At 42.4% G+C, this 283,857-nt stretch overlaps 19 protein-coding genes and 1 pseudogene across 39 annotated transcripts in view; 12 read left to right on the top strand and 8 right to left on the bottom strand.

The window, feature by feature from the left end:
- Positions 1 to 459: 459 nt before the first annotated feature.
- Positions 460 to 7,850, bottom strand: LOC110980343 (uncharacterized). Of its 2 annotated transcripts, XM_087139536.1 has the most exons (5): positions 7,209 to 7,850; positions 5,771 to 5,833; positions 5,375 to 5,462; positions 4,153 to 4,221; positions 460 to 977 (listed from the first exon to the last, which is right to left on the bottom strand). In XM_087139536.1, exons 1-5 carry the CDS (start codon positions 7,215 to 7,217, stop codon positions 964 to 966), a joined length of 243 nt encoding a protein of 80 aa, XP_086995662.1. In that variant the 5' UTR covers positions 7,218 to 7,850; the 3' UTR covers positions 460 to 963. The 2 variants fall into 2 exon arrangements, with proteins under 2 accessions (XP_086995662.1, XP_086995661.1); XM_087139535.1 differs by lacking the exons at positions 460 to 977; positions 4,153 to 4,221 and having other exon boundaries at positions 5,076 to 5,462; positions 5,771 to 5,830; positions 7,209 to 7,841.
- Positions 7,851 to 9,859: 2,009 nt separating this feature from the next.
- Positions 9,860 to 29,403, bottom strand: LOC110980384 (centrosomal protein of 95 kDa-like). Of its 3 annotated transcripts, none has more exons than XM_022237009.2 (21): positions 29,195 to 29,403; positions 28,450 to 28,537; positions 28,223 to 28,348; positions 27,238 to 27,465; positions 24,431 to 24,578; positions 23,763 to 23,926; positions 23,383 to 23,579; positions 22,112 to 22,346; positions 21,115 to 21,252; positions 20,467 to 20,738; positions 19,807 to 19,925; positions 19,218 to 19,569; positions 18,112 to 18,204; positions 17,118 to 17,187; positions 15,962 to 16,060; positions 15,432 to 15,601; positions 14,844 to 14,918; positions 14,476 to 14,628; positions 13,552 to 13,685; positions 12,812 to 12,896; positions 9,860 to 12,338 (listed from the first exon to the last, which is right to left on the bottom strand). In XM_022237009.2, the coding sequence occupies exons 2-21, from the start codon at positions 28,499 to 28,501 to the stop codon at positions 12,174 to 12,176; spliced, it is 3,075 nt and encodes a 1,024-aa protein (XP_022092701.2). In that variant the 5' UTR covers positions 28,502 to 28,537; positions 29,195 to 29,403; the 3' UTR covers positions 9,860 to 12,173. The 3 variants fall into 3 exon arrangements, with proteins under 3 accessions (XP_022092701.2, XP_022092702.2, XP_022092700.2); XM_022237010.2 differs by having other exon boundaries at positions 24,431 to 24,575; positions 28,955 to 29,403; XM_022237008.2 differs by having other exon boundaries at positions 28,955 to 29,403.
- An 86-nt stretch (positions 29,404 to 29,489) lies between these two features.
- Positions 29,490 to 34,073, top strand: LOC110980331 (uncharacterized). Of its 2 annotated transcripts, none has more exons than XM_022236919.2 (6): positions 29,490 to 29,646; positions 30,358 to 30,508; positions 30,786 to 30,879; positions 31,755 to 31,914; positions 32,283 to 32,438; positions 33,145 to 34,073. In XM_022236919.2, the coding sequence occupies exons 2-6, from the start codon at positions 30,366 to 30,368 to the stop codon at positions 33,315 to 33,317; spliced, it is 726 nt and encodes a 241-aa protein (XP_022092611.2). In that variant the 5' UTR covers positions 29,490 to 29,646; positions 30,358 to 30,365; the 3' UTR covers positions 33,318 to 34,073. The 2 variants fall into 2 exon arrangements, with proteins under 2 accessions (XP_022092611.2, XP_022092610.2); XM_022236918.2 differs by lacking the exon at positions 29,490 to 29,646 and adding an exon at positions 29,777 to 29,795.
- Positions 34,074 to 47,833, bottom strand: eif3d (eukaryotic translation initiation factor 3 subunit D). Of its 2 annotated transcripts, XM_022236916.2 has the most exons (15): positions 47,605 to 47,832; positions 46,368 to 46,413; positions 44,882 to 45,018; positions 44,448 to 44,630; positions 43,965 to 44,086; positions 42,185 to 42,317; positions 41,870 to 41,965; positions 40,839 to 40,887; positions 40,505 to 40,635; positions 39,100 to 39,179; positions 38,115 to 38,244; positions 37,457 to 37,599; positions 36,636 to 36,828; positions 35,698 to 35,794; positions 34,074 to 35,308 (listed from the first exon to the last, which is right to left on the bottom strand). In XM_022236916.2, the coding sequence occupies exons 1-15, from the start codon at positions 47,728 to 47,730 to the stop codon at positions 35,295 to 35,297; spliced, it is 1,680 nt and encodes a 559-aa protein (XP_022092608.2). In that variant the 5' UTR covers positions 47,731 to 47,832; the 3' UTR covers positions 34,074 to 35,294. The 2 variants fall into 2 exon arrangements, with proteins under 2 accessions (XP_022092608.2, XP_022092607.2); XM_022236915.2 differs by lacking the exon at positions 34,074 to 35,308 and having other exon boundaries at positions 35,666 to 35,794; positions 47,605 to 47,833.
- Positions 47,834 to 50,629: 2,796 nt separating this feature from the next.
- LOC110980364 (acyl carrier protein, mitochondrial-like) lies at positions 50,630 to 58,214 on the top strand. Its single transcript, XM_022236976.2, has 5 exons — positions 50,630 to 50,832; positions 54,420 to 54,551; positions 54,943 to 55,030; positions 56,028 to 56,128; positions 56,690 to 58,214. Exons 1-4 carry the CDS (start codon positions 50,659 to 50,661, stop codon positions 56,117 to 56,119), a joined length of 486 nt encoding a protein of 161 aa, XP_022092668.2. The 5' UTR covers positions 50,630 to 50,658; the 3' UTR covers positions 56,120 to 56,128; positions 56,690 to 58,214.
- A 2,301-nt stretch (positions 58,215 to 60,515) lies between these two features.
- On the top strand, positions 60,516 to 66,493 carry LOC110980400 (uncharacterized). The gene is made up of 2 exons (XM_022237037.2): positions 60,516 to 61,578; positions 63,924 to 66,493. The coding sequence occupies exons 1-2, from the start codon at positions 61,065 to 61,067 to the stop codon at positions 64,961 to 64,963; spliced, it is 1,554 nt and encodes a 517-aa protein (XP_022092729.2). The 5' UTR covers positions 60,516 to 61,064; the 3' UTR covers positions 64,964 to 66,493.
- A 1,975-nt stretch (positions 66,494 to 68,468) lies between these two features.
- LOC110980344 (tetranectin-like) lies at positions 68,469 to 71,850 on the top strand (annotated as a pseudogene).
- A 3,831-nt stretch (positions 71,851 to 75,681) lies between these two features.
- Positions 75,682 to 76,218, top strand: LOC110980345 (snaclec coagulation factor IX-binding protein subunit A-like). The gene has a single exon (XM_022236946.2). It carries the CDS (start codon positions 75,682 to 75,684, stop codon positions 76,216 to 76,218), a length of 537 nt encoding a protein of 178 aa, XP_022092638.2.
- Positions 76,219 to 86,132: 9,914 nt separating this feature from the next.
- On the top strand, positions 86,133 to 102,117 carry LOC110980272 (uncharacterized). The gene is made up of 4 exons (XM_087139273.1): positions 86,133 to 87,340; positions 88,663 to 89,752; positions 97,514 to 97,977; positions 99,318 to 102,117. The coding sequence occupies exons 1-4, from the start codon at positions 86,827 to 86,829 to the stop codon at positions 100,397 to 100,399; spliced, it is 3,150 nt and encodes a 1,049-aa protein (XP_086995399.1). The 5' UTR covers positions 86,133 to 86,826; the 3' UTR covers positions 100,400 to 102,117.
- Positions 102,118 to 102,712: 595 nt separating this feature from the next.
- On the bottom strand, positions 102,713 to 123,170 carry LOC110980346 (palmitoyltransferase ZDHHC4-like). Of its 2 annotated transcripts, none has more exons than XM_087138632.1 (6): positions 123,001 to 123,170; positions 121,245 to 121,423; positions 121,034 to 121,119; positions 110,384 to 110,688; positions 109,372 to 109,616; positions 102,713 to 106,349 (listed from the first exon to the last, which is right to left on the bottom strand). In XM_087138632.1, exons 2-6 carry the CDS (start codon positions 121,374 to 121,376, stop codon positions 106,029 to 106,031), a joined length of 1,089 nt encoding a protein of 362 aa, XP_086994758.1. In that variant the 5' UTR covers positions 121,377 to 121,423; positions 123,001 to 123,170; the 3' UTR covers positions 102,713 to 106,028. The 2 variants fall into 2 exon arrangements, with proteins under 2 accessions (XP_086994758.1, XP_086994759.1); XM_087138633.1 differs by having other exon boundaries at positions 122,923 to 123,007.
- A 160-nt stretch (positions 123,171 to 123,330) lies between these two features.
- On the top strand, positions 123,331 to 132,522 carry adprh (ADP-ribosylarginine hydrolase). Its single transcript, XM_087138634.1, has 10 exons — positions 123,331 to 123,486; positions 125,199 to 125,423; positions 125,803 to 125,856; positions 126,495 to 126,590; positions 126,850 to 126,925; positions 127,012 to 127,199; positions 128,144 to 128,240; positions 128,987 to 129,160; positions 130,064 to 130,217; positions 131,348 to 132,522. Exons 2-10 carry the CDS (start codon positions 125,270 to 125,272, stop codon positions 131,414 to 131,416), a joined length of 1,062 nt encoding a protein of 353 aa, XP_086994760.1. The 5' UTR covers positions 123,331 to 123,486; positions 125,199 to 125,269; the 3' UTR covers positions 131,417 to 132,522.
- Positions 132,523 to 132,797: 275 nt separating this feature from the next.
- LOC110980271 (uncharacterized) lies at positions 132,798 to 136,583 on the bottom strand. 3 transcript variants are annotated; one of them, XM_022236810.2, is made up of 3 exons: positions 136,459 to 136,583; positions 134,688 to 135,681; positions 132,798 to 133,616 (listed from the first exon to the last, which is right to left on the bottom strand). In XM_022236810.2, exons 1-3 carry the CDS (start codon positions 136,462 to 136,464, stop codon positions 133,537 to 133,539), a joined length of 1,080 nt encoding a protein of 359 aa, XP_022092502.2. In that variant the 5' UTR covers positions 136,465 to 136,583; the 3' UTR covers positions 132,798 to 133,536. The 3 variants fall into 3 exon arrangements, with proteins under 3 accessions (XP_022092502.2, XP_022092504.2, XP_022092503.2); XM_022236812.2 differs by having other exon boundaries at positions 136,443 to 136,583; XM_022236811.2 differs by having other exon boundaries at positions 136,393 to 136,550.
- Positions 136,584 to 136,758: 175 nt separating this feature from the next.
- On the top strand, positions 136,759 to 141,885 carry LOC110980381 (uncharacterized). Of its 3 annotated transcripts, none has more exons than XM_022237003.2 (4): positions 136,759 to 136,903; positions 138,366 to 138,525; positions 139,265 to 139,381; positions 139,825 to 141,885. In XM_022237003.2, exons 2-4 carry the CDS (start codon positions 138,404 to 138,406, stop codon positions 140,060 to 140,062), a joined length of 477 nt encoding a protein of 158 aa, XP_022092695.2. In that variant the 5' UTR covers positions 136,759 to 136,903; positions 138,366 to 138,403; the 3' UTR covers positions 140,063 to 141,885. The 3 variants fall into 3 exon arrangements, with proteins under 3 accessions (XP_022092695.2, XP_022092696.2, XP_086994761.1); XM_022237004.2 differs by having other exon boundaries at positions 136,800 to 136,903; positions 138,373 to 138,525; XM_087138635.1 differs by lacking the exon at positions 136,759 to 136,903 and adding an exon at positions 137,114 to 137,257.
- Positions 141,886 to 144,114: 2,229 nt separating this feature from the next.
- Positions 144,115 to 146,688, top strand: LOC110980319 (small ribosomal subunit protein uS5). The gene is made up of 5 exons (XM_022236901.2): positions 144,115 to 144,365; positions 144,532 to 144,639; positions 144,794 to 144,967; positions 145,143 to 145,302; positions 145,419 to 146,688. The coding sequence occupies exons 1-5, from the start codon at positions 144,141 to 144,143 to the stop codon at positions 145,580 to 145,582; spliced, it is 831 nt and encodes a 276-aa protein (XP_022092593.2). The 5' UTR covers positions 144,115 to 144,140; the 3' UTR covers positions 145,583 to 146,688.
- Positions 146,689 to 147,778: 1,090 nt separating this feature from the next.
- Positions 147,779 to 172,727, top strand: LOC110980323 (protein HID1-like). Of its 3 annotated transcripts, none has more exons than XM_022236905.2 (19): positions 147,779 to 148,068; positions 150,045 to 150,194; positions 150,939 to 151,100; positions 152,086 to 152,112; positions 154,825 to 154,932; positions 155,911 to 156,079; positions 156,562 to 156,619; positions 156,887 to 157,097; positions 157,537 to 157,650; positions 157,963 to 158,137; positions 158,763 to 158,914; positions 159,365 to 159,443; positions 160,797 to 160,961; positions 162,032 to 162,259; positions 163,057 to 163,160; positions 163,681 to 163,923; positions 164,450 to 164,541; positions 164,976 to 165,134; positions 166,007 to 172,727. In XM_022236905.2, the coding sequence occupies exons 1-19, from the start codon at positions 148,003 to 148,005 to the stop codon at positions 166,077 to 166,079; spliced, it is 2,535 nt and encodes an 844-aa protein (XP_022092597.1). In that variant the 5' UTR covers positions 147,779 to 148,002; the 3' UTR covers positions 166,080 to 172,727. The 3 variants fall into 3 exon arrangements, with proteins under 3 accessions (XP_022092597.1, XP_022092598.1, XP_022092599.1); XM_022236906.2 differs by having other exon boundaries at positions 168,716 to 172,727; XM_022236907.2 differs by lacking the exon at positions 152,086 to 152,112.
- A 1,096-nt stretch (positions 172,728 to 173,823) lies between these two features.
- Positions 173,824 to 193,086, bottom strand: cep131 (centrosomal protein 131). The gene is given in 22 exon segments (XM_022236913.2): positions 173,824 to 176,533; positions 176,910 to 177,106; positions 177,445 to 177,616; positions 178,055 to 178,203; positions 178,685 to 178,759; positions 179,265 to 179,490; positions 181,117 to 181,334; positions 181,862 to 181,958; positions 182,212 to 182,318; positions 182,695 to 182,820; positions 183,141 to 183,317; positions 184,161 to 184,230; positions 184,578 to 184,627; positions 184,629 to 184,792; positions 185,159 to 185,327; positions 185,744 to 186,031; positions 187,057 to 187,749; positions 188,188 to 188,296; positions 190,244 to 190,331; positions 190,795 to 190,852; positions 191,686 to 191,946; positions 192,746 to 193,086. Coding segments are annotated over 21 exon segments (3,621 nt in total). The 5' UTR covers positions 191,941 to 191,946; positions 192,746 to 193,086; the 3' UTR covers positions 173,824 to 176,400.
- Positions 193,087 to 193,409: 323 nt separating this feature from the next.
- Positions 193,410 to 221,896, top strand: cnot3 (CCR4-NOT transcription complex subunit 3). Of its 7 annotated transcripts, none has more exons than XM_087139179.1 (18): positions 193,410 to 193,574; positions 199,675 to 199,742; positions 200,536 to 200,610; positions 200,829 to 200,918; positions 201,587 to 201,811; positions 202,581 to 202,694; positions 203,686 to 203,791; positions 204,330 to 204,493; positions 205,359 to 205,540; positions 205,978 to 206,078; positions 206,647 to 206,769; positions 207,228 to 207,703; positions 209,738 to 209,818; positions 210,312 to 210,375; positions 210,983 to 211,169; positions 213,787 to 213,919; positions 214,753 to 214,878; positions 217,284 to 221,896. In XM_087139179.1, the coding sequence occupies exons 1-18, from the start codon at positions 193,550 to 193,552 to the stop codon at positions 217,377 to 217,379; spliced, it is 2,436 nt and encodes an 811-aa protein (XP_086995305.1). In that variant the 5' UTR covers positions 193,410 to 193,549; the 3' UTR covers positions 217,380 to 221,896. The 7 variants fall into 7 exon arrangements, with proteins under 7 accessions (XP_086995305.1, XP_086995306.1, XP_086995307.1 ...); XM_087139180.1 differs by having other exon boundaries at positions 210,315 to 210,375; XM_087139181.1 differs by having other exon boundaries at positions 207,231 to 207,703.
- A 2,235-nt stretch (positions 221,897 to 224,131) lies between these two features.
- On the bottom strand, positions 224,132 to 241,662 carry LOC110980191 (sodium/bile acid cotransporter 5-like). 2 transcript variants are annotated; one of them, XM_022236608.2, is made up of 8 exons: positions 241,573 to 241,662; positions 238,195 to 238,828; positions 233,294 to 233,453; positions 232,099 to 232,270; positions 229,703 to 230,190; positions 228,965 to 229,133; positions 228,167 to 228,459; positions 224,132 to 227,500 (listed from the first exon to the last, which is right to left on the bottom strand). In XM_022236608.2, the coding sequence occupies exons 2-8, from the start codon at positions 238,782 to 238,784 to the stop codon at positions 227,486 to 227,488; spliced, it is 1,887 nt and encodes a 628-aa protein (XP_022092300.2). In that variant the 5' UTR covers positions 238,785 to 238,828; positions 241,573 to 241,662; the 3' UTR covers positions 224,132 to 227,485. The 2 variants fall into 2 exon arrangements, with proteins under 2 accessions (XP_022092300.2, XP_022092299.2); XM_022236607.2 differs by lacking the exon at positions 241,573 to 241,662 and having other exon boundaries at positions 238,195 to 239,264.
- Positions 241,663 to 252,795: 11,133 nt separating this feature from the next.
- LOC110980360 (lysosomal leucine aminopeptidase-like) lies at positions 252,796 to 270,396 on the top strand. 2 transcript variants are annotated; one of them, XM_022236972.2, is made up of 10 exons: positions 252,796 to 252,953; positions 254,982 to 255,216; positions 256,225 to 256,444; positions 256,697 to 256,867; positions 262,966 to 263,110; positions 263,910 to 264,110; positions 265,211 to 265,345; positions 266,064 to 266,249; positions 266,681 to 266,787; positions 268,430 to 270,396. In XM_022236972.2, exons 1-10 carry the CDS (start codon positions 252,890 to 252,892, stop codon positions 268,595 to 268,597), a joined length of 1,632 nt encoding a protein of 543 aa, XP_022092664.2. In that variant the 5' UTR covers positions 252,796 to 252,889; the 3' UTR covers positions 268,598 to 270,396. The 2 variants fall into 2 exon arrangements, with proteins under 2 accessions (XP_022092664.2, XP_086995651.1); XM_087139525.1 differs by lacking the exon at positions 252,796 to 252,953 and adding an exon at positions 253,495 to 254,863.
- The window catches only part of LOC110980358 (uncharacterized), a 37,497-nt gene continuing 22,987 nt past the window's right edge, over positions 269,348 to 283,857 (bottom strand). Inside the window, exons 7-15 of the mRNA XM_022236968.2 lie at positions 282,928 to 283,453; positions 280,637 to 281,142; positions 279,738 to 279,989; positions 278,551 to 278,877; positions 276,579 to 278,294; positions 275,547 to 276,002; positions 272,871 to 272,966; positions 271,566 to 271,682; positions 269,348 to 271,319 (exon numbers count right to left, since the gene is read on the bottom strand). Coding sequence (XP_022092660.2) covers positions 270,819 to 271,319; positions 271,566 to 271,682; positions 272,871 to 272,966; positions 275,547 to 276,002; positions 276,579 to 278,294; positions 278,551 to 278,877; positions 279,738 to 279,989; positions 280,637 to 281,142; positions 282,928 to 283,453 — 4,497 coding nt within the window. The 3' untranslated portion in view covers positions 269,348 to 270,818. The remainder of the gene's footprint in view (positions 271,320 to 271,565; positions 271,683 to 272,870; positions 272,967 to 275,546; positions 276,003 to 276,578; positions 278,295 to 278,550; positions 278,878 to 279,737; positions 279,990 to 280,636; positions 281,143 to 282,927; positions 283,454 to 283,857) is intronic.

The following is a 283,857-nucleotide window of genomic DNA, read 5'->3' on the forward strand; positions in this document are numbered from 1 at the left end:
CACCACCATCGCGCTATTATCGAAGAAATAAGGATCATTTATAAAATGCCGGTGATGCCCGAGTGTGAAAAGAAACTCTCATTTCTAGAATATTGGCAACAAGGAAATACTAGGCCCCGAGCTGGACCAAGAGAGGGCGCAATTTCCTGGAAACGGAGGCTCCTTTAATGAGAACGGGGGGGCGGGTGTTGTGCGACAATTTCCTGGCAATGGAGGATAATTTAGTGGGAACCAGGCTGGGTACTGCACTTCGCTGAGTTAATAGCCGTCTCCTGTTTCAAACTTGGAATAAGTGATACTCCAAACGGTCAGTCCGCATTAACGGCGTTAATTTTCTTAAAGTGATTGTTCCTTCAAATTTCAGGCAGCTGTTTTCAGCAAATGATTCTTTACATCTTTGTATCATGCACAGACGACAATCCGCGTTTGTGATTCTATTCAAAATGACACACACAAGACTTGAAATAAAAATTTCCAGGCTGTTTTAATCAGAACTTGTAAACATTTTGGGAATAATTCAAACATCACACATCGAAAGAGTTTCAGCTTCCCTTAAATTTCACATAAAAAGCGAAAACCAAATCAGACGCAAAGCGAAACGGAACAAGAGGACACAAAAACTGACGTTTAGTTTTACCAGGCCTAGCTACTCCATGCACCTAAAATTCTGTTAGCTCCCATACATGTAACCAGAAGTTTTTCTTGGCTATCAATGTTTATATGTGCATAAGTTGAAAATCAAAATAAAAGACCTCTCACCAGACAATTAGTTAAAATTTTTCTGAAGCATGTTAAAATATTCCTTTACTTTTTCTATCAGTTTCCACAAAATTCCCTTTTAAAAACAAATTTTAGTCTATTTGTTACTTGTACACGAGTTTGCAATCAGTGCCACAGCGTCCAGCAATGCGGTAAACTGTGGGGAAATCCAAGCAGCTATACAAGAACTCAAAACTCCGATGATTACTTCATGTTTTCTGCAAGGATAAAAAACACAGAATCATAATTTAGGAATAAATACATCTCCACTTTCATCAGCCTGAAATGCTTTTGTTGTTTTTATGAGGTGGGTTGCAAAAATCAAATTTGACGACATCGCAAAGTTGAGGTTTTTCCGGCAAATTGCACCATTGTTTGTTCGTATTCCAACGATTGTTTCTCAGCTAGCTGCTCCTACGTTTCTTTTTCATACGGTAGAGTCTGCAAATTCGTTTACAGGCGTCAAATACCGGTAGTGCAAATTTATTTTAGAGTTAATTTCATTCAATTGAGCAGTGCATAACCGTCATTCGATTGAGCGCTGGGTGACTGGAATGAGAAATGCCACCCGAATTCCTCTTTCGTTTTGGTCTATGGGCAACCATGTGCACATTTTGAACCTTCAAATTGGAAAACATCGAGACTATAAGCAAATTAAGATCGTTATAGAACAGAAAAGGAGATTCAAAATAGAAAACAAGCTAAAAACGTGTCCCACGTGTTGACTTGAATGTATATTTTTATATATCTCAAACAAATTGCACTTCAAGAATACAGTGTATTCAATACTGATTGCGCGTTTAATCAAAATGTAGAAAAGAAACTCTCCCTGGGCCTTCATCACGGACGCTGCAAGAAATATCCTTTAGATGCAGTTTACTCATTTGTAAATTACTTATTTTATACACAAAAAACACACTCTGCATATATACTAAGAATTTTAGAATGCTCTTAAGCTTATTTTTTGTTGTCACATTTTTAAAGTAATGTTTTTGTTTTCATGCTTTTTCTATTTTTCCCGTCCTTTTTTAGGCATTTCCCCACTTTGCCATTTGTGTAATGAAGTTACTTCACGTTAATAATTGTTTTACAACTCAAACAGAAACAAATGCAAATTAGCAAAGAAATGTTTCCTTTCATGTTTTGCATAAATTGGTCACAAAGAAAAACAGATTAAAAGATTTAGCGTTTTATGAATTACGTTGCACGAATCTGCTAAAATGCTTGCCGATTCACAAAACTGAACGCCAAAACACATACCGCAGGAGCGTCCGCACGAATTTGAATGCTTTTTGCGTGTTTTTCAAAATAGAATGCCGACCCTTCAAATGCTCATAGAATGAAACTGAATGATCAGTTGTGCTCTTTGAATGGTGATGTAGATCGTCAATCAATTTCGTGCTAATTTGAATGAAATTGTCGCTAATTCGTGTGAGAAAATGTTGAACTCGGCCGGCAAAACCTATATTAGGCCCAGGCCTATGTGGATGCTTGTTCCAGTGTGTGACGTTGTTCCATTACTTTGGGTCAGGGCCCAATTTCATGGCGCTTCTTACCGCAAGCGAAAAATCGGCACTTCCCGTAGCAGAAAATTCTCAGTTTTGGCTTGTGCGCATGCGTACGTCCCGTAACAAAAGATTCTGCGATTAAAGGTTATCCGGTTCTTAAGTGACTTTTAAAGGCCGTGTCCGAAACAGGCTTCCCGAGCTACGGCTAGGTGTATTGTCTGCGTGTCTCCACGCATTTCCAATGGAGCGAAGACGTAGACCTAGCTCTAGACAAGAGATTCGGATACAGCCAAAGTCACAAAGGCGGACGCGCCATAATTTGCAGGCTCCCATTGGACGATCGCTGAAGCTGCGCGTTAACCTCCGGTAACTCTATGTGCAGTGGGCGTGGTTTAAACTGAAGTGACGCCACACTTACGAACCGAGTAGCGCAAAAAATTTTCTGCTTGCGCGGTTAGTGCAGAAAGTAGGTCCACAAGCGCAGAATTCTGCAGTAAGCAGTGCCTTGAAATTGGGCCCAGTCCATCGTGGGTTAAAAATTACAGCATCTTGCAACTTTTTTTTGTGTGTGTAACGCGGCCAATGGGGCTCTGGTAAGACGCAGTGGATCAGTAAATTGAGTAGACACTGCCACGATGTGTGGTCATTATCAGCCGGCTTACGAGGAACTGTCGAGCAACAATAGACTGTGGTCCGATGATCTAACACCACAGATTCTCGACAGTTTGCTCAAACTGCTAAAGAGCTCAGCAAAATTGTTACTGGGTTATCTTAAAAATAATGACGCCATGAACTGGAACAAGAAGTGGGGATTTTGTATATAATGAAAATGTTGTTAAAGGTTAAAACATAGTCGATCTTGTGAACGGCATTTTGAAAAGTAAAACACGGAATCCGGTATTTTACGCGCGGTTTCAGGCGTGGTTTCAGGCGTGGTTTCAGGCGTGGTTTCAGGCGTGGTTTCAGGCGTGGTTCCACGGGTGGAGGAGGGGCCTGATTGTGTCTAGCACCCCTCAAAAACAATGCACTACGAAGCATCGTTAGGAAACAGGAGTAGATTGGTTGGGTTGAAAAACGATTACTCCATGAAATTCCGAACCCCATTTCATCTTTAACAGCTTAATCGACTCGGTAGCGGCCCGGAATTGTATCTAACCTATTACGAACAAAGAAAAGAATTCAATGAGAAAGTCTGTGATACCAAAGATGCCATGGCATATTCCCAATAGAAAAGACTGCTTAATTTCTCGTGAAATAATACGAGTTTTTTTTAGAACAGGGTAACTTGGTTCCGCGAAAGCACGAAGAAGCCGAAAATTTTGAAATAGCCGTCGACTGGGCTGGGCAAGCAATAGATACTGGGAAGAAAAATCCCCGATTTTGTGATCACCCTTCAAGATCTATGTGTTCACGCTGCCATGGGAAGCCGAAGTCAAGAACGAGAACTGGACACCGGCGGAGGGCGCATCACTCGCGAAATTGAGAATCGGATTCCTACACACAGAAAGGCACGCGAGAGGACGGTTTTCTCCAACTTCGATTTTGTGCCCAAATTGGCCATCCCCACCGGGCAGTAAGACATATGGCAGATAGCCAAGGAGAGGGGGCGTGAGTTAACAGCGACCCTTCAGAATTGATCTGTTTGTGGTCGCTGTTCGTCGCTCCATGATCTTGCTGAAGGAAACAAACTTGCCGCCAAAAGCCAACTTTGAAGAGTTTACCTAGAAAGCAAGGCTATCGGAGTGGCTTCTCTTTCGCTCTGCAGAAAAGCCAAAGATTCAGATCCGTCTATCAAAGTCGAAATATCGTCTCTGGTGATCGGGAAGCATACAGTTGGTGTATGGAAGGGGAGTCCCACTCCTAAAATGTGTTTTTAACAGCTCACCTTTCAAGTAGTCCAAGACTTGTCCCACAGTTTTCAGCTCTACGGCTTTTTCGTCTGGGATTTCAACCTCTGCAAACAAGATCACATTAATTTCTGTCAAGACCATCAAACAACCGACGGACTGACCAACAGCCCTCGCGCAAACAGGGACTGAAACAAAAGTAAGATTGGAAATAAGAAAAAGAACAGTATAAGTATAAAGCAATCAAGAAAAGGCAAAATTCTAGGTGAGAGCACAACGATGGGAAGGCACGAAACCCCCTAGAAAAAAACACACACACAAAAGCAACACCAGGAGCGTACCCCGCACCCCGATATTTGCACGCCCTACCGACGTCCGCACGGTTCGATGTTTTAATACGGTCTCCAATGATTGAGACATTCGTCATAACTCTCTCTATAAACTTTGGCTGTGCCTTTCACGGGGTCCGTCCATGATGTACCTGTTGGCACGTACGAGTGGGCGTAGATTGGCGACGAGTACTCACTGCGTATGGGGGAGGGGTTCTGAAGCAACGTGCACGACGCACACAAAATAGTTACGCTCAACAGGGCGATTCCCAATGGTGCGCCTCCAAGAATTTGCAACGCGTTGACCAATCACAAGGCGCGAAATTTGTCGACCCTTTCCAAACACGCATTGGGTCGACAGATTTCGCGCACTGTGATTGGACAACGCGTTGTAGGCTCTTGGAGGCGCAATGTTGTGAAACGCCCGTATTTAGCTTGACAAATTGTACTGAAATCTATGTATGTCATAAAAGTGATACTACTTGGGTAGTAAAAGTATCAGCTTTTATTCACCAAAATCGTCAGCACACACCACTTTATCTTACTAGGGGTCTACGCAGTACCCGTGGAACAAGTCAAAGCGAAAATGTAATGTGCATACGTACAAGAAAATGTAGGCGTCTAAGCCACTGCATGTTTAGTGGGTACAAAACTATTTTTGCGTACGTACTTGCCAGGACGGCTTCATACAAAAAAGTTGAAGCAGAGAAATATGCAGGATGGAAAGGACAATGACAGCACGATGCGACGGGCGACTGCACGACGCGACGAACGACGCAACGAGAATGACAATGTAACGACGCGATGGCATAATCCAAAGGAGCCGTCATGCAATGGTATCGTACGGTTTCGTGGCCTATGGGAGAAACAAGATTGTTATGTCAGATCTTTGCCAACGTTTGTCTTGGGCAGGCGTAGATCTCAGACCTACCGAATTCCTCCTCGAAAGCCATCACGAGTTCCACCGTGTCTAGACTGTCAGCGCCAAGATCTTCCACAAAACCAGCTTCCGCAGTGACCTGGTCAATTAAGGGTTACACACGTTCATTCAGTGATAATTCTTGTGAGGTAAAAAAAATGCAGATCAGTGCTATTAGCTCGTTCATACGCTGATTCATAAACTCTAAGCAAGTTCGAGCTGACGCGGTGTCAGGTTCTTCAAGCCTTTTTTTTTCAAATGCCAAAGTGACCCACTGGCTCTATCCACAGACTCCGTCTGAAAAGGTAAACCCCAAACAAGTTCTTAAAAAATGAGTTCTGAAAAATTGCATTAAAGATCGTGTTTCACTTAAAATAGAAAACGAAAATGGGAATAAAAAGTACTTACTTTCGCCTCATCGACGCCTAGTTGTTCCACAATTATCTTAACAACCCTTTCCTGAATAGTCTGCTGGGTGGATGAAAAAGTGTATTGAATTCCATCGGTGTTTCGTCTTTCTACTGCGCATTTTTAAAGATACAGCTTGAATTCTGTCTCTGAAGAAAAGTTGACTTTCCCCACAACCCTTTTCCAAAACGTGACTCCGGCACGCTACACTAAACGTCCACGTTTGAAGCAACTGGCAGCCCTCCTGATGGCATTATTTTTTAGTCTAAAAGTTTTGGGTTAATAATAAAATCTGCGAAGTCGATTTATGGGATTCGTGATCATCTGTCCACAAAAGAAAACCTTATTTGACCATTATTAAAATGCAGTCTTTGCCATTTATCCGTCCGTGATCCGTGAGCCTTTTATCCGCCCAGCAAGACAAATACGAGCAAAGCATTTACAGATATATTTTGAGAGCGGTTGACCGGATACTGAGGGCTCTGAGAAAGGCTGTGGTTATTTCAGGTTCGAAGTATAATCTTTCAAAATTCAAAACCTGCAATAAATTATCAAGTCAAGAAAGTTAACAAAGACAGTCCTTCAAAGTTTTTATTTTAGGCGCCTCGTAGTAGCTTGACGGAACGACGAAGGGGAAGTGACTTAGAAACACCCATTTTGGCAGATACTTTGGCAATAGAAAACCATCTCTGAACGTTCAATCTGCTCATGTTCTGCAATCTGAGAAGCAGTTGGAACTTTAACCACACGTTGGCAGTATCATGGCAAACAGCTGTTGCCTACTTTTAGAGATCACTGCGACGTGATGTATCTTCTGTCTTCTCTCATAGAGTGCAGAAAAGTAGAAAAAACATGTCCACAATGTTAGCAGTTGGGGGGGAAACTGCTCAGCACACTTTGACCTTTGATCAAAAAGGGAAAAGGTCATAAATATGCATAAGTATAATAATAATATGATATTGATATGAATAGGAATGAGGTGTAAGAAAACCTTTTGTGCATTCACTGAAATCTAATCAAAATAACAAAGAACAGCCTCTATGGCGCAAGCCACGCATAACCTATCTGTAGACGCCCAAGCTAGAGGAAATATGGGTGCGTTCGATTAGCTTACACGTGTAAGTCAAACTTACACGAGAGCGTTCGTTTAGGCATCACGTGATGTTCGTGCCTGCCCGAGTGTAATGACGTCACGGATGGACTGTTCGAGCATGGACGTACATGATGGAATGAGGCGGGGACTTGACCTTTTTCCCAGAATGCCTTGGAAAACACACTGCAGCGTTCGATAAGCCTCATTTGAGGCTTCCCTTGAGTGTAACACTGGTGTGTTTAGGGAAGCTAATCGAACGCACCCATTATAGTACACCCCTTAGAAAAAAATACAGACCTACATTATTCTTTACACACAGGCAGCAAACTTTCGCAGTGGTCTTACCGATGCCATTCTGTGAAGTGCACTTTTCAACAGGTTTTAAAGCAAACACCGCAGATACAGCGAGCTTCAGGGTCAGGAGGTATGTCAGCTGTAGAGCAGCAAAAGAGTGACAGTTTTGGAGAACACTGGAAGCCTGGTACCAGCAGTGTAGCACAATGTATCATTAAGTCTTGAAGGTTTGCATGGTGAAGAGGTATAATAGAAAGTGGGTTTGCGGTAGCACCATGGACGTATTTCTTTTGTGAGTATTTGCGGTTCTGAAAAGAACCTGTGGTACTCGACGTGTCGAGCAGTATGCTCTGCTCGTCATCAGGAGAATGCCGGATACTGACTGGGAGTGGAACTTAAGTAGTCTAGTGGAGGATTCTGGAAACAGGGATTAGTCCGATGATGCGTGAAGGCGGGAACTCTGGAGAAGGGATTAGGCTGGCTCGGTGATGCGTGGCGGTAAACTTACTCAGGTGTGGCAGTACTGATGGGGGTGTGGATGGGTAAACATGGTGCCAAGGGCCCGGTATAGAGGACCTATAGGCAGACAAAAGGAAGAACTGGGGCAGGGTGCCAAGGGTATAGATGACCCATAAGGCGAACTAAGAAGGGTCGAGGATGGGGCGCCAGATGTCACTGATGATGAAGCCTGTGTCTTGCGGAACTGTTCTGTGCTTGTGAATCTCGCTTGCCTCACGAACACGGCGTGGATGCCATTGGTCAGTATGTTGGCAATGAGATGGGCTTGTTGCCAGTGGACTTGGTGGTCTTCAGTGCTGGAGTATTTGATGATGGCAGGTTTCTCGAGATCCCCCCGTCGTCCGTGGGCTCGGTGTTCATTGACAATGTATCATTGTTAAGTCAGAATGCTCTTTTATCGATATATTAATTTGTTGGTTGCCCTGTCAAAAGAGGGCGCTGTTCAGTGGGCACACTATATAGAAATTTCAGCTTACTTCACTGAGTCGCCATGTAATTTGGGTTCAGGACACACGTTATCCCAATGTCGAAAGTGGGATTCATTTAATGCATTATTTAAATTTACTTTATTGGCTCTAATTGTTTTCTATGGGTAATTCGGGATAGGTTTGAGTATTTAATGGGGTCGAAAATACAACAAAAGGAGAGACAATTTACAAAGTTACGACTGTAAGCACATGTCAAGGTAGAGGGTTTATTGCGTATAATCGGGCGTCTTGCACGTGTACACCTATACACAAGGTTATTATCATCCATCCTGTTAATCGTTTGTAGTTCGGTGATTACTTAAATTGCGTTAATTTAATTAGATTAACAAGTTGCCGTTGTTGGTTCATGTTGTTAATTTGTAACTGTGAAAGGCCAAACTCTGCTCATTGGTGTACTTTTTGTGGACAGATTAAATCGTGTTCAGCGTGTTAAGCATATCCGTGATCGCCAGCTCACAATTTAAGTTCATTGTGTGGACATCCGTCATCCGTCACAATCATAGGCATCTGTTACATCGTAATGAAAAATTAATTGTGTAGTTACGTAATTGGACAGAAAAAAATACTCACAGTGCTTACTATATCGGGGGAACTGCTCTCCGGAGAAAAGAGACAGGACAAAAAGTTCTTGTGTAAAAAGACATTAACTAGGAATTCATCAATATGTTTCTAAAACGTGATTTGACAACAGAACTGAACCCAAAATATAAGGACCAAAATCCAATCTACAGTAAACCTAAAAGCCCAAGAAAATAAAAGAAGTATACGAAAACCAACCGCTGAAATTTATCCGGATCAAGGGCAGATCGAGTAACTTTTTTGGGGGGGCGGAATTGTTTTTTTCGAGGGGACAAACAGTTTGGAAATTCTTTAGGAACATTTTAGGGGTTTGTAGTCACTTTTGGGACAAAAGAGGAAACGAAAACCATTTTCTAGACCCGATTTGTCGCCCGAATGCGCGTTTGGAAAGAGTCGACAAATTTCGTGCGTTGTGATTGGCCAACGCGTTGGAAACTCTTGGAGGCGCACTATTGTAAATTGCCCGTCATGTGAAGTTTGAAGTCGGTCAGAGGTATGGTTTTTTATGTTCATTTAAAGTTCGTGGCTAAATATTGCCAGTACGCGTGCGTTGAGCACCACAGTGGACAAAAGTACAATTTTTTTGCTGACGTCTCGGAAAAATGCACGCTGCGCGAGAACAGTATGTTCGATTTTTGCCAAAATGGCGTCAAAATGACAGCAAAGAGCTACTCTAAAAAATCCTAAAGGTTCAACTCCTGAAAAAAATGCACTGCGGCAATTTCGGAAAAATATTGAGGGGCGGATTCCGCCCCAGGCTCTTTTAGAGTTAAATCAATCGGCAGGAAGGAAATGGCTGAAAAAAAATTGATGATAATAATGAACAGACGGAATAAAATATGCATTCATACGCCGACAAGACACTCACTTATGACTCGATCGCAAGAAAAAATGGTTCTGTGCAAGGAGTATCAGAGATCAAAAGTTCACTTTCAACGTCCGATTAAGTCAGATACTACGGCAAAAACGCTGTGGCTCATTAATAAAAAGTCTACCAGAACGTTCCTTTCAAAATGGAAAGACAGAGTCACCGTATAGCTTTCTTTGACGATTCTCGATGTGCACAATCGGAGTACTAATTACACACGTTTGGAGAGAATTTCTGAAAACACCATATTCAAATGATTGCAAAAGAATCACTGTTTATTAATTCATTAATTCTTCCGTGGCTTTAATTTAATGCATCCTACAAATAATTATTCAGACCAGTGCATCAAGACAATAAATAGTGACAGAAGGGGCAAAGTCAGTTACAGCAAGGGCATCTGGCGTGAAATATTCGGAGAATTATGGATATACTTCAGAGATACCGTATTATATTAACTTAAACAGTTTAAACCCTCACATTATCGAGGCGGACAGGGATGAAAGTACAATTTGCGAGTCGAACTGTCAGAGGTATGCATGACCTCGTGAACAATGGACGGTACTTTGGATGGCGGCCGAAACAGCGTGTGCTTTCCAATTTTCACCTCCACTCTGAAAACAAAACAATAATTACAAAATACATCTCTTCTCCAATCAGTGACCCCGCGGGTCTTTAACCGTAATCTTTCCAAACAATTCTTCCGCACTCTGCCTTAACCTGGACCATTCTTGGTCTTCTGGAAATGATCTTATCCAAATAATAGCAGGCAGATAATGCCTCCCCAAAATACAACAGCTTTAAAGAAATATCCTGTCCACAGTAATCTCAGAGAGATTCACCATCAACACTCCTTTCCATCTCCCCCTTTCACTGTCTTGGACAGAGCTATATTTCGTCTTATCCTGAGCTGCTGCTCTACAAGTTACTTCATCAGCTAAGCCAACTTCCAGGTGACTAATATGCTCCTCTACTGCTCCCTGCTTCTCCCTAAGATCTTTCTTTCCTGAAAGACAGTCTTGTGAAGCGTGATGTCTTCCTTATGTCCCTCTAGATCACGGACGTATATAAAAAAAAACCTGGACTTGCAACGCCTTTGTATGAAAAAGAAGCCAACCAGCGGCCATTTTATCGGAGCCGAATACAAATGCGTGGGCTGGCTCCCTTCTATTGACGCCAGGGAGAACAAAGGCGGGCATTGTCGGGCAAGCTTAGTATTCGGCTCGGTAAAAAGGCCGCTAGTGGATTCAATGATCTCTATAAGCTGATTAAGGGCACCGGTAGTGCAGATTTTTTTTATATACGTCTGTGCTCTAGATGGCCCAAAAATTATTCATTATCGTTTTGCTCCTCCTTAAAGGCCTTTTACTTCCACATTCTTTTCTAGCAGATCTAGAATAATCTACTGTGGTTTATCACTGAATTATTGTTCCGAAAGTCACCGCATCTTCCTCCAGCTTTTGCTTGACCTCACCTTCTTGATAACATTCTGGTTTTTTTTTCTATTTCACATCTTCTGAAAGCCTCGAACTTACTCAACAAAACCACCCCTTTTACTTCATGCCACTTTCTCGATGTTCCTCTTAGTCTACTTTGTCTATAGTTGTGTATCCTTTTCTTATCAAGATATCGCTGCATCTGCCATCGCCAGTCTCCTAACGGGCTTCTCCTCGTCTTGTTTAAAACATCTTCTGGAGATCTTTAATTGATAAGTACCTGCCACACAGGAAATAATCTGAGAAATGGGTTTGCGGGTACACCATGGAATCAATCTCTTTGGACGAGGTGTGGTTCTTAAAAGAACCGGTGAGTATAAACTTTTATCACCGGTTCTTTTAAGAACCGCACCTCGTCCAAAGAGATTGATTCCATGGTGTACCCGCAAACCCATTTCTCATGTCTCATCCACCATGCAAAGCTTCAAATCTTACTTAGGAAGTAATCTGTAGCTGCTTTTCTTCCAGTGTCTGCCTACAGCTGCAACTCATCAAAGACCCCTGGCTTCTTGATCCTTTTCTTGAAGGAGCCTCAAACCATCATCGACTAAGATACTATCTGACACTCCTATCTTATTAAGTCTTCAAACAAATGTTTTGAGTAATACAGAGCAAACAACGCAGCAACAAAAGTCACTTTTTATCAACAATTCGGCTATAAAGAGAATACCCCTTGGTTCCTCAAAACTTGTGTACGCAATGGTCGAGCAACTCACTAGGGGTGCAGAACACCTACTTCACTCATATGACGTCGTTTCAAAATTGTCTTATTGCACTGTTCAGTTGGTCCCGTGTTAGCATGGCGGTCAATCCAACGGTAAAGTTTGGATCGTGCTCTCGTTTCTCAGTCCTTTTAATCGCGTACTATTAGCAACTTCCTGGAACAAAAATGAATGCAAATGAGAGCAGTATTGCCTGTGTGGACATCATCTTGGAATCTGAACGTCAGCGCAGCAAGTGAAAACAGCCACCTACTACGGCCAGGAAATCTGGATGGTGGGGAGGTGTTGTAGCGACATTCTATCTACAATACATATGTCTGATTCTCTAGCCTTCTCAAAGTCCACTTTTAAATGACTGTCTTGTACGACGCCATCTGTAGCTCCCGTCTCATTCTGTCCGCCTCCAGCTGTCGGAAGTACTCTGTGTCCTCATCTCGGTACATCTGCTCCTGGAAGACACGCACCTCTTGCTCCATCTTCCGTCTCATGTCTCGCTTCATCCCCTCCATCACCTGCCGGACAAAGACACAGGTGGAAGTAAACTGAAGGAAGTGTTTCAGAACGTTGGCAATTTCTGTTTCACCAACCTATCCCAAACCTAGTCTGCCCAGTCAAACCCAACCCATCCAATCCTATGGTTCCCTAACCCAGCACATCTCACCCCATCCCAACCTATCTCAACCCCACCAAACCTGCCCCAACAACGCAACGCAACGCAATGCAAAGCAACACATCACATCCAACCAAACCAATCCCACCAATCCAACCTATCTAAGCCCAACCAAACACATTTCAACCTAACCAGCAGCCCCCAAAACAACAGGAATGCATTCCACAGCCACGGGTTAAACGGTAACGTATCTAAACAAAGTACTAGAAATTGATGAATCTCAGAGTTGAATTATTCCGTTCCTTCCTCCACCACACACAATACAGCATGTGCAACCTTAGGAAATCTAATCTGACTGACTGATCAACCACTAACCTTTGTCTGAGCTCTGTCCCTGGTCTGCAGGTCATGTCTCTCCTTGGAAATGGCCTCCGCCAGCATGCTGAACTGATTACGATAGCTGGAGGAATAGTTAATGAAATATCCACTACCAAAAACTATTCCTTATAACCAGCAAAATATACAAACTTTGTAGAATATCCGTAACTTTTGACATAAGCTCTCGTCTGCTTTAGTCTATAGAGGATTTTCAGTCGCATGATTTTTGACGGTCAGCGTTCAACTTACACAGATGTGCGTGGAAACACACGCACCTTCAACGTCTCTCAACATTCTGGCGTAAATGAAATTGCCGACTGAAATACACAGATTCAAAAATGCATGTGCCATCGCCTACTTGGAACATTTCCTGAACTGCTTTTGCTCGTCAAGTGAGTTACACATTTTTATATAACTGTTTGATATTACATTTCAAATGTTGACCATATATATATTTACCAATCAGGTAAATAGCAAACTATTGACTACAAAACCATGTGCATTCACTCTGTAAGGCTTCTGATCAGTGGTGATGCAAACAGAATTCTTACAGTGCTGTACAGTATTCTGATAATGCTATTTGCTATCATGCTTATGATACTATTCATTAATATCATAGTGACAGTGTGCTGCATTCTATTGATAGCGTGGTATTCTAATACATGGTATTCTAATGGTAGTTTGTGGTTAGTCTTATGGCAATGTGTGCAATACTGCGAACAGTATTGTAAGGATACTAGTTCTCTAGTGAATCTATCTCATCCTGCTGTCTCTTTGCTGCCTCTTCGCGCTTCTCCCGTGCATACTTTCGCAGGTCACAGATTCTGGCTTTCTGGATATTTAGCCCGTCTTCAAAGAGCTTCTTGAAAATCTGCTCACAAAAAAAAAAAGATGACAAGATCAAAGATGAGCCATCTGCAGAAATGCAGAGAAAATATTTATCCTCCCTAGAATCCCACGGCCCATATGAGACCAGCTGGCAGCACAGGGGCTATGTCTCTATCTAAGTCTCTGCCTCTGACACTGCAACTGCTCAGCCGCTCTGAGTGGGAGCAAGGAGGGCCTGCTTTGACACGGAAACGACGGTCCTTTGGTGGGAACTCACCCGTGAGTGCACGTTTCTGCACATTAGTGTGGAGAGTAAGTGCAACCAATTATGTCGGATTGTATGGTCTGTCCGTGTGCGCCAAGTGCATGCACTAGGCAGTTGAAAAAACTTCCACAAGCCTGTTTCTCCTTTGCCGGTGAGGGTGCACTTCAACTCAGGGTGGATAGGCCTACACATCAACTTGGAGTATGAACTGAATTCAAGTAACTGTCCCTCTTAAAAAGATACAGTTCAGTGCTCCTCTAGCAGAACATGACTTGAGTCAAGGAATTAAAGAGATGTTAAAAATTAAGGGTTTAAAATTATGCCAAGCTGAGGTGAAACCAAGATTTGGAAACCTTCTACAGAACTAAGATGGTCTGTGTCCCTAAGCAAGACATTTTACTGTATGTAATGCTTCTCATCAGTCCAAGAGCAATTGGCATATCTCCCAGGACAGCATGATTTGGCCCACTGTCACCTTACATTACAAGCTGCAAAGACCTTTTGACGAGTGGATGCTTCCAAGGCTCGTTCAGGTCATTTGTTGTGTCATTATCGACTTTGACCTGACCTGCTCCTCCCTGGTCCGTCTCTTCATCAGGCGCGACCTCGCCCGCAGCTGGAACTCATCGTAGTATCTCCTGGCGCGGGCATTCACCTGCCGCTGCTCTTGCATCTGACGTTGCATGGCTCGCTCGTTGGACCTTCGCTCTCTTATCTCTCGCTGAAGAATACGGACAAAAAGTCATAACAAGATTAAACATAAATTACTTCGTTTAGCTTTTGGAGGGGGAGGTGCACCAAAACTTGACGGCAGGTAAGAGATGGGCAAAGCCTGAAAAGCCAATCATTTCAAACATTGTACTTTTTAATCAAGAACATTTTCAATTGTTGTTGCAACTGTCTCGTTGATGGATGGAATGAACAAACCAGACTGACCATCCTCTGGTTGTGTGCCAGCTCTTTCTTCATGATTCTTAGGAGGATCTCCTGCCGTTTTTCTGCTTCTTCCATCTGAACAAACAAAATTAGCATAAAGTGATAAATATAAGCAAATGACATAAAATACGGAAAGTGAATTTCGATCAAATAACTCAGCTGATTATGCAATGGAACACCATTCTGAGGGTGGGGCTTTGGGTTGAGTATCACGCTGCTCATTTCGATTTTGCTTTACGACAGAACTGAAAATCATAACAAGTTAAAAAGGGGCAAAATTATTTTGTGCGTGAAGCTGTGGGGTATATATTTGTTCAGGGAGCTATGGCCGCGTGGAATAATTCTTCATAGAGCCACACCTGAGACAGAATATTTGTTTATGGTGCCACTGCTGACAGGAATATTTCTTATGAAGCCGCAGATGAGGGGGAATATTATGTATGAAACTGTTGCTGAGGGGAATATTTTGTTCATCAGCCACTGTTGAGGATAATATATTCCCTGCTACAGGGGAAACGTTGTTCATTGGCCACTGTCAAGGGTAATATCATTCCTGCTGAGGGAAATATTTTTGCAGGAAGCACTGACCTTCAGCTGTGTCTTTGTCTTCTTGTACTGCTGGTCCACGCCCATCTTGGTCAGCTGCTCCATCTGCCGCATCTGCTTGGCCCACATGTCGTGGGCTGTCTGGGGCGAGACGTGGAGGAAAGGGAACTCCTGCATGACGGTGGGGAGCATCTCATCTTCTCCAATACTCACTGCAGAACAGGACAAGGATTGCTCACTGGGAAACATGAGGCATTACTCACTGATAAAGACGATTACACACCAGTAAAGGCAATGGATTACTCAGCAGGAAAATTAATGGGTTACTCACCGAGAAAAACAATGGATTACTCACTGGGAAAGACAATTGACTCGCTGGTAAAGACAATGGATTACTCACTATTGAAGACAATAGATTACTCACCGGGGATTATTCACTGGGAAGGACATTAAATAATTCACTGGGAAACATGATGAAATACTCACTGGGAAGAACAGTGGATTGTTCATTTGGAAAGAGAATTGAGTATTTATTGGGAAAGACAAGAGAAACAAAGGAGATGTCTACTCACATCTTTTATGTCTGTGCATGGTGGGACTTGCCGAGGCACTCCGTTTGCGCTTGGACCTCAGGCCTCTGGTGGCGGCACGAGAGGGTCTCTCTGTTGTTACTTTGAGATAGAAAGAAACAAGAAATACACCTTGCAATCACGAAAATGCACCCCTGTAAAGACCACTTTGTGCTGGGGTTCCCGGTACAAGAGATCTTAGGTTTATACGCATAGCTGGGGGTACGAAATCAGACAAAGGAGTTGGGCTTCGTAACAAAAGGCTGTACTTGGAACAAAAGACTGAGCTGCTAGGAATTACTAACATTTTTTCAGTTGTCAATAGCGGAGGTAATCCGTCACAGTTTTGAAACAGTATACCACTATTTGTGGCATTCAGGGAAGGTGGTTTATCACCTGGGACAAAAGTGCTCCAGCGGTGAGTGATACAATACCACTGCATGCTAATCTGGCCGCATTTGAAAAGACACCAACAGAGCACTGGGCCAATTTCGGGAACAAAGGAAATTACGCAACACCGCATAATCTGGGCTCTCTTTACAAGGCAGCAGGCCTGGCTGAAATACTCTGGCCTCAATAGCTGTTGCCTGTCAGATTAGAGTAGCCACCAGACAGTCATTCGTGTGGGTGTAAACGTCCAGTAAATGAAGTTATGAATTTTTGAAGAATTTTGAAAACAGAAAATCATGAAAATCCCCCGGGAACTCATCATGCAAATTCTAATTAAACCCGGCAGCATATAGTTATAAAAGTGCCGTACACTGACTTTGAATTATGGTATTTTTTTCCTGGATACTATTTAGGAGTCTGCCTTAGCCATAAGATTTTTGGAGGAAGAGAAATCCATGAGACATCAGAAATAATGTGACTTTTGAAGGGTTTTAATAGCTAGTGAGGCATGACCTAAGTTTAAAATGGTTTACGATCCTGCAAATCTTGCAATTGGGCTGTTATACAAATTTAATAAAACAGCAATATGTGAATGATTAAAACTATAAAATCCAGAATCTTGATGTCCAAATATCGTAACTTTGAAAAATCCTAAAACCTGTGTTACTTAAAAATGTCTTCAGTTTTATTTCCCATTATTTCAAAATTCCAAACGACCTTTCTGAATAATAATACTGATTTACAGAACAAAGAAGATGACAATGCCTACCATTATATTTCTGTGCTGGCTGGTAATTGCTGGTCTTAGGACCACGGAAAACCTTCCTGTATTCTGCATCCTGGAAAAGGGCATCATTGTCCAAAAGAAACTGTCATCAGTGAGCTTTGAAAAGAAACTGAGCCAGGCAGGGTAGTCTGGTTCCCAGACCAAAAGAATCTTTAGATCTGGTTGCAGTTATGGTTGTGTGTCCAACATAGAAGGAAATCCTCCAATTTCTAAAAATATTTGAAACTGTCTGAAATTTTTTTTAACCAATGTTATTGATTTTTGGCCACATGGTCAGAGCCACTTGTACCTAAAAGGGTTATCCGCTCCGAGCGGGAAAAAAAGTAGGGAATACATGAATTTGGCAGTCGTTGGGTACAAACTCAAGCCACTGACGTGGAGCATTTTGAGTAATCACAATAAATTTATTCTGGAATGTGTGGTATTCGTGTGTACACTGAACACGTGCATGCATCCTTACATAACTATACTTGTGGGGTATTTCCTTTGTTCTCGTGTACAAAACTCCAACACAACACAGAAAAAATTTCAAATCACTCCAACTTAAACCAAATTCACTCTCCTGGGTTAAAATTCTTCCGAATGTCCCTTATATAAAACACTTCAATGGCAACGGATTTTTACCCATCAAAAATTTCCCCTTTTTGAGCTTTTTCCAAATATCAGTTTCGTGAAATTCTTGTGGGGTACCAAATTGGTACCCCACAAGGTAAAAACTGGCCTTGTGGGGTACTTCTCATTGTTCCGGTACCCCGCAAAGCCCCATGTATAAGTGCAAGATAACCCGGTTGGACAACTTCATACCATATATGTCTTTCTTTTGCCGGTGAGGGCGCACTTCAACTCAGGACAGATACTGAAATGGATACTCCCCAGGGAGCTGAGATGTTTCAGGAATGTTTCTGGTGCGGACGAGCAAACACAGTCTTCATGATTACTTGTTAACTTTAACTCAGAAATCAAGGCTGCTCTTTACCTGTTTATCTAAGACTTTCTTATTCCGGTCCAGTTGCTTCTTGAGACCGCTCTTGGCTTCTTCAAGATTGCTCTTATAAACATAGCGCAGGACCTATAGCGCAAATATCAAACTTTGTGACAAAGAAAATTTAAACATATACTGCTGAACATTTTCATTTCAATGACTAATGAAAAAAGAGCAATTTTCCTTTCAATTGTCCTCCACACATTTTTATAGGGGTAATTCAAACTGACCATTGTATCATTCCATGCTTGGGGCTTGGAAGACCCCCTGCTTCAAAGAGGAGTGCCTTGTTTTCATGGTTGAGCTTATCAAGATCTGGGTCAACTGACCACTGTCGAAGACACTCCATCACAGCTGTTTTGGCTAGTACGTACGAGAAGAGGCTGCCGGTCATAATTCTATCTCAGAATCTTAGACCAAGTTCCTTCTAAGTTCTATATTTGATGTGGTTGGACAGTTTATCCCTTCAGAGCTCTACCTCTAGGATACTATAAGTCAGTGCCCTGCTGGGGTAGATAGGGAGCATCATTTGACAATCCAGGTAATCAAGTAACGACCTAGACTATAAGAGGAAAGAAAACTGCTGGAGAGAAGTATTCTACAAAGTGGAGCACATTTTAGAAAATTCACTTGGACTACATTTAGAAAATTGGAAATTGCTAACTGTATAGACCTTGATCTTGCGGCAGCCATCTTGCTTTTCTACCATAAAGCAATTCAACCAAACTGAGGCTGAAGGAAAAATAGTCTGTTCCATTTTATCAACATAAAAAGTTGTATTACTATTGCCAATGGATCTACGGGGAACAAGACAAACATGGCAGCATCATGATAAGGTCTATCCGCTCCAAGCGGAACAAAAGAGAGCGTGTTTTTTTGGTGCTCACCACAAATGCGCGCCATGAGTGCGCAAGTATATGCGCGTTTGATGCGGAGCGCGCTGAGTACACGTAACTAATTTATTCCGGCAAGTATGGTCCTTGCATACACGCAGCACGCGTGCAAGAACCCGCTTGTAACCACCTGTCTTTCTTTCGCCGATTGGGGGCGCACATCAGCTCGGGGCGGATTGTCAGGGTGTACAACCAGGAGATACTCACCTCCTTCTGCCTAGAGTGCTTCCGGTTCTCCTTGTTCAGCTTCTTCCTGATCCTGCTCATTGGGCCTGTCGCGTCCGCCTCCAGGGCTTCCTCAAACCGCACTCTGTGACTGCGAGTCCTGGCTACGGGCAGGAGCACGCTCTTTGGCCGGAGCTGAGGGCGCTGTTTCTTGGCTATGGAGGCGGCTGCGGCAGGCTTGCGGCGGGGTCGCAGGTGATAAGGCTGGTCCCGCTGCTCTCCGATGTAGTGCGTCTGCTTGTAGTTGGTACCCTGCTGGTAGTCCACTGCCGTATCGCTGCACTGGGATAAGGCATCTGAGTCTGAATCAGCCTCACTCTCGCTGCTTTCACGCCTAGTAGAAAATAAAGCGACAGAAAATTGTCAAAATCTTATGAAATGGTATCTACAGACACTGATTCAAGAATATGACAAATGAAACTTCAGTGTCATTTTTCAAATCCGTTTTTACAATTACCCTACGATCAGAAAGCCCACTCTCAATTGGTTTTCAAATGCAATGATGAGTTTAGCAGGTTTGCCCAGTTCTCAAGAGGCATTTCAAGAGAAAAGAATAGAGGAAGAGCCTTACATGAACCGGGATGTGACTGGCTCGAGTTTCTCACGAAAGAAGGATCGCTGGGATCTGTCCCTCTCGTCATAATCGTCGACGAAAGCCACTCGTCTCGGCCGTGGAGGCAAATGACCTTCCTGCATTGTCACAGAGAGGTACAAGTCAACTTTTGAAGACTTTCAACACTTATTCAATTCCTAAACAGATTACAGTAAGAAGAGTGAGTCCGGCAAATCACCTCACTTGAGTTTCCCACAAGGACCCTTTAATCCCTTCACGGCAGGATTATTTGGACCGTGACTGCTGGGCTGTGGTATGCCCTGAATGGAGGGCTTTGTCCAGCAGCAGGCCCCATTGAACCAGCAGCTGCATGGTGAATAGACTGTATGTGTGGTGTGCACTAATCCTCACACAACGGTGCGGTGGTAGTAGCAGTCCTCCGTAGCGAAGGGGTTTAACAAATACGTCATTCATTGCTGAACAGCCTAGTATACATTGGAACCCCATTTAAATCCACCGGGCAGCAAGTGGTTAAGGAGGCACGGTTAAGCTAGCTATGTGTTATCACTTACTGCACACATAATGCTGACCAATGCAAGAAATGGAAGTTTGCAAGCCTGGATTTGGCAAACGGAAAATAAATTTTCCAAGTGGAAATCTTCGGCCCCAGATCTATACCTCTCTTCTGTTAAGACGATCGCCTGGCCAATCCTCCGCATCTTTGCTGTAGATGGTCCTCTGTTTTCTTGGTGGCTGGTAACCGTCCTCCGCGGGTGGGACCTCGACGGATGCCACTCTAGTGGGGGGACTGCTTGAGGGTCTGCGCCTGGACAGTGCCGGGTATGTGGACCGCAGCGTGGCCGGGTAAGTATGTCGGGGTCTGGAACCAGTTATATCATCAAAGGTGATGTCATCGTGTCCTGCGAAGCGTTCATGCCATGAGGGTGCAACTGAGGTCAAATGAGTTACCAATGAAAAAGACAGGGAAAAATTACAAACACAAGGTATGTATTAATTTCTTACGAGAATATCATTGAAACAAGGACTGTAGAATATCTTTGCATTTCCATACGTCTTACTAACACTGCATTCTACTGGCCTTCTTGATTACATAACAACTGTTCAATCTACCTCTTCCACTATCCACACTTGAATCGTTAAGGCATTATTTGCAAATCCAAGCTGAAAGTCAGAAACACAATATTCCAAATACTTAAGACTTTTATCTTAAATCTATTCCTTTATGAAATTACCCCAAAGATCTGAAACATTACTTTTGATGACCAAAACATTGAGTGCCTGAAACAAAAAAGCATCGGCTATTACCTCTGGGTTCCTTTCGTTTACCGAGTTCCCTCGGTGGTGACAGCTTGGCGGGGGATGTTCCCTCTAATGCAGGGGGTCTGGAAAGGGTGGCATGCGGGGGTGATTTCGAGCGTGTCGGGCTGCTTGAAGGCTTGCCCACTGCAACAATGGGAAAAAAAGGAAAACAAGTCAGAAATTCTCAAATCTGTAAACGCAAAAAGGAGGGGAAAGAAGGGGCAAATCTTTGCCTCACAGACTTCCATAAATGAACTTAGGAAAAGGACCTCTGTATACCATTAAGGGTCATGGTGGTAATGGAAGCATTTAGCCCTAAATTCTTGGGCCCAAATTCTTTGACGGAAGAAACACAGTTAGAACTCCCTAATTTAAAGAAAAATTATAAAGTCACATATGAACTGCAGTAAAATTTACCAAGTATACACCAGTCCGACCAAACTCAGTTCAGGTAAACTGATTCAATCGATTGATGTAATTAAACAAAACATGGTCCCCAAATTGGGCACTGGAACTCACAGAAAGGATATAACACACAAGGGCAGCTTACCCTAAGCGGGAACAAGAGAGGCTTGGGTCATCTTTGGTGGGAACTTTATATAACATGTATGGTTCTCGTGCACTTGGCTCAAAACAAACTAGGCAATACACGCAAAACCAATTTCGGCTGGTATGTGCAGTCGTTGCTTGTGTGCTGGGCATGTGCTCCAACCTGGTTTCAAATCTTACCACCAGCCGGTCTCTTCTTCACCGGTGAGGGGGCACCTCTAGTCACAGCAGACAAGATGATCATTAACTGGACGGGGATCTAAGTAAGATTTGAAGCTTTGCAAGGTGGGAGTGTTAAACAAAAAAGGTTTGCGGGTACACCATGTAGGAAATATCTCTTTTGTGAAGAGGTGTGGTTCTAAAAAGAACTGGTGAGAGCAGGTCTCGACGTTTCGGCCAGTGTACTCTGGCCTTCCTCAGGAGAGAATCCTGGACGGGGATCTGTTGTACAAACCTGGTTGGTGATAGTGGTGGTGCGTGTGCACGTGATGCTGGGGCAGGCTACCGCTCTCTTTTAGACTCCCCACCAGGCTGTCGCCAAGGCCGTACCCGCCGGCGGCAGCTGGTCTGTCCTTGGTGATAGCAGGCCTGGGTCTCACCCCGAGGGAGTCAAACTCGCTGGGCAGCTGGTGGGTGGAGGCAGGTGGCTTGGGCCAGGAGACAGAGGAGAAGGAACTGCCAGTCAGGTCCTGAAAGGAGAACGTGGTAAAGATGGTTGGCACAATGTTAAAGTCTACCTCTCCAAGATTCTTTAAAATCCATCAAGTGTCCTCCGAGGTATCTTTGCAAGAGTGAGGAAGGCACAGCTAAATCAGTGTTACAATCAGTTAGGCTTCATGCCCATGAGAATTATTAGCTACTTGCTGCCGGGTGGAATTTGAAGTTGCATGACGTAAAACCGGGAGATTGTCAAGATTTCCATTTTCAAAATTCTTCAAAAAATCATTACTTCATTTACTGGACGTTTACACCCACATGAATGACTGCCTGGGGGCTACTCTAATCTAACAGACAACATCTATTGATGCCCCAGTATTTCAGCCAGGCCTGCTGCCTGGTAAAAAGAGCCCAGATTGTGTGGTGTTACACAAGTTTCTTTTGTTCCCGAAACTGGCACAGTGTGCAGCTGGTGTCGTTTCAATAGGGGCCAGATTAGCGTGCAGCGGTATTGTATTGATCAACACTACAGCAATGGTGCTTTTGTCCCCCGTGGTAATCCATTCGTGCTGAATGCCACAAACAGTGGTATAATCTTTCAAAACGATGACGGATTTTGTCCTCTATTGACAACTGAAAAAATGTTAGCAATTCCCAGCAGCTCGGTCTTTTGTTCCGAGTATGGTCTTTTGTTATAAGGCCTAGCTCTTTTGGACGGTTTCGGGCTCCCCGGTTTCATGTATAAAGCCTATGTGCCCGAAACCAGGCTCCCCTGCAGCATATTTTCAAAGAGTACAAGAATGGATCAAATGCATCTACAAAGTGAAGGATTTGGAGGATTCAAAAAAAATAAAATTTTGGTAAACTTTTAACATTTTTCTTCAGCCACATAAATGATGATAAATTAACGCCGCACTGCAAACCCAAACCTAACATTTAAAGTGAGATGAATCTTTCGGTAACTTCTAGTAATACAACAATTCTTGTATAAAAAAGCATTCAACTCAAACTTGCTTCAGTCCTTTTCAGTCTGATTTGTCGTGAGAATTAAATTTTGGTCCCCCCAACCTGTACTGTAAGTTTGTCTCTTTGTCTGCTCGGTGAGTCAGTGGTGGAGTCTACGGTGCCAGCAGGTGGTGGGCTTGATGGGGCGACAGCTGGCATTTCACCCATTGCTGTTGGCAGAAGATTGCTCATCCGTGTTTGGTGATCATCTAAGCTCTGTCCTACTGGCCCGCTGGTTAAGGGTGCATCCTTTGGAGGCTCTGAAGGTATAAATGGGAAGCCCAGATCATTAGTCAGTTCAGTCTTTGTCATTCCAATCTTAATATTTTGAAGGTGTTTTATTGTGCATTAAAAAGCAATTTAGCCTCTGAACCGTGAGAGTGTGATGAAATGAAACACAACTATTAAAAAACCTTGGACCCATTTTTCTCTATTTTTCTTACCTGGAACAGTCTTTGTGTCCCGCTGAAGGGATCTGTGTCTGTCCTGTGAGGGGTCTTCTGTCCCTAGCTTGATCAGTTCGGCCGTGGACTCCCCTTCTGATTGGCTGTTGGGCTGACTCAAATGCTTGGAGATGTCGCTGATTGTGTGGCTGTCATAGGGTGGGCTGTGACACCAAACAAACATTGGTGCTGTGATTATGGCTTTTAGAAAGCTTCTCTAAACTCAAAGCACTAAATTTGGGAACAGGGTGGATTGCGTAAAGGGGTTCTTAATGTGCTCTTAGCCAAAGAAGGATGTTCACCATCCAGCACACACACGTATAATTTTTACAATCCATGAGGTCATGCAAAATTATTCAAATCCTCACATTCTGACTTCTGCAATTCTCCTTTTTCATATACACTTTTGTATGTTGAAAGAATTGGGAAGAAAAACCCACACATTAACTATTAGAAAAGTGAATAAAATTATGTCATTTGTTAGTTCTTAGCAAATTTAAATAAAAAAACTGAACAAATTTTGTGAATTCGGGGAAATTATCAGCTCAAAGTCAGGGCACCTAGGTAAAAGAAAGGTTTTATATACAACACCCACTGAGAAGAAGTAATTTTCTAAAGAATTAGCAGGACAAAGTAGAGTGGGAGGCCTACTGTGTGAGGGTCCCTACCGGTCATACTGAGTGACAGCAGGTCTATCATAATCATCCTTTCCTCTGGGACCAAGCTCCTGTCTCAAGACATCAGTAATGGCAGACACGGTACCCCTGGTCAGTGTGTCGGGATCCATCAAATCATCCTGAAGATCATCAGGATCTGCTTTGTGGACATAAAGCCGGTATTTTTAACACATTGAGCTCACAAACACAAGGACGTTAAAGACGGCATTTTTAACACATTGAGCTCCCAAACACAAGGACGTTAAAGACGGCATTTTTAACACATTGAGCTCCCAAACACAAGGACGTTAAAGACGGCATTTTTAACACATTGAGCTCCCAAACAAAAGGACGTTAAAGACGGCATTTTTAACACATTGAGCTCCCAAACACAAGGACGTTAAAGACGGCATTTTTAACACATTGAGCTCCCAAACACAAGGACGTTAAAGACGGCATTTTTAACACATTGAGCTCCCAAACACAAGGACGTTAAAGACGGCATTTTTAACACATTGAGCTCCCAAACACAAGGACGTTAAAGACGGCATTTTTAACACATTGAGCTCCCAAACACAAGGACGTTAAAGACGGCATTTTTAACACATTGAGCTCCCAAACACAAGGACGTTAAAGACGGCATTTTTAACACATTGAGCTCCCAAACACAAGGACGTTAAAGACGGCATTTTTAACACATTGAGCTCACAAACACAAGGACGTTAAAGACGGCATTTTTAACACATTGAGCTCACAAACACAAGGACGTTAAAGACGGCATTTTTAACACATTGGGCTCCCAAACACAAGGACGTTAAAGACGGCATTTTTAACACATTGAGCTCCCAAACACAAGGACGTTAAAGACGGCATTTTTAACACATTGAGCTCCCAAACACAAGGACGTTAAAGACGGCATTTTTAACACATTGAGCTCCCAAACACAAGGACGTTAAAGACGGCATTTTTAACACATTGAGCTCCCAAACAAAAGGACGTTAAAGACGGCATTTTTAACACATTGAGCTCCCAAACACAAGGACGTTAAAGACGGCATTTTTAACACATTGAGCTCCCAAACACAAGGACGTTAAAGACGGCATTTTTAACACATTGAGCTCCCAAACACAAGGACGTTAAAGACGGCATTTTTAACACATTGAGCTCCCAAACACAAGGACGTTAAAGACGGCATTTTTAACACATTGAGCTCCCAAACACAAGGACGTTAAAGACGGCATTTTTAACACATTGAGCTCACAAACACAAGGACGTTAAAGACGGCATTTTTAACACATTGAGCTCACAAACACAAGGACGTTAAAGACGGCATTTTTAACACATTGGGCTCCCAAACACAAGGACGTTAAAGACGGCATTTTTAACACATTGAGCTCCCAAACACAAGGACGTTAAAGACGGCATTTTTAACACATTGAGCTCCCAAACACAAGGACGTTAAAGACGGCATTTTTAACACATTGAGCTCCCAAACACAAGGACGTTAAAGACGGCATTTTTAACACATTGAGCTCCCAAACACAAGGACGTTAAAGACGGCATTTTTAACACATTGAGCTCCCAAACACAAGGACGTTAAAGACGGCATTTTTAACACATTGAGCTCCCAAACACAAGGACGTTAAAGACGGCATTTTTAACACATTGAGCTCCCAAACACAAGGACGTTAAAGACGGCATTTTTAACACATTGAGCTCACAAACACAAGGACGTTAAAGACGGCATTTTTAACACATTGAGCTCACAAACACAAGGACGTTAAAGACGGCATTTTTAACACATTGAGCTCCCAAACACAAGGACGTTAAAGACGGCATTTTTAACACATTGAGCTCACAAACACAAGGACGTTAAAGACGGCATTTTTAACACATTGAGCTCCCAAACACAAGGACGTTAAAGACGGCATTTTTAACACATTGAGCTCCCAAACACAAGGACGTTAAAGACGGCATTTTTAACACATTGAGCTCACAAACACAAGGACGTTAAAGACGGCATTTTTAACACATTGAGCTCACAAACACAAGGACGTTAATAATTTGTCTGTTTCTTTCCCATCAGCCCTTAAATGAACAATTTTTTTTTTACCTTTTCCAGTGGTGGGGGAGGGGGGAACAATATCAAACATATCCTTTGACCGTTACTTTTGAAACTTGCCATGCATGGACAGACAACCATTATGGGTACAGGTGCATTAATCAAGTTTCAAATCAATCCATCACAGAGTTCAGTTTTTATGGTCAATTATAGCTCGTGCTTTCAAGTGTCGGCCCATGCATTGAGCATGTCCATGGGAAAAGTTCACTTTTTTGGTGATCTGTCGTGGCAAACCGAGGATATTTTAAGAATGGGATTTCCCAGTTACATAAAACTAGTCTTAAAATGACCATAAGACACCTGGAAAAAATGAAGGCTCGGGACGGTTAAAACAATGCCTTGTGGTCAGGAAGAAAATGAACAAGGGAGGTGCCCTGGATATTTTAGGGTTAACCTGGGACTGCAGTGAACCAATGGTGTATTCTTTGTATTTCAGCCCCACACCTCCCAGATCCTGCAAAATGCGCTAAGTTTTCAATACTGTCACAATAACTTCAGTTTACCCTTAAAAGTTAGGGCTTAAGAGAAGGCCCGTTGATTTTTGGGGAGTTGTCAAAGAAGTTCTCGTTAGTAGCAGCTAATTTGTTTTTCCAGCACAGCATGCTACCAAAAGGAAACGCATGTCAAGTGCCCGACGATCCAACTGACCAGGCCGAATCTAATGCTCAGTTGGCTTACACAAACCACTCCTCTGTACCTTCATTGTCGGTGGTGGACCCTTCGCTCTCAATGCCTTCCATGATGTAGTCCATCACCCCCAGCAGGATCTCCAGCAGGTACTGGATGGCCACCCGGTTGCCCTCCACCACTGCCCGGCCGCTGATGTGGGACAGGTCGCAGTGTAGGACCTTGTCGGCCAGGTGGTCCACCACCAGCTGGACGTTGTGGATCTCATCCTCTTTGGTGACCGGGACGTAGGACACACCTGTTTTGGGCAAACCAATGTTGTTTTCGCTGGAGCTGTCACCGAGTTTAATAGTCACAGGTGAAGATACCAGTGCTTAATTACATGTCAGTCATTAATTTGAATGGTCTTATAAGTAGGGTTTATCTCTCAATCATTGGTCTGAGGTTCAAATCCGGCAGGTGATTGCATCTTGTGACCTTGGGCAAGGAGTACATGTGCGCACAGGTACAACTTGATTATCAAGGTTTGCCTAAAATGGCTGCAACAGGCTATACGCTCCCCGGGGAGATGAGATCGTTCTCAACAATATTTATGGTCAGGGATAGTATTGTGCAAAGTGCATTGATCGTCCTTCAGTACTGAAAAGTGCTGTACATGTGTGAAAAAGGCGCATTATTTAATGAAGTCACAAGTTAGGCCTCACTTCATTTTAATCTTCAAAGCTGATTCCAGAAATCCTGGGTTGATTTTCTGAAGTATTTTCTATGCGGTGTTGAGAAAACTTACAAGCTGTAATCTTTACAGATCATTCTTTGCCTCTGATGCCACGACTCAGCCAACCTCTGAGTCAGGAGTGAAAGACGACAGTTTCAAAATTCTATTGATTTCCACCCTAAGATCTCCACACCTCATCTGTACCTAAGTAATACTTGTGGCACCTGTCTTTGACCCAAAGTAGCGCATATGCCCCATCCAAGAAACTTCAAAGAAAAACTCACTCACGTAGACTTGAACCTTTTTGCTCAAATAACATTTTTAGTAAACTAGTTGTTACCTTTCAGTGGATCACCCAGAATGCCTTCACAAAGAGCAACAAAGACAGAGGAGGTGCACTCGGACAAATCTTTCACACTCGGCAAGTTAACCCTCCTTAGTAGCTCATTTGCGATGGCTGTGTCATCTGAAATTATTTCAAAAAATTTACCCCTTCAGTATTTTGGAAAGGAAATGAGACAAAATAAAACAAAAAACATAAAGTCGCAATGTGAAAATAATGCCTACCCTTTGATCTGTTGCTGTCCATTTTGTAACTTGAATAATCCCAGGTTGCCATGAGTGACTGCTTAGTCAAGGTTACATAAAACTCATTCTGTTAAAAAAAAGACAGAAAAAGTTTGCTGATGTACCAAAAAGGAACATAGACATTTGATAAGTACACCACCTTGTTACTGAAATAGTTCTAAAACTGACTTGGCAAAAACAAACATTGACTCTTACAGCATTGTTAATGAAAAATCACATAATGCACTTGGTACCATTAACCCTAACAGTCCTCAGTCCTCCAACAGGTGAAGGATTGAGGAGTGTTAGGGTTAAATCTTCACTTTAACAATAACATGTTTAAGTTTTTAACAACACTTTATTCACAATCAATGTCATTTTTTCCCTATGGTACAAAACGGGCACATCATAACATTAGTTACTTTTTCCAGTGTCTAAAATGCAATTACTTTTGCAATATGAATCTGCTCATCATTCTGTCACTCAAATGAAAAGAAAAACAAACCTCGGTAAGAATTCCATATACGGACAACACTTGATGCACTTGTACACAAACCTATGAGACTTGTCTGAAAACCCTACCGTGTCTTCTAAATAAAGGCTTCAGAATTTTCTCAGCTAAATTTCACTTTTTAGGGCATATTATCACTTTCCGACGACTGTTATAACATTTTAAGCATGTTAAGGGAAACTTGGCGTTGTCCATATCCTTTCCAGCCTAGACCATCGCCTAGGCCTACTCAACTGATAAAGCACAGCGTGATGGAGCAGCGCCAATGCAGGTCAACCTTGTCGCGTGGGTTGGTTAGGCTGAGCGTTACACAAAATGAACTAAACTTGTTTGCAACTGCCGACAAGAAAGGCTGAAAATAATCGTCAAAGGGTATTTTGTTCTCTTAACGCTGCACACAACTTTCAAACAAACCGCGGCCATCTTGATGTATTCAGTTGAGAGACGTTTTTTGATTGGTTATTTTTTTAACCAGGTGATATTCATTAGATACAGCACGCAATTTCTCATTGGAGAACACTGGTCACAGGACCGGAAGTGGGGTTTGCTGAACCCGCGGGAAATGTGAGGCACGATTGTTTACATTCAAAGGATTCAAGTTGTGTTTTCCCCTCCAGGTCTATGGTTAGGCCTATGTCTTGTCTGACATGTGACATTTGATTGATTCAAAGGAAGTACATGTGACTGTAAGCTCTCGTGTCTGTTTGTAAACTCGTAAAATACCGATTTTTCAAACATTAAGAAGGTGGCTTTCGGGCGTAAGAATAGCAGCCATCCACCCACCCGTCAACACGTACCACACCAATGCATACCGTCATAAACTGGTTTAACTTTTGTAAAAACCTCATTTTAATTAAAATAGCATGTGTTGATGGTGTTTTGGAAAATCTTACATGAAAAAGTTAGAAAATGTAGGCCTAGAAGGAAAATATCAGAACCCGTTATAGTTAGAAGTTAGATCATGGTTAGCAGGTTTGGGGTCTAGCCAAACCCAGGTGGACTCCCTGACTACGTTACGGAGGGATGTAATGAAGACTGGCGTCCAACCTACATGTAGATGTTTACTGTGGAATTTGGCGTGTAAAACGAGAATAATTTCTGAAGTTAAATTAGGCCAATGAATTTTACAATGAAATTTTGATATGATTAAAAATATGTTAACAATTCATGTCATGTTTAGAAAGACTGGATGTACTTTCCAGCGAGGGCTTTTTGTTGTTGCTGTGTTGGGGAATTTGATGGGGAAAGTACGGGAACATCAGAAAGTAAAACAAAAAACTTGCAAAATGTATTTTACAAGCAAATTGGATGCTTTTGGATATTGGATAGACATGTGATATTGTAATGAGAAAATTGGACATGTTGGAAGAGTCACTGAAAACAATTTTACTATTCAGTCAGGAGCATGAGCACAACAAAGTTCTTCACCTCTGGCAGTGCTGCTACTTGGGAGAAGACGCTGGGTCTCTATGGCAACGTAATGGAGCTGAAAGCCTCCAGCATCAAGAAGCCGGGAGGCAAGAAAGAGCTCCTGGATCTGGATAAATGGTGGGCAAGGGCCCCTAAACAATCAATCAACTAAACAAAACTAGCAAAGTGAAAACCAAAACTGCTGCCAATCATTAACGACAAAAGATTGGACAAAGTAACAAATACAGGTATTTTGGCAGTTGACAAAGAAAATTATTTCATGCCATCAGTTTGTGTTTATGCCTTCTGCCCACCTAAGATTACAGTTTCATTTGCCTCGTTCACTTTTGTTTAAATTTTTGAAAAAAATTAACATGTTTCAACTATCACTTGTCTTTTTTGTTGTGATTACTAGGTACCAGGAGAAACTACCCAAGCTCATTCAGGAGCGAGACCCCAAGTATATCACTCACGAGGAGATCACCAAACTCATGAAATGGAAACTCACTGTGAGAGAAGCTTTGTTGAAGAATGTTCCTTGCTTAAGTAAGGTGGCTTGCAGAGACATAAAGTCTTTAATAGCCTTTGGTTTGTTACTGTCTTATTGACTCACCCATATCGAATTTTTTCACTCAAGTAGTTTTTGAAATTTATGAGTGTTTAGTGCTATTGGTCAACCTGATCCATCACGTTCCCCTATCGGTTGCTCCTCTAGAAAATCTCAGAACTCACTTCCACTTTTCGTTGAAGTCTTTCACAATTGAGAAAGACAAAAGTAATTGGTTGACAATGGAAGAATGACAGATTGTGCTACAGGATCAACTGAACTGAACAGTCAATCAGTCAATCAATCAATCATGCAGACTGACTGATCGTGTCCGACACTCATAAGTGGAGACTTTCACAAACTATAGCTTGAGGGGAAAATGAGGTAGGGCATGTGTAAAAACTGGCATATTAAACTGCAAAGGAGACCCTTGGGGAGTAAGATTTTCTTCCAAGGGAATTGATGTTGGTTATTGTGGGTGGATGAATTTTGAAACCACATCCATGCATAGTATTCAATAAGTGAGCTATCGCAAGTCCTAGTGAGTCCACCACAGGTTACTCAGTCATGAATCAAGTCACAAGGCTACTCAGATGAATTTTGACAATGGCATGTTCATCCACTGGTGCTTTCAACCATGCTACTAATATGACTTGGCTCGTTTGCAGCGATTAAAAAGCTCAATTACTTTGTCCTCCAGACCTGTGAGAATTCTCATCTTGAGTTGGATGAATCAAATAAGCTTTTTCTCTAACTCATCCTCGCTACTGCTGTGTGCATCTACACGGTCCAATATTAACTCCACTGATGTTTCAACACCTTTTTTTTTCACTCCAGCGGGGCAAGTTCCGCCCCAGACTGTATGACATGGTGCAGAGCAACAAACCCGAGTTGGTAGAATCGGCAAGCAAGGCTGCCTTTAAGAGCCTACCCAACTTGACCAAAGCCCTCAAGGAGTTGACCGTCCTGAGTGCAGTGGGACCAGCAACAGCTTCCGGTGAGTCAAGATACTGGCACCTGACTTTAGCCTGCATGAGGTATGGTGGACCCAATAGGAGGAGTTTATTGTCTGCTTGAAGTACTCTTGAAAAGGAAAATAAACATGTACTAAGATTTGCATGACGGGTGTAATGAGTTGAAGGGTTGAGGTAACATCATGTGAATTTCTTGCCTGAGGTTGTGAAAAGAACCGGTGAACTCAATGTTTCAGGCAGGATGCTCTGTCTTGGCCCAGGTGGATTCCCTGACAATACTATGTTACTCATAACAAAATGAAGACTGCCGTCCAACCTGGGCTAGCTCTGTCAGTTGTCTGGAGACTGATTCACCAACATATTAGACTGATGTTGCCTTTTACTTTTGCAGCCATTTTGGCAGCCGGAGCTCCGCAGCATGCTGCCTTCATGGCCGATGAGAGCATGTTACCCATACCAGGCTTAGCCCCACTGAAGTATACCGCAGCACAGTACGAGCAGTACACGGCCGAGGTCACTGCATGCGTCAAGAGGCTCAACAAGGAAGGTGAGGGATTGCTTAGCAAACTTCGGTGCTGAGCGAAGATCGGCATGGAGTCAGTCCCAAGTTGTGTGCAGTGCATGCCATTGTGTTTGCTAACTGCTTTTGCTCAGCAGGTATTTCCTTTGTATAGAAAATTTGTGTGCTTTGCACAAATGAAAAGTGGCCTTACAGTCTGGGATCTAGCATCTTCATGTAAGGACTGCTGGAGGAAATGTGAGGCCTACCCATGGGAACCGATTGAGTGCACTAACTTTGTGCTAGTATTGTGTGGGACCACTTCACATGTCAGATTTCATTAGTATTATGCACAGGACATGTGACCAATTTTCTGTTGAATGGGCACAAAAATGAGTCATTAGGCTCATTTGGGGATTTAATTTCTCACTACGGTTCAGTATACATGTACAGAGGACAAAACATTATTTGGAGGTGGCGGTGAGAAATGCCAGCATTTTGTCCACAGGTAATACACTGTATGATTTTGCCCACAGTATGCCATGGTGTTACGCCATTCTTGTGAAGATCACCATCACTTGAACTCAACACACAATACTAAAAACCTGGTGTCAAACAAAGCTACAAAACAAATTGCCCTGAATATAATTGCATTCTTAGCTTTTACCTTTATGTACTTTTGGAAAAAATTCAATATTTATTCATTGCCCGAGTCTGTTGAGCATATTATTCCTGTTGCCTTTTCTCTTGTCAGATCCATCCAGGCAGTGGACACCCCACAGAGTAGAGCTGGCACTTTGGACCCACTGCATGGCCAGCAAACTACAGCCCAGCCTCCTTGACCAGCTGAATGCAGGCGAGAAACGAAAGGCCGCTGACAGTAGTAGCAGCGACAGCACAAAGCGGGGCAAAAGAGGTGACAAGTAACAGAGTTTAGCACTTACGTTCACGTTTCTTTCATTGTGATGTTTCACCGACTTGTTTGAAACATACTGGTGGTTGGGTTGCTTTTGAAAAAGTTGGTCTTTCTTAAGAGCCAAATAATTTTTAGATCTAAAGCTTCATGAAAAAGAACCATTTTTGTATTGAGGACGTGAAAATTTAATCGTTTATCGTATTTGTTTAACATTGGAACAAGTTCAGGGCTACTAATAATGAACATTCAGTTGTTTTAGTTGTTCAAATTTGGCAATGGACACAAAAGGATACAGTCTGCTTCTTTGGTGGAAAAGATGTCACCAGAAAACTGTTGAGTACTATAAAGTTCTTGGTGATTGTGTTACACTTGCAAATTACAAAGTCACAGAGATTATGACTGTGTGTAAAAGTGATTTAGTTTTGTATTTTTGATAGAGTCAATCATTGTGAAAATCATTCACTTCATTTACAAGATGTCCAAGTATTTCAAGTTTTTCCATTTTTCTAACAATCATGTTTAATATTTTTCAGATATACAGGAACAGTTTTAAGTAAAGGTCAGTTACTTTTTAGGAGAAAAAGTATCGAGTTGAACAGATCATGTAAAGATATGAAAGATCCTATACAAGTTTTATATTTAAGTTGATTTGTATAAAGCACAAAAGAGTTTATGTAAAACAGATTTTACTGACGTATTCAAATATGTCAAGTATCCTGCTGTTGGAAGTTTCTTGTGGACAGAAAAAAACTGAGACAAAAGAAGAATTTGATATGTAAGTGGCATTTATTGAACTCGGTCCTTCCAATAAGCCTTTTGCGAGTGACCTTTGAATAAAATCTGGTACACTGAATTCTTTAAATTCACGTAAACATAACAATTCTCCTTATTAAAAACACTTCCTATACCTCGTGATTCGGCCCAAGCTTTTACTTAGTTACATAAGAGATGCCTTGCAACAATACACTATTCCCAATGGATAAGAAGGGCACAAAGGAACCAGTCCATTCCAGAGATGCCCCAAATCACGAGGTATAGCAACAGCGTCTTTAGTCTGGGGAATTAAAGTTTTTACGTTTGTGTGAAATCAAATAACTCGGTGTACCAGATTTTATTCAAATTTAACTCGCACATGGCTTATTACAAGACAGGTTATGACCTCTGCTTCCACTGTCACAGAGCGTTTTTTGAATGAATGGATTCCACTTAGACTTTGGTTTCGCTGGTTCCAGCCATTTTGAAGCAGTGTTCGAAACCATATGTTCAAACTCTGACTGGAACCAGCATAACCAAAGTTGAAGCCGAATCCACTCGTTTAAAACAATTCTCTTAGACTTTGCTTTTTCCTTGGAAATGTCTAGCCCTTTTCAATAACAATACATGACTCCTGATGGTTTTAAGGGACTGGAACAAAATTACAACTTCGCAAAGTGGAGTTTAAAAGGGAAAGTAAGGGACAGGCTGACTGAACTGAACTGCTGGACTGCAACCTTCCTAATCTGAACAATCTAATAGCAGTCTCATACATCATTGACGAAAGTGATAAAAACTGAAACAGCTTCGTATCTCGATGAAATAAATATTAAACTGGGCCACAGATGTCATACAAAACACTGCTGTCTACCTGTGACGGTCTCTTAAAGGAAAATCTTGATTCAGGATGCCTCTGTATGCTCTGATGAAGAAACGTTTATCGTACCACTGTTTAGTTGTTAGAGAATATTGACCTGCTCTACAGAAATACAATTTGCTTTCTACTTGATTACAATAAAAGCTTGCCGGACTGCCCTGACACACATTTAACAATTTCAAAATTCATTTTGAGGCTTGCATGGAACGGTAACTAGAGTTACCGGAGCAAAGGCAAAATGAGACTCGGGAACTCAATACGAGAGGATAAAGTTTGTGTTGTGCAGAGATTTGATTTGCAAGACCTGGTGACGACTTGAAGATCCCCGACGAGTATCTCCATGGAATTTCTTTAGACTTTATGCCTCTTCATCTACAGATGAAAATAAATGGGAAAGCATTGTGATTGAGATTGTCAAAAGTGAATGTTTTAATGCTGTACAATTTCACCAGAGGGAAGTATACATCTGTGCCCATCTCAGGAGTTCCAATGTCCTCAGATACACATAGGACAGGGATAACTTTTAATCATCAGTGATAGGCACCCAAGCAGGCAAGCAAGAGACTTTCTTATACCAATTCCTCAAGAACAGGGCATTGCTGAGTCCGGCGCTGAATTGTCCACCCATAACTTGTTTCAAATGCAGTTTCTGTCCACACTTCAAATGTTTCAAATCCCAAATATCGCAGACTGTGTGAACTCAAAATTGTTTGTGTGCGTGCATGACGAGGGCTGCGGTGCAATTTAATTGTGGTCCTCACCATTATCATCATCTTCATCCTCTTCCGAGGACGTCTCTTCAGCTTCCTCATCGGAGCTGAAGGTGTTGTCCGGGATGTCGTAGATGCGAACCACCGGCTGGGACAAAGGTTGAAAATAAACGTGTTTATTAGTGCAACTCATAGTTGATAACTGACTGCTGTGATGTGGGACACTAGGTATTTTGTTATATCTCCGTCTTGATGTTTTTCACTTCTTTTTCTGAGGGAAATGAAGGGTGCCTAAGAATCTTTGACCAGTAGAAGTTAACGGTCCCTGCAATATCCTGTGCAATGCAGGGGTGCGTGTGTGCATGCGCAGTGATATCATACAACCCTGGCTGCTGTCTAATGATGTGTGTGACATGCGGTTATGTTGCCCTGTCACGTGATCGCTCTGTGCCCGAGAAAAACAGCATTCAAGACAGAGGCACTGACTTGTTTATTTATTTAAATCTGGTCATCCAACAGTGCATTTAGCGCCACCTACACGGTTAAGTGACAGATAAGAAGACAATGAAGAAATGTTCACTTTTAGAGGTGGAAGGAAAACCGAGGATGAATATTCCGGGGAAAACCCATGGAGTCAGGCAGGAACTGAAAAATCAATCCACATGCTGATCTAGGTGGGATTCGAATCAGGGTCGCAGAGGTGGAAGGTGAACCACTACACCAACCTGATTCCCCTGAGCTGTTCCTTGCTAGTTTCCTTCTTAAAAGGGCTATTTACAACACTAGCATGAGATCGAGACACCCCAAATACTATTTACAGCTGATGATGACCAGTGTTGGCAGAACTAACTGTTCTGTTTAACTATTTAAAAATATGGAAACACTTCCATAGATCTTAGCACTAACGCAACAATTTAAAACGAGGAAAATAACCCAAATCCACACTGTTGGACGGGAAAAAAAGAGTCAAGGAGGAGAGGTTGGTCTACCTTCATGGGGTCCTTCAGGATGAGGTACTTGCCCTCCTTGAGCTTGAAGCACTTGTCCACTATGCAGCGTAGGATGCCCCAGCAGTTCTCCATGTTCAGCGTGATCTGAGAGGCCAACTCCACCGGCTTGAACTGCTGCGAGCCCAGGATGACGTGCTTGGAGGAGTCTCGCGGGTTCAGCCGGGAAACGTAGCTGAGAAATGAACACAGGAGAGTTGACTGTCATCTTAGTCACCCAGAGATACAAATGCTGAAACTCATAAGTTTGAAATTTAAAGGCAATCATTCAGGTCAAATTAAGAACTTAACAACTGAAAAAGCAGCTCTAGTGGGAAGATCTTGTTCATGTGCGGTTGATTTTCTCTTTTGTAATGATATAAAGTGGAAAAATTACAAGGGAATCAGCTGGACCAACGTCCACTGTTGTGAAGGAAAATATTGAAAACCAATTTGTTCTGGTTTTCCCTTAACCCTAATCTTCCCCAACCACACAGAATTAAACAGTAGTAAAGTGTTTAATTCTGTGGGGATAGGTCTGGTAGGCCCATAACAGCTGGCTTTTGCATTGGGTTTGGCATACCTCAGAAAAACAAAATCCAAGAGCCTCTGTGCACAAAGTCCCATATAGGTGTTTAACTTTGTGTGAAAGGGGAAGGTTAGGGCCAGCAACCCTTGGGGGGTTAGGGTTAAGAAAATTCTGTGTTGAAGCCGAGTACAAGTACTACGGCCATAGGATACGGTTGGCAGTTCCAAACACACTGAAGTAGGCATAGTATAAACTTGCTGAAGCCAAAGGGGGAAGTTGCTTTATTGGAACTCACCCGAATTTGATCTGGTCTGAGCCACTGAGGAGAGCGCACACCGTCCACTTGGACAGTTTGAAGCTGTTGTTCTTCAGCTCTGTGGCCAGCACGGCTCCACGCTGGGAGTCTAGCTTCTGACGCCACTCTGCGATGCCAAGTTGCTGAAACAAAGAATGACAAATTTACAGTCAAGTCCACCATGTAGTAAAATGACCTAAAGCACGGCAACGGTGTCAGGTAAATGGAAGAATGCCACATAAATACATCTGCACATCATGAGTCGTTCTATTATTTTATAAATGAAAAGAAATTGAATTTACGGGTGTGAAAGAGACACTAGTCTTCTGAATGAAAATAATTAAAACTGAAAAGAGGGAGGTCAGTCCACTGCAACCTCACTCACAGATATTCTTCACAACACAACACTCTCCGTTTGAAAAAATAACAGCCATTATTTATGAAATTTAAAAGCCAATTTTTAGACAACTTTTACCTTAAATGATTTGAACTTGCCACCACATTTTAAAGGCAGTTTCCTGGAAATCCAAATTTTTGTCTCGACAGAATGTGAACATTGTCAGTTTCTCTACAGATTCCAAGCCAATATTGACAATGCACATTTTCCACCAAGTTCTAGTCTTAATTTTCGACACAAAGCCATTCTGTTTGCTCATACCTTTGAGTCCCACTCGTTGAGCGTCTTGATGCTGATGAATTGTGTCTCCCCACCAGAACCCATCATGACAGCGTCGTGCTCGCACCGTACAATGAGGTCAAGGTCGTCCCCGATGTTGAACTTTCGGTACCTTAATGTCAACAGCAGAAAAATAATTGCAAGAAGTAAACAAAATATCATCCATTGTCCCTACAGACACTGTGTGAGTATTGGGTCCAATCTCCTTAAACTTCTAAGCAGAAGATATTTCTAAGCGAGTTGATGTCTGGAGCCAAAATGTGACGTGAACAAGTCAAAAGGCTTACACAATGCACGATATTTTAGTAGTCCTTTTGGCATATATCGGCCTTGATGATGCACTGTTTCAGAACATAGATACACATTATACAAATATTGACTCCTTCGAGTGGTATAGTTTGCCTCAGGAAACTAGAATGTTTCATGGATCACCTCGGGAGGCTAGTTTTACTGTACCGCGAGATAAAGCAGTCAATGTTTGTTTTATAACACCTCCCCACAGATTCTGCAAAATTTAAGCTAAAAATCAATAATGAAACACCAAACTGGAATTTACAGTCATCAAATTTAATTCAAGAATTCCAAACGGAACAGCAACGTTTGAATACATTCATTAACCAATGTTGTTCGCTATGAGCCGAAATACACGCCTATGCTTTCGTTGCTACGGATATAGTTCTTTGGTTTCTACTGGTATAGTTCTCTTTCAGAATGAGGCTGCATGGTATAGTCTTTTTGAAGCAGTGGTATAAAATAGTAAAACTAGCAAGCGTCACATGACACGCTTTCGGCCAATCAAGATACAGAATCTGTGGGTGAGGTGTTATAAATGCAAATTGCTGTACAAATGCCTTACAAAAATTTGCAAAAGGTTTGTGCACAAACATGAATGTGCACATCTGGATTCCTATCGCACGGCGAGTTAGCGCTGCAGTAATGGAGCTCTATGGCATGACGTAGATCTTACCTATATCCAACAGAGGCCACCTCTGAGTCATCGTCTTCTTGGAATGGGTTGGGTTTGTCAAATTTATACTTTTCGCCATTCTGTTTGAAACAACAAACATTAATTCGCATGAAATAACACATTCCAAACCCTTAATTCATTTTGTAACATCCTTTTTTAACATGTTGACCTCCATACTGACAACCAGAATGTCTGACAAACTGACCAACCAACAAACTGCCAAACAACACTACATTTTTTCCACAGCTTTCATCTAACCTACAAGGTATGGATTCTTTCCCAAATGGCAATGGATTCTTTCCCAAATGGCAATGATAAAGTGAATCTTGCAATCCGTTTTTTGCAAAATATGTAAAAAAGCACCGAAACCTGAATGACTCTATTCTCTGAAAATTCCGAATTTGTGAGTCAAAAATCCTAAAATCTGGAGAAATGCACAGCTAGGTGTTTTTTGAGGTAATGACATCATTTGTTGGCTGTGAGAGAACCTTGATAGTTGCTACAGGGCTCCCACAAAGAAGACAAAAACATTGTCAAAATGCATTTGTAAAGGATTTTCCAATAGGGGGCCTACTGTCCTTTAACTGGTCACTGTCCATGACTGGTTGTAGAAACATACATACTGAAGTTTACAATCGCATGCCATGAATGGTCAAAGTTAGCATCAGGCGTACTAAGCTAATGAGCCCCATGGAAATCGGCACATGTTGTGAAAGCACAATATGGGCTTACTTGTCATTCGGAGCTGAAACCATACCAACCTCAGAACAATACTGTTATCCACACATTCTTTGGAATGATCAGCCAGGGATAACTTTGGTTCATCATCAGCAGGTGCAAACAGATTAAATTAATTACTGTAAGATCTGAATTAAAACTAAAGCAGAGCTGACAATACTACTCAGTATTTCCTTGCAAAGCATAAATCTCTCTTAATTCAACAACTTGATTCGACCATTATCGACTGCAGTAATACCGTAAATGAACAGAAAAGCTGCCAATGTCCTCATCCAAGATGTGAAAATCTATGGTTAAGTACACTGCACAGCTACGTTGTGGCGTAGGGCTTAAAGAGTGGTGAAAATGTTACGCTGAGACTAGTGACATCAGCTGCAGGACCTGGGCCCAATTTCATGTGCTTACCGCAAGCAAAAATCGGTGCTTACTGTAGCAGAAAATTCTGTGCTTATGGTGAACGTATTTCAAGGGTTAGCAAGGAATTTTGGCCTGTGCGCATGCATACATCCCGTAACTAAGGATTCTGCGCTTAAAAGGTTAGCGCAGAATTTTTCTGCTGGTGTGGTTAGCACAGAATGGAAATTGTAAGCGCGGAATCCTGCGGTAAGCAGCGCCATGAAATTGGGCCCTCTTCAGACTGTGAAGGGCTTCAGGACGCAGCACCGACCTTTTTCAGACACTGCTGGGAGAAGTTGTGGTTGATGAAGGTAGCTTCTAGGGCCAGGTTGCGGGGAGAGTTCATGTGGTTACCCTCATCCTGAGGGGTCTCGATGGCCGTCTCGTTCACCGTCAGCAAATCTGGAGGTAAACCAACCCACTACAATGTCACTTTGTAGCTGTTATGCTCAGAAAGACATCAAAGTCGAAAGTAGACTCTGCAATGACACTGTCCCAAGGCTACTTTACTGCAAACGTCACAGCCGCAAATGAGACATGTCATTAAGGTTATCTTCAAGCAGATGAGTTTTGTTTCATTAGGTCTAATACAGTGGCATACTCACCAAATTCCGGATCGTCTCTTTTATCAAAGAAGAGCTTGCCTCCGACATGCTGTAGATAAATACAGACGTCTAGGCTGTGAGTGTATGTCAATGCGTTCAATGATTTCACACATGCTATTCACACAGTCGGTGTACAATAACACGTTATATCATTGAGTTTTCAACCCAGAAGTCCCCAAATCAAAGTTATTTAGACTACAGAATCACCTGATACTGGTTTTGTGATAAACTGCATTTAGTTACAAAATCTACTTTGGAAGGTTTTTAGTCTTGCAGTCAAGACCCCTTCAGAACTAGTACACAAACTCGCAAGACAATCATAAGACCTCCTGTCTGAATTAATGTCACAAGCCATTCAAATGAACTGCAATAAGAGCTTTCCTTGTCACTGTTCATCCTGCTACTGGTGACTGGTCTTGTGACTGGTCTTGTGACTGGTCTTGTGACTGGTCTTGTGACTGGTCTTGTGACTGGTCTTGTGTCTGGTCTTGTGACTGGTCTTGTGTCTGGTCTTGTGACTGGTCTTGAGTCTGGTCTTGTGACTGGTCTTGTGACTGGTCTTGTGACTGGTCTTGTGACTGGTCTTGTGACTGATCTTGAGTCTGGTCTTGTATCTTGTCTTGTGATGATTTTAAATACGATACTGGAATGTTTATTTCAATTTGATACCTTTCTCAGACAGATGCTATCCTCATGCTCACATCAGACAGGGATAACTTTGCTCATCACAGGAAGGTAACATTTAAAATTCAGAACCCTCATCAAGACATCAAAGTCCCCCCAAGGTACCAACGACCAGGCTTCTAAATGTTGCAACCCAAAAAACTGTTAAAGCTATTAAGCTAAGCTATATCCATGTTTGAACTGTATGTGCTGCATAATTTGATGTCATGAGCATACACGAGATAAAAATCTAACGTGGGACACATAATTCTAGCATCAGAATACATGACTCAATTCAAAATTTCAGACGGGCAACCGGATAGGCACTGAACTGAGGACTTCCTTGAAGTCACTGCAACAATTCTTACCTGTACGATTATATCCCAGGAGTACACTGAACGGGTGCAACACATCAGAGTGGCCAAGATGATATCGGTAGCGAACACCTTGCCTTTGCCTGCCAACTACATCATTGGATGCAACAGTAAAGAGAGAAATTACACCATGACCAATTAAGGTGGCAACCCAATTCAGAATTACATTGAGCTAAGAACAGAAAAATAAATGTTTTTCGGTGAAAGTATAAAGCAAACAGTTGTTAAGTATAAACAAGATTGTTTTCAGACTAAACTCTGAAATGTATTAGACAAGTGTTTTGAAGATTTCAAACTCGACCTGCGTACCTTTCTGATAATGGGGTCATCGGTGGTGGTGACCTTGTGGAAGATGCGATTGACCCTTGCCAGTCTCCGCTGGGACTTGGTGGTGATGCGGTCAAAGGTCTTGTCGTAGTACTCCATCTCTCCACAAGTAACCCTGACAACAAGAAAACATAAAATCCAAATGTTCAGTTTACCTGACTGAATACCTAACAACCTTTTTAACACTGCAAAGTAAACTGACTAAAGCATTGTTTATAAACTGTGGCCTTCCTATGGGCCAACATGAGTACCAGATCGCCACACACTCCTCAGGGACCACAGATTCCACCTCAGAATTGTGCCAAGTGCAGTGCCCTCTCCCTCTGACACACACACACACGCACCCTTACATATTGTGGGGTATTTCCTTTGTTCTCGTGTACAAAACTCCCACACAACACAGAAAAAATTTCAAATCACTGCCATTTCAACCAAATTCAGTTTCCTGGGTTGAAATTTCGACCATATGTCCCTTATATAAAACACTTCAACTTGTGACAGATGAATGACACTTGAAAATTCCTCCTTTTTGAGTAAATTTGAAATATGTATTTCGTGAACTTCTTGTGGGGTACCACTTTAGTCCCCACAAGGATCAAAACTGGCCTTGTGGGGTACCTTCCATTGTTCCGGCACCCCACAAGGCACCATGTACAAGTGCACATGAACACGCTAGCACTGCAGCCTTGGTATGGACATTTCTTTCTATTTTGCAAAGTCAAGGAAACTCAGTGAAAGTATTTAATATTCTTGCACTGCGAACACTATTTTGAGCCCGATTTTTGTTAATGCTTTCCTTAACTGTTTCCCTCCATTTACTAGGAATAACCCAAACCCCAAAATGCTTTTACACTTTTCTTTTTTCCAGTAACCGTATCTACGCAATATCTCCACTTCCACTGTTGTGTGGACATGTTTTGTTCCCGAGTCCACACAAGGAACAGCATGTTTGTACATCTGCAAGAACACCTGCAATCGTACCTTGGATGGCACCGTACCAAGTGGAAACATTTCTTTTGTTAGGAAATTTTGAACTGGATTGTGGGGACTTTTGCCTGTCCCCGTAATGATTTTGACCCTAAATCGACAGGTGTACAGTCCTCACAAATACAGACCAAGTTTTGAAGGGCTCCCATAGGATTTCTATATGATTTCCCCAAGTGGGGGCCTACTGTCCTCTAACTGATCGTGGTTTAAGACTGAATGTAAGAAACGAACTCATATACTGAGGTTTACAATCACACGCAGTGCACATTCAATGCTGGCATTGTCCACTAAGAGACTGATGAGCCCCCGGCTTATGCTGTGGATACTGCTTGGAATTTTTGACGCATCCTTAGGAATTTTCAGCCATGGACAACTTCACTCCATCCTCAGCAGATAAAAACAGAATAAAGTAATTACAAGATCCTGATAAAAAAGGCTGTGCACAGAGCAATAATCAGCAAATTTCCTTGAAAATCTTAAACTTTCTCTATATTCAATAATAAGCAAAACAAATCACAAAACTGAAGACTAGGCTTTCACCAAGAAAAAATTTTTCCTGAGTTTAGGAAACATAAAGCACTCCTGATTTCTTCTTTTCTTTTAAAAGTCTCCTTTCCCAGTGATGCACATCTTCAGAGCAGGATTCAGAGAAAGATTAGATATTTCTTTTTTGGGGGAAATCTTGATACCTGTATAATGCCTACGACCCACAAATACCTGCCCAAAAATGTCGACGTGCCATTGATTGTTACTGTGTAAAAAAAAAACAACTCACAGGTCCTCCGACTCGTTGATGTCTGGGTAGCGGAGCTTGTTGAGCCGAGGGAAGTCTAATTCCTCCAGGACCTCCCACTCACTGCGAACCTGCACTGAGGCATTCCGTGTCTTCACCGGCCCCTGCATGCGGGTCACACAAAACAAATAATATGACTATTTGAGGAATCCTGTGATGCCAACTGCTTAATATCAATCTCACACATCTTCCCCGGGTTCTTTGTAAAATGTAATACAAATCACCATAAAGCTGATGACAGCGCCCTGACAGGTGTTCTGTAGTAGCACTTTCACCAGCATTCAACACTGGAGTCTCCACCTTTGCCTTGCAGAGGAGACAATACAGGTACCCAATTTCAATTAAACCTAGCTTCGGTACAGCAAACCTCTGAGGTTTCGGCTAATTGTAGAAAAAGATGAATCCCCCCCCCCGTGAGAAAAATGTCGTTTGAATTGGAAGACTGAGGACTGGTTTTGTACTCACCGAAGCCTTCCAGAATCGGTTGTTGCCCTTGTCGGTCCACTTCTGCCGGCCCTTGCCGTACTGCTTCTGCAGCCGGCGCACCTGCCGCTGCCGCTCCTTCTGGGCCTTGGTCAGGGTCTGCATGTTGACCTGCTGGCCCCGTTGCTCGCGACGCTCACGATCCCGTCGCGTGGCGGCGCGCGGCTAGAAAGAATTAAGAGAAGATGACTCCCTCAGTTGACAGAGCAAACTGTGGGGGCCCTTTGAAGTGACTGGTTTGCTGATCTTCAGGCAAAAGTTCATTTTACCAAGATCATCAACTCTCACCCACTTGGTAGGTCCAAATCATGTCAAAATAGGACTGAGGACTTTCAGGGTTGAATTATTAACCACAGACCATTTCCCCACCAATAGTTTACGAGACAAAATATCCCAACAGGTTTACTAAACATTACCTGATTAAATCGCATCCGGTTGCGCAAGTAGATGGGTTTCTGGGCCCGTGCAGTATCCACCAGCTGAAACGAGGATTCATCCTGGTCATGGTAGTACGTGTACTGGTTACCTGACCCAAACTGCGAGGAGTATTTCCCTGGGAGTTAAGAACACATCGGACGAAAAGTGTGGTACAGAACAGTCATGACCTGGACATATCCAGCATTAGTTAGGATGTCAGTTGGGGGAGACAGGTTGGTGAAGCGACCGTAGTTCAAATCCCACCATGGCCAATATGTGGACTAGGTTGTTTTAGTCCTTACACAATTCCATGGGATTTCCTTGAAATATTTGTCCAGAGTTTTCCGTCCACCTCTAAAATTGGGTATTTCTTCACCATCTTCTCCCCTAAGTCCCCTAGGGAGAACAGTTGATAACTTACAGGGCTTTATCCCGGGGAAATAAGCAACGACATCCAATTTCTGAGCAAATTGAATTAAATACAGGCATATTTGTACCCATTCATAAAATAAACACCCATCTTTCCTAAAGCCAACTCTGTTTTTTCCCTTAATTTGATGGATCCAGGGTGAAACAGCTCAGCCATTATTAATAAATATGTGGCCAATCCCCGCCATTTTAATTTTTTTATCTCAAGGTGCACTTTGGTGGAGTTTATAATCCGATCTGCACAGAATGTGAAATTCTGGTCAATTACAAATACCCGTTCTCAACTTTAACAGTAAGTGAAAAACGTTTAAAAGGTGCAGCAAAATTTTATTTGGAAGAATTTCTCGATTTTTATAAGCCCCATGTTGAAAACCTCTCTGTTGTGAGTTGATGAGGTTCCGTAAAGAACTCCTTGACTCAGTTTTTTTGTCAGTATCATGTTTTCAGGAGTAAGCAAATTATCTTTTGACTAACGCATACATATAGTTGACGGGTGTAAATGAAAAAACAGTGGCCCATCGTTGTTTCATATTACCTTGAAGATTTACTGATATTTGTTAAAAATCTGGCAACGAGTTCCTTAATAGGGAACTTTTTGCCTCATTCTGTGCCCAATTACCCGCCATCGTTTTTAAAATATAACTTTGGAACTGAGTTTTAAGCAACTTCTTTTTTCAGATTAAATTTACATTTTTCGTGACAGACATTTATTAGTAGTAGTATGAGAGCAAGGATTCCTCAAGAGTGCCCTAGGTACTGTGGCTTGCAAGCCTGAAGACACCTGCAGAGAGGAGACAACGAGGAGCAGATCCAGATTTAGGGATGGGAAGAAAACCCAAGAGGATTATTCTGAGTAAAGCCTGCGGAATCAAGCAGGGACTGAAAACCCAATCTATATTTGGACTGAGCCGGGAATCAAACATGGATCACAGAGGTGGAAGGAAGAAAAGAACAACTATGCCAACCTAAAGGAATGTGTTTGTGTCCTCAATAGCAAGAACAAAACATGGAATGATAAAACAAGGTCACAAAAAGAGCATGGGCTGTGACACCTACCTAAGTATCTTTTGTCTTGGTATGTAGCACCAGTCCAGTCGGATACCTGGAAGAGAGCATAAAAAGACTCGTTATTTTTGTCAACAGTGATATGATGCAGTTTTAAACCCTAAGTACTGGACCCAAAAGTTTTTGATGTCAAAGTAGATATTGAACCAGTCACTAATATAGGGTGGAGTCAATTTGAATAATTCAGCATTCGAATATTCAACCTTCAATTCAATCGAATATCTGAATATTTGGTCGTACTGACTGGCATATTGTTGATGAACAAAACCATGTATATAAAATCAGTTGCTATAACACACACAATTGTACATTATAATCACTATCATAGCTTCTTGCGTCTAGGAGTATCTCCAGCCACGATTGAGCAAGATTTAATGGTTGAACAATACTTCTTGTCCAGTTGAAAATTTCTATTCCTTTTAAATTTTTTAACCCTAACCGCCTAAGCCCTTTTGGCGAGGACACACCCTCAATCCGTATGCATCCTTCACAATCAGTAATGCAATTTTGCCATGCAGCGTCTATCTTCCAAAATCCTCCCAAAACTGCCCGGAAAATTTGGAAGGACTGAGGATGGTTAAAACTTAGGGTTAATTATTAAATGAATAATTTACTTTTTACTGTTGTAAGATTTCTGTCGCTTTTCATATGAATTCGCTTGAAACAAGCCTCCTTAGTGCACTTTTTCTCATTTAAAACAAAAGAAAATTTTCCCTTCCTTTTCATGAATTTTTAATTCAAATATTCAAATTCGGAAAATAATATTTAAATATCTGATAAGTGATCAAGTAATCGGCACAGCACTACATTGATAAATATGCTGTTGTTACTGGCAAGGCAACCTACCATGTGCAGTGGGTTTTTGGGGGATCTTAGTGTGACAGAAATATCATCTGGTTCCATATTTACATTGCCTAACCAATCGCAGACACTCTATATGTACCAAGCAACTTTGACAACATCACTATGCTTACATGGTTCGTTAATTAATATGGTAATATGCATGCGTACATCTGTACATGATCTGTGTCTATGTCCAGGGTGATGTCGTCATTTAATATCAATAATTATTAATTTCCCTCAAAATTGAAAACCCTGAATGTTGATCAAGTCGTCTCTGAGTCATGTTGTCCCCGAGCTGGCGCAAAAACGGCCATGCATGACGGCCAACGAACCAGACGTATTTTTTTTACAGGCAAAATTGATAGGGGCCAAAGCCTGGGCCTACCTTTCCAAGTCGATCTCCTTTGGAAAATGGCTGATACGGAATATCTTTAAACTGCTCCGGTACCGCACACGGCCCCCATCCAGTGGGATTCTCTTGAATAACAGGAGGGACAAAATGTGCCGACATTTTGGGTTGATTTCTTTCGCAAAATACCACAGCTGCTGTAAATTCCTTACACGGCCATGTGAGGAAATCGCACCACTTAGTTCCCGCCGCAACCTAGGCCCAATTTCGCACGCGGAGCACAGTGTGAGAAATTGTAAAAAGATGAACGGAACCAGACTCGGTGCTGTTCATTTATGCAGCGCCCTCTACCATTATTATATGTCCAGGCACGCGGACCTCACTTGTTCGAATAACTTGGCTTTGGCTTGAAATTACGTACGAGTCTATGGTTATGGTAGTCTTGGCCCAAGACGTCAGTGATCGATAGTATTTCTGTTGAGCGCCCTCGCACAACTAGTTTTTACTTAGCTGGCGCACAGTCTAATTATGAGTCGTTAGGGGCGCACGATGCACGGTGTCCGCTATCGAGCTTCAACGTCTTGAAATCAAGACTATGGTTGTGGCTGAAGCCGCGCATGTGATTTCAAGCCACAGTCAAGTACGTAACACCTACATGTACATGTACACACTGTACATGTACATGTGTATTTCCCATAACAGGCAAAACTATTTTTAAGTCGTCTTAATTATCTTACTAATTCTATTTTTAATGTCCTAAATACTGTAAGGCACCATGGAGCATCATGATGAAATTGGTGAAAATGTGTTATTATTCTCGTTATTATTAAGCCGTAGAACTGCGCGGCGCGCAGCTTATTCCACACTCCGCTGTCTCCCGAGGGGCGGAGATCGTGAGATAGGTAACGTCCCTGAAATATTTTTGAGGGAGCACCTATTGCATGCAACGCGCCTTTCGGTATTTCTGTTGTCTTCCAAAGTTCTGATATGACATGTTTCTTTCACCTCGCACCACAATGAATGGGCATTAATTCTCTATGATTTTTAGAAAAAAAATCAGGATTTTATGAATTAGGGATATTGAAGGTTTTAAATCCGTCCCCTACCAAGCACATTTTTGATTTCCTAAAGAACTTGAGTTTGTATATTTGCGGGAAAATGGGCGATTAGTAAAAAAAACACGAAAGAAATGAATAAAAGTTGACAATGAGCAATTTGGATGCAATCGGGTCCGAAAGTGACACTATTTTAGCCATTTTGCAGAGAGATGCATTTTCAAAATGGCTTCTTTTCCGGGCAGTGAAATTTCCTTCATTTTACCTCATAAATTCATTGGTCAACCCCCCGAAAATTGAAAGGAAAATGAAAGGGGACATGTAGAACATCATTTTTCTGTGCAGACTGAACACCTCTGAGAGTTGTGAGTATATTTAAAATATTTGTGAAGTATGGGGATTTATCACTGCTGTCTATGGGAATTTGTTTGCTGCGGTGCACCCCAATGCGGTGATAGCCAAAAAAACACGCCCTCTTTTGTTAAGCTCGGAGCAGATTCAGTCAGTGTTAAGTGATTTGACGGATCTGGAGCGGCGGCTGTCGTGCGCATGGAGTATACCCACAAAAAACGTCGCGGCAAAATGCATGTGTAGCGCATACGTGCACACGCTTTTACGTGTTTTTTTGGCGCAGAGCAAAATGAAACGCCCATCTACTGATTGTTCGTTCAGGTTTTCGAGTTTTCCATAGGTTTGTGCACAAACATGGTTGCGCCCACCCAGCAGGCATTACTTTGTATATGAGTCACAGCTCTAGTTTTATATATAGCTTTATGTCTCAAGTTCATTGCCAATAAAGAAGAATGTCCGGGAAGATTGAAATACGAACCTAACCAAACTACGCACGTGAAGCCACTGGAAAAGTCCAATACACAGCTGGCCTTAGAGCCACAGACCTAAAGGCAGGGAATTCCAATGGGATACCAAGAGGGCCGGGGAGGCAGGAAACAAGAAGCTTGCACGTGACAATGACAACAAGAGTCCATTTCACTGAGGCAAAGGTAGGGAATTCCCCTGCACAAACAACTGTTCCCCCTGCAATCGCTTCAACTGTGAAAGTTTTGAAATTGGAATTTCTTCAGTTTCTTGAACTGAGCTGGCCTCTGAATTAATTTGAATCCAACAAAACTCAAGCAAATCAAATTAATCGAATCAAATTACATTGTTCTAAGGGACGCTTTAACCACACGAGTAACAGAAATCATTTTCTCACTGTAAATTACTCCAAGTCTTGATTAATTAACTGGTGTCTTTCCAGAAGTATAGTAACGAGACATTTGTCTTTCCGTAAGTTGACCTCTTGAAAGATACTTTGTATCACTGTGTGCGTTACTGATGTTTTCCAAATCGGAAACTGTTGCAAGAGAAGGTCTCTGGTGCAGTGACCCAGAAATTTACACTTAAGGATGAGCTCCACGAATCACCGTCCCCGTTTTCATTTTCAACGCCCAGATGGAAAGTTTCACTGTTTCAATGGTGATAATCCGAACTGCAACCCTCTGAAAAAAAAATCCTGTCCTCTGAGGAATGGGATTAAGAGTGGGGACTTATTGTGGCATTCGGCAAAGACGTATACATGTAAATTTCTTGAGATTCTTCGGGAAAAAAAGAAAGAAATTAGCAACTTTAAAGCCTGCTACACTCGATATTTCCAGGCAATCTCTCGTGGTCCAAGTGCTAACGGGGCCCGAAGTTTTTATTGCGGTGATTAGACGAGAACTGGTGCATTTCACGTATGAGAAATATCAGTGGCTTTATATTTTTTTATACTCGCTATTTTTCTTTGGTCTCAAAACTGAACTTCAATAAAATTTGATATTTCATATTTAATAATTAAAAGATTTGGCTGTTTTCCTTTGTATTTTTCCCTAAAGCGATATTAACATTACAAACTGTGTGGTGCCAAAATGGTATCCGACGCAATAATTAAATCTTACTACATGTACAGCACATGTAGGCCTACAGTACATGTATTTGGAAACCGCGCAGCTCCTGGACGCAATGCATGGCGGGAATAATCTCAAGCTCTCCCAAAATGGCTGCCATCGGTCGTGTGTCTGCCTTGGCGAACCTGAAAAATGTTGCTACACTGCATAACTTTAGAGGAACAATTTGCAGAGTAACAGCCTCAGCAGCTGTGAGGAATGGGTGTTGCTCATTGCAACTTACTCGGAGTAGATATTTTACAAGTTTTAAAGGTGTTTCAGAGGTAGGAATTTCAGTGATCAGGTGATAACAAACACGCATAGCGCTTGACCGTGATGACACGAGACGAGAATCGCACTGCGCTAGCGTGGCGAAGCAGAAATCAGTATGTGATGTAACTTCCATTTCCAGTCTTGTGACGAGTCACTAAATTTAGCGACTGGAGTCTAGTCGAGTCATAAAACTGTGACTCGAGTCGAACCATTAGGTTAAGTTGAGTCGGGTCACTTTGATTTGTGGTCACTTGACCGACTGGTAGTGGTAGGCATGGTAGTCCTAACCCCCAGAACTGTGGGGTCCGATGTCCGGTCTGCTTCCACAAGTATAAGGAGCGGATCAGCACAAACGTCGAACTCGAAACCCCATTCTCATGGGACTCACGAACAGTGTTCTTGGGTCGTTGATTACGAATGCAGAAGTGCAAAAGTAGTGCAGCTGCGCTGAAGGTCAAGATAGCAGTCGCCATTTTGACACCAAATGAAAAGATGACATGACATTAACCATCTCACATTAAATAAAACCCCCAAATATCCATATTAAATGGTCAGGGTAAATTCTCTCCGATAGCCATGAGTATTTGCCCTGGGTTTATTTTCCTTATTGTGAGTGTTTTCTATTTTATGTAACAGAACCAACATTAAGTTACGGTATGTGCCTATATCCGCCATCTTTGTTCTTGATGTTCTCCATCCTTTCCCCAGGGTGTGGGGAGTGAGAATCTTGTTCGCAAACAATGTTTGCGTGTTGATTCTTCCCGTTCGAAACCCCGTCCTCGTGTTCGTCTAACACGAGGACAGGGTTTGGAATATGCCTCATAGTTCTGGGGGTGGTCACTGTTGGGAGGGAGGCTAATTCAAAATTGTCAAATATTTTTTTGTCTGGTTTATTTTTGAAGTGATCTTGGAGAGGGTGTGATGAGAAATATTTTGATATATGTTTGGATTCCATCAGACTCTGCAAAGCACAGAAAAATACGCTAGATTTGAAGCAGGAATGTTGCCAGACTTTTTTTAACACATAATGCAGAGCAAACTATTTTGCACACAAAAATATGTGTGAATTTTCACTGAAAAGCTCAAAATTACTGTTTTTGTAAAATCTTTGTTGCCTTATTTCAATGAATTAAATGCTGGCTGCACTTCAAATTTCAAAATTTTCAAAATTCGAAATTAAAAAGAGGAGCTGCAGCGTGCAAAAACAGACAAAGTTTAATCACAATTTCCTATTAAGAAAATGAGTTTCCAAATAAACAGCGCCCTCATTCATGTATACATGCCCCTATTTCTGGTACTGGTAGGCTAGGCCTATTGTTGTACATGTGCATGATAGTATACCAGTACTAGGCCTATATAGTCGCCACCCAAATCTGAATTTTGGCCTTAATCTTAACAATTATGTATTTTTTTTTTTGGTTTCAGGTTAAAGCAAGATACAGTACTTTCATAAGTCTGCTTTCAGTTCGACCTGGTTTAGTCTTTCTTGACAAGAAGATGTCTTTCTGATAATAAATTTGATTCGGCCATGCTTAGGTGGCGACTCCAGGGCTGCATGTGTGTCAGTTCATCATTACAGTAAATGTGCCTGTGTTTCTGGAAAATTAATAGCACAGTTAACCACTGCATACTTTTTAGTATATTGGGTGCAAACATTTCAATACCCCTCCAGAAAAACCGAGGAGGAAATATATTTATTACAAAAGCCAAATGACGACGAGTTACGTGCATTACTATGGGCGGAGCCTCGTTTTCGTTCATAAAATCCTGGGCCAATAAATGCACCCCTTGCCGCAGCGGCGGCACAGTCTCGGCAATGCAGATTGGTTATTTACATTCTGCATGGGACAAAATCATATTTTCACATAGGGAACCACAGTTCTTATGGCAAATATGGTTAGAGAAAAGCGTACTTGCGTACGGCATGGTTTTGGACATGCATGTATAGATACGCTTACACCGCATGGTCTGCATCAATAAAAATAGGCACATTATAATTAATCATTATAATGAGATGCGGTGTACTGCTTCATGCCGTCGCCTGAACGGTCGGAAGAGCTAATTTGCATATGCATGATTGGTTGAGGCAGGAAATGCTAGGCAAAGCGTGAGGTCAGAATAACCTGCGGTACAGTTATTAGTGAATCGGGAGGCAAACTATTTATCATAAAATCTTTGACCCTTAATTAAAGAGCAACTATTTTAGACGTCCAATTGTTCTTTGCTCCGATGGCAACCGCAGGGATGTGGCAACTATACTGTCATGCACGTTAGTTGAGTGGAGTCAGGTACCTAGATCGAGTCAATTTGAGTCACACATTTTTGAACAAAAAATAAAAACAAGTTTTAATATTTAGATTTTGTGCAACCACAGATAGGTCTATTGGTTTATTGCCCCTAAAATTGGGCACAATGATCAAACTTTCTGAACAACATGAATTGCAGGCAACAGTCGTTTGTAAGAGACTTGTGTGAACATGATGGAGTACAAGTTGTGCATGAATTTAAATGTCGGTATTGTTAGGTCCGTTTTCACACACAATTTGTGCTGCATCATGTGTGGCACTTACAGGGCACATGCTGGCAGGTACATGCCAGCAGAGTCATGTTGGACAAAGTTTCACCCGTTAGTTTCAAGCTTTCTGATGAACAGTGCCTTGTGAGAGCTATGAAATTCCCCTGCTGACATCTAATTAAGATTTTATTTCCATTTTAAAAATCTGCAACAAAAGCAGGATCTCAGACAAAACATGTACTGATCAGAAAAAGTTAGGATTTTGAAATGACCCCAAGAACCACTTGTTTGTACTAGAATTGTTTTTGCCAATTTACTCAAGGCAAGAGTTTCATAGCTTGACTGGTGCCGTCCCAAATAAGCTAGAGAGCGACGGTCAAATGCTTACCATCATGACTCCTTTTAAAAATCGCTCAGTTTGAGGCACAATAACTTGGTACATTCAAAGATTGCACTTGACGTTATCTGCGGCGTTCTGCGCAGATTTGAAAAATGTGCAATCTAATCAAAATTACACAAGTAAAATTGCACAAGCTGTGCAAATTTTAAATTTTTGCACTTTCACAAATTTCGCTCAACAGTCTCACGACTGCCCCCCCAAAAGTGGGGACTTTATGAAGAAGCTTCCTGTGAACCCCATTTTTCAGTTCCTAACACTGATTTTTGAATGCTGCCCAGTCAGATCAGATCAGCGATCAGGGTTCTTTACTTCGATCGCAAATTCAACAATTCAATTAAATCTCCCCTGCAAAAAAAAACCTGTCAAACCTGATCCATACTATAACTTAACGCAGCAACAACTAGGCCACACGGATGTGGTTCTCGCTCAGTGCTGACTGTTTGAAACAAGTGCAACGGGTTCACTGCAAAATATGCACTTTATAAAGAAAACAAAGATTGGTGCTTTTTTAGCCGATCAAGGGGATGGAAACAATGTTTTTCTCAACAGTTTAGTCAGGGAAGTTCTTTCACAGGCAGATACTTCCTGAGTGCCTGGTCATTGCTGTTTGTTGTTGATCTTGTCACCTTAAAGATGGTGGAGGAACATGGCTTTTTATCTGACACATTGCCTTCTGTCTGCAGGTTCGAGTCTTTAGGCCGGTGGCAATTCAAGGGGTCCGCCATTATGCGGAGCTACCTGACCTCACATTTGCCCAAATTGAAGAGAGGATCCTAGGAGTGTTGAAGCTCTTTGATAAAGTCAATCCAGACAAGGTATGTAATGCAGAGAATGGGGGAGGAAGTCCGGTTGGCGCAGTGACACTGGGTTCGAATCCCACCTAGGTCCGCATGTGGATTGGGATTTCACTCCCTGGCTGACTCTGTGGGTTTCCTCTGGAACATTCATCTGGGGTTTTTTTCTTACATGTACCTTCAACCCTGAACACTTTCCTAATATTACATGCAAACATAGTTTAAGTAGATGTCCTCCTATCATCCAAGTTGCTAATGATGGCCCATGGAAATTCACTCTAGAATGGACATGGCTACCATCAAACGACAAATTTGTGAATGGGGTTTGTAATTTGTCTTTAAACTCAAGAATATTGGGAAATTTGGTTCTAAATTAATGTGCCTGTATTGCACCTCTTCCCTTTATTGACAGCTAACGTTGGAGAGTCATTTCATCAATGATCTTGGTCTCGACAGCCTTGATGTTGTAGAAATCGTCATGGCTATTGAAGATGAATTTGGTAAGGGCTTCCTGCTTTGGATTGTATTTTAAGAAGTAAACTGTTTTCATTGTTCAGTTTTGATTTTGATAAAAAAATAAATATTATTCAATAGTCACCATCCAAGGTTCGAAAACTTTTTTGCTGATTAAATCTTTGATTACACGTGCCATCAGGTATTTGTTTTAATCTTGATTCAAAAATGGTACCTATTAACAGTTGTAATCAGAAACTAGAAACATAGTTTCCAAGTTAAATTTTAAATCATTCTTTATAATAAACCCAATTATTTATATTATTAAGTATTATTTTCCTGTTTATCCAAGGTTCAAAATACATTTGACTTTGAAACTGTCTAAAAATTCTCATGACCACACTGAAGTGTCCTTTTTCTGTCCTATGGGTAATTCCAGTCATTAGGGGTCCAAAAATGTAACATTTGTTTTGCAGGTCATTTGCATTAATTCATCACACTTGGAATTTAGAAAATGTGTTCTGCACTTACAAAATCATATGTCAGATGTGACAGGTACACGAAAAAACATGGACCCCTTATTTCTGGAATTACCCCTGTATATTGCCAAAAAGCTTCCTCAGCTTGTATGGAATAGAGTATACCACTGGGAAATCCCATAGTGAAACTTCAAAGAAACATGTGGTAGCCGGGTGGACAAATGACTTATTAGGCTAGAAACTCGGATACCTTACCTCTTTGAGTGAGGCTTGGGCAAAGGCCTTCAAACTTGGGCCATTGTCACCAGTTGCCATGCATTGCGTCGATTTCACTCTTACGAGTCTGATTGGCAGAGACCACAAGTCAGTGCATCATTTCAACAACCCTCTAAGTCTCTGACTCCAAATCGCAATGGAGGCAGAGTCCAGATAAGCTTGCCTCACCGGAACCCCCAAAACGACTTCAAAAAGTGCTTGTGCTCGGCGAGATTGTGCGCAACAGGAAACATGGCATTTCGTGAGTTTAAACACACCTTTGCTGGGCATCATGTTTTCACATCAACAGCCCTGGAGATTCCAGACAACCACGCGGAGAAGTTGTTCACACCGAAAGACCTGGTGGAATATATAGCAGACAAAACAGAAACATTTGAATAACCTCTGTAGGTAAGTAGAATAGTATCACAAACCTAGGCTGTGTCTAAAATGGCCTTTTACCGCTGTGGTTGTGGATGTTCTCTGTATACCAAATCATAGTCAAAGCCACATAGCTAATTTGTACAATAGACTGGACCCTTTCACCCCATGGTCCGCTTTCTAATGATTTGGTTGTGCACGTAGTTCAGGGTACTCGACCAAAGTGGCTTTGTCATTGCTGCTGTCCATATTTACATCTGAAGGTATTTCTCATTTGTTCCTCGGAGTACAGACCTATTTGATCTTCATGAATAAGGTCGAAGAGTAGTGAGATTCATTTTAAATGTAAACGGAATGTCTTTTAAGAAATATTTCACGTCACCTTCAGTCTGATGGCACAGCCACAAGTAACCTCATTGTTTACCTGGCAGAAGGGCATTCAGGGCTTCGTTTAAAATGCACCTGACATTGTAATAGCTTGCTTTATACACTCTTCTGTCAGGCAGCAGACAATCTATATTCTGCAGATTTGTGTGGTCAGGTTTTTTTTTCCTTTGTGTCTGATTGATTTTATGTACCGATGAATTTCAGTTTTCCAAGACTTTAAAAGTTGCATTACTGTTGTGTGGGAACACCTTCCTAAAATGGAGAAACTTCGGATGGAGTGACTGGAACAAATGACCACGGCCGCATAGCCACGCCCATCCAAGCAACCTGCCACACCCTCCTGGTCAACATTTACTGCGTGCGGAGTGTGTTCCTTGGAAGTGATGATTTTAAGTTGCGTACTGGGCACAGAGCCAGTTTCACAGAGCTATCCGACAAATTGGTGACACATTCAAATGCCTTGGGTTGGCCTCGTGATTGATGTACTTGGCTGCGGTCGATGCTCAGTCACATGCTACTCGGCAGCAGTGTCACCTGTATGTGTCACAGCTCTTTGGAAATGGCCCTGTATCAGGAAACACCAGTGGAGAAAATGTAGACATTGTTGTAATGGGTTACTCAAATAAGCGTAACCTTAAACTGGTCAGAATTTCGTCATTTCCCCTTCCTGGATTTGTTAAGAGTGCACGTCACTGCTTTATTAAATTACTTTTACAAACTTGATATGTAAACTGTTTTGATTAGACATCTGTTCATCAATTGTCTACGGCTTTAAAATCTGATACCGAAATGGCATCTGTGTGAGGAAACAAGTAACACGTGCCCATTTTGACTTAGGACAACTGAAAAAGAAGTGTTGTCCGGTTTCCTTTTCTCTCTGTAAACTTGTTCTATCTGGTCATAAGGGCTGCTTAGTTTTTGTCTACAGTCGAAAATGCAAGGTTGATAGGATTAATTGACCTCCATTTATTGACGGAAGTCAGAACTTTCTTAAGCTGAGTAGCAACACATTGCAAGCCAAGCATACTCCTGAGTCATTCATGTTTTTAGATGTTCCACTTTCACTCCAAAATCCGAACCCTGTAGAAGAGAAATGTAATTAAGTTGACAGCTACATGTATGTTCGATTGTGATCTCCACACCGTTGACTTAATCTCTTATGTGTTGTGCAGATGAAGATTGCATAAATAAAAATTGGCAGAGAATTTGATTGATGAGAACACGTAGGAGTGCCAGTTGGAGACTGGGTGTTTTTGCCTGAAGTGATCAAGCTTGTTTCAAAATTGGTAGTAGGGTCTAAAAGATGTACAGTTGTTGCTTTGGCGCTTGCATCCAACTTCATGGTGGTGTTAAGCTGAAGTGTATCGCGGTTAGAGCAACAACCTTGCTTGAGCCGGTCATGAGCAACAAACAGTACATGGCATTTTGCTGTTGGTTTGCTCGTGTTAAGCAAAATATTAAATGTGCTTAGCAGATTTCTTTCGGCTTAGCATCTCTTTGAAGCCTTGCTGTGCCGTTGTACAGCCCAAGCAAACCCCAGCAAAAATTGTTTCATTTGAGTGATAAGTTTTCTTCACACGAAGTTGGACCCTCTCATCATCAAAACATTGTAGACTAAAGTATCGTCGTGTTATGGAGTCAACCCTATTAAAATTATTCCCGATTTATGTTACGCTGGACCCGTTTTTCGTTTTTCAATTAAACATGAATACAGAATTGTTAAAAAAAACAGCCTTGCAATCGCAAATTATTTTTTCATTTGTGTCTTGTATATCGTAAATAAACTGAGCTCACGGCGGCCGTTGGCAGCAATACCCTTCGGTAGAATAGGGGAGTAATCACTGACATTTTTGCTTATAAAATCCCGAAGAATTTTCTCCCTGAAAGTTTTCTGTAAAATCGGTCAGTTTATGGTATACAACCGGGAGATGTGTGGGTGATGGGATGGAGACAGGTCACTGCGCCTGTGCACATTCCGCTGTTTTTATCAACAGTCATTTCAACCTACATTCACCACAATGCCACAGCAAGACTGTCTTGCCATACGTTTCAGTGCACGCTTGCTATACATTGTATATGCATGCATGGGCGGAGATTTGTGGGGGATGATTTCTGAAAGGTCATCCCACGCCCAGGTGAGATCGTGACGCCGGTAAGTGCAGAGTCGGTGTTGCTGGCTACGGGTGTGCATTAGGTCAGACATTGAAAGTGGGGAAATGGTTATTGGTAATCCCCCAGGTTAAACCGTGGAGGGATATATCCCCATCAAACAGGTCAAACAGTGGAGGGATATATCACCATCAAACAGGTCAAACAGTGGAGGGATATATCACCATCAAACAGGTCAAACAGTGGAGGGATATATCCCCATCAAACAGGTCAAACAGTGGAGGCATATATCCCCATCAAACAGGTCAAACAGTGGAGGCATATATCCCCATCAAACAGGTCAAACAGTGGAGGGATATATCACCATCAAACAGGTCAAACAGTGGAGGGATATATCACCATCAAACAGGTCAAACAGTGGAGGGATATATCCCCATCAAACAGGTCAAACAGTGGAGGGATATATCACCATCAAACAGGTCAAACAGTGGAGGGATATATCACCATCAAACAGGTCAAACAGTGGAGGGATATATCCCCATCAAACAGGTCAAACAGTGGAGGGATATATCCCCATCAAACAGGTCAAACAGTGGAGGGATATATCCCCATCAAACAGGTCAAACAGTGGAGGGATATATCCCCATCAAACAGGTCAAACAGTGGAGGGATATATCACCATCAAACAGGTCAAACAGTGGAGGGATATATCCCCATCAAACAGGTCAAACAGTGGAGGGATATCCCCCCGGACACGTAAATGTATTGAACCTTTACATGACAATTGTTTGGGAGGTGAGTACTGTTTTCTCTACATGGGACGAGGGTCTCATGTGGTACGAGGCTGTGTTTTACATTACCGACAATGTGAGGAGTGCATCTTAAATGCATATCTTTTTTTCTGGGGGAAAAACAGAGACTGAGAGAAAAGTCACCCAGTCCCATGGGCGTCGATCAGTTTTCAAACGAGGGGAACATCGCCATGATAAGAACTATTGCGATCGTGCAGCTCGAAGCCCTAACAGCGTCCGGGGCTCGCTTAAGGGATCCGGGAAACCTTGGATTCCAGGTGGTTTGCGGTGCAACCTGAGGCAATATCTGACCACATTCATTTTTTTCTAGAATCTGTTTTTGCGAGATTTATTTTTATTTTTCAAATCTGAAATATATGATTCAAATGTAGGCCTATTTCCGTCCAGTTTTGTTTTGTTTAGGGTCCGGGTGAAAAAAATAAAATAGAAAGTGGGGATGGGACATATCCCCCGTCCCCCGCCAATTATTGAAGCCAATGCTCAGTACAGTGCCAGTGAAGATATACGTAGTAAATTTTCCAAGGGTCTGAATAATTATTGTAGATTTCACCAACCATGTTGCATTCACGTTACTACAATTAGGCACATGATTATTGCGTTGGTTACATTTTACTGATCTACTCTCGATGTTGTCCGCCATTGAGTCATTGGTACATTACAGTCATTTGGTTAGCCAGGCCAGAGGGACACTTGGTCTTTTTAGACAAAATGAACCTAAGCCGCTAAAGCCTAACTCACAATCCCGACATCCTTGCTTTGGTTGCATGGTGTTGTTTCTCGGGGTTTTGGTGCTACTATTGGATAAAGAAATAAATAAATGCAAAGCACTCTCTTTCCTACTCACGGTTTCGGTTTTCTTTGTTAAAAAAAAACACCGAAAAAATCCATCCCCTTCCCCCCCGCTGGATACGTCACTGCTTAGTATCGGTACCAAACTCTGTTTTCAAACTGGGAAAGCGGAAGAGATTGTCTTGATGATTTGTGAAGAGAGTAATTCTAAACGCTATTGTGTCGTTTTGATCGAGTATTTATTTTATGTTTCAAGTTCCTCGTCCAACAGGGAACTTCAAACAAAAATGCTATCCTTGTCCTGTTGATAGCATGTGGCTGGTTACCCCGGGGGGTTATGCTGTGGGAATACAAGACGCAGACAGCAGCGAAGAACAAGGAAGAGCAGAAAGTTCAACTCGTTGAGCTGCGTTAACAATAACGGTCTCGTTGTTACTCAATTTCCGCTTAAATTGAGGAACCATCTCCCTAGACTGACACCGTGTCTGCTTTCCCTTCCCCTCTCTTCACACGGGGACGGGTCGGCAGACGTTCTGCATTAGCAATACACGGCCAAGAAAGTTGGGGAGACCGCTGTGAAGTCTACTACAGTCTGAACGAATGTGAGATATAAAAAGAAATTACTGTGAGACTGTGTTTTGTCAGATAAGTGGATAGATTAGGCCAATCAATAAATGCCTGTAGGTCCTAAGTCCACTGGAAAAATTCGTCTGTCTGATTCGACCTTATGACCAACTTGGCACTGACTTCCAACTTTCACCCAGAGACCATATTATTTTTCTTCGTTGGACAACATTCACTTTCATTCCACTCAAGCAGCTCAACAGACATTGCTGGATCGATTCTCTCGGTACATTATCTGCAGCAGCATGTCGAGGATTTCGCGCAATGGCGAGCGCCTCCTGGACTCGGAGTCCTTGTACCCTTGGTACAGCAGGGAGGCCGACCAAGAGCTGCAGGAAGGAGAGGGCTCATCAAGGCCCGTCCAGGCCGAACACAAAGCCGCGGCTAAGCCTCCCCGTTGGCCGTGGTTCATTTGGTTTCTCCTGAAGCTGCTCGGCCTATACAACCGCCGGCCCGCTGTGGCCAGGCGGCGTCGCTGCCTGCAGTGCCGCTTGACCGCAGTCGAGATGCGCTGCGTCATTAGAGGGAAAGGGGTACCGGGGTACCTGTACCCGGGGGCCAGCTCTTGGGAGGATGAGGAGGAGGGACCAGAGGACAGCGGGCCTGGCACCCTGGAAACTCAGTTCACGATCAATGGAGACGGGGGGAGCGAGGACAGTGAGTTGGGGTTCGTGGTGCCTGAAGACCCGTGCTTGGTGTGCCAAAGCGAATGGTGGGACGCCTACGGAAGACACAGACCTTACACAGAAGCTGATATAGGTAGGCAGAGAGATTTTCTTAAATTATGCAGCAAATGTGCGTCTCGAAACCTACTCACCCGAGGCTATTTCATATAGAAGTGGCAGGTTATATAATGAAGAACAACGCTTAAAAAATCAACGACGTCCCAGAAAACATCGGAGCATAAACGCGACGGTTGAACTGCATGAAAAAGAACACGCATTATACATACGGCCAAATTGAAAAATAACATGATTAGCGTCTGGGATTCTGAAAAAAAAGAAGAGCCAGGTTTTGTTTGATATATTTTAAGTTTGTTTGATTTCTAGATGGCAGCCACTGCTCTTAAAATTCCCAACAAAAATAGGTTTTCCAACTTTTTCAAAGCATTATAAAAAAGTTCGACTTGCCGCATTTTCCGATGGATTAAATGACATATTGCTTTTTATCCTGATTTTGACGTTCGTTGTTTAAAAAAAACAAGAAACAAAATAACAAAAACAAATAAAGGGCTTCCAAATGGACAGCTCCAAATCAAATCAACCCATTTCAACCCAAGTAGATCTAAATAGACAAGGAACTGATTGACGTTGCCACAACACAAGACGTTCTCGTTGACTTGTAAAATACAACTTGTCAATTAACACCTCGATGGCAATTTCACGATTGCCCGAGCGTCTTTCATTTAAAGGAACGTATAAATGTACTTAAATCACCGCTGTAACCATTTTCATATCTTTTCAAAGTACAATTTTTTGCACATTTGCGCACGTATTTATCCGTAAATGTTTTACATCTTGATGTCACTTCACAAACATTTTTCCCTCTAAGTTGACTTCATTCGCCTCATTAATATGCAGAAAACAGTTCACCGATAATTTTCAAGTTACTTGGCCGACCAGTTTCTTCCGCATTTTACTGTATTTCGGTTTTCCGAATTCGACTCATTAGTCTGCGCCAACATTGTCATTGATGCTACTTACACATTGCGGTCTCGTTATTAATTAACATAACATAATTATGCACCATGGCAGGTTTCAAACAACTATTTTCATGCATGAAAATTACAAGGAAACACAGCACACTGGTCTTTGTGTTGATGAGTTCGCATTCGATTATAGGAAGTTTTTCCTAGTTCATAACTTAATTTCTAAACCAGGCAGAAACCAAGCAGAACGCTCATTTCCTGGTTGTGGTTGTATTGGTTCATTTCAGTGACTAACTGAAGCCACGGCTTTATCTGGGAATTTCTTCTCACTTGGTAATATGAGTAGGAGAACAGTAACCTTGAGGAACGAAACGAAACCTTGACGCTTAAAAATAATAGAATCTAAGTTTGCGATGTGCAGTTTGTTACTTACATTGCTATCCACAACAAAATTTATCAAATATTGCATAACAATTGAATTAACGGAATATATTCAGGGGTGAGATTTGTCAGGATTTTTCCTGATTTCGAGATTTTTCTTTATAATTTTCCCAGACTTCAGAATTTTCATGTGATCCCTTTTAAAATCTGGAGTACCAATGAGTAGTTTGTTATGTGCAAAAGCTTATAGAGCGAAAATGGGCGATGTCAGAATTTTTTCCCTGGGGGAAAACCATTTTTTGGACTCGCAATGGGAAAAATGAAAACAAACCTGGCGACCGACGAGAATTGATAATTTATGATAAAGTGTGGAAGGGCAATATTCTAAATGCAAACTCGTGACTTTCATCCCATTCCCTCTCTTATTTCTATTTACTTCGTTTTTTCCCAAACTTTTTTAATGTTCTCTCATTTTTTCAAGGGGAGGGGGCAAGTGCCCCCCTTTGCCCACCCCTTGCGATACCTGTGAGAGAGTACATATATTTTATAGGGTGTATTTAGGCAAACACAAGTGTGTAACATACACCCTACGTTGCTATGGGGCCGTCAAAACCTCTGGTGAATATTTTGTGAAAAATTCATATTCTCCAGTCTCAGTGGTGTATATTGTACAAAACATTTTCATATTCATCACTGCTATTTCATTTTCGAAGCCTTATACTATGTTTTACAAATTCATATGCACATTTTCAAAAAACGGTCCGGAAAAACCTATATTTTATTCCACTTCATTAATAAAAACGTACTTCCAGAAGTACAAAAATAATATCAAATAAACTAGTAGAGTGACAAACATTTTCAGTCTGCTGGGACAAGCATGCATAAAATAAAGTAGACAACAGAAAAAAATTATAATAACAAGAAGGTAGTAATAGAGCTGTTTATAGAGAAAGCTGCGACATCAGTGTCTCAATATTTGTTGGAACCTGTAGCGTATGGTAATTTCCGTACATTCTGATGCGTAATCTCGTGAAAATATGTGGGTTTTTCTTTTCCTCTGTTTTGTTTTATGCAGGTGTGTCCAAATGGAACCACTACGGAAGTCCTGCCCTCTCCGTGATTTGGCAAGTCCTTATCCTTGCCATCAACATGGTCCATTACTTCTCCTACTTTGCAAAATATTGGGGTGAAGCTGAAAGGAGATTTGACCTGGTCATCTACTCGGGCTTCGTGCTATTCGTCGTCTCCGTCCCGGCCCTTTGCCTGGTCGCCAATATCATCAACATGCTCCCCAGTTGGCGGAACAAGAGCCGGAGTTACGCCTGGTCCAACGCTCTCAGCATCCGGTACATCGTAAAGCGGTTGCAGCACCTGAAATTGACGGAGCAAGGACTGCCCTATAAGGCTTTCCTGCTGGTGTGCCTCGCCTGGCCGCTCGGTAACAGCATTGGGAGGGTTGCGTTGTTTCGCGACGTATCGCATACGATCGTCCACATCTCTCTTGCGTCCTGCACCGTCACCATGGAGATCTGGGGAGCGTTCTGTTACATCGTTGTGCTGATGCGGCTCTCGTTCCAGAGTCAGTTTGAGGTGGAATTGGCGTTCCTCCGAAAGCACAGCGACGCCATGGACCGATGTCGTCGCCGGCTGACTCTCCTCATGGAGGAGTTCGGCAGCTTGGGCAGCCTCGCGACCTTGTGGGTCATGTTCACTATCGCTGTGGCCACGTGGTCGATCGCCACCCAGGTCTACTTCGATTACGCTGTCAACAGCATGCACAACAAGACGATACCGATGTTCAACACCAGTCGAGACCTCGACCCAGTGATCTGGTCCGAGATCATGATGTTCCTGCTCTTGCCGCTGATGGCGGTGGGCGGGCTGGACTTGAACAGACTGTGGATCAGCTTCAAGCGGCACATCGGCGAGATGCGACTCATTCCGGGACGAAGCTACGACGCCTTCTGCGACAAGATCTTGGCCTACTGCAACGAGCACCCGCCCGTCAGGAGCATCGAGACGGTCACGCTGCTGGTGTCCGCTCTCGGTCTTTGCCTCGCAGTCGAATTCAAAGAGATAGAACAGTTTGAATTCCACCACTCCAATCATCTTTGACATTTTATTACAACAAGATGCATGTACGTCAAAAAGACAGCGTTATTATATGAACCCAATTGTTTACCACGAGTCTCGAGCAAATTACTTCGACAGTGTCTTCCATCATGTTCTGTAGATCTCTAAAGGAATGCTGAATATACATTTTTATTAATTTTGAACATTTTAGCCTTGTAAATATTGCTTTCGTCGAGTATAATTTTGTCGATACATTACACTTCGAATAGTGTGTCCTTTTGTCTGGCACCGCTATAGTTTCGGGACACATCTATTTGGTTACAATCTCAACTGAGCTTATTCTCATCTTCTCAACGTTAATTCTCAAACACAAGAGAAAAATGATACCACCATTATGAAATGTTGCGACGGATAAAACCAATGCACTTTTTCTGTATAAACGGGGAGGGCGTCATTAACTTTCAAGGAGCCGGGTTATTTTGGCCCACCTAACAGGCGGGGGGCGGGGCGGATTCCGCCTTTTTAAAGAACTCGGCTGTGCCACGTTTGATTTTTTTTAATCAGGGCATGCTTGTTAAGACACTTCTTATCATTAAACAAATGTGAAGGTTTTAATCCAATAAGATATATTTTTTTGGTTACAGTCATTTATGTATAGTGGAAAAAATAAACATTGTTGGCTGACCTCTCTCGTAAAAAAAAGCGCTGCCCAACAGCAGTTGGTTCGATTTTCACAAAATTGGAGTCAACTTAAGTGACCCTAAAGAATTACTCTAAAAACTCCCAAAAGACTAAGCTACTGAAGAATAACACTGCGGCATGATTGGAAAAGATTGTGAGGGATGGGGCGGATTCCGCCCCGGCCGCAGTCTTTTAGAGTTAGACATAGAACCAACCGTGAGTTGGAATAGACAGTGTTATAATGTAAACAATAAGTAGTGCAGCTCAGGGCATGCAAAATATTTGTAGATTTATATAAATTATGTGTTTTAATTTTGCACAGAATTATGGCGATATAGGGATGATTTTTAAATCATTTGTACATAAAATGGAAAGTAAATCTCAATTTTTTAAAATTTCATATCAGATGCAGCTTAAGAGATTAATTAAACTAAAAGATCAAAGAGAATAGGCGAATTACAATAGTGTGCTTCCAAGAGTTTGCAACACGTTGGCCAATCACAATGCACGAAATCTGTCGACCCTTTCCGAAAGCGTATTGGGTCGACAGATTTTGCGCCTTGTGATTGGCCAACGCGTTGCGAACTCATTGGAGGCGCACTATTGTGAAAAGCCCGAGTTGGCAGAACGCCGATCGAGCTGCACAGCACCATTTCAACTTCAAAATAAAACCCGATTCATTTCTGTACCTTTGAACATTACACGTAAAATATTGTACCATGCAGTGATAAAATTATGAGCTTAGGAAAGGAAAACGGATCTGCTCGTGTTGCGTAGACAAGAAGTCATTCTTGTAGTTTTGTCATGCAAATACAAGAGCAATAATTTCTACGTTTTTATGTCACCTCGATTTCTTTATATTTTTCCAATAAAATTATCGTACGAACATGTCACCCACTCGCCCATCCATTCAATCTCGCTATGTTCCAGGAATCGTCCGCCGAATACAGCCACCGAATACATAAAATATCCTCATTAATCCACTTAGCCTACAGTCAGTCCATTAGATTGTCTAGTCAACAACCCACTTGCCGAGAACAGTCGCCAAGACGGGGGAGGAATTTTTTTCCAGAATAAAAACCTCCAGGAGCAAACAGTCAAAAACAGTGGAAGGGGGTCAAGTTGAGAGGTTTTTTTTTAAAGCAAATTGGTGATTTTTATCTCCTTGTATCCTTTTTCAAAATGTCTTTCCACCCGTCCCCTTTTTTCTTTTTCATTTTTCACTTTTTCCCCCTGGGGTACGGCAAGCGCCCTCTTGCCAAATCCCTCGCGCGCGACACTGAAGCTAGTGGGGCAGTGGTTATCGCCTGGTGCTGGAGCGCCATCAACCCGAAGAACCGAAGGTCACCTGACCAGACTCAGAACACAAGGCCAGTTGGGGCATTCGTTGGAGCATAGCCTATTCGCGGTCCTGTCAGTACATTATTGATAACAGCGGAACAACACCTGCTTAAAGGGACACACACGGTCGTTTATCAAAAGCGCCATACCAATATGGTTGCTGGTCCTTACTAACTCCTACCCTGAGTACCGTTCGCGTTAAGTGTACCGTTTAAGCACTTGCCTGCACGGCTTTCATCACAGCAGAAGCCAAAGCAAAGTGACTTATCAATATCCAGCTATAGACAATCCCGCATATAGATTGAGAAGTGTTCGGTTTAGTACCATTGACCTGACAACTTAACCGTTACATGCCCAGGGAATTCGGAAGTTTTTTGGACATTCTGGTTGTCCAGGTGTATTAAATGTATTTTTTTGTTTTGGTCTATAATTTAAATACCACGATGTCAAACAAACAGGACAACATTTGTTTGTTTTGATGGTTAACTAAGTAATCAGCATTCGCAGCCGTAAGATATGGCTGAATTATTGCTAATTTACAATAAAGACAAGTTGAAAAGTACAAGTACATCAATATACATGATATACCAAATAAGGTATAAGGTAAAAGATAAAAGACTGCAAGAACACTGCTCGGGAGGTTGATTAAATAGACGAGATTAAATAACAAGTACACCACACTTCACCACAAAATGCGGTGTCAAACTGAACACCCCGGTGCTATCAGAGGACCACACGGACACTTTTCACTGGTGTTGAAAATTTAGGTGCACAGATAACACGCTACAACTCACAACTGCTGGCCCCCACCGCGCACATGACGGACCTCTTTGTGCCGAGAGCAGTCTAGTTTCCCGACGTGTTTTAAACGATCGTTGGTTAAAGTGCACTTACAGCTAAAATAGAATGTGATGCAGAGAGCTACCCCCTCCCCCCACCACAGTGCAACATTACTTAAAACACCGCTCGCCTGAACATTGAATGGAGCACTGTATGGACATTATGTCATGAGCTGAATGAGGTTGGCAACGCAAACTCAGTCATTCAATTCGCTGACTATAGACAGCAATTGTGATATGAATCTGAAGTGCAGGACAGCTAAACCATGACGATGACAAACCCACCCCGTGTGTCAAATGCACTTTTTATGATATGGCATCTCACGACCACGCAGACATAGTGACAGGGGCAAGCAATTTACGTTGGAGCTCATTTCAAAAGTAAAGTGACCTTTCAAGCTCATTACGATGATCAGCATTGCAAAACGACGACGAAAGTCTCATAGTCGATTTTCAGCCACGCGATAGTGTGGCGTTATAACACTATAGTACAGCGTAATGACGCTGGATTATGGCGATCATAAGGTTATAGTACGGCGACATAACGCCGAAAGAAAAAGGGTCCTGCCCAACGAGTTGTCGAATACGAGACACCGTAAATATCAACGTGTGTACTCCTGGCATGTATCACACTGTCTTGGCAGCGAATGCAAACATGGGCACTTTGTCAATAACTTGCCGTAAAGATGGCCAGCCGATCCCGGCAAGCTCGGTGGTCGAGTGGTTAAGACATCTGCACTAGTAAGCAGGAGGTCGTGGGTTCGAGTCCCACCCGAGTAAGCTTGTGAGGTTTTTTTCGCAAGCTCTCGGACAAGCACTGAGCATACAGTGCTAATTAATATACGTTGGGTAAGAGCAAACCTGTTATATATAATTGCCGTAAAGAGCAAAACTGTGATCAGCAGTACCTTAAATTGCCATTAGCTTTGACCGCAACCTATCAGATCTTCGCCAATCATAGGCCTACCCTCCTCCCTTTTCTCCTCAGTGGAACCAGCCACCGTAGCTTATGCGCGCTTTCACTATCCAAGTAAGTAGGACGGATGCCAACATACTTTGCATTTGACGTTTTCATATCCCAATGTGAAAATCTGGTTTGAGTTTTTGAATGTATTTATACTGCTCAGCTTAGGAGCTTTTGGGACTCTTTAGTGGTGGCTGTCTGTTCCCCTCCCCCCCCGTTGAAAAAAACTGGAACCACTCGTGCTATACGCCTTCTACCAGGAGTTCATGGGTTGGTGGGAGGCATCGGAGTTCTGCAATGGACAATGGGCGCAATCTCGTCGTGCTAAACTCGAGCGCGGGGAATGATTTCATCTGGGCGATGATACAGAATGTACTTGCCTCTGGGTTTCAGCTCGACCGTGGGGAATGGATCGGCTGTCAAAATGACAACGTCATCTCCGACTTCTGGTGCTCCGCTGGGTCTCAAAAAATGGACTTTGCACCAACTGGAAGTGATCAGAACATCCAAATAGGAACGGAGAGAAGTAAAGTGCGTTTTCTTTTAGAAGGGAGGCAACAGCAAATGGTTGGCCCAGGCTTGCAGTCCAAAAACCGGCAGATACGTAGCATGCCAGGTGCCCAACACGTCACGCATGCGTTGTTTGACGAGCGACGCAAATGGGCGTTTCGTCAGCAATTCGTCGTGAATGACGATCCCCAACCCCGACCATTCTCAATATAACAGGGCCTAGTGACCTGCAGAGCAAGCTTTTTCTCCTGAAAAACTACATCACTTGATGTGGACATCAAAAACTTAAGTAACAAGAACAGTTTCATATTACTCAGATACCGTGGTCTTTACCTTAGTTTTAAGTGTCAGTGTACTCGTATTTGCTGCAAACAATCAAGAGACTGAGACATATTTCGAATTTTACATACAAATAAAATGTAGAGCTTTCCTCTGCATTTTGGCCTAGTTGAGATACTTCGGATCTCAATTTAGTTCAACCTGAAAAATATACAAATTAGAGAATTCTTCGTTAAATTCCTCGTAATTGTTTTTACTGACACGAGCCTAAGGAGGTAATTCTTGTGTTTGATAATTAATTGCTATCCCCTACTGTTAATTTTCATCCTTTCAGAGAATTTCATGAAGCAAAATAATTGCGGGCACTCGCGGCAGTTGTGGAGTTTGCATTGTTCACTTGTATACTGCATGGTGCCATTTTCCAGGTAATTGTTAAGAAGCCTTCAGTCGGTGGTTTTGAACTTGAGCAAAAACGATCAGTCAGAAGTTTATCTGTGGTGGATGATGCCAAGACAAAGTTTGAAAAATCTGACATTTGCAATACAAAGCCCTTTGATCTTTAGTCTTTGTTGACTCATATGTCAATTTGTTTTGCTATAAATTTATATGTTTCTCGGATTCCTGGTATTATTGACTTTTATAGGCCTATCGGAAATTTACTCCCTCGAATTTAGTCGACTAGCAAAATCTACTGCTTGAAAGCGTTCATTAATATACGAACACAGATAGTGAGGTCTTGGAACCAAGACGACACCAGGGGCTGCATGCGCGTTTCTTCACTAGCTCATGCAAGGCATTGTAGGAACCAACATGGCGTGGCAAGATCGTACCCATCTGAGGTCGCTTCTATTGGGGTAAGCACTGAAGTTGCGCGTTGACTTCTCGTTCCATGGTTCTATGAAGCTGTATGTGCAGTGGGCGTTGTTTAAACTTAAGTGACGTCACACTTAAAAACTGCAGATATCTATTGATATCCCTCGAGTCTCATTAGACCCAGCCCTGCAGAAAAAAGTTGAATTAAACTCACATTGTCGACTAGATTTGCCTAAGGTGCATTCGTTTTGACTTTGGAAACATATATCCTCTTACTCACAGGTGCACTTTTAGTCCCGTTGGTTGTCTTTTTGTAGAATTGGCAGAGGCAAAACACCATAATATAACCTGTTCCCCTCCCCCCACAAAAAACCCAACTTATACATTGCAACAGGGACCTTAAAGCGAAGTGACCATGCGAAATATCAGCACGATAAAGTCTACGCCTCATCTCATGCGTGTGACGATATGACCGGGGATTAAAAACGAGCAATAATAGATGACAAGGTCTTTGCACTAATGCTTGCAAAGTGTTGAGGAATAATTCCTCGTAAAAAAATCAATATACATATAACAAGCAGTTCCATCTGAAAGCAAGATTTTGAAAGAATCGATAACTAAAACCGCACAATCCCATATCTCCTCGATTCCCAGCACGCAGTGCTTCCTCGTAGGAGAAACATTGCCAAGCAACCCCAAGGCTAAAACAGTGCGTGGCAGTGATTACGGTAAGACATCAAGGTTGGGCGAAATCAAATTGATCAGACCATCACTGAGCGAGTGATCATAAGCCTTAATAAGAGCTATCTGGAACATAGCTAGAGCAGTACAAGTTTTTTTGCATAGCTTACGGTACGTTTCGTCTTTGCGGTCTGCTCGTAAGAACAATATCTCAACAAGAACAAACATTGATCCTATGAAATTTTGTTCGTGTTGCGGGAAGAAATAAAACCGTCACTAAAAAAATGTTGTCGCGAAATGCCACTTTGATGGCATGTCTTTTGATTTTGCAGGCTGGATTCTCAACGGCAACTTCTTGCCCTCCCGGCTGGAAGAAATGGAACCGCTCCTGCTTCGCCGTGAACATCGAGCGGATGAGTTGGATGGAGGCTTCGGACTTCTGCGAGAGCAAAGGAAGCCGCCTTGCTGTACCGAATTCACAGGCTGAGAATGACTTCATCTGGCAGACGGCGGTGGAACAGTTTCAGGCCGAGTCTACGCGTCGGAACGGGGTCTGGATCGGATGCAAAAAGGAATCTGCTAATTCAAGCTTCATGTGCTCGGGAGGGAGAGAAAAAATTGGTTTCACCAACTGGGAAGCAGACAGTCCAGGTCACGAGTTCCCTCAGTGCGTCGTGTATTTTAAGCGAGGCAACGGGAAGTGGACATCCAATGACTGTGACCCGAAAGGAGGCAAGTTCGCAGCCTGCGAGATGTCGACTCCTCCTGGCATGCATTGCTTGACAGCCAACGCCAGCGGGCGCTTCGTCAGCGACTTGTAAAAATTAAAGAAAAAAAGAAGAAGAAAAACCGCAGCATCGGAACGGGTGAATTCTGTCACCAGCCCCGAATTCGTTCATTCATTCGGGGGGGGGGAAGCAATGACTGACAAAGGAAAGGTGTCAATTCCGTTTAAGACCCTATCGCGTCTACACCACTCCTTGCACGTATTATTTGGCAGACACACAAGCTGGCTTATTTTCAGCCAGTAGACCTCTATCATGATGGTGCCATGTTTTTCTGGCTCTGTGTAGATCAACTGACAAAAGTTATTGCAACTTCACATATTGATGAAAGGGGACAGACTATTTTTCTAGCCTCAAATAAGGCTGCGGCCGTGTGCGAAACGGGCTTCCACGGGCTACGGCTAGGTCTGTTGTCTGCGCGTCTCCACTTATTTCCAATGGAGTGAAGACCTAGACCTAGACCTTGCTCTAGACAACAGATTCGGATGCAGCCTCATGAGTCATCAGTCTAGTTACAAGAATGGTAAAAAAAACAAGATGGCCACCCCATGATAAACGGGACAGGAGAAATGTGGTTACGCGGTGCGACACAAGCATTGTGTGTAACAAGCAGACTTTACCATTAAAGGTGAACTAGCCGTAGACATGAAAGAGACAATCTTAGTGTTGGCTGCAGTAGAGGACAATAATATATGTTATGCATACGTGAGCGGAGGGGAATATTTTGCAAATGAAGAAACCGTATGATAATGCATCAGTAATTTGGATGACATTTTAAACAACATTTTGTGCTTAGTTCACCAACTATAAAAGGGAAATTTTATCAGGCAACCTTGGACAGCATCATTCTGTAGATTGCCTCATATCTATAAGGCCCCAAATCTTAGTGACTGCTGGAGTTAATGAAAGGCAGCGCATTTCTCCCGACGTGAAGAACAGACGGTGTGTTATTGCAAATAAAATGCAATTCCAATCGCAGGTAAGCGAGAGAGTCGTCGTCTACACAGAAAGCAAATAAATGTGGCAATTTTTTTCTCCAGCGCACCATATCAGAAGCAAAGTTAGAACTACCAAACATAAGTCACAATACACCGCACCAATTTAGATGAGAAGTAGAATAACCAAGGTTTCCCTAGCGGTCCCTAGACCATCATATAGTATCTATATTAAACTTGAATCAGACACTGACAATGGACAAGGACCCGACACATACATTCGTGTCTTTATTATGGTCGCGTTCCCAAAGAACCCCCCTTTCACCAGTCCAAACAGATGGATTTCAAAGTCATCATTCAATAATGTGATATGACCAAGAGAGTTTATCATCAATAATGATACCTTGGAATTTGTAGAGTGAACTCTACTGATGGCAGAAACATTTGTCTTCACAGATTCATGCAGACTTAGGTTGAGAGACCTACTTAGGCCTAGGCCTACTCGTGTTTGAATTTTTTGGGTCATTTTGACACCATTGTTACAACAAGGACGCAATGGCCTCGCGAAGTGCCAAGTCTTCTATCGAGGTATATAATTTTTTTTCATTGACGCTGTGGTTTACAAGACTTCGTTGACCACTGTATCTATTATTCTGAGATAAATGAAATATTGACGAAGATAACAATTTATAAGAACTGATTTGGCTAAACCTTTGCACAAGTTTACCAATGTTCCAGCATTGATGTCAAATTTCAGTAAGGGTACTGGAAAATTTCTGAATCTGCTTTGGGCTGTGAAATTTACAAATGAAGAGAAAAATTGAAAAAGGGATAAAAAAGAAACAATTTTTAAATTGCTATCCCAAGTTATTAGTGAATAAAACAACCATAAGTAGAGGTTACCTGTCTCCTTGTCCAAAACTGCAGTTTAGTAAAGTTTTCCGGTGTTGGACAGCAGTATGATAAAGCTATGAAGTAAACTAGAACCTTTCATTGAACAGTAGTCTTTAAAGCATTTAATAAATTGATTACATTTTAATTGTTAAACGGTTTGCATAAAAATTGCGGTACTTCTGTGGTGTATTTAAAATTGTGCAAATATAAATTTCGGTTAAAGAATTGTGTTCACTCGTTAAATATGTGAAATAGTCAAGTACTGTCACTGTTATAGGTAATTCGTGTACAGTGAAATTGATTAGATTTGAAGCTAAGAAAATGAAATTTTGATCGATTAAGAAGTAATACATAGGTGTTAGCAGTATTAAAGCAACGTATTAGTCGATGTTTGCCGAACTTCAAGCATTATGTAGAGTAGTCTTAATGTAGTTAAATTTTCAGAAGTGAGAGGTCAATTTTGGTAGGATATTTCTCTTTCAGGTTAGGTTTTCATTTTCCTTTCCTGTGATAATTTTTATAGAGGCAAACGAACGAAAAAAATATTGCACATTCTAAAATTTTGGCACTTTAATTTTCCATACAAGCGTTACAGAACATTGTACGTATACATACTTTGGCTGCAAACGACAAGCGGAATCTTATTGTTGTGTCATCGGTCCCTCTACCTGTACAGTCTCAATAGATCCCGAAAGTCAAAGGTCACGCAGCGAGCTTCCGGAACCCTCGCGCAGTCCGCCTTTGGGGATTTTACGTTGGGCCGTCCTATCACGTTCGATAATTGTTGGAAGAATAATTCCTAACTGAAACCACCCCTTGAAACACTCATGTCGGAATTTTACTTTTGTCTTACTCAAGTAATATTTAGGAAAAGTTACCTGGAAACAGGTAAAAAACGAATTTCACTAACGACCTTCACGTCCGGCGATATCGTACCTAGGTCTCCTTGTTCATGCACGTTTGTTTTCACTCCCCGTGCTTTCTTGAAAACGAGATTGTACAACGTTGCAAATATTTGCCTACCTGCAGTCAATGGGTTCCAGATTCCATTTAATTGACACACACAGTTTTGTCAGCAAAGGTTAGAAAAAAAATATTAGAATTTTTTGTAAAAGTAGATTATTGCTTTAACTTTATTACCTTATAAATTAAAAGTCCATGAAATATTTTGATCTGTTTTATTTCGTTTTTTAACTTACAGACTAGCATAAAATTTCAACCGAAAATGTCCATCTGCGTACGAGACCGCCGCATTGGACTGTTCTTCATGTATTTCAGATTTTCAGAAGTGATGGGTTAATATTTGGCAGGATATTTCTCTTTTAGGTCAGATAATTTTTAAGTTCCTTTAAGTTGATATACTAGCAAATATTTTCCAAAGCCCTTTTTCCATGTTGGATTTTTTTAAGAAGTAACTGAACGAAAATTATTACAAATCCTAAAATCTTTGCGCGTTATTTTTCCTATGCAAGCGCGCTGTTAAAGGTCAACTTCAGGCTCTAAAGGTTAGAGTGAAATTTTCTGTCAGTGACATTCATTAAAATGAGTGGGCGTCCCTAACACCGTTGGCTACGGAATAACGAAGCCCAACAATAGCTTAGGGCGGAAGGCAAGCGAAATTAAAGTCTACAGAATCGAAACTGAAATTCATGTATTTTCTGCACGGTTAGGTCCGACTGATACTGCACGGGAAATGTATCAGTTGTACAAAATGCTTTTGTTCACGCCAGGCACTTGGAGGTTTGAGGCCTCTCTGACGGTTGCCATGTTACCACATCAATAAATGTGCACGAGCCGGAAAAAATTATACAAATGGCATTTTGATAAAAAAGGCTGATTTCAACGCCAAACGATTAGGTAGCTTCACAGACTTGAGAATCTTACATCGAGCAGCCGAATACCAATATCTCTGGCCGCGGCTCGAGGAAAGAAAAGCCGATCAATTTGTACAGTCTTAAATTTTGGGGGGCTGATACTTACGATACCTACACCGATATCACAGAAATTCTTAGAAATCAGAAAGGAAACAGGCTTTAAAATGTCTTCTTATCATTTGATGGCATGGCTTTTGATGCTGGTGAGTGTGTTCTCAGCAGTCGCTGTCTGCCCTTCCGGCTGGAAGAGCTGGAACCGCTCCTGTTACGCTCTGTACTTTGAACGGATGAATTGGATAGAGGCTTCGGAGTTCTGTGAGGGCAGGGGAAGCCGGTTGGCAGTGCCGAATTCACAGGGTGAGAATGATTTCATCTGGCAGATGGTGAGCGAGCGAGTTGAGGCCGAGTCTGTGTCTCGAAGTGGGGTCTGGATTGGATGCCGCCGGGAGTCTCATTACTCCAGCTTTGAGTGTTCTGGAGGTCCAAAGGAAATGAGTTTCACCAACTGGTACCCCGGCTTTCCCGATCAAAGCTCCCCTCAGTGCATCTTGTTCTCAAAGGGTGTTGACGGGAAATGGAAAAACAACAAATGTGTCTCCGCAAACGGCAAGCGCTTCGTCTGCAAGATGCCGGATGCTGCTGGTGTGCACTGCTTGACCGCCGACGCTTACGGGCGTTTCGTCAGGGATTTGCCGTATTAAAGGATTGAAATCGTGTAGCAGCTACGGGAATGAGAGGGCCTAGCGTGGCAAAGCCCGAGTACACGAGACGACAATGTGAACGTGATGCCTCCTCTGACACCTGGATGTGTCTTTGTAAAATTTAAGTGAATTTCGGGGATTGGTGGAACTAGCTCAACAAAAGAAGGAACGAAACTGTAAACGTAGACTATAACATTCTTGATATACTCTGATTGCATGAGGAAACTTATTTGACGCATTAAGAGAAGCAATTTTGTGTGTCCACAACAGAATGTCATCCAGTACTGTAACAGTCGACACGCATATTCCTAGATATTTTTCATGCCTCGTGTAAATGAATGTTCATAGTTCAACGCTGCTCTCTTCTGATAAATCGACGAAACGAACAGTTTGACGCTGCATCAAAAAGTTTTGGCCGCGATTTACAATAACACGCGAGCCTACGGTAAAACTAACAAGCGGCTTCGACCACTGTACTTAGCCGCGTGTACAACTCTCCGACCGCTGCTAGACCTTTCGGACTCAGCCTTCTGTTGAGTTTGGATTGCTTTGGTTCGAGTATTTGAGGTCTTTTCATTTTGACACCAATATCATACCACAAATTGCACCGTAAAACAGCTCAGAGTTTCAACACATTTCTAAGCATTTTTGAAGCTATTTTTTTCAAGCACGTTTTCATCCAGGACGTGTTTAGATATTTACACTGATATTTGTTGAAATGCTGTACGCTTCTCCAAGGTAGGCCTACGCTTTTAGCTTTGTGTAATGCGCTTAGCATTAAACACTTTCCTACACGCATTTGAATGTTAACTCTCTGAATATGCCGTAAGGTATTTGTTCAGAAAGTGGTACCGTAAGAATGTTTACAAATCTAAACTCCATTTTAGTGTACTATTAATTTGTGTGAAACTCTTTGGATGAAAATTATCAGTAGTTATCAGTAAGTCGATGATTAGTGATTTCGTTTTGTTCAGTGGTCTGATTTATGAATTGGAGTATTTGATGTGTTTTTTGTAGTTCTGTGTTTGTGTATCGTACAAGGTAGCAATAAAGGAAACCGTCGGTCTTCATTTTAATTAATTAGAATGAACTCTATTCTTTCATTTCATCTGGTATTGGCATGTCTGCTGTTAACATTATTTAAACTCAAGAACGAGGGATGGAAATCGCACAAACTGCCAAATAGCAATTGCTTGCACACAAATTTTGCAAACATAAACTCTCGTCTGGCACTTAATGTACTTAGGTTAAGCACAGCAAGCCGCTCAGGATAAGAATGCTCCTGCCTACGATGATGCAAAATGAGACGAGTGGCATACCTTTGAACTTGTTCAAGTTAATCAACGTGTCCAACTCTATACACAGGCCAAGCAGGAGAACAATAATCAAGAATGGGCATAACAATACAGGCGTTTCACAATAGTGCGCCTCCAAGAGTTTCCAACGCGTTGGCCAATCACAACGCGCGAAATTTGTCGACCCTTTCCGAACGCGCATCGGGGTCGACAAATTTCACGCATTGTGATTGGTCAACGCGTTGCAAACTCTTGGAGGCGCACTATTGTGAAACGCCTGTATTGCTTTGTACACGGCAAGCGAGGTCTAAGTATTGCAATAACCCATAACATGACGCATGAAGCCGAGGGTCTTACAGGCCTTTGTAGTGACATGCTGCACATGCTCATCCCAGCATAATTATGGAAATACGTCTTGTATTTTTGGCTTCAACATTAAATAATTTTGTTGCGCCTAATCGTCTAGATAGACTTGGCCCTCACAAAACTAAGACGCTAAATTTTCCAGTTTCATATGACAGGGAGAATCCAGCTTGTGTCATTTTTGTCATCTTCTGCACAATTTTAATGGTGTCGATGAAATATTCTGTCAGAGCCTTGTAACATGAGCGGGTGTCTTTGACACTGTGGGGCTACGCCGAAAATCGATGCCAAAGACATGGCCACAACTCTAATGCTACTGAATTCTGAAATTCGTATCAACATATGACAGACGCTATGGAGGCACGCAAACTACCAGTCTACACACAGGCATCGCAAGGGGGGGGGGTGTCACACCCCCGCATTGGTTCGTTTTGTGGGTATAATCATAGTGTGACGGAAAGTGTATAGGACTAGAGCTAGTCTAATTTGATTAATGAGTTGCAGTGCACGTACCTGATTGGCTAGTGACTTGGTAACGTGTGCTGGCTAGGCATAGCGTAGCGCGCTGTGTGCACGTGGTCGTGCTACTGCAGTGAGCGCTGCGATCGCATTATAGTTGGTTGCGTGTTGGACTTCGCAGAGTGAAGTTGGTGAGTTGGTACGGTACGGAGCTAAGGCATTGTCAGCGCTGTGCGAAGCGTTGCGTGGTGCTGATGCGTTGCAAGTACGTGATTGTATAGACTGTACGTGGCTGACTAGTGTGTGTAGCTGACGCGTTGCAAGTACAAAGCTGTGAGAGCTGTACATTGCTGACGCTGGCTCGCATACACGTTAGGTGAAGCTCGTACGAAGTTGTACAAGTTGTACGTTGCTGACGCGGTGTGCATTGTTTACACAGAGGTGCGTTGCTTATGCAGTGGTGCATTGCTGACGCAGTGTGACTTTGTAGATGCGCTGTGTGTGGTTGGTGCACAGTGAATGGCTGATGCGCATGGTGCATAGTTGATGCATTGGCGTATTGCTGCTGGGGCCCTACGCTAAATTAGTGCTCAATCCAATTACGAAAATACACAGGCAACCAAACCAATCTCCCAATCACTTCACTGTACATTTCATTGGTTGATTTGTGTTGATTATTGTTGAATAAATTGAACGTCCTGTACCGACAGTTCTCCCGTCAAGGATTACTTTCTTTACAGGTTGATTGTGTAATTCAACAGAGACTAATTAACACTCGGTCACAATCGGCGGTATATTTCCTCCAAAACGGTCCCGCACCCTTTGCCTTGAGGTCACTCTGTGTGGTCTCTCGTCTGGGGAAAAGCCTTAGGTTGGGAAGATCGACTCTGCCACTAATAGTGCTTGGTTTGATCCCATCAACTCAGGGTAGGCCCGGGGATGCCCGCCACAATAGCATGTCGGCAAAATAAAAAGATGAAAGGAAGAGGGATAGAGTACACACATTTTGCGTGACGGTCCGTCGGCAAATGTCATGTGCCACCCCCCATTCAAAACGGTCTAGCCACGCCCGTGAGTCTACATCAGTATCGAACTTGAAACGGGAGTTTCTTCAAACGTATTTTCTCCAACGCCTGGTCCAATGTTAAGGGCCAAAAAAGGGTCGTCACGCACAAGCACAAAACGAACCAATGATAGGCCGTGTCTGAATCACTTGGCTTACGGCTGGAATTTACACACGATTTAATGGGAACTAGCCGCGGCCACGGCCATAAACTCGTAATTCGGACACGGCCATATTTCATCAAAAAAGAGCCCGAATTCAACGCCAAGCATACGGCTCCAAAATCAAGTGGACTTCAGTTCAGTTCTTAGAGGCGAATTACGGAATCAAAAATAGTTTGAAGTAGCCGAGTATCTCTCTCGTTGCGGCCTGAGACAGGGAAAGGCGAACTACCTGATCTGTATGCACTTGTTCTCAATCTTTGTGTGGCAACACACAAGCTGATGATACCCACCAAAGCTTTTGAAAACGAAAGTTTCCGAAGTGTATTCCTCGATTGACAATTTGACAGCTCTTCTTGTGATGTTTGGAAGTGTATTCTCAGCCACTGCCGCATGTCTATATTTCCGGCTGGAAGAAGTGGGACCACTCCTGCTAAGCTCTGTACTTTGCAGCAGATGAGCTGGCTGGAGGCTTCGGGGTTCTGCGAGAGCAGAGGAGGCCGCCTTGCCGTGCCGAATTCACAGGCTGAGAATGATTTTCATTTGGCAGATACTGATGGAACGAGTTGAGGTCGATTCTCATCATATAGTCGGGGTGTGGGTCATGCCGATTGAAAATTCAAATATTCGACTGAGAGATGGAATCACACTGAAATGTACGGTGTGGCTTCATCATTTTGAGGGTTATAATTACTTGACTTGCTTTCTGAATGCCACAGCGCATTCATAAGAAACGAGTGAATTTAAATAGAATCGTCCACCGCCAGCATGTGCAGCCAGTGAAATCGTGTATAGGCTCCACTTCGCTTCGAACCAATCTTCGCGGGTCGGGTTTGAGTGGTTTGTTAACAGCAACTTAATAAAAAAGATCTCATCAATGTCGAAAATACTCTGGTCATGAGTTGAACTGTTAAAATAGGCTATACCTCAGGTTCACGATGACGAACTCGAGCCTATGTTATTCACTGTTAAAAACCCTAACCCCCTAGGGTGTACGTAAAATCATATTGAAATTGGAGGATTTGGGACTGTTCGGGTTGATAGACAGCAGTGCCTTCTATGGCCTTGCTTGTGGTCCTTACTGACATTTGTCTGTTTAAAAAAAAACTCACGAAGAATACTTGAATCACATTGATTTGACGTAAAATGGTTCTCTATTAAAGGAATTGGTCATTGTTACCCATATCATGACTCAATGATGTGGCAGCTTCTCTTGGCATTTATAAAAAAAATCGTCATTTTGGGAGTTCAGTTCTACCGCGAGAATGCTCAGAGTAAAAAAAAAATGCGTCGATGAAGGCGGCAAACAAACTCAGCGAATTGATGTCGTAATACGGCTGTCGTTCCCGCAGAGTTTCTTGACCTTGCGGCCGTAATAGGGATTTTATAGCACGAGGACAGAGAAAAAACGGGTAAAGTAAGTGAGATGTCATTCTCGGGAAATGACCGCGGTCACCTGCCTGAAATTCATCGGGACCTTACTCCAGTTCAAATTGGGACGCAATCTAAGCAATCTCAGTTTATTCAAGACAAATCACAAGTCAAAAGTGACAGGGTTCAATCAGCCACTCACTCTAACCGACAGGGGATTATAAATGGAGTATAACAGTTAATTAAATGTCAGTATCTATCGGCTCCATGGTCTAAACAACGCGCGATCTGAAATCACTCAAACTCCGGAAGTCTGCTGTTCTGCTTTCCAAGGACAGAAAGAGTAATGAAAACGCAGACGCCACCACTCAATATTAACTATGGGGCAGCAGCAACAATTTCTTAAAGATGATATTCGATCCAATATGAAACGTCAAATATGCAGACAGGCTGGGTAGTGCCGGTAGACTGAGGCTCTACAATAAAGAGGATTTCATTTAAGCTGTCCATCTTACTTTGCTCTATCTGTGACGAGTCTTTCAAAACGCACCGGCGATTTTCACTTAAAGTGTCAGTACCGTACTAACCTGTTCTCAACAATCGAATCACTGCCTCGGCGTTCCAGTCAGGCCAACTCATCCTGTACTCGATTATGTCGTGTATGTTTTACAAAATGGCGATTCTGGTCGACTTGGGGGTTCCTCTGTTTGCCTTGGGATTGATTTCAACCTCATCCGCCGTCTGCCCTCCTGGTTGGAAGAGCTGGAATCACTCCTGCTACGCTGTGTACTTTGAGCGGATGAGCTGGCTGGAGGCTTCGAAGTTCTGCGAGAGCAGAGGAAGCCGCCTGGCCGTACCGAATTCACATGCTGAGAATGATTTCATTTGGCAGATGGTGGTGCAACGACATGAGGCTGAGTCTAGGCATCAGGGCGGGGTTTGGATGGGATGCCATCGCGAATCTGCTAATTCAGGCTTGGTATGTTCGGGGGGTACAGAGGAAATAAGCTTCGCCAATTGGTTACCACACTTTCCTTCAGAAATGTATCCCAAATGTGTGGTCATGTCAAACAAAGGCAACGGACGGTGGAGATTGTGGACATGCACGCCAAACAGAGGCAAGTACGTTATCTGCGAAATGCCGACTACTTCTGCCATGCAATGCCTGACAGCTGACGCCAACGGACGCTTCGTCAGCGACTTGCCGTGAAGTTGGAAACTGTTGCAGTGACTGGAGTGAGGTCAGGCCCCGGTTAATTAAAGAGACAGCGATTCGAACATTAAGAACAATACATTTTCTGAGACAGCGATCGTGTGTTTTGTGAGTGGCGTGCCTCAGTTAGGACACTCAAAGAATAAACTCAACAACTGGGCATTTCAACGTAAACAGAACGAAAGGACGGAATTACAGTGTTCGTGGTCTTTTGCAGGCAAAAATGCTAAGGCCCTGGGCAGACACAATACCTTTCCCATGCAGAATTCCGCTTCCTTGTATGTACTCTTGACAAACAATGCTCATTGCGCTTTGTCGAAATGCACTTGCTGCACAAGAGGACTTATTTTCTTCAACACATTCGGAATAATGGGTGAAGCTTGGAAGAGCTTAGAGTAATAACCATACGACACAAGCATGTCTCGTATGACGGAAAGCAGAGGAAGAGAACTTAACTTGACGTTGAGGGAGACTTTGACTGGATGGCGATTCTTATTTAACGTATCAGTGATTTGTATATAACGCATACATCATAAACTAGCAGAAGCCTCAACAACAGCCCCGGCATCCTTGCTTTTATTTCTTAGTGTTGTTTTCTGAGGGTATTGGTGCTAATTATTATTAGTAGTATTTGATGAACTGAAAAAAATTCCTTTCGGGGGGCAACTTGTCCCCCCCCCTCAACCCCGCTGGATACGCCACTGCAAACGGAGAGAAACTGTCGACACACATTCCTCGTTCTTTTCGTCACTGTTATTTAATAACTGATTGTGGTACCGCACGGAATTAAAGATATTAAAACTATACAAGTAGCTTAGTTCACTGGCATCGCGCTTAGACACGAAGTAACAAACTTAAACATACAACTGTTAAGTGTCACATTCAATCATCCTGATAAACGCGGACCTCTAAATCTTCGGTCAAGTTTTCCAGCAGCAAATGACAAGGAGAATCCAGCTTGTCGTCTCACAAATGCCTTTTTCTCTACAATTTCGATGGGCTTCATGTTTTCTGTCAGTGCAATAATATCAGTGGACATCACAGGCACCAGGAGAAGGAGCGGAACCCAATGATTCGCTTCGGTAAATGACAAAGGTTCCAAGCAATTAATGCAACCAGTCTGCACCATTGAACTTGAGAAAAGGAGGTTGACAAAGAACGGCCTATTATATTTTCTCCAGCGTCAATGGGCCTGATGTTTACTGTCTGTGCATTTAATATCAGCGATGTCACTGGCACCAGAAGAAGGAACGAAGCCCAGTTTCTTATTGTACTCTAAAATTCGCATCGGCATATGAAGCTGCACGCAATCGACGTAACCGGACTGCAGTACAGAGCTTTAAACGGAAGTTGAAATATAACCACCTACAGTTTCTGCAAAGGCCTGGTCCACTACTACTACAGGTGTAGGCTTATAATTCCAATCGGTGTGAGTAAAATTTCCATCGTTGACAACGGGAGCTACGGAAGAACGAAGCCACTGCTGTATTGCTAATTGACTTCAGATATTCGCTCCATTATGACAAAGGCTGCATGTAAAGCGAAGTTATCCATTCTGCACTATACCGAACAATACCCCCACAGAAAATGATCTCGCTACGCCCCTGGTTAACAGGTGAATTGCTTGATTCCATCTGTCACCTCGTAACATTATTCTTCTCATTAAATCCCTAACCATTAATTATCTGTATAATATTCCCAAACAGCGTTTCAAATATTTGACACTGACCGATTTACGTATCTTCTGATATGGATACATGTATAATGCTAATTTGTCACATCTTAGCATTGAGGCTGTGGCTTTTAATCGATTATGATTTTCTTGTGAAAATATGACAGTAGAAATGGAATTTCCTTTAATAATCGAGTCGGTTTACTAAAGAATCCCAATATGAATTAACATTCAATTTAAAGACAGTGGTGTCAAAAGTTGGCGTTTCGATTTGTTTGCTTGCTTGAAGGTGTTAAATAAAGTATCGTGTCTTGTTGAAATTTGTATTGCTGAAAAGTGTAATGATGCATATATGAGCAGTCATGGATGCCCCTCCCGATGAATATTTTATTGGAGCAGCGCAATCTCCCATTGTGCGTGCGTAGCGTCTGTACCGTGCAGCAGATTTTTTTGGGCACGACGTGAAGAACACAACGTAGATGGCCCTGTGTCACACCGAATGGCTTCAAGCATGGAGCCATTATAAACGCAAGCTTCAAACAACACCACCCCAGGGCAGACCGTGTCTGAGTAGTTGGTTGCGGCTTGAAATTGGCTGTGGTTGCAGCCACATTGGCGTATCCAGCAGGCGGGGGCGCTTTGCCAGTTTTTGTATTATTCATATTTTTAGGGAGGGGGGGAATTTATTAACGGATGAAAATTTAGACCGTCGTTTTGGATAAAAATCTGCAAGATGCAAACAAGAGGAAATGAATTTTCGGTGAGACATGAGAATCTACAAATATTTATCACAAAAAAACACCCCCAAATAGTCTCAATAGCCAGATCTGCAGAAAGGAGAAAAGGTCGAATAAATCATAACAGACGTCTACAGTGCAGAGAGTACTTATTACAATAGCTTAACAACTTCTGTTGCTTTAGTGATTATTAAAATGAGTCTTTTAAATGGAGAAAATATGTACGAGCGCTACGCCGATTATTGTTGAGTGTGGCGCCCTCAACGTTACTTGTGCGAATTATACGGTCCTTTAAACAGGGGTTGCGACGTGCAATTATTGGGCATCAACCTTGCGTCCGATTGGTGTTCCCGTACTATTGTCAATAGTATTTCTAAATGGTTTTAGGTTACTAAGTAAAGGAAGTTGTCATCTAAATGTAAACAGTCATCAAACCTCCTGGCCTAAAAGCTTGACGTTCCGCCCCTTTTTCACACAGTGCATCATTGCTCATGCATGCCATTTTCAAATGTTCGCGAAGGTCTATGACGCAGTGCACTGGAAGTCGAGTTAACTCTGACATCGTGGACAATCCACCGTGACTGAGTTGCAGTGAAACTCCAAAAGAGTCGGGACAGAGTCCGCTTCCGCCATTATCTCCGATTTTTTTTTCGCAGTGAATTTCCCACGAGCCTCCAAAGAGTTTTACCAGTCATAATCATTTCGACACGAATTTTGTAAAACAATTGGATGACACCCTTTTCGCAAAACGCTCATTTTTCCGAGGCAGGTCAGCCAAAAGTGCCATATGCTTTTCCATTTGACGTACTCTATGCGAGCGGCCGACACACTCAACAACAAAACCATACGTAAGATTGAGTGAAAACTTCAGTGTCTTTACATGCATGCTAAGTTTGTCAGAGATCAGGCTTTGGACAGCTGGGCAAGTTCTTGAGGGAGATAGAATCCATCTCCCTCGACTATGAGATTCTCTAGACTACGCGAATGGGGAATTATATAGATGTTCGTGTTCTATCATTTCAAAGGGAAAATAGCTACAGTATATGGTAGTTACATTTCAGTTCAATGTGTGTTCCTATTTTGTAAACAGAATTTTGGCTGCAGTGTACAAGCATCGCAAGTTGCAGTCAGAGCAGTCCATGTACTATGTTTCAAGTGCAGTATTACATTGCAAGTTGCAGTAAGAGCAGTCCATGTACTATATTTCAAGTGCAGTACTACGTTGCTAGTTGCAGTAAGAGCAGTCCATGTACTACATTTCAAGTGCAGTACTACATTGCAAGTTGCAGTAAGAGCAGTCCATGTACTACATTTCAAGTGCAGTACTACATTGCAAGTTGCAGTAAGAGCAGTCCATGTACTATGTTTCAAGTGCAGTACTACATTGCAATTTGCAGTAAGAGCAGTCCATGTACTATGTTTCAAGTGCAGTACTACATTGCAAGTTGCAGTAACAGCAGTCCATGTACTATGTTTCGATTGAAGTATTACATTGCAAGTAGCAGTAAGAGCAGTCCATGTACTACATTTCAAGTGCAGTACTACGTTGCTAGTTGCAGTAAGAGCAGTCCATGTACTACATTTCAAGTGCAGTACTACATTGCAAGTTGCAGTAAGAGCAGTCCATGTACTATGTTTCAAGTGCAGTACTACATTGCAAGTTGCAGTAAGAGCAGTCCATGTACTATGTTTCAAGTGCAGTACTACATTGCAAGTTGCAGTAAGAGCAGTCCATGTACTATGTTTCAAGTGCAGTTGAGATCTGAGGCACTCTATTCCCACTTTTGTCGCCGGTTAATTCTTATTTCAACGAGATCATTCATTATCTAATGATTGCATCGCCTAGAGAAACTGGGTATTCAGAAGTGATCAAAACCAAAATCAATCCACCCCGACACGGTTGACAGAAGCTATATACCGTGGTCATACACCTATTATTTTTTTCAAATGCCACTTGCCGAAAACTTCCGCATGACGGGATATGGTCTACTGATAAGCAGACTTTTGTTCAAATCAATCCGTGGACCTAGATACACGTGGAGGCTTTTCCCGTCGTCTAAACTAATACAACAGCCGATGTCTTCTTAACAAAATCATCACTCGCTTCATTCTGTGCGCGTGCGCAGCATGAACTTAAGGCACGGCTCCCAAGTCAATACCGTACGTGATTGATTGATATCGTCTGCTGTGAGTGAACAAGAGTGAGACAACGACACGCACATTCTGAGTTCTGTTGTGATCATCGTCTAATTACCGCAAGGGCCTGACCTGATCATGAATTCCTCAAGTGAGTATCGCCCCTTACTCAATCAGGACCCTGATAGGCATATCAACTCTCGGGCTTACACGTCTGACAGTAGCCAAAGCATTATGCTGGAAAATCCTGTCTCTTGCTCTGGAGCGGGCGAATCTGTAACCTCGCCGCTGGGACGCAAGCGCTGGCCGTGGGTCATCTGGTTGTTGTTGAAGATCATTGGGTTGTACAACTACCGGCGGGCCGTGACGCGGCGGCCGTGTTACGATTGCCGCCTGGCCGCGCTGCAGAGCCGGCAGCGGCAGCAGATATCAGGGGAGACGGGCGGGTGCGGTCCGTATCCCGGAGCCGCCGTGAGCCGCGATGAGGACGACGAGAAGGAGCAAGTATTGGTCTGCCTGGTTGACGGCAACATGAACACAGTGGCCGAACAAGACAGCCCGGGAACCCTTGCCGGTGACGCCTGCCAAGTCTGCCGCAGCGAATGGTGGGATGACCGAGGCAGGTATCGTCCGTACACAGAGACTGATATCGGTAAGTCACAAAGTCTGAAGGCCGTTCATTCGCTAAGATGCGTGAAAAATTCCTGTAAATAAAAATGCCAACTTAATCAGTCGGATACCCGCCTCGTTGTGCCAGATTTTGTTGCAGATAACATGTATGATTTTAATTGGTAAGCTCATTTTCCTGCATTCATATCAAAGCCCTAATATCCTTCGTTTTACCGGAAGCATCGGGTCTTATCATATCGCACTTTCATTAGTGCTGAGTGATGAATCGCTAGCAAAAAATGCTTCAGCGATCTGGAGATCAATCGTGTGCCAAGGCAAGAATGGGGAAAAATAATGAAGCCAACGACACTGGAGAGTGTGGACGGAAATAGACCTTCCTCATATTGCCTTCTACTTTCACGGCTGGCCAAAATATTGGCACGATGCCCAACTTTGGCCGTTGCAAGACTTTGCTTCAAACTGCACTATTCCCCAATTAGCGTTACTGGAGGAGGGATGGACCATTTAAGTATACGGTATAGTATTAGTTACTGTTTTGATAGCCGTGTGAGATTGTCCATAAATCCCTTCTTGAGCGATACTTTTGCTTTTGAACCGACGGCTAACCATAGCGTGCCAACCTCCGCTAGGCGAATACTATAACCATGACGTAAATAAGATCGAGGTCCACTTGAACAGCTGTGGCCAAGAATTTTTTAGATAAAATAGAGGTTCCTTTATTTCTGTGGTTGTGGAAAAAGCAAACAAACAAATACCCTAAATAACTTGGTTTGGGGATACATGTCACATTTTGGGAGTGATACAGTGATCAGAAAGATGGATTTTGATTTTGAGGTGCAACATACCGAATGTAATTTTCTGCTCTGGGGATGATTTGTATTTCAGATGCATGCTGCTGTCGGAACTTACCTTTCCAACGAAGTCACTGTTTCGTTCTTGAATCTGTAGTTGGAGTTTGAAAGGGTCTTTATTGTCGTTTTAGAACTTTACTGATGTTAAATACAGTTTTTCTTCGTAAAGTAGCTCGTATTGTGTACTTTCACTCAATGGATTAATGTTGACCAAATTCCTTCGCATGATGTGCTATAGCCGTTTTGGCACAGTAATCTTCATTTGCGACAGTCGCTTCTATGCGATGATTGTGACTGACCGTTGGCTAGCCCTTGGCTGTTTTGCAGACATTTTCTTCTTGAAGCTCATTTAAATCAGCGGACCCCAGATGCAGATCACAAGGTCCCGATTAGTAAAGCTACCTTACAAACCTAAACCGAAAAGATAAAGTAAAACTGCTCAACAAGCGAACTAGTACTTCTTGGTGTCATTTCGCGTATATTCTCTCTGCAGGTGTGCGTAAATGGAACCACCGCGGGAGTGCAGTACTCTCTTTCATCTTTCCCTCCGTCCTGATCTGTCTCATTCTGTACGACTTCTTCTTCTATCTCCGGGACTACTGGGGGCAAAAGCAGCAACTGATCCGCCTCATCAGTTACTCCACCTTCCTGACCTTCAACATGACCAGTCCATTCCTGAGCGTCGTGGCCAACGTCCGTAACGTGATGATGGACCACCGATGGATGACTCGGCGCCGGGGCTTCAGCTGGTACGAGTGTCTCGGCCTGAGGTACATCGTCAAGCGCTTGCAGCACATGGGGCTGGAAGCGGGTATGGCATACAAGCCCTACCTCGCGGTGTGCGTTATCTGGCCTGCCCTTAATGGGGGGTTACGCATCGCCATCTACTACCTTTTCGTCGTGCACAAATCGATGGATGTCCACATACAGATCTCCCTTGCCACTGGATTCGTGTGCATGTTAGTCTGGGGCGGTTTCTGTTATTTGATGCTTCTCATGCGACTGTCGTTTCAGAAGCAGCAGCGCTTGGAGCTGGCCTTTCTCTGGCGGCACAAGGGGCAGGTTGACGTCTGCCGGGGCCGACTGAGGCTGTATGCCGAGGACCTGGGCAGCATGTGCCGTCTGGTGTCCGGCTGGGTCATCGTGGTGGTGGCTGTCTCCACCTGGGCGTTTACCACCCAGATTTGCTGGGACTACCTAGTTATCAGCACCGGCCTCAAGTTCAAAAACGCGGACCTGGAGCTCCAAATCAACCTCCTGATCTGGTCCGAGAACATCATGTTCCTGGTCTTGCCCCTGGTAGCCGTGGGCGGGTTCGACATAAACAAGCTGTGGGTCCAGTTCGTGCGAAGCGTCAGCCAGATGCGTTCGGAGGCGCTGGAGGACTTCTGGGATAGGGTTCTTGTTTTCTGCGAGGAGCAATCCCCCACTTACCGAGTCGAGACCTTGACACTGGTGTTTTCTGCTTTGGGTCTGTTTCTCGGTCTGCATTTCGGAGATCAGAATGTCGACTACTGGATGAGAGGAAAGCACAACAGCACCTTGATCAATCCTGTTACAGGCAATTTAGTACCACCAAAGTGAAAAGCAAAACAGTTTAATCCAAGCAGTCCCCCAGACGAGGGGTAGTGTTCCGTATAAAGCCAAAGGCACCACTGTTTTGTGTAAACCTATTTTGCCCTCTACATGTATGTGGGAGGCAGGACCAGTTTCGAAGCGCTGGAGTCTCGTATTTCATGTTGGTACTGAGATACACTAAGCAATGTGCAGACTAGTTTGTAAATTATCCGAAATCGAAAAGGGGGATCTGTGTTTTTCACGGTACGTTGTAATATTTTTTTGGCCCTCGTGTCGCGTCTGTGCACAGTACCTATGCCGTTTAAATATTTTCATTAATTCGGCTTTTCACAAGACCATACTTCAGTAATATTGAGATGTTATGCATACTCCTCATTCTGAAGGATAGTCTTAAGATTTACACATATGTTTAACCTCAGGTGCGTTTGCTTGTAATAAATAACAGAGCTTCATGAAAGTTGAGACCTCTCTTTATATTTGTAGAAAAGAAAATCGACAGGTGTCAAGACTGATTTAGCTTAGTGTACAGAAAGCGATTTGAGTTCACAGAGCTTGAAATTAGTTCTGGAATAAAGGGCATTCATTCACATGAACATTTTTTCAGCTATCTAAGGTTTTATGGTATCAGCCTATACCGGTATAATGTGTGTTTTTACATACACTTCTTGACTGTGTAGGATAAAAGTTAAAAGGTCGGACTTGGCAACCAAGTTCACATGAAGCTTAAATGCCAAGAGCAAGGTCAAAGAGGAATTTATTCTGCTGCTTGGAAAAAACTATTAAGATCCACAGGTTTGATGGGAAAACACGCACGTTTGGATTTGTTTAACAGTTGAAACTTACAAATTTGCTGTTTAATTTAATTACCCCGTTAAATGTTACAGAAGGAGATCGAGATAGAGTACCACGACGTCACTCTAAATCCCTGCAAATAAATTTACTGGACAACAATGAGGCAAATATTTCAAGAAGAATGAATTGAAAGTGGTACTCCCTGCACGGCTAAGTTGTGCAGTTTTGCTAACCAGGAAACTAAACTGAAATGTGTCCTGTAAGTAAAACACTCAGTTTGTTGATACTTCGAGTTTGAAAGCAAAAGTGACGAAAGCAAGGTGAATAGCACAAACATTTCACTTCTGTTTAGGCAAACACGAAACTATCGACGTAACGAGACTAGCTGATCTTCACAGCGCTTCTCGTAACACCGGTTAACTGTAGCATTTACCGTCGGAAGCCGGGGAGGTCAAAAGTCGCAGGTCAAAAAGAGAATAATCCAGGGTACTATTTCCTGGCCTTGTAAACCATTATTAAGCCACTCGTGGTTTCATAGGGTTTAAATCTAACTAAGTAGGGAGTAGATTCTCTTTTCGTGTGAGATATCGACCCATTTAACCTCCTTAGGCCTATGTCTTGAAGCGAGTTGGTCCAATCCTTTGAATATTTTATTATAAAAATATCACAAGAGGGCTTGGCTTCGAGCACTCACCGTCTGTTTACCTGTACCTTATGGTCGCTCCAGCCACAAGAATCTTCCACAAGTTTATTTAGACAATTGTTTCATAAAATGTTTGCGTTCTTAGAGGTTGTGCTTCATGTTAGTACTTTTCTAGTGTGAATCCCAGGTTTTCACGGTAAATAGTTCATTGTATCGATTGGCCTGATGTATTTAAATGTCAAAAGTATGTTGTTTCAAAGTGTGTAATTTCATTTGAAAATGAAAATTATCATGCAAAATCAAATGATACGGTTGCGTAAATACACGTCAATGTAACACTTGCTTCAAGCGTATTTGCTGAAAGTAACTAATCAGGTTTATTAACTTTTACATAGGTGTTTGTAATATAATTGAAAGCTTAAAAGGTATTATTTTTAAGAAGTATTATTTTAAAATGCAATGCCACTTTTGAATGTGTCATAATGCTGTATATTAATAAAGTATGTTGGGAATCTTAAATTTGGAAGAATGAAGAATAGACGTCGATGGAATTTTTGTTGTGTCAGGAGATGTGTAAATAACGCATGAATTTACTATTCATGAACACTGATGGGGATAACCCATGACTCGAATAAAGACTAAGTTTTGCTAAGTGCACAAAATATAATGATGCGTGCATGACAGTATGGCTTCTCGGTCTTTTTGGCAAAATCTTGCGATTGCATTTGTGGTAAACCGTTTTTGTTTTTGGTGATCCTTGGGGAGCCATTTTGTTCAGTCAACGGGCTGCGGCGTCAAGTTGTCCACTCACGGACGGACGTTCATCGGTATGAGACATGAGCACGTCCTCACTTTTTGAGCGTGGAGTCGACCACAAATGAGACATTATAGAAATATCAACACAAGCTGTTATTTTTGGGGAAAAAAGCGTAGACCTCTGCTCCCCCAAATAATGATGTATAAGGCTGAGCGAATACTTAATTACAGTTGGATGGTGTGAGGAAACGCGATCAACACAATACGCCGACTTCCTGTGCTTGATCTGAATTGCAGATGTTTGTCTGTTGTACAAATAGGAAGTTAACAAAACCTAATAATGATTTGCCGGGGGGAAAATGTTGTAATTATCTAGTGTAGCTGCAATGAGTTTTTATTGTACACAATTATTCTGCATCTTTACTCTTGTTCATTGTAAAAAAGTCTTTTACGCTCCTATTTAGTTAAATGCACTGAAAAGTGCACGTTTTTACACAATTAAAATTATCCATGGAGCTGAGGGCGCTGTTGCTGTGACATCATCTAGGGAAGACATGGCTCAGTGCATAGGTGTTTCTGTTCAGATTGTGAACCCAGCATTTACCTACTGAGAACATTTCTGGGAGACGGATTGACATTTTCTTGTTGCTGTGCACATGGACAGCAATGAGTCAGCAAGGAAAAGAAAACTGAATCCAGGAAAATCTACAAAAGTACTGGACTTTTAACAAACCAATGTAACATTGAGGCTTTTCCTGGGATGACATCACAGTTTTGCTCATGAATATGGAAATACTCATTAGCATAAAAGCGAAAAAGGCGTTAAAATACCCTTTGAAATAGTGAAACAGAAGTTGAAAATAAGGTTAACTGAGGCAGAAAGGTGCATTGTAGAGGTTTGTAATCACAAACACCTATTGCATCAGCCCTTTAACCAAGCATGGAGAGTTCATTGCGGGTTTAACTTCTTCGAGACATCAGCTCAAACAATGGTTTGGGATGGGGCATTGAAAGTGCAACTGGCTTTCAATGATGAGGCTTTAATTAACCCCAAAAAAGAGGCGATGGCGGATTCAAATCAGGGACATGTTATCTCATTTCGCCGCGATGCAAGTTTTGCTCGTACCGAGTTTTCAGATCTCCCCCGGATGTCTTACAGTTGATTCGAGCATACTATTCACGCGGAATGCCCATTTCCCGGTGAAGGGTCTGCCAAAAATGTCAATTTTTCCCATTGGCGAGCTCAATGCACCCAGAGGCCGTGAACTGTGACAACGAAACTCCCACGTTGGATTTCACACCGAATATCTACATAAGCCTACAAGCCTAGATTCAAAACGACCAGCCATGGTACAGGCAAGTTAGAACTTGAGATCCAGAACCAAAGTTTCGGGGGGATAAACTTGCTTTTTCGGGGGGGGGGCAAAAACTTAGGATTTTTTAACTGAGACCTTTACTCGTTTTTCTGATGCATGGGTGAGGCTACATTTCTGTGCGTTTTACATGTTTTTATTATTCTTATTATTATTATTGTGTGGGGAGGACAAGACCCCCGTTGGCAATGGTTTCGAGTCAACTCGGACCCACGCCAACTCGGACCCAGCACCAACTCGGATCCATTATCCATGCAATGTTTGTAATTTTTTTTGTCCCTCCAAAACATCACTTTTCAAAGTCTTTGTACGAATTTGGCTAAGACTGGCCAACAACATGTTGACCACCACTGGACAGTTAAGTTCATAACAAACAAAATGCGCTATTTCATCAAAAGGAATGCTCAAGGGTCTCATGAAATACCTTTTGTATAAATGTCGTAATGAAAATTCCAATAAAACACATTAGCTTATAAAAAAACTTGGCTATTCATTCCTAAACTAACTCCAGAAGAAAGCGTTCGATAAGGGCAATGAAGAATGGGGGACTTCCGTGCCAATAAGCCTAAATAAATACACTCCTGCCAACCACTGACGGGCAACAGAACTATTTCTATATTGACCATGTATGGGGCATTTACATGATATCCATCAAAACGGGAAACTGGAATATGTGTACAATGGTGATTTTCAATGAGAGTTTTTTTTGGTAAAGCACTTCCTCGTTGACTCAATATATTGCGACGTGTACGAAAACAAAGTAAACACTATTAAGGCTTATAAAATATTTCTCTTTGATATCTTTGTGAAATAAAGACATGGGTAACTGGGCATCAACAAACATTTACGGGTGACCATGCTCCAGTGAAAAGCAATGGAAATCGTAATTTTACGTAAAGAACAGCGAATAATGCGATCTCAAAATAGGAAGATGACCTGCTGGCTCTCTTTTTATAATTAACATCTCCCCAACGCAAAAATACATCTTGAAAAGAGTTCACGGTACCCGCTGCTTCATTTGACTCGGACCGGCCAGCCGACCCCGGCAAGCTCGGTGGTCGAGTGGTTAAGACATCTGCACTAGTAAGCAGGAGGTGGTGGGTTCGAGTCCCACCCGAGTGAGCTTGTGAGGTTTTTTTCGCAAGCTCTCGGACAGCACTGAGCATACAGTGCTTATTAACATACGTTGGGTACGGGCAAAACCGTTATATATATAATCTGCTGGCGCGAGTCTTAGTATTCCTTTTGTTATTTCATGGTTGCCGCTACTGCTACATTCTGAGTGAGTTGAGCAGCTTGGCGTAGGTAATTGGACTGAAACAGCTTGCTAAGGATAACTTTATTAATAATGGGACTCCCAAATATGGAAGCAATGCACAAGGAACTGGTGTAACCAAAAACATTTCATAGTAAAAAAAAGAAGAAGGTATTTTTAGACACTGCTGTTTACATTACATAAAGAAAAACGTCCCCGTCAATAATTATCACAACATAATTTTCGACCATTATCTGGAACCTTCACTTCCAGATCCTAAGTCAGCCAGTGATAGACTTTCAGTCTGAAATCTATATAAGAATCCTCTCGATAACTTCGTGCTCAAATTTCCTGCACTTCTTCATGACGATGGAGGTTTCAGAGGCAAACGAGTATCGTTCTCTATTACTTCCCCCCTGCGGTCATGGCTGCTGCCCGAGTTACAACAGCAACTACTCGATCGATTCGGCGCAACACTCTCAGTCACAGAACAGTGAACCTCCTCCAAAGTCTCCCGCTCGCGTAGGGCAAGACGGCGGAAGACGGAGAAGAGGTGCCTTTGATCTTTGTGCTCGATGACGCCCATATCGCCCCAAGTGAAAGGTGGCAGCGTAGGTATGACGACAACTGACAGTTGCATAGTGTGCCGTAACATGTGGTGGGACTCGGAGGGCATCTGTCGACCGTACACAGAGAAAGATATTGGTAAGTACTTGTTAACTGCATTTTCTGTAAGTACCGGTAAATGATGAGAACTGTTTTCTGGAGTGTCTTTCTCAGTTTATGTCACGAATGCAGATCATTGTTCAGGGACAGAAAAACATAAAACTGTTTAAAATCTCCTTGATTGAAGTTCGATTATATAGAATCGGACATGGAAACTTATAGGATCTCATGATTATGCAGGACATCTGATTCCAAGACCATAGATCATACCGAGTGATACCCATCGTGCAAAACAGTAAAGCAGCGGGTTCTGCAAGAAGCAGTCTGTGAAAAGCAGGATGTAATCAAAGGGAAGGGGAAAACGCAAAAAAAATTCTATTTGGAACAGTAGGAAATACCAATAGCACAATTTTTATCGAGCGAACACTAAATTCAGCGGACACGCTTATGCGCGTGTGTGGAGAGAGAGAGGGAGAGAGCTGGGTGTACTGTGAGCCTTCGATTCCCTTGAAGTCCCTGTTCTAGTACATTGTACTGCAGGTTTTCCTGGCCAATTTCAGAAAATGTGTAAATGAATTAGTAACAGCAGCATTCGTTTTCGAGCGAAATAGAACAAACATTGAAATCCCCGTTTCTATTTAACAAATAACAATTCTATTTCAAGGAGGGTGCATTCAGTCGTATAGAGTCAGCGTTCAATGTCCCGATATTGGACTAGTTTAGCATGTTGATATTCATTTATGCGCGAAATCGAATGCACCTCTGCAATGCCGCACTCATCTTAATTTGAACTTAAATGTATTTCCGAAAATGTGCGGACGATTTCGCGCGAAGTGTTATTAACGTATGCCTGGCCAAGAATTAGAATTCGTTTGTGTGCCAACAGAAGTTACATTCTTAGAAGTGTTTAGTTGATTGGTTATATGTTTGAATATTCATGATTGAAACAAACCATTCATGTTGTCATTGGAAACTACTGACTACTGTAGGAAACCTATAAGCACCGGCGCTGAGGGAACCTTCCTTCTTGTGCTGCAGCGTTTCAATCACAGAAACCCTTTTTTTTTAAAGTTTGATAACAAACACACTATAAATGAGTAACATCACATTTATTATCAAAGTGGTGTGATGATTTGTGTAACCTTGTATATTCTAATCAAATTGAACGTATATTTTGCGATTTTAAATTACAGCAAATGAAATGAACACTCACTTCCCCAGGGTTACAGTAACAGACAAATTTTCAGCGAATAAGAATGCACATTTATTGTCATTGGCAAGGAATACGTCAATCCCAAATCCCAGTCACGTATTTGTAACCTGTTTAACGAAGCGTAGGCCTAATGCACGTAATTAATTGCGGTAATATCGTCTACTCATCCACACTTACCTTACATACCAACTGTGAACATTGCTTTCTTTTCGTGCAGTTAAGAAAACTCAGTGAAAATACTCATTTTTCTTGAACTTGGAAGACGATTTTCAGCTGGCTTTTTGTACAAGGTTTCCTTGACTACTCCTCTCCCTTTTACGACGGATGACCCCGACCCCAAAATGCCTTTGAACTTCTTTTTCAGAGGAGGGGAAACGTCCTGCGGACATGTGTAAATCCACAGGATGTCTTGCTGTCCTGCATCATGTGGACATTTTTTGTTCACAAGTCCACACTAGGTATGTAAGGTTAGCGCGTCTTAGGCTACAGCAACAAATGCACTCTAAGAAGACAGAAAGAATCCTCTCGCCCCGTTCACGCTCTTATAATACACCCACATGCACACTTATATCATGACCGTCGCTACAGACCCATCTTGAATAACCTGACTGGCATTGGTAACTCAACTACCTTAGCTTGTTAAGGCTGCCTTTGACACGGAACGAAGAGATGCCCTAATACGGAATTAGCATTACGAAGGAACTTAGAGATGCCCTAATACGGAATTAGCATTACGAAGGAACTTCCAGCAAAGGAGACTCTTGGCCTGATGAATATACATTAGTCTATTTTTAGGTGATTGCATTGCGGCAATAAAAAGAAACTCGTTCCCGATAAGTTACTTTCACTAAATGCTTTTGACCAACCATTGTTAACTGATGTACTGTTAAGTGTGAAAGGCTTTCACTTCCGGATCTCAGTAGGCCTACGTCAGCCAGTGATAGACTTTCAGTCTGAAATCTATATAAGAATCCTCTCGATAACTTCGTGCTCAAATTTCCTGCACTTCTTCATGACGATGGAGGTTTCAGAGGCAAACGAGCATCGCTCTCTATTACTGTCCCCCAGCGGTCATGGCAGCTGCCCGAGTTACAACAGCAACTACTCGATCGATTCGGCGCAACACTCTCAGTCACAGAACAGAGAATCTCCTCCCGAACCCCCCGCTCGCGAGAGTTGGCCCTGGCCCCTGTGGTTGTTGCTGAAGTTGGTCGGGCTGTACAACTACCGGCGGATTGTGACGAGGCGGCGATGCCACCTGTGCCGACTGGCACTGCTCCAGCGTCGACTGCGGGAGAGGAGACAGGAGGGGGGCAGATGGCTCTACCCGGGGGCCGTGGAGGAGCAGACGGAGGACAAGACGGCGGAAGACGGACAAGAGGTGCCTTTGATCTGCGTGCTCGATGACGCCCATATCGCCCAAGTGAAAGGTGGCAGCGTAGGTATGCAGACAACTGACGGTTGCATAGTGTGCTGTAACATGTGGTGGGATTCGGAGGGCATCTGTCGACCGTACACAGAGAAAGATATTGGTAGGTGCATCTGGTTCCTAGTGATATACGTAACGTATTAACTTTTGTTTAAGTGAGCGATGAAAAACCACGTCCACATACACTCTAAAAACGTCCGGGTCAGATTGACCCAGAATTGGGTTCCATTCGGTATAACCCTTTTCTGGGTCAATTATGACCCAGAAAGGGTCAAATATACCGAATGGGACCCAATTCTGGGTCAATCTGATCCGGAAGTTTTTAGAGTGTGTTATGTTTCTTTGAACAGTGTTTCTTTCCTCCGCTCTGTTCTGCACACCAAAGCATCAAATGTCACGGTCATTGTTCAGCAATCGAACAGATAATATCAAGAATCTCTACGATTAAAGTTTGATGAGAATCACGAACGTAAATTTTGGGATTTTGTGATCATAGGCTAATTGATTCTCGTGGATAGACGTATATGTCATTGGTAAACGTATATATGTGTTCACTGAAACACTGTGAGGGGACACAACCGATGTGACTGCCCACCCCATAAACAAGAGTTTTTTGCAAAATGCAAAAATTCATCCAAGATAAAGTAACGATTATCGCATCGTTTGAACTTGTGATAAGTTTGTAAGCGAGGCTCAATGTCGATAACAAGTTAACAGGGGCGTAACCACGGGGGAGAGGGGCCCACGGGGCACGTGCCCCGCGGCGGATGTCCGTGCTCCCTCAGGTGCCTCCTCCATTTGAAATCTGTGAATAATGTCCGATGAGATGAGAAAGCTATGCAGTTGCAGATTATCTTGTTATGGTGTCCCCTTGAAAACCTGTGTGCACCCCCAGGTGCCCACCGGACATGTAGGCCTAGCCCTACAGTTAGGCAACCGCAAATTAAGGTCCTTTAAATAGAACAAACTGTACTTGCTAAACATTTGGGCAGCAAATAAATCAATTTTCAAAACTCATCTTTTCCAACATGAAACAAACCGAGAAAAGGGGGAAGTGGAAAAAAAGGGGTGGGCAGGAGAAAACACGCCCCTTTTCATCCCTTGGAATTCCATGTTCTCGAGTCTCCCATGCAATTCCACATTGCAAAAAAAAAAGGAACCAAAAAAAAAAAAACACAAAAAACAAAACAAAACAGAGCGCTGTCTGTGACCGAAAGACAGTGGCGTATCCACCGGGGACAACTTACCCCCGCGGACACAAGTTGCTTTTCATTTGGAAGGAAAATCGTTATATAAAAAGATACCAATTTAACTTCGCCCTTGAATACGTCACTGCCCAAATAAATTCCAGTCCGTAACTACTTGTGCCTGTTTTTTAATACCAGTGACCTGATGCCTCTTCATGTATGTTCTTCTGAAATCGGAACATGTCATTTTTGCCAGGTGCTCGTGAATGGATCCATCGGGGAAGCACTGTACTATCGATCATCTGGGTCTTGATTCTTTTTGGCTTCACGCTGTACGAGATGACCCTCCGAATCAAGTATTTGGGCGGTCAGAAGAAGGAGCTGGTGCCCTTCATCAACTTTGCAACGCACAATATCTTCAACATGTCCATCCCTGCGTTCGTCCTCCTGGCGAATGTTCGTCACTTGAGAATGGACCGTCGGAGACTGCGAAGGGTTGAAGGTTTCCGGTGGTGGAAGGCGCTGAGTATCCGGTTCATCGTGAGACGTTTGCAGCACCTGGAGATGCGGAACCGCCGAATGCCCCACAAGGCCTTTCTGATCATTTGTCTCGTCTGGCCCCTTTTTAACGGGATGTACAGCCTCATTTTATTCGTCACGCGCCTTAAGTCTTCGGAGGAAACAGTGGTGTCCCTGGTTTTCAGCGTGTTGTGCATGATTGTGTGGGGCGTTTTTTGCTATCTGGTCCTGCTGCTGAGGCTGTCCTTCCTGCAGCAGCAACGCCTAGAGTTGGGGTTCCTCTGGCGGCACGCAGGTGAGCTTGATGTCTGCAGGCGTCAGCTATCGATGTACATGTACGTGGAGGACCTGGGTTGCCTGCGTCAGCTCGTTTCTGGCTGGATCATCGTAGTAGTTGCGGTCTCGTCATGGGCCTTCTCCTCGATGCTGTACTGGGAGTACGTGGTCATCAGCAGCAGGTTGAAGGTTAAACGCGACTACTTCTTCGAGTTTAACTTCAACCTTTGGTCCACCAACATCATGTTCCTGTCTCTGCCTCTGTTGGCGGTCGGTGGGATGGAGCTGAAGGGTATGTGGTCTCGGTTCAAGTACTCTATCAGTCAGATGAGGAGTGAGTCCCATGATGCTTTCTGGGATAAGATTCTGGCTTACTGCGAGGAGCGGTCTCCAACCACCAGGGTGAAAATGCTGGCGCTGATGGTCTCTGCCTTGGGACTGTTTGTGGGTTTGCATCTGTCAGTGGAGGATCAGGATGTGAACATGCCAATTCAGAATGAGTTATTCACGCTTTTTTACCATATTAATTCATCCAGCAGCTAAATACATTGAATAAACATTTCATTTTTTTTCAAATATTGACCGCCATTTTGTATGGGGGGGGCGAAAAGTTTGCATGCAGCTCATCATTGGTCCGTAACAGAAACTTTAAATTGCAAGTTGCTTCGCCACTTTTTAAATCAAAAGCGTTTTTATCTAGCACTCTGTAGAAGTAACAATTACCTGCACTGTTTTGATAGTGCGTGGCATATTTCTGTTTACATTTTGAACATAATTATTTTTTCAGCTCTGTGCCCACGGCCAGCCACAGTTTTGTAAACCACTGGTTGATTGCAAAAACTGCGCTTGTAACATGGCAACAGAAAGGCCACAGATACCGATGCGGAGCATCGAAAACAAAAGTGAAATTCAATTGAAATTATCAGGCCGAGGACATTTTCAGAAGCATAGTATACTGTAAATAATGTACAAGCTGAGTAAATATACTTTTTCGAAGCGTTCCCTTTCTTGTTTACTTTTCTCGGGGTGGGTGGAATGAAGTCGTAGGGGTTTCTATTTGGGCAAGATATTAATCAAAAGTGAAACAATTCTTGTGGCTCGACGCTGTCCACTAGTACAGCTGTGGCTCACTTGTTTAACTGGCATACCTCGACGATAATTGAGTGAGACATTTTTATCAAACTGTACATGAAAAGATGCAGGCATGTTGAGTACACGTTTTCTCAGTGTCATTTTAAACCGTAGTTAACTTTAATTAAGGGAATAAATATGTGCTTGGCCGGTCCTACAGGTGCGTTTAATACCAGCTAAGGAGAGTGGACGTGACTAATGCCCGAGCCACAGGCGAGGTCATCATCAGCGTTCAGTCTCCAGGGCCGGTCTTAAACCACCGGCCAAGCACATGTTTATTCTCATTCATAAATACCCTTTTTTAGTCAGAAATCAAAAGAAGTCAATATATGACGGATTCCAATGATTTTGAAAAGATTTTTTACTCCAGTTCATTTCCCCGAACACCTCCGTCCATTTTATTTTATAGTTGCCCAAAAGAATCTTCTCATAATGGACTTGATCTGTGCATGGCGACACACGTAGATACACTCTTGACCACTCAACATCAATTAAAACCGCGAGTCCCAAATCCTCCAATTTCAATGCGATTTTACATACACCCTGGGGGGGGGGGGGTTCGGGTAAAACTGTCTTGTATACTGGCGCGCGTGATTTATGCAGCGTGCATAATCACTTCTCAGCGGGCATTATTAAATGTTAATACACGGCCAAGTTGAGTAGGGAGACTGTCTGAGGTATTTATGAATTGTGTTTTATGACACAAAGTTAATTTGTATTTCACCTTTATATTCTGCTCCTCCAGTGACGGAATAGAAAGCTGCGTGGAATTAACAGTTGAGTATTTGGAGACTTTACCCTCCACAACCCTTTTTTTGGTTTCTGATTCATCATATTGTCACAGCTTTATTTGGACATTTTGTAAAGCTGTATAAGATATTAAAGCCGGCTAAAGCCATTCTGTAAACATTCGCACAATTTGTACAGGAGAGGAGTATAAAAACCAGACATTCCAACCCAAACTGTGAATCATAATTTTGTCTTTAGAGGAGAAATATGAAACTTAAGCTTCCAAGTGCATGTATAGTTTCAAGCAAAATGCTGTGGAATTGAAAAAAAACCGGACACCGTTGTGGGAAAGCCACGTAACCAGCAAGAAGATTGAGAATAAAATGACCAGTGAAATTCGACGATCTTGATGTTCGTGTGCGTTGATATATGCGATACTCCAACCAAAATGAGATGCATTGACTTTTTTTTTTGTACATACCCGGAAAAATCTCAGCGAGCAAAGGATCATGCCAACATTAATTTGTTGGCATGTGAAACTGTTCACAGGCATTTCGAAATACAATCCTCATTTCGTGATACGTAAACCTTTAGACACCAGAAAAACCGCCCTCTGCTCAATCCCGGCATCCAGAAAAGATGCTTGGGTCCGGACCAACAATTTATTTTTGCATGGTCAGCCCAATCGTTAGTCTGGTGAGGGGACTTGAATAGGGGAGTCTTTTGCTGTCTGGTGGTTCCCCGACGACTGTACATGTACGTTTCATGTGCCTCTGCAGACACGGGGTAGAACCACGTCTGTAACTCACGCAGTTTGAAGATTTCAAGGTGTTCACGCCCAGGCTAGTCCAATTTCCTTACCTCCTGGCCCTTTTGAAGGGGTTCCTAGACTCGGAAGCAAATCAAATTGGTTGTTGGAAAGTAACTCCTACCATTTTCAAAAATACCGGACTTCCATTCTGGCTTTAAAAAGTTGAGGGTAAATCGGACACAAAGTTTAATCTACAATTTTGTTTTATTGACCACACAATGTAGTTCCGGTAATGGATCCAAAACCAAATTAACTTAAAAAAATAAAAATTCAAGAGGTGGAATCCATCATTTTTTGTCAACAATATACTCAACATGTAGTCATTTTCAGACTTGATGAATATTGATTTCTTGACTCCATATTTGTTAAATTTGGACGTTTTCACGCCAAATGCCATATTTTCTGAGGTTGAAATCCAAATTTTTCTACTGCTTAAAAACGCACTCATTTATAACGACAGGTGTAAGATTCCGACGTGATTATAAAATACTTTGTCAAATCAGTCTTTGCAAGCCTATGTCATGTCACTTCAGTTTCCATAAAATCCATCACTGCACAGCCAGGATCTCAAGTGGGTGAAACCCGCTCCCTGGCCGTTCAAAAATACACTTTAAGAAATTACGATGAGGGGCAGGACCGGATTATCCAGGCCAAGAACTACGGAAATACAGGGGCCTACGAAAGACTTCTGAGCCTGTAAGCACGAAAAATACCGCAGTGTATCATAAATGCCTACGGCCTAACAGTCCGGCCTTGAAGAGGGGTTATGTTATGCTTGACAGTGAGAGAAATTATACCCAGGACGACATGTGGCAAAGGGCCTCCCTAATGTGATGGGCAAGCTATATACCCTAAGGCTATTGTGCCTAAACTGCACCCCCCCCCCCGGAAATCGGAAAGGAATTCCAATGATCCCGTCAACACTAAAGAAGACACAGGGGGGGGGGGTTCACCCATATCGTGCATCAAATGTGAGAAATACACCGAAACGCTCACATGAGATTCACAACACGCACATGAACACATCTTTTGTGGATCACTGTTGCGCTTATGTGTTTTTGTTTTACCAAAGTACTTGCTAAACGTAACTTGCACATTTTCTATAGGAAAGCATGCATTCGCACCGTGACCTGAACAACCTTCGTGAAAATCAGGAGAACCCGATTCCTGTAAATTAAAACATTAAGCCTACATATGAATTCAATTCTACAATCAGTACGTTTCCGCGTTGTGAAGCGAGCCCCACAATTATTATTATATTATATTAATACAGCAAACATTTTGTAGTTTAGTTTCGTTCTTCTAAAGTGCATTAACTCAAACCCCCAAGGGTAAGTGTAAAATCATATTGAACTTATCAGAGGAGAGCGAGGACAGTTCCGATAAAGACGAGAACTTCCGCATATAAGGTACAGAGTCCCAGCGCAGTGTTTTGATCGATCACAAAGATCTTGCCGTACTTGTGCATTCGTAAGCTGCGACACGGTTTCGAGGGATTCCCCAGTCATTGTAGGTGGCCTGTCAAGTTTCCCTAGCCCTGGTGTGTTTTGATTCCGAGGAGACAGCTGCTATGCGGTATTTCCACAGCAAGGGCACATACAAGACGAAAAGGGGAAATCGTAGAAACAAAACTATACCGAAACATGAGCGAATACACCGTGTCTGATTTGGAGCAGAGATTGCTGTGGGGATTTCGGTCACGCACTGCACCAAATTTGGAAGAAGCACAAATTACCTTTTCTCATTTGTCATTTTTTTTACAGAGTTCAAGGAACTGGGGAATTACCAAATATCATTTGTCACCTGACATTTAACACTGGCTGAATACACAACGACATAATGCAACAACAGGAGAAAGCACTGCGGACAGATTTATATAAACAATGTAATACTTAAGGGGGCACAACTTCACACTGTTATCCGCTCTGGGCGGGACCAAGAGAGGGAGCATTTTTCCTAGCAAACGGTGGCTCCTTGGTGGAAACTCCATTTCGCTGGTACACGATAGACTATGAAATGCATGTATTGCGATTGAAAAACCGCTACCAACGTGAACACTCCCGACCAACACGGCTCTTTCAAGACGGACAGCGGGAAATAGTTCAGTGTCTTTCCTACTGCCATACATTCAATATGTTTGGACTGAGAGGATTTTTTATAATAAAATCCAGAAGCTTTTCTGTTCTTTGTTTTTTTAATTCATGTGTATAGATGTTGTGAAGTTGATCACAGTGCATTTCAGAAGGGGCTCTCTGGGGTTTCTACTGCCGAGTCATGACTTTCAGTTGAGCTGGAGGGACTTTATGAAAGAAAAACTTTCCTTTGTCAAAGAAGTGAAAGTATATTGCGTGCAGCAGAAGTTAACCGACTTCATTGGTGTGAGCTTGCGAAGCCTCCGATTTTTTTATGCTTTCACTTTACAGTAGTACTCAAAGATAAACTTGACTCTTATCATAAGTACTATCCTGTTGGGAAATACACCAAATATGGCAAGGCATATGCAAACGATGTGTGCTACATTTTATCAATTAATTATCTAGACCCAACGACTTGGAAAGACCTTCATATAAAGTTTGTGCTATCGGTAAGCTTGCAGGAATATGAGAAATATAGTAGAGTGTACGCAATAATTTGCTTTATAACATACAACATTAATTATCAAACTAAACTTTTCAACAAAGATGTGAAATATGAACCCGGTGGCCAATGGAGAAGTCATATGTGACCGGCTCCACCAAAATGGGTTTTATGGGACATTTTTTCAAAGTCAGTTACATACATATTTGAATTGCTTAATTATAAGCTTTAATTTGGTGTAGGTTTGAACCCTGTGGCATTTTGCAATTTGGAGATACATGTATATTGATTTTTGCATAATCATATCATACACATTAACAGAATTGCTTTCAGAGATAAAGCCCTTTAAACACAGGTAGTGGAAAAAGAAATCAGCCAAGAAGAAAGTCTCTTGATACCCATAGCAACAGTTAGGTTTCTTGTATGAATTGTGAAAGTACTGATAAAATAGAAGCCAATAAACCAAGCAGTAAAAAAAATCACCCTGTCCACATTAAGCCCTCAGTGTGAAATTACACTGTGTCCCATAATACCCTTTTAAACAGAGTGGTCACATATTGTAATGAACCAAGCATTACAAAGCATAAAACACCTTGCGTTCTGGTTTAGTAGTACTTCAATGTGGGAAATTCCCTTAAGTTGGGACAAACTTTCCCTGAGCACTCCAGGAAAGGAAACTGTTCCCACCCCCCACCCCAACAAAAGGGGTGGGACGTGCTGGTCATGGCATTTTCACGCATTACTTTGCATCTACTTTCTGTGCTCACATATGTGGGTTATCTGTTGAATGTTATTCAGTCTCTTTGTGCTTGATCAAAGTCTCTGACAGAAACAAACTACTGACAAATCAAACACAAGTGAAACTCTAAACAGATGGCATGAGATATGTGTAACGGCATTACATGTAGCTGAGCTAACATGACATCATAAAGGTGGGAAAATAACCTCTGATATATTTTGCACGAATCCCCTGTCAAAGGCCCTTCCGGGCACGAGACAGTCTCTTTGATGTGATAAGGCCTCTCCCCTGTGACCACATCCCCCTTCGTTTTTCCTCTTCGACGGCCTGAACCCTTTCGATTTGGCGACTCCGACCTCGACCCTGGACCACTTGTACCTCTCGTTGGTGGTCTGGTTGGAGAGGAGGAGGAAGAGATGGTAGGACAGGAAGAGGTAAACGAGGACGCCCAGAAGAAGGAGGGAAGTCAGGAGGAAAACCGGCGCCGGTAATTGCATGAACAGGTGCTGCACATCCATCACATTCAAAAAACAAACAAAAAGGAGTAAAGCAAAAATGTAACTTTCAAAATAAAAGAAAATCACACAATTGTAGAATCTGCAAAATGTTACCATGTCTGAGTTTTTCCTATCATGCATTTCAAGAAACTGCATTTGCTGAGCACTTTCCCAGTTCAGGATTTGAACTGGCACAGACTTGACTGAAGTGAGCTCACAAAGAGCCTCGTGTTATAAACTCGTCTTGACTGGAGACATGGGGCCACAGCTCTTGGGGGGGGGGGCTGGTTGTGGTGATACTCATTACAGACCCTGATCTGTTCTCTTAATCATTACAGAGGTGGGAACTGCGCAGAAGGTCCAGCTTTTGTGTTGTTTAGTGGTGGTGAGGGGGTCCTTGTGGTTGAAGCCAATAGACCTTTATCATGAAGCTGCCACATTTGTCTTGTTCCCCGTAGACTCATTAGAAATAGTAATACAACTTCACAAGTTGATAAAAGGGAACAGGCTATTTTTCGTTCCAGCCTCCATTTGGTTACATTGCTTTGAATGGTATTAAAGCAAGATGGCTGCCCCGAGACAGAGGTCTATACAGGGAAGACTTTGGACAGCAATATTTTTGCACAGGTGTGTCTTCTTATTGTCACCGAGTTTGATGGGTAATTAGCTGGGTGCTCCAAATCTAATTACACTAAGTTACGGCAGTGGCAGTACAATCAACATTCAACAACACTGTTCAAATTTTATTACTCGGGGAAAGTAAAATATTTAATATTCTGCCAGTCAGCAGTGGCATGCCTGATGCACTCTATGCATCGCACTGATGACTTCTCTTGGATGTAGAATTCTGACTGTTGGCTGGGACTCGAATCAGCACAGTAGGGCCCTACTAAAAATGAGCCTTCCAGTGTTAGGAGGCCAATGGATGTACACAATGTACATGCACACAAATGACTACATGCTTAAAGACAAATAGAAAAATGGTTGAATGGGATGCTAGAGGTCACTGTACAAACAACTTTACACCTCCCCCCCCCAAAGCAAACGATGCTCAGTGCAGGAGTAAAGTGCTCCTGATAAAAAGACTACCCTGTAAAACAACACCATCAGGAAGGAAGAGGAATAACAGCTGGGTAAGGCGTGAAGTAAGAAACAATCAAGTGAAGTGGATAATCGGGGCCTGTAAGTTCACAGGGTCAGGAAGGAAGAGAAGACAGAAACTGGGACAGGGTGAGCACGTCAGAAATGATGTTAGAATACAAAGACTTGGTGCAAAGTTAACACTTGCGAAATAGCCAGGGATTGATTACACTTGGTACAGAAATGATATGCTAGAACAGGCCTATAAATTACGTTGAGGTCAAAGTTTCATCTTGTTGCCAAGTAAGTTCACTTTCCACATGGCTTTGTAACACATAACTCTCACCACAGGAGGTAACCGTACAAACACTTCTATCTTTGCACCATCAGATTTTGTTACAAGAAGCCTGGTCGGGCATTGCAAGGAGCCTATGGACACTGCCAGAAGTCACTGCCAGTTGCTGTTTGCAAATTCCATGATGAAAAATTACTAGATACATTTTGAAAACCGTGATAATAACATCATTAGTCTCGACTGCCCACTGACACTATACGCTCTGCCTAGAGCTTTGAACATCACAAGCTAGTCGCTAATATGGTGTGGTGCGCAAATTGCTAACTGATGTATTTATAATATTTTCTGCAAAAAGAAACAAACTTTTTGCAAGCATGTTACCTCTGTGTGCTTACAGTGCATTGTTGCAAAAAGTTTAACGTTTCACCATGTATACTACAAGACCACTTAATGTCAACATTGACACTCATGGAATGGACATATGACGCTACTGAAATGAAATTGAACTGCTGGTGAGATATTGACATTGTGTCCGTATTCAGTAAGAGAAAAACCACTCATACTGATAAGTCAGTTCTGGGGCATTTGGGTGGCATTCCAACAGGAATACAACCCAGACTCACCGGCACTAGTATGACCCATGGGTAAGTGACGGCGTACCCTTGATCAGACTAGGAGTATGCTCTCCTATCATGTGGTTATTTCATCTTGCAGAAAGGTAATTGTTGACTGTCCACGTGATGTGATCCAAGAGTCGGCACATATGCGATATATTTTATTTATTTTTTTATCTAAGTCTTTCTGGTAATGAAACCAAAGATTCCTCAAAAGTGCCCAATATTTTCTTGCATCCATGAGTATCAAAAGCACATGAAGCACAGGCGGGTGCAGCCGTGGTGTCCTCTCACACAAAGATGCCACAGATTTGTGCACATTCAGTTGAAAATAAGCAGTGCACACCACACAACTGCATTTGCTCCCTTGACTCTTCATGTGGGTGGGCATGACACAGCACAATCTACAGCTTTGTGTGACGTCCAGTACATAAATGTGCAGTGAGTTCGATTCCTTCCCTTGTGCTTACCTATGGTGTTGAGGTACGGTTAGACATGTTTGTAACAAGTGGCAATAAAGGAATGATATTGGGTTAACTCGAGGTGCCCAAATTGGGTCAAGAAATCATGCAGAGGTTAAAGTTGCTAAACAAATTTAAACATATCCAAACACATTTCTGGCTTTATTTCACAGAAATTGGTTGACTTGAGCCAATCTGCCTCTGCATGCAGCAATTTCTCTGAACTATTTACAATGATATCAACTTTCCTCTATATTGTTTGACCAAGCCATCATATTTTTAACTTGTATTGTGGGATACATTCCAGAGTAACTGGCTCCCCAGGTTGGTTACTTAGGCAGGCTCGCATAAACACAAGATGTCATGTGAGCGTCTCATCGAACACAATCGTGTGTGCCCAAGTAAGCATGGGGAAGTTATCAAACATGCTGAGTAGTAAAATACTGCATCAAGACTATTTTGAAACAGTGTAAAATTACGTGAGCTCCAGATTCTGCAGGTGCATGTATTATGTCCAGTTCCGGCTAAATTATTACAAATTGGACGCAGCTCACTGTGCAGAACAAACGAATTTGACCCACCTGGAAGACAATGCGTGAGTTGACCTGATGATATTGTCCGTCCTTCCCTATGTAACCTGCCTGCCAAATGCCAGACCTGGCTGCAATTCCCTGCAGGACGCGGCCGATGACGTACGACATGTACATGGTCAGGAGCGTGATGCTAGCAAGCAGGAGGAGGAAATAGCGAGCGTTGCGTCCCCCGATACAGTTGTTGACCCAGGAGCAGTGGTGGTCAAAGCGATAGACGCAGTGGTCGCAGTAAGCTGGTGGGCAAGCCAGACAGATATACACGCGCAGGAGTAAAGATGACATTTGGGAGTCCGGTTGGCATAATGGTTCTGTGCTCACCTTCCACCTCTGTGGTACCGGGTTCGATTCCCGGCCTGGTCTCCAGGTGGATTGGGTTTTAAGTCCCTACCTGATTCCGTGGGTTTTACCCAGAATATTCCTCTGGGGTTTTCCTCCCACTTCTAAAACTGTAACTGCTTCCCATTGTCTCATCTCTACAGGTTTCTTCAAGGCTTTTGAACTTAAAGTGCCTAGAGCGCTCAGTTGAGGAATCCTTGGTGTCATTACCAGAAATTAAAATAACAACAAATTTCTGAGCACAACTTAATAAGCTGTAATACATTTACTGAGGATCTGTTATTTTCATCTTTTGTAAATATTACACTAAGTCAATGACCAATCTGAAATTTGCTGGGGAGATCATTTTGAGTACAAAGCTTGTTGAGCTTGAGTGAGTTACAGACCGACTGAGTGACACTTTTTGCACTCAGGAAATGTACACGTCAAGCAGCTTTTGCAAATGGTTTCTGATGAAGCAAGTGTGTTAAGAAGGATCAAATTTTAAAGTTCTATAGAGACTCAAATTTATTTTTCAACTTCTTAAAAACAAATTCTACCATTCTCTAGTGTAACACAAGTACCTGTTTCGGGTCAACTGGAATAACATATTAATATGACTTGCACTGAAAGTCACAGAACCATTATTTCTTCCTATTGAAATGACACAGCTGATATATCTTACCACAGTGCTTGGAGCGAGCAGGTTTGACAAACTGGCAAGTCCGGCAACGTAGTCCCTCCTTGTAGAGCACGCCATCATATTCAAACAGGGCGGCATATCTGTGGTGGTTTTTCTTGGTAATCACACCGGGGTCACTGCAACAGCAGGTGACAAAGATGGCCAAGTTGACGGCCATGCCGACGTAGGGTGCAACCACGTGGATGGTGGGGAGATCTAGTGCCTGGGCCGAGGGATGGACTTGGGTGGAAAATACCCACAGAACACCCAGGAATATGGCTATGTACAAAGCCTGGATGTAGTGATTTCTGCAAAGGAAGGATACAAAGTTATTTACTTATTTGAAATGTAGAGACCATGGACAGATTAGCTTGAGATGTCCGTTGTGTACCAGAGGCACAGTCTCTCACTGTTTATTGGACCCCCCCCTTTTTTTTTAAGTAAGCCTACTTCTGTTTAGTGTACAGTGAATGCACTGATGTGGGGTGTGACATGGAACAGCAGCTGGGAAACTACCTGTTGCATAATCTTTCCTGGAAGCCACATGGGCCTAGTGCATGAGGAGTTGGAGTCTTTGTCCTCAGCTGAGTCATTCTGACTCTACATTTTGAAGAGTGAACATCGACTGCAACACCTCAACTCACTAGCGTCCATGTGCTGTTCCTTTTCTTACAGGTATGTTGTACTTCTTATTTTTCGGCTATAACTTGTCTGGTTATTTATGCTCCTGTACCTTAATTAGCATTTTATATTGGATGTTGCCTATGATTTGTTCAAACTGTGTTGATAGATTTGTGTCTGGTTGAACAACTCAGACATTTGGACTGAGCACATGGGCAGAATATGCCGGAGAACAAAGGAGTATGGTTCTCTCAATGCAAGGTCCCTTTTCATGTAGATATTTAGAAAAAGTAAGTTTTGCACAGATGTATTGTAATTTCTTCAGTCTCTGTTCTTTCCATTTCTTGTGCTTAGACTCTGTTACTGAACTCTTATCTTTCTTTTTTGTGAACCTTGCTGTTCTTTCCCTTCACTCTCTGACTCCAAGAACTTTCCCTGCTTTTACTCATAGACTGAAGTATGAAATATGGGCAATTATTGTACAGTAGTGATTGTAATTAGGAAAGGCACTGGTTGAGAATTAAGGTTCGGCGTGATAGACTTTTCATGTTTTTCCTTCTTTTGTACCTATATTTTTGTTGACCCTAAAATGCAGTCCTTCCTCAACCTGGTTGCTAGAATTGGATATGATAATAATGTAAAGCATCCGAAGGACAGATTCTTACATCCAGCGTGTGTAATTCTGATAGAGAAGCTGAGATATGTAATTTTAAAGCATGAGAATGTTTGGGAAGTTGGCCTCACCAGTTTGGATTTCTGCCAGTTTCCTTTGTCTGAGGCCATGAGCCAGACTTCTCCATTAGTTCTGTGTGCAGCATGGGGAAAGCCAGCCATGCATAGATAATTAGGGCCCAGGAAGTGCTGAGATAAACAGTCAGTGCTTGGAGCAGGTTCAGTATCGATTTAGGTTGTAGAATCGATTATACTGTGACACTGACCTTCTGCTTGAATCGATATTTTATCGATTCTGGAATCGATTTCTGGATTCAGTTTGTGTTTTGATGATTTCCTGGAGAAATATGTTGTTTTTGTAAACAGAGTTTCTATGTAAACAAGCCTTTGTGACTTTGATTCGATGCTATTTAGGCTGTGTTTTGTTAAATGGTTTTCATGTATGATGTAAAGTTAGCTGAGTCTTTCTGACTCTACATTTTGAAAAGTGAACATCGACTGCAACACCTCAACTCACTAGCGTCCATGTGCTGTTCCTTTTCTTACAGAGTGAAACTCTTTTAATGTACACCTTTGGTGTAACACTTTGTGTTACCCGGGGTGCAACATTTGGCGACCACGAAGGGACAGGTGTGTTCATCCCATCATCATCCATCCAGGGATGAATGACAGCGCCTGTCCAGCGACACCGAGCCCAGAAATGATGTGGTAGCAGTGGGGCGAGGCCTGACATCACGACCTGTTGAGAAAGGAGCTGGTGTTAGCTGAGAGCGTGATACCGGAGCCATAGGAGAAGGGGAACAGGGGAGTCAGCCTGAGGGACCAACGAACCACGATTGGCCCAAGTGCATCCCACCAGCCCGATAGATGGCGACGACACCACAAGAGCTCTGCCAGCGCCTCTTGCAGCAGGTCAGTCAGTTGGGCCAGCTGCCCCTCCTCAAGGTGTGTCAACACCTTGATCTTCCTGGTTATGGCACCATTGAGGGAAAGGAAGACAGCCCGAAAATGCTGGTCAGGAAGATCTCCCGTCATCTGCTGCGAGAGGAACTGGAGGAGCAGGAGGACGAGGGAATGTCGGCTTATCAAGGACTGCAGAACTGGCTCACTGAGTTTACGGCTGGAGATGATCCCTTGTCTTCAGCACCCCAGGTCTCTAGCCCTCCCTCCGACCAAAAGCCTGCTGATGTCACCACTTCCCCATCGCCAAACCACAGCCTACTGCATCTAACGAGGAGGGAGTTCAAGATTTCGGGCCAGATTGGTGAGCCAGGTCAGCGAGATAGGCTCACTTTCTCCAGCTTAGCTCACCAAATCGAGCATGGCCGGCTAAAGGGGCATACCGAGCACGAGATTGTGGAAGGCGTCATCAGGGCCGTGGTACCAGGATCGGCACTTCGGAGCTACCTCGAAGGGCGAGTGGGGCTGACGTTGCCCAAACTGCGTCACATTCTCCGTAGCCACTACCAAGAAAAGGACGCTACCGAGTTATATCATCGGCTATCTCGCCTAGCTCAAGATGGCAAAGAGTCGGCTCAAAATTTTCTGATCCGTGCCCTCGACCTTAAGCAAAAGGTCATCTTTGCATCACAGGAGGCAGATTCCGGGCTGAAGTATGAACCCAGTCTGGTACAGCACATGTTCTTGCACGCACTTCTCACAGGGTTCAGGAGTGAAGCAGTAAGGAATGAACTTCGACCCCTGCTGCTGGACCCCAAGACACCTGACGAGGTTCTTTTTGAGAAGGCCAACATAGCAGCAAGCCATGAGACGGAGCGTCAAGAGAAATTGCACACCAAAGCTATCTCCGTCCACGAAGTCCAAAGCAATGCCCCCACTCAAGAGCAAAAGAAGAAGCCCAAGGAGGGCACTTTGATGACAGACATCGCCGAGCTGAAAGCAGGGATTGCAGAGATTGCTACCCTTAAGCAGCAAATCTCAGGCATTCAGGAGACTCTCACCAAGAAACCACAGGACCAGAGGCAACCCAGGCAAGTTAGCAGACGACAGTACTCCCAGAGGCAAGGCTGCCCTAACTGTGACAGACTGGGCAGGGGTGATCAGTGTGATCACTGCTTCAAGTGCGGGTCCAGCGATCACTTCGCAAGAGGGTGCCGGACAAGGAGACCGAGGTCGGGAAACGATGAGGGGTTACTGCCGAGGGACGGGCAGTAACCAGGGACGTCAAAGCCTCCAAGTCCCCCCATGTGTTCAATGTGTCTTCATCAAAGCAGACAGAAGTAGCCCGGCTCGTTGGTAAGAGGTGCCTAGTGAACTGTACCATACAGGGCGTAAAGACAAGAGCTTTGTGGGACACCGGAGCGCAGGTCTCCATCATACCAGCACAGTGGAGAGCAAACCATCTGCCAGGTTTGAATTTACGGCCCCTATCCGAACTTCTTGGAGGAGAAGAGCTCAGCCTTACAGCAGCAAATGGGTCCCCAATTCCCTATGATGGCTGGCTTGAGGTAACCTTTGGGTTGACAGCAGGGCGGGGACATGTCATCAGCGTTCCGGTTTTGGTGACTCGTTCTACCACAGAAGTTCCCATTATTGGATATAATGTGATTGAGGAGGTGGTAAAAGGTGGGGATGAAAGGGGTCACCCAGTTCGAGCTGTTGAGGCGGCATTTCCCTCCATGGCAAGGCGAGAACTGAAGGCGCTAGTCGACCTCATACAGGAGCCACAGCCCGAGAACTTCGGCAGTGTGCAAGTCAGAAATGTGAATGTGACCATCCCCCAGCGAAGCTCTACTTGGGTAACTTGCCGAACAAGGTTGTGCGTACCAGTTCAGGACACCACAGTTCTCTTTGAACCGGCAGTGGGACCAGCACTCCCGGAAGATCTTCATGTGGACCCTTCGGTAGTAAAGCTGAGAAAAGAGGGAAGGCAAACATGTATCTCCGTCTTTGTGTCCAACCTCTCCAACTGTGACATCGTCCTCAAGAGACGTACAACTATTGGCTCTGTAGAGGGGATAATTTCAATGGAGCGACTACAGAACAGTCAGCCAGAGGAACACCTAACCAAAGCCGTCCACTCCATGACAGTGACACCAGCCACACGACACGATGGCAACTCATGGGTGCCCCCAGTTGATGTAAGCCACCTAGCAGAGCATGAGTGTCAAGCTGCCGTCCAGATGTTGCGAGAAGAGGCAGGAGCATTTGCTCGGGATGACCATGACATGGGCTGCATCACAGACCTAAAGATGCACATCCGTCTTCAAGATGACCGGCCAGTACAGAAAACATACTTGTCAATTCCGCCACCCCTATATGGAGAAGTGAAGTCCTACCTGAGAGACCTGATTGAACGAGGTTGGATTGAGAAATCAGAATCTCCCTACTCATCTCCCGTTGTCTGTGTGAGGAAAAAGGATGGATCTCTAAGGTTGTGTATCGACTATAGAGAGCTGAACCAGAAGACGATTCCAGACAGGCAACCAATTCCACGCATCCAAGACGTACTTGATGGCCTTGGAGGAAACAGGTGGTTTTCGACCCTAGACCAGGGAAAGGCGTATCACCAAGGGTTTGTTGAGGAGGAGAGTCGCCCGAAGACAGCATTCATTACTCCTTGGGGTCTGTACCAATGGAACCGCATCCCGTTTGGCCTGACCAATGCCCCTGCAGTCTTTCAGAGGTGCATGGAGTCCTGTCTGGAGGGGTTGGTCGGAGAAATCGCCGTAGTGTACCTAGATGACATACTGGTGTATGGCACAACATTCGAGAGTCACCTTGAGAATCTTCGTCAAGTCCTGAGGCGTCTCCAAAACCACGGAGTTAAACTGAAGCCAAGTAAGTGCCGTCTTTTCCAGAAAGAGGTACGGTATCTTGGTCGAATCATCTCCAGCGATGGTTACAAAATGGACCCTGCTGACACTGAGGCGGTCGAGGCGCTAAGGACCAAGACACCCGCTACAGTTGGTGAGCTACGTAAGTTCCTTGGCCTACTCGGATATTATCGGCAGTATATACAAGATTTCTCGAGGAAGGCGAAGCCCCTGTACGACCTCCTGAGAAACCCCACTCCTGAGGGTACCACAACGAACAGCGACACTCCGACCCGAGGGAAGTCCAAACACAAAGCGACCTCCAGTAAGAACATTGGACAGTTACCATCTAGACAGAAGATAGAGTGGACAGCGAAGCACCAACAAGCGCTAGAAGGCCTGCTGGATTGCCTCACTCGTCCCCCAGTGATGAGCTTCCCCGATCATGACAAACCGTTTGTCCTGCATACAGATGCCTCCAACGACGGACTGGGCGCAGTTCTTTATCAGGAAAAAAACGGCAAAATGAGAGTGATAGGATATGGATCCCGAACGCTCAGCCCTGCAGAGAAAAACTACTATCTCCACTCTGGGAAGCTGGAATTCCTTGCACTGAAGTGGGCGATAACGGACAAGTTCCGTGATTATTTGTTCTATGCGCCCTCATTCACAGTGTTCACTGACAATAATCCACTCACTTATGTCCTTACATCCGCCAAACTAAATGCGACAGGACACCGGTGGGTAGCCGAACTCGCTGACTTCAACTTCAAGATTAGATATCGCCCAGGACGGAACAATGCCGACGCAGATGTGCTGTCTCGCTTCCCACTGGATGTCAGCGAGTACATGGCTCAGTGTACAGAGGAGGTAACAACGGACCACATCAGTGCAGCAGCCAATGCAGTCATAGCCAGGCAATCAGTCTTTTGCCCATGGATCACAGCGGTTACAGCTGACACGTCCTGCCCTGATGATGAGACAACATCGACCCAACAAATCAGTAAACAAGAGCTGAAGACAGCCCAGCAAGCCGACAATGTCATTGGCCCCGTTCTTCGTCACGTTACCAGTGGACAACGACCAGATAGACAGGATCGGGCAGGTGAACACCCAGACACCACTATTCTTCTCCGTGACTGGTGTAAGCTGAGTGTCGACAAGGATGGGGTGTTACTTCGCAAATCAGGCAAAAGATCCCAACTCATCCTTCCTCGCCAGTACCATTACTTGGTGTACAAGGAGTTGCACGAGGAAATGGGTCATCTTGGTGCAGAGCGAGTCATCCACCTAGCCCGAGAACGCTTCTACTGGCCCCACATGCAGCGAGACATTGAACATCATGTCACGAGGGTCTGCAGATGCCTCAAGCAACGCAAGCCAAACCGCCAGACTCGTGAGCCGCTCCACAGCATAGTGACGACAGCCCCCTTTGAGATGGTGTCCATTGATTTCGTACATCTGGAAAGGAGTGTGGGAGGGTATGAGTATATCCTGGTGGTGATGGACCATTTCACCCGGTTCGCCCAAGCATACCCGACCACCAACAAGTCGGGCAGAACAGCAGCTGACAAAATCTTTAACGATTTTGTCCTACGGTTCGGTTTCCCCCATAAACTCCATCACGACCAGGGGAGGGAGTTTGAAAACCAACTGTTCCAGAGGTTACAGACACTGTGCGGCATTTCACCATCCAGAACGACCCAATACCACCCACAAGGAAACGGTCAGGTTGAGCGATTCAATCGAACCCTTCTGGGGATGTTACGCACCCTACCGGAGAAAGAAAAGTCCCGCTGGAAGGAGTCGGTGAACAAGATGGTGCACGCATATAACTGTACTCGTTCCGATGCCATGGGGTTTTCACCGTTTTTCCTTCTATATGGCCGTCAACCTCGCCTGCCCGTTGACCTGATGTTTGGGTTGGAGCAGAAAACAGAGCCCCTGAAGAACCACCAAGAATTCAGCCAGCGCTGGAGAAGACAAATGGAGGAAGCCTACGAATTGGCCAGGCAAGCAGCAGCGAAGAATTCTGCACGGGGTAAAAGCCACTATGATCGTAGAGAGCACAGTAGCATTCTTCATCCTGGTGATAGAGTACTTGTGCGGAACCTCGGTGAGACGAGTGGCCCAGGCAAGCTGCGAGCCCATTGGGAAAAGGAAGTTCACACTGTGATCAAACGGCTCAGTGATGACTCCCCAGTCTATGAACTTCGCCCTGAGAGCGGGAGAGGAAGAACGAGGACCCTTCATCGAAATTTGCTACTGCCCTGCAATTATTTGATGGCAGAAGAGAAGGATGAACCTCAAACGTTGTCCAGTACTAGGAGCAGACGGGCCCAGAAACCCCTACCCCAACCAGCACCCCGCACCAGAAGACAGCCCCCGAGTACGGCACTGCTGGAGAGTGACTCAGATAGCTCTGATGATGGGTGTCTAATTCAGCTACGACCAGTCCCAGCCCCCCGCAGACGCCAGCAGCCAGGTAGAACCACTAGCAATACTTCTTCCCTGAACCACAACGCAGAGGTCTTCATTCCGGCTGAACATGGGAAGAAAGGGGTAAAACAGGTAGCCCCTGAGCCAATCATCAGCCATGAGCCAGTGGTCCAACCGCGGCCAGTGGTCAGCCCTGAGCCTGCAGTACGCCCTGAACTAGTGACTAGCTCCGAGACAGGGGTCAACCCCGATCCAGTCGCCAGCCTGGGGCCAGCTGCCAACCCTGAGCCAGCGGTTAGGCCGGAGACAGTCACCAGCCCTGAGCCAGACGTAACCCCTGAGTCAGTCGTCAGCTCACAGTCAGACGTAAACTCTCAACCAGTCGTCAGCTCCGAACCAGGCACCAGTCCAGAGCCAGTCATCAGTCCAGAGCCAGTCATCAGTCCAGAGCCAGTCATCAGTCCAGAGGCAGCCTTCCACCCTGAGACAGCCTCTAAGCCTGAGACAGCATTGAGCCCTGAGCCATCTGTCAACCCAGCACCCGCGGCTGCCCCCGTCCCAGTTAGGCCAGCAGCAACTGTCCCGGAACCCCCGGAAGAATGCCCCAGTTACCCAACAAGACAACGGCATCCCCCACAGCGGCTGATGTATGGACAGTTGGGTGAGTCACAATGGGGACAAGGCGTCAACCTGGTCAGCATGGGAAGTTGTAGGCCCTACCCCCAGAATGCACCACTATGGCCCTCTCCAGTGATGACAGCACCAGCCCCTGCTCCGTGGGTGTGGCCCCCACACCTGATGCCAGGAACTCCCCCCATGATGACAAATGGGCCCGCCCATCCATTAGGATTGCAGCTATGGCCACAATGGTGCACAGTTCCAGCAGCCCAGCAAACTGCCAGCTAAGAGCCTTCAGGGACACTCCACTTGAACTGACTACAAGTAGCACTTAACGTGACAAAATGTGCTTTTTTTTGGCTGGATTGAAATCTGTTCCATTTTTTTATTTACAGTACCAGCCTAATGTTGAGGACAACATTAAATTTTTTCAGGGGAGAGTGTAGAGACCATGGACAGATTAGCTTGAGATGTCCGTTGTGTACCAGAGGCACAGTCTCTCACTGTTTATTGGACCCCCCCTTTTTTTTTAAGTAAGCCTACTTCTGTTTAGTGTACAGTGAATGCACTGATGTGGGGTGTGACATGGAACAGCAGCTGGGAAACTACCTGTTGCATAATCTTTCCTGGAAGCCACATGGGCCTAGTGCATGAGGAGTTGGAGTCTTTGTCCTCAGCTGAGTCATTCTGACTCTACATTTTGAAGAGTGAACATCGACTGCAACACCTCAACTCACTAGCGTCCATGTGCTGTTCCTTTTCTTACAGGTATGTTGTACTTCTTATTTTTCGGCTATAACTTGTCTGGTTATTTATGCTCCTGTACCTTAATTAGCATTTTATATTGGATGTTGCCTATGATTTGTTCAAACTGTGTTGATAGATTTGTGTCTGGTTGAACAACTCAGACATTTGGACTGAGCACATGGGCAGAATATGCCGGAGAACAAAGGAGTATGGTTCTCTCAATGCAAGGTCCCTTTTCATGTAGATATTTAGAAAAAGTAAGTTTTGCACAGATGTATTGTAATTTCTTCAGTCTCTGTTCTTTCCATTTCTTGTGCTTAGACTCTGTTACTGAACTCTTATCTTTCTTTTTTGTGAACCTTGCTGTTCTTTCCCTTCACTCTCTGACTCCAAGAACTTTCCCTGCTTTTACTCATAGACTGAAGTATGAAATATGGGCAATTATTGTACAGTAGTGATTGTAATTAGGAAAGGCACTGGTTGAGAATTAAGGTTCGGCGTGATAGACTTTTCATGTTTTTCCTTCTTTTGTACCTATATTTTTGTTGACCCTAAAATGCAGTCCTTCCTCAACCTGGTTGCTAGAATTGGATATGATAATAATGTAAAGCATCCGAAGGACAGATTCTTACATCCAGCGTGTGTAATTCTGATAGAGAAGCTGAGATATGTAATTTTAAAGCATGAGAATGTTTGGGAAGTTGGCCTCACCAGTTTGGATTTCTGCCAGTTTCCTTTGTCTGAGGCCATGAGGCAGACTTCTCCATTAGTTCTGTGTGCAGCATGGGGAAAGCCAGCCATGCATAGATAATTAGGGCCCAGGAAGTGCTGAGATAAACAGTCAGTGCTTGGAGCAGGTTCAGTATCGATTTAGGTTGTAGAATCGATTATACTGTGACACTGACCTTCTGCTTGAATCGATATTTTATCGATTCTGGAATCGATTTCTGGATTCAGTTTGTGTTTTGATGATTTCCTGGAGAAATATGTTGTTTTTGTAAACAGAGTTTCTATGTAAACAAGCCTTTGTGACTTTGATTCGATGCTATTTAGGCTGTGTTTTGTTAAATGGTTTTCATGTATGATGTAAAGTTAGCTGAGTCTTTCTGACTCTACATTTTGAAAAGTGAACATCGACTGCAACACCTCAACTCACTAGCGTCCATGTGCTGTTCCTTTTCTTACAGAGTGAAACTCTTTTAATGTACACCTTTGGTGTAACACTTTGTGTTACCCGGGGTGCAACAGAAATATTCAGCGTAAGACTTAAAAACTAGAGACTACTCAACAGTTTCTACTTTCACTTATAAAAACAGGCAATACTGACACCACCAAAAAGTTGTCATCACTTTGGAAGAAGAGCTTCAAAGTTTTTTGTGGTGAAGGTAGCAGGTTAAGTAAAAGGTTTACATAACATCATATAAAGATACCTCTTTTGTGAGATGTGTGGTTACGGTTCTGAGTAACTGCAGACTAACCAAAAACAAGATATTTTGGCATGGTGCTACCACAAACCTTTATTCATCTCTTTGGAAGTTTAGAGACAAGTATCAAAAAATAGTAATCACCTTGCACTGGGACAGGTTTCAGCCCCTTGTACTTTTCTAAATATTTTGAAGTTGAATCTTGGGACAATTCATGACAACATAACGTACAAGAAGTTACAGAGAAGTTGGAAAGTGGCCTCTTCGAGGAAACACGACCAACATGATGCGTTATGAATCCCTTCTACTAAAAAAGACATTCTGGTGATGACTAATGGCGGTGAACAACTTTTTACCTTTTATAAAAGATGTATGTGATGACGTCACCAATAAGATCCTGCAAACGCCGAGGAAAACAGCGGTAAAATAGGAATGCTATAATCTACAAACAAAGAAATTAAAACAGTAAACTGTTACTCAACATTACACGTATACACTTTTATCACATCTCATTAAGCGTGAAGAGGTTACAAAAATGTAGAAAAAGCACAGCTGCTCTACTGTTACCTGTACAAGTCCCCTTCGTAACTTCCCTACAACGCCATGGCGGTGAAATTCACTATCCCCACACAGAATGATGTAGCTTGCCAACGTGAAGAACACCATGTAAGCAGCAACTAACGTAAGGAAATCTGCCATTGGGTCTAAATGCTTGCCTGTAAAGAGCTATCGAGCCATGCCACATCCTGTGTGAAAGAATTTTGAAAAGAAAAAAGGTTCATGAATAAACCACAAAGAGACACAGACTCTCAGTTTTAAACTAGAGGGTAAATGGGGTGTACACTCTCCAACAGCGGGGCTAGACAACACTTAAAAGCCCTATCAAGCACAGGTAAAGACCATTGAAAAAAAAAGTTATGACCACATTGGTGATATATGTTGATCTCTATCACCGCGCCGCTCACACCAGGGTTTAAAACATTTGGTCATGATCTGCTATCGCAGGATCATGACAAAATGTCAAAAGAGGCAAATTCTTATTTTTTATTTGGACCGTGTAGCCAAGGGAAAGGATGAGGTTTCATGCTCGGATTTTAAATACAGTGGAAAGAGTTTCATACAATGGCATCACTTGACACCCTCTGCACAACCCCAGTATAAGACTGGTCTGGAAAACAAATTTTTAAGTAAAACCTTCCATTCTGTCCCTGTTAAATTTGACCTTTTAGAGCATGTTATTGCTTTCCAATGGCTGATATTTCAGTACAGGCGTAAATCACAACTCAGAGACTGTCCGTGTATTTGGAGAAGTCCCTTTATTTAAGGACAAAATAAGTACAATGTCCCTCTAAATGGCAACAATTTTTTCAAGTGGGCTTGGTGATCCTACCATTGCTCTGGGATCCTTTTAATGCCTTAATTGGATTACAAGCAGAAGTCCCCCCCTAGGAAAGTCAAGCAAGTATGGCCGGCGCAATGTGTAAAAAAAACCTGAATGGTTCTAACCAACGACGCGACAAGAATGACCCAAGGACGGTGATGAATATTTGGACATCCCCACGAATCACTTATTTATTCAAACATCTTAGCGCTTCCCACGTCCACTGTCTGATTAGGTTATTTGTACATCAAACATACCCTCAGGTTCAACAACTTCGAACCCTCCGTCCCATTAATATTTGGGTATGTGACTAAGGTCCGCAGAAGGGATGCAGCTGGGCAGATGGCCCATACACACGATAATACTGAATTAGTTTTACCAATATTCAAAAAAAAAATTTTACCCCAAATTCCACAGAAAATAAACATCCACCAAGCTTTAAAAAGTTTAACTTTCATAATTCTCAACTTTGAGTGCCCGCTACACATCCCAGAACCTATTTTTACGGGCAGCAATCACCGATTCCATCTCCAACTGATCATGTTTTTTTATTAAATGGTGAATGGGCTGGCCATACATGCTTGGCAAACTTAGGGGGGGGGCGAGTTGGCCAGGGGGCAAGTTGGCTAGGGGGCGAGTTGGCAAGGGACGAGTCGGCCAGGGGGCGAGTTGGTAAGGGGTGAGTTGGCCAGGGGGCGAGTTGACCTACAATCATAAAAAATATTAAAGCGGATTGTGAAGAATTGTAGAATTTCCCAACAACTAGGCCTAAAATGTTGCAATATCACTAAAATTAAAAAATTTAAATATAAAAAGCCATAAATTTGCTATTCTGATTAAGATTCTGCATGAATTTGATATTACCATTTTTATCACGAACACTACCCCTATAAATATAATGTACATGGCGTCCCCCCCTTTCAACATCCCTGCATGGCTCACCTTTCCCCCCAATTTCCAACACAGATTGACGCCACTGTAGTCAGGGGTTTCAGCTGGGAGCAAGACTACAGTAGGATTGTGTGCTAGCGAAGTGTGTGACGTGACAACAGATGGAAACGTTTAATGACGGAGTAACACCGCAGACATGTACTGCATGCAGTGTGCATGTGGCCAACGCAACACGTACACGTGCACGTACATGTACGTACACATACATGTGTACGTACACGAACTTTAAAAGTTGCTGAAATTAGTGCGCCCTCCATCGACAGAGATCGGGGAATTCAGGAAATGAGATCCATGCCGCCGCCGCCCAACTTTAAAGTAGCTGTAGGTTTGCACGTCAACGTGCATAAAAACGTGTGCCACATCTTGAATAGTTGCTCGTAGGCCTAGTTATCGTACAGATACACGTACATTCAACATATTACATTCTACAAGCTGTGGAGAAATCGAGTGTGATTGAGACCACATTCAGCGAAAGAGGTAGGCGTAGGCCTAATTCCTAAAAGACTTTTTGCGACGTTCACTTCTGCAGGGAGTTATGGCATGGGTCATGACCTCCCTACTTTACATGGTGTGTGGGTAATTCTGCTATTAAAGTGGGGCGTTAGTATTCCTCTTTTTCGATTGTAGACGGGATCGTCATACCATGGAGGTAGAATTCTACCTCCATGGTCATACTGACCGCCAATCTCGTCCAAAATCGAAAAAGAGCAACACTAACGCTCCACTTAGCAGGTCGGGGACCAAACATACCAAACCACAATCTAGCGACTTCCCTAGTTCCTGCTTATGTCGCCAGTTCAAGTGGCAATGACGTCATTTTCATCAGGTCACGTGATAATGATGTAATTTTCCCCCACGATTTTGAGAAAATAACGAGATTTGAATTGCCGGCAGAAAACATGGCCACCGTTGCCGTGACTGTTGGAGTCTATGTCAAAATTGTTTTCGATCGCTATTTTGGAAAATCGCCATGGTAAACATAAAATCTGCCTCGATGAATCGATGGAGATTTATAATGGCAACATTTTCATGCATAAAGTAAACTCCGGCAAAGCTTCATTTTTTTTGCGTAAATGTTTTCAGTTGGACTCGCCTGCCCACCGAACTCGACACATCCAGTGCAAGATTTGACCAAAAAATCTCCTCGATCCGCTTTTATAGATACCAAATGAAAGGAAAGTTTCATTTAGATCTTGGGTAGAATGCTTCCTGTAAAATTGATCAATCAGAGGAATTTGTTTTGAAGTTTCTGGCCGATAAAGAGATCGATGTTATCTGCGAACTGTGATCTAATAATAGTTTAAAAATTACGTCATCATCACGAGTGGCGCATGCATAGTCTGGCATCATCACTAGTTTGTGGTTTGGTCCCCAACCTGCTTAGTAGAGCTAGTGTGTGCATTGTGTGGGGGTGTATTTGTGGAGGAGGGTATGGCGTACCCCTATCTGTCTCTTATCTGTCGCCACCACAGCCCTACTTCAAGGCATGTCTTAAATGCCTGAAATCCAAACTGCAGGATTGTCACAAACTTTGACTCCTAATATCTTCCGAAATGAGAATGACTCAACAATTTTACTTACACCGGCATATTCCTCAGAGTTTGGACTTTCATATGAGCACCCTAAAGCTTTCCAAAACCGTATATTTTCCAATGGATGGTGCCTTGAAAACGGGGCCTGTGATATTTCTATGCTGACCATGGGTGGCGCCGTTTTAAAAAACAAAAACAGCGCTTCTTGCGTCGGATTTCAAAGCCCCGTCCCCCATTGACCTTTGCCCATATTCTCATTGGTATGATTGGGTTGTTCAGAAAGAATTCCATATACGGACCCCAGTTCCATCAGAAAGCAAAAACATGTTTAGAAAAGTTCAGTTTACATGTAGGACTAAAATACCAATTGCTTAGAAAACGTTTTTCAGACCAGTTTCGAAGGGTTTATGCATGGGGTGTCAAGTGACGTTTGCATATTGACCTCTTTCTGGTTGCTCCTCCATTCCAAAGCCAGTCTTAAGCCTTGAGATGAGCTCATATCACCAATACGTGTTAAATTCTAACCTCTTTTGATTATTTGCATTCTTTCTTTTTTCTCATGCCCAGTCCTGTGAAAGCACGTATTACTGGTCCTGTGATGGACTTGACTGCAACGCTGCAGATTTATGAATTTTTTTGTGCACAATTCTCTCACAGGTTTGAAAGCTAAGAATAACCACACCTGCACATGCAGTCTGACAAACTGTCAGGAGTCAACCCTGCACAAAATGCTTGCATCTCGTTACAAGGCAGCCATGGTGCTCAGTGGAGTGGGTGATGCAATGGGCTACCGCTCCGGCAAGTGGGAATTTTCCTTCGTCGGCGAAGACATCCACAAAGATCTCAAGAAGTTTGGTGGACTCCCACAATTGAAAATTTCTTGTGAGTAATAATAAATCAAAATCTGTCCCTTCTGAATATTCCCTTTTACAAAGAAGATGTGAACATCAATGTTTAGAGAAATTATCACATGTTTGTATTTTATTTCCACAAGGCTCTTAACATTTCCCAAAATGCAGACTAGAGTGACAAAAAGTCATAGTTTGTACCTTTGATGTACTGCTATCTACGTGTATGTTCAGTACATTTTAAGAAAAGCTTCGGAAGTACATTTCAAATCCTTGAGCTCCAGATATTACCTTTGGCTGATGGGTCCAGATAATTGTCTCAGGAGGATGGTGTCCATATGTGGCCAGAAAGCATGAACATCATTAAAAAAGTTTCTCAATCAGAAGCAATCTTTCTCTGTCTTGCTGTGCAGTGCCTGGATGGCCAGTCAGCGATGATACAGTCTTGCACATTGCAACTGCGCAGGGTAAGCACGTTTCATCGTTCCATAAATTCTTTCAAGATGTTCAACTTTTGACTATGTTTATGAATGGAATCACCTGAATCCCACAAAATCCATCACTGTGTGGAAGAAACCATGGAGTCTGTATTTTATCTGAATTGTCTGGAGGTGTACCCAGGCCCGTGAGAAGTAACAGTGATTGGGTACCACCTTCCACCATCCTGCAAAATCCTCCAAAACATCCTTGTGGATTTTGAAGGCTATGGGAGAGCAACAGTGATTACCCTCTACATACTGGTGTTAAGTGGGTCCAGTTTGCAGAGAGACTCTCACTGGTTCTCAGTTTGTGATGTGGGGATCTAAACCCTAACCCCCTAGGGCGTATGTAAAATCGTATTGAAATTGGAGGATTTGGGAGTGTTAGGGTTAAGAATGCTTTATTTTGTCTTGTTCAAATTGGGGAGGCCTGGGGGCAGTCTTGGGATAGATTTGGGAAAAGTTGTTCTTACTCAGTGATTTACCCCTCAGTTTTACTTCAGTGTAGAGGAAGTCGTGTTGATTCGATTAGTCTAAGTTGAAAAATTGCAACAACTTATTTGAATTTTGCATATTGGTCATGAGCTTTGACTCTTTTTTTTACTTCCGTTAACCTGATCTTGTAGCACTTGCTACCAACAAACCTGTGGGAGAGGAGCTATTTTTAGAATTGGCTGCACGCTACATCGAGGGAAGCAAAGACATGAGTGGCCGAGCTCCAGGTAGACGTTCAAATTCTTCAGGCCTCTGCTTAGCGGTTTTCAGTTCAGTGTAAATCAGCCTATGAATCTGCTTTATTCTGACATCCTGGGCCTTAATTTTCTGGCTCCGCCTCTCATGAAGCAGAAATGTGGGCACATAGTCTACGCTCTGTAACTAAGCCTCTGCCGGCAGAAAGGGACAGAAAGTTAAGTGCAAGTACCAGTCAGCTGAAGCTCTTGGAGAATTGTTGATGGTTGACTCGCATGTCTCATTCTTCAGGTGGAACAACATTAAATGCAATTCATCTCTTAAAACCACACCAGGCTGGGGGATACGTGATTCCATTCAACAACAGGTAAGTGTCAAAACTTTTTTTCTGATCTGCTTATTTATTGATATATTCAACTAATATGCATATTAAATTCCTTTATTTATATTCAGGGCAGGGGGTTGTGGGGCTGCCATGCGGTCTATGTGCATCGGCCTGAGGTATCCCCGGCCGGAGCAGCTCTCTGACCTGGTGGCGGTTGCTGTGGAGAGCGGCCGCATGACGCACAACCATCCCACGGGGTACCTGGGAAGTTTGGCCGGTGCACTGTTCACATCCTATGCAGTGCAGGGGAAACTGGGTGAGTTGATTCTACAGTCTTGCATTTGAGTTTTTTTTCTTAAATTGAGCGCTGTGTACTATTAAATGCTTGCATAGGAAGTGTACATCTGTGTACAGCTACACATTGTGCTGCTCAAGCTCTTGAAATATCAAAATCTGAAAAAAAGATCTTGCCTGGGCTAGACTCAACCCACTTTCATGGGTTGTAAAAATTAAACAAAATAAAAGGGTTTGTTGTTTTCACCCAAAGGATGGTCCAACTTTAATACAGGGTGATCGGACAAAAATGTAGAACCCCAAACAAATAAATATGTACAAAATTGTACTGAGTATCGTTGCATCAGGACTCTGAAGTGAGTATTTATTATTATTGTTATTATTAATCATTTCTGGTAATGACGCCAGGGACTCCTCAGAAGTGCCCTAGGCGCTGTATCTTACAAAGCCTGAAGAAACCTGTAGAGAGGAGATGGCGAGAAGCAGTAACAATTCTAGAGGTGGGAGGAAAACCCTAGAGGAATATTCTGGGTGAAATCCACAGAATCAAGTAGGGACTGAAAACCCAGTCCAGATGTGGAATGGGGCTGGGATTCGAACCTGGGCCGCAGAGGCGGAAGGCGAGGACAGAACCACTACACCAACCTGACTCATCTTTAGTGTTTCAATTGTGATTGTGAATTACCTTTGCTTACTCAAGTGTAGTAAACACAAGTTAAGGTTCTGTACGCTTTGTCGTCAGGCTGGCCAAAGTATTTGACATTCGTCAGTTATTGGAAGCATCAATCGTGCGTAGCTTTTCAATGATCTCCAATGCCTCAGTCCCTTCCAGGCTCAACCTGGGATAAAAGTAACCCTCGTCAAATAGCGGCTGTACAGACAGAGTTTCTTGAAACATTTGTAAGATAGAGCCAATTGGATGCTTAACCAATATGTCTGCTAGCCTATTGTTATTTCCTTCAAAAGTGCGGGAGTGGGGAGCAGGCCTGATGGCTACCCTCCCCAAAGCGAGGGAGTACGTCGAGTCAGTGGGCCGGGACGTGCCAGAAAACAAGGAGAAATGGTAAGCAATTTGTCAGTGGCTCTACCTCGTTAGCATGTTGACTTGATTGGATTCTTTACTCGTGAAGTCTAACATAAGTCTCACCCAGTTCTGCACCCTGAGATAAAATAGAAATAGCAGATTTTGAGAGGAACGGTAGGAGTTATTTCTTGAATTGACAGGTTAAGTGTTAATGTTCCGCCTATCTTTGCCTAGTGCAGCGGAGCACTAGCTTCCATCACTGAACAAAATTCTTCCCACTGAAAAATGTTACGTTATTTTGTACAATGCTTGAATGAATCCTTAGAAAATTTCTGCATTGCCTGAATAAATTCTCACCTGAATAAGTCCTCGTGTGGCTTACAAGTTCAGAAATAGAAATATTTGCTATCACAGTGGAGTGGATCTTCTATATACCGCGGAAGAGAACTCCTGTTTTGGCACATGTAATGTATTGTAGGGATGTACAGCTGTTTATAATGATCTAGGTACAACATGAAACCACACTCAAATGTTAGATTTGCATTTGAAGCAAGATATTGGACGGAGAGAACCCCCCCGCCTTTGTGTTGGTCATTGTTTGATCGGAATCTCAGGAATTTTTTATAGACTTCTAGGGGGGACGTGTTAGGTAACCGGGGGACGTGTTAGGTAAAGGATTGGACAGGTAAGGGGGGTTACCCCTCCGTCCCATATCTTGCCTGGTATATAGATTTGTTACTTTGGGGATTTGAATTACTATTTTTTGTTTACTGTGCATATTGCAGGAATTACTTTGAGGCGCAATGGAAGAGCTTCCTGAAGCTGCGTGGTCTAACCGACGGCAACAGCGATCCCAAATTCCCCGAGCAGTATGGCGTCAAAGAGAGAGATGAGTTCTACAAGTCGGTCAGCTATGCCGGTTGGGGAGGAGCTAGCGGCCACGATGCCCCTATGATCGCGTGAGTTGATCGGTAGCATCTCAAATTGCCACAGATTTTGTGGCTGATTCACCTTCTCAGCTAGGGTTCTTGCAGCCAGTGTGACGTTAACTTCTATGCTGAAACTCAAATGTCCGAAGTTAATATTTACCTCTTTAGTTACATTCAACAATAGACAAGTTATGAAAGAATTCTGTCATTTAGTAAACAATAAATTTTCGTGGATTTTTTTCTGCTTTTTTGCATGTGCCATCCTGTTCATTTTCTGCAAAGTTTGAAAACTAATAATCAACGGTAGACCGAAATAAACCCAGGAAAACACCTCCCAAAAAGCAATTAAAGACAGTCCAAATCTATGAATAAGAGCTCTGTTACTGCAACATCCTGCTTCTAATGAGGAAGGTTTTTAGGCCCTAAATCTTTGAATTCTTTGTATTCCAGTACTGATAATACAAAGTCCCTGTTTTGTCTCTCAAGCAGAAGCACCCCCTCATTGGTCGAAAAGAGCTGCTTTGGTCGGGAGTGTTCATTTTGCTGGTAGATGCGCGCATTTCCTAGTCTTTTGTGAACCGGCAAAGTTCAGTTCCGACCAAAGGAGCCTCCGTTGTAAAGGAATAGTTCCCTCTCATGGTTCAACTTGTGGCCCATGACATTGTAAAGACCTTGTCAGCATTAAGGTGTCCAATATGCCACATGGTTCTCCTCTTAAAATTTTTACATTTTTCTTTTTTGTTTTGTTTTTGCACATGTATGTAATATGAAAATAAGGATCTGGAGTTCTACCTGTGTAATTAATGACCTGGGTTTATATAATGTAAATTAAATAATTTGTTTTCTGTTAGTTCACATTTTGAACCAGTGTTTTTGTTTATGTAATAAGTACATGTGTGAATCTTTGAATTCTAATCTCATTCTGTGATTCAGATACGATGCTTTGCTAGGAGCAGGAGATTCCTGGAAGGAGATGTGTCTTCGCGGCGTACTGCACGGAGGTGATAACGACTCCACCGGTGCCATTGCTTGTTGTTGGTGGGGGGTTCTGTATGGTATGGAGGGGGTCCCTGAAAACCACTATAAGGTGAGATTGGATGCCGGTTGGGGGATCCCTACGGTATAGAGGGGTAACTTAAAACCACTATAAGGTGAGATTGGATGCCGGTTGGGGGATCCCTACGGTATAGAGGGGTAACTTAAAACCAGTATAAGGTGAGACTGGATGCCGGTTGGGGGATCCCTACGGTATAGAGGGGTAACTTAAAACCACTATAAGGTGAGATTGGGTGCCGGTTGGGGGATCCCTGCGGTATAGAGGGGTAACTTAAAACCACTATAAGGTGAGATTGGATGCCGGTTGGGGGATCCCTACGGTATAGAGGGGTAACTTAAAACCACTATAAGGTGAGATTGGATGCCGGTTGGGGGATCCCTACGGTATAGAGGGGTAACTTAAAACCACTATAAGGTGAGATTGGATGCCGGTTGGGGGATCCCTACGGTATAGAGGGGTAACTTAAAACCACTATAAGGTGAGATTGGATGCCGGTTGGGGGATCCCTACGGTATAGAGGGGTAACTTAAAACCACTATAAGGTGAGATTTGGTGGTGGTGGTGGTGGGGATCCCTACGGTCTGGAGGGGTAACCGTAAACCAGTACATGTAAAGTGAGAGTGGGTGCTGATGGGGTGATCCCTACAGTCTGGAAGGGCAACCAAACACTAGTATTAGGTAAGAATAGGTTACCCAAACCGCTATAAGGTGAGCCAAGCTGCAGCATTAAAGGTCTTTAAGTCTTTGTCATAGTCTCTCTCTCTTGAGGCTGCAATTTTATGAATTGAATATCCCGAATTTGAACATTCAAGCCCGAGTGCACCATCATTTCTCATATCACAGAAACGGTGGCGCAATTTTCAAAATGCAGACAGCCTCTGTAGAAGCTGCAGTTCATTTGCTTTCAGCACCTCCTTGACAAGGTTTACACCCCCCAGTGCCCCCCCCCCCACAAATCTCACCTTTGTTACTGTGGGGCTCAGAAACATCAAACAATTGATAGTGTCCAACGGCAATGATTTAAACCAGCTGTGGAGCTCATGATGCAGTTGTAGATGAAGTCGAAGCTAAGATTTGAAAAAACGTATCGTTATTCCATAAAGTTCTGTGCCGATTCACCAGTTCATTTTGTCAGAATTCTCATTCCGTTTCCATTTCAGGATTTGGAGTACCGATCTAGATTGGAAGAGCTGGCACAGAAACTCTACGACCTCAGCCATCCACAGTAGTCAAACTAATTCGTTTTCAATATTATTTCTGGCCACAATAATTTTGCCACTTACACATGCGCACAAAATTTCTGGTACACCCTTCAGCTATTACATGTTTATTCCCCCAGGTTTCTTGAGTAGGTGCTCTTGCACTATCGGAAACACTACATGTACATGCAGTTTGTTAAGCTCACAATACAAAAGGCTTTGATGAACCTCGAGTATGTGGCCGTTTTCCAATACTGAACTTCGCCTCCGTCTCAGGCTTCGTTCCCAAAACCAATCCCCAATTGTGGGCCTGAAGCATTTAAATTACATTGGATTACTGTAATTGTTGGCTTTCTAGCATCTTATTTGACATGTTTGACGTTCTGTGGCACTATTAGACTGATTACTGCGCTTACAGCTTCAAAGTCAGCTAGTAAAAAAACAGTTGAAGCCTGAGATGGAGCCGAAGTCGAGTATTGGAAAACGGCCCATGTATAGTATGATCTTGGTGGCAGAATCCATTATGGCACATTGTACAACTGTCAGTATGCATGCATGTATACAGGTACTCATGGTTGGCAGTCACAGATGCGTTGAACATGCATGTATTTTGTTTAAAGTCACACGTTCTTTTAACTCATTTATTTCATTGGAAGTTGAGGATAGAACCGTAGAGTGGGAAGATTTAAGAGTATTTCAAGTGCGGTCATTGGTAGTGACCAGGGAGTGTGGAATGCATTAAATTAATTACTTTAGGTGTTTTTTTTTCAGCATTTCAAGATCAAGACTGAGTTAGATTGAGGATTGTGACCTACTTCGATATTCTCCTGAGGAGTAAAACTTTACATTTGAATTATTTAACCTGAAAGTGATTCCTATGCAAATTTCTTATGGTTCAGTTGTAAACACCTTGTGGCACAACCCAAGTAATTTATACTGAAATGTTTTTTAGTCATTCTTTTGTGTATAAAGCAATGCTGTGAGGACTCATTGACAAACAATCTTGACAGCCACACCATGTTTAAATTTTTCCCAATAAAAATCAGGGTCTATGATTATGTCAACTTTTTCCACTTTTAGGCATAATTGTGTAACGTTTATGTTCAATTTATGAAAATGTTCATTGATTGTTCATCCAGTATAATTTTATTGTATAACCAACGAACCACTTGTCAGGGAATTGTTGGGATGATTTTGTTAGGTTAGCGGAATAGATTTATAAAATTTTAGGGAAGCGGCAGTCTATTTTTTTTCAAAAATGTTTCACCGTTGATGGAAACTTTCATTTGTTAGATGCTGAATATAGCATGCAAACTCTGTAGTGTTTAATCACCTTACAGTAGATTCATTTATGTGCAATTTTTAGTATGGAAACACTTGTACAATAAAGACATCTTTATGTACACAGTAGTTGGAAACATTTGAACATTTATTTTGTACATAGAAAAATAGTGTAATGTTGGAATAAAACAACTGCTTTTTATACAAAGTACAGGTATTGCATAATTATAATGGAATTTACACCATGTAATGAAATATTGTACAGTGTATACATTAGAATGCAATAAATGTAGAATTGAAAATACATCTACGACTTGGAAATCAAACAACTGCATCTGTTCTGTGATGGTGTGTATGTCTTGTACAGTCAACTCTTGTTGCAACAAAATTGCAGGGGCCAGACACATTACTTCGCTATAACCAGGACTTTGTTATAAGAGGAAGGGAACAAGAAACAAAAGAAGAAATCAAGTTGGGATTTGCAAAATTTACTCTGTCCAAAAGTATTGTGTTACAACTGTTCTTTATACTGGGAATCCACTGTATATTTTTGTTCACTTTGTATGCTTTACGTTGTAAATCTACATGTGTATGCCCCACACTCAATGCAATGTTGCTGTAACTTGGAGCAAACTTAAGTTCTGGAACAGTCCAATATGTTTGTACAGTTTTCACCTGCTGTGAACAACGTGTCGTAACTGAACTGTTCTGCCACAGTGCAGCATCTTACCGTAAAGCTTAGGAGTATCTCAACAGTCTGTCTTTAGGGGATTCAGTAAAGAAATGCGTCAGTTTTTGAATAAGGTTATCATAGGTCAACATTTTGGACAAAAGGTGCAGTTGCCTTGCCTTGATCCTTTTTACTTCATCTATTCCTTGTTGCTCTGCATCATGGCATCCCATCGCTTCTTCATCCGTTGCCTGAGCACATTATCTTCATTCCATTTACCTGAATGGACACAAATTGAAAAGGGGAACAAATCAGAAGTTTTGTTTCATATCTCATTTGGTTAGTTTTGAGGAAATGAGTTTTTCTTCGGTGTGATGAGACTGTGGGTGAATTCTATTCCTGGTTTTTTTGGAGGGGAGTTTGGTACACTGGGGTAGCTTCTCCTTGAGAACTAAATCCCTGGTGCAGAGGCATCCCTCTTCACATTTCAAAATGCCTACTGTGTGAATCGGCTCATATGGGGTCTATCCGCCTTGAGCAGAAGTGCTCCCTAATCGGTTGAAAAGAGCCGTGTTGGTCGGGAGTGTTCATTCTGTTGGTAGCGATGCAACCATGACGTGTGCAACCATTTCCTAGTCATTCGTGAACCAGCTAAGTTCAGTTCCGACCAAAGGAGCCTTCTTTGCAAGAAAATAGCGCCCTCTCTTGGTCCAGCTTGCAGCCCATAGAATTGATTTAAGCACAGCAGACCTAGTTGTGTGCATTCTGGTGTACATGTATCAGTCATGTCAGACATGCGTGCATTAAAGTACTATATGAATGCATGCACACATGGGTGCATTCTATTAAATCGGTGCATTTTTGGACGCGAGCTCAATATTGCCGTGGTCCCATACTCTGGACCCACTGCAGAACTTTATATCTCAAACACTTGGGATTTGTGGCTTTCACCCCAAGCTATTTCATTCACAAAAACCTCTGACTTGTGGGCCTATCTTGCATGGGGGCAGGCAGCTACATTTGGACCTGGTCTGTGCCCGGCATTTACTTCTGCTTGGGGAATTTCGGGGAGGGGAGGGTGAAAAAAATTGACATAAAAACGTAGTGATCATAGGGCTATATCTTGAATGTCCAGCAAAACATACACAGCCATTCGCTTCCGGGGCACCACCGGGCAGCGCTATCTCTCTCTAATGTGCACTGCTTTCTATGGGTGCATACTTGAGAAATGCAACCATATGCACCTGCAGCTGGACCATGCAGTGTGGCATTTCAGGAAAGCATGTGTTAAGTGCCCATGGGCGGGGTTAATTGGATCAGTCTTTACAACTGCAAATGGCAATGACTTACTGTCAGCATTTCTTTGCACTCCAAATGTGGGTGGATACGTCTCTGTGGATCTGGCGGGAACATCCTCAGTGTAGGAACTGGTGTTCAAGCTCTTGATATGGCTATGCGACACTCCGTTGAAAATGTCTTGCCTCAGTGCATTGCCCAGCGCGTCGTAGAGAGGCTCTGATTTGATCTCGATATGGACTGGCGATCGCGGAGCAGCAGTGCGGCGTCTCTCTGGCAGCCTTGCCTCTAGGGACTTGCGGAACTCCTCTTTGTTTTCAAGGAGCTGGTCACACAGACTGTCCCCGTAGGTGTGCCTGATGTTGGGGGGTATGTAGAAAATCCCGGACCGCGCCTTATTATTAGGGGATTCCACAGGAGCAAGCCCATCGGTACCAGTCCTGCTTTTGGGCATTCCGCCCACGGTCGCAAAACTCTTTCCTTTGTACGAAAACAAGCCTCCTTTTCCCAACACAGTCCCAGCCTGTTCAAACTTGGAGTTTGTCGCCGGCCGACGAAATCTGTCATAGTTATAATCCATCTTCTGATCCAAGCCCAGTCTGTTGAATTGCTCCCCAAGGGCTATGTCGCGAGGGTTGTGTTTGACATCATTCTGGTACGGGCTGTAATGTCCCTTTGGGGTGAACGTGAGAGCGCCGTCCGGAATTGAGCCTTTGATGGTGTTCTCGTCAGGACTGAAGTGGATGGCATTCAGCTGGGTCTCCTCAAGGTTCCCTTTGGCGTATTTAGCCTTGTGGATCTGCCTGTTTAATTCCTCTGCCTCAGCTCTCATGATGTCCTCCGCCTTGGGGTCTCTGTAAGGGGCCAACCTGTCTGGTTTGATGGGTTTGGGGAGCGGTTGAGCTCTCTCTGTCTCGGCCAAAGCCTTCTTGTCCTTGATCTCCACAACAGTACCAAACAGACTACGTGGGGCAACGGCTTTGGTACGCTTTGCTCTCAGATCCACTGCTGCTGCTGCCATGTTGTTCACACTGTTCTCTCTTTTCACCTAAAGAAGAAGTAATTTAATCTGTCAGGCTGGGTCTATCACTCAAAATTAAATAACTGTGGTCCCTGCCATCCATTTCTTTTCCGAATGCAATGAACACAAGGGGGGAAATTGCTGTCGTAAGACAGGCCTTTTTGTGCTGCATTGGCATTGTAAAATAAATAATATCAATGCTGGCTCAAAAAAGCTTTTAAAATACATGTTCTGGAAAGGTGAGAGTTCCATAGCCCAATCTGTCCATAATTTTCCCTTAGCATGCATAAGTTGTAGGCCAAGTTACTAGGCCTAGGCCTACTTTATAACCGTTAGGTTTAGCCAGTGCATTGGAAAGCCACAACAAATTTTGAAGGAAAATGTTGACGCATTTATGATTTATTAACTTGTTTGAAAACAAACAAGTTAACATTTTTCAGACCAGTCATGCCAGTCTCATAGTGCGTGTGCACAAGCAAGTTGTCGAGTGATGTCCTTGTATGGAACTCCGTCCCGTTTGCTAAAAAGAGTAAGGCCAATGTAGGCCCTGTCAGCATGACAAGTGAGTGTTCCAAAACAAGTGAACCATGTCAACCATGGAGGTAGAATCACCTCCATGATGTGAACTAAAAAAGTAAAAGAATCTTCCAAGTTCTACTTTTCTAGAATTCACACCGCGTTCGTTTCATTTTGTCCATTTAATTATTATCAAAGAGAAGAAAGTTTCTGATAGTTTACCAGTGTAAATATGCTATATTATATTTATAAAACCGCAACATATCTCTCACTCCGCCAAATTCTCACGAGCATTTGGTGTCCCGTCTCCGCCGTGCTCGATCGAAGGAAGCGTGAAATTTAAGCCCGGGATGTAACCGAGTCTGCCGCGCTGTTGCTAGGATGTTGCTAAGGGAATCCCCATCCTCTGTCAACAATTCTTTTCAGTAATTTCTACAATCATGGATTTTCAACACAAAAACAAATTTAATTTGAAAACGGCAGTTTATTCTAAATATTTACATTTTGTTTCTGACAAGGAAAAAATCCATCTAATTTCTCTTTCGGAAATGTAAGGAAAAAGCTAAAGTCTAGTATCCTGTGTCTTGCGGTGCACTGTACCAATACTATGGTTGACCGTGACTAGACTGACAGCGCGCGGTGCGCACGCTATCGCAAGCCCACACAACTCGAAAAGGGCAAGTGGACGTGCACGTCAAGCCTACTGCACTTTTCTGTCTTGGTAATGCTAATGGTAAGTCGGAAATTCTTGCAGAATGTCTTGGTTTGTCGGCAAGGTGTTGATACAGATATTGATAATGGACCCATTGTGATCAATTGAAGTAACCAGAATAGTTTTGAGTGTGGTTACTCAATTTTTTTCCTTTTGACTTGAGCCTTTCAATTTTTATGGGCAATCATTGTAGCGCCCTCTATTGGTGAAATGAAAAATATTTAGATAGTTATCACAAGTTTCCAACTGTCATGACTGCAAATTTTTTCATAGGTTTTCTTGTAATGTTACTATGAAACGTTTCATATGGAAAATAAAGTGAAAGTGAAGTGACATGCTGGAACACGTCTGATATTCCTATGATTGGTTTTCATTGTAAGTTTACCAAAATTGTTGTTTTATCATGGCTCAAAATATCAAATGAATGGGGCAGTGCGGACATCCGGGAGTTTCACAGACTTGCTGATAGCAACCACACTGCGCCTATGAAAACAACCGCAACGAGCGCGCGCATACGTACTGATCAAAGAAAAGATTGTGTAACCCGATCCTCGGACTGGTGGGTGTGTGGGTACGTTGCCATGGTCACTGTTTTCACCAGTGCGGTACCTGCCACTTTGCGAGAATCCTGGATGTCTGCGCTGCCCTGTACTGTAGGCCCGAGACTGACACCGCTTAATATGAACACCTTATATGCAAACCATTACAACTATACGAGATTGGTCTGAAAAAAACCAAACTCAGGTCACATGTCTGCTGGGGAGGACTATTCACCTTATAAGCCCTGTTTCATTAAAATGGTTAAATTTACTAGTATTTCTCCCATCTACTGCTATACTGAGTTGCTTTGACTCTATGAAATGCCTTTTAAAAACATTTAGACGTGGTCAGGTGATAACTTGGACTCTACGAAGCAAGAGTCCAAGTTACTCGATCTGTCATCGATGTCAGCATGACCAATCACAGTGCGGCCCTTGTCTTTTTCTTCTTGTTTTATTGTCACCTACAAATGGAAGCTGAGCTATGATTGCCTAATCACATCTATACTAATGACTAATATGGAACAGGCAACAGGAGATAGGAGCTGCATTGTGATTGGTCAAGCTGTCATACTGCTGACAATGATGAGATGGAACATTGTACATGCTGTCGTGTACATTCCTTTTTTAAGATTGAAAAGTTGTTTTTACCAGCTTAATGTGCTCATGCACTGTGTTATTTTAGATACCAGCTGGCTCATCCAATCTATTACGACTATTGCAGAGTGTGTGGAACATGTTGACGTTGATTCAAGCATTTTTAGAATCCCTAAAGATGAATGCACACGTAGATGCATGCATCCACCCAGAAGTCAGTTGCAGTGGCTTTGGTGTGGGACGTATGTTTACACTTTTCTGACCAGCACTCAACTTTAAATATGCGTATCATTCTGGGATGTACAAGGTTTAAAACCCATGTTTTATTTTATCTATTTTTTGTTCACTTTAAAGCACTCGTGGACTAAAATTGAATTTGAGCAAGATGGCCTTTCGGTTGAGGGTGCTAACAAGTGCCTTGTTGTCTGCAAGGCAATGTCAGCTTAGGTCGGTGACTCCATCAGCCATGACGGGAATCAGGAACAATGCAGTTGCAGGGCAACACAGGTAAGACTTCTTCACTGTCACTGTTCATACGCAATCTGCTACTCTTCAATAGAAAAAAAAATTTATATTGTTCTTATTGGTGTTTTGGGACCTTGAATGGCTTTAGCCTTGTTTGTAGTGGTGAAGTGGCTTTCATGCAGAAGAATGTCAAACTTGAGCGGACCTTGTCTAGTAGTAGTAGAACTTAGTCCATGTGACTTGTCATGCATCATTATTCTTAACCTTTTGCCTCTTCTTCCCTATGTAAATCCACGGACTCTATTACCTCAGCATTGTGGGTAAGGAATCCTGCTTAGTGCCAGAGTGCAATAGCCAGTCAATTAAAGTGAGGGACTTTCTCACACAGTTTATGTCACAATCCAACGCAAGTCATCAACTGTCCCTAGATGAAACAGCCTCACAGGGTCCAAGTCTGGCGGCCACCAGTATCCCGTGGTAAAATGTGACTGTTTGAATTTTGTGCGCGATGTCATCATTCACCAGTACTGGCTCGTTAAGTGTCGGAATCGGCGGTTATACTGTGGCTTATGTCTAGCCAGTACATTCTTGTATGGTTAACCAAAGTGTGACATTAGTTGCCATTGTGTTGGTTCTACAGATTGACAAGTCAACTGAAACATCTCTTGCAAAAGCAGAGGCTCAAAATTAGAATTTTGGGTTTCCAGCTTGTGAGGAATAAGAAGATAAGCAGTAATCTGAGATGTTTAAGCCTTGATGTGTGTTTGATTTTTTTTTTCAGGCACCTTTCATCTGCAGATTCTCCTCCCTATGAAGAGTTCACTGTACAGAGTACCGAGGATTTTAATCAGAAAGTTATTAACAGCAAAATGCCAACAGTAGTCGACTTCTATGCAACGTGAGTGCATTGTGTAATCCCTGTCACAGTAATATTGTCAACAAGCTCTGGAGCTGTAGATTTCTCAAAACTTTTTTTTTGCTTTTTAAAAGATTCTGTGTTTTGGATTTATTGCTCAAATGTGAACCTGTGCCTCCAAATGCAACACCACCAAAGTGAAAGAAAACATTTTCAAATATAAACATGACTGGGTTTATTGTTGGATTAAAGTTCTCTAAAAAGATTTTTTTTTATGAATCCTATCACCCTCGTCTCCCCCAAAACAAAACTGTGGAAGGTAACATGATGTTGGACATAAGATAAGTGCATAAATGTGTTTTCCACCTTGCCAGGACATAAAATAACTTTCAGATTTCTTATGTCATGACAGTACAGAAATAATAGGTGAGACAGATGCACATTGAAACAATTCACCAACTTGGATATTCGTTATTTCTATTTAGATGGTGCAAACCGTGCAAAGCCTTAACCCCGAGACTCCACGAGGTCCTGTCGGAGCGGCCAGGGCGAGTCCAGCTGGCCAAAGTGGACGTTGACCAGCACACGGACCTGGCCATGGACTATGATGTCAGCTCCATCCCCAAGGTGGTGATGTTCAAAGAGGGGAAGGTGGCCGGCGAGTTTGTGGGCCTGATGGAGAAAGACAAGATTGAGAGCTTCATTGATAGGCTCACATTATAGCACTCTTTTTTGGAGGGATGAAAATGGATTCCATTTGGGTACTTGGGTGCATAAAAACTTGAGGGGAGGGCATTTTGCCATGTGCTTTCTGTCTTGGCCAAATTCAGGGGCCAATTTCAAAGAGATAAGGCCGCACTCGAATGTCTAGAGCTAACTCTGGGTTTTCACTCCATTGGAAATGTGCGGAGACGTGCTGACAGACCTAGCTGTATCTATGGAAGCCCATTTGGGACACAGCTAAAGCTCAGATATATATATTTAAAGGAAAGCCATTTTGATCATGTTCCCAGACTCTTATTCATTGTAATCTGGTCAGTGGGGTGATGGCAGACTATTATTAGTTCCATGACTCCCTCTTTTTTTTGTTACTGTTGCTTAAAGCATTTAGACATTATTAATCACAAATTTTAATGTTCATCAGCATAAATAACATTATTCTGTAATGAACTTTTATTTTGTTCCTTTCACTTTTATCCTCTGGTTCTCAAATTAAAAAAAAATTTAACTCACTTTCCATTCAACATGGCCTTCTTATGAAGAAGGCCAATATTTGCATAGCACTACAGATGTTTGCTTAGCAAGAACAGGTCACCAGCCACAGAGTCGTGGCATAAATATCGCTTGTGATTGATACTCTGCCGATTTTTTTTTTGGGCTCAGCGTAAATTGTAAAGCTGCTCTGTGATTGTTTTCAACTGGGTCCTACGCACGGGTTGCACAGTGTACATACGTGTGACTGCCCACCAACAAACTCTGCTCCAAATCTCAGCACTTCTTTCTGCTCCGGTCCAAAGAACGGACAAGCTTGACTAGATCTGCCTGCATGGTTTCATCATATTCCTTCTTCTGCCGCAAGAGGAGAACCACTCTCTGCTTGCAGTCAGTAGTACAATGTAATCTCTCCATCTAAGAGGTTTTCCATCCATGGGTCTATTTAAGAAATAATACAGGTTTCTTAGCCCCTCCCCCAACTGTAATTTGATTCTTAAGTTACTGTGTGTGCATGTCTTAATAAATCAGTAAATTAACTCTTTGCACAAGTTTTCTTTAATATGTTGGTGATCATTTCACTTTTGAGCACCCGTTCTTACGTTTGGCAGACTGGTTTAGTTAAGTAAGTCTTGTAGTGCTGCAGTAGCAAGAACTAGCAAGAACCCTACCGTTTCTGGGAAATTATTATGCAGGTGAAGGTGACTGAGTTTGATGGTAACATTTTTTTTATGACGTTTACCGTGAGATCACATTCTTTCCTTCTTCAGCTCGTTTTCGGCAAAGTATACTCAGCTAATAGTGTGGTAAAATAATCAGAGTTGGCTTCACTTGACAAATATTCACAAGCAAAGTATTAAGTGGGGAATTCATAGAGTGGAATAAAGAGGAATGAAATGCTGAACCTTCTTTTTCCGGTCAGCTACATAATTTGATTGATGCGAAACATAAAAACCTGATGTTTTTCATGCTTTTGTCATGCCAAATTCCATTGAAGAGTTGGAAATTGTCCGAAAAGAAATATTAAAAGGGATGTGGGGAGGGTCTTATTTGAGCATTTCATGAGTTTCAACCTGAATGATACAAAGGAAGGCTGAATTTATACTGACATCAATACATGCAAACAGTTTAAAATGTTTAAGGGTAGTAGCCCCCCAAATCAAGGGTGTTTCAAATGTGTTTCAAGTGAAGTTTCTGGAATCGTGTTACATGAATAATTACGATGACAATAAATGTTTCAACAATAATTGTGAAAGTAGAAACTGTAAATTGCCATTTTAAAATTCTTTGTGTGGCTAGTAAACAGGCGAATAAAGGAATTTTATTGAAAAGTATTGGAGCCGTTGTAGATGTTTTCCTCTTTAGCGGAGTGGATTGCTTTCCAGTGGTATTTTGGCTGATTTTATGTTCTTTTATGCATGTACAGTGCGATTCTATCTTATGGCATACATCCTCGATCAGTAATTCCCATAAATCATTTGCAGAGTAGGCATTGACGCAACGGGGGTGAAATTTGGAACCAGGCAGCCCACATTTTTTGAATGGGACATCGTAAGCAAACGATTTGCAACCTGCATATGGTGTTGTGCGGTAGTTGTGCGCACTTCGATTTACATGTACGATAAGAGCAGGTGGTGCCGCTCGCATCGGCCCCGCCGAGGGCGGCGGGCCCCACTGCCCCGCTATTAAATGAAAGTAATTGGTTTCAAATTACAAGAACTATACAAGTATAATGACGCATATTTTTGAACAATTTACATAACTCACATTTTCAAATCCATTTCAGGAATCGATAAACTAGGCACAAGAAATAGGGCCCTGAGTTCAAGAAATCGAAAATGTTGAATACGTGTACATGTATACGCACACTGCTGCACGCTTCAGTGATGGAAGTGATGGAAAAGTCTGAGTGAGGGAATATCTTTTTTTTTCTTTTTTTTTTTAAATACATGTAGCAGAGTCTTTCTCACAGATAACCCAGAAAGGCTCTGGTTGGATGAAAAATGCCTGAGCCAGAAAACTAGTAACTAGCTCAGGCGTCGAACTGGGTTCTTTGCGCCTATTTAATCTCTCTGAATTTTTTGCTCATTAAAAAGCCAAGTTTTGCGAAAGGAACATGAACTTGTATGCTGTCGATCAAAAAGTATGTTTCTCATTTAAAATTCAATTTCAGACACGAAGTTTAGAGACGCAGGTTAAATTGTGACGAAGCCAAGGGCACGCAAGTGGTGGAAAACCTCTGAAATCTCCAAGCTCCATCATATAGGTGGCGCCGTTCATTTCTTTTCTGGTGACGTGATCTTTTTTACCCAGAGTTCCTTCTCCTTTACACATCACGTAAGTAGAGGGTGTGGGAATGATGGACAAAAAATTATCGCCAGTATTTCTTTGAAATCCTATCTAAATGCACTGTAAATTTTACATGAACAATGTGCTTGGCTTTTTGTGATTTGTTTCGAAATCTTTTTGGTTGTTAATACGGATTAAATTTAGAAGAATTTTAGCAGCAAAATTTGTCTCGAGTGAAGGGCTGGGCCTGGTTATGAACTGTTGCTGGTTCCCGGCGGCTTTATTGTTACCACATCTTTCAACATAACGGGAACAATGAACGTGTGCGTGTCAGGACAAGAATTTCTGGTGACTTTGAGAAACCAAAAACCATTTGCCGCTTGTTAAATGTTTGCAAGTTCTAAAAGCAGATCCTGTGATATTTTTGAATGGGGAGGAATGTCTTGCAGACAAACATGACAAATACTAGGCCTAGGCTACTGTGACAGTGTAATTGTAAACGCCATGCATGACGGCCTGGATTTCTGTCCAGACAATTTTGAAAACCCAGGAGGCTTTTTATTTTTCATTAGTTGGTGTACATAGGCTACCACACACTGATGGTAAGTGTGTGTCCATGCAAAGGGAACCACCATTGAAAGTAGACTAGCTCTCAGTCTGTTCTAATCACGCTGTTTGTATGTGGGTGCACTACAAACTTCTGATTTACTTCGCAGCCATTTTTTAACCATTCCCGATGGGGAAAAAAAACAACAACTTTGCTGAAATAAATAACTTTTTTGGAAAACAGTGAAATATTTTGGCTGCTGTTTGAGTGGTATGTGGGCGGTGGATGGAAAACCGGGATATCCATTCTCATGGCCTAAAAGTGATGTCATGTCTGAATCATTGTTTGGGAAAATTGATCGGGCCGACTTGCTCAAAGTTATTGTCACATTTGTTTTTGTTGCTGCTCTTGAATTGAAGTTGAATTGAACCTTTAAGTTCTTCATTTGCAAATGCTTTGTATTGGGTTTATGTTACTGATCACGCTCAAGTTATTGCCCATTCATTGCACCAAGGTGAAAGTTGGGGGAAAAAGTTCAGTGATTCTGGGGCGGTTGGCACAGCTGGATGGGTACTGTAGGAGCGCTATGGAAACATCCAGTTTTGGCTTTATTTAGTTAGAGTAAAATGAGTCCTCTTTTCTCACAAACGTTCTCTCAAAGCCACTGGTTAAAAAGGGAAGAAAGTGCCGAGTTCTCTAATTTTATTTTAAATGCTTTAACTGGAAATTTGGCCCTTTCTTTTCTCTGCAGCAATGGCGGACGCAGCACCAGCCGGTGATCGCGGTGGCTTTCGTGGCGGTTTCGGGTCAGGAGGGCGTGGCAGGGGCCGCGGCCGTGGGCGCGGTCGCGGGCGTGGAAGGGGCCGTGGGAAGCCCGACGACAAGGAGTGGGTGCCAGTGACGAAACTGGGCCGTCTTGTCAAGGACCTCAAGATCAAGTCACTTGAGGAGATCTACCTGTTTTCCCTGCCGATAAAGGTTGGATTTGGGGGCAGTGATATCTTCCCACCTAACAAAGAAGTCAAAACTAAATGCAGAATAATTCCACCTTCAAATAATGGGTCCTTCTCGTCAATGTTCACTTTACAAAGATGCTCAAGTCGCATGAAATGATCTTAAATTGTCATCTTTGTAATTTTTGCAGGAAGCAGAAATAATTGATTTCTTCCTTGGATCTGCCTTGAAAGATGAGGTACTGAAGATTATGCCCGTGCAAAAACAAACCCGAGCCGGCCAGCGAACCCGATTCAAGGTGAGCAGTGCAGTTGAGTCGCACTTCTAGGGGTTGATGTTGCTACTGATCATTTTTGGTTTTGACTCATTGTGAGAACAAGTTTAGCCATGAGCATATGTTTTTATGTCTGCCAATGTCTTGTTGAAATTATGTCCTTTTTTCCCACCCACAGGCCTTCGTTGCAATCGGAGACCACAATGGACACGTAGGTCTTGGCGTGAAGTGTTCTAAAGAGGTGGCTACGGCCATCCGAGGGGCCATTATCTTGGCCAAGCTGTCGGTCATCCCAGTCAGACGAGGCTACTGGGGGAACAAGATCGGCAAGCCCCACACCGTGCCCTGCAAGGTGAGTGACCATCACTTGTGATGCCCCAGTAATTAAAATTCTTAGTGTACATTTTGTACCAGATTCTGGGTATTTGGAGACGTGTAAATTTGAAGATGTCAGTCAGTGATTCACAGAAACTTTGGGAAGCTGGTAAGGGAATGCTTCAAGATTTCTCTGCGTTTTCCAACATCAGGTGACAGGAAAGTGTGGGAGCGTTCTGGTGCGGCTCATTCCCGCACCACGTGGGACCGGTATCGTCAGTGCACCAGTGCCCAAGAAACTACTGCAGATGGCTGGAATTGAGGATTGCTACACAAGTGCATGTGGCTCAACAAGTACTCTTGGGAACTTCGGTAAGCAAAATTGCCAATGAATTATGGAAGCGAAACAACAGAAAAAAATGGTTAAAAACACAGGGAAGACCATGTCTCTTGCGATAATGATGTTGTCATGCTATCTCCCGCTGCAGCCAAGGCAACTTTCCAGGCAGTGACAAAGACGTACAGCTACCTGACTCCAGACATGTGGAAGGAGACAGTCTTCACCAAGTCGCCGTACCAAGAGTTCACTGACCATCTGGCCAAGACCTACAAGACTGCGCAGCCTGCGGCAGCTCCGCAGCAATCCTACTAAACAAAACCCAGGCGACAGAGTTCCCTGGTCTAGCGCTATGGCCTAGCTGTTCGGGACTCAGAGTGCAGTCCCAGGCCACTATGGGAGTAGTTACACTGACGACGCCCACATGATGTTTTCATTTTACTTAAATTATAACTTGTAGTTCTGACTGTTCTTTCATAATGGACCCTTGAAATCTGTCCCTGAAAACCTCCCAAGTTTTTGATTGAATGTGTCCAACAAGAAGTGATGTGAGCACAGTGCTGCTTCTGTGCGTGGACAGTTCAGGCTGGGGCCTGTCCAACATGTAGGTTGCTGTAAGCCCAAGGGTTGGGGCGCACACAACGGGTTGGGGCACGCTTACCACAGGAGATGGGGCGGCACAACAGCAGGTTGTAGGATGCGCACAACAAAGGTTTGTGGCTTACGCAATGCAGAAGTTGTGGCTAGCACAACAAGGGGGACTGGGGCACATGAGCCAATGACGGGTTGGAGCGCGCTACCACAGGGGATGGGGCGGCACAACGGCCGGTTGGGGAGTGCACAGTTCAGAGGTTGAGGCTAGTGCAACAAGAGGTTGAGGCAGCACAGCAGAGATTGTTACGCGTAGAAGTTGCATTGGACCCTCTCATTTTTTGTTGGCCACATTTAAATTAATACTTTCCCCATTCCATGTACAGGTACTTTAAAAATCAAAAAACTTACATTCAACCAGGAAATGGAAGTACTCATTTTAAGACCCTAGTTCGGTAAAAAAGGTTTTTCAAAAACCAGTAACATCTTCTAAGGAATCGAATGTCTCGAAACACATGTACAATATACATGTACATCTTTACTATCATTGGATTTGCTCAACAGACCCTACATTATATCCATCTAAATCATTTGAAGTTTTCACTCAAAAAGTAACACTCATCTAGAAAACAGATTGTAAAGTGAACTCTACTGGAAATGGAACTCTAGTTGTAATTTGAACTTGCTTGGTTCAGCTTAAAAAAATGTAGTGCAAGTGTAGAGTGGAATCCAAACAACATATGGGTTCTGATGTTTAACTGCTTCCGATGAGATAGTGGTTGCCCCAAGAGGGCGAGCTTCTGAAAAAGTAAATGAAAAAGAAAATCAAATAGTTTGTGTCTCTTTGCTTCTTGTGAAACCTGTCTTTTTGTCTTGTAATAACGGATTTTGGTTAGTGTGTGCAGTTCATGTGCAGTACGTATCAATGGAAGGTGATTAAGCACCGTGTTAAGATGCTGCTATCGGTAATTCTTTCTCTGACTTAAACCCCTCTGCAGACTTTTGGTGTGAAGTGTGTTATGTACACACACAAGTCTTCACACACACTTGCATACCGAGTGTGGACATTCCTTGGACATGTGTAAATCCACAGGATGTCTTGCTGTCCTGCATCATGTGGACATCTTTTGTTCACCAGTCCACACTAGATATGCAAGGTTAGCGCACTTTCCCCTTGGGCTCTAGCTCCAAATGTGTGTCCTTTCCATAGAGTTAGATGTAATATATAACTCTATGGTCCTCTCTCAACTGTCCATTGGATAAAGAATTTGGTTCCATGTAAAAGTAACGTGGTGGTTTACATACTGTACGTCCACCTGTACATCTTTGGAAATTCCTGCAGCACGTAATGTGCATGGGAGACCACATTACGTAAGAATACACCTTTGACAAGACTGATGGACCACGTGTGGAGTACAGTGTACAAGTCTGAAATCCCAATTTGAGAAGGGTGTCTACATAGAACGGTTGCCTGGAAGAATTATATGCAGCAAGGTATGAGACGGAGAGAACCCCCCCTGCTTTGTGTTGGTCATTGTCTCGCAGGATTCTGGGGAATTCCTTTCAGACATCTTGGGGGGGGATGTGTTAAGTAACAATAGTCTGGAATGTGTATAGGGATTGGACATGTTGGGGGGTACCCCTCGGTCTCATTTCTTGCTGGGTATAGAAAGAATTGTAGTGGCAATGATATGCATCAGCGCCGCGCCTTCAAACACAGATTGGAGTCTATGGATTGTTCTGAGTTCTGGCTGAGGTATGTGTACACATAGACCCTCCAGGTCCGGAGAATTATCTCATCTCCAGGTACATGTACACATGGTGGAGAGTGTAAAGCCTGAATGAAACGGAGCATGCCATACTACGGCTGGTGTAGCACGCAGAACGATATTACACAAAACAGTCGTCTATATTTCAACTAGATAGTCGGGTAAATTCACCAGTGACTTGTGTTATGTGCGATGTCAAGTGTTCCCAGACCTGCGACGATTATGTGACGTCATATAAAACAAGCTGCTGTGTGTCAGTATGTAGATTTTGCCAATACTAGTGTGGACGTGTTGATGTGATCGTGGAGAAATTCGTTATTTCACCGTTGAATAATCTGAAATCGCAAAAATTGATGTCGCAGAGAGCATCTCGGAATGGGTGGAACAGACTCAAAGCTGAATTTCAGGAAGGCTGTTGTACAGCTGACCACGAAAACACAGGTAAAAATAGGATACCGACGGAAAATCTGATTCTGAATAACATTTTACTAGGTCCTACTACTACTAGGCCTACACCACAGCCTGAAGTGTGAAGGTCACTTTTTTGTGTCTTGTCTGTCATGTCTGTAGTGTTATGTTACTGTTATTCTACTTGTAACGCATTTCACTTCTAGGCCTATATAAAAACCATCATGACTAACTAGACTTCACTGTACACGTAAACCTGCATAAGCACTACCGTACGTGTATGCTTACTACTAATTTATACTTCATATTATAGTAACTAGGCTAGGCCTTTAATATTCTGTATAGTGACGCCACACCAACGTTCAACCAGTGACCGCGAGAATTCGTAAACCTGATGTGGACTTTTTTTGCCTTCTTCCCGGAGTCACTCCAAACCGACCCAACATTGTAGCCAGTGATTCTAGGGGGTACATGTATATTCGCAAGTGGCCCTGCACTGTTAGGCCTACCCCAAATGGTGCAATGGAAGTTTTTAGACCATGACTGAAACCAAGTATTTCTTAAAAAATTTGACAGTTTACTCAGCAATCTCTTGTTTCCACCCGATGACTATTACACTGTACATGCCATTTGTGTTTATCACATTGCGCATAGGTTAGGCCGGCCAATGGTCAAGCCTGCTCAGCATTTTGGTCCGACCATTTTCAGAGGCGGGGGGAAGGGGGATGGGAGATTTGTAAGATAGATAGCGTCACAGCTACAGCGCGGCGCACATGGCGCGCGCATCTTGTCGGTATCAGCTTAGGCTGCGCAATGAAAACAAGATGCAAATTTCCAGATGTCACGAGCATTCTGATATTGATTTTCTCAAGCTAAGTTGTACCCAATAAAGAACAATGTAAATCTAAACCTGGCCTCACTTGTGAAAATCACAAAATAAACTCATAATTGGGTTTTGAAAATGCACTGTAAAATTGGGTTAACTTTGGGAAGAATGTCCTAATGGCACTTTAACTGCAAGAATGTTTAATGCGCATTTGGAACTGATTCCAAATTATAGGTGTGAGTACTCATAACATTAAAAATTACTGACAAGACAGTGAAGAGAAAGTTTTTATTGAGAAATTTTGAAATTAAACCCAATACGTACATGTACTCACTGCCGTAAAATGGTAAATCACATGCTGTGATTCGACATTGCGGATAGACATAGACAACGGTGATTTACAGACATTTGTGATGTCAGAACGCTAGCATTTTTGGAAAGACAAAAGGGAACACATTTTTCACGTTGCCCCTGTTTCCTGTTTTTTTCTTTCCAATTTTTTTGGTTCTTCAAAATTTGGATTGGATTTCAGTACTTTCAGTTCGGTTAACTGGGGTACTGCGCTTTATTTTATCGGTTAACTGGTTCCAATATTACCCTTAATCAAGCATCCCTATCAGTGTTGCAGTCGAGACCTTGCAGACACCAACACAAGACCTCCAGTCTGAATTTAGACTATTCAAATGAACTGCAAAAATTCCTTTGTCAGTGTTCACCCTGTTACTTGTGACTGGTGTACTGAATAGTCTTGCAAATGATCTTGTGATTGTTTGCAACACTACCCCCTATATCTGTATATGCTGCAGAGATGGATAAAATCTTTAACATTTCTTCTCACCATCCTATTCAAAATGGTTCATGCAAATGAACAGGCTTTAACACGATGACAGAAGTTTTGTACAAGGTTAATACAAAAGCCTGCCTGTGGAATTCAGTGAACAGCGTTAATACCACAGTTACTTTATGACAGACAGTTTTTCATGGCAGTGCAACATTGCACTGGAGACAGGTAGCACAAACAGCTGTGTACACATTCTTATTGACAGGCGATCTGTAAAAAGTTCTGACTGATTTAGAGATTCATTACGAACAGATAACATGATACAAGGACATGGGTGTAACGTGAAAAGATGCGATCGTGGCACTTTTGCAGCTCTGAAGGTTGTGTGTGTGTACACTTTAGCCCGTTGAAGCAGGGGACGATGCATTCTGGGACCAATTCTGGGCCGACACAGTGACTAGTGTGGGAGATGTATTTGCCCTCATCCCAGCCGCTGAGATCCGAGCCCTGAGGGAGGAGTCACCGTCAAATCTGGCCACGTTGTGCTACAAGGTAAAGACCATCATGAAGATGTGCCTTGAAAAACTACCCCAGTGACGGATCTGGACGCTTATTTTTCAGTTACATGTAGAACAACCTGTTCTTGATTCCCGGATCAAACCATCTTCTCCAGACCACTGCTCACTGGTCCGTAGAATTTCACACAAAGAAATGCCAAAAGAAATTGTTTTAATTTTGAACTTTCAGATGTAGTAGTTTGGAGAGAGGGTTTGTGACTGTGAAATATAAAAAAAAACACCCTGAAGTGTTACGAGCAACATACACTGTACTTAGCCCAAATGAGTTGCGATAATTTTCCAAAATGGTTGACAGGAATGTGAACTGTATGTATGTCTGACAATCTGTAGCTTTGCATGAAATCCTGCAGAAACATTCTTTCTGTAGTTTGGGATGTGATGCCTATGAGAGCGTCCAACTGTGACATTCACAGACATTGGCAGGTTTTATTTTTATTTAGTCATGGTTAAACATCACGCGTTACAAACTGTTCTTCCGTGAGGCTTTGGGAGAAACGCTCATTTTCTAGAGATGGGAGGAAAACCACATATAAATAACTTGGGGGAAAACCTGCAGAATGAAGGGACTTGAAACCCAGAGAGGCTTGGGCAGGATTTGAACCCGGCTCGCAGAGATAGAAGGTAAAGAATGTACCAATCGCTATAGCAACCTGACTCCGCTTTATTTGATTAGATGTTGGAGCTTGTATTTACTGAATCATAATGACTTTTTCCTCAGGCGGTTGAGAAGCTGGTGTCGGCCTCTGAGGGCGGCTGCGCTCTTGCTAAGGACCAACAGGTGGTGCTGAACTCTGTCCGTCTGCTGACCCGCATCCTGCCTTACATCTTTGAGGATCCTGACTGGCGTGGCTTCTTCTGGTCCACCCTGCCTGGACAGTCCGTAAGTCAGACCAGTCTGCGCTCAGGAAATATACCCATCCTGGTGTCAGACATCACTAGTTTACATTGTGGTATGTAGTGCAGCCAGATTGGTGTTGACTTAAAACGTTCCTGGTGACAATTGTCAGTGGGACAACTGTGACAATGAGATAGAAGGTTTCCAAGTAATTGACAAAAATTGAAAAGTCACATACTTAAGTATCTCTCTACCCCAAAAGTTGATAGACCTTTTATTTGGTACTGAAAATGACACATTTCAGATGAACATTATATAACCTGATTGCCAACCTGTTCATATTCAGAAATAGCAAACTCAGAAGCTAATATGTGTCATACAAATTGATAATTGGTTACGTACCAAGGCTGTGTTCCAGATAACCCAAAGATCCCTCATTTGATAGTGAAGATGTATCCGTACATCTTGGCTGTGGCTCGTGAGAACATATGTCTCTAGGGAAGTGGCTACATCCTCAATAGAGGCTTTGCGTTGTAGCCATCTTGCAGGGCTGTTCTTTTGTTCCGCAGGGAAACCTCCTTTGTGGATACCCTGTGGAACAAAGAGCACTGGCCTGCAAGATGGCAGCCATGCAAACCCTCTGTAGACACGTACTGCTGTCAGCAACAGCCAAGACTTCTGTGTGCAGCTATAGTTTGACCTACGTACATGTACATACCAAGTACGGTATTAGTTCCCCGTGGTTCACTTTTGTAACGATGCAATAAAATGACAAAAATAACATTCTCTTTCAAACAAGCAGCTTTGCCTGAAAAACGTCTCAGCCTATCCTGCCTGTTCTTGTGGATTTTATGGTCTTTTCCGCATATGGTGGAGGCTTGATAGACATTGCATGATAGCTCAAACTTTGATCAACTATTCATCATCTATACGCTTTTTACCCTTTGTTTCCTGTGCATGCTTCAATTTTGATATTTCTGCAGCTTGTCCTCTTCTTTTCCCATTTTCTGATTTGTTCTCATCTCTGCAGTATGGTATCGAGGGGATGGATGACATTGTGAGTTTCTTCTTTCTGTTTTTTTTCAGATCTACTAAGTTATGTATTGTTTCGTTCGTTAACCATTCGTAAAAGTAAGCTTAAAATTGAAGACAAAGTTAGTCCTTCTTGCACAAAACATTCATGTACTGTGATTAGTGGGTGCTTCGAGTTTTGAAGTTTAAGTTCATCTGCTGTGACCATGCTCATGCATGTGCCTTAGGCAGCACCCATCTCGTTCATTCTGAAATCACTTGGTTGTATTCAACCATGCCAATACTCAGGCATGCAACTTTTCCGTGGATCATCTGATTTCCTTGTTTGTCACTTCACGCTCGTGACATTAAAAATTGAAAAAACACTGTACAAAGTCTTGTGAATATCGTAATTTTTTGTTTTTTGTCCAAGTCCAAGTTGCATGTCTGATTACATGTACATCAGTAGGATGTTTGTTCAGAGAAGCTGAAATAATTACTTTGCAAACCTTATGACTGTGTCAGGACATGTTAAAAGGAACAAGCCAAAAGGAAATTTACCTAAAATTCAGTTTTTTCTCACCTTTGTTTTGGTCATTGAATATTTTGCATTGAGCAAATTCAGGAATACAGTTCATAATGCAATGCAAATGCTTTTTTTTTTGCGCATGTCATTAATAACAAAAATATATTATTTGTAATCGAGCACCACCTACATGCTTAGTCGTTTTGAATCAGGGAAACATAACACCGCACTTACTACTCTGTGTTTATGTACACGTTTCACTCTTGGCCAACGCAACATGCGTCTGTTGCATTTTCTCATTAGCATGTCTGGCTCATTGTTTTTAACCCCAGGCATGCTAGGCATTGCCGGTAGCACGTCCATCTATGTAGAAATAATGCAGTAATTCATTTGAGCTCATGTCAATTATTAGCCAAGGGCATTTGACTTTGTCGGTGACTTGTGTGAATTTGTTTCAAAAAAGACAAAATTGTCTTTTAGCGTCCACATGGCACATTATGGAGCTACATATACATGTACATGCACATGTAAATGCACACTAAAGCAATAGGCACACGTACATGTACAGGATACCAAAGAAAAGAAGTACATTGTACCTTTAAGTTCCAATTTTTGTCTAAACTACCAATCCTTGTGAGCAGTATTTAAATTTTTCTTAAAAAGTTCAGTTTGTACAATACAACAGAAATTATAATTTCAAAGGCAGGTCCACATGTAATTTTGTTGCCTGCACGGTGCAATCTTCAAAGCTAGGCTTAAATACGTAGTGTAACAGGAGTTCACTTTTTCAAATTACTTATACGTCATTTGGTCCAGTGTGACATTAATGTATGGTCCAGTAATTCCATATGCTTATCAGTTCATTTTTACCTGGTGTAGTGCAGTGTTCTGTTTCATTTAATTGTGGACTAGTTCATTGCATTGGTGATGTACAGTAATGTGATCAGGAGCGATTGCGAACATTTAGTCTTTGGATGTACATGTACATGTGAGTGTAAGGAATACCTTGCACTGTGAATATACTGCGGCACCTGAACAAATTCAACCCTGCATGAACTTTCTTGTGTTTCTCACCTGTTTTTTAAATCTTGACGATAGCTTCATATAGAGGATCTGCCCCGTCTCCATGGTTACGAGGTTGAATGCTGGATTTTTGTGATTTTTAAAAAAGTTCAATTACTTAAAAAACCTCAGCTAATATTTGTGTGTGTTTTGAACTAAAACTTCTGTTCCACTTTCCCTATCCGTCGGTCATTTGTTAATTGTGATTGATGTTGGATTAATTTGACAGATTTTCCACGTCTAATTGTAAGTTCAAATCAAGAAGCATGACGTGCACATGTACTTGTTAAGAGCAATATCCTCAGACAGACTCAGAGAAGAGAGAGGCCACCATTAAACACAGTTCAAATAGAATTGTCAATTCTTTAGGAAGCACCTTTACGACCACTAAATGAACCACTTTTTAGAAAGCATCTGCGAGTACTTTTACATGTTCGTGAACTCCACCTACATGATATATGGCTGAATCAATGCCAGCTGTCGGAACGCATTTTTCACTGCCGCAGTGCTCTGCTGATTCTGTTAGGTTGGTTCCAAAGCTGTTCCTGTGTTATATTTGCTTTTGCTGAGCATATTCAATTGTTTGATTTGGCTCACTTTGCCGTGTTGGCCTGCATACAAACATATTCCCATTTTGGACTTTGCTGCTCTTCACGAGTTGACCTATAAAAATAATGGAAAATAAAATAAAAATAAGAAGTGCTAATGGATGTATACATGTAGTTGATTTACTGTTAATATTAGCAGCATAACTACCATAACATCATAAATATCCAATTTTGATTTTCATCTAAGTGTATGATGATTGTTCTACGTGCAGCACTGATGATTGCTAAATTGTACTTGAGAAAATTATTCTGTTTGAAATATGTAGTTCTGTGTTTCAGTGTCAACATGTTATTGTGTACTTTCCTAAGTTAAAATGATGGTATTGTCGTGTCGTCCTGCACATTATGCCCCAAAATCTAAAATTTACTCATCTTGCTTTGCCACGTGATCTCAGTCTGTGCCTCTAATTAACTGCTTTTCCTTTAAGATTTCCTTCCTGATGTAGGTTGAAGAGTTACTAACCATTAACTGATTGTCAGTAGCTTGAGAATACGTAACCCTAACAGTTTCAACATTATCACGAATATCTGATCTTTGTAGACAACGTTTTTCATCTCACAGAGCGATGAGGAATCACTCCCTTTGGCACAGTCTCTCCTCAATGCTATTGCTGATCTTCTCTTCTGTCCGGACTTTACGGTGGCTTCCACCACAAAGAAATCGGGACCGGTAAGAATGTTACGTTGTCCTTTCACCTTTTGGTTTTAGACGCTATATTTAACAACTTTGTTCGGAGGATCAGTTTTGCTCAGAAACATCAGGCTGTGCAAAGAGAAGTTCCCAGTGTCAGTGATTGAAGTGGCCAGGTCATTTCTTGGCTCTGAAGTATGAGTGAAGTGTTATTGTTACCTCAGTTCTGATTTAGGGATTTTTGGTAACATCTTGCCTTTGGTCATTTCAGCAAAATGCAAAACAATGCTACGATGTCCTATTCACTTAACCCAAGCCTTCCTCAATCCTCCAGAATCCCATGAGTGGTTTTGGAGGATTTTGGAGGATTGAGGAAGGATGACAAAACAGTGTGGCTGATTGCGAAGGATGCACTGTGTCAAGGTTGTGGGTTAGGCCTTGTGTTGCATAAATCCTATATACTGCTCCTGGAGAGGGCCTACCATTCACGCTGCCTAAACACAATGACAGGAATTGCCAGGGGATTTTGAAGGATTGAGGCAGTGGGCACTCCTCAATGGACTACATGTATATTAAAAAAATATTGGAGGATTGTGCAGGATTATGGATGAGTGCATTTTTTTTTGCATCATGGATAATCGGAAGATTTTGAAGGATGGAAGGTGCCTCACAAAACGGCCAAGGGGTTTAGGGTTAAATTACCCTTTTGCATGGTTCTTTGATCTGATGAAATATATTGCCATGTGCATTTCACATCAAAGTGTTCATGTATACAGGTGTAGGGTTTTATTTTAAATAACTTCACAAAATATACATGTACCACCACCAAGTTTTTCCAAGGTCCATACATCAGACTTCACCTTTTAGATCTAACGGCCCGTAGTAATCCACAGGTGCCTAATACACATTTACCATCGGTTGATCAACTGGCTTCGATAAAAACAGCTTCTCAGAGTGGACCCTTGCTCACTGAAACAATAACATGTTTTCCTTTTGCATTTCCTCCTACATCCCCAGGACAATCACGAAGATCTTCAGTCCATCGACAGCTGCGAGTACATCTGGGAAGCCGGGGTGGGCTTTGCTAACTCCCCTCCCCAGTCGGCCCTGCTGGACCAGAATCGGACCGAGCTCCTCAAGCTGCTTCTGACCTGCTTCTCAGAGACTATGTACCTGCCCCCTGTCAGTAAGTTCACGTAAAGCTCTTGGGGCTCTGATGATGTTTGTTTCCCGCAAGTTAAAGTAAAGTGACTCTATTTTTGTGGTCGAATTGATAGGGTCTTTTATGTGACTGCCGAGATGTTTTACACCAGGTTTTGCCCTTACACATGTATGCATGTATTCACACTGCATTGTCAGCGTGGTCTGAGAGTTGTAAAGAATCACAAGCTTACTTGCTTGGGTGGGATTCGAACCCATGACTTCCTTCTTACAAGTGCAGACTGAGGGGGCAACACCTGGTATGAAATTAATATCCCTGGCGTAGAGCTTGAATTGATATCATTAACTGGCAGGCTGTGTTCCGGAAATCGGAGGTTGGCTCCAATGCTGAACTTTTATTTCGGTCTTAGACAAAAAAGGAATTCCTGATCAGCCCAGGTGTCATTATTTCCACAAGATGTGTGGTATAATATATCCAAATACCGCCCTCGTTGTTTGTTTTTCTAGGTGATGCTCACTCTCAACCCAATCAATGGATCAGCTACTTTTGCTCATCAGATAACAGGTACAGCTTCTGCTTGATGTAATCAGCGTTAAGATAAACATTCACGCTCAGCTTAACAGACATACATGTATTATTACAGTATTCCTGAAACCCTGATAGCGCACTGTGGTTTTCTGGATTAAATGTTGAATTACTACTGTGGTGCAGGTCCTAACGGGTCAAGTCAAAGGATGGGTCGCTGTGCAGGATGTGAAGGATATTGCTGTCATTTAGAATTGAGGTTCTCCCCCAGAACTGAGGAAGATTTTTCCATTTCTAATTTCCCAGGCACGCTCTGCCTCTCTTTACCTCCCTCCTGAACATCGTCTGTGCCTACGATCCCGTGGGCTACGGCGTGCCCTACAACCACCTCCTCTTTGCTGACAATCGGGAGCCTGTTGTGGAAGTCGCGGCCCAACTCCTGGTGGTGACGCTGGATCACGACAACGTGCACGGTCAGGTGCCACCCACTGTCGACGCAGCAGACGAGGGGAATGAGGTGAGGAAGTAGACTGCAAAAAATTGCCAGAAGCATTGGTTGGAAACTCTAAGAAAGTAGATGATCTGCTGCATTGCCCAAAGAGCATGAATTTCATTTGAAAAAAAGAAGTTACAAGACGCAAAGAAAACTGCAGCAAATTTTAATGAGTTCAAATTTTTACATTCACACTGTGACTCTACTTGGCTTGTAATGTTTCCATAGAGGTTAAGCTTAACCTTCAAGGTGTAGAACAAATTATCTCTGTTTAAAATTCTTCCTCTGAGAAAACATCCAAGGCCTACTTTGAGCAAAAAATCTGGCCCGCCTAGCTCTTGTTGTGTAATACTTGCCTCAAATATTAAGTACCCTATGCATTTCTACATCTTTGGTCAGAAATTGCGACATAGTGTCATTTTAAGTGCAACATACCCCAGAGATATTTTGTCGTTGTCTCTAGGGTGGTGTAGTGGAGAACCTATTTGTGAACTACCTGTCCCGAGTGCATCGTGAGGAGGATTTCCACTTTATCCTGAAGGGACTGACCAGGCTGCTCAACAACCCTCTCATTCAGGTACTGGCCGGAGGGCTCACAGGCTTAGAATTTGGGGTCTAGTTTCTTAATGGCATTATGTCGCCCCAGTTATCAAGATGCACGCTGCTTGACTCAGTCGTACCCTCTAATGATGGCTTTCTAGAGGAGCCAGGTTGGGTGCATGGAAAGTTCGCAAAACAGAAAAAACAAGGCCAAGGGGGGGGGGTTGAGGCTCTAGGAATAAGTGCTTTCCTCAACTATCCCCGGAATCAGAATAGTGTCATGTTGAATGGTTGCTGCGTGTTCAGTGGCAGTTTTTCACTCATGCACTCAACTGTTTGTCCGGTGTAGACATACCTGCCAGGGTCCACCAAGAAGATCGCCTTCCACCAGGAGCTGTTGGTCCTGTTCTGGAAGATGTGCGACCACAACAAGAAGTTTCTGTTCTATGTCCTGAAGAGCAGTGACGTATTGGAGGTGCTGGTCCCAATCCTCTACCACCTGAACGATGCCAGAGCAGACCAGTGTGAGTTTGTGTCTCACAAACAGGTCCAAAACTGCCATTTGTGAATAGATTTAGGGATAGAAATAAGCTTGAAGTATTGCTTTGTGTTGTCATTTTCTTGATGGAGAATGCGCCAAACACAACAAATTGTAAGTTGAAAGTGAAATTTATTGCTGACTTAATTGTTTATTTTAGTAAAGTGATCAAATTACGCGTATAGAAATAAAGGTTGAAATTATTCCCAAATGTTTGCCGTCATTGCATTACCATCTGAGAACTCTGGGGAATGGAAGTGGTCTACCTCTCTCAAACCAGGCTGAAGTTAACAGATATTCTTCAGTTGTGAGCCATTTCTGGTGAAATCGTGGCATACAGTCATTGCAAACTCAAAAGAGGTTTGCTCATTCCTACTTGACCAAATTGTCCATGCACAGAGTTGCATTTTTTGTCAGTTTGAAGTAAAGAAAACGTCCCAGTGACACAGATTTTTCTCGAACCAACAAAATCGTATTTCAGTTCCCACCAGGTTTGAATTTGAGCACAGGTAGACCACATTTTGACTTGAAAGGTGTACATTGTACTTTAAGGTTATCAACTCACATTGCCCTCGTTAATGTTATTTCCCATCTACTCGCATGTTTTCTAGCCCGAGTTGGCTTGATGCACATAGGGGTCTTCATTCTGCTGCTGTTGAGCGGGGAGCGTAACTTTGGCGTCAGGCTCAACAAGCCCTACAGTGTTCGAGTGCCCATGGACATTCCCGTATTCACTGGTACACATGCCGACTTCCTCATCATTGTGAGTCCTTACTTTCTGATCACGTTTTCCCGCATTTTCATTCTTAACTTTTCTTCTGTATCGAACATCCTTGACAGTGTCATTTCAGTGTTTTTCTAATCTGTACAATTTGTTCGCATCCTGTCTTCACTATCTCTGATTTCCTTTTGAAGGTCGTTGGCCGAACAATTCATGAGACTTTTTATCATTTATAGCAAGTTCCCGTCAGTTGCCTTGTGATTACAGGACATGTCCCAAGTGTTCCCATCTCTTAATGCTGCAGCGGGCGCCGAGTTTCACCAATGTATAACTCAGTCATTTTTCTTGCCGCCATCTTTCTCCTCTTCTTGCTTTTTTTGCCTTTTTACTCCTAATTCCTCTCATCTCTGATTTACTGTCTTTTTAAGGTCGTCCTTTTGCCTTTTGTTCACTTTATGAATGCTTCCCTTTTGGCTGTTGATTGGTTTGCAGGTTTTTCACAAGATCATCACCTCTGGCCACCAAAGACTTGCTCCATTGTATGATTGCCTGCTCACCATTATTGTAAATGGTAAGGCATTTCCCCTTGAGGAAACGGACCTTTTGATGTGTAAACGAATGACTCCTCTGTGCAGATGCTATTTGTTGGCCTTGGAAATGTGCTTTGTATAGTCCATTCACGAGTGTGTTAGAACTCGGGTACATGGAAGCTTGGTGGAATCATTCCTTTTTTTCCTTAAACATTGGCCGTTTACTCCGTTTACTTGAGTTTTGTGCATCAGCTAGCAAGCTTCTTAGAAGCCTTTCTACCCGAGATTCCTTTTCATTTAATCTCGTAGTGATTTCTTTACCACAGGGGTACAATATTAGCTCAGATTCCAACTTTCTGTGGAATTAATCATTGATATATTTTTTGCGTTTCATGGGCAAGTCCATGGTTTGGCACCCGCTATGTCCAATATGTAACGAAGTTTCACCTTTATTATTTTTATTTACACTGGGAAACCCGTTCAGTTTATAAAAACTGGTCTCTCGCAGGTCCCAGGTGACAACTTGAAAAGTTACTTTAGAAAGAATGTAAGAAAGTACATCACACATAAATAGTTCAGAGTGCAAGAAACAGTAACGAAACTATAACACACATTAAAGACAATAGTGCAGCTTAAAACATTAAGCTGATATAATAAAGGAATATTTTAAAAAGGACAACTAAACATTAATCGCTGTGTAGAAGTAAATTCTCCCAATTCTGTAATATTTATGTACAGGTATTCAGGAATGCATTATGATAAAAAGTAGACTGACAATACCTAAATCTTGGACGAAAATAAAAAAAACAGTAACTGTAAAATTGTACTCTCATAGATTCTCAAAGACAGTACAAGAGAGTAAAGACATTACTGGATAGCAGCATTTTTCATTCTCCTGTTCGGCATCTGGATGGAGAATACACACCCGAATGTTTGCCTAATTAATCGTTGTGATGATTACGTAATGAAAGAAAATGTGGAGTTATGTTTGGGACAGAGAGGGGCCTTTTTTTTTGGACTTGCCCCTTACACAGTGTAGGATTCATGTGATCCGTATCCCTATTTCAGGTATGACGAACACTAGAGGGTGCTGTTTGGTTTGGGTAAAATCTTTTGTTCACCCCAGATATACCTGCTTCAGATAGCACCCTCCTGTTGTGTTGGCCATGCCTCAAAAAAGGCTAAGGGTCATTTTGGAGAGAATTATTAGGTAATAAAATTATTATCATAATAATTGTTAATTATTTATTATGATTAGGTAATTATTATCGGGTGATCAAAGCCCTGTAAACTCAAAGTCCTTCATCACTGTCAAGTCATACCGCCCTCTGCTGGATGCTGCGTGATTTTTGCTTCATCCATCCATCCCCTCATCTCACCCCTGTTCAATACAGTGTCCCCGTACCTGAAGAGCCTGTCCATGGTCTCAGCCAACAAGCTGCTCCACCTGTTGGAAGCCTTCTCCACCCCATGGTTTCTCTTCTCCAATCCTGCTAACCACCATCTGGTCTTCTTCCTCCTGGAGGTCTTCAACAACATCATACAGTATCAGTTTGACGGTAAGATGGATTGTTTAAAAAACAAAAACAAAGGGAGAATTTGATAAAAGTTTGCATTATATGATTGAGTCATAATATAAAGATGTACCAGGTCTTTTATTAACCACTCGTTGCTGCTTTTTCTTGAGCAAGACAAGATTCCGGGTCTTCTTCAAGATTTTCTGTTTTCAAAATTCTTCAAAAATTCATCATTTCATTTAATGGCCGTTTATACCCAATGAAGGACTCTTTGGGCACTACTCTAAAGCTGATAGGTAAAATTCATTGACTCCTGAATATTTCAGCAAGGCCTGCAACCTTGGAAAAAGAGCCCAGATTTTGCGGTGTTACGTAAGATTCTTTTGTTCCCGAAACCGGCACAGTGCACTGCTGACCTCTTTTCAATAGGGGCCAGATTAGCATGCAGCTGTGCTGTGTGGCTCATCACTTCGGTGGTGGAGAGCTTTTGTCCCTGGTGGTAATCTGCTTGCTCTAAATGCCTCAAACCTAGTATACTGTTTCAAAACAAGGCTGGATTATCTCCACTATTGAGAGCGAAAAAATGTGGGTAATGCCCAGTAGCTCAGTCTTTTGTGCTGAGCATGGTCTTTTGTTATAAGGCCCAACTCTTTTGTCCCAGTTCCGGGCTCCCTGGCTCTGCATATAAAGCCTATGTACCCGAAAACAGGTCGCCCGGCAGGAAGTGGTTAACAGAATGTCAGTGTGTTCCTTTCTCTCATATTTCCCCTGTTTGCTAGAAAATTAAAATCTTTGTAATAGGTTGACCTTGGCATTAGAAGAAGTTGAAGAAACAGTGAGCATGAAGGATTGGAAGTTTGGCACTTTTTGAGATACATATGTTGGTCAGTTTTAATTGTGTATCATTATATTTAGATCTATGTTTTACAGTTTTCTAAGCCACCTCAAATTTTTGAGTTTAACTTCAAAAACTGTCATCTTTGACCCCATTTTATTTTATTAAGAAATGTTCACTTTATATCTCAGTTTATGCTCAGCGACAAACATCTGTCTTATCCAAAATTTTTACGTCAAGATGATATCGTGATTTTTGTCAATCTTCTGACATCCAGGCAACTCCAATCTAGTCTACACCATCATCCGCAAGCGCAACGTGTTCCACCAGCTGGCCAACCTGCCCTGCGACCAAGCCTCCATCTCCAAGGCCCTGGCCAAGCGAGGGCGCAAGACCAATCCCACCCCACCGACAGACGACGTGGTACCCACCACCATGGAGGGGGCCCTGCCGCCCGTCGACGCTGAGCCGGGCACCCTCAAGGCCTCGCTCCTGGCCACCCCAGGTTTGTCAAGAGTCATTGATGGAGCCCGATATAAGGGCCTGGTCCTTGACACGTCAGCCGCACAATGTATTTATTCTTTGATCTTTATACACCTATATGACCTGGGCATTCCAATTTGCCAGACGCTGTTTTACAGAATGCCAAAGACGGTGTAACTTCGCAGGCAAAGTTGATTTTCAGATTTTGATTTGGCAGAGTTTCTTTCAAATTAGACCTTGTAGATGTCGTTCAAGATCTAGATGAGTTGTTCAGTGGCAGTCTTGTCTTCTTTTCCAATATGTTGCTATTCTGTGAAGCTTCTTTTCTTAAAACTTTGGTTCTGATGTCTCGCCAATATCCAAACACTGAACACTAAGCCATTTCGGTATTCTAACTGTACATGCCCAAACTTAAGTGCATCTGAGGTCATTTGGACATGAGAGCCAAGTTTGCCCTATCATTGCGTCCCTACACAGACTTACTCAAGTGCTTTGTCCCCGAACGACCTTGCTTTGCAAATGCAAATTGGCTCATTTTGATGACACATCCCCCCCCTCAATTTCTGTGTAGCACTGGAATGTTCTTATTCGAAGGATGTGAGTATGATATTACATTGTGTTTTATACAATATCTTGAGACGAGGGTACTAGCATGCAAAGCAGATGTACAAAACCCCGGCCATCATCTTGAAGAGAGTCGCCTACCGAAAGCCGAAATAAATTCTACTCTTACGCTGTAGAAAAAATTGTGGATGACATTCACGGCTGTAAGAGTTAGCCTTCATTGGACCCATTTGCTGGGATTTACATTTTTCCTAGGTCTTGGTTCCATGACTGAGACATCCAAAGTCACCCCCTCTGGAGAGGTGCTGAGCACTGGGCCGGGCAACGCGGTCAAAGCTGACGGTACCTCCACCGCTGGGGTAAGTGCGAACAAGCTAGAGCCGCTTTGCTTTTCTGTTGACATCATAGCCCTGGGTCAAACATGAACTGCAGGTTGTAGATTGACAAGGATGGTGCCCGGGGTCAGATATCGATCATGTCTGAAACAGGCTTCCAGACGTGTGGCTACGTCTGTTGTCTGCATGGATTCCCAGGGGGCAAAGATGAAGCCTCTAGCTTTGGATAAAAGATTTGGGTGTGATCAAAGTCATCTTGGTTTATGACCATGCACGTAGCCTATGCAAGGTTAAGCAATACATTTTTGGTAGAAACACTGACAGTCATTGAACAGTTCTTTGAAAGAAAGACAAAACGCAGGTTGTAAATGAAATATTGAGGTTAGATGACTTCATGCATGTTCTCAAAGACTAAAGGATACAACACAAAGCGCTTAGGTTGTGCTACAAAATAGAGAGCCAGGGTTTGCTTGAAGATGATATTTTCACTGTCTCTGGACATAGTCACACACCAACGTCTACGATTTTACAATCTGTCCGTTAGGCGACATCACAGGGAGCCAGCGACACGGAGAGCATCGCAACTGATGACAAGAAGGCAGCAGCAGAAGGCGGAAGCCCCCTGGGGTCGCCCTCGCCCACGGGACCCATCGGCTCCCAGGCTGTCCCCATCGGCTCCCAGCCCGAGGCTGTGGAGCACCGGGCCCTGGCCATGCAGAGGACTTCCTCGGTGTCTAGTACAGCGGCCAGCAGCACTAGTGGGGACTGGAGACCGAGTCCTGATTGGGTACGTCTTCCCGTTTGAAAATTGATACATTCCCTTAGAAAAGCACAACAAAGGCATGCCGTTTTGTTCATTTTGTAGTCATATATGAAAATGTAGCTGAACAGGGTTGAATTTTCTTATTTGATTAAAAATTCTTTCAGATCTTTGGAAGTTATACATTGTAAACACAGTCTATATAAAATTTCAGATTTGCAATTTGTCCATGGATCAGCTGATTTCGTTGTTTATTTACTACTTGTAAATATAGCCAATGAATTTTTTTTTCAATTTGTTAGAAGATGCCGTATAAACTTCATGTGAACTAATGTGCATGTACCGCTGAACAAAGAAAGATTATTCCCTAACCCCCTAGGGTGTATGTTTAATCACTTTGAAATCGGACGATATGGGACTGTTAGGGTTAAACAGACCTTCCAGGCCCATACGTAGTTCTGCGTAGGCGTCTTCGGGCCATTCAAATACCTTACTGGTTTGTGGTATTCCATTTAGCATTGTTAACCAGCTAAAGTCCAAACTCCTCCTGCAGGTTCAATCTTGGAAGCAAAAGCTGCCACTGCAGACCATCATGCGTCTGCTACAGGTCCTGGTACCGCAAGTGGAGAAGATCTGCATTGACAAGTAAGCCCCCTCAGTCATGCTCTGAACCGCTGCCCTCGGGGGGGGGTATGGGGGAAGACAAAAGAGCTTGCTTAATCCAAGCTTTGGGCAAATCCACTTGCCCTTGCAAACCTGTATGTTAACTGCAAGTTTTCAGCTATCGTGAGAAAAGATGCCCCACTTTTGTTTAACTGAACCATAAAGTAGGCCCCACGTTTCTGCTAACAGTTGTACAAATTGCAGAAAATACGGCTCGGCAGTTTTTTGCAGGGAACCAGTCACAAGAGGTATATATTAACATGATGTGGCTGGTAACCTGTTGATGCTGTGGAAACATTTTCTGTGCATACTACTTAACCCATAAGTAGTTGTGGAGTTAATTTGTTTCAGCATTGCGACTGGTGTCCTTGTCTTTTGTTAAGCCATGACAATGTGCATGACTTTATGGTCTACAGGGGCCTCACCGACGAGACTGAGATACTGAAGTTTCTTCAGCACGGTACGCTGGTGGGCCTGCTGCCGGTACCCCACCCCATTTTGATCCGCAAGTATCAGGCCAACAGTGGCACCACTCTGTGGTTCCGCACCTACATGTGGGGAGTCATCTACCTCAGGTATGTCTTGTAACTTGACTCCTCTCTTTCAGTAAAAATCTGGCTGGTCCAGAGATGGCTTATGTGGCATATGTGTCTGGAGATGGTCTGTCTTTCCAGTCTTAGGTGGGCAGCTTGTAGTGGTCGGAATGAAGCGTTACGTGTTTGCTTGCATGTGAGTTTACACAGAGCAGGGTCTGTTACTAAGTCATGATTGGTGGATTGCACATGTATCACGAGTCATTCGGTCTCGGTCAAGTCACTGTCTGTGTTCATGAAATGTGACAACTGCATTCCCTTGAGGAACCATCTCAAAACTTGTCTGGGACATGTCGCGGGCAAGTTGTGGGTAGAATCACTTACTTTGCCTACAAGAAGCTCTGCATTTGTCCTGGATCAGGTCCGCACAAATTTTCATTAGCAACTTATCAGCTTTGAAGAACTGTTTACATTTTGGCCAGAGGGCCCATTATAAGCCAGTTCCTTGGTCTGTGTTTCGCTATGGAGCAATACACCACAATTACTCTACAGTATTATCTATGACCTTGAGTGGCTAGCCTCGCCCAAACCTCAAAACCACAGTTGAGGGGACACACATAAATAAACTTCCTCATTGCTGGAAGACTGACGGAAAGTCATTATAAAAATTCTACACCTTTACACCAGCAACAGTGTCCACAACTCGGCTGCAACTTGTCCCAGACAAATTTGAGATGGCTCCTAAATGCTCTGGCTACCAGTGAATGGATATGTGACCCGAGTTGAGATTTCACATGGACTAACATTCTCTCCTCCATCTTAGATTCTGTGTGGACGGCCGAGATCTTGTGGAAGTTGTCACTTCATAAATTGTATCTTGTACTTGTGACCAATTTGTGGTTTCCTCTTTTTAGGAATGTGGACCCGCCGATTTGGTACGATACAGGCGTCAAGCTGTTTGAGGTCCAACGAATTAAGGACAGCTAGGAGAGACCATTCGTGCATTCCGTTCTTTATGCATTGTAACTCTAAGGTGGATCTTATGTCATTGCCTATTGGTCAATGAAAGGCTGCGCTTACTTGGACAGGAATCCGTTGCTAGCCTGGTGTGCGTTTCATCTTGCTAATGCTAACTTGCGGTCACAATATTTATCATGAAATCTACTTGGGGAGTTAGATTTGTGCTATTCTTAGTGCTTATTTGCTCGTATTCACGGGAAATGAGCACAGATTCTGATTCTAAAGAAACTTATGAGGGCTCGGCAATGCTTTCAAATTTTGCCCTTTGGTGTAAGGGCCAGTTACAGAGCTACGGAGCCCACAAACCTGCTGAGAACAAATACACGCTTTGCAGAAAACCAGTTACCTGTTAAAGCATCATATAATGTCTCATATGTGTAACTGGTGTGCATTTTTATAAAAATATTAAGCAGGATGTGTTACGTAGCAAATTTGTGCATCAAGCAAAAAATAGGCTCATGACCAATCAAACAACATATCTTGCATAGGTAGTAGTCTGGGTGGTAACCTTTTTTGCTAAGCACAAATTTTCAGTGCTTATAGAATTTGTGTGTTTTATTAGCACTGTGTGGCTGCCCCCCAAGGATCCCAGCTAATTTTTGCTTAGTCTGTAAATTCACAGGGTACTACTTCCTGCCTCGGCTCCAGGACATTGTAGCCAGGCCTGGACTGATTTTTTGGAGCTGTCAAAGGCATAAAGTTGCTTAGCGCAGAAAATGCTTGCTTAGCTAAACACTATTTCATTTTTAAAACTCACCAGCTCAGAAAAAAACTGGTTACCACCCAAAATGCCAGGAAATGTACAGTGCTTTGTGGCTGGTTCTCTGCAGAGTTTTTGTTCTGTAGGCTGTATCCGAAATTGCATGGCTGTGGATTGAAATACCACAAGTTTCTGGTTGATTGAGGAATTCACTATCACTAACTTATCTGTAGTCCCAAGCCACAGCCAAGCAGTTTGTGGCACGGCCATACACACTCGGCTCTCCAAAGATGTTCCATTTTTACAGCACCTCTGTTAAATTTGTTCTCCGAGTCACGTTGAAAGCTACTTGAAATTGGTCAAACCTTGTATGATGTTAGGAGCAATTGTAGTTGTTCCAACTGTGTCTGTGCATTGAGGTTTTATGTAAAAAACACCACTACAGTGTCTTCTTTTTGTGCAATTTTCTACTATCTTTCTTGAACACTTACAAGTTTGGTAGTGAACTTGATTCCTCATAGATTGAAAAACTTGTAAACTTGAATAAGTTGGTTCAAAGAGAACAGTAGAATATCTGGACGTGAACATCAAATATTGATGATGTATATGAATTAATTGGATTTATTTTAATTAATATTAATATTTGTACTACTAACAAGTGACTGATAACAGTTTCAGTTGTACATATCTTCGGTCCAAATACTAAAATACTGACCACATTTTCCCTTTGATAGGAGAATCTTTCCTCTGGTGATGGCAGTTTGTAAGATCGTTCAGTATGTTCATTGTAGGGAAGATAACAACACATGGCCTGTCCTTTGGAAGGGCCATGTGAGAAGCAGCCATATTAAAGGACAACAACGGGCATCAGCCTGTCGTGTTTATTCCCTGTGCTGAGCAGGAACTTCACTTAGGCATCGGAGGCAGCTGCGTTGATGCTGCTCGTCTTTGCCTCAATGCCCATTGAAATGTCCCCACAGACAAGTTGATTTGCTAAGTGCAAGCGCCCTTTGCAAATGAGGCTTTGCCTGCTTTCAAGAACGAAGTTCCCGCCCTGCCTGTGATAGCCTGGGCCATGCCGTAATTCAGAAGATGGTCACAGCCGGTCAGGCAAACAGTTGGAGAGATATTTCCTTTCTCTGTTGTGGGGGAGGAGGATGATTTGAGTAAAATGTGCACAAATATGGTGCATCAAGTGACAAATCTGCAGCATTTTAGAAAAGAAATAAGTAAATGTTTAAAAACCACGTAGGGACTTGGGGAATTGTTGAAGAAACTGAGCCATTCTATTAGATGAGATACCGTCCCAGGATATATGCAACTGTCATTCTGATTTCTCAGAATTTCAGTGTATTAATTCTTTAAATTGATTTTGCTCTGATTTTTAAAGTGACTAAGGTGTTTCAATGTGTGCAGAATTTCAAAGTGAACTTTTAAGTTGACACATTGACCACTCTGGTATTCAATTTTAGAATCCATTACTGAAGTTGGAACATTGCTTGTGCATACATCACACGCATTCTCCAATTTGAGGTGCCCTTGCATTCTAGGAAGCCACAACACCCTATAGAGTACCGAAGTGAATACGTCACGTGCACAGTTAGTGCGTAAAAGGCATTAGTGCGAGAACCAGTGCGTGAACCAACACGTGCACGTACTCCATTCGTTTGCACTGCACTTTCTGGTTCACAGTGATGTCACACTTCGGTAGTCTATTACTGGACACGTAGTCACAGGAGTGCATAGGTCATGTGCATAACTTAAATGTTGCCAACTCGTGATGGCTTTTAACAATTGCTTGAGTGGTCTGTGTCAATAACCAAGCTAACTACCACATTACTTCCATGCTGTTTGCTAACGCTTACAACTATTTCTCATCACACGCTGCTGCTCACGCTCAAAGGAATTTGGATCCGCCAATCTGGTACGACACCGACGTCCACCTCTTTGAGATACAGCGCGTCTGAAAAAGCAAACAAACGTACAAACAGGAGTGCTAAGTAAACTATTCTCGCTTATTTGTGCGGTTTTGCTGGCAGTTTTATGTCCAACCTGCATGCCACGATTTCATGACTCAAAGTCGCAGACTTTTTCATGGAATTTATTCCCAGCTGGCTATCCCCCGCTTACATTGCATGTGCAAATATTTTCCCAATCCCCCCCCCCCGAACCACTTCAACCAATCAGAAGATGGGAAGTAAACAGAAAATCACTGGTTCCCATGTCTCATTCAATTCACAGGAGGTCGTCAGATTTTCATATTTGAACATATTTTTTTCCTTTTGGACATGAAATTTCAAAAATTCATGCTGTTTGGCCAGTAATCGAACATCTAGTCACAAATGTTTTGTCCTTCATGGATAAATTTGTCCTTCATCCACATTTTTTTAATGTGATACATGTATTTTTTGTTCCTGATTTCTTTTTTTATTCAGTAGTCATAGAAAATGCAATATCTGTGCTGTAGTTAAATGTTTGTGGCTAACTTACATGTATGTTGACATTTTATCACTGCCCATATGTAGAAACGTCTCAAGCATGACCCTGCATAACCCTGCCATTAACATTGTATACAGAACACTTATCCTGTGTCCAAATTATATACCCAGCAAGAAATGAGACCGAGGGGTACCCCCCAACATGTCCAATCCCTATACACATTCCAGACTATTGTTACTTAACACATCCCCCCAAGATGTTTAAAAGGAATTCCCCAGATTCCTGCGAGACAATGACCAACACAAAGCAGGGGGGGGGGTTCTCTCCGTCTCATACCTTGCTGCATATGCCAAATTAGTTGACAGTGGCTTGACACTACGCAGGTGTCTATACCCGTGGCTGTAGCCAGTCCCCATAGAGCCACATAGAGTTGTGTGTTATTTCAAGCGGTAGCCAAGCTGACCAAATTACATGTAGCTGGTTGCTAGCTGACCTCACCCTGTGGCTCAGCTGACCAACCACACAGCTGGCCAGGCATTGGCCAATCTAGTCTAGAGCACACCATCCCCAGCTGAACTATTCCATTAACACTTAATAAGGTGACCATCCCGCTCAGTGACTCATTTGTGGTAAGTGCCAATTTCAATGGGGTATGTGTTGTTTGAAACACATTCAGAAATGAGAGTTGATGCTTTGTTCAAAAGAGAACCGAGATTCTTATTTTGTTCAAAATTGTCCCATTTAGATGTGGCTTTGCTACTTAGGAAAAAAAATCCCACACACTTTTTCTGTAGGCAGAATCATAGTCTTTACAAACTTTACCAAAATATTATTTGTCAAGTTTGCCACTGGCGAAGGTCCTTGTGTTTGATAGGGAAGTCAAAAATGGACACTTTTCTGATGAAACAAATTGTAGTACTTTTCCCAGTTTCTTGGGGAAAATTTACTCCCTTGTTGCAGAGCATAAAACAAATCATTCCAACAGAATTGGCTTGACATGTCATGGCATGGTTTCACAAGGCGAAAATCGGAATTTATCAAAAATTCATACTTCAATACAAGAAACTATCAAACTGTGCATTCGCTTTTCAGAATTTGCCTGATCCCTGCAATATGGTATATTTTTGTTGACTTTGTGTGTTGTGTGTGTGCAACCACTGGCTGCAGAACAACCCCTTTTGTCTCGGTCTCACTGTGCCAGGCATGTACATTATTATGTAATCAAGCAATTCAACGAAGATGATAGAGTTTGACATGGTAGTTGAGATGTGTGTACATGTACATGTATGTATAAAGCTGGCTGTACATGGTTTGTAGATGTTACCTGAAGATGTAAAGGACCATTCAGATCATATTTTCTGTCATTAGCCGTTGCAAGTAAAGTTCTACATTCGTTAAACAATTTTTACTGCAAATTCTATGTTGGATTCAATGTGGAATAAAACAGCAAATTGAATAGCGTCGTGTCCGTACTGTCCAATCAGCACACTGCTTGCTTCAATATATATCAGTTATGCTACATTATTCCCTCGTAATAAGCACACATTTCCATTTGATGACCTGTGAATTCGGAATGTATTGAATCACCACGTTTGCTATTTTAGTAAGCTGTGGTAGTGGCCGTGTGGAGATTTTTGTAATCGTTCTTTTTCTTGTTCGTATTGATAGTTGAATATTTTTGTAATGCCAGCAATGCAGTGCACATATCTGAGCTTGAACTTTGCTCCACTCAACCTTATTTTGGAGTGGCACATTCCTCTTGAAGTAGAAGCATTTAATTTTGACTGATGCTAGGTGACACCATAAATAACATTTAATTCACGATTTTCTGATATAAAGTCTATTTATGATTTGTAGTAAGTAGCAATGTTATAGTCCTGTTCATCACAAGTGCCTACAAGTCCATCACAAGACCATCACAAGTCATCCGGTCTTAAGCCAAATCAGAAGCCATTCAGCTGAATGGTGACAACAGCATTCCTTCATCATTGTTCACCTTGCCACTTGTGACTTGTTTTGTGAAAGGCTTTGTGATTGCCACTTGAGAATAGACTTGTGAAAAGCCTATGATGAACTCGACAACAGTGATACGAGTAAGCAGTGCACATTTGGAAATGAAAAATGAGGTTCAAACGTGATGTTGAAGTTGGTTCATAGTCCCGAAATTGATTTCTTCCTGTATTCAGTGGAGTTTTTCTCATCCCTTGTAATGTTGGAGTTGGTTTGTGCCCCTGAAATTTCCTCTTCTTGTTCCTGTACTCCATGGAGTTTTCCTCATTCCCTTCCCCTTATCCCCATTTTTTCCTGCTGTCCTAGTATTCACCAGGAAAATGAGAACCAACTTCAACCTCATCAGTCACATGCATAAATATTCTCTTGTGAGATAAAGTTCTGGTTTTTTTTGCCTCTTGAAAAAATGACACTGCTCTGAATGGTATTGACAGTTTTTAGCTTTATACATGTATTTGTAGTTGTGGTATGTCAAAGATTATTTTTTTGTTCTTTTGAGGAGACTGAAGTAAAATAGATTAGTATTGAAAATATCCTTGAAGTTAGATTGGCTGTGCAGAAGCATAACTTGGTTCCTAGTAAACAGTGGTATTTTACACGAACATTTAATGAAGGGGGAATTGAGTATAGAATAGGGATTTATAAAGTTCTTGGAATGTGTATGTAGCATGTATTAAATAGGTTCTGTTTACAGTGTTGTAGTAGGTCTGGGCTGAACAATGGTATTAAAATTCATCAGAAATCTTTGGAAAAGTTGTTTTAAACTGCCACAAGTAATCTGAAAGCTTTATTTAAGCCTAGGGTACGGATTTATCTTTTTGACTTACTGAAGTTTACTTTCATTGTCCTGGCTGTTGTGATTGTACGTGAATATGCAGTCGATTGGCTTTATGTACATGAATGTGCAGTCGATTGGTTTTATGTGCATGCATGTCAGGAAACTTGAAAGGGCTGTACAGTCATAGGCTCAGCTGTTTTCCTATCAGTATAAAACATGATTAACTAAGGTATCTATTGGCAGTCTTTACTTTCAGGACACTCGTACACTTTTGCTTCATTTTTTTAACTTAAAAGGCGGGTATTAGTCCAAAATTTAAAGTCACATGCTTGGGAAGTCATACTTTTACACAGATGAAGGTGTGAGGAGTGATTTTGCTGGAAAATGTGAAATTCTTACCCGATTTGGCAGTTGAAGGCATTCATGTGTAATACAGAAACAGGGTCCTAAAAGTAACTTGTGTGACCATTATTATCTGGTTTGGGTAGAGGAGCTACACGATGTACATAATGCCACAACCAACTTGGCACTGTTGCTTTATCCTGTCACTCTCTTTTATCATATTAAGACTAAGGTATTTTTTTTCAAAGCTGTTAATATTCTTTGTGTCATGGTGATGGAGGGTTTGTCTCAGTGCGGAATATGTATATAATATTGGCCATCAGTAAACATGTACTTCTTCACTCAAGATGACTGGTGTGTTTGCCGACTCGTGATGTTTCTCTGTGCGTGTTCAGATCTGAATCCCAGAACAGCCACATTTATAAATTATTGTTTTCAAGGCGGTGACATGTTCTATCAAACCTAGCATCTTCATTTAGGATTAGAAGGTTTATGACTACTTTAGATCAATTTTCACAGATCTATAAACTGCGTAGAACTAATACTGTTGTTTGCCGTGGCAAAGCCACCAAGATAAAAACCAGAGCGAGCGTGCTTTTGTTAATGAGAAATCGGGCACATGGTAAATGAAAAACTCCTTGACAAACAAAATAGTGATGTAGATGGCAAGTTCCCATTCTCGTGAATTCTTGTTTTTCTAGTCTTCTTTTGACAGTGTTTTGGTTGTAGAACAGTTATTTGGCTCATTGCAGCAACCCTTTTCGGTGAGCCAAATGCAAGCAGGGAGTTACAGCTACAAAAAAAAAAAAAAATATGCATCGCTTCCTTTTTCATTTTGTCGCATTTGATGTCAAAAGATCTCGATGAGCAATTGGAAACAGACATCTAGTTCAAGACTTTAACACACCGAGCTAATTTTTTTCCCATTGTCAGGATATTTCGAAATTTTTTTTTTTAATTTGGGAAACCTTAAACTGCAACTTACGTAAACTGAAATGTGCAAAAATGAAAATCGTCATTGAAAATGGTCCCATTGATATTGAAAAAGTGATTAAAACACTCCAGAAGTGTTGTAGTCATGACTATTCAAGACCAACATCACAGGACCGACGCAAGACATCTAGTCCAAATGCAAGTCACAAGCTATGAAAACAAACTGTATCGAAAGCGTTCCCTTTGTCACTGTGCACCCTGTTTACTTGTGACTGGTCTTCTTGTCTTGCAGTGGTCTCGTCTACGTATAATGTACATGTAAGTGTATTTCAACAAAAAGTTATGCACATACGCTTTGCCAACGGGTGATTGGTGCATACGTCGAGCGGGACGACAGTTTCGCATAAGACAATGCTCTGGATACATGTAATACAAGAGAATAAGTCCTGAGGCCCTCTAATTAACAAGAGTCGAATTTACACTCAAAAAGAAAAACTTAAAGTAGCCACTTTCCCATCAAAAGGGTAACATTGCCCTTGTTGCTTTATTCCTGAACAAGACACAAAGCCTATTAATATTTACAATATAATTTATTTTATGAGCACACTTTCTACAGAACAGAGAAACTTTCATATTTACAGCAGAGGTCTATTAAAAAAAAAAATCAAATCACACCAGGATTCAGAAAGCAATTACTCCATGAAAATACTTAGATGTGATAACATTTACAATTCTAGAAGTTTGAGAAAGTAATGTATCACTTATGCCAGGAACAGATGCCTTATCAACTGCTGAGAGAAAAGATGAGTCTGAGGTGCCAGGGTTCACCAGGTTGGCCATTTATGGCTCCTTTTTGGGGGCATAAATAAAGAACGATTAAATTGGATTTGAGGCTTTGGAAAGATTGAGACTACAAGCCAAGAGAGAGGTAGTTCACTTTAAGGGTAGTTCCAGGAAGAGCCAATGTATTGCTGGAGCTCTTTCAAACCAACTTTCATTGAGAGTCTGATGAACTTTGGCCCGCTTTTTGCATCTCCAAACCTCTGGTGACAAAGTTCAGAGGTCACTACCCGTAACTCCCTAGGTAACGCAAGTAATGTTTTAACACTTAAAGGTGGAGGGAGTTGCATGTAACTCAAGGTCAAATGACTTGCCTAAGAACACACAACAGAGCCTTGCAGCTGGAATCAACATTTTGAACCCCTGTAAAAGAGTCCCACACTGACCAGATGATCAGAACACCCCACACGGGGTGTTACATCACCCCACACGGGGTGCTACAACACACACATTTGTTAGCGCAGGTGTAATGGCAGTCATGATTTGGAGAAAACTCTTGAGTGACAACCCAGTGTTGAGTACCTGTGTACATCGTTCTTATATCTGACTTGGGGAAAGTCATCATGGCAGAAAAGAGCACTACATACTGCATGCTGTGCTGCTGTTCTATTGTAATTGTAACCAGGCGCAAGTATATCTTGACATATTTCATTTTTGGCTCAAATCCTTGCGAAGCAGTTAGAAAATGGTCTCCGGAGGACACAAAAGCCCTCTCTCTGCACAAAGAATCATCCAATCTGACTTGCAACTACAAAACATTTTTGATTGATAATATTCAAATATTACACTTTGAATGCAATAATACTGCCTCAATAACTCATTTCCATGGACGTATCAGAAAACTATCAATTTACATATTGCCCATAGTTTTTTGGCAGTGGCCACTTAAATATGTGAACCAACACGTTTGCAAACATAAACAAAATGCCCAAGTCAACAGAAAATTGACTAATATCACAGACGCGGCTCTCAACAGCACTGTAAGTACATGTATTTCAACTGACAAATTCTTCCAATCAAGTAGTCTGAATGGCCGCCATCACTGCATAATCTAGAGAGTTCCCTTGAAGAATCTGGGAGGGTGTCAAAGGGGAAGAGCAGCATGGCAGTACATGAGGTTCAAGAAATGGTGATTTTTTTATCAGCAACCAATTGTGGACATCAAGTACCTGTGAGGTAATACATCATATTAATTGTAGTCGAGTCCAGCATAAGACCAGTCACAAGTTCTTTTAAGACCAGCCTAAAGGCTGGTTCATACTCCACACAAATGCGAAAGCAAAGCGAATATGACGTCCTGAAAAATTTGCAGCGAAATTTCATCTGAATTGATTTGTGCTCATTTTTTACAAATTTGCAACCCGAATATTTGGTCTGACGTCACAAATACGCATTTGTGTTTTCTCTCTCACCAAGTATGGACTGGCCTTTGAGTAACAGGGTGAACAATGGCCGAGGAATGCTTTTGCTTGCGACTTGCCTTAAGACTGGATGACTTGTGGTGGACTTGTGATGGACTTGACTGCGACGCTGCACTGCATGATACAACTTGTCTGACTGCAATCTGGCCGTTTGGCCGAGATACGACGTTTTTAGGACCGGCATACAAGCCTGGGGTTTTGGCTCAAGAGAAGATTCTGAGAAGCACAGGTCAACCCAGAGTTGTTACCTGACCAATTGTAAGTCGCATCACAAGTCGGGTCTCAAGCGTTGCCGTGACAAGAGATTTTTGAATTGCATGTGACGAGAATTCACACTGGAGGTCTTGTGTCGTCTTGCGATCATTTTAAGGGGGCACTACAACAACGCTGACAGTGACGTTCAAATTCACCTGCTTGCTCACTCCCCCCCCCGCCAACTAACCACAGACACAGTGCAAAATGAAACACTTCATAACCCGTTTACGCATACGACCTTTGACCTTACAAGGTCTTAAAAAAGAGTGAAATGACTGGTGTCTGCTGCAGAAGTGGCAAAAAGGCACTAAAACTGGTCCGACCTCACTGGGACACCTCCCAAAAGAAGTTCTCAAATGGTTTTGTTTTCGATTCAGCAGTGTTTCCAACACACATCTAAATTCAAAGAAGGCACTAAGTACGGGACAGCACAGTAAGACATCCAACATGTTCACACACACTACAAGAGAAGTCTCCGTTTTCCTACACCCTCGCGCAGAACCGTGGCATTTCGCCGGCTGCGGTTGGCAGCAGCGCGGCAGCAGCGACAGATCGGCCGTTGCCACGGATTCACTTCTTGAGCAGCTGTTTCCGCTGCTGTTCCAGCAACGACTCCAGGTGGTCAGCCCGCTTGACGGCTGCCGCGTGCTGCTGCCTGAGCTGGTTGACCGTCTCCTCTTTCTTGACGATGGCCTGCTTCACCCTGGGGAAGCGAAGAGGGGAAAGCGGAGGAAAACAGAACCGCACCTACATTAAACCTTCGAAAATTATTCAGATGAACTCAGTTGACATACACGTATGCCTCATTAAATTTTTTGGAGTGTGATATTTAACCAAAGAAAATCACAATACATTTATCTTTATATTCAGTGACAATGTCTACCAGCAATTCTACCACCATCTCACATCCACCGGTACCACTGCCTCACCCCCATCCACGCACCTCCTGTATACCCTCCATCTCCATTCAACCCAATCCACTGACATCAACTGGAGCCTGGCCCTCGTGTATTTTGCACCACCGGCATCACTCCCTTACCCCCGGCCCCGCACCCCCCCGCCGCTATCGATCCACCTACCTCTTGTGGACTTCCTCCATCTCTTCCTCCTTGCTCTCCTGGATGCGGCTCAGCTCCAGCTTGTGCCTGGCCCGCATCTCCGACATCTCGTTCTTGACCCGCTTGTTCTCCTCCTCGGTGGCCACCAGGCGGTCGGCAAACTCCTGCCGGATCACGTCCTGCACGTTGTTCCGCTCGGTGGTCAGCCTGTCGCATATCTGTCCAATTTAACCACACAGTGGGTTTGAAACTGGAGTAACTGGCATGCTACTACTTCTAGAAGCGACTTCTGTACAGTTACGTGAAAACGACCCAATTATATATAAATACTGCAAAAATCACAACATTACTATAAATTACAGAAAAAAATCCTGTTGAGCTGGAAATTAGCGGCTAAGAACTTCAAGACCGAGTTAAGCAGAAAGTTAAGACAAAGAAACTATTGTGACGAATTTTGGGGCTCTTTATGATAGCATCAATATCCTTTGTGTGTCACCACTTGCTTCTCTATTTCCCCTGCATTCTGTCCTCCAGTCTATCACTATATCTTTCTCACCTTTTTGATATCTTTCACCTCTTGTTCTTTTTGTTTCATCAGTCCACTGATTCTGATATTCTCCCCTTCTACGTCGGCTAGCCTGGCCTTCATCTCGTTATACCTCTCTTGAGTGTTTCGTTCCGACAGCTCGATTTCCCTCAATTCCGCCTCATATTTGTCTCGTATCCTCCTGCAAGTTCATTGTTCATGCTTCAAAAATTCATGTACTGGGGGTCTACAGGTTCTGATCATGTTCAAAATCTTGAACACAGGATATAGAATATACTGAATGTCTGTAAGTGCCCAACACTTTGGTGTAGGCTAGTTTACATATCATGCTGATGTGGAGCCAGTCTCACATCATGAACCATGTATGGCAAAATCTGCAAGAGAGATTAAGTGCATTTGACTTTTGAAAATCTACAGTGTTAATACTGGCTTCGACATCAGAAATTCATCAGATATTCGTGGATTTTGAAGAATTTGGAAGGGTCAAGGGTTAAAGAATCACAAGAAATGACGTCAACGTCTTGATTCATCATCACCATTCAGCGGCATCATGTACACATGGATGGAATGGTAAAAGGCCCAGGATATTCCAAAGAGCCATCAAGCCTGCCGGACTCACTTGACCCTGTTCTCGGCGGCTCTCTCGCACTCTTCCCTGCCGGTGGCCGCATCCTCCTCCAGTCGAGTAATGACCAGTTCAATCTCCTTGTCCCGATCCTTACGCACGTGCTCCTTCAGCTCCCGCTCCTTGGACAGGAGCCAGGTTTCCTAGGCAACCGACAAAAGATGGAAGCATCTTCAGTAAGCGTGGTGGAAATGGCAAAGTACCTTGGTAGAAGTGGTACTCTTGTCTGGTTTTCTCTTGCTGTTTGCGCTACACAAATGCATCTCAAGTAGAATCGCAGAGCACAAGAAAGTTCCCAACGGTACATGAAGCATGAAATAAGGCTGGGAGTCACACAGTGATGTCACAGCGTATACTGCCATATTGCAGTTGAAATTGCCACTTGGAATGTTCCAGAACATACTTGCAATGTTCCCAATGCAGGTGGAAGATCACCCTTGCAAATGCGATTGCTAACACCCACTAATGCACATCCCCTACTGGCAGAAAAACACCCTTCCAGCTTCAAGAACACAATTCCAGACTTGCAAACCTCATCCCAATTCATAAGTAAATCAAAGGGCTGAAGGCAAAGGTCATACTCGCTTCTGTGATCAAATTTTGAAGGCCTCGAAGCTCACGTACCTGTTTCTTCATGTAGTTCTCTTCCCACGCCTCCTTTTCAATCTTCAATCTCTCCTCTAAGTCCTTCACTTCAGCCTACACCAATACAACAAAAAGATTCCTCGATATGATACATCATTATATATAACAGGTTTGCCCTTACCCAACGTATATTAACAGTGTCCTAAAAAAAAAAAAAAAAATACATCTTGAAAATGATACATCATCTGTGAAGCCAGATATCCAAACTTGATTTATTGAAGATTTTCTACAAGTATATTTTGCAAAACGTTGGAAGACTACTTAGTGTACAGCTGTATAGCACTCTCAATAGAAAACTGGTGTAGATTTACATCGAGCTTGCTACATAGCCAATTTTTTTTTTCATTTCCCCTTTGAGTGTGTTGGTAGAACACTGGTGCAGCATTCTGAAGGTCCTAGGTTTGAAGCCCACCTTTGGCAGTGTTGGTAAAAACACTGGTGCAACATTCCTCAAGGTCCTGCGTTCAAATCCCCCTTTGCTGGTGTTGGTAGAACACTGGTGCAGAATTCTAAAGGCCACAGGTTCGAATTCCCCCCTTTGTTATCTGCATCAACCCACCCTATGCCTGCGTTCCTGCTCGTCCCTGGCCTGTTCGTACTCCTCCTTCATGGCAGTCAGGGCCTTCCGGCTGTTCTCCTCCATCTGCAGGGTCAGCCGGTCCACCTCCTGCCGCTGCCGCTTGGCCTGCTCAGCAAGCCGCTCCTTCTCCTCCTGGATGTCGGCGTAGAGGCGTCGTCGTTGCTGCTGGTAGGCTGCCTCCTCCTGCTCCAACTGCTTCTCGTACCTTGGAGGAGGTCAAATGGTCCATAAATTAACCTCAGCTGCCCTCCCAGATCCTTCAGAATCTACCACCAGGTTTCGGGAGGATTTTGAAGGATTGAGGAAGGCAGAGCCCAGCCAGTTACTTGAAATGCAGCTTGATGCTCCATGAATAACTTGTTACAAAGAATGTGTTAAACATCAAAATGGAAAATTCTGAAATATCCAGGACAGTTTCTAAATAAGTGTCTGAGCTAATATCAGTTCATGAAATAATGGCTGAATGAAGTGATTAACGTTTTCCAATTACAACTCTCCTACTTTTGGAGTTGGTTTTGCCCAAGCTCTAAGGCAATGGAATAGATACAGATGTTGAGCAGGGCAACATTCACAAGGGCGAAGTGATAACCTTATTACCACTTACGACGATGATCTATGGATGGAACATCTAAGCAGTCACAAATTGATTTATATTAACTTGACATTCTGATTTGATGTGCTCATATAGTGGATTCATGTATTTGACTTCACGAAGCATTACTTGTGTCTGCCTTTGATCAAATGCATCAGGAGAATGTAGGGTGTTGGTTGGTATGCGAACAAAAGACAAACCCCAAGTCTAATCCCAAGCAACAGGGGATGAACAAGGTCAAAGTAAGGCAGACCTCCCAACACTGGCTATCTAGAATTTGGAATCCTTCTCCCCCAAATTTACAATTTTTCATGAAAAATCAGAATTTTTGCGTATTACCATGAACAAGTAAAAATCAGTCAGTGCTGCATAATTTGTATATTTGTATGACACGTACTCACCGATTCCATAAATTTTGATTTCCACAAGACTTTACCTCATCTGAAATGGTCAGCAATAATTTTTCATCTGAATGTGTTGATTCGCTGCGAAATTCAGTGAAAAATTCACTGCATAGTGCTTGCACACTTGGCATGATCGTACTTGATTTCACAGCAGTGCTTAATTTTGGATTCAAATGTTCTTAGCTGTGGTTCCAAGGAAAACCAGGCACCACACGACGCATGCAGTGTTAGTTACAATGTAGCTTGTCGATAGAGGGCGTTTTGTCCATGAACGATTTCGGTATCACGTCCATCTCGCGGCTGGTACGGGTCAAAAGAGGGCACTGCCACAGACGTGGCTCATGCAACGTGCACTGCACTGATTGTTCAGGTAGGTCAGATAAGTTGTATTACAGTACATGCACGAGATTACATGGTCAGTTTCCGGTAGTACATAAGCGTGTCAAAATTGCGATTTGGCAGTAAGTTTAGGGGCGAATTGGATTGGTGAAATCTATGTAAAAAAGCGGAAATTTTTCCTCCAAAATTAGGAGGGTTGGGAGGTCTGGTAAGGCATCTATAATGGCTCATTTTAATATCCCGTCACTCCACTGGAGGATTATTGGACGACTTCTACTCGACATGGGATGATTTGTGATGGCATGCTATGTTTTGTGACAGAACTGTAATGATTTGGGGTCACTGACTTGTGATTACTTGTGACTAACTTGCAGGCTTGCTGTTCAATTGTAAGAACTTATGACATATGCATATGGCTGTTGTGCAGTGGACTGGGCGATGACTTGCCACTGAGTTACCATTTGATTTGGTTACAACTCTTGTGCCTTCCCTGTACCTGGTTTTGGCTAGTTCCCGCTCTCTCGCACAGGCTGCCTCCTTCTCCTCGGCCAGCTGGTCTCTCAGCTCCTCCGTGTGTCGGACGTACTTCCCTCCCGCCCTCTCCTCTGCTTGCAGTAGCTCCGCCTCATGAATGGCTTTCAGCTTCTTGATCTCAGCCTTGTGGCTGGCTATGAGCCGCTGGATCTCAGGCTCCAAGCCTTTAACTGTGATTTCCTAAACAAGAGGAAATAATAGCACAAGCTTTGTATTAAAAGAGGCAACTCTTCGATTCACTTAAGCAAGTCTGGTCCAAGCCAATTTGGCTCATCAGGCCGGTGTTTATCTCCGGTTTCCATTCAAACTTAATCTTTTGTAAATCTTGCTTTTTTCATTATTTGTTTACTACATGTATTATTTCATCACTGGCATATCCACCTGATTGATTACTGATTGATATTCTTTAATGATTACACGTATCTTCCAAGTTCCAAATGTTACTGACTACATGTGTAGCCACCTTCTTAAGAGTAAAAAAAGGGAGAGATATCCTGGAAGCCATTTCTGATGCGCACAAGATGCCCATGCAAAGGCGATGATGTTTTGTGCACATTCTGATGAAAACTGGCAGAGTGTAGTCTTTTCCACAGGTGCATGAACCCACTCACAAAAGCACCTTGTCCAACAGTGTTGATCCTACTGAGTAGACTGCTCAAGCCAAGTACTGTTTCCCAGACCACAGTCCATGCGGACTGTCCCCTTACCTTGATCTTCTTGGTTTTCTCGTCGATCCACTTCTCACGTCGGATCTTCTCAGCCGCTGCCTGGACGTCCTTCACTTTTTGCAGCTCAGCATTGTGCCTTTGGGATTAAACCCCAAAACAGCCAACTTACATTCTGGTACTGCCTTCATCACACTTAAAATGGCCAGCACACAGCAATAATTCACAACTTCAACTTGCTCAGTGTGGCATAATTAGCAAAACAACCGCCCCCATTTCCAGTGGTTAGAAAGCAGTTTTTTTTTCCACAGAGTTATCAAAACGTTGTGTCTTTCATTCGTTAGATGAAAGTGAGGGGTCGGATTTTTGCTGACTCAAAGAACAACACTTACGTGTCCTCCATGGCTTTCATCTTAGTCTGATATTTCTTATCCACCGCCTTCAAGTCTTTGACCACTGTGTCGTACTTCTCGCTGAGAGTTTTCTTGTCATCAATCAACTGACAGGCAAAGGATTTTAAAAAAAATTAACAACAAAATAAAAAAAAAGGATCTTTGAAAATGATCAGAAGAGAACTCATGTCTGAAAAAGCTGTTGAATTCTTTAATTTAAATCATGCACGCCCATTTCCTTAATAATGGTCCATTGATACAAAGAAAACAACTTATATCAGATGCCTGACATGGTTCTACTTTCACTTTGTTGCATTTACAACCAGATAACATGATCTGTGTAGAGATACCACACCACAGTATTCTTGTATTTTGACAATCAAGGCATCAGTGAATCCCAAGGTCCCTAGACACTCGACAGTGAGGCATGTGTACTAGATCCAACGAGAAGGGTAACTGCTAGGGTGGGACTGATCATCTCACCTGATCGATGAATGACAGGTGTCTCTTGACAGTGGCCTCATATTCCTCCTTTTGTACACTCAATCTCTTCTTCATCTCCTTCTCCTGCTCCTTGGCGTGGCGGACTGTCAGCTCTCGCTGCTGGTTCTATAAGAAAGATCAAACGCAAACCCCTAACAATTCAAAACGGAATGCCAGGAAGGTCCTTTCGGTGCGTGACGATGGGTTGCAGACGCTGACGTTTCAGAGTACAGAAGTGTGACGTCATTTTGGACCAGAAAGTGTAGTGTAAACAAATGGTGTTGGTATTGCACTGGTTCTTGTTCTAATGCCTTTTACACACCCAACTGTGTGTGTGTGAGGCATTCATTTCGGTACTCTAAAGTACTTGCACTGTCACAGCTATGAACCTCTGAAATTTAGCACCCCTAAGGATTCTTCAGTATCAAGTCTGAGCGCCAACTCACCAGGGCCTTCTGCAGCATCTTGACGGACCGCTCCTTCTCCTCCAGTTGCAGCCGCTGAGACAGGACCGTGTTGGTCACCTCCGAGGCAGCCGCCGACGCCTGCTCCAGCTTGTGGAGCTCGGCTGCCGAGGGGACCAGGAGGGCAGACTGGCCGGCCACTGAGGCCATGTCATGAGACTGCAAGGGTTGAGATGGGGGGGAGGGGGTCAGAGACAAGAGCCACACCCTTAAAGCAATTACAACAGTGTGGCACTCAACTCCATTAAAAGTCCCACACCAGAATTTCCTTCAAGTCCGTTACAAGTCAAGTCTCAAGCCAAGCCATGAGAGGTCCACGATGAACTGTGACAAAGTGCTTCTTTGTCATTGTTTATCTCTGTTTATCTGGGTCTTGACTCCTAAGAGGACATTTGACTACACTCAAGAGAGGACTTTTGAAAGACTCAACCTCAACGTTCATTAGTTAGGGCTAATTTTTAGTCCTGTGGAATTTTTGAAAAAGAACCTTCCCGAATCCTCCCAAATCTTCTACTGTGTAGGAACTAAAAGGCACTGCTTGTGCATGAATCTCCAAAAAGCATTAAGCCCCATGGAAAGCTACAAAGGTGGAGCTGTGCCTTCCTCACAAATCCTCGAAAGTCCTCCTGATGGATTTTGAAGGATCTGGGACAGTAATTGAGGCAATGCTGTCAGATTTCATACCAAAAAGGCGTTGGGTAAGTGAGCTTTGAAGAATGGGGATGGTTGAGGGATTGTGTGCTTGGGATGATGTGCCACTGAGTCTTGACATAGCGAGGCTGCCGGAATTGGCCAAATCACGGTATTGTATAAGAAATTAAAAAGAAACGGAAAAGCAAATGAAAACCCACAGGAACTTGTGACCTCAACATTTTTTCTGTCACAGAATTTTTCAAAACTAAGATATAAGAGTAGTGTCCGTTTCAACAATAGATTGATCCAGTCTGCAGAATTCTGTTCCTTGACCTTCCCAGGGAAACACTGTTGTTGAAATTTACTCACCAGGATGACTTGACTGACTACTTCCTCTCTGTCTGCTTGGTCGACCTCGTCCAGGAAAGACATGATACTCCTGAAACCAAAAAGTATTTTGAAGGTAAGTCTTCGCCGACATCTTTCAATGCTGCAGAAGTAGGAGAAAACAAAACTTCTGTAAACTACTTGCTGACTACAGTGATGTGAAATGTACGAATCTAAAACTCTGAGGCCCTGATGTTTCCGTCTTGAAAGAATCTAAGGCCATCTAAATTGGCTAGACTTTCATGAGATCCGTCATTAGGTGTATTTCATGAAGGCAAACAGCTTGTGTTCATTACAGAACAGTACCACGACACTTATGATTCGCCATTCCGGCGCATCACTAGAATTTTTGTGAAATCCCCCATTCTGCTCTCCGATCTCGCTTTGGTTGTCACTCACTTGAGTTTGTCCTCGGTGAGCAGGGCGTGGGGCGACCCCATCTTGGGCCCCCGCGTCCGAGGGCTTGGGCCCCAAGACCTTGGGCTTGGTGCTCTCGGCCACCTGCTGGAGGTTCTCCGCTGAGAGGTAGACCTCCCGCCTCTGGGATGCCTGCTCTCTTGACAGTCCGGGAAGCTCCTCAACCTCGTCTTCTTCTTTGTCGTCTAGGATGTCCACTGACAGATTGAAAATCAAAGGGTTTACGAGACCTTTTCTCAAAATGAGTCACAAGTCGCCATGAAAGGGTTTCAAGAGAATCTTGCACTGTCTAAATCAAGAGGAAACCCTCAACATTTTTCACCCATGTAATGTCCACTTTCATCAGGATGCCAAAATGGGTGATATACAAAACTGAGAGCACAATTTGCTCTTTCTTGCTAACTAAAACAGAAGTACTAAAAATATGGTTTTCAGACTCATTTTGTGGCATCTGGTCACATTTTTTGTACCACTGGGGAAAGTTAACCAGTTTATATGGAACAAGACTCCTCATCACGGTGAAAATTAAGAAACTTCCCTCAGAACAAGTACATATTCCTTACACCAAGCAGGTCCTTTCTTCTTATTTTCTGTGGGGCTAGGCACCCTGACTGGTTCCTCCAACAGCTTCAGGGTGTCTAGGAGGTCAGTTAGGGTCGTCTTGGTGCCTGCTATGCTTGGTGTTTCTGCCGGCTCTTCTCCTGTTGCTTGTGTTCTGTGCGTCGATGGCTCCTATCAAAACAAATAAGTAAATCCAAACAAGTGATTTGCAAATTTCTACAATCCTATCGACTTCCCCTCTGTCCTCTTGTTAATATTAAAATCACTCCAGTAAGTGCCAAATTTAAATGAATTTATACAGTCAGTCCTGAAATGCAAGAAATATTCAAAAGGCCAAATCACTTTAACAATATTTCTGACTCCTGAATACAGCAAAATGGTTTCAAAGGATCAAAGAACATAAACAAAACAAAGACATAATAATACTAATAATTCAGATACTGAAAGCTACACTTTAACTTCTTATTTTGCAAATTACAGATTCCAGTAATTTGACATTAAAAAGGCGACGACAGTCTACGTTTTCATAAAAGTCAATGAAATTGAAAATTCAGTTTTACTCTCAGAAATCTTTCGTAGCTACTCACATCAAATATTTCATCCACCTTCCGACCCACACTGCTTGCTGTTCCCGGCCGCGGACCAACTGTTCCTCCCACTGCTCCCACTGGCTCGTTGGGGGTTGAGCCGGTGTTCCCCACTCCAGGAGAAGGGGGCTTGTCGCTCTGCTTCTTGCTGGCATTGCTGGAGCTGCGCTGCCGGGGCTTGGCGGTGGGCTTCTTGGAGACCTTACCGCTGGTCTGTAAGAAGCGTAGCTCCTCCTCGGCTTTCTCCCGGATGTCTCGGGCTCTCACCTCTCGTTTCTTCTGGAGTTCCTGTCATCCCCCAAATTTATAAAGATGCCATCTTATGAGTCTCAGTCACTGATCTCTATGCATTGACTGGATGGCCCATTGGTGTGCACAAACAAATGAGGCCTCCGTGCCTTGATTTTTTTGGTGCCCAAAGATAGCTAATATTTAGTTTGGTGCAGCATGGTGCACTCTGCACATTTGCGACCTTCCAGAGTTCATAAATAATTTATCGGTTGGAGGCAGAGTTTAATTTTGAAAAACTGGTGACTTCAGGCCCTTGGTCTCAATGCACTACCCTGTCAGTATATACAGATCAGTGGTCTCAGTAGTGTACCTTTTATTTAACCAGTTCACAGCTGAGGTGGTGTAAATGTGAAAAGGAAATCTGTAGGGGTGGCTGATGGGTTAACAATACAGATCGTTCCCTGAGCCTCTAAGGGTGGATGTGTGTACATGCATGCGCCTGACCCCGTTTGCTGTGCACCCAGGCGCAATGCCTCAAAAATCTGTGGGGGTTGACACTGTGTGTTGAAACTTGGTTGCTGTAAATGGCCTGTGTTGTAGCAAATATGGCTCCGTTGTGGGGCCTCGGAATATCGCAGATCATAAAGTTTGCGGTGAAAAATATTGTACAAGTGTTGTGGAAATGACTTCCAAGTGTCCGTCATTTGTGGTGTTTGGCTGGATTTTGAAATACGGTCAGTTTATCTTGCCTTTTGTGAAAATTAGGATTTCGGCCAAATAATACTGTTGGTAACAGGATAATTTCCCTTTTGATATGGTCTCACCCACCAATGTTTTCAACACAAATGGCTGCAATAACATACAGTGAACCTCATCTGTGTGATGAGAGATTTAATACTCACTAGGAAACAAAATAACAGCTCTCTTTCCAATCTGGTATCATTAGAGCAGAACCAATATTTCAGGTTGTGCCTGAATGCCTTTGTCCAAATCATCTGGCTGTGGATGGGAGGTTGCCGTAGCAGGTAGATACGTAAGGAAGCAGCAGTCATAACGGCTGTTACCTCTCCCCTTTCTCTTACCTCAATGGCTGCCTGTCTGGCCAGCAGAGCTTTCTCTTCCCTCGACCTCTTTCTCTGGTCTTCCTTCTTCAGCTCCGTAGCCATCTCCTGCTGCTGTTGCCGTAGCAAGTCCTCCCGCTCCTGCCTCTTCTGGTGCAGGATCCTCCTGATCTCCTCTTCACCTTCCTTTCGTCTGGTGCTGGAGATTTTCCGGTACCACCTCTGGATCTTACAGGCTGCCTCGTTCACTGACTCTATGTAGGTCTCGGCGATTGGATGAGTGGGCGACGGGGGTACTTGGTCTCTCCTTGGAGTTCGGAGACTGTTCTGTGAGTCGCTCGCCCGCGTCGATGGCTGGGTCATGAGCCTATTGGAGTTGGTGGTCGGCTTCAGGGGGCTCGGGGCTCGGAAATTCTTCTCCGAGCTGCTGACCAGCCGGGCGTCACCGGCTCCGGAGGGGGGTGTGGAGTCCAGGTTGGTGTTGTTAGTGTTCATTGAGTTCTTCAGCAGGTCCATCGCATCCACGGGGACCGGGGAGGTTTGGTTCTCCTGCTTGGAGAGGAAGGCAGCGTGGGTGTTGAGTTGCAGGGGGGTTGGGGTGCTGTGGCGGGACGTATCGCGGGATGTGTCCTGCCTTCCGCCGTTAAGGGTGTAGGAGTCAATAGTACTGCTACTTCTTGCGCTGGAGGGTATTGCAAAGGCCCTCCCTGATGGCTGTTGTGGGACGAGACAGCAAAAGAGAATAAACACCTGCTGAGGAAACCTCAAGAGGACAACAATTCCAACTTTATCCTTAATGCTCTCAGTGGCAAATGCCTACACTCTCACCATTACAAGATCAGACAAGAGACCAGTCACTGGTACATAGGGCGAACAGTGACAAAGGAATTCTTTTTCTGCTTTTTGTTTTTAATATTTTTTTGGACTTGATTTCAGACAGGAGGCCTTGTGTTGGTCTTGTGGTGATCTGGTATGGTCTTGACTATTACACTGATTGAAATATAGACAAGCATGGCCAAAGCTGTTGCTCTGAAAGGACATAAACCTGGCAAAGACAAGTTTGGTGCCTCTGACACCATAGCTCTACTCTCGGATGGCACACTGCTAGCGTACTTGACGAAGACAGGGTAACTTGAGGAAACCCTGACTTACCGGCTCGTTCCAGTGGTTGCGCGTTGATGCCTTCTTGGGCTTGCTGGATCGGTTCTTGATGACAGGTTGGTGGCTACTGTCGAAGAGAGCCAGGAAGTCTGTGGCACTACTGTTTGGACAGACAGAAACATCACGCAATCAAGTATTAATTGTGCAGTACAGCTAATGGTCTAGAAAAAGAGGTCATTGCGACCTAATGGCCATGACTGTGTCCTTGAGGAGTTCCGATGTGCAGTTTTTTGTCCACGTGAAACAAACTTTCAGCTGTTGCTGGACTGAAGATGCCTAGTTTGACAACCAAGGCTTGCATTTGTGTTTGAAGGATGGCAGTATTCTGGAGGAAACACATGTTGTATTGTAGGCACAAGCTGGTCCATGTGTCGGCTTCATCAAGCTAAGCACTGACGGATAGTAGTTTTGTTGGTCCAAAAGGGCACTCGACCAAAATGTCAAGCGATGCCTTTCTGCATACAGCCTTGTCTTTGAGTATGTTTGGGTTTGTTCAGCAAGTGACATTATTGTACAACCTCTTCTGTCTGTGCTCCATCCATTTTAAAAAACTATATATCTGGTCTTCTACCTCCTTCCCAGAGAGAATGTACTGAAGAAGAAAGAACTGGAGATTTTGCTGTATGGCAACATTTTAACCGTAACGTTCCCAACCCATCAATGTACAACATCAGAGTTTGTTGAAATTTGACGGGTTGAGTTCTGAGTACATACTACAGAAAGTGTTGGGTTATGACAGGATGAGTACTGCAGTGACAGTGTTGGGTTTGGACTGAGTGGGTATGGTTGGTAATGCCCAGTACCTGCTGCTGGGTGTTTAATGAATAATGCTGCTGGTATGTGTGTGCCTGTAACCAATGGAGGTCATTTGGTCATGTACCTGTACTTCAGGAATAGAATAACTTACTCTAGAGTGTTTGGTGACCTTCCTTTTTTAACCCCTTGACGATGGGAACTTTTTTCTGAAAGCCGACTCTGAGAATTCCAGCCTCGCTTGGCCATGAAGGCCACCTGCTAAACTGCAAATTCTCAATTTGTGGCCCTGCGTGCTCTGCATGCTTTGAATTACAAAGTGAAAAAGCTCATTGTTCGGTGGCATGTGGCTCTACTCACGCTTCCACATTCCCGTTGCCTCTTTTCAAAGTGGGGACTATTGTGAAGCTGGTGATTATGATGCAAATTCGGCCTTTTCATTTCTTGGCAACACACAAAGGCCAATCACCATATATACAAGAGCCAGGGTATGTCTTCTTTCACCGTGTTTGCTCGAGCGTGGGCCGAGAATAACAGCTGAAAAGCGGGCTGAGGATCTCAGTTTTTACGCCAGCTCTTACCGTTATCTGTCGCGAAGGGGTTAAGAATAGTCAAAGATAAAACAAAGAAATCTGAGCCCCCAAAAAACAAATACAATTTTGTACAGCCCTGCAGTTGTTGGATCTTGAAGGGATGAGTACACCGTGTCCCAATTCCTTATACATAGTATATGACCCAAGTATCCCCACTCAGCCAAAACCCAACAGTTTACTGCCTGTTGGAGTTTGTTGGGCTGTGTCAGGAGACAGCAAGTGGACTGTTGGAATCCGGTGGGTTGAGTACATACATGCACACCCCACCCAGCAGTGAAATGGTGTTGAATTTGCCGGGTTGAGTCAGCCTTCTAGAAAAAAATGCTGAGGAGGTTAGGGTTAATGATTTTTGAGAAGCATACACGGATCCCCATGAACACTTTCCCCAACATATACTTAATGAATGTGGGAAATGATCAGAGAAAAAGAACTGTACGAATGTGGACAAAATGGAGCCCCTTAGCTTCATGAGATTTAAAAGATATAAATTTACTGAGGCTTGGTCCAGTTAGCGACAGTGTTTAATTTGAGGAATCAGGAGGTTCTCTGGACAAATGCTTGGAGGGTATTAGAGGCCTCTGGTTCTACTCCCACAAGGATGTTTTTAAAAAGGTTGCAGTCTATCAAGTTCACAGTTCAAGGAGTGAGGGTTTACAATTCGAGTGAGATGAATCTTGGTTTGAAATTTTACGCTGTCTCACCTTGGGGCATCTCGGCTGAGTGCCGACGCTCTACTGCTACTCTCGCTTGCATTGCTGCGGTGACTCAGTTGCGCATTGTGACTCGATGCTGTGCAAAATATAAAAGCTTGACTGTCAGGCCACAATAAAATAAAAAGTGGTTTAAATTACCTTTTCAGAATGTCAACAAACAATGTATACAGTTAGACAATAATGAAGTGGTATTGTCACATCGATTGCAGGACATTTTCAGTTTGAAGGCCATTCTTGTCCAAGATTCAGCGGACAAGATTCATCAATAAATATCATTTTTAATATCCGGACCCCTCTCCATTTCACCTCAATTTCATTAAAATCTAAACATTCAAATTTTATTAAAATTAAGTATTCAACATGAACATTCTCAACTGCACAGCTTCTGCTGTAGTGTCTCTCCCTTTCAATGACTAAAATGAGCTGAAATAGGACACCAAAAATGTGGTCGTGTTAGTACACATACAAGTATAGACTGGTTTCAACATTTGGCTGTGAGTCCAAAAATTTGAATCGCACACTTTTGTTTCCAATCTCACCTCTCTTGTGCCTTTCATTTGAAGGTGTTGAATTCACAGCAGGACCATTTGAAATACCCTGCCAAGGAACCAGTTATATGAAGATGAACTTGTAATCCCCAAATTTCGACAGGAATGACAAACACCAGTCATCGTGCTGTCACATATACACCGCTTTGAAATGACAAGTAGCTCTGCTTATGCATCAACTTGTTGACTTCAAACAAGGGCTGGAACAAGTTTCCAACTATTTTTCTACCAATTTAATAATCATTCCATTCTCACTATGGTTTTCTGTGGCACGTATTCTTTGACGCGCTGATTTTTCAGATGCATCACGATGCTGAAAATGCAAAGTCAAGTAGCTTAAAAGTACGCACACCTGTCACTCTGTATTCATCCTATTTTTGCTTGTGAAAAAGTTTTGTGAGTGGTTCACGTTTGAGATTTTTGGCATGAAAGGTGTTTGGTTGTTCTTATGATGTCTTTAAAAAAGGAAGCTTTCATTGCCCCAAAATTGGTTTTGAATAAATGAATACTATCAACAATAAATAATCAAATACCAAAATGGATGCATCAGTCAATTAATGGTAACTAACTAATATCGGTGGCTCTACTCTGAATAGCTGGCCAAATGTATTGCAATCCATACTTTTATGACATCCTCTTTTTATTTTCACTACATTTTAATTTCTAACGAGGTGTATCCCACTCTAAAATTACTTCTGAAGCTTCAGGAGGTCTTCCTTTCACACAACTGAGGGACTATGAGAACTAATTTTGGGTAGGATTTTACTAGAAAATTTGAAATTATAACCGGCTTTGGCAGTCGAAGACATGCATAATTTCGCTGGGTCCTACAAGAAGGGACTGCCTGACCTATGAGGCTGTGTGCACCATGGAGTGACTTACACCAGTAGAGTTGGTCCTCTCTGGTCGATATCTGCCGGGGCTAGGTCTCCTCGACCCTGCACTGCTCTCCCCGGCCACGGTGCTGCTGTTGCTCCGAGTGTGGTTGGATGTCTTTGGGGTGGTACGACCACTGCTGGCACCCTGCCTGCTCCCACTGCTAGACGGTGGTCTGTTGCCGGCTGAGCTGGGCCTTTTCATAGATGCAATCTGTGAACCGGTAAGGCTCAGGTCCATGTCGTTGCTCTTGTTGGGCATCGCTCACTACATGTATTTTTCAGAAGGAATTAAAAATAAAACCTATTTGACTCTTCAATTTCAAAATTCGCCTGATTCAACATTAACCAAACTAACAGGCTTCCTTGAAGGGTAGATTATACATTCACTACATTTTCCCTTCGTTTAAGTTTTAAAAAAATGAGTACTAGTACTAATACCTAACAAGGGCACTTAGGCTTCAAACGCAAACTAGAACCTTGCTCTATGCTACGAAAACCATAAGGCACAACTTGAGTGCACACGGGTTGCGTCTCAGTTCTACAAGTAGCTAGAACATGTAGAAGCTAACTGTAGATGGTAATAATTAATGCATTCACAAATTAGACAATAGTACTGTCTGATTCCAAAATGCATGACATGTCCAAATGAAAATGTTGACCTCTCATTCTCAACTCAAACACATTTCTTTAAGCCTAGGCCTACTTCTTTCTTACATAATGGAGCTATGAAAGCTTTTACTTTTAGCTCCATGCTTTCATAAACAACGCAGGAAGAAAAAGGTTCAAAAGCCTTAAAACCAACAAATAGACTAATAAATATAATGACTCACGCCAAATGTGCAAAAGCGTTACATTAATTACGTTAAACCATGTTTGCAGTCAGCTCTAGCATGTCTAGGCACGCTTATACAATACGCCTGGAATTATTATGCGGTTCCTCAGTTCGTCCGGGAGAGACGGTACGGACTGTAGGCTATCAGCTATCAAGGCCTAGGTCTACTTAGGCTCATCATGAAACTGCACAGCTTCTTTAGTGACAACGTTCGATAGTAATCTTCTCTTACATTTCAAATCTTTTAGCCAAGCAGGCAATGGAACGTAACCATGTCTAACTGAGGACCATTCACATGGTCGATGTTGACATTGATGAGTATGAAAGCTATGTAAACTGGATTTTTCCCCGCTCTCGAGCACTCGTTCAAAGGCATGCGCCCAAGATAGAAAAATAACAACTGTATTACGTCCCATCATGCAGTGCGCTCGCTTAAGGAAAAAGTGTGCAAAATCGAGCACATTTTTTTCTACTTTGCTAAGGCTCCAATATAAAAATGAAAACAAACTTGAGTATTCCACATAGTCATTCAACTCATCAGAAAGTGAAATAATTTAAACATCAAAGATTTCTTTCAGTTTACACTTTGGGACATTATGATCTAGCTCTCAAAAAGTACTATGACCTCTCTGGGAATTACCTTTTTTCGTTCAGCATACACTTTGTACACTGGGTTTATGTACTCATTCATTAAGTTGGATATCTATGCGCTTAAAAATAATTTCCTTTCATATACTTTTATTGACTTTATTTGGTGCAAATCATGTCTTTTTTCAATACGAGAATAATTATTTTGGGTGTTCTTTTGTATCAGAGTGCATGAATATGCTACCAAAAAGAAAATAAAAAACTAAGGAACTACTTTTTGTAATACAAAAATAAGAGTTAGCCGTCGGCAGCCATTTTGACTGTAATGAACCTTGAAGTAAAAAAATCAGAGGAAAAGACACCTCAGAAATTGTGTGAAAGCTCAGTTGAATGCTCTGTGAATCCCATGTTACTGGTCAAGCCACCACACTGAGGCTGGAGTAACAAAATGGGTGATAAAAGGAAGCTTCAAGGTGAGAATTGTGGCAGTTTGTTGGGTTTAACCGTAGAAGCAAAATAACAAAATTTCAGCGTTTTGCAAAATCTTGTGCGTAAAGTAGTGGGCATGGTGAGAGCGCAGAGCAGACTTGTTTTTGTTCGCCATCTAATTTTTTTTAAAAAAACAATCGCAGAAAAGTTAAAATAAAATCAATAAATACACTGCAACAGTGCAAATGAATTACAATAGGCTCTATGTTCATCCTCGAACGTTCAAGTTGTTGACGTGGTGAAAATGTTCCAATTGCTTTGTCATCATAGTTTAAGGCCTAGGCTAGGCCTTAACAAAAAATAATAACAGTGAAGTTAACACTGTTTAATAAGGCTAAAGGTATGCCCATGTTTGTGAGCTTTCTGTCATGTCCACATTTTCAGATAGTACTGAGAAATCAATGGGTCAGGGACCAAGGTTCGATCTAGCTACACCGCGCTGTTGCTTGATAGAGTGACAAAGATGTCGTTCAGTGTCATTAGAACTATTCTCACGAGATTTTGAAAGTGCTTTAAGTAGGCTAGGCCTATTTGAGATTTTCATTGTAGAAATATTTTGGAAAACTGACACCTTTGCAAAATTTGATTTATGAAGAAATTTATCATGTTTATTGGAACCATTTATACTTCTTGAAAAAGCTCATCCAAAACATAACACCTGATGCCCCCATGCACAAGGACTTGTTTAAAAAACCTAAGTGTTTTCTAAGTACATGCTTTGGAATTTTCCTTGCTAAATTTTACTTTTTAGGACATGGTATCACTTTCTGACAGCTGTTGTAATCATTTAACGCTCAATTACATGTAGCCAGGTACAGGCCAAAGTGTCACACTCTTCCCAAGGGATTTTCACCTTGTACCCACGTAACCAGTCATTCCAGGGGTCGTTTTTTAGAGTGGCAGGATATTTTGCAATTACTCCTTAACATTGAGAACTTAATATTTGAAAATGTATTTTCATGAATAAATGAAAAAACAAAAAAAACGTATGGAGTGTGGCTGAAACCGGTTACAAACCTGTTGAAGGGTGAGACATTTTCTTATAAACTTGTGTCCTGTAGTTTGGCCAGTGCAGTACTAAAATAGTTGGGACCATGATGCTGTAGTTGGTGCATAGCCAAAATCACTATGCTGGAATGGCTTTGGGCAGTCTGGGAAGTAGGACTGGTAGTGTGGGGCAGCACAGGACTAATACATCCATTACCCCTGAAAACAGTGTCTGTATAACTCATTATATGCTTATGACAGTACAAGACAGGGCTCGAAATTGGGCTAATCATCATGGGAGCAAGTAGTTGCTCCTGAGACAGCTGAATCTGTCACTTTACGGGAGCAAGTAGCTCCCATACAATATTAACCCTAACCCCCAGCCCTTATTTTCTGCTTGGAGCCAGAATCCTCCCAAATCCTTCAATTCTTGACTGCAAAAACTACAGGTAACCAAAATCCTACAAAATCCTCCAATTATCACTGCCCAGTATCTCAGCCAAAATCCTGCCAATTCCTCCAGTAGGTTTACAATCACTATTATGCCAAATCACGAAAAGGGCAAGAATGTCTATTGTTATACCTTCTCAGAAATGGGTATGGATTTAGAAAACAATAGAAATTCTGAAATGTACCCTTTGCTGGCACTGTGAATAAACAAAACTCATTGAGTGCACCACTGTGGAAAGTTCCCCGTCTGACCATGGCTGACATTCAGCAGCTGTGGTATGCTTACACCAGTGGGTCACTTGCCCTTATCACACAGCTCATGTTTTGGCTTGCACAGGGCCACTAAAAAAAAAATCACTGTGAACACCACAGATAAAGAGGTGGTTTCAGGTCACCATGTGCCCTGCTTGATTGAGGAGTTACACAGCCCTGGTGAATATCAGGGGCATACACACACTGTACATGTAAGTGGTTTACCACACACAAAAAAAGTTTTCAGAGTCCCCAGGAAGTACAAGTACAATAAATGTACCAAAATCTAGTCTGTACCAAAAACTACCAAAATCAAAATCCCAGTTACCAAATTCATCCAGAATCCTCATGTGGTACATGTACCTTGGGCCTGACACCCAACTTCCTCCAAAATCCTCATGTGGTACGCTGAGCCCGAGAGCCAGATTCCTCCATATTCCTCCAAGAGTCAAACTCCATGTATCCAAATTCCTGCAAAATCCTCCAATGGTTCAACTGCCAAGTAACCAGAATCCTGCGAATTGGTTTCCTTTTCAGGAAAGGATTTTGGATGATTCTGGCAGGTTAGAGTTAAAGACATAGTGTATGTTCAAGAAAAAAAAAATCAAAGACCCTGGTCCTTGCTGTTGCTTTTGTTTAAATTAATTACTCTAACAACTGACAGCTTAGACTTTGACAGATATTGAAGCCTTGATCGAGTTGTTATTTTTGCGGGTTGCACGCGACGTGCAACTAATAGTGAGTGTGCGACCAACTGGAACCTCAAAGTCGGGCACTGGGCCTTTATAACGTGCATATGCACACAGACCTAAAAGGGAACTAACTGCAATCAAGCTTTTTTGAAATGCGTGGATTAGGCTGAGACTTTGGTTTCTCTGGTTCCAGCTATTTTGGAGCATGGTTCAAAACCACATGTTCAAGCTATGACTGGAACCAGTGAAACTGAAGTCTAAGCCAAATTCACGCATTTGGTTTGAATGTACGCATGAGGGGCCAGTTTCCATACAATCGTGACAATGGCCACGGGTATGTGTGTGTGTACGTTCATGCTGTGTGTGCATGCATCGCATGCGAGACTGCGGAGTGCACTCAGTGACATCGTAAACAAAGTTGTACTGCATTACATTCCGTGACAAGGCTGATCCGAAAAGGTCAAAAAGGTCAAGTATTTTTCATGACAGAAGTAGAGCAAACTGTAAATTTGTTCAGGTACATGGAACATAAGGACTTGCACCCATCATTATGATTTACGGGCGCATTTGTGAGACAGACGGGTGCATTTTAGCTACCTGCGCCCGTTAGTTTCGAGCCCAGCAAGACACTGAGCCCTATAACGTAGATGCCAGACTATACATGTGCTTTTCCAATTCCTACAAAATATCCTTTAAAACTTGCTTGACTTTTGATAGATCTTTAACCCCAACCCTGCCAGACGCAGCATAGTGCAGCAGGTGTAAGTGTGATACACTGGGCAATCACTAGCCCCCCCCCCAAAAAAAACCCCCACCACACAGCCCATGTTGAGACAGTGGGAACTGTTCTCGTTGAACAGTACTCCTGCTTAGTGCTAGATCTTGTACTTTTTTGTAGTAGCTGGCAACCACAGACTCTGAGGCTGTTTGGCCTTGGAGAGTTTCAACCTGTTGGATCTTGTTACATTCGGCTGGCAAGCCACTTTGACAAGGGATGCAGACTGCACTGATGTAGTGCCACTGATTTTCCGTTTCAAAAATGGGTATTTTCTGTTTCGCCAAATCCCGAATTCCACTTCAGAAATTCAAATTCCGTTTCATACCTTGGTAAGCATGAAATAGGAGAGTAGGTATTAAACTGCACAGAAACCATTTGCCCAACCATACTCACCCCCCTCTTAAAAAAAGGAGAAAGAAAACTAAAAACAAATGTTGTTTGGAAATACTCTGCAATGTTTCCAATTTTTTTTATAATTTCTGTAGTGAAAATTTTTTTAAAATCCACACAATAAATACGGCATCCCCCACCCCTTGATTTCCCACCGGGACACTATCGTCAAAAACGTGCTACGATTAATCAACGGACAATTTATGTACCTGTCCTCCTGGATAGAATCAGATTTTCATACGCATGCATGTACAATGAAGTCACAGAGTAGGTCTTGCATGTAACAGTCGATCACAATATGTTAATGTTGGATATCGACCCGCCATTTTATTTGGCATTAGTGCGACAAAATTCAGAAAGTTGACATTAAATCGGAGCCTTAAAATGTATGTTTGTGACTGAAAACTACACTCTTCATCGAACACTTCCATTTGCACCTTGATTTCATTGCTAGTACAGTGCACATGTGAATGGCCAATGTGTGTACATGTGCCTTACCGCACCGCTGCGCTGTGCTGGCTGCCGCTGCACATCTCGCGCACACCATAGCGCTTGCAAATATTGGTACCGGCGCGGACGACCCAATCATGTGGTAGAGTGGTGCAATTTAGCATGTTTCCAGCATAATTCATTCATTAAAAGCAAGCATTTTAAAATTGTTTGGTACTGGTAGGCATTTATTTGTAGTACTTTGCAGAAAATTTTCTTACTTTCTAAGCCATTCTTAGTGGAAAACTTTGCAAGATCCGTTCAAAGCAGTGGATTCCATTTCAAAGTGTTGATTCTGCAAATTCCATCCATTTTACGTGATCGCAGAAAATCATTGGCTCTACTGATGTGTCTGGTAGGGTTTCTAGCCCAAATACTCTGGAGGGTAAGTAAGTAAACTGCTGTCGGTAACTGATAAATATCCCACTTCAAAAAATCAGGAATACTCAAAAGTTTCTCTGGTATGCTCATTTATTCGGTTTTCATTTCCTTTTGAATTTTTAGTGGCTTAAACAATGACTTGAAGATATTTTTCTCCAGATACTGATCACCGCTAAAAACAGTTGTGACACAAATTCGCACACTTTACTGGTGTTCAGTTCTGTGTGGTTAGGGAAGGTTAGGGTTAGACAATATGGAAGTGTAACAAAGGCTATAAATAATGATTGCTCACTGTTCCTTGTTCTTACTTGGTGGCTTCTGTTGAATTCCTCTAATCGTGCATGTGGGGAAGGTTTCTTGTCTAAGCCTGTTCCAAATGGAAACACAAGAGTTAATCAACAGAGGAAGTTATCCCCCTAGTTCTTAGGCTGGTTAAAACCAACAAAAGAACTTCTGTGCAAATATTGTTACTTTCAACATAGACCAGCTACCTTTTGTTTTCCTGTTTCTTGTATTGTGGCTATTAGGATATCAGCATCAGCAGTAGATAGGGTCCTTGCATGAAGCAGCGTGAATGGGACATGATGAATCCTTTCCAAGGTCTTTGTATGTCCAACACAGACAACTGTTACGGATGTCAGGGGAATGCATGTAGTAATGTGGGGGGTAGAGTGTTAACCATCCTGCTTTGATTACATCATATGTGCTCTAGCCTTAACATTCCTGAGTTTTCCAAATTCAGTATGATTTTTATATACACCCTAGGGTTAATTATTCACTGGAGTTTTATTACTGTGAATGTTAACCAAACAGATTGGCTTTAAACATACAAAAACAGGGTGTAATTTTCCAGAGTGATGCGTTGTGATAGGTGCTCCCTCTGCAGTCGCGGCCCATTGGCCAAGCCTCGGATGTGTAGGAGTCTTGAATGTGTCTGGGACTCAAGTCATGTGTGACTTGTCTCCATGCACATCCGCCTGAGAATGATGAATGTGGAGCACGTGGCTAACATTGGCCAGTGGTCAGATGGGCCTGTGATGGGTCCCATTCCTGTGAGGAAATTAACCGAGCACCCTGGGGAATGTGTGAGGAGTGAAATGATCGGTCGTTTTCTGATCTATCAAATCGTTAGTGAAAAGTCATTTTGTGTAAATGATGGTGGATTCGAAAGTGGCATATTTTCAGTGGAAAATGTTTAACTCCTAAAAGAACCTAAGGGGAGGGGGAGAATCTCACCCCAACATTTTCTCTAATATTTTTGCAGTTCATTTAATTCATGTGCTATTTAAGCCCTCAAGAGTTTTTACAGTACTTAACATCTTGCTTTCATCTTGACAAGTTTTTGAAAATCTGACATGTGACAGGTCAGCAAAAAATCCATACTTTTTCCATAAACATATTCGATGCATGTAAGATGACACATGCGAAGCATTGAATTAATAAAGCCCAGTGTCATATTGAAGTGAAACTTTACATTTCAATGGGTCATTACGTGCATGTTAAGTTTAAAAAATAATCAGGGATGTGACAGCCAAGTTCTTAGTGGCAGTAGGCAGTGAGTGTCGGAAGTGTGAAGAGTGTCGGAAATGGCCAGTCTCATGCCAGTTTGGAACGGCAAAGTGGTTTGCTATTTATGACCGTGGTTTTTCGTTGTGTGCATTGCAGGTGAAATAGAAAGGTGCTTGAAGAAGGTGACGGAAGGAGTGGAAACCTTTGAGGACATCTGGCAAAAGGTAAGTCGCAACTTCAGAAAGTGGAGCTGAGCAAATAATGCCCTTAATGTCTGTTGCTGTCGTGCAGATAATTTCTGTTAACCCTAACCCCCTAGGCTCCTGCACTAGAAAGCATACTGAACTTCACAAAATCCAACAGGTTCACGTACTTGTCTATGTACTTGTACATACAGGTTACTGTACCAAACCTGATAAACTCCAACAGAATGAGCCTGTTGGAGTTTAAGTGATACGGTATGGATGGGTCTATGCAGTATAGACTTGCACTGAACAGTAGCAAACCTGACAAAATCAAGCATAGTCCAACAATTGGTACAGTGACCCGTGTGTGTCCCAACTCACACAGAATCCAACACCATCTCCCTGGGCCTTTCATCCCAAGTCTCACAAAATTCAACAAGAAGTTCCTCAGGTACGGTACCAAACCTGCCAAAACCTCACAAAACCTGCTGTTGGAGTATGGCAAGTTTTGGTTAGTTAGGGTTAATTAAAATTGAAAATTAATTGAAAATGTTCATTGAAATTGGCTTTCAGTTGTAAGACTATCTTGAAATTTGGCCTCGCCTGCACCAATTTGGCCACAGTTTTAAATGGTCTTTTTCATCTGGTGAAACTTGATTTCATGGCAAGAAATTAAGATTGAGTTAATGTGAACAGTATTAAAAAGATTGGTATTCAACATTGGTGTGATAACAAAATGCAAAAGTACTTCAAAGTGGCAACTACTTTTACAGTGACTGGGCAGTGCTTGCTTTCAGCTTTGGAGTCATTTAAAGAGAATGTTTATGTGCAGGTCCATAATGCTACCAACAGTAACCAGAAAGAGAAGTATGAAGCAGATCTCAAGAAAGAAATCAAGAAACTTCAGGTAAGTCAGGAGGGATCTTTAACCTGTGGCATTGGGAACTCCCTTCTATTTCGCCCGTTTGTGTCTTCACCTGATGGGCTTGACCTCGCTGTTTTTTCCCCGTGAATTTTCACCATTAGAGGGGGGGTTAACATATTCCCGTTTCCATGGAAGTTGTATTTATCGTGTTGTGGCCATTGTAAAGGAACGTTTCTTTGCTCTGTGCTTTGGCTTTGCAGCGGCTACGAGATCAAATCAAAACGTGGGCTGCCTCCAACGAAATCAAGGACAAGAGGACACTTCTTGAAAACAGGAAACTCATAGAGATAGTAAGAAAACGTGTTTTGTATCTGTTAGGAATTAATAATGCTGTGGCTTGTTCATGTTGACTTCTTGTCTGTGTATGCAAAGCAAGTGTACACAATCAAAATGAATATTCTTTCCAAGAGGTGCCGATGTGAATGGGCTTAACAAGGTCAGGCAGCTGACACCACTGCTTGGAAGCTCATCACTGATTTTTTTTTTACTGCTCACAATGGATTTCATGCTTAGTATAGAGCATTGGGATGAAAGCATCCTTTTTGTAATTTTTTTGGTTCCAGGGGTGGAATCCTGCAATAGGGTACAAGTTGTGACCTTGCATAAGTCACTTTTCCCCCAGTAATACCTCTTTCCACCCAGGAGTATAAATGTGTATCTGTGAGGGCAGAGCGGTTGATTTGTGGCTGATTAACATAGAAGTACCTGAAGTGGTTGCACTGATTGTTGTGGAGGCCTGAGGGAGTTGAGATGGTATACAGGATTATTTCTGGGCCCAGTAAGCAGGGGATAATATGGTGTGCAGTGCATTGAGAGTCCACCAGGTACTGGAATGCTCTCTACGTCACATTATTTTGATCATATTTGCACAGAACTGCCATTGTTTTCACCCAGTCGGCCATCACTTTGTTGACAGTGTGCAGTACGTAACCACTCTGCTTCATTTTCTACCGGACAGCAAATGGAACGGTTCAAGGTGGTGGAACGGGAGACGAAGACCAAGGCGTACTCCAAGGAGGGCCTGGGCCTGGCCACCAAGATCGACCCGGTACAGAAGGAAAAGGATGACATCACCATGTGGCTGGCACACTGCATCGAGTCGCTCAATATCCAGGTGGACCAGTTTGAGAGTGAGCTGGAGAACATCCTCTCCAGCTCCAAGAAGAGGAAGGTTCCCTCAGATGTGAGTCTAATGTCGAGAGAATTTATCCCACATGAACTTTTCGTCCCATACATTCTTATCTTAGTTTGGAATGCTACTTTTTTTTTTGAGCCTTTTAAAAAGTAACTTCGCATGTTTAATTGGGGAGACTCATCCCTGTGGCCGCCTTGCTGGTCCCAAATACTCTAACATACTCGATCATTCTGTTGGATAAGAACCCAAACCCTCCATGGTGTTTTGGCTGGAAACCCTGCCTGACAATATTTTGCACCCTTGGTCATTTGTCTTGCTGCACTCTTCACACAAGGTAACTTGCCTGCAGAGTGCAACAAGATCAAGCAGGTCAGCAACCCCCGAGGCCAAATGTCGTGGGCGTCTGTGGTTGCCAACCGCCCCCCAGGATCCCACAGTGGCATTGTTCAATAGGACTAGCTCCAGCTCCCATAGTCTCAACTTGGGCAGCTTACTCAGCGACTGTTGATTGCATAGTGCAACAGCGTGCACTAGACTTGTAAACCTGTAGCATAGTGCCAGAGTTAGGGTTAATAATTCAATGCTAGATGTTAGAGGTGTGTCCTTTGCTGCAGCAAGTGCTTAATATTTGAACTTGAGATTTCATTGGTAGTCAAGATAGAGGATACACTGTGTAAATTCCAGTAACTAACAACCCAGTGTCACTGTGGCCCATCTGTGTTGCGCTTTGCCCCTGTCAATTGTAACAACTGAGATAAAAAGGTCCCCCTCATGACGAGGAATATGACTGGAATCGAGACACTGCTTGCGTTTCCAGAAGCAAGAGAGAGTGGAGGAGCTCCAGAGCTGGCTCGACAAGAACCGGTTCCACATCAACAAGTTGGAGACACTGATGAGAATGTTGGACAACAGCACGATAGAAGTCGAACAGGTCAGTGGAAGGGGGTCAGCATCCAGGCCCAAGGTCGTCCCACTGACGAGCAAACATTCAATGGGCACAGAATCAAAAATCAGCTGTATGTCTGTGTGCAGTAGCAGGAGAAGTTGCAGAAATTATTTGGGATTGTCTGTGACTCATAACGGAGGAGGGTTAGTCACCTCCTTACACCAATTCATGGAAAGGAATATAATATGACTTGACGTTCAGGCTTGTAATTTTTCAGAGCCTGTCTGTGTGCAGTAAAGTTCTATGCTGTGTGGCTCAGTGATGTTATTCTCGGTTACTCACACACACTAGTGTGTATTTGCCTGCAACTGGGGACCCCCTATTGTTCCTCTTTTGTTTGTACTTTAACTTTTTTAGAAGACCACCCGTATGTTTTGTACACAGTTGTCAATCGGGGACCCTGTGTGAATCAGGGACCCTGTGTGAATCGGGGACCTTATTGTCCTCTGTTGTTCAGGGTCCCCAATTGAATGCAGAAACACACTCACTGTTCATTTGTGTAAAGGGTTGCATTTAGTCTGCATGGTGGGTTAGCATCGTATACCCCAACTACCATCTGTCATTGCACTGTCTGAAGAGATGCATGGATCCTGTACGATGTTGCAGTTGTGTGCCACTGGTCTCCGCAAGTGTGATCAGTTGTGAGGCCATGGTGCTTGTTTAGATAAAGTATCTGCTCTCTGTGCCGGAACTTGCATCTGTAACATGGCAACAGTGTGCCTTTGGTGGGAACTCACTGCTCTGTACGCATCTGGCACAGGCCAGTATCGAGCACGGATAACCAATTGTCGTTCATTTGTACGGTGTGGGCGTGTGCGTGGTGCGTGTGAATAAGCTCAGTTTTAAAACTCCCATATCGGCTAGTCTCCTCTGTGCCCTTGAGGGAGTGCTTCAAATGGGAGTGGGATTTTGTTTCTCAGAACTACTCAGGCTAGGCTCTCAATTGGCCGGAACTCGTTGGTGTCTTGTCTTACAGATCAAGAAAATCAAGGACGATGTGGAGTATTACATCGACTCGTCACAAGAACCGGACTTTGAGGAGAATGAGTTCATCTACGATGATCTTGATATCGACGAGGAATGTACGTTTGTGAAAGCAAACACAATGCTTAATGTGCTGAAGATTGAAACTGGTTTTCAGGACAAAAATAATTTTAGGATTACCAAGCTTTCTGTGTGGACTTTTTTGAGATCCCCTCATCTTGTAATCTTTTTTATTGTATTTTTTTCTACCATTCATTTCAGTTGTGATGGGTTTAAATTTGCCTGAAAAAAGAAATTATCATCCGTTCCAAACTGTACATTATCTTTCAGAACCGGATTGTAATTTTTAACATTTTCATTAATATTTGAGTAGTTAATAGTTTTACTCAGCCATTTTCCTTTGAGACAAAGCAACTGTCCTATCACAAACATACACAAAATTAAAAAAAAACCCTCTGCTTTATACCCAAGTTGATAAATTTGGAGGCTGCATTAATGATGATTATCAGTAACTCATGGAATCACATTTCTCCCCTGTTTGTGTTTTGCCTCGTGAATTGCCATTTTCTAAACCTCCCCCACCCGCGGGAAAAAAAATGAAAAAAAAAACAACAACAACAACCAAACAAAAAGCAGCTTTAAGTAACACTTTGCTCGCTGCGTCACCAGACGACGACGTCATGACCAATACCTCCGGGGACACGCCCATCAGTAGCTCGCCCACGCTACTCCCCAGCCCAAGCTCCAACCATTCCAAAGACAAGAATGAGGAGGATAAGAAGAGACGGACGGACAGCGAGGTAAGACGGCTCTACATGGGGTGCATAGGATACCACTTTTGTTTACCAAGCCGAGTCGTAATTTGGTATTTTGTGGCAACAACTCGGTTGTGTTGTGACAAAATACAGCAAAGAGTTGGGTTCATGGACAATTGTAAATTAAAAGAAAGTGAAATTTCTGGAAATTAAAGAAAGTTTGTAGCGGTAATAAAGCTGGTTTGGTTGATAAACAGTCTGTTCAGGGTTGGCCATTGACCATTGACCATTTCGACTCTCAAAAAAGGCAAGATGCAGTAGCCAACTTCTGATATACAGCCAAATGCTATAAATACTGACCTGTTGGAGTCATTTGAACAATATTTATATATCTTTTTTACCCCAACGTCATATTTACAACTCCCACGGCACAGAGCGACTGGCAGGAGCTCGCGACACGCGTGGCAGTTTGATCCGTTAACCTTTTCTGTGTATGCAGACAACCAGATCCTATTCCCATGCCCTCTGGCACAAACTGGCTAAACCTCAAGAATCCCAAACCAACCAAACTCCAACACCAGGGTTTGTTGGTATCTGTTAGGATGAGTACTGCAGCAGTACACTGGCTATCTTTCATGTGGGATTAGGGATGCCACAAATAAACAGAGTCCACAGTGTGCACAGGTTACTACAGTGTTGAGATTTGCAAGGACGTAGAAGGTTCCTAGGAAATCACCCTAGGGAGTTAGGGTTGAGCAAAGATTGCTCTATCCAGGTGTAGAATTTTTGAGAAAGTTAAAAGCCTCTTGGCTTTTTCCCATGCACTTGCCACTTGGCACCTAACAACGGGAGATGTTTACCAAATCAGCCTCCAGCCTCACTGTAATTTTTGCCACTTGCCCCTGCACAGTCCTCGTCATCGCCAAGGAAAGGGGGCAAAAGTGCAACATCGTCGTCACAGTCGAATCGGCCGACCATTGTCAGAGCGGCGTCAACGCCAAGCACAACACTTGTTAACTCGCTGCCATCGTCAGGGGTATCATCGATAAACCAGTCAAACACGAACAAGAGCAGTCTCAGTAAAGCCAATAGGTGAGACCAACTTTTTCAGTAACAAGTCTGAAGATTTTGTTCTAGTTTTGGGCAAGTGTGAAGGCTTTTTCAGTGTTGTTAATTTAGCATTTTGGTAGTGATTTGAACCTATATGTCCATTCCTCACTAAGACATGTCAATCAACATGGTTACATGTTATCGCATTGGCCAATTACTGTATTTAACTGAAGTGTCTACCTATTTTGTTTCAATTTTCAGAGAACCATCTGGGTTAAGCTATTACCAACACACTGTAAAAAAACACTCATTCTTGAAACTTGCAGTCTTTTTCTCTGAAAGTAAACCCTTGAAATCCAAGCTCCTCAAGCAAAGTTTTCCCAAATTTGTGGATTTTTCTGGACTCCAAAATCCAGAGAGCCGTAGTCGTTGACTTTGGAAGAAGCATGAACCGACGCCAATTTTCTTCCTTCCAACAGTGTACCGGTGCCCTCAACACAACATGCAATAGCACAGCCACCATCAGGGCCTGCCTACGCCGTAGCCGCAGGGGCGCAACACAATTCCAGCAGCTCACAAGGTGAGAACAAACTGACCACTTCGTTGGAATCAGTGACAATAGGAAAAGAAGACAAAGACTAACTTGTTAATGTAGTCACACAGGCATTAAATCAAACTGATGAGAGCAATGTACTCGGTAAGAAACATAAAGAATAAAAGACTTATAAATGTAATTATGTAAGTAAACCTACAGAAATAGATGCACCACTTCATTTGAGACTCACTGGACATGTCAACTTCAAACTTGGCAAGTAGGCTGGTCTTGGTGCCATTCAGAGGCCTATTGATTTTGGACACATTAAGTCAATGGTCAAAGTATTCATAATAGTTACATGGTTTCCCAACATAATTCAAGAAGAACTTGGCATATCAACTTGAAAACTGATGAGTGGGTTGGTCTTGCTGTCCTCAGGAAGCCTATTGATTTGGGATTTTATAGGTTAAAGGTCACTGTGGTTAGATCAATAGAAATGGTTTTCTCAATGGAGATGGTATTTGTGCAGGCGTGGGCTTGGTAGCTTATGAGTGTTTGGTAACATTACATTTGTATTATGGAATAATGTGAGCCTTGCATTTTCAATCTTCAGCTTCAGTAGTTTCAACACAGGGGGTGAGACTGGCCCAAGAGCCGCCCCACACGCAGCCAAGCACACAGGTCCAAACCAACAACACGCAGCAGCCAAGACCGAGCCTCAATGGCCCCCACACAGGTAATCAGAATTTACCTCTGGCTGGCGGAACGCTTTTGCGGGCTCAGACCATTTGGATTAGAGGAATTCACAAAGCATCCTAGTAAGGCTGGCATGGGGGGTTGAGGGTTGAAACATTCAGCACCTGTGCCACCAGACATGAGAAGGACATGCACGTTCACAATTTAGTACTGAAATGGTGCTTTGAACAGTGCTTTAGCCTGGGAGAAGGGAGGACATCTTTTGGAAACCCTGTACGTCATTTTGGACTCCTGGTTTAAAAACATAAAAACCGTAGCAACTTGGATGATCTTTTTGTTTACTGCAAGGTAATTGGGGGATACCCAGATTTCAAATGCTGGCTAAAACCGAGTCTTTAATAGTTTACACTGCAATGGGATATTGACTCTGTTTGATGCGTGTCTGGGAATGTTGACATGAACATGTGAAATTCATGATGTCATTTTTCTCCCATGCAGCAGCATTCAACATGTCCAGTGTGGAAAACTCCATCGACCACATATCCAAAACTGTTGTCTCCAAGAGCAGTGCCCCAAGCCAGCCCGTTCCAACAGCAGCAGTAGCGCCAACCACCACACCAGCGTCAACAGCACCGACGCCTGCCCAAGTCACACAACAGCAACAGCAGCAGCAATCACAACAGCAATCTCAACAACAACAGCAACAACAACAACAGCAGCAGCAACAACAACAACAACAACAACAACAACAGCAGCAGCAGCAGCAGCAGCAGCAACAACAACAACAACAGCAGCAGCAACAACAACAGCAGCAGCAGCAACAGCAGCAGCAACAACAGAAGCCGCTGCAAACACCTGTCCCCGAGCCAGTGGAGAGAGTGCCAACGTCACAGCCTGTACCAGTCATCGCTCCGACCCCAAAGCCATCGGAACCGGTCATGACAAACGGGCCCATCAGTCCAAAAGCGAAAGAGGTAAAAAGCTGAATGATTGTTGGCCGACAGGCCATGACAAAATATCCCTCCCGCCTTAACAAAAGGAGTCACAAGCTGTCGGAACAAATTTCTGAGTTCCAGGCCATTATTTCTTAAGTGAAAACATACTCCAGGTTTCATTTTGTTCGATCCATTCAGGCGTGCAGAATGAAGAAGAAAAAAGCTGTCCACGTTTTGCGTAGAAAGACAAATTTTGTACAGGATTTGTTTCATTTCTGTTGTGTACCAATTTTAGTACACTTGAACCACATGACCAATAGCTGTGTTGCGAGATGTGTAGACTGAATGCCCCAGGAACATGTTGCTTCCCAAACTGTCTTAAACATGCCGAGTTGCCCAATACGCAGGGCACATTGACCAGATACATACATCGCCTGCCTGTTGGTTGTATAATGTAGGCTGTACAGCTTACTACATTGCCCCCTTGCTCACGTTGTACACTTTAATTTTCAAAAGCTCAAAGCTGATATCAGACAAGAAAACTATAGCATTAATTTGCCGTGCACTGTTGTTACATTAACTTCCAATGTCCCTTGTGGTGTCGGTACTTGCAAGACGCAGAAGCTCCATTGACTGTTAGCTTGTGCTGTGTTTCAGAGAGCTTTTCGTCCCCAAAAGGAATTGTGGTAGTTTGTTTATAATACAACTGAATAGGCTGATTTGTTGTATATACCACACTATAAAATAATACTTCTTGTTCAAGCCTTTCTGTGGAATTGCCGTGTTGAGTGACCTAGTGGCGATTCTGTCTGATACTAAAGCTTCATGTAACATTTTTATTTTTGAAAGCATGAGCATGTGTTTGCACTCCAAAAGTATTCGTCTTTTACAAAGTTTACAGTTTTGTTGAAGGTTTATTTCTAACGTCAATCCTGTTTGCTTGTCATTTTGTTTCCTAAAATTGAGTCACATTCAAAGGCCTGGTAAAATCAAATGTTGTGTGTGTGGGCCATTTCTCTCACACACCAAAATTGCATTGGCGACTAGATATTTCTACACTCAGTTTTGCCCGGTTTCAGTGAGCAAGAAACGAAGGCCCCATATGCTGTTCCGATGCATTGGGCTAATTTTCCAACCTTTGTGAGTACTAAGAATACCATCGTGTAGTTGCCAGTACTGCAGTTTGCCAGTTTCTAGCAAAAGTAATAGGATGTTGTGGTCTGTGTGTCAGCCAATCTGTGTTTCTTGACCGGCTGTGATATTGTCCCCTTAGTCTGGATTTGTGTTTTGCACATGTCACACATATGTCAGGAAGATGGCTTCATGTTTGGTTCATAGTTAGTGCTAATGGCTTTCCTCGCTCACACTGCTTTGTTTTGTCTCTCCCCTCGCGGGTTTTTGTTTCAGCAAGACTATGCAGGGCTCTCCCTTTGCTTGTCCGTTACTCTTTGCAGCAGCAGAAATATAAAAACTGAAAGAAGTGGACTCGTAAGCACAGGGAACTCGGGGGAAACTTTGATAATATACATGATTACCTTTTGGATTTAAAAATCGATATCTGTTTTGGTGTGACCAAAGGACAGCTGGGTACAAAACATCAATTTTTAGTATGCCAGGATGAGTGCACAAGTTTTTTTGGTGAACCTTGAAATGTACCCTGATGGCGTCCCTCTTGATCGCCCCCATCTGTGGTAAGCGGTAAGCACAGCAAAAAAGGATGCTCACTTAAACCAGCATTTCCTGAGATGAGAAAATCCCCACGCTCACAAGTATGGGTTTCACATGCTTTCATAAGTGGCAAGACAAGCTGAATACGATCAGCGCAGCCTTAGTGCTGAAATGGAATGTTGCGCAGACTTTCTGCCAACCAGTATTAAAGAAGTAGTCCTAAAGTTCCTAACCCCCCCCCAAAACTTGATCCTAGTCATGCGTGTTAATACACGGGAAGACCCCCTGTTTGCATTGATCTGTGCATCTGTGTGTCAGTGTTTGTGTTGTGGATTGTGTCAACAACTCTCCCAAGTGCATACTGACTCTCTGGTTGTTTTTATCTCTTGCGTTTTGTCCCCCCAGGTGTCTCAGTGTGACCTAGTCACCACGTCTCACTATTCCTCAATGCCCCCACGGCTGTTACCTCCAGCCGGGGTCTCTCATGTACGTACTCACTCTCTTTCCCCCCTTGCCCGTCTCTGCACTCTCTCTCTTTCTCTCTCTTGATTCCTGTAGATATAATCACAGCCTTGTTAACGACCTAAACAAAAATCCCCTTAAATCTCTAACTCCATCGACATGTGCAGCTTAACTCAGTTCATCTTCAAAGTGGATTGATTTATTAATTGACAGATTTTCGATACTTTTTTTTGGGGGGGGGGAGAATTAGTTTCACATTTTTGGTAAGAAACTGCAGCATATACTCACTGACTCGGCCAGAAATTGTTTCTTAGATTTTTGGGGCTGAAATCACGTCTCTCTGATGCAGTGTTTTGAAAAAGAACTACGTCTGCAAAAGTTGGCCTCCACTACAGCACTTGAATATCTGCCAGTAACATTCAGGGATTTGGACCCTGGCTTGTCACTGTCAATTAGAGCTGTGACGGGAACAGTGAGAAGAGGTGACGCAGTGTTTGTTCTTGACCCCGTTTTTCAGCAGGAGACGAATGATACCACAGAAGGAGAGAAGGAGTTCAAGGATTACACGGTGGAAAGCAGAGGTAACGGCGACTAACTTGGGTCACCACATTGCCAGTTATCACTGTTTTTGCCCTCACATCGTCAAGAAGTCTCATATTGTGTCCACACTCGGCACTTGGTTCAGCACTTCAGACTTGTGTGTGCAGTTGAGGGAGAAGGGTTTGCCCGTAGCTATCCTTTAATAAATCCACCGGGTACTGCAGTGAAATGCTCATACTTCGGTGTAGTATTCTGACAGTGTCGGCCAAGATTTCCCCTCCCGTGTTGATGAGCATGAGGTGGCAACATAATAGAAGTGTGTGCAGCAAGTTTAAGCGAGTGTTGCCGACTGCATTTACAGGGCCTATGAGGATATGCATGTACTCTATGTGTGGACATTTTAAGTAGTCAGAGCAGTTCCACCGTGCCGTATTTCACAAAGTGCTCAGATTTCTGTTCCTTATGTTTTCTGTTTTGTTATTAAGTGGTAATACAGGCCCCCAAAGGGATGGGAAGGGGAAATCCTACTACCAGCCTTGGAACTGCATTCAGAAATCTAGCTCTGCATTATGTCAGTAGAATTCTGACTGTAGCCCAGCCGTTAACTGGTACCCCACCATTTATGTTGGTTGTGTGTTTCCTCGTTAGCAATATACGAAAGTACTTCTCAGGCGGAAACCAGCTCCCCCCCGATGCAAGAGGCCATCATCCCCCCGTCGCTGGGCGTAGCGCCCCTGGGCCCAGGCATAATGACCAAGGACCAGCTGTACCAACAGACCATGATGGAAGCGGCATTTCACCACCTGCCTCACCCCTCTGACTCAGAGAGATTACGGTAAGACATCCAAAGTATTGATCAATGTGAGCCCGTTTGGTAGCTCAGAAAGGGAAGGCCATTCAAGAACAAAGCACCTGATGTCACGCCAGCGTGAACGTGTTCAGTATGTGCGACTTGGAATACAGCTTGCTGTGAAGGGCTCATATGTTGATGTTCTTGAGTGACCTAAGACGTTGCTTCATTTTGGTGATGCGCAGTTGAGATACAGAACTGTCCCAATGCTAGTCTTCCAGTCTCAAGCCCAGTCACAAGTTATTTAAATTAACCTTGACGGTTGTATTCTTGGTGTCATTATTCGTTCTTTGTGTCTCGTGAACGATGGGAACAGCTTGTGATTGGCTGTGTTTATAATAGTTGGAAGGGACAAGAAGTTGTTGGAGTGCAATTTTACCAGTAAGTCGGAAGTTAGTCCTCATAACATTTAACGAAAAGTTGGTTGCAGGTATAACAGGGACGCCAAACCATTTTCATTCAGTTTTCTCATTTTACCAAGTTTACCAAGAATGAACAAGTAAATACAGGGGTGTGAAATCTCTTCTTTTTTTTTTTTTAGCGGATTTCGTCTTTTTTTTTTGGATTGCCGAATTTTATATTCTGCATTTTTGCCATCGACGGGCCAGATTTTCCTCCTTTCTCTTCCCTGCGCAAGTGCAGATTTTTCCATTTTTTTCTTTCTTTTTTCTACCAACTTGACACGACGGTCAGGCCAAACTTTGCACATCCTCTCTCTGACCCCAAAAGGACTGGAGCGCTAGGGCTGGGCACCCAACTGAATCTACTTGTACAATACCTTGCATGTACAGGTACATGGCGTGCATACAGTGTATAAAAATCTGTTACGGCATCCTGGGACCGTCTGGTCATTGTGGCTGCCAATGAAATATTCAAAATTCATATACAGTGGAACGTCGCTGTAGCGAACATTCTCCTTGGCTCCCAATGTTTTGTGCACAAAACCTACCGAACATTATGCAGTTGCAAATCAACCGAGGTTCGCCACAGCATGCATCAGAGATCGATCCTGAGCAGTAGCTTCACGACTTTTAGGATAAACTAATATCAATTTAATAACTCAAGTTTTAATAAAAATAATTAACAAATACATTTCTAGAAGCCTCAAAGGAGAATGCAATGGCAAAACATCACGAAAACAGCGAATCATAGTATCACAAGAGGGTGCACTTCCATTAGACAAGAGAGGGTGCTATTCAACATGGCAACAAAACGTTCGGCAGTTAATTTCGCTATACCAAACAACCACTGTACCGAACATTTAGCGGCGTTCCTTTGTATGTGTCAGTGGGACTTAATACAGCCGTTCTTGCATGAGCGGACTAGCAAGATCCACTGTAACTTGTGGTAGCACACATTTCACTGTAAATTTGCGGCTTGAAATAAGGTTAGTAAATATTCGCTTTTGCTGACACAGAGCTTCGTGACAACTGGCACAGGGTGCACAAAGTTCTTGTGTGGTGCATTATCGCGCAGTTTTGCATCATTTTTTACGGGCGTTCAAACAATTTTTGGACATGAACTCATCGAAATGTCAGTGTAACACATATGTACAATCGTCCAAAGAGGTTCTGACTTGGATACAGTCTCTGGCAAGACCGATCCTCAAGTTACAAATCTGCAAAAATGGACGTGAATGGAATACACTGTAGACAGGCAGGCAACACAGTTCGTGCCCAGAAGACAATCCAAAAGAATGGACATCCAATGTGTAGTCTTTAAAGAATTGAAATTTTGAAAATGTGGTTAGATCAGGTGGGAAAAGGGCCAACTCACTCTACAAACCTCGATAGCTACAATTTTGACATACTTATTACTAGTTCAATTTTAACCTTCAGGAATTTCAGCCAAATATGAAGACAAAGTAAAATTCAAACTATGCATAGCCTAAATTGCAAAACAAATTGCCAATTGTTGCACCAAGAGGCCGTAAAATGCACCGCAGAGCACTTGCATTTCAAAATTTTCCCGGGCCCCTTAAGTGGTCTCCAGAACCCACGCCATTTATGCTCTGCACTTCACGCTTGCGATTGCAGCTATTTTCAGCCATTTTTTAATGTTCCACTCACACCCCGGTAAATAAGAATACAAGCCCTTGATCCTGATTAGTATTAGGAAAATCTATTGTGAAGTCTGATTGGTATTCCAAGAAAACTGTCAATTGATCCTCAGTGAGACACCTCTTGAGGTTGTCTTCAATTTTGTGGACAGAACCACTACAAATGAATTGACAACCCCGCTGAATGTAGTAAAATATGGGAACCGGTTGTAATTTGTGAAATACCAGCCACGGCACCATCCAGTTACATTTCCTCTCGTCAACTGCCAAACCCAAGGCAACAGTGTATGCTAACTTTTCAACTGCTGTTGGATTGCTGTTGCCATTATTAGCAGGGCTATGGTGACAGTGTAACGGTTTAGATGGAGAGACAAATAAGAATGATTGAACCTTGGTCAAGCATGCCTCATAGGGGCCAAAATAATCGCCGCATTATTGTGACTTCGTGTCCTGTTATCCAGTCGGATTTTTCTTTCTTAATACAGATTCGTTGCTGAAAAAAAAGGTTTCATTTGCAATTTTTTTTTGGTCTTGTGTGTCCAGGAACTACCTTCCTCGAAACCAGTGTCCAACACCCCCTTACCACTGTCAGGTCATGCCCCCTCAGATGGACTCCTTAGATTTCTTTCAGAGGTTGTCGACGGAGTCGCTCTTCTTCATCTTCTACTACCAAGAGGTAGGCAAAGGTCCCAGGCAGTTGGCCTTAAGAGGCACCTTGACCATGAAGATCTTGTCTCAGGGATGATAGGCGTCTTCAGACGTAGACACTCAGTTTTGAGAGTTGTGTCCTCTTTGGGAGAGGATTTTTTTCCCCAGTGACCCGAGCTTGGGTTTCAAGAATTATCCTCAATCCTCTGAGAATTCTTTACAATGTAGGAGCCTATTTACCAAGGGGTGTTAAATCCTATGTATGGTAAAAGTGGCTTTGCTATGTTAACTCTGCGAAGTCCTCCAAAATTGTCGGATGAATTTGGAAGGATCTTGGAAGCTAAGCGTTAAATCAATTAGATGCAGCTGTAAGGTCAAACAACTGAAATCTGTATGGACATTTATCGTGAGACAGCCATCTTGGTTTTTACCATTCAAAGCAGTGTAACCAAAATGAGGTTGGAAGGAAAAACAGTCTGTTCTCTTTTATCAATACATGAAGATGTATTACTATTGCCAGTGGGTCTACAGGGAACTAAACAATCATGGCAGCATCATGAGCAAGGTCTATTACAGGGTAACAAATGTGTAAAAGTACAAAGCCCGTTGAATCCGTGGGAATCCACTGGTGCATTTTATCACCAGAACAGAAAGTCTTAGAGCACACTTTTTCAGACCTTGAGACCTTTTCTCTCTGTCAGGTCTTTTTGGAGCCAGCACATCTGCCTTCAAAGAGATCACTTCCACGGTGTACCCACAAAAATACCTCTCTAGAAGGTCTTCTATTCACTGTTTTGATCTGATGAGGTGGTTATCAATTGTCATACTTTGTGTTTTGCCCTTCCCTTGGTTTTTGTGCAGGGCACTAAAGCCCAGTACCTTGCTGCAAAAGCGTTGAAGAGGCAATCGTGGAGATTCCACACCAAGTACATGATGTGGTTCCAAAGGCATGAAGAACCCAAGACCATCACAGACGAGTACGAACTGGTGAGCACCTCACACACCAAACCTTGGCCTGTTTTCAGGCTTTGGCTTCATCCGTGGCTGAAGAATGACTTTGGAGCCTCTGGTGTCTAATAAATAAATGCAATAAGCCTTTTGCGAGTTAACGTTGACCCAAATCTGGTACACTGAGTTCTTTAAATTCACACGAACATAAAAACTTCAATTCTCCTTGCTAAAACCACTGTTGCTATACCTCGTGATTCGGGGCAAACTTTTGCTTAAGAGATGCCTTGCAACAATACACTGTTCTCAACGGATAAGAAAGGCACAAAGGAACCAGTCCATTCCAGAGATGGTGGTCGCTATGCGAAAGCTTGCCCCAAATCACAAGGTATAGCAACAGTGTCTTTGGTCTGAGGAATTCAAATCATAATGTTTACGTGCAATCAGATAACTCAGTACACCAGATTTTATTCAAATTTAACTCGCAAATGGCGTATTAATGTTGGCTTTCGTTTCAAAGATTCCATATTCCTGAAGCGGAGCCCTGCAAACTTCCGAGCAGTTCATTTGTCTAATGCTTGTCCTTTTGACACCAATTTCAACGGATGGAAGGTTCATAGATAGCTCTTTTTTGTGAAGAAAACTTGCGGGAAAAGATTTTGGTGTATTTCTTTCCTAAAACTTTTTCAAGGTGCCGTAGTGTTAAAGTTTCATTTATTGTGAACTTCAGTTTGACCACATGCAATTGGCAACACATTTTGTTTTTGTAGGGCTATCCACAGAAAGAATTTGTTCTAAGAAAGGAGTAGATCTCTCCCACAGTGATGTGCATTGGAGTCATCATTCCAAATTGGCAGACCAGACTGAAATTGGGTCCTTCATGCAAACCTGCCAGGTTGTGGGATGAACCGTTGGTTGTCTCTTGCATGTCCAGATTTTGTTAACACTTGAGAATGCAAACAAAACTTCACATAGCCATCACAAGGCCACTTTGTTGCTCTGCATACTGTTATTGTCAGCAGCATTTATGGCATTATTCCCTGGCTGTTGACCTCAAGCCTTGTTCACCTGATAGTGAAACTATCAGCCTGTTTATGAGGCCATTGGCTGTTCACCTCTCTCTTTATCACTGCAAATAATCAAAATGGCCCCCGTCTACTGTTGGTCACGTCCTGACAACCTCAAAATCTCGAAGTTGATCATGAGTGGACTACCCCAACCCCAACTCTGTTCTCCAACTTTTTGTTTTGAAAGTAAGTAAATCATCAGGTGGTTGAAAAGTAAGTCGGTGTACCATCCTCAACTGCTTGATATCCATGCTTAATTTGCAATAAATCTGTGTCCATGTATTTATCAAGATTTCCTCATCTCTCAGTACGTTCATCCACACCTTTTTTAAGGCGTTCGTTACCCGTTATTGTTGTCATAGTTATTTGTTATCGCCTAATTTTGAATCAGTTTGTAAGGCAGCGATGAAGCAACGTCAATTCACAAAACAGATTTTTATCTTATTGTATTCATCCCAACTGATGGCTTTATCGTGCTGTTTTCCGTGCTTGCCAACCTGAAGTTTTGTGGACTCGCTAGGCAAAACTATTGTCAGGTTGACCTGGTTTGAACTTTGACTCATTCAATCACCTGTTTTTTTGTTACAGTCAAAGTCTATTTATCCCGGCCCTATCTTAGCATTGAGAAATGAGGATCATTGAAAAAATACCAAGTATCTAACCCATTTTGATAAGCAGGTGATTATTTTGGCCTGTGTTTGTTTGTTTATTCTTGCATTCAATAGGGTACCCTGAACATCAAGGGTCCCAAATTGACAATTATGTACAGAGTATGAACAAAAGAGAAACAACTAGTGTCCCCAATTGCAGGAAAATACTCACTAGAGTGTGTTGGGGGGGTCAGTGGTCTGCCATCAGAGATTTTTGTTTGTCATGCTGTGGATTTCTGAGTTTTTAAAAAAAAAATTGATTGGGTAAGGAATATTAAAAAAAGGGGATTGTATCTCTGTCTTACCAACGTGGAACTGACTTTAGTGGTAGTAGGCAGATGCTGCATGTGTAGTTCTCCAGTTCTCTTGGAAATGTTCAGAAGTACATGCAGTTGCACATATCCAGAGATGACCTGTCTAGCGTGCATTCCTAAAGAGATCATTGGGGGGGTCCAATTCCAGGGGGTAACTTTGCAGTAGGTATCGCTCAGCCAATTTCTGACACAAATGAGAGGGGAGCCAGTCCCCGCATTCATAAACTTTGCACAGCGCTTTGGCCGGTATCCGTGATGGTAGCCTCTGGCTGGCAGATGCAGAGAGTCTCACTGCTGCCAGTGCTATCTGCGACCAGTGCTCAAGGGTCAACGTGTTCGAGTTTGCACTTTTTCTACGTGACAGATTTCCTTGGTGTGACCTCACTCTTTTCTTTCTGTGCTCTTTCTCCTAGGGAACGTACATCTACTTTGATTATGAGAAGTGGAGCCAGCGGAAGAAGGAAGGATTCACATTTGAGTATCGATACCTGGAAGACAGGGATTTATAGCAGGGAACGAGCCCACGTGCACTCCAGGACAAACGCCCTCATACAGAAGTGGCCAGTTGGCCATCACTTGACTATGTACAGTAAGCGATCAGATCTCTGAATGTAGGTACATTTTATCTTGGCATAATTTTACAAAAAAAAATACCAGTTCTTTTTTTTTCTAAGAAAAAAGTAAATAACAAAAAAGTTTTAAGCAGGAGGTGTTTTTTGCACAATACCATTGTAAAAAAAACGAGAAGAAATGCTGAGGTCAATCATGATGATCACACTTGTTCGTGAGTAAAGTGGATTTCAAGAAAAAAGTTGATTTTAAATTATATTTGAACCATAGTTTTTTGGTAATGTTCTACATTGTTGCCTTTTGTTTTTTGGCCAGGAGAAAAAAATTAAGTGAGACCCCGAGAAATAAGCGAATTGTCTGTTTTCACTGTCGTCAGAGGTTGTAACTCAGATTGAAAATAACACCCTCTCTTGGTTCTAACCTTGATGCAATTTCACAACGGTCGGTTTCTGGTTTCATTTCATCTTGGCAGAGTTGCCCAATGCAGTTTTGAACATCGGGAATTCATTTATTGTAAAGCAGGGTTGGGCCACATGATTCCAAGTTCCTAATCATCAGGAATTCAGAGAAAGGAAGCTGACAGATATATTTGTGCGGGGTAGAGATTGTTGTTCAGAGACGATGTGACATAAAAAAACCCGAAACAAGAAAGGTGTTTTTTTTAAATTGTGCATCCCAACCAAATTGTGGCTGCTAACCTCTGTGAACTTCAGCCTTTTTTCTACAGGGAGCCTTCTTTCAACAGAACTTTTCCCCACTTTTTGGCTGTGAATCTGTATGCCACGTCAAGACAAAACTGTGTGCAAGTCTGCCATCCGAAAAGGGCCCCAACTAATGAAAAAGAACTAGTTATTCAGTGCTGCAATCATTCAATTCTGGATCAGTATTCTGCCGTTATGCCTTTTTGGGGTTACGTTTTTAGATTGGAGTTCCCATGTGATATATCTTGTAATGTAATATTTCTGTGGTTTGTAAATTATTGTCAATAATATTTTGCCCAACGCGTATTTGTCAAACTGTGTATAGTCTTTATAATTGTTCACTTTTTTTTGGTTGAATACTTTTTATGACGAATGTAATGCTTTCTACATCAAGTCAGGGGACAGCTGTGCTTTTGTTGATGTTTAATTTCTGTCTCTGAAAGAGAGGTCTGAAATTCGTCTGGGAATGCCATTATTGAAATATGCAGCCTACATGTAATTTGATTTTTGTCTGTTGCAGGAGCTTCATTTCTTTTTTTCTTTTTTTTCTTTTTTTACTCTCACTGTGAGAAGGCAATGGTCCAAATGGCAAAAGTTGTTCCTGCGTGGCTTCCATAACTTCCAAAGAGTTTGATATTACATTCCATAGGTCGGATGTATCCAGATGGGAATGGTAAATTTATCACGGCTCAGGTCTGTTGAACTACACCAGTAAAGCTCCGTCTCACACCATGTTGATATTTAATGTGTTTCTGGAACTGAGATGCAGTTTCATTTCCTTGGGTTCTGCTTTGTTTCCAGTTTGTGGGTGGGGGGGGGGGAGTTACATGTACAGAACAGACCAAGTGACCACTCCGGTGGCCAGAGGCTCACATGATCTGTAAATCAGGGATTGAACCATTCCACAAAATCAAGCGATTAAGGGGCGCCCTCAATTGCCATTGCACAGAGCTGATACTAATCAGTCTCCATGGAGACCTACATTATAATTGGTGCTATTTATTCATACAAGTGTACATGTATTTGGTATCAGAAAAGCACGGGTTACCTTTACGATGTCTGTTTCTTGACCCACCCTGTCAGATCTAGTTCGCACAGATCCTTGAAGTATGACTTGAGCACTGAAAGTATAAATGTTACCCAGTCTCTCGATTTGCAGGGGGGGCCTAAAATGAGCTCAAGGTTGCCGAGGACCCATTATTTGGACATAAAAGGGGGAGGGAGGGAGGAATCCAACTCCAAACATACAGATGAAGACCCAATGATAAGATCAGGTCAAGTGCTTAAATACTGCCTTGCAGACCAAAGGTCCTAATGATGATGAGACCTTGGGTGCACGCTGTCTTTGTTAGTACTTTTAAGGTACACTTTCTTTTTTGTACCTCCCCTTGGCAGTGGGGTGAGATAGCCCTGAAACAAAAGGACCTGTACTAATTATTGTGCTGAGTGTTATGTATCTTTTTGCTTGTCTTATGGCATGAACTGCATAAGCTCATATTCTGTGACCCCAAAAACTATGACTTTAATAACGATGGAGTCTATCTAAACTACTTAATGTACATCGTTTGAACATCCAGCCAAAACTGTCTGCAGTAATTAGTAGGATTTTTTTTATGTGAAAGTTTTCATCCGATTTTGTTTTGTCTCATTTGACTTCAACTGTTTGAAGCTCTACTTTAACTTTCAGTCCTGAAGGGATCATCATTCTTTTTTTAAAGGTTGGCAGCTAGACAGTCACTAAGGTTAAGAGTACCCACAGATTGGTTTGTCTTCGCCGGTATTTGTTTGTTGCGTGCCGGTGTCTTTGAATGATTGCAGCACTCCGAACTACATGTTATACGATTTACAGTGAGCGTCCTCCAAAAGGGTTATTATCCCAAAGATATGCTGGGACCAATTCTCACATTGTATTGTCAGGATATGTGAACAAAGTTTGTCCAAGGTTACATCGTCTTGTTTGCACGTTCTGTCCTAGCAGATAGTTGATCAGTTTTGCCTGAGTTTGACATATTCTCCTTCGTTTTGGTCGTTTGGTGCGGACACGCACTGGAAAGTAATGTGGATTTCTTACTAGGATCAATTCAACCTCAGAAATTGCCCACCATGAATCCAGTGCAAGATTGTTCGTCAACTTAAATGTTTCCAGCAGAGTTTGAGATGTGCAAAATTTCTGACGGGCACGTTACAGCACACAAAATCTTATTCACACTGTGCGAACATTACAGTGTGAAATAGAAAGAAATTAGGCCACAAAAATGTTACAATTCTCGTTACTGATTCCAGTGTCTTAAAGGACAAGAAACAGTCTCTTTTCCTGAAGATTTATCTGTTGACGATGATGTACAGCATGTCTACTAAATTTTAAAGAAACTTGCCACCTGTTAAAGAATTCTGCGCGGTTAGCTCACTGTCTACCGATTGAACTCTGAACACATTAGTGACTCGAAACTCATCAGATGCCACCAGAGGTCCGGAAAGACAATTGACCCAATTAATCTGTGATGGAAAAATTAGTCTGCATGCAGATTCAGACAACAGACTTTTCCAAATTGCCGTAACAAAAAAGGTGTGAAGCCGGGATCTTAAGGGAGAAGATGCCAATTTTGTTTGATTTTGAGAAGTGCCTGGAATCCAGACAACTCGCTGGCTTTGCTTTATTAAGCACGAGGTTAAACTGTGTGATTTCTTTATAGAGGCTGCTTGAAATGTAACGCGGAAAAAGTACTTGTACCTCGTGTCATCTGTTGCCGTGATGCTCTATCTCTGCTCCTCTGAGGAAGGAGTTAGAAAATGGTTGCAAATTCAGTTGCTTTGTCTCAGTTTTTATATAAAAGTTGTCTGAGTTAAACCTTCAAACTTGTAACCATTAGCTATGCCCTTTCAGCCTTCAACTGTTGTCGGGCCGAAATAAGATAGTTCCAGGCAGACAACTACGCATCATTATTCCAAATTTGTAATGTTTAATATCTGTGCTGTTCGGTTATCTCTGTGCAAACCTTGCTATCTAGACTGGATTAAAGCATTGTTCGAATTTTGCAACAAGGTTTTGCAGGCATTCATGCAGACTGCCATTGTCTGCGTGTGATTGCCTTAAAGATATCTATTGTAAATGCAACAGAGTTGGAGCATCAAATCAAAGGTTGAGGTTCGTTGGAGGTGCTGTCGTCGTGATTGGTTTAAGAAAATTTCAACTGGTCGTCATTTCATTGATAGCAGATACTAATCCTGCTAGAAGATTTACTCATAAACAAGGAGTGGGCGGTTACAGTTTAGAACCTGTGTATCGATCACTTTTTTCCTGTCTTCTTCCATGTTTCCCCGGGCCAAATTCCCGATTAAAACACCCAAGTTCAACAAACGTTTGCTTGACCGGGGCTTCGTATTGAACGCCAGCACACGACGGGTGAAACTAGTCTCAAGTCTTAGCCGTTAGCAGCTTATCAACTTAAAATGGATTCAGTTTGGCTCTGGCTAGAGCTCGGGTCTGGCACCCAGACGGTGCTTTATCTCATAGAATGAGGCATTGCATCGGGGCAGCTATCTACCTGGAGTCAAAGGCTGAGCTGCTTCATTCAGAAAGGTCTTAGGTTAAATACAAAGAATCTGAGTGCATTCAGTGGTGCAAAAGGGTTTTTAAAATGCATCTCTGACTGCCAATTTTGTTTTCTTTTGGTTTATACTGGTATCTTGTGCAAATGGAGGACTGTTGGTTCCCCAGTGGATAATAAAAACAGTCACTGATATTCGCAAAAGTCCCCCCTAGTCTTGTGTTGTGTTTGTTCTGTGTTGGTGCGATAATCGGTGCTAGTCCGTTTCCTTTGTTACTTGAGGATACGTATGCTGTTGAATACATTTTATTAAACACCATAGCTACCCGTTGTTGAATTGCAATACTTGAGGACTTACTTTAGGTGTAACACTTGAATTACAGACAGTACTATCAATGCTGATTAACAAGTTTTTCTCAAAGGAAAGGCCAGTTTAGGCCAAGGTAGTTTGCTCGCTGTGTGTGAGTGAATTCAACTTGAACGTTCAAATGAATTAACTTTAATGTCGCCGGTCATCACCGCTCGATTTTCGAGTCTAGTTGAGAATCAAATGGAAGTTATAGAACTGAAGAACAGAGCTTTAAATTCATCAAGTGAGTTTCAATCGTGGTCCTCATTATTGGAGAAAAAAGGATCATGCGATGCATCTTTTCTTAGAGCCACCTGTTGAGCAACTATCTCTTCATAACAGAAAACTACTGGGCGCCTTTTTTGGTAAATTGTATTGAAATGTGTACGTGAAACATTGAGGGCGCCGTTGCTATGATGTCACAGGAGCTGTATATGGGGCAAGTTCGGGCGGCGACTTTGTTTTGTTTATTAATAACTATAGTTCGACTAACACCGCCCGAACGACGGGCGGTGTGGGCTATCTAGTCGCCCATTTAGGATCAGGCTCAGGGGTACGGGTCGCACCGCTGGTTATCAATAGCCGATTTCATTTATCATTACAGAGGGAACCATTCACCTGAAAATAATTGTACGAGATTTCAAAGGCCATACACTGCGAGAATCGAAGCCAATGATGAAATGTGATTAATCATGATATTTTAAAAACTTGACCGACTAAGGTCGATGGTCCGAGTGTACCTGAATTGCGCATGCGCATTGTTGAAAAGTGATCGACAAGTAGTCGAACTATAGTTCACGCCTGACGGAACTTGCCCATAGAAGGAGTTGAGACATGAGAGTCGAGATGTGGATTATGTGTCAGTGCACATGGACAACTAGCAAAGAATTAGCTTCATGCTGCACCGCACACATAGTGAACAACCAGTTTGCTTCCAGTTAGAAGTTGCGCGCTGCTCTGGATGTCACCGGAGTTGGATATCACTGTTCAGACTACTTCCTGTACTAATTGAGAAGTTTCTCATTGAAAATAGTTGTGAGAAAGGGTTGTCCACTGGTTTTGTAGGTAGAAAACAACTAGTCATCAAAGAACAATGACAACAAAATGTCAAAAGTTTTTTGTCACTTAGCTTAACATCACTTTTTTGCTTATAAATATGAAAATTTGCATTAGTATAGAAATAAAAGCACGAAAATGCTCTTTCAAGCGACAAAGGGAAACTTGGAAATAAAACTGAATCGAGCACAGTGCGTCTTCACGGACTTCATTGAAAATATGCAAACAAAACTGCTGTGAAACGCAGCCTTGTCCACTGGCAGCTTAGCTTATCCCGGTCGTTTTATTTGTCAAAGCCAATTTTACGTGCTACACCGATTACGTGGCTACGTACGCGTCACTACGAAATCTGAAATCTTAATAGACAAGGAACATAATTATTATGAGCCCCGAAGTGGACCAAGAGAGGTCACAATTTTCCCAGCAAAGGAGGCTCCTTGGGTCGGAACTGCACTTCGCTGGTTCACATTATTTAACGACAATGAAATGCACGTATTACACTCCCGACCAACATGGCTCTTTTCAACCAGAGAGGGGGTACTTCTGCTCAAGGTGGATAGGGCTATAACCAACTTTGAGGGATATCCCTATTAACCCAAGCCTTTAAGGTGTTTTCAGTAAATGCTTAACGATCATTTTGACACCGATTTTATTAATCCACCCCTGGCTGTGGGATGGTCCCCAAAAGCCTGGCAATAGCGACACAAGCAACTCTTGGTTGAGCACATGCGCACATCACAAATGTTTATGAACACTGCTCAAAACCTTGCATTCAGTGTGGTAGAATAAAGACGCACTTCAAAATCCACCTGTGTCCACCACAAATCTTTTAAAATCTCGTTAATCTCGTTATTTGGAGGTTGCAGACCGACTGTTTCCCTGAGTGGGATCAAACGCTGGCATAGATGCCTCAGGGAATCGTTGGTTGCCTATAAATGCCTCGGATTGTCCAAAGGTCACATGAGCAACCATGCAAATCGTACGCGCACCAAAATTTCACAACGGTAATTCTGAGCACGCCAAACAGAAGACACAGCTGTTACGGGCATAATTTATTGAAAACTGACGCAATAATAAAAGCTACCAATGCGGTATAAGCATATTGACTTTGGTTACAAAATGGGTCAAATTTTTATAAGAAAACAAAATTCAAAAGTCAACTGTACAGAAGGCAAACTCATTATCTCTTGATGGGCGGCACTGTATCTTTCCATTCGGGGCAAAGTACTAAGTGTTTGTTTCTTTACCGTGGACTGGTACTTTAGTTTGTGTTGCACTTCAACTTGTATGTTTAAACAAAGCACTTCTGTAAATATGGCCTTCGGCAGAAGAGCAATTTCAAAGTTCCCAGGCTGCACTTTTGGTCGTGAAAGCTTTCCTGTCCCGTGGTATAGTAAATGGTCGTAGTATAAATAAGGCAAGGGACGTCTCCCATGGCATCATGGTTTTATACCTGTCATAATGTATTTTGATCATTTGAGACTTAAAGCGTAGAGCTTTCTCGAAACAAGACGCATGCATCTTCTGATAAGAAAACACTATTGCAGTGTTCAATCCGATACAAATACAGATCCAACCCGTTCATTTTGGAAACGTGCGCTTCAATTTAGGTTTCGGAATATGAAATGTATTTTCACTTCTTGGGTACTTTCCCCCGTATTCAGATGCCGCAGATGCCTTCTCCGTTATTTATCATAGGAAAATTGGATTCAGTTTAAAGGATACCATTATTTGATATTTTATAGCACAGTTATAAATATTTTTTCCAAGACAGTATAAGTTGAACACGTAAAAGTCACTAACTAAAAAGCCAGTGTGCCCCATTAGCAGTGGCGTAGCCGGGGGCGGGGGCACGCGCCCCCTCCCCCAATTTTCTGGTGCCCCAGCAGGTGCCCCCCCCCCCCAAAAAAGATGAATGGATACTGAACAAGGCTAACAAAAACCTCCCCCCCCAAAACAAAAAAACCACACCACTGAAAGCTGGTGCCCCCATAAGATGCAGGTGCTCCTGCCGCCGATAAAATCCTAGCTACGCCACTGCCGGTTAGTGGAAAGAATTACGTGCTGCTACATTGCTAAGTTGAAAAAAATAGACCTCACTAACTAAAAGCCAACGTGACTCACTGTGGCTAAGTGTAAGTGTGATGAAACGAACAAATGCTCTAATTTGGCATTGTTAATTTCCAAAGATAAAATTCCAATTAAGAAAATGACATTGCTAAGTTGAAGAAAAAGTACTTGCCACTAAAACTAAACAATTAACGTGATCCAAGACAGGAGGGTATCGAACCGAACTAAGGAATACAGTATGGTGAATGTGTTTAGTTGAAGAAAGGTCACTTACAATAAAAACAGTTCAGTGTGAAAGAATTAAATTAATACGAGGAATGCTGCTATAGATGACAACCGTTTGACAAACAAGACCTTGTGTGTCGTTTCAGGGAAATAGGTTAAAATAAAACTGTGGAAACACTGCAAGTTGACATGTCAAGTATACATCAACCCTTAGCTACAATCTTGCTCTTGGTTTATAAACTTAGGAGGCCATGATGTATGGACAGCCAGCTATGTACAGATTAAGAAACGTAAATGAATCCAATAAATATCTTGTTAAAAAGACAAAAAGATTATTAATGCAAAAGCGTGATTATTCATTTTACAAGCAGTTCGAACTAAACTTCTTGCCATATGTTTATGAGATATGGCCACTTTTACAGTCTTTGGCTACAATATCATACACGTAATAAATGCTCTAACATAAACAGTGTTTGCAAGACTAAGATATCTTAGGTGTTAATAGAAAAGTTTAATATTTCAATAAACTATACTTATTACGAAATAAAAACATTAATCTGCGAAACCAATTTACTAGCCGCCATTGTTTTGAAATTAAAATTATTGATACATATATATTCATGTACATAGAAATGTGGAATGAACAGGATTAGAAAATGTGAAATTTATTTCGGAGTCTTTTTTTTAAGTGTTGCATTATAGTTGTGCAATTCCTGTCGCAATTGCTCCTTTCTATGTTTCACACAGCTGCTGCAATCAAACATCACATTTATACCTCCTCCTTTAACAAGATAAACCAAGAAAACCGCCTCCAACAAGCCAACACCCGGCCACTTATTTGGGGCAAGCCACGCTACGTTAAAGTCCAGGCCAAAATTAGAAAATTTAGCAGTGATTAGATCTTTCAAAAATTTCCTTGTTTGCTTTGACACTCTTATCACAGTGCTATATCTCAGGTCCTTAAAAAATATGGTCGTCAGAAATATAATTCCTTATGATTGGGATTATCAGATGTCTATATAATTGTTTGTTGAACTTTTCGGCCTGAATTTGTGTTTTCAACTAGACTATTAATGGTGTTCCGCGGGGAGAAATATAGGTTTTCCCATCCAATTTCGGAAAATGTATATATGAACTAGGCCTAGTAATAGCAGTATTCGTTTTCGAGCGAAATAGAACAAACATTAAAATCCCCGTTTCTATTTAACAAATAACAATTCTATTTCAAGGAGGGTGCATTCAGTCGTATAGAGTCAGCGTTCAAGGTCCTGATATTGCACTGGTTTAGTATATTGACATTCAGTTTTGCCCAAAATTGAACGCACCTCCACGCACCTCTGCAGTCCCGCACTCATCTTAACTGGAACTCACTCTATTTCCGAAAATGTGCGGACGATTTCGCACGAAGTGTTATTTAACGTATGTCTGGTCAAAAAATTAAAATTTCTTTGTGCGCCAACAGAAGTTACATTCTTAGAAGTGTTTAGTTAATTGGTTAAATGTTTGAATATTCGTGATTGAAATAAATCATTCATACTGTCATTGGAAACTATAGGTCAATCCGAAATCCGGAATAGGCCAATCCGAAATCCGGAATAGGTCAATGCGAAATCCGGAATAGGTCAATCCGAAATCCGGAATAGGTCAATCCGAAATCCCATGCACATTCATTTATTTAGAGGATGCAAAACGAAGTCGAAGGCTTGTTACTGCGAAACTAAAACCATGTCTTAAGTCGTTTCCAAAATCTACGCTAAATTGAAATTTTGTTTTGATATTTTTAATTCCACAAATGAGACGAGCATTCTCCGAAATTGGCCGGGAAAACCTATATTAAAGAGCATGTCTCAAATTGAAAAAATGGGGGGGGGGAGTCTGGACAATTGCAAACAGGCTAATGCCTGCATTTTGCCTATTTGCTCAGTTCTAAAAAGCATCTTTAAGTTGCATGCAATTTCATCATAAATTGAATGTCTTTTCTTGTTCAGGTTACTCCTTGACAAAGACCTGCCCGATGCGCTTGCATGCTGTGGTTTGAATGGCTTAGACTTGGTTGTACATGAAACGTCGTGGATCTCAATTCCATTCTGATCATCTCATACCGTTGATTCCTGCACAGAAGAGAACACTGGATGTAAATAGGGGTTCCCCGATGTCACTGACTCGAGGAAGGTTAGATAGGGAGCTGATTACAAAATAATCAGAGTATTTAGTGCAAACACTTGCAGTAAGCATATATTTGGATATTCCAATGCTAATTTAATAACTACATATCCTGTCGTTGGGTAGGCAGTTTTGTAGATGTTGAAACTGCGTTTGCAAGAATTCCTAAAGCACAGTTGGCATAATGTAATAACATTTCTTAATCTGTCCAAAAAGCCTATTGCTAAACAAGCTTCCTCAGAGTTCAAGACGGCCTGGATGAATCCAAATTCCTGCAAGTTTGAAAAAGGTCCGAGGACATTATAGAGCCAGTGTATGTTGAACAAATACACAAGATGATTTCATATGTGCCACGGGCGGAGATTTCTTGTCATATATTGGGGGGGGGGTTTCTGACAGCTCAGCACAGCATTCATCCCAGGTGAGGTCGTGACGCTGGCAAGTACGAATTAGTCGGTGGTGCAGGCTACGGGTGTGCTTACAGTCAGTGACTTGAAAGTGTGTACGCGTGGATAAATCCACCATCTCAAAAAGTGGGGGAGGGGGATATATCCCCCCATCCCCCGGGATCTCCGCCCATGTTATCTGTTACATGTATCTGTGAGAAAACATACCGGTGCAGTCCTAAAAAGCTCTGCGTCTGGTACCCAAACGTCTCCGGTTGGTCCAATGATTGGTGGCGCCCATAACTGCATGGCCTGGACGTTGGGAAGTCCCGCGGGAAACGTGACGAAGAGTCCCGGTGCGGCTTTAGCCTGGTCGGCCGAGGGCCCATCCAGCAGCGGTCGGTACCCCCAGAATCGGTAGGCGCCCATGGTCATGCCCGCCGACGGGGGCCTGGCTCTGTTCATGCGAGTCAGGTGGGCGTGGACCGATCCGTTGGATACGGTGTCTAGTTGTTTGTCGTCTGAGGAAGAAGTAGGAAATCAGGGTTACATGACAAGTAAAACAGATAAATATATACAGGATTTTGTTAGTTGGGATGTAGTCATCTCCCATATCAAGAACCATTCAAATTTCAAGAGAAACTAATTAAATACATTTCAGATATTCCTGCACACCTGTTCCCGCATAACGGAGAGTTTTTCCGTTTTTGATTTGAGTAGTGTGTAAAGCATTCTGAGATAATTCTCTGAGAAGCGTGGCACAGATCATTTCACCTTTCTTTCTTGTAAGAGTACCTCCACTCATACACCAACGACTTCTTGTACCAACGACATAAAACAGACGTGACCAAGAGATCATAATAGCCCTGTTACTAACATTTCCTTCTTTGTCGGCGAGTACATTACAAAACTGTACCACTTGCAAGAACCTTTGAAGAAAAACTTTTCAAGCATTGTGGGCAAAACGCTAGTTTAACTGAAGATTCGAGGTTGGGCTCGCCTTCTGCCGACTGTACATGCACTAACCGTCATCATCCTTGTTTAGGGGCACCATCTCGGCCGCGTCCATGGAAGCCCGCTTCCCCTCCGAGTCGTCGACCTCCTCCGCTTCATTCTCGAGCTTCTTCCCCCCAACACCGCATCTCTTTTTCAGGATTTTTTTGTACATCATATACGCGCCAATTACTGAGAAAATCTGGATGAAAGAAAGAATATTTCCAGGTAATGGTAACCTGGTTGATGATATTCTCTTCGCTGCGTCACAGTATTGAGAAACTACGAAACGTAATTGGGACTGTTTCTGATTTCTTCTAAGTTGAGAGGTTTTACATCAGTTATCCGTTTCTTCCCCTTTGCCTTTGAAAAAGTCCTACAAGGATGGAATCGTCAGGTCCTCTACCTTTTACAGTTGGCATATCTCGTTTCCCCCCATGTTCACTTTCCAGCAGGTGATTATTAGTTTTTTTATTGAATATGTGGACGACAGTGAGTGCAGTAATATGACCAGCAGCGTTCGTCAGTGGTTGAAGGATATAAAGGGTTTACACGGCTGCCATCTTGAAGGTCAGTGCTTTTGTTCCACAGCGTATGCACAAAGGAGGTTTCCCTGTGGAATAAAAGAATTGCTCTACAAGATGGCTACCACGCAAAGCCTCTAAAGTAAGACACAATACGCAGAACAGGCGCTTCCAGTGACTGCCAGTATTATTTTTGTAGTTTGATAGACAGTGGAATTGGTTGCGGTTGTAGTCGTTTGTTGCTCACCAAGCACGATTGTCCCAGCAGGGTCCACAGGATGGCGCACGTTATGATATCTGCGTCCGGGGAGGGGTAGACCAGTCGCACGATGCCCGCCCCGACGCCCACGTTCTGGATGGCCGTCTCGATGGCTATGGTCTTCACCTGGGTGAAGTCGCGCCGGCACAGGAAGGCCGCAAAGCCGCCCAGGAAGAAAGCGATGAATGGGATGGAGAAGGAGCAGACGATCATGCCCGGCACGATGTAGGTGAAGACAAAGCGGATGGTGTAGACCCCGCCGGCCAGGGCAAAGATAATGACGACCAAGGAGACAGGCTTGAGAAGTTTGATTAGAAACAGCGCCCACTTCTCCTTGAAGACGCGGAGCAGGCAGCCGGCCAGCAGCGGGCCTATCATAGTAACCAGACCGATGATGATCTTGGTAAAGGGAATGGGAAAGGAATCCTCATCCTGGAAGCGGCGTGAGTAGATGAAGAGATTCAGCGGCATCATACCTGCAGTACAGGGTGGAGAAGGCCAAACAGAATAATGTGACTCAACACAACGAAATGAGTCCAATGTAGCCACTTTAGGGTTGGAGACGGTATTAATAGGCACTTTTTTCATTCACACATATCTGTTTTCATTGCCAACCTGTGTATGTACATGTAAACATCACAATCAACCCACCCACTGGAAAATGACTCGTTTTGTGGGATTTGGCCGCGATATGGGTGTGTGGAGATGGGTTTTAAAGAGGCAAAATGATTGGTCGTCACGGGCACTCGCTGTAGTTCGGAACTTGAAAATCACAGTCTTCCGTTGATAAACCTGTCCCTCAGAATGATCTCAGCAGGTGAGAAGTGGGAACCATTGTGGACCAACCCTTGTCCCGAAAAACTGTTAAATTTTTGCACAGGACCACAACAACTGTATTTCGTTTCTCTAAATTTACAGCAATCTTTCACTTTATTCACCAACCTGGGAACTTGGACTTTCCGTCCACGACAGGTGGTCGCCATACACACTCTTTTCTCCCCAGTTTGATTGGAACGCTGTTCAGAAATCTAGGTCAAGGTGGCATGCTCGCGGGAGCTATTTTGTCGCCTGCAACCGGGACTTTTAAACGGCCAAGGAGGTCTCGGCGAACCCCCGCTAAGCCATCATGGGAGACTGATGATAGGATCAAGGGGGACAATTTTGATTCCCATCATTATCAACTGTTATTAAAAAGGGCATTTTATGATTCTATATACAGGTCAGGACCTTTACAGGTCTCCACTCGTCGTGACAATATCCATCAGCTATTGAAAATCTATCGCCCCAGTTTCCCGACGCAGTGCCTGACAGTTGATGGGGAGAAAAGTTTTTTGATTGGGAAAAATATTAACGAATTGTAATTTGGATTAAAATTCGAAATTCTTGTTCAACTGGCTTACTTAACTGTGATTTTGTGTCTGCAATTTGTCCAAATGCTCCTTTTACTCTATTATGTTGTCATTTATCTCAGATTTGTTCTAATAATGCTTTGTTTGGCTTTAACCAATATCTGCAGTCATTTTTACGATTGAAATTTTAAATGGTCAGCTCACGGAAGTTGAAGGATAAATTGTTTGATAAAGTGTTCAGGCAGGGACGTGTGGGCATGTATACTTCGCTGGTATTCAGTAGCAATCAAGCGATATCATCATAGAAAATACAATCCCAGTCGATATTGTCAGAGGCATGCGTTGTACGCACTTGAAGTTGAAGGGCATCACGTTCTTCAGGGCATTATTTCCCCAGAGATAGTTTAAAATATTCATGGTGACCTCCGCGAAGGACCTGGGGTGGGTCCCTCGACATCGACCCGTGTTTATTGCGAATTCTCTAGTGTGGTGTTTAAACTTCAGCTTAGAAAGCCATATTGGGTGTCCGGTGACTGATTAAGGGGAAACGGGGGCATTGTGCGTTTAAATGTTGACGGAAATGGTAGTCTGTAATACTTAGCGTTGATGGATAATTCTGCAATATTATTGAGATGTAACAGAGCATAATTCAACCAACCTCGAAGCAATCAGGGATCGGACAGGAGCAATACTGAAAAAGCGCTACATCGTTATTTGCATCACTTTACTTGTTGCAACGGTAGATATTCTTTTATTGGTTCGTCATTAGCCCCATCACTGATACTTTTGACAGACAAGTTTTGGTATAATTCTGTTTAAGTATACACGACCTTCGGTAATAAGCCACTACATGACTTGTGATAGGTTTAAAGAGCGAGTGAACATTTTGTGTCGATCTCGGGAGGCAACAGCCTTTGAGGTTTGGAATAAAAAGAATATTGCATAAACAGGAAGAAATAAAACCTGTTGAGAAAAGGTTGTACCGGGAGTTTTCTATTCAGAAATTCGAAGAGTAAAGAGACCGACGTTAGTTACCAAGAGCAATGATGGTACTGAAGAAGGTCATAGCGATGCTAAGGAGCAGGTTGGCATCGATGGCCACAGAAGTCATGTTACTCAGTCCTCCCCCCGGTGAGCAAGCGGCCAAGATGATACCAATGGCGTGGTCCGCGGACAGATCGAAGATGATGCACATGACGAAGGCAGTCTGTTAGTAAGGAAGAGTAATAGACCCTTTGCATTACCAGCAGCCATCTTGGGGGTGTTTTCTGTCACTCTCATTGTGCACAAAGGGTCTAATCGTGTGTTTAGAGGATTTCAATCACGTGGTTTGTGACAGTCAGCGTTCAATTTAGGGACCGTCCATAAAGTACGTAAGCACGAAATGCCGACTTTCAGACCCTCCTCCACCCTGTACGCATGGCGTACGTAGTGGCTCCACCCCCTCCCCCGTACGCATACGCATGCCACAATTCCGGAAGATACTGCCGATCTTTTAGTACCTTGCAGTTTACTGATAATGGGCGTTGGCATGGGAAGATAAATGGTGGGGTCGAGGGTGGAGATTTTGACGTACAAAAGCTAATTCTGGTAGTTAATTGAAAGTGGATTGGTATGACATATTTATATGACAGTGCTTTGTACGGTACGCACTGGCTTGAACCCTCTCTGTACTCATGGTGAACGCAACGGCACCAACGGGCGGCCCCTTGTGCTTGCAAATGTGCACGCCTTCGAAGTCTCTCCATATTCTAGTATGTGTAACTGCCATGAGAATATATCAAAATGTATGTGCCTCCATACGGACATGGTACGCTTTCTGAAATGCCTTCGCCCGTCTTGTTACGTCAAGTGAAAAACCTCTATCCACGCGTGAGGAGGCCGTGCAAGCACGTTTCAGGCAAATAGCTAAGCTGAATGCACAGTAACGGCATGATAGTGTCTATGAGCTTCATTTCCTATGACATTCGAGATTTCTAGCCTGCCACAGGATATTTTTTTCTTATTATAAATCGTGAAGCCTAGGCATGAAAACAATTTCAAAACAAATCATTTCTTGCTGAATTTTACAGCGTCTATATAACTTATTTCAAGTTTGATAGCCTTTCCTCGTTTCCTTCTGAATTGCACTTCTTAATTTCCTTTAAACTATAACGATTGGAGGTATGTTCACATTTTCAATAGATTGTTTTCCTGTGAACTTAAATCCATGCATTTCCAGATCCCTTACGAGTGGCATGATGATAAACTGGCTGAAGAATCCAATGACCACGCCGAAGGGTCGTTTCAAGATCTTCTTAAGCGGGGCCCACTCTAACTCACAGCCCATGATGCCCGTCACCATGGCGCCCAATACCAGCATGACCGTGCCAAAAGCCAAGTCGAAAGCTCTGTTGACGAAAGAAATCGACATGAAAGTTTGACCGTCGATCTTGGGTAAGAGTTGAAGTGTTTCGATCCTGGCTGTCCTTAAAGACAGATTTCCCTGCTGTAAAGAGATATCACCCACACTGATTGAAACAAAATTAATCTTTCTAGTTTTGGGACATGGTACTGTGAGTCTGAAAGTATCTCCTTTAAAACAGCGAATTGAAAAGTTGTTAAAAGTGAATTGTAACATAGACGTTTATAGTACTTGTCTTGCGTATAAATCCAGGGTGGATGGAGGATATGTCCCTCTTTGGGGGAGCAGGGGATATGAGCCATAGGTCATATGATGGTCATAGGTCATCCCCCTAAGTTTCTGTGTCAAGCAAAAATAAAAAGTTTAATGATATATCCCAAATATAATCAATAAAAGACATATTAAAGTGTAGTAAAATAGATAACTGAATAACAGATCAGCGTAAGATTTAGTATTTCTTTCAGAGAAGATAGACGGGCGGGTTACAGGGTTATGCATGCACATGTTTAAAGATACTTTTCAGAACTTGGATGAAGTTTTTCGACAATCTGAATTATGTTCGGCCATTCCAGTTACAACATCGATCTTGGGAGCCAACCATAAATTCATATTAAGCTCATAATAACAGGTTTTGTTGACAATAGAAAATAAGTATATTGGCATACATTTTCTGTTAAACTTAATATGATATAACGATAACACCTGGAAATTTCACAGCAACAGAAAAATGCACGGAACCTATGAAACGCTATTTCATTTGAGGGAGTGGGGTAGCTAAGGGACTATGCGAATGGGTATGTGTCACATATGTGCCCTATTTAGCCCCTCTACCCAACGCTCACCAGCCATCTTCAATCCCCAACTCGCTAACACAGCTTAAATTTACACCGCTGAAAGGGGAACCACTGGAAGTGGTTTGACAATTAGTTATTTACCCGCATGTCCACACCTTTACAAAAGTGTTTATTTTTTTTTCAATGAACTTTTCCACTTTCATTTTATGTGCAGAGTCACCTTTGCCCATAACTTCGCTCAGTCGGAATAGCTCGTAATTCAATGCCCCTGGCCCCCTGCTCGCAAGGTTGTTCAGCTATGTATGCAGACAGACGCAATTCAAGCCGTCTAGAGGCCCCTACTCAAACGCATGCACTTTTGGTGCACAAGCTTAGCCCATGTCATTCGATCGCTGGCGATGGTACGAATTCCGCCTTAAATAAAATCTACCAGCGGACACGCGCGTCACGAGTATCCAGGGACAACAATACATCCCCAGCAGGTGCGGAGCAGATCAAGGTTTATGACAGGGTTGAGAGAGAAAAACATGGGCTTCTGATTTCTGCCTGATTGGATTATGGATAAGCGAAAAAATTCAGGAGAAAATATCGTAAAGCTTTAGTCTATAAATGTCTGATGTTGGCTCGGTGAAACATTGTGATTTGTAAATACCAAATACCTCACTTCGGTGGTCATGCGTAAGAAGGCTTATTCGCTAGGGTCGCATTGCAGGTACTTTACTAAACAAGTACTAAAGTTAATGGTGATTTCGATGACAATTTTACCGTTAAGCCCATGCAAAATAAATACACAAGACGGTTTGGCAAAATTTGACCTTGACCTTGTGAACTTTGTTTCCATGAAGGTAGTTGTTGGGCACATAAATACGCATGTAAGCGCATTTGTCTGGAAGTCTGTGGTCTGTTAATAAACATTTCGTGTTTCCTAATTTCTTCTTGGCATCAAATTTGCTTGTTTGGGAAATTTCAGCCTTCGGGGGAATGCTCAGTGCCTGGGGTTTACAGTGGGAGCGCTGGAACTTCCACATGGTGAAGGCCGTCCTTGTATGATGAACTTGTTTACTATAATGGTGATCGGAAACCATCCGTTTGGCAATTACCCCCCAGCTGGCCCGTCCTGCTGAGCGAATGTCATTCATAACGATCCCGTACCGGTAGGGGTCACAATGAACTTAAGCGGTGGCTTGTTGATCGAGCATTACCCAGAATGTCACCGCCACCCAGCATATTCCTGAGCTGAGGAGGACTGCTGGTCCATCACAAGCTGTTTCTCACTGTTTGTAGAGAGGGAGTGGACCTTCGAATATAATTATAGTATTTGACATCTGTGCTGACTTTTTTTTTAGTAGTGAAAACAACTGCGAAATCGCCTATCTTGCGAGGTTACGACGTCCCTTCAGGGTCACCATACCTGTCTATGGAGATTTACCGCAATCATTCTATAAACAGGTCATGGATTTGTCTTGCATCAGGACGATATAGGCCTAAATGGATTGTTCTTCCAGCAATCAACCAAGCAGTGTTATGACGGAGTGTCGACCGTTTAACTTTTCTCTAGTGTGAATCCCGCGCGCTGGAGAGGATCCTTCCAAGATGTTTGTGGTTTTTTTACTTGGTCACGCTGATTGCCTTGCTACAAATGCCGCATTATGTCTGCCAAGCGCAAATGATTATGAGCGAAACAATTACAAGCAATTTAAAAAGAATCACGTAGCCTTAAGTTAACCTGAGCAATGAAGCACATTCTGGGTTAAGGGAATCTGAATTGGAAAGGATTTGTTTTAGTTGAAATAAATATGGGTATAACCATACTGAGATTTTAAAGTTTGTGCAAAATCTATGAAATCAACGGCGGCTATATACGTGCCTCTTACTTGGTGGTCATTTAATAACTGATGAAGTTTATACAACCCGCTGAAATAGTAGTAGTTTTCATAATAATCTCAGTGAATTTTATAGTAAAGTCTTGAAATCGCTGGGCATTTGCACAGTTAGCTTGTTACTGTATACAATGTATCTATATTGGACCCGTAAAAGTTCGAACACCCAGGTGTGTTCCCATTATTCCCCTGTGTAAATAATTGATAACATACTTCAAAAATTTGTTTGTCCACCAAGTATCACCAAAGTAAACTTGTTATTAGCAATTGACGACGCCACATATCCTAAAAGTCAAGTCGCAGGCTTTACTCTGGGTCAGGTCAACTGTGGGTGAAATAAAAATGGGAATGACCAGTATGTTCAAGAAGGTTAGCAGTTGAGGTCTGAGATCATTTTTTATCCTTGGTAATCGCAAAATGAGTGTTTAATTTCCTTCAGGGATTCTGAGGTCCTGCCATGTTGGGAACGGCTTTGAATGCGTGCTCAATAGGGCAAATACAACGATGGCCGCAAACGGTCGTAAATCTTGACTGAGTTTTATTTGCTCATTGAGTCGATGGGTGCAGGGAAGTTAACATGTTTTCTGTAAACGTGGCAAGTCTGTGACAGGGTTACTGGCATCTTACTTAATTGGGCTGAGTAAATTTGAATAATTCACTAGTCGAATATTTGACCTTCAATTCTTTGGAATATCCGAATATTCAGTCGTACAGGTTGGCAGATTGTTGATGAACAAACCCTTTATACAATCAGTTGCAACAACGGACGCAATTGTACATTATAATCAATATAATAGCTTCTCACGTCCAGGAGTATCTCCTGCCACGATTTTGCAAGATTTAAGAGACGAACAATACTTCTTACCCTGTTGAAAATTTCTGGTCCTTTTAAATTGTTTAATTAATAATTTACGTTTTGAATCGTCGTAAGATTTCTATCGCTTTTCATTTAAATCTGCTTGAAACAGGCCTCCATAGTGCAATTTTTCTCATTTCAACTAACAAAGAAAATTCCCTTTTCCTTTCATGCATTTTGCATTTGAATATTCAAATTCGGAAAATAGTATTCGAATATTCTATAATCGATCGAATATTCGAATATTCGGCACAGCCCTACTTTTTATACTTCACGACCAGCTTCGGTTGGTTGAGGCAAGGCCAAGAGCGTAAAACAACTTAATTCCTCTGATGGCATTCTTCCTCTGCCCATGGAGGCAGCAGGCCCCGTTGGACGGGTGAGAGGAGACAGCCTATACTCGTTGATATATCATCGATTTTCTTTGGATTAATCTTTGTCAAATTTGGAAGCAAGGTCATAAGGTACATAATTCCCACGAGAGCCTCTGGCGGCGGTATCGCACTCGCACACAGATGGTGGGCGCGCGTAACATTCCTCCTTGACCAGGGTGTTAAGGCTTGCCACAGAGCGCCCACACACCCAAACGCGCGTGTGAGTGTAGTGCCACCGAGGTAATTGCGACTCCTCGTATAAGCACACAAATAATGACTTTTTATGAGAAGAATAATAAAAAAAATCATGTGATGGCAGATGAAATGCTCGATCCACGAGACGAAGCCGAGTGGAACCAAACGTTTCATCTGTCACCAATGAAATTATTCTTAACATCGCACGAATGTGAAATAGTCATTATTTCTTTCTGACAATACCGGCATAAATTCTCTTCTTTTGGAAGAACAAATAGATCCCGCTCGGAAATTAAAACGCCCGTCATTTTGCGAAACCAATTCGTGCCCGACGCGCCAGCGACTGTACTGGGCAATGTTAGACTGGTTTCCCTCTTTACATTATTTTCCTTTTTCTTATATACTGTGAATGAAATATAGGAAATGGGGCGGGAATCAGGCGAGTGAATATTCAATGAGTACCGTTGAATAGAACGAATAATGCAATGCCGTGTGATCAACGATCCACCAAACAGATGACGGGCATTTATTCAGATATTGTATAATATGGAAAAGATGTTTTCAGATTTCGATTCTGGGATATGGATTGCAGTGGAGTAGACTAAATTTTACTTTTCGCTTGACTTACGTTGGTATCCGCATGTTAAGAACGTCAACATCCTTTGCGATAGCAGTCATCACGGGATCTAGCACCATTTCGCCGTCCACTTCCCGGTACAGCTTGAAGCTCAGCGTGGTCTTACCGAAGCGGTGGCCGATAAGGGTGAAATTACTTGCTAAGGGTGTGACATCGTCCAAACGTAGGTCTTTAAGACGCCTCATGAGCTTTGCGTTTAATCCCACTTCTTCGAACGTTTCAAAGTCTTCCTCGTTATCGTCTGGATTAACGTCGCCCTTGGCATCACTGTCTTCTTGCCCGAAAGCATCGTAGGAGAAGGCATCCAGAAGAGTCAAATTGAAAAACATATCCGATGAGAGATTTCCAGGCACTGTGCTGGAAATCTCTACCCAGCCGTCCTCGCCGATCTCGCCCACTGCCGTGTCGCTGGACGAGATGTGCAGGGTGTAATTCTCCAGAAACCGGGGAAAGGCAAACACCACCTCCCTGGTGGTGAAGTACTCCACGAAAAGCGGCATCCTCTCCATGAAGGCGATGACCGAGGGGAGATACGAGATGAGCGGGGACTCCGTGGTTAGGAGTGGGGTGCCAGTCACCATTTGTTCGGTAGGCTCTCTGGGCTCGGCTGGTGCCACACCGATGCCTATCGAGGTCAGGGCAAAAAATGCCGCCAAGAAAAGCAGGGTCATGCTGTATTCCAGAACTAAACAATTCAACAAAATGAATTCAACACCATCCACCTCATGGATGATGTAAAGTAATAAACAACGCTTTAGTTCGGGATCACTTTGATATACGAGCTCTTGTTGTATGTGGTTATAAGCATCGCTTTACAAAACGAAATTTCTAAACTCCACGCTAATGAAACGTTCATTCAACTGCACTGGTTTTGCGCGTAGACTCATCAGTACTGATAAGTTCTGCTTGCTCTGCTAATTTGTGCAAAATGCGTTTTATCTCCAAAGAGAATCTCCAGTTGAAACCGCTCAGCTTCCAAAGTACATAGCCTGATCTGAACTGTTCATTCAGTCGGGTAGCCATGACCATCGTGGCGTGTAAGGCAGTGTGTAACGCGGTTGGTTTTTAAATACTTGTCGCAGCCGGCCAACGGAATCCACGCACACCTACATGAATGCAGTCGGTGACGAACTCTCGACCAACCACAGGCTAGATGACAGTGGGAACAGGTGTTCCATGAGCCCCACAGAGTGACAATGGTGCGCTGGGTTGAAAGTACGCACGCAATTTGCCCAAGTAAAAATTCGTATATACTGTGAGCACAGGGCTTGAGGGATTTCCTGGCCTGGAGTGAACGGACTTCGATTGTTTAACTTCAGTCATTATCAACTGTTTCTCGCATTCCCAAATTTATTATAAGACTTTTGCAGTAACCTTTAAAGCATTAAGAAAATGGATGGGGCTTTTTGGGAACCAAACGCTTTAGCTAAACGCAATGGTGCACCTACGAGTTGTCGTGCTTACTTTTCGTAATTTACTCTTTTGGCGAAAGTATGAAGAGTATGATCTACCACGTTAATCTGTGTCACAGTTGTGTGGGAAGACCTTTTTGATCAGTCCAACATTAGCCCAGAAGCCACAGATGCTGGTGCCATCTAGAAGCGCATGCGCGTAAAATTCCCATTTCAATGTAAAGATCTTATGATGAGCTGAGCTTGGCTTTAGTATTGTGTATTTTTCATTTCTGCTGAAGAAGATTTCAAAAAGTGGAATTTCAGACACCCCTATTTCAATGATTTTAACTTTCTCCAATAGAGTCATTCGAAATTTCCTCAAATTTGCATGTGGAAAATCATTTATTCATTTTGAGATTTCTCCACAAATGAAAAATTAAGGACTTCTCTCTGCTGCTTGGTATACCAAATATGATTGCATTTGGAAGATTTCTTGACAGGTGACTTTTGAGATAATGTTTCGCGCCATTTGTCTAGCGTCTCCATACTTGTGTTGCAGCATGCATTCATACGAGCATGGGTGTGTGTTTAGTGGATGTGCGCCCAATCCAGCTCCACCACTGGTCAGTCGTTGACAACAGTTCGACTTCAGGCCATCAAATAGCCTTGAATTACACTGGAAATTTTGTGATCCAATTAGTGGTGGTAGCTGGGTTTTTGTACAACTACAAGATCGACCGATGACACTTCATGAGGTCATACTCAAGGGCAGATGGGGGTGGCAACGGGGGCATGCCTGCGCCCCCCCCCCAAAAAAGGACGAGAATTTTTAATCCATCAGAGTGAAAATAATAGGTGCTTACAAGGAGGGTGTTTTGTATGGACAGAGCCACTTTGTTCAGGAAATTGTTTCTAAGCTGCTTCTTAATACGGGCAATTCACAATAGTGCGCCACCAAAAGTGTGTAACACGTTGGCCAATCATAATTTGTCGACCCTTCTCAAACGCGCAAACTCTTGGTGGCGCACTATTGTGAAACGGCTGTATTGTGACTAGTCCAGTTAATGCATATTAAGTGCACCAGGGACGCTGCTTGTGCTTTTGTCCCCCCCCCATAGTTCTGGGTCTGGCCGTGGTCATACTTTCACAACATCGTGCCTTTATGTGTGTCTATGTATGTTTTACAGTATATGCACGTGTTTGTAAGAGTACGATTTTGCATGCATTTTATTGACGCCAACAAGATGTCTCGAATACGGGCATTTCACAATAGTGCGTCTCCAGGCCAAGGCTCTGCAACGCGTTGGCCAATCTGGCCATTTCCTTTGCGTTTGACAGCTGCTACTAAACTGTTTTCAGTATGTCATTAACATTAAAATTACCCCTACCCAGAAACAAACTCGGTGGAGTAGTAAATGAACTCTTCAACTTGAAGCCATTTAAAACAACCTAACAATTAATGAAAAACGGAAAATGATGCAATCTATTGACAGCATGGTTTCATTGTGTTTGTTTTGTTTTGATGGACCGTCCTCTGTGCTGGATTCCAGGTAATCAGACATGGCTTGCGAGATGCTGCTTATGAGGCCCTGAAGAGCTAAAATGAAAAGTGCAGTACGTAATTATTTCATTGGTACAGACACATATTAACAGCCAGCATAAGCAGTTAGCTCTCAGTAAATAGTCTTTGCTAATGCAAAATATTATCAGGCACACCTGCTGGACTGCAACAGCTGGACTGCTGCGTAACAGCGCGCAGAAACGTTGCGTCCGCGCGCAACTTAATAAACAAATACATTCTTTGTCAACTTGGTATTTTTGAATCGTTCCGTCTTATTCTGTGTAACGGTACAAGTCTGCAAAAAGAAAACCTTCAGGTAAATATAGCCCAGGTGGACTCCCTGACCGTAGTACGTTACGGAGGGGTGCAATACCGGGCGAAAAATTTTGTAACTAAAATTTGCAACATTTCTACCTTTTCCAAGGAGCCAATTAAACTTCTGTAACTCCTATGCGTCCTCATCTCCACGTCTGGTGGGTTAAGAAATTCGACACATCACCACCAAAGACAAAAACGGGAAAATAACGTCGGATGTAACGTTAACTCTTGCCATTGTTGTGGAGTGTTTTCAGCCGTTCTCCAGTGCAGTACACGCACGCACATCGAAACTACATGTTCTGACTGGAACCAGCGACACTGAAGTCTAAACATTGATCTCCATTATATAGACTGGATAGGATATCGCGTCCAAAACGCGTCCCGCGAATGCGTATTTTCAGGAGGGTAAATAACGAGCGTTGCGAATTTCGTTGCGTCTACTTTCAAATGGAGTTTTATCAAAAACTGGTTGAGGTTTTTGTGCTTCAATCGTCAGATTTCGAAGAAAAACTGAACTCTGCACTTGGAATGGAAAAATTTGGAAAGAATAATAATTGAGCAGTGAATTACCGGAGATCAATGCCAAGTTTGAAAGAAGGAACAGAAGGAAATATGAGTCGCACTTTTCTGATTTCAAAAAGTTTCTCAAGTTGTACTTTATAATGCTTAAAAAGTAAGAAATTTATGACAGTCTATCTAGCCTATCAGGCTTTGTGTATGAAACTTCACTATCTCAAAGTTGGGACCGTCTGAAATGTTACTTATTGGCAAAAGTGGTTTCAGAAACCGAATGACTAATTTGTCGTTTATTTTCCCCAAATTTCAACAGAAAAATCTCCAAGACAGCCATGATTTGTGTTTGTCGGATCTAAAGACGCACTGAACCCAAATCGTGTGACAGACGATGTGATAATTATGAGTGACAGAATTCTTCTTCAGTGCAGAGATGTAACCAAATTTGTGGTGGAATTCTCAAAGTTTTACACACTGAACAAATCACGATTGAACGGACCCAAAATGAAAGTATTGCTAAAGCAAGACGGTCGACAATAGGTGTAAAATAATGAATTAAAAACAAACACACACAAAAACAGGTTAACATTTTCGCTTTCGAGTGGGTTAGTTAAAAAGAAAATGGTCAGTTATTTCCGGAAATGATATTCTTGCATTTATTGTTGGCTTGTTTTGGGGAGGTAGGCCGAGGGGTCAGCCATCATCCCACGAGAAAAAGGTTATGTTGACCAGAAATGCACAACATACAGCATCACATTACCCTCCTGAAGCGCCGCCATTGTTCGGCCGCGCATTTTGTGCACAAACAATGCACAATGTCCTATCCAGTCTATATAATGGATATCAATGACTCTAAACGATCCACTGGTTTCGAAAACGCTCACCGCACAACGGCACGGTGGTTCTCAGCCGCGAGTACCATTAATCTCCACGCCGAGTACACACAACATCGGGCCGGGGGCGAGGCTGTGGCGTGCGTTGGTGACAGTTGGTATTGTTATCTGCACGCAAGCTGAGTCTACTACGGTCAGTATGGGAAAGTTAAAATTCACGATTTGTACAATTCTGGTCATTTTTGAGCATGTATTATGTGTTAACGGGTGGACTTAAAAAAAACAGACAAAAGATGTCCACAAAATTCGATAGAAGTTAAGTGTCGAGGGGAGAGGGTATTATCTAGCAAGGCACACTTCTGTTGCTAACAATTTACTAATATGTGTTGATTTGTTCCATTTTAAAAGAATACCGAAAATATTTTTTTAAAGATGGAGAACTTTTCCAGAAAGCGCTGGCTAGATAATTTTTTTCAAGTTAATAAACTAGACTGATATGAGAGTCAAAAACGACGATTAACAATCTCTTGGGCCTGAATTTAAAAACGAAAAATCACCTACTCCGAGTAAAAACTCCGACATAGTCTGGCTATCTGTCCATTGCTCTAAAATCCAACCTGTCACTGCCAATGACCAATTCAGTCTAATTACTGTATGTTTAGTTTATGAATAAAAAAAGGAAAGGCCGATCAACAGCACGATTTGTGTGTGATCGCTGCTTACCGCAGGTGCGCGCGCCAGTACTCCCTCTGAATACTGTGTTCCCCTCAGTATAGAAAATGATCGCTCTCGCCTGTTCATCACGATCATCATGCTTGCAATGTAATCCTCTTTTTTATTCCTCAATTATCAAGATTAGTTATTGTTTCATTTTAAGAAAAATCAGATCTCTACAATATTGTTTATTTATACATCTTCAACCAATGAAACTCTATGAACAAATTAAATATGTTAAATACTTCAAAGAGAGATCGTTCATGAACTTCTTGCCATACAACTACAAGAACCCTGCACATACGAAGCCCTCTATGCTAACGGAGGTTATTCTTTTAAAATAGCAGCTTGTGTCGCAAAATTATGTTTATAAACCGAAATTTAAAGCAGAACAAATATGAACAGTTTAGGGGTAACCAATAGTGGGTTCATTGGTCAGTCTGAAAAAAAGAACTGCATTTTATATCGGCTTGACGGCACGCGGGTTAAAGCCGGGTACCAGTCACGGCCTCCATGTAACAGGCGAGCAACAGACCCTCACTGGAAATCGCACACGCGTAGTGTGCGCCCGCAGCTCGGATTCCTGTACTGTACGTGCGTGCACTTTACAACTAGACTCGAGAACGGATGCACACGTCTACAAAAGTAGTAATATGCGAAGGAGAGTTCCAGATCAATCACTTTCCCTCCTTTACCTCATCGACCCCCTGAATACCACATCGACTTTTTCCAAACCTCCCCAAAACCACCCTAATCCCCCCTCTCCCAAGACTTCCTCCTTTCCTGGGACTTCCCCCTACTTCCCTCGGCTCCCCTAGGCTAACAAGGCTCAAAATATTCATGGGAGTTCCCCCTCTCGGAAAATGAAAAAACTTCTCACCCTCTTTGTCGCCCCGGAAAAAGAAAAAACCTCACTCACCCTGAATCGGTAGAATGAGGCTTCCAGAAAAAATGAAATAAAATTATAATTACCTTTATATAAATAAGGACATGAATACTCAAATTAATTCACAACGTCTCCCTGTGTTATCAGAGTTTAATTGAATTAAAAAAAAACGTTTTTATCCAACTTTGTCAAACAACATAATATAAACTTACCCCATCTCAAGGTCGTCGACACACGAAGCCTGGATTAATACGAACGATTCAAGCGAGTCAACAGCAATTTAAAAATCTCGCACGGCAATCATATCGTAAACTTTTACAGGTAGTACATAACAATGACATACCCTTTGAAGCCACAGGTGCATACAGCAATGTACTACGGGAAGATCTCATCACCGCGATTAAAGCCTACACTAAACCGGAAGCAATTGAAGAGGTAGACATTCGAAAGGCCCGACGCGTTCAAGGTAACCACCGAAAGTGGAAATTGAAGCCCTTCGCAAACGACCTAGTTCACTTTTTCGACTTTTACAAAAAGTATATCGAAGATAAAATGTTAGGCCAATTTCACGAGATAGGAACGTACAAGTTGCAAACTGCAATGAAGGTTCAATTTAAAATAGGAAAACCCGGAGTTGAAACCAAAATCGGTGTTTTCACGTTTACGATTTCTGAACGAGAGGTCCAAAACTCGTTAAAACAACCAAGAGCAAAACAGATAACAGACGTCAAAACACACGAACAACGAGGCTCAGGCTGGGTATTTGATACAGTGGTCGCGTTTTACGTCAATGTGGTGTTTTCTAGTCCACTAGGAGCGACTTACATTCCACTTCCCAAAGAATTGGCGGTCAAAACAGCGATTATTAACGTACAAAACAAAAAAGATCAAGAATGCATTCGCTGGGCTTTGAGAGCGGCTTTAAGATTATATTCAGACAACGTCAAACCTCAGCTAGCAACTAACCAAAATTATAACTTAAACAACGAACGAACTTCAACGTATATAACAGACGATGGTTCAAACTTCACAAACGTGGACTTTCCCACACCTATATCGCAGATTCCATGCATCAAATCGCAAAACAACTTAGCAATTAACGTATTTGGTTACACGGGGAAAGACAGTGTCTATATACTGTACTTGACAAAACTAAACACATAGGCGAGCCAATCACTTTACTTTCTTTTAACTGAGGTGAAATAGCCAATTACTGTTGGATTAAAAGTTTCTCTCGGGTTACAGGTGATATCAACAATCACAACGGTAAATCATATCGGTGTTTCAATTGCTTGTCTCACTTTCAAACAGAATAAGACTAAACAAACACTAAGAAGATTGCCAAGGAATGGACACAGCGCCTTGCAATGTCGTACTCCCCGAAACATTATCAAATTTGAAAACTACAAAAATAAACAAGACGCTCCGTTTGTTATCTACGCACATTTCGAATCTGTTTTAGAGCATCTTCTATCAGAACCATTAAACACGATTAAAACACAAATTCATAAACCATGCGGCTATTCTTACGCAGTCGTGCGATGTGACGGTGTATGTACAGTCGCAAAACATACCGAGGGCAAGACGCAACCATTCATTTCGTAGAATAACTATCGCGAGAAGTTCACACGATTAACAAAACATTTGCTGATCCAAAGCCTCTCGTTTGGACATCCGAGCTACGGAAACGCTACAATGCGTCTAACATCTGCTGGCTCTGTGAAAAACCGATCTATCCTACCTAAGAATCACAGTGTCCATGTCCTATCCCAGCCGAGCTAAAAAACGAAAACCCAAAAGATAGCCTTTAGGTTCATAAACGACCGTGGTTACATCGACTACAACTGTATGAACTGTGAGAAACCTATCAACAAGTTTAGAAAAGTTCGTGAACATTGCCACGTAACGGGAAAATACCGTCGCCCAGCACACGCCAATTGCAATCTCAAACTCCGAGTCGTGCCCAAGCAAACGTCTATTCTGCTCGTGCTACACAACTTGGAAAAATACGACGAGCATTTAATCATGCAGGGCGCTCGCGCGTTCAACGGTAGTAAAATCAACATCATCGCCCAAAACCCTGAGAATTACATTTCGTTTTATTTTGGTCAACTTAGACTCTTCGACTCGTTTCACTTTATGGCTGCTTCACCCGATCGATTGGTCAAAAACTGTTTCCCAGACGATTTTAAGTCACGGCGCGAAAGATTTCCAAACAACACAGACTTGCTTTTAGAGAAAGGGGTATACCCAAACAATACATAGATTCTTTTGATCGATTTGAAGAAACCAGCCTACCTCCTCGAGACGCGTTTTATAGCTCGTTGAAGTAGCAGACCGTAAGCGAAGAATAACATACGCGAGCTCAACATGTATGGTAAACGTTTGACTGTCGGGATCTTTACGTCGAAACAGACACGTTGTTACTTGTCTGTGTATTTGAAAACTTTCGGAAAGTCTGCAAAACGAATATGGTTTAGACCCGGCCAATTATTACACGTCGCCGGGTTTGTCGTGAGACGCGCTATTGAAATATTCTGACGTTCAACTCGAGCTGTTGACATGACAGACATCGACAAGCATCTCTTTTTCGAACAGGCAAAACGAGCGTTGGGGCAAAACGTTACGCTAAAGCCAACAATTAACCCTGGTTTAAAAGACTACGAGCCAGATAAACCGACGTCTCACATAATGTACCTCGATGCAAATAATTTGTACAGCTGGGCCATGAGTCAACCGTTACCCATCGAAAAATTTCAGTGGTTGAAAGCCTTAGATAAATTTACCCCGAGTGCATCGTGAAGCTTTCACCTTATGCCACAAAGGGCTATATGCTCGAAGTCGCGCTCGATTATCCTAACCACTTACACGACCAACATAACGACTTTCCCCTGGCACCTGAAAACATTTCAACCCCTAGTTAATGGCTGTGAGACTACCAAAAGGACTTGATAGAAAACGGAGAAAAAATTTCGTCCGTAGACAAGCTCGTAGCGGCGCTTTCGACTAAACGCAAATATGTGGTTGCGAATGGGTATTTACTTCAGACTGTGAAAACAAAGAAGAAACCCACTGCAACCCTCAACTTGGTTTTTACGCAACTAAATTTAAAATGGTTAAACTTGACAAAGGAAAACGGTAAAATTATAACACCTTTACCTATTCCTTAGGAGGTTACTTGGTGTCTTCTGGTACCACTTGAAGTTCTTCTCTGACGAAACTCCGCTTGGGACCCCCGAGCAAATAATACAACGTTGGCCCTGTTTTCACCTTTTTGCCCCGGACTCGTTTAAACTGATTCGTGCGCTTTTCAATTTGCTATCCGTCGGCGCTCCAAATTGGATCGGTTGCCCTTTTAACAGTACCGCCGTCTTGCTCACCTGAGTAATATAGATACCTAACAACCGCGTCTGTGGGTAATTCAATTTCTGTTCTTTTGGAGACTGGTGCAGCCGGTGCTTGGTTTACCAGATCTAACTTGATAGCTGCTGCGTGCTTTTGTCGATTAGTCTAGTCTTTTCTTCGCTTTTATAACCTGAGGTAAACGTTTGACCCATTCCACGTTACGTTCACCAACGTTTAATATTTCCTGCGCATATTGATGACCAAACAACCGTTCGGCTAAAGTCCTAATGAATTGTTCGACCATTCCCTGCGACCGATAAACACCCGGTCCACCCACTTGAATTTTAACGTTGTTTTTGACCAACTGCTCCTTAAACTCGCCTTTAAATTCCGATCCCGAATCGACCATGACAAATTTAGGCCAAGTCAAAGGCGATCGGCCGTATATCCGTTTCACGGTGATAAACACTTGTTCAGCCGTTTTACTGGTCAACGATTCAGCTTCTTTATATCTACACCCAACGTCGACCACAGTTAACGCGTATTTATAAGTTTCACGGTTTACTGATCCCACGGTAAATATAGCACGTCTATCTGATGCGCGTAATTGCTGCCGTTGGGCGTCTAGTCCGGTGCCATGTGCCATTACGCTTGTCATTGTTTGTGCCTGCGCGCCTAGTAACGCATAAACTTGAGCTCTAATCAATTCCTTTACTTTTTTGACGCCTACGTCTGTAAGTTTACTCTTTTTAGGGATAACGTCGAGCCAAGACAATTTAACTGCGTCAGACTGTGTAATCCAAGACACGGTAAAGGTACTCGCGTGACCCGAGCCCTCCCATCCAAAGCCCATGTAAGTGGAGCTCACATACTTACCGTTGGGCACGTGTAAGTCGTGTGAGTCGTAGTTTTTGGCCTGGGACCGGGACGTATCCATTATCGTAATAGTAAGCAGTTCCTAATCCGTTGGACAAAGTGTTGCGTGTTTGTTCAAACGACTAACTTGAATCTACGTTAAACAACAGGCAAGTGTCTGTAAATTTCCGATGGTCGTAATTATTGTGCAACGCGTCAAATATGTCGTCGCTCGGTAGAGGCATGACGCAGTCGTAAAAGATTTTTCCTACTGTGTAGTACACGTGAAAATTAAACAATGCCGATACATATGGATTCTGGTTAGATAGTAAACCGGAACCTGCCTCACAGGCTGTTGATAAAACGACATAGGATCTGTAACCCAACGGTTGACGGCTTCGTCTGCTTTGAGGTTAAATCGGGGAATACGGCAGAAAAGTAATAGTCTTTACTGACCACGATCGATAATTGACTAAAGTTGGCGCCCATCTGTTTTATGATAAACCAGTTTTAAAAAGCAGGTGCGGTGGGTTTCACTTGTTCTTGATAGGCAGGAGGCGGTTCCTGGTATTGGACAGACTTGGTTAAAGTTATTCGCCAAGGTTTTTCATAGGGTCTTTTTTTTATAAACTGCTGCCCTTTCGTTGACCAATGTTTCCTCCTTTGCTTGCACTTGACGGTCAAGTTCTTCTTTGCTTGTAATGTTGTTTTCTTGTAAGTTGGTCGTTGTGTTTGCGCGAATCTTTTCCTTCATATCGTTAAATTTCGGACGTAAAAGTTCGGACAAAATCAAAACAACTTCTTCTTGGAACACGTCACCGTCTTCGATTGCGTGAGAGACGTATTTGTCAACGGTGTTTAGCTTGGCGTCTGCAAGCATGCGGATTTGGTCGTGCTTTTTGGTTTTGTGAGACAACCTGCGACTGGCGTATTTCATCAACGCATATGCTCCGAATGCATGGCTATGCCCTCCATCACTTACCTGACGGGTGCTGCTACTGCTCCCAATAGCGTGGGGATTCCTATATGTTGCACCCAATGCTTCGACTCCGTATTCCACGTAATCTATCGCCGTTAATAGCCGTTTGATCTTTTTGTAAGAAGTATCTCTGGCTTCGCGCTCTCGTAAGATTTGTCTGAGGATGTCCTCGATCTTTTGAAGGCGGTAAACTTTGGTTTCGTTTGCTTCAGTGGCTTTTGATGATCTGTCTGGTAATTCTAGCGTAGGGTATATGTTTGACTACATGTCTTTTTATTATTTAAAAAACGTCTAGCTCGAGTAAAATTGTACCGTCTTTATTGTTAATGACTTCTCCTCGCTTGTTTCTTAATGAAAATTCAAAACTCGTTATTTGATTGTTTACAAGTGGTTTAACAATAGTTTTGCTCGGTTCTAACGCGCTATAATACATATGAAGGTTGCCCGTTAAAATAAAAATGATTATTTATTTCTTAACAGTGTATCCAAAGTTCCTTTAAAGGGTTTGAGTTTATTTTCCCCTTGTAAATAACGTTTGGAACGAGTCTACCTCTCGGCAAATTTCGCAGCCTGCTGACTTCTTTGCCTATCCGCAATTTCAGTATTAAATCCGTTATCATAATTGTCACTAAGTTTGACTTCTCATGAACTTTAAAACTCACACCCAGAATAGCGTTTAATATAAAATCAAACCAATCCACGTTATAAAACACCGGAGGAATGACTACACTCCTGCGTTCATCACCTTGCAAAAAATCTGTGGGGGTTTCTCTCTTGTGTAACCGATGCGTCACTGGGGCGTTAGAACTAGAGGCCACAATATAAAGACCGTCTGTGTCGTTAGATTTAACGGCTCTAATGGTTCTCGTTCTTTCTTCGCTGTCGTCGCTTAAAAATCCGTCTGGAATAAATTCTAAAGCGACACGACGGGCTTCTTCATAGTTATCGATTTATTTTGAGCTATAAAAACTAGATAAGCTATTGCATAATCGTCCTCGTCACCAAATCTTATATGTTCTCTATTCAAATGTGGATCTCTTCACATTTTTAGTTGCTCGTTGAGATCATTTATTTTTTGGGTAATTGAGGCGCTAAATTCTTCTAAATTCCCTGTTTCATAATCTCGAATATAATCTCTTATTACGTCATAAAACAACGGCACTGTTAGTTCAAGTGCTTCTTCAGCTATTTCTACAATAACAAATCGTCTGGGAATTTCCCCCGAGTGCTATGTAATCTTTAATGGGTCCGAGAGGCTCTTCTTACCTGGGCTCTCCGGGTATCAGCAGGACTTCCTTCGACTTCAGTTTGCCATTTGATTTCGGTGAATTTTTTTAATGTTGAAGTACCCCGGGTAAAAACTTACTTTTTTGACTTGTACGGCCTTTTAATGGTCAATCCCATCCATTCCTGTTATATGTTATCTGGTATTTGTTATTGGTATTGTATATGTGTATAAATTGTTCTGTTATTAATTTCCCATTACGTTTCCATGTAGTGTATGTTGTAACCCTGTAAGAACAAACCAAAATGGAATTTTCTGTGATTCCTGTAAACTGTGGACCCACCTTAAATGTACCAACCTCGATCTTATTGACTATTATAACTTAACACATAGTTATGTTAATTGATTTTGCCCTATCTGTCTTAATTATATTTTCCCTTTTAATTCCTTGGATTCTGAGGAATTTGCGGCTGCAAATTCAGTCTTGAACTCACATATTCACCAATTTACTAACGTAGAAAATCTAATTATTCCCTACCTCAACTCCCTTGAACAGCCTCTTGTCGTTGATCCAGATAATCCTTATCAAACTGTAAATCATTCTATTTAATATTCAAATGACTTCATGTGACAAATTTGTGGACTTTTTTAACTAGTGCTATTCGTACCTCTTAACGTAATTATTATACTAAACAATTCGACAAAGAAAAGGGTAATATTAAAAATACTTGGAAGATAATTCATCATACAGTTCACACTAATTCTAATCCACAAATAAGTACTATTGAGGTAGAAGGTGTCGCTGCTTGCAATCTACACTTGATTACTAATCATTTTAATGAATTTTTCGCCAACATTGGTAAAAACCTCTGCAATAAAATTCCTTCTAATGATCTCAATTATTCTGATTATTTACTTGACCCTCAACCTAATTCTATATTCTTAAGTCCTTCTATTGAGGAAGAAATAATTGATATAGTACATACGTTGCCAAACAAAAAGAGCTCTGGCTTTGGTTTAATTAGTAATTCACTGGTCAAGGAAGTGATCCGGTCAATCTCTAAACCGTTAACCTTTATTATGAACATTTCTATATCGACAGGCACTGTACCAAATGATATCTCTTGCTTATATGGTTTATCAATATTCAAGTGACGAGTGCTCACCCCTCAAATCCCTCCTTCCGGATCGATACTTTACCACTTCAGGAAAATCCTAAAGCATTTGTGCCAGCCCGGTCCTTCCTCTCGTCTGATTGTGTTTATACATGGATTATCATGCAACTACACAACACTGATCACGAAAGAAACGTACACTTAGGACAGAAAAATGAAGCACCAAAAAATTCAAGCTGTATTTGTTTTTCTGGGTGTGTTTGTGTGTGTGCACAAATTGATGCAACTTTGAGGTTCCCTCCCTGGGATGACATCACAGTTTGCTCATAGCTATGAAAATTTGCATTGACATGGACGTCCAAAATTTACCTTTAATTTAAAAAGCATAGCTTACCAAAAATTGAACTTAAAACAAGGCTAGTTACTTAAAATCAATGGTTTTTTATCCAGAGCTGTGAAAATACATCGCAACATGTTTTAAGATAAGGGCTCTCTTTTCTTGATAAGCTCCGAATTAACTGGCCACAAAAGGGGCGGATCCAAGAATTTTGCCCGGGAGGGTGCCAAAGCCCGTCAGATTTTTTTCAACGTTCCTATATGATAGATTTTATAACCACCTATTCAGAATGACAGAATAATGCTCACCATGAACAAAATAACCTGAGTAGGATGTCGTGCGTAAAAAATTGTCAATATAGGCCTGATCGTACTTTTTTTTTTCAAATTCATTTTTGGTAGAAGACCATGGAGCTATTTTCACGACTGGACTCCCAGCTTCCCCTGGCCAGCGCGGGCTAAAATAAGTGATACCTAGACTACGTCGAGTCTATTATTGTTAAGTACACAGGCAGCCGGCCGGGCGCGGACGGGTTTGTGGCTCTATGGTACATGTACATGTACATGTAGACTGCGGTTAGTACGGCGCTTGTCTCTAGAAAATTTGCCAAAATGCCACTCTCCAAAATCATTCTTCTGCTCTCTTGTGGAATAAACATGTTTTTCACGGTTCATGGTAAGCACAGAGGGATGGATCTAGTGATATCTGCCCGCTGTTTGTAAACTACAAATTGCAGAACGTTATTCAGCCAGCTGGCCTTACCATGCTTACTGATCACTTCGGGTCATCATGTGATTCTATCATGTGGTCGAGAGGGATGTGATTTTGCATGGGCCGCGTGTACGCGTACTGTGAGGAGGAGATACGGGACGATGATGGAGTTTTTTCTTTTTTTTTCTTTTCTTTTTTAAGAATTGCACCATCAAAGCCTTTGAGGGAAGAACTCCACATCAGACTATCAGTTTTTAACAGTCATGCAGGCACACATCTATTTATAATTAAATGGCGCCTGTTGTTACATGTTATGTGCAATGTACGTATCCCTTACTGGTGTGATGTTTAATAGTGACTAATTCCTCGTTTGACGTTCAACATTCATTGTTAAACGTAAAGTAATTGTTTGACATTATCATTCAGGATGCATATCCCGAAAAGAGATGTAGTGCAAAAAGGACAAAAAAAAAAAAAAACCAACTGTGCTACATTTAGTTCAGGGCTTGTTTGACCCTCAAAAACACCATGCCCTAGGTTGCTAGGAGTTGCCACTGATCCGATTCAATTTAATTTTCACGAGGGCCATGGGGTTGGGGTTCATTACCATTAGCACCCTGTTCCTGTAATAAGGAAACAAAGTCCACTTTCTCAAACTGACTAATGATTTTGACCAAAAGGAACCATTACTAAATCCATTACCAAATCCATTACTCAAATTTCTAACCCGAGTTTGGCAAAAGACAACCACTCTGTCGAATCACGCCATTTTGTTTTTTGTCTGGTTACCCGACTCGGGCATTTTGGATTCATCAAAACAAACCTCCATCCAGGTCAAGAAATCTGACTACATTTGCTAATATTTCGTTCACAGCTCTTCGGGGCGGTCATGCATTGCTGCCGTTTTACCCAAAAATTTCCCTCAAAAACAAAAAGCCCTGTTTTTTTTTCCATTCTGATATGAAAGAGGACATCACCAAAAACTTGTTTAGATACGTTGTTTTAAAAAAAAGTAGAATTTGTTGATTTTGTTCCCTTATAACAGAAACAATGTGCTAAAGGTAATGAACCCCATGGGGTTTGGGTATTTTATTTCAGTTTGGGGAAAGTGTGGTGTGAGGCATTCCCTTTTCTCCACTGACAAGATCTTTGCCGTGGTTGAAATGCAGGCAGTGGGGGTCGCTAAAGTGTACAGAAGCACTTCGAAAAGAAAAAGTTAAAGAGCTGGGGCGTGGAATAGTTGTATATTATTTTGATTGACTGAAATAGTTTCGAAGAAACAAACTATATAAAAACTAACCTTTTTCCTCTAATAATCACACTGCGGTAAAAAAAGTTGCCAACATTTCAGGGCTTGTTTGACCCTGAAAAACCTTTTGCCCTTGTGGAAGAGAGTTGTTTGTGTGCATTGTGTACATCATTGTTGAAACGGCGCCTACAGTGTAAATGGAGTACACTGTACATGTGAATGGATGTGCATTGTGGCGGAGTGTGGTGTTTTTGTCCCTTTTGTACTTCATCGCTTTTAGAGGTGTGCATCCTTAATGTCAAATGGTTACAAGTGTATTCAACTTTGCAATATCAAATGGTTACTTGTTCAACACTGAATGTCGAACGTTGAACGAGGAATTAACTTCACATCGGTGTAGGCCTAGGAAGCCAGAGGTGCAGTACCTACAGAGAAAAATTTAGTCTGACTGGGACTCTACAAATTGCTTTTCTTAATGATCACGAAGGATTGCCCGAACATGTCCAAACATGCCAAATGTTAACAGTGCAATTTGTAGAGTCAGATACATGTAGGTTCACTTACAGTAGTTGTGGTGTAAACGCTTGCAGATTACAGACATGGCTTCAAGGCTGTGGGTAGTTTGGTAGGTAAAATGCTTCAATTCCACTTTTTCTTTTGTTAAGTTATTAATATTGTCCTTCATACTGATTACTAGAAAATGCCCAAATCAGACTCAGCACTAGTGTATCTTATTGTATCAGGTGAGGTCACGAATGGGACTGCTTACTATGATAACCAGCACCGGCGCTACTATGTCAAATGTGGCCAGTTGGACAAAGGTGACGGATCCCTAGCCTACGGAACCTTCAACGACACCTCCGATAAGACGGGATGGGGTGTCCTGAATGTCAAATTCAGCAACCCCTCCGTGGATTTCCAGGAGGACCTGACACGGATGACTGCTGCCGGTGTGATGGAAGGAATTCTTACCGGAGAGTGAGTTTCAAATGCCTTTAGATCCAAACTGGGCTGATTTAACAATTGTGTTAATTATTATGCATGTAATTTGCAAGCTTTAAAGGTCAGGAATTGTTTATTTTTATTTACTTTATTACACTTTTCCACTGGCTATTAAACCAAAAATTCAATACATTGTAAAATGTAACCAAAAAATTGAAGTTAAAAACATAAAACAATTGACATGGCACAACAACAAACAGATGATGGATGCAAAAAAGAATATGCTTAAAAAGCCAGTGAATGGCGCGATGGAACAGGTGACCAGCACCTCTACAGAGCCATCCTACCACATGACGACCCACCTCCCACAAAAAAGCAAATATGAAGTGGAAAAAACAGGTAATAGGGGAAAGAGCAATGAAGCATTGCTCAATAAGTTCAAGGTATGGTTCAGATACTAGAATTTGGTCTAAACACCTTGCAGACAGTAGATCTGAACTGACTTGAAAGACAGACACATGTATTATCACTCAAAATGCCTTGAGTGAGACTTAAATTCTTGGGTTTACAGCTCCACCTCCATTTGAGATGCCTCCCTCAATCTGTAAAGGTGGATGCCCCTCCCCCTTCACTGGATCCACCGCTGGATTGTAACCTTGAAAGAACCAACCATCATTCAACACCGTAACGAAGCACATGTACACGTACATGTACATGTATGTAGAATTTGGGTGATACACTTTTGAAAGTGATTAAAGATTTAGATTATCGTATGTTTACAAAGCTGAAGTGAGTTAAGAGACATGGGAAATGTAATTTTTTGGACAGAATCTTGAAGTTTGCAGTGCTTCAGAGCTTGACAAACCGAATGAAGTAAAGAGTTGTCCAGTTCTTTGTCGTCTGTTTGTGTAATAATAAACAAGCCTTGTGCACCGTTGACTCGTAACAAGGGCTCATGTCGTGCTCGTGGACAAAGTTTAAAAGGAAGTCATACACTTCAAGAACATTTTATTACATTTTTTTCTCTTGTTAATCTTTCTGCAGACGAATTCACCAAAACTACATCAACTATGCCCAGACCTTCCTGGCCGGTAAGCCGGCATTTGAAGCCAAGCTGATGGCCTTTCTCATGGAGCAGAATTTGTGGATGCGAGAGATGATCTCTAAGAATCCAAACGATCCATTTTGGCAAGGGTTGTCCCTGGTGGTAGCGCAGTTGGACGGGCTCGTCATCGGTTACAATATGGTATCCTGCCAGAACAAGGTACGGGGTACCTTATATTGGATATTCTAGAAGACTGTCTGATACCTAATCTGCCATGCTCTGCCGTTTTTAAAACTTTGCTTGTTTTGGTTTGTTACACTTCCATTGCAAAAACATTCCAAAACTATTTCTTGGATTTTCTGTTGTGGTTTTTCCATGCTTTGCTGGATGCCTTGCAAAACCAGTTTTCATATTTTACTATTATTTGTCTCAGACTGTTGTTTCGTGGTTTTCCAATTACACTGTTGCCAGACTCTGCCTAATCTGGACTTGTCTGCGATGTTGTTCTTAAATGGCATTGGTGATATCCTAGACCTGCAGCATGTCCTGAACCAGTCAAGTTTTCCTGACATCCAGAAGGCAACGCCTGATGAGCTGCAGAAATTTTTCCGAATGAGTGGGCACTGTTCAGTTCTTATCAAGGTATGTACATGTTAGGCAGTAATATAAAACTCAGAACACGCTGCTTTACATGAGGATTAAGAATTTTATTCAGATAGACATCCAGGACATTGAAATTGGGGATTTTTGCTGCAATTGAAAAACTGTCTTCTATTGTTCCCCCTTGAAATAGAATTTGCACGGAAAATCAACAAACTTTGAGTTACTGCTTACTCCTTTTTGACCTTGGTAATGATAAACTTGAATCCTTAACAATTCCAAGAACTCAGATCTGACAGTGTGATTGCTACTGTTTTCTGAATGACATGACCCCATGTAAAACAGTGGAAGGGTTTGAAGTATTGTTCTGGAAGATGGGCTCATGAACTAGATGTATATTGTGCGTTGTGTGAATTGGAATTTGTGTTGCAGAGAAAAAGATGACATGCGCATTTGGGATTAAGAGTCCCTGTTAGGAAAAGAGAGACTGGATTTCACAGGATTTCAAGTGGTTTAGAGTGGAATTGAAAGGGTCCAAGCAATGCAATTTTAAAATAAATCCTTGAAAATGTATCTGTGCATTCTGTCTTAACACCAAATTTTCAGTGTTCGTTTTCAGTTTTACCAAATTTTCAGTGTTCGTTTTCAGTTTTACCAAATTTTCAGTGTTCGTTTTCAGTTTTACCAAATTTTTAGTGTTTGTTTTCAGTTTTACCAAATTTTCAGTGTTCTTTTATGCCATTTAAAGGGTTCTATGGAACATTTTGTATTTTTAAGATTAAACAAATCTGCATATGAATGAGCAAATGTGTAATGTTATCCAAGGGAAGAGATCCTAAATATTTGTTGTTTCAGCAAAATGAATTGTCAAGACTGTGCATATTTTGCTGTCTTAAAAGTTCCTTTCCTTGGTGATTTGTTCTTGTTTCACGTCTGTGGGCCAGGAAGCAAAGTTTTGTCAAAAACATCTACCCTAGTTAGCAAATTTTGGGTTCACAAGCTGAGCTGAAATTTCTTCCTAATGAACAGTGTCTATCTGGAATGACATCAGCACCCTCATTTATCATGGATACAAATTGTCTTATTAAAAGATATATATGTCAAATAGCTTTCATACATTTGAGAAGGGTTGACAGTGGTGCAAAGTTCTATTGAGGGAAAAACCATCATCACATGTACCCCACAGATTGGAAGATTAACTGTGAAATGATAGATTGAAATGGATAATTTGCATATACATTTATACTTGTACTAATGTACATGTACAGTTTAGGCAAAAAGTTTACATATGTACACCTGGTTGAACAAAAACAGTTTTCCTCAAATTTCACAACTTCACTCATTCCTACCAACTTTTTTTTCATGAGGACAGACAAGATGGGCCTCTACTTAATGTACTGTACATAGTGTATGCCTCAAATAAGAACACCCAGAGACATACACTACATGTGTGAGTCATATATATATATTTACAAAATAATCAAAATTTTACATACTCCAACCCTAATATTTAGTGCCACATATTTGGGTGGGTGGGTCACATCTCATAGATGAAGTGTACCACTTCCTGGAGTGTTTTTGAACGACCGGGGGGGGGGGGACAGATGTACATGTACCAGTAAATTTTCACAAAATGATTTTTCAGAAATATTGATATGTTGAACCATAAAAAATGTCTCTGAGTATTTTCAATAGAAGTACACACTATTAACGTTAAGTTTGTACACGTACATATACCAGTAAATTTTCAAAAAATGATTTTTCAGAAATATTAATATGTTGAACCATAAAAAATGTCTCTTGAGTATTTTCAATTGAACAGTACACACTATTAACATTAAGTTTAAATACAGTTTGTCTGACCTCATAAAGAAAAAGTCGGCAAAACTATTTCAAGCAGCAAGAAATTATAGAAAACTGTTTTCTACAAAGTGTATGTAAACTTTTGCCCTAACTGTTAAGTGTGAGCTCCAGCCATGAGTCCTTGACACAGTTATTGGCAAAATGTCAATGTATATTCACAAAGGTGTGCTTTAAACAGAAAACCTGACGCTGCCTCTTTGTCTGCCGGCTTAGTGGCTACTGCGGTTGAATGACCGATGTTGACTGGAAATGTGGTGACAGAGTTCCAGTAATGCAAAGTTGAGAGAATTGGCTGTGTTGGTGCTGTTCAGGGTTTCAGGATTCAGCAGAGCCAATTCAAAAGAACCATTTGTTTCTTGTACTTGTCTGCTTCTAATTCTTATCACGTTTTGTTTACATTACCTGAAACGGATCCCCAACATCCAACAATTGTGGAGGCCTATTTTTTTTTTTCATTTCGCTAGAGGGAAAAGGGGAATTCGGTAGATTTGATCATTGGACCAGAGGTTACTGTGCTGCAACATGACTTATGTGTATATTCTCCTTTTGGTTGTTTACAAGTTACATGTATACCAGACTTAATTAAAGTTGTCTTAAGATGTTGCCTTATTTTAGTTGTCTTATGGAGTGCATCTAATGAAGTGGACAGTGCTTTTATAGAGCTATGATAACAAGAAGAATAATGTTAATAATAATACGGAATATTTATAATGTGCTGATATCCGCCAAGAATTGATGCGCATAGTTTAGCACAAACTTTAACGAAGTAAAATAACCAGAAATAACACAACAACCCTTCAACAAGTCAGTTGTAAGAGAAACTATCGAAAGGGTTACTAGGGTAGACGCACATGTACATGTATGTACAAGTACAACTTGCATACGTGTATATGGCGAGTATACATTTAGCACTGCACTTCCATAAAAAATGGTTGACTTAAGACATGTTAATCCCAGGTGGAATGAATTGCGCCGAAAACGAGCCAAAATTAAATGAAATCAACCTTGTAAACAAGTTGTTGCTCAACTCATGCTAACATGTGCCCAACATCTCTAGTACTTGACTAGTCTGGAATAAAGTGAACATGAAAGACAATAAATCATTCAACATATTTGTGGGGAAACCATCTTTCCACAGAAGAGTGCTTGGATTCCCCGTTAAGTCACAGGAGTCAGTTCATTGAACTTGGCAAGTTATTTGCAGTCACAGGTGGCCATCATGAGAGGGACTGGTTTCTTCAGGTGTAAAGCAGGTGCTGAATCGTTCTGCATATTTCATTTTCTTTTGGCTTGATATCCTGTTGTTTATGTGAAGTCCAAATATTTTCTTTATTTAAAGGATTAAAGAAACAAACTACTAGTGTGTAAACAATCTTGTCTTTGGCTTTTAAGCAGACTTTTTGTAGCCCTGGTTTTGAGTCTCATTGAATAGACCCAGAACTAATTGTCCTGGTCAGAGAAGCATACATGTACATGTAGCTCTCACAGAACAACATGAAATCCAGGTGTCTTTATTCTCAGACTCAGCAAAGCTTCTCACAATCAGACAGGGAGCTGACTGAGGAAAATTCTCCGGCATGATAACAAGTTTGATAACAAGTTTTAGTTTCAAGTTTCACAACCTCATTTCAAAGAAATACCATTCCTTGAAAAAAGATCAACTTGTGGGTACATTTAATATCCTCAAACCCCCCCCCCCTTTGGTCCAATGTGAACTTGGACCAAATTTTATCAATGGGCCAACTGGCCTTCAAGTTGATGACCATATGGTACCGGGTAGTTGATTCACTGACCGCTACAATGGTACAAAAATGTGCTTCCTGTTTAACTACAGCATGTCCATAAAATTTTAATCTTATACACTGCAAACAGTATCCTAACCCAGATGCAAGGTACAATTGAGCTTCCAGACTTTGCTGTGATCTTCTGGATGCAAAAGTACAAAACATACCAAAAGACATAATTTCCTGTACTCTCTGCTGTATCAAATTTGAACTGGCTAGCCCTATCCCCAAAACTTGGTGGGTAAGTGGTCAGACATCTGCAAAAAGACTGTGGGTGTTTTTCTGCGTGGGCTATCAATCCTATCAACACTGGGTAAACAGTACTTGTGAAATTAAATTGTTGATAGATTCATTTATTGATCAGTGGAATTATTGATGGAATGATTGATTGATTTTCAAGTATATACTAAGAATATGAAGATGCTAGTCAGGTTCTTTGTTTCACACTGGCTGACAAAATTTATTGCAGAGAACATCAATTTGCCCTCCCATATAGCTTAATAAATGCTGAATCTGTGGGTTAAGTGTAATGGTAGTAGTTGTGCTAGAGGTTGTGGTAGAGGTATGTGGTCGTGGTAGTTGTTGTGGTAACCGGTGGTACATATGCGCATGTAGTTGTGCTAGTGGTCGTGTTGTAGTGTTTGTGGTAGTTGTGGTAATGATGATGCACATGTGCATGTAGTTGTTGTGACAGTGGTCGTGTTGTGGTTGTGGTAGAAGTATGTGGTAGCTACTGTAGTAGTTATGGTAATGATGGTACATATGTGCATGTAGTTGTGAAAGTGGTCATGTTGAAGTGGTTGTGGTAGAGGTATGTGGTAGTTGTTGTAATGATGGTATGTGCATGTAGTTGTTGTGACAGTGGTCATGTTGTAGTTGTTGTCAGTGTTTTCTACTCAAGTCACTGACTTGGACTTGAGTCGCTTGAGTCGTTTTTTTCGTAATTGGGCTTGACTTAGAAAAATTTGACTTGAGACCTGACTACATTTGGGAAAAATGACCTGGTTACAACACTGGTAGTTGTGGTATGGTAGTAGCAGTGGTAGCTGTTGTAATTGTTGTGGTAGTGGTAGATGTGGTATGGTGCCAGTCCTGCTTTAAATTTTATAATGCTTTATACCAAGTCATAAAGCGCTTTAAAGAGGAAAAGAATATTAAAGATGAAACATTAAAAAACTAAATAAAGCTGCACAGAAATACTGAACATTACAAGACATCAAATTTGGAAAAGGAATATTAAAATCAAAGAAGACTTATCCTGAAAAACACACTAAGCTAACTGTAAAATCCAAGGATGCAAAGCAACTCTGAAGGCAGAAACTGACATTATATCTGTCAATGCAATCACATCATCTGCAAGAACCTACTCAGTATAGAAAGATAAAAAATGCAGAGTCTGACTAAATTGTCATAAATGAAACTGAAAACAGCCACAACAGCAGAGGTCTAAAAGTGAAAAAAGGTATGATATGTTTCAAGTAGAAATTTGGGAAAAGGCAACCAACCTTGAAGGCCTACATCTTAATACTGGGAGCCCGAAGAAACCCAGTCTACGTTATTCTCAAGATTAATCCAGAGGAAAGTTTTCCATCACATCAGGTCCAGGGAGACATAGAATGTTTGCATCGGGTTCATGTGCAGCAAGCCTAGTTGGCACATTTTCCAAGCATTTATAGCCCATGTGGAGCACTGCAAATCCCACCTTGTCTTGTTTTGACAATTTTAGAATGGAATTTGGTTAGTTTCCTCTGATTGAGTCATAAACTATCCAAATGCCTTTCCTCCTTGCAAGTTCAATGACTTTGAAAGACTCCCGGAGTACATAGAGTGTCATGAATGTTCACGGTCACCCACTGAGCCTCGGCACAAGGGAGACACAGCGTGACTCGTTGACATACATGTTCAAAGAATGCCCCTTGGAGATGATTTTTCAATATAAAGTTATGTTTCTCATTTCATCGCTTAACTTGAAATGTAGCATGGGAGTATTTTCGTTCAGTCAAAGATTGGGAAACTTTGAGTATCTTATCACTTGAACTCTTATTAAAGAACCACTTTGCCATGAAATAAATTCCTCAGGGTTGTTATGAGGAAATACCTAGGCCTCATGAGACTAATCCTGCCAGGGATTCTTCCCCAGGATCAATTTTTAATGACCCAACTCTGTACTCCTGGTGAAGAGGATTAGGTTAAACACTGTAGGCCTTTTAGCACACTTTCTTGACACCTACACATGTAATAGTATCTGTTGGCAACAGGATGTTAACTGTGAGTTCATAGACAAATCATCCTCAGTGTGATGAACTCACGTTGAAAATCCAGGGCCAGTGGTACATTTGTGAGCTTTTAAGAGATTAAGATGGTCATGAATATTGCTTCACCCTTGCAGTGTATACGTCCAGCCCATGATTAGTTAGTGTCTCTGAACCCAATCTGCTGTGAGCAAAGGTATGTACATTCAATCTTAATGGAATTCTATACCATTTTATGTAGGCTCTGCCTGGCTTTGAGGACCTATTCATGTCACATTCAGCCTGGTTTTTCTACAACAGCATGCTGCGCATCTACAAGCACTACAACTTTGAGCTTGCATTCCGCGGTGCCAGTGCAAAGGCCATGTCATTTTCCAGTTATCCAGGTGAGGTAAAGCGTGGATTTTAAATGAATGTTAAATGGACCATGCTATACCCATGATTTTATCTCCATATGGCACAACTGTCATTATGTGTGTACTTAATTTGTGATCTTTTAAGGCACTGTTTAAAGATCACACTAGATTTAGATTACAAGTATTATTCCAAATTACCTCAAACCTGAGCTATGAAGCTTGTGGTGGTGAAGGTGGCAAGTTGTACAGCACCATGCAGAAACATCTCTTGTGAGTATGTGTGGTTCTGAAAAAAACTGCGGGATACTCTGTGTTTCTCCTGATACTGTCCGAAACATCGAGTACCATCTGGTTCTTTTTCGAACCGCAGGGGGGTTGTAATAACTTTTATAAATAGACGTATAGACTAGTTAGACATGACAAAGGCAAGATTCTCAAAACTGCTGTGGAGATATTGGCTACATGTCTGTGTACTCTCAACACTAAATATCCTCCCTCACTAGCAAAGACAAGACGGGCTAATGGGAAGTTTTCCAATCATGCTCAAGCTGAAGGTGGTTGTGCATGCTTGGTGCAGCTCAACCAAGTGTGTATAGGAGCCTGGTACCTTCAGAGATGTCGTTACTATCTAAAAACACAGCATCTCTTGCTGTGGCAAGGAGCACATACGAGCTTTGTTGCCAGGTAATTTAACAGTGATGTTTATCTGAGGGGCCTTACAGTTCTACGGTCCAGAGGAAAAGTTTAATGCCGTCACTGAATTTGCAAAATTAAGCTTTTCAGGCACCAGGTAGAAATGAGAAAATCTTATTATTTTTTACCTCATAAGGTATGTTGGAATCCTTGGATGACTTCTACATTCTCGGTAGTGACATGCTGATGTTGCAGACAACAAACAACATCTTTAACCAAACCCTGTACAAGATGGTGAAGCTGGAGTCTCTGTTGGCATGGCAACGGGTTCGGGTGGCCAACCTGATGGCAGGCAGTGGGGCGGAGTGGGGAAAACTCGTGGCCAGATACAACTCAGGTGAGTATTATGCTAGCTGTCAGTGTCTCTTTATAATTATTGCAATACTTTTGTATATACTGGTAGTTAAAATGAAAACAGGGCTCTTTTGTGGAACAGTGGCATTGTGTAGGACCAACACATCGCTTGGACACACTAGTCCGCATGCACTAGTACATGCAGCATAAATTTGAGTGACGCCCTGATAACAGTATCGGATGGGTCCAATGCTGGCTTAGCCTCTGCCTTGATTATACACTACCGGTATGTAGGGATTATTGTTGCGGGGGTCTGCCAACTGAAAAAAGGTGCCATTTCCAAAGTGAGCAAATCAATAATACATTTTGTTCCATCTATTGATTTTCACTTTGTGTATTTTTTTTTGTATTACAATATGAAGATATATCCACTCAAAATAGAAATGTAATAACTTTGGACTCCTAGTTAATGTGCTCTTGGGTGGGCACCTCTGGGTATTTCATTATATAGTCTTCCATTATTATGCCTGCAAGGTTCCTGGGGTGGAGTATGATTAAGAACAATCATAAATACCTCAGACAGTCTCCCTATTCAACAATGTGGAACTTAACTGTGTATTAACATTTGATAATGCCCGCTGAGAAGTGATGCCTACTGTGTAAATCCTGGATACGAGACAGTTTATGCCATCTGCACCATGCGTGCGGCAAGTCTATCTATGGAGATTCTTTTGGACAATTTGCACAAGGAGAATACCATAAAATGGACGGTGTGCATGGCAGCCATTGTGCATGTAATATGGCCAGTAGCTTCACCCTTAACCTGCTGATCGTGGAGTCAAATTCCAACCTGACAAAGGCCAAAATTAATTTGTCCAGGTATAATTCATGCATCTAGAGCTTGGTCTGAGCTTTTGCTGGTTGCAAATATGTGGGCTCACATCAATCAGAACTGGGCTGACAATTTGTACAGCACTCTACTCTGGAAATCTGGAAGCCTGTGTTGGACATGACCACGATGACCTTGCAAAACCATCATGTGCAGGTTAAACAGTGATGGAATTTGGGGCACTACAATATAACTTCTGCATCTGCTCCAAGTACTCTAGTAAAACTGAACTTGTAAATCAAATCTAATTTCAGGCACCTACAACAATCAGTACATGGTTGTAGACAGAAAGCGCATATCGGGGGAACTCCAGGATGGGACGCTGACCGTAGTAGAGCAAATCCCAGGGCTGGTGGTGTCTGAGGACCAAACAGCTATTCTCAGAGCAGGTGTGTGGACCTGATTTAGTTCCTTCAGTTATCAGACTAATGTCAGAGGTCTTTAAGTATGATTGGAACAACACCTATTTCTACATGACCAATTTCTGGCTTGGATGCTGAGTTGACACAGACAACACATCAAATGCAGTTTGTAACAGTCAACGCAGTCAGTAACAGTCAGTCTGACAGACATTTCTCATATTGTGAGAGACATGCCTCAGCTTCCTGTCAGACACAAGATACCTGAACAGCTAACAACATATAGTGACATGCTAGTACTCCGTGCCATAAGTGAACTGGAGCTGAATTTATTTGACTTGATGCTGGGACATCAGATTTAATGCCGAGACATCAGATTTGATGTCCAACTAATTGACCACTTGCTGACCTTTTTTGACATTGTCTTATCTTCTTTGTATAGTACTGTTTTAATTCATTGTTTTTTTTCAATGTATGAGTCTGAGAGTCGATCTTCACCAAAGACTTTCATTGTTGCAGAGGCTGGCAAAAATATCAAATTTGGTCATTGATTTACAGGAACTAGACCAAGATAGCCAATAAAACTTCCAACAGTCTGACAAATTGTACTGTTTCAGTTTGTCATGTCTGTACATGTGGGTTGTCATGGTAGGGTTTCTGTGGAAATTAATCCACAGCTGCCATCAAAATAGGTCAGATTTGGACACCATCTGTTCAACATTGTTCAATCCTTTCTGCTGCCATACAGGTTACTGGCCCTCGTACAATGTACCTTTCTATGAGATCATCTATGACATGAGTGGCTACCCAATGATGGAGAAGAAGATGGGGGATTTTTTCTCATATCAGCTGACAGTACGAGCTGAGATTTTCCGGCGTGACCAAGGCACTGTCACGGACATGAAGTCAATGATGGCCATCATGCGATACAACGGTGTGCAGTCATAGTGTTTGTTTCATTAGACCTTTTGTCTGCCAAGAAATTCAAATGTCTGCAGGAAGTTTTCAGGTGGCACAAAGGCCAAAACCGTGGCAAGATCTTCATTACAAGACATTTACAGTATCGTTGTATTTGAGTCTTTCTAGTCCAGCACGGAAGTCAGTCCTAGTAGATTGTGGTTATTTAGACAAAAAAACTCATGGCTAACATGTCAATAAAGTTTACCATGAATAGTAGCTCTGAAAATCCTCTCTGTTGAATTTCGGCATCATCCTACAGGTGTGCCAAAATCATGAATAAAGATGAAGTACGGGAGATGTAACATACAAGATGCTTACCATACACGTAGAAAGTTGCCCCCTTCTGAGGATGTATTTGTACATTTGGAAGTTTTGAGCAAGCTACTTTTTGACAATTTTTTGCAGACTATCTTCATGATACTTACTCGAAAAAGGATCCGAGTTCGTCCATCTGCTCTCGTTTTGACCTCAGAGCCACTGATCCCTTTGCTGGGGGCTGCACAGATACCAAGGTGAGGCCAACCAATTTGGAACTGAATTGGACTGTTGACAGAATTTTGTGTCGTGGAGCTTTTGATTTCATGGTTGTGTTTTGCCTTCCTCCTCTGTAATTTAAAAATACATGTACATTGTTTGCCTAGTGCTTGGACTGCCCTGAAAGCTAGAGAAAATCTTCCAGATTTGCTAGCATGACACGAAGCTACCACCCTCGATACATGTGCAGTACCTGTGGTCCCAACAAATTGACCTCTCAGTACCTAGTTTGACAGGATCAGCTGCCTGGTTTGAACCAGACACAAAAGATATGCATGTACTAGCAAGTTTAGGATGTAAACCTGAATAGTGTGGGAAAATCTTGTTCAAGGAGTACCGAATGCATGCAAACTGTGCCTTGCAATATATGTTCATTCATAGCTTTTTGTTGGGGACATATAAATTTGTGTGGGATGTGTGGTCTAGCAGTTAGGGCTTGACACTTCCTACCATGGTCAGGGGGTCCAAGTCCAACAATGGGGCACACTTTCAGAGCCCTGGATCACTTCACTGTCAGTCTGCTCTCTCCAGCAAGGAGTACTCATGAGGGCAAGAGGGTTATTGTTGCTTAATAAATGGGTACCTGTGAAGGTAGAGTGGTTTATTTTTAAATAGATACCCATAAGAACAGAGGGGGTTATTCTTGTTGATTGGGTACCTGTAAGGAGAAGAGAGGGTTATTGTGGTTTGATAGGTACCTGTGAGGGCAGAGAGGGTTATTGGAGTTGGATAGCAAGATAAATAGCACCTGCGATGGTTTGAGAAATTTTATTTTTTCTTGAGCCAGTAAGCAGGCATAATAATGTCCTATGTATAGTAGGACAGTAAGCCCAATAGTATTGTGCATGTATATATGTACATGCATTATATTTATCTTCATTATTTTGCTCATTTGGGGAGAGGGTGTCCCACCCTCCCACTAGGTTTAACCAACATCCTTTGAACCCTGACAGAAGTCAAGGAAGTGTCTTGGAACATCAACCTATCACAAAGAGAACTTGGATTCTACTGTGTAATGACATTTTTGAAGATGCGACTGTTGACCAGTTTGAGCTGTATTCAACCAGCAAGATATGGGAGGGAGGGGTACCCCCCATGTGTCCAATTCCTGTACAAACCCTCGAGTATTGTTACCTAACACATCCCTCCAGATGTCTGTAAAGAATTCCTGAGATTCCGCTCAAACAGTGACCAACATAAAGATGGGGGAGCTGTCCCTCCCATATCCTGGTTCATGTGGGATTGTAAGCTTGGCTAGCCAGTATGGCCTTTCTTAATCCACAAGGTGGCACTGTCTTCAGTTTGCAGTCCTCGTACCTGTACCTCAGTTACCTCCTTTTGCAATTTATCTTAAGCACTAATCTAAGCATAAATTGCCTGGGGTTGAAGTCCCCTGGAGTCTTATTTCACAATTGTCTTTCTGATTCACCTGAAGGGTAGTCCAATCAGCCGGTGCACTAACCCTGCTCAGAATGCCAATGTCAGCTTGAATTTTCGCTCCTGCGGAAAGTCTGTAAAACTCCCTAAAAGCCAGCACACACCCTCAGAGTTAACGCTAGCACATTTCCTCATCGGGATTACCCACTCACTCTCATCCTCGCCATGCTATCGGTTCCGCAGGTTACCAATCTACAGATGGCTAAGACTATGTCTGCATGGGCTATCAGTGGTCCCACCACTAGTCACGGCCTTCCGGTCTTCAAGTGGACCAGCAGATTCAATAATTCCCACGTCGGCCTCCCGGAATCCTACGACTTCCCATTCGTGCTTATGGAACCAAGTTTATGAAGGATGCCCTCAGTTCTTGACAGGTCTGCTCAGACTTGTGAAATCCAAACACCTGTTTGACCTCTGAAGTTTTACTGTAATTAAGCACTTTTGAAATACCCAACGTAATCAGTTTAAAGATTTTACTTTGGGAAGAGGTTGCTTTTCATACATTTGTACTATGAAACTGTAGAATGAATTTCCAAAGATTCTCATTCCATTACAAATAGACATTAGTTTGGAAATGTGGGAGTTAAATGTGAAAAATGAATGATTTTGATATCAAGTGTGGAATACCAACATCACTGAACTTGGAACATTTGTATCGGATATGGGCTTGTTTCCTACTGGAATTAAGTCGCGTAACTTGCGCATACTATCTGAATACCCTCTACATTAACAAGCTTTATCCATGTGAATCCTTTCCTCATGCCAAATTTAAATGGGTAGTACACTGTATACATTTTAAAATGAAAAAAAAAATTGTCTATTTGTAAATTTAAAATTGGTATCACGAACATGCTAGAACGTCTTGAACTGCAATCAAGAACAGTACTGTAATTTTCAGAAAAATTGAATACATGTATATTGAACACACTCTCTGTGTTGTGAATTGTAAAATATTGTTTACAATAAAATATTTTATATATTACAGTTATGGCTGAAATACAAATCGTTAGTAAACCTGTTTTGTTTGCGACAAACCACAAAACATGAAACGAGAAGTTGAAATTCTCAACACAACTTTAAGAAAACACTGATACAGACTCATTGAATTAAAATCGTTTTCTTTATATCATATTCTAAGTCTCATTTTAACCATAGAAACTTTAAAATTACACAAAGTTGTACACAAAGTTGTTTATACGAAACAAACTAATGTCTAACAATTGAAGAGAACCTCAAACAATAAAGAAGTGTACATGGCAGTTTGGAATACTTACAACCTTCAATAGTGTGAAAAACTTTTTTATTACATTTTTATTTTTATAACTCTCTTGGGAGGTGTGTGTGTGTAGGGGGGACTAGTAAGGAGAAAATGTCCTTGACATGGTCCTGCCAACCTCTTTCAAGAACTTTTTATTTTACATGCACAATGTACTTCACAACATTGAAATCCGAGTGTATGTGTCTCAAACAACTGACTTCAAATTACCAGTGCATGTATGTGTGTGGCTTTTCTCGGCTTCCATCCCTAAGATTTGTGGGATCACAAAGCCATTCACACAAATGCAGGAAAACCACAAAAATCAAGTAAACAGAAAAAACACTTTGGAACAAACATTTTTACAAACTTAAAATGGAACATGAAAAACAGGTAACCTTTTTGAACACATACTATCACACAGAATCAGTTTGGGGCTGAATTTACAGAATTTCGGACTTAAATAATAATATTGTTATTCCTTTCTTCAAACCAAAAATATGTGTACATGTACTAGAAATGATGTGACTATTCTTTCGTTTTACAAAAGTACAAAAAAGTAACCCAAACAATTGTGAAATTCCACTTTTGTTGAATACTTGGCCTTTTCAGAGAATTCTTATCCAAATATGTATAAAAATACTTTTTTAAATGCTAAATAAAATGAATAAAATGCTGTAATTCATTAAAGAATTAGGGTATTAAAGGTTAATGTACTTTCGTATTTTTTTCCCATTTTGGTAATCCAAGAATCCATAACCGCCATGTTCAATGCTCTGTTAACACTTGCACAACTTCTTGTTGAAGAATTTGTAGGCTGACATATTGGAATTGCTAAAATAGTGGAACACTAAAAGCTCACGGTGGTAGAATGAAGTTGATACATGTACTCTCATGAAGGTATTAAAGATGGGGGGTTTTTTTTGACAGAAAGTGATCTTGGTATGTAAAATACCACTTCACAGGACTCAGAAAGTGTTTAATTCCCAAATTTGACTTGTGCCATTGTTGCCTTTACATGTATGAATCCCACCCTCTCCTTGCTGCCAAAAATCAGATTCCAAGGGTTTTATGAAGTTACAGTCACAAAATTTGAACATTGAAAAATGAAAGTATTGAGTACACCCAGCATGCTGGTTTTATTCTTTACATTCTGTAACTGGGGAACAATCTTTCAACATCTTCAACATAGTGCAGTTTGGAATGAACTCCGCACTTCTTTAGTCTAATTGAGTAAATTGCATTGTCTAGAACATTCTCTGTATCGGTTTTCAACGTAATTTATTAGTACAGGTTTTTACCATGAGTAATGCAGCACTAGTCACTGCGAGGGAGATTAATGCTGGACGGATCACTGAAAGGCCCAGCCTGGTTGTGCATGTCCACTGCACACACAGCAAAGTGGTAGATGCTGCCCGGCTGAAACATGGTCAGTGTGCATGCCATTGGCAGTGGCAGAGCCCGCACCTCTCCAATCTTCTTCCACAGGCTGGTGCTGGGTGGGGCGTCTGATTCCTGATAGGCGTAGAGGTGGTAGACCTCAATCTGGGGTGCAGCGGCGTCCAGGTTCATATTCCAGGACAGCACAATGCCGTTCTCCACCTTGGTGATATTGAGATCGGGCTTGGGGGGTGAGCTGGTGGTGGGAGGGGGCAGAGCTGGCAGCGGGGCTGGGTGGCTCAGTTTGGTGGCAGAGGTGGGATTTACATTCATGGAAGTAGTAGGGGTAGTTCCCATCAGCTGCTCGAGCTTCTGCTTGCATTGCTGCTGCAAGCCTATGTTCTTGTTTATATCTTCTTTGAGTTGCTTTCTCTGTCTCTGTCCATAAAAATGAAGGCCTTAGTCATGTAAAATCCTCTACAGGTTGTTACTGACAAACCTGACCTATTCACAAGCTATTAAAACTAATGAAGCACCCCTTAAAGAATCTCAGCTCTCAAAGGTGTATGAATGGAACATAACGAGGCACCTTTATGGAGGCAACTTGCACTATGGTCAACTGGCAAAAAGCAAAATCAAACTCGGGTAGGAAAAGAGCATAAGTACAGTGAAGACATGCCATACCTCATTGTTGCGTTGCTGCATGTCCAATTCTCTTATGCGGTAGGTGGTGCTGCTGTCCTTACTCTGTGCCTTGGCCTGAAGAGCCAGATTTTCCTTCTCCACAATGGCAAGCTGCCTCTGTACAGAGAAAGAGGAACCAAAACGCTACATGAAGATAATTGGATTTGTCTCAACTTCAAAGGGCCGAGACACTGCGCACAAAGGTGAAAAAGGTAATACATTTCTTACCACAGCATTGAAGAATACCAATGCACTTTAGGTTGTAATGATTGGTTACTTACGGGTCCCAGACATGGTGGGACCACTGAATACAACTAAACACTGTCTAATACATGTACTCAGAACAACACTAGCATGACAACTCCAACGTAACTGAATACTCCTGCAATGACGATCTCAATCTTGCCACAGTAAATTTCAAAAACTGACTCACTGCAAACTATTATTTGGATGCAAAAAAACCCATTTGAAAAAATCTTTTGTTAGCTATTCAGTTGAAGTTTCCCTTCTCTTTCACGAAGGTCACACTGGAATTTTCAAAGTTTCCAGGTAACCGAGTGTCTCAAAAATCGGGAATGTTCCCATTCGGTTGGACTGTTACCACTGGAACGCTGGCATTCCATTGGAACGTGCCCGCATCGCAGGCACGTTCCAGACCGTTCTAGGGAGCGTTCCGTTGGGAACGCGGGATCCCGGTGAACTGGTCCTGCAGTTACATTCACAATCAGGAAGAAAGATTTTTGGCATTCATTTCCTTGACCCTGTTCTGAAGGATGGCAGCTCGAACGTAGCATTTTGTGATTTACTCCTCATGAAGGTTAAGTTTTCTCCTGTTTTTCTTTTCCATATTCACCTAGGCATACATGTAGCTTACCATGCAATGACTTTAGAGTGTATCTGGACACCATTAATTTTATTGTGTTAATGTTAACATCTGTAAAGTAGTTAACCTACGCTCGTTTGTCATGGCAGGCTCCGTTTTTGGACATTGACTAAGTAAAGATTTGTACATGGGCGATATGAAGCTATCCGAATGGAGACATTCCGATGGGAATGCGTGTTCCCGTTAGACCGCTCTCACAAGGGAACACCGTTCCGTGTGGAACGTCGCATTCCCAACGGAACGGCTGACCCGATTCCAGAATGAGAACACTGCGTTCCAATGAGAACGTTCCGATCGTTCCGAATTTAGAGACGCTCTCTAAATAATGCATACTATCACATCTTTGAAACATCTTACACCAATGATTATCAACAGAGAGGGGTGCAAACAAGCAAATGCTGTCCATCAGGACTGCTACTCACAGTGAGATCCATAATGGTGCTCTGTGCTTTCTGAGCAGTCTGTTGAATTGTAGCTCGCTGCTTCTGGATATGGTTGCTGTGCAGTTTTTGATTTTGCTGTGAGAAAACACAGTTGGAGTTATATTGAAAACGAACAAACTAAAGGGTTGTCTACAGTTTAAATTTTGCTTAAATACTGCAACTGGGAACTAGCAAGAATACATCAATGTCGCCACATAAAGTAGTGCAACAGAACCAAACCAAAAATTATCAAACATGGCACTTTCAAGCAGAACCAAACCGAACTGGTCGGTTTGAACGTTCAGCTTTAATACGGCATAGCAATAATAGTGCACGGAATGCATGCAAAAAATTGATAAAAAAGTTTACAAACCAAAAAGTGGATAACGGTTATGCCACACCTGTTCTCCGCACATGTGTGTGTACACATATCTACATGTATGTTTTGTAAATGTCCATGTACGTGCGTACATATACAGTAAATTTATGATGGCCCCACATCACACGATGGTTATAAAAAGCATGTGGTGAGAATTCACTAATGATCAACCAAGAACATGCAATGTGTGGCATTTCCGCTGCTTAATTTACAATGCTAAATTCTCCCTACATCCTCTTGTGCTTATGTACATGTATATTTAGATGTACATTATGTATGAAGATCTCCAAACACCACACCCTTGCGTTCAATATTAGGCCAATGATGTCATAAAAGATCGTGCAAAATGAATTTTGATTGGTTGCTGATCATAGTTGGACTCATGCTCGATTGAAGGCAACTTCGGAGGAAAACCCCTATTTTGCCAGGTGGAGCAGCACTCCATCATGCTACTGGCTTTGGTGCCCAGGGTGGCTCAACTTGCTTTTTGTTTGGTGAAAGCCATAGTATGTATACACTGTAATGGAATTTTGCCAGATCTCTTAGTTGTTCACAATTTCAACTAACATAATGCTGTTATCTGTTTCAAAAAAGACTGATGCAAAATCGCCTCTTAGGCCATGTGGGTGCTGTTCTGGAAAAGAATGCTGACTTGATACTAAGGTTCTTTGAATATACCGAAGACTTGATACTAAGGTTCTTTGAATATACCGAAGACTTGTTACTAAGGTTCTTTGAATATACCGAAGACTTGATACTAAGGTTCTTTGAATATACCGAAGACTTGATACTAAGGTTCTTTGAATATACCGAAGACTTGATACTAAGGTTCTTTGAATATACTGAAGACTTGATGCTAAGGTTCCTTGAATGTACCGAAGACTTGATACTAAGGTTCTTTGAATATACCGAAGACTGATACTAAGGTTCTTTGAATATACCGAAGACTTGATAATAAGGTTCTTTGAATATACCGAAGACTTGATACTAAGGTTCTTTGAATATACCGAAGACTTGATACTAAGGTTCTTTGAATATACCGAAGACTTGATACTAAGGTTCTTTGAATATACCGAAGACTTGATACGAAGGTTCTTTGAATATACCGAAGACTTGATACTAAGGTTCTTTGAATATACCGAATGCCATAGTTTGGTACATAGTTATTTAGTTGTACACCTGTTTCGTGAAAAACAACGAAAACATGATTTGCTCAAAATCTAATTTGATCTTGTATCCTGTTGTTGGGAAGTTGGAAACTTCCATTTGAGCATGCTGTTTTTTCTGTTTTACATATCCTACAGTCGTTTTGTTGAGTCAAGTGTGGTCCAAACACAACTGCTTTGGTTGGCTAAGGGGACTTTTAACCCCTAAATAAACTTTTGGGAAACAGAAAAATCGAAGGATAGGAGATGGAGAAGGACATTCATTGTTTGTATTAACCCTCCTATGTGGAAGTCACTCTTTGGGTCATTTGGTAAACACCTCAAAGAAGCACAGCTGTGTTGTGTTGTGCACTGCACCAACTGTCCCTCACAGGAGTATCAGATTGCACTTTTGTGCTGCCCAACAACTGTGCTTCACTGTTTCATGTGCATCATTGTGCAGTAAACCAAATGCAGTGAAGAGGACTGCACAAAAGACCCTGGGACATTTTGTGCTGACAATCTACTGTGTACACACTGAACCTGTGCATGTTTGAGTTCCATATAGAAACTACATGCTCACCAGTGACTGTGGGCATTTGTGCACATTTGTGCTGTAAAACCATAGGAAGGTTAATGTATTTTATACACAGAAGTACTATGGCACATTTGTAGCGAGCTCTTCAATGTCTCAATGTCTCGTACATGTGTGAACATGTCCGAACCCGAACTGAAGTTCGCCAAAAAATTACCGCACCCATACCACACCTTGGCACTTATTTGCAGCACTAACACACAGGCAGAAAGTCTGCATGTATTAGGCTGTTCATGGCCAAGTCAAATACACAACATACAAACAAAGCTGAAAACAGCAAGCAAAATGCTGAAATGTAAACAGTTCACATAATCTTATACAGATAAAGTTAAAATCAAGAGTAAAAATCTAAACAAAAAGAGCTAAAACTGGCTTAAAATGTGAATTCTCACCATCCTGGAAATGTCACAAAACCTATTCTTTAAATTTTCTTCATGTACTGTACACCGTTAATACCTCAAAACTGCAACATCCTACCAGAATTTCAATTACAAGTAATTTGGTTTATTTTTTTCATGTAGAAACAATATTTTTAAATTCTACAGCAACTAACTTACCTGCATTTGTTCTTGCACAACCTGGTTAACTTGCTGGTGTTGCTGTCTCTGCAGCTGAAGTTGCTGCTGCACTGTCACATGCTGCCGCTGTTCATCATCAGCCCTTCTCTTTAGCTGCAGCTGTAGTCTTTGCTGGTGCAGCTGTTGCTGTATCTGCTGTTGTTTCTGCTGTTGCTGCAGCAGCAGTTTCTGCTGCTGCTGCTGCTGTTTCAGTTGAGCTTGCTGTTGTTGCAACTGCTGGGCTTGCTGTTGTTGCAACTGCTGGGCTTGGTGTTGTTGCAGCTGCTGGACTTGCTGTTGCTGCAAGTGCCGAGCTTGCTGTTGCTGCAACTGCTGGGCTTGCTGTAGCTGCTGGGCTTGCTGAAGTTGCTGCTGCTTCTGAATTTGCTGCAGTTGTTGCTGTTGTAGAGAAGCAAGCTGCATGGCTGTGATGGCATTTGATGGCATCCTCTCTCCCTACAAGTGAGTATGTGCACAAGATAATTGCCAGGAGACAAAGTGGTGCCTCACATCTGACCCCCCCTCCCCTGGAAATTTTTATTTTGCAGCATGAAAGTGTAAGAATGACATGAAAAATAATATGGCAAAAACATCTTTTTCCTTCCACGATTTAGAAAACAGCAATTACACTTTGGAAAGACAGATATGAAGGTCCATCCACAGGGCTAGGGTCTCCAACTCCCAAAATGCCATTGGTTATCTTTAAAGTGGGTAAGGTAAAGTTTTTAGTTTCAAGCCTTTTTAAATATAGTAGAAACTAGACCATTATCATAATCTAAACGATAACAAGATCCGACACTTGTGACTTGAATTCTGACTGGAGGTTAGGTGTTTGTCTTGTGAGGTCTTGTAGGGTTCTCTTGTGAGCTAAGATGTTTCCCTTGTTAACAATGAATAGTGACCTAGATATAAAGTCAATTTGCTGCCTCCAATTTAATAGTCTAAGTGACTTGTACTCTGTAGCTATCTTTAACATCTCCAAATCCCTGCATATCATAAAGTTACAATAATTAAACAAAGTGAAATACGTGCCTGAGGCTGTGGCAACCTGTCACCAGGCAAGCCTGCCTGGGTGGCTGTTGGGTAGTAGATCCCGCCAAGTTGTTGTGATGCTACTGGAACTGCCATTCTCTGCAGAATGGGGGCAATACCGGCAATCTGTGGGACACCAGGGAGACTACTTCCAGGTGCCTGTCCTGCAGGAGTGCCATGTACACTGGTACTGGAGCTCACAAACGTCTGAATACCAGCGATTATGCTTTGGCTGTTGAACTGGGCTTTAGTATTGGGCGTGGCAAGCGATGCCGGCTTCAAGGCAGGGGGTGCGGCAGCCTGAGAGAAGGCCACCTGCTGGCCAGAGGACACTGATTGCATTGGCGGCACAGGGGGTATTCTGGTCACAGGGAGTCTCTGGTTGGTGTAGGATGGGGGGCAATTTGGCGCTCCCACTGTTTTGTTTGGGGGTGCTGTGACCGTTACAAGCTGGGGAGGCATTCCAGGGGCTTTTGGCTGCTGCTGCAGCTGCTGTGGCACAGGTGCCTGAGTTCTTGGTCTCACCAGCTGTGAAGGTCTCAGCTGCTGTTGACTGGTGGGCTGTTGTTGGAAGGTTGGTCTCTTGGTAGTTAATCCCTGAGTATTTCCTGAGGCAATGCTCTGTGGTCTGGTTACCTGCCCCTGACCTGGATATGGCGGTGGTAACTTAGCTTGAGAAGAAATTGCAACATGGGTAGCGGCTCCTGAGGGCTGTTTTGGAGTGGGACCCACCTTTTCAGAGATTTTGGGTTCGTCTGAGTCATCCGTAAGGTCTATGCACTCGAGCTCTTGGACAGCTTTTGCTGCATGGGGATTGGCAGTTCTCGCTGTCTTCACCTGTTGCATTGCTTGTTGCTGCTTAACTTGCAGTGATAGCTTCTGTGAGGTTTGCTTTTGAAGGGATGGAGCTTTGCCACTTGGGGAAACAGCATGGGGTGATGCTCCTACATGCTGTGATGATGGAGTGGAGGCTTTTGAAGAAGGGGTCTGAGCCCGAGGCGATGGGATTTGAGGTGGCTGGGGTGTCTTCACGCGAGGCGATGGCACCTGCTTCTTCACAGCAACCACCTGAACAGAACTACTGGTTTCTTGACCTTCAGGCGTGGATGCTTTCTTAGGATTTGTGATCGCAATGGGAATTTCTGCGGCTGTTGAAGCTGCTTGGGTTGCAGGCTCAGGTCTTGGGGCAGGTGCTGGTGATTCCTTGATGGGAGGTGCACCATAGTCATTTGATCCTGTCTGAGGTACAGTTGGAGTAGAAGCCACAGTAGGAGTAGGAGCTGGAGCTACAGTGGGAGTGGGAGCTGGAGTAGGAGCCACAGTAGAAGCAGGTGCCACAGTGGGAGCAGGTGCTACAGTGGGAGCAGGTGCAACAGGGGGAGCAGGTGCAACAGTGGGAACAGGTACCATGGCTGTATGTCCAGGTGCCAGAGATGTAGGTGCAGGTGCATCACTGGTTGCAAGCTCTGCAGTTCCTGCTGCCTTTTCCAAAGTTGGAACAGTGACACCTGTTGGCAATTCAGTGACCTTGTATGAAGGTGCTGCTGCATTTATAAGAGATGCAGAACTGACAGTTGTCTCCTGAGAAACCACTGTGCTAGCAGTTGTAGTGGTAGAAGGGGTAGATCTAAAACCAAAAGCTGGTGGTACCCTTACAGTTGAACCTGCTTGCTGAGGAATTGGTGTAGTCTTAGTTACAGAGACTGTAGGAGACTCCTGAAGAGAAACACAAAAACAAGACGATCAGGATGGCACAGTGTCATCCATTATTAACGAATGGTCCTATCCATCAAAAGGATATATCCACTTACTCTGTACAATTATTCTACTCCCCTGCTACAAACCTACAATGCTTGTAAATTGCAGGTAGATTCCAACTGTGCAGGCAGTCATGCGAGTCATAAATGCTAACCCCTACAAGCTCAAACGTAAAGATTCTACGAATGTTCAGAAAACTTCCCTTCTTTGTTACCTTGCTGATGGACTCAGCTTTTGCCTGTGTCTGTGGTGGAACCTCAACAACCTCAGGGGAAGCACTCCTCACTGGAGAATCACCCCCAACAGGTGGAGCTTCCAGGGGCTGGTCCCTGGAGACAGGCCGACTTCCAGCGTTTGCTTCCACACAGGCATTTGGAATGTCTGGTTTTTTAGAGGCTACTTTTTGAGGTTCGTCCAACTTTTCTGGTTGTGGTTCTGGAGTGGCTTTCCGAGATTTTGCAGAGTCAAGGGCAACCGGTTGCTGTGTAAAGTCCTTGCTATCATACTGTGTCCCAGTAGAAACATTTTCCTTGATAATGCCCTGAAAGACAGGAAAATGATCAGTTATACAGGTTCGGATGTATGCAGTGCAGCTGGAATCAAATAGAAAGAGTATGTACAGTATCATGAAATATCATATACATGTATATTCCAGTCCAAGAAACTAGTCTAAACTTTTTTGCAACTGAAAAGCATTAGCACCTCCAAAGCACAACTAAAACTGTTAACCCCTTCATGCCGGGACGTGGATAGAGCAACCGGGACGCTCGAGCGAACACGGTGAAAGAAGGCAGACCCTGGCTCTTGTATATATGGTAATTGGTCTTTGTGCGTAGCCCAGAAATGAAAAGACCAAATATGCATCATAATCACCAGCTTCACAATAGTCCCCATTTTGAAGAGAGGCAACGGGAATGTGGAAGCTTGAGTAGAGCTGCATGCCACCGAACAATCAGCCTTTTCACCGTGTAATTCAAAGTGTGCAGAGCATGCAGGGCCACAAACCGAGAATCTGCAGTTTGGCAGGTGGCCTTCGTGGCCAAGCGAGGCTGGAAGTCGGCTTTCGGGAAGAAATTCCCATCGTCAAGGGGTTAAAGGTATTGTAGTTCTTTGTGATAGATCCTACAAACAGCCCAAGGGAAGTTATCTGGGCTCTTTGGATGTTGAATGATTAGCAATTTGTGTTTCAGAGCATCAAATGTAGAAATTCACTGTGATAAAGCTTGGCAGATGTGGACTATCAAAATCTGTGGAACTTGAACTGCTGGTGAAATAATTTCATCACTAACGACTCTCAGACGTTTTCCTCAAAGACTTCAGCAGGGTTTTTGGTTGGATGATCATCTTCACAAAATCGGACACTAGTAGGGCCAATTTCAAGAGCAGACAAGCAATGTTTACCTTATCTTGCAGTTTCCCCTCTGAGGTCTCCAGTTGCTCCTGCAGTTTGGACATCTCTGTTCTCAGGCCATCCTTCTCCGACTGTGTCTTGGCCAGCTCCTCTTGCACAGTGTTCAGGTGGGCCTGCAGCTCCACGGCTCGGGCCTTCCAGGCCTGCTCCCCTTTGTTGGCCACCTCCATCTGCCGCTGCAATAGCTCCAGCTTGGACTGCAGAGCTGCCTGGGCATTCTTCTCAATCAAAAGTCTCAAATCCTAGAGATGGGGAGTGGGAATCGCATAATGCACCTGTGCCAAACCAAATCAAGACTTTTGCTCCCCAAACCCCTGAACCTGTCATTTTATCAAAATATCTATAACAGTCAGCACCGTGTTTTCATATATTCAAGCAGTAATCATACTTTTTAACTCAGTGTTATAGTCCAGTCCATCATATGTCCTTTCACAAGGATTCTCACAAGACCAGTCATAATTAGCTGGGTGAATAATGACAATGGAATGCTTTTGCCACAATTTAATTGAATAGATTGGATGACCTGGGATGGACTTGACCACAACAATGTCCTGAATTACTGTTCGGCACAGAAATGCCTTGGGCATTCTACACTTGGTCAAAGGTTCTACCAACCCAAGTAGCTCTGCATTAAGGCCCAGTATGGGAAAGTCTTCAAACCACCTTGTCTGTAACACTCTGTACGTGTATGTAATCTGAGGCTATGACTAACTTGGCGGTGAGAAGTTCTAACAGATTGCTTGACATCTAGGTTGGTATTAACATTTCAGGGCTGTAATTCACAAGATTAACTCTTGATGGTGACACTGCAAACATCTTTCAAGTAAGCAAAAATCTGCATGCAGTCAATAGTATTCTGCTAATTCAACCATTCAATGTCAAAGATTACCTTTATGCTGATTTGTTTCGGTTTTTTGTCACGCTGACTTGGTCTAGCTGAGCTTTGTGGAATGGGAACTGGAGATGGTGATGTCGATGCAGGCCTTCGTGTCAGAGCAGCCAATTTGCTTTTGGAAATCTCTGCTTTGACCGAGCAATTTCCAATAGTTGAAGACGACTCTTCTTTGAACTTTGGTTGAGAGGAGCTTTCTTTGGCTGGACAAAGTGGTGGTTTTGCTGGTTTCGTGGATGACGGTGGAACAGGAGAAATGCTGGGCTTAAGTGCCACTGGTCGATTAACAGCACTGATATCCAGAATTTCAGTTTTTGGGTGTACACTGCTGACTGACTTTTCTGTGTCAGTGGACTTACCCTCCGTATTGGGAAGAGTCAAAGATCCTTCCACTTTTTGGTCTAAATTGCTAGCATCACAATCCTTTGTAACAGTCCTGGCATTGGCAGCTTCTGTTGTCTTCACATCTTTGCAAGTCTCCGCAACACTTGCTTTCAGGTCAGCTGTACAGAGGAATGCATTTGTTAGTTAAGATAGGCTAACATGTGCCAACAGCAAAAGACTACTACCAATTATGACAAGGGCATTACTGTTGCCAAGCAAAATCCTGACACACTGCTTGACATGTTCTTACACAGCAAAGGGTAGGAACACTTACATGTACTGCACATGCACATGTATATGCAAACCTATGTGGTCTTTGCTTAGTTGTTGGGTGCATAGTGGCACTTGCTTTCAGCTGTCTTCCCAGCTTCTGTCACAAGTGACAGGGTACATGTACTTATGCAAGGAACATTTTTCAGAAACCTGCCCTCCGGATCCCCAAGTAATGGGTACCCATCTTCACAATTTGGAGAGTAAGTGACACAGACATTTTGCCCATGGAGCTGATATGGTTCAAACTGTAAACATGGTAAACTGTGGACTGCAACAATTTCAAATTTCAATTTAAAAGCGATTGTTGATGTCCTATTGTATGAAGGTGATAAAGTAGCAACTAAAGATAGGGGAAACTGTTGAGCTCCTGACATGTGGCTCCTTACCTGGTATATATGTACACTTCAAATACACATACATGTACGTGTACAGTACTCTCAATTTTCTTGTACCTTTTGATAGGTGAGGGCTCTTCAATTCATTTTTTTGGATGCTACATGTACCAAGTTTCCTTTATCAAATTTGTGCGTTCAAATTTAGGCTTGATGATGTACATAAATTAACAAGGCTTGTTTTTCTTAACAATTACAGTACAAAACCTTGTTATTGACAACTACAACTTCTACAGGAATGTCTATTTGCATCAGAGCACCAGGCTTTTCCGCATTTAACATTTCCGAAATACACAAATACTTCAATATCTCCAAGGTAATACCCTCTTTAGACATTACCCATGTACACGTAGATAAACCCTTACATGTCTTTTGCCAAGTACCGTACTGTTTGAGAGAAGGTAATCTTCTCATGTAGACCTACTGGTACAACCTCACGAATTAAACTTGCAAGGTCTCACCGCATGCACAGCCAACAATATGAATGTACGTATGATGCTCCACGCGAGAATTGCTGTAGTTTAGGACAAGAGGTCACCATGTGTACAGTCCATACAAGTAGCGTAAACATCACCAAATTATCAAAATAAATAACTTCACATACATATACTTAGCGTGTATGAACAATACAATGATTCTAATGCCTTGGACAATGAATGGTGCTGATTACTCATCATTTAAGGCTTATTTCAGGACTCTATCTGTTAAGATTGATTTTAAATGATTTTTGAACAATCAAAGGTCACTTTGTTGTAATTCATGACATCATAAGTTTGGTTTCATCTTTGTATTGGGTCTTTGCTTGGTGTAACTTTGATAAAAATATGACATCACCAAATGGCCCGAATGACCCCTTATTAAACTTGTACAAAGTGCTAAATTCAATGGGCTAATATTAACAATCAATGAAAAACACTTGATGGTCATTATGTCATTGTTCCGGGACCATCTACTTGTATACAAAAGGGTCCATCAATGGCGTAAGTTTGGAGAAGGTCTGAAGCTGGAAAGAACTAAAGTCATGGGTGGAAGCTACACGCACAAAGTGAACAGGATTTTGTGAAGAAAAAACCAGTGAAGGAAAAGATACAATAGTAATACATGTAGCTTCTCTCCATTATGTGAAAAAGCCAACTACCTAAGCAGCTAATCACCTGAATGGGAAAGGAAAGATGTTAAAAAAAGCTCTTTGCAGGTTTGAAAATTTGTAACACCAGACTATATTGAGACAAAAAATACCTTCACAGCCCTGTGTGCTTGCTCCATCCAGCTTAGGCTTTTTGTTTGTATTGTCTTCTGTCATGTCAACAGATGGGCTCCTTTGCCGTTTGCCAATCTTCACACCTGTTGGTCCAGATGTTTCATTTGCTGGGAGAGGTGCACTCAAGCTTTTCTCTTGTGTACAGGTTTCAGATGCCACATGGGCATGCTCTATACCTTTTAAAGCTCCATCAACAGCACTGGCTGAAACCCCCTTCTTACTGCTAACCATGGCTACAGTCAAGGAAGGGGGCTCTGCTAATTCGCAAATGGTGGCAGAAGTGGGATTCACCGAGGGAGGTGTGCCTGTTGAAACAGCTTCTTCATTGGATGAAGAGTTCCTGTCCTCTTTTTGGCACCCATCAGGAGTTTCTATAGTTTTGTTAACATCTCGCTGAGAAACTTCACTGATGATTTTCAACTCTGTAACAGAGTTCTCAGTTGGCTTGTTGGAGTCCTGGTCTTGATTGGCAACTCTACTACTGTGATCCATTGGTGACACCGCCTGAGCAAAAGAAAATATCTCTTAATTTTCTTTCTTAAGAGGTGCATGGTGTCTAAAATGTGGAATCAATCCAGCAGCAAGGTGATGATAATCCATTGTGTGTAAGGAAAATACTTTATAAAACTATTTGTTTTGTTTGAGGAAATCTGAACTTGCACATGTACATGTAATTATTAACAAAGCTGAAATACAATATGAAATTGAAAACCATGGTTGCCAAAATCGAAGAACAAGGTGAAAACTAGAATGGTAATGCTGCCATGGCGTGCTGCTTGTTATGAATTTGAATTCTTTTCCTGTAATAACAGGAAAGAAAGAGACATCCAAGTTATACAAATATGGTTACTAAATTAAACAAGAAAATTACGACCAAGCTTCATCAAAATTGTTTACAAGATTGGTTG

Source organism: Acanthaster planci, linkage group LG07, assembly GCF_054643075.1.
Source record: "Acanthaster planci isolate LZ-2023a linkage group LG07, COTS_SCS, whole genome shotgun sequence".
Classification (NCBI taxonomy): Eukaryota; Metazoa; Echinodermata; class Asteroidea; order Valvatida; family Acanthasteridae; genus Acanthaster; species Acanthaster planci.

Coding starts and splice junctions, on each gene's coding strand:
- LOC110980331 (XM_022236919.2), top strand. CDS start 30,366: ATGAGCACAACAAAGTTCTTCACCTCTGGCAGTGCTGCTACTTGGGAG. Junction 30,880..31,754: donor TCATGAAATGGAAACTCACT/GTGAGAGAAGCT, acceptor TTTTCACTCCAG/CGGGGCAAGTTCCGCCCCAG. Junction 32,439..33,144: donor CAAGAGGCTCAACAAGGAAG/GTGAGGGATTGC, acceptor TTCTCTTGTCAG/ATCCATCCAGGCAGTGGACA.
- LOC110980191 (XM_022236607.2), bottom strand. CDS start 238,874: ATGACCCTGCTTTTCTTGGCGGCATTTTTTGCCCTGACCTCGATAGGC. Junction 232,271..233,293: donor AGTTTATCATCATGCCACTC/GTAAGGGATCTG, acceptor CCTTACTAACAG/ACTGCCTTCGTCATGTGCAT. Junction 229,134..229,702: donor TGCTGGGACAATCGTGCTTG/GTGAGCAACAAA, acceptor TCTTTCATCCAG/ATTTTCTCAGTAATTGGCGC.
- LOC110980381 (XM_022237003.2), top strand. CDS start 138,404: ATGGCCTTTCGGTTGAGGGTGCTAACAAGTGCCTTGTTGTCTGCAAGG. Junction 138,526..139,264: donor GCAGTTGCAGGGCAACACAG/GTAAGACTTCTT, acceptor TTTTTTTTTCAG/GCACCTTTCATCTGCAGATT. Junction 139,382..139,824: donor GTAGTCGACTTCTATGCAAC/GTGAGTGCATTG, acceptor ATTTCTATTTAG/ATGGTGCAAACCGTGCAAAG.
- adprh (XM_087138634.1), top strand. CDS start 125,270: ATGCTTGCATCTCGTTACAAGGCAGCCATGGTGCTCAGTGGAGTGGGT. Junction 126,591..126,849: donor CATGAGTGGCCGAGCTCCAG/GTAGACGTTCAA, acceptor CTCATTCTTCAG/GTGGAACAACATTAAATGCA. Junction 127,200..128,143: donor TGCAGTGCAGGGGAAACTGG/GTGAGTTGATTC, acceptor TTCCTTCAAAAG/TGCGGGAGTGGGGAGCAGGC.
- LOC110980364 (XM_022236976.2), top strand. CDS start 50,659: ATGGCTGCCATCGGTCGTGTGTCTGCCTTGGCGAACCTGAAAAATGTT. Junction 54,552..54,942: donor ATAAAGTCAATCCAGACAAG/GTATGTAATGCA, acceptor CTTTATTGACAG/CTAACGTTGGAGAGTCATTT. Junction 55,031..56,027: donor GGCTATTGAAGATGAATTTG/GTAAGGGCTTCC, acceptor TCACATCAACAG/CCCTGGAGATTCCAGACAAC.
- LOC110980271 (XM_022236810.2), bottom strand. Junction 133,617..134,687: donor AGTGCAAAGAAATGCTGACA/GTAAGTCATTGC, acceptor GTGTCCATTCAG/GTAAATGGAATGAAGATAAT.
- LOC110980319 (XM_022236901.2), top strand. CDS start 144,141: ATGGCGGACGCAGCACCAGCCGGTGATCGCGGTGGCTTTCGTGGCGGT. Junction 144,968..145,142: donor CCCACACCGTGCCCTGCAAG/GTGAGTGACCAT, acceptor TTCCAACATCAG/GTGACAGGAAAGTGTGGGAG. Junction 145,303..145,418: donor AAGTACTCTTGGGAACTTCG/GTAAGCAAAATT, acceptor CTCCCGCTGCAG/CCAAGGCAACTTTCCAGGCA.
- LOC110980400 (XM_022237037.2), top strand. CDS start 61,065: ATGTCGAGGATTTCGCGCAATGGCGAGCGCCTCCTGGACTCGGAGTCC. Junction 61,579..63,923: donor TTACACAGAAGCTGATATAG/GTAGGCAGAGAG, acceptor TGTTTTATGCAG/GTGTGTCCAAATGGAACCAC.
- eif3d (XM_022236915.2), bottom strand. CDS start 47,730: ATGTCGGCACATTTTGTCCCTCCTGTTATTCAAGAGAATCCCACTGGA. Junction 37,600..38,114: donor TCAACGAGTGGGACTCAAAG/GTATGAGCAAAC, acceptor TCTTTGTTTCAG/CAACTTGGCATCGCAGAGTG. Junction 35,795..36,635: donor TCCTGAAGGACCCCATGAAG/GTAGACCAACCT, acceptor CCTTTGTCCCAG/CCGGTGGTTCGCATCTACGA.
- LOC110980272 (XM_087139273.1), top strand. CDS start 86,827: ATGAATTCCTCAAGTGAGTATCGCCCCTTACTCAATCAGGACCCTGAT. Junction 87,341..88,662: donor GTACACAGAGACTGATATCG/GTAAGTCACAAA, acceptor TTCTCTCTGCAG/GTGTGCGTAAATGGAACCAC. Junction 97,978..99,317: donor GTACACAGAGAAAGATATTG/GTAGGTGCATCT, acceptor CATTTTTGCCAG/GTGCTCGTGAATGGATCCAT.
- LOC110980345 (XM_022236946.2), top strand. CDS start 75,682: ATGTCTTCTTATCATTTGATGGCATGGCTTTTGATGCTGGTGAGTGTG.
- LOC110980343 (XM_087139536.1), bottom strand. Junction 5,463..5,770: donor TAGGCGTCGATGAGGCGAAA/GTAAGTACTTTT, acceptor TTAATTGACCAG/GTCACTGCGGAAGCTGGTTT. Junction 4,222..5,374: donor GGCTTTCGAGGAGGAATTCG/GTAGGTCTGAGA, acceptor TCTTGTTTGCAG/AGGTTGAAATCCCAGACGAA.
- LOC110980360 (XM_022236972.2), top strand. CDS start 252,890: ATGCCACTCTCCAAAATCATTCTTCTGCTCTCTTGTGGAATAAACATG. Junction 264,111..265,210: donor CGTGGCCAGATACAACTCAG/GTGAGTATTATG, acceptor ATCTAATTTCAG/GCACCTACAACAATCAGTAC. Junction 265,346..266,063: donor AACAGCTATTCTCAGAGCAG/GTGTGTGGACCT, acceptor GCTGCCATACAG/GTTACTGGCCCTCGTACAAT.
- cnot3 (XM_087139179.1), top strand. CDS start 193,550: ATGGGTGATAAAAGGAAGCTTCAAG. Junction 205,541..205,977: donor AGTCTCAGTAAAGCCAATAG/GTGAGACCAACT, acceptor TCCTTCCAACAG/TGTACCGGTGCCCTCAACAC. Junction 206,770..207,227: donor CCTCAATGGCCCCCACACAG/GTAATCAGAATT, acceptor TCTCCCATGCAG/CAGCATTCAACATGTCCAGT.
- LOC110980384 (XM_022237009.2), bottom strand. CDS start 28,501: ATGGCAACCTGGGATTATTCAAGTTACAAAATGGACAGCAACAGATCA. Junction 23,580..23,762: donor GGACACAAAGACTGTTCCAG/GTAAGAAAAATA, acceptor TTATACCTTCAG/AGCCTCCAAAGGATGCACCC. Junction 12,897..13,551: donor ATAGATTCACTAGAGAACTA/GTATCCTTACAA, acceptor CTATTCCTCCAG/CTATCGTAATCAGTTCAGCA.
- LOC110980323 (XM_022236905.2), top strand. CDS start 148,003: ATGGGTGGAACAGACTCAAAGCTGAATTTCAGGAAGGCTGTTGTACAG. Junction 154,933..155,910: donor CCACAAAGAAATCGGGACCG/GTAAGAATGTTA, acceptor CTACATCCCCAG/GACAATCACGAAGATCTTCA. Junction 156,620..156,886: donor TTTTGCTCATCAGATAACAG/GTACAGCTTCTG, acceptor CTAATTTCCCAG/GCACGCTCTGCCTCTCTTTA.
- LOC110980346 (XM_087138632.1), bottom strand. CDS start 121,376: ATGGCAGATTTCCTTACGTTAGTTGCTGCTTACATGGTGTTCTTCACG. Junction 121,120..121,244: donor TACGAAGGGGACTTGTACAG/GTAACAGTAGAG, acceptor CTTTGTTTGTAG/ATTATAGCATTCCTATTTTA. Junction 109,617..110,383: donor TGCTCGCTCCAAGCACTGTG/GTAAGATATATC, acceptor CTTGCCCACCAG/CTTACTGCGACCACTGCGTC.